The sequence below is a fragment of the Myxine glutinosa genome, chromosome 6 (genome assembly GCF_964187855.1).
Source record: "Myxine glutinosa chromosome 6, kmMyxGlut1.1, whole genome shotgun sequence".
NCBI lineage: Eukaryota > Metazoa > Chordata > Myxini > Myxiniformes > Myxinidae > Myxine > Myxine glutinosa.
In genome coordinates, this window is record NC_136266.1 from 29561893 (window position 1) to 29850250 (window position 288358).

General features: G+C 45.1%; 6 protein-coding genes across 11 annotated transcripts in view; 2 read left to right on the top strand and 4 right to left on the bottom strand.

The window, feature by feature from the left end:
• Positions 1 to 6297, bottom strand: part of LOC137429162 (uncharacterized) — a 26750-nt gene extending 20453 nt beyond the window's left edge. Inside the window, exon 1 of the mRNA XM_078779701.1 lies at positions 6129 to 6297. Coding sequence (XP_078635827.1) covers positions 6129 to 6140 — 12 coding nt within the window. The 5' untranslated portion in view covers positions 6141 to 6297. The remainder of the gene's footprint in view (positions 1 to 6128) is intronic.
• Positions 6298 to 31492: 25195 nt separating this feature from the next.
• On the bottom strand, positions 31493 to 71585 carry CFDP1 (craniofacial development protein 1). Of its 3 annotated transcripts, none has more exons than XM_068119783.2 (7): positions 71323 to 71585; positions 68373 to 68463; positions 65635 to 65902; positions 65160 to 65272; positions 52537 to 52644; positions 33747 to 33914; positions 31493 to 31973 (listed from the first exon to the last, which is right to left on the bottom strand). In XM_068119783.2, the coding sequence occupies exons 1-7, from the start codon at positions 71375 to 71377 to the stop codon at positions 31883 to 31885; spliced, it is 894 nt and encodes a 297-aa protein (XP_067975884.2). In that variant the 5' UTR covers positions 71378 to 71585; the 3' UTR covers positions 31493 to 31882. The 3 variants fall into 3 exon arrangements, with proteins under 3 accessions (XP_067975884.2, XP_067975886.2, XP_067975885.2); XM_068119785.2 differs by having other exon boundaries at positions 65160 to 65266; positions 71323 to 71570; XM_068119784.2 differs by having other exon boundaries at positions 65160 to 65269; positions 71323 to 71568.
• Positions 71586 to 79853: 8268 nt separating this feature from the next.
• On the top strand, positions 79854 to 169778 carry LOC137429670 (cadherin-13). Of its 2 annotated transcripts, none has more exons than XM_068119786.2 (12): positions 79854 to 80372; positions 137129 to 137239; positions 140299 to 140448; positions 143038 to 143184; positions 144647 to 144791; positions 155672 to 155853; positions 159285 to 159425; positions 162708 to 162890; positions 163009 to 163259; positions 164537 to 164682; positions 165116 to 165391; positions 169193 to 169778. In XM_068119786.2, the coding sequence occupies exons 1-12, from the start codon at positions 80325 to 80327 to the stop codon at positions 169426 to 169428; spliced, it is 2016 nt and encodes a 671-aa protein (XP_067975887.2). In that variant the 5' UTR covers positions 79854 to 80324; the 3' UTR covers positions 169429 to 169778. The 2 variants fall into 2 exon arrangements, with proteins under 2 accessions (XP_067975887.2, XP_067975888.2); XM_068119787.2 differs by having other exon boundaries at positions 80220 to 80372; positions 137129 to 137243.
• A 3424-nt stretch (positions 169779 to 173202) lies between these two features.
• MLYCD (malonyl-CoA decarboxylase) lies at positions 173203 to 251583 on the bottom strand. 3 transcript variants are annotated; one of them, XM_068119789.2, is made up of 7 exons: positions 251391 to 251583; positions 178688 to 178804; positions 174996 to 175173; positions 174768 to 174880; positions 174290 to 174446; positions 174026 to 174178; positions 173203 to 173844 (listed from the first exon to the last, which is right to left on the bottom strand). In XM_068119789.2, exons 2-7 carry the CDS (start codon positions 178798 to 178800, stop codon positions 173287 to 173289), a joined length of 1272 nt encoding a protein of 423 aa, XP_067975890.2. In that variant the 5' UTR covers positions 178801 to 178804; positions 251391 to 251583; the 3' UTR covers positions 173203 to 173286. The 3 variants fall into 3 exon arrangements, with proteins under 3 accessions (XP_067975890.2, XP_067975892.2, XP_067975889.2); XM_068119791.2 differs by lacking the exon at positions 251391 to 251583 and adding an exon at positions 181410 to 181684; XM_068119788.2 differs by lacking the exon at positions 251391 to 251583 and adding an exon at positions 181364 to 181626.
• On the top strand, positions 217713 to 237770 carry LOC137429672 (G-protein coupled receptor 183-like). The gene is made up of 2 exons (XM_068119792.2): positions 217713 to 217823; positions 235175 to 237770. The coding sequence occupies exon 2, from the start codon at positions 235199 to 235201 to the stop codon at positions 236105 to 236107; it is 909 nt and encodes a 302-aa protein (XP_067975893.1). The 5' UTR covers positions 217713 to 217823; positions 235175 to 235198; the 3' UTR covers positions 236108 to 237770.
• A 7345-nt stretch (positions 251584 to 258928) lies between the features above and the next one.
• LOC137429355 (junctophilin-3-like) overlaps positions 258929 to 288358 on the bottom strand; it is a 91929-nt gene continuing 62499 nt past the window's right edge. Inside the window, exons 6-8 of the mRNA XM_068119308.2 lie at positions 261925 to 262292; positions 261409 to 261503; positions 258929 to 259052 (exon numbers count right to left, since the gene is read on the bottom strand). Coding sequence (XP_067975409.2) covers positions 261420 to 261503; positions 261925 to 262292 — 452 coding nt within the window. The 3' untranslated portion in view covers positions 258929 to 259052; positions 261409 to 261419. The remainder of the gene's footprint in view (positions 259053 to 261408; positions 261504 to 261924; positions 262293 to 288358) is intronic.

Here is a 288358-nt window from a genome sequence, read left to right on the forward strand (position 1 = left end):
GTTAGTTAGTGACTGATACCTGTAGTGGGGACGCAGGTAGATTAGTGTGGATTATAATGACGAGGGAGCGCAATAGTTTAAAGGGACGACTGGGAAGCGCAAGTTTCAGAAGGGAGTAGTTAGCTGAGATGATGCCGTGTTTGTGAGAATTGAACAGGTGTGATTGCACAGGTGTGCAACTGGACAGGTGTGTGGAGCAGTGTATGAGTAGTGAGTGTGTGGATCAGCGCGAATGCGCTTGGGGAGAGAAGGGTGCAGGTGGCACCAGGTGTGAGAGCACAGGTGTGCAGGTACAGGTGTGTGGAGAGAGTTGGAGTGAGTGGTACGGAGTGGTGTGCATGGTGCGAAGGTGTGGATGGGGGAAGAGTGGACCCCTTTCACGAGCACCCGGGGCGGGTAGTGTAAGTGTTAGGTAGAGGGTGCAGGTAAATTGTGGTTGGATATTGGCATTTGTGGTGCGGTTGCAGAATGGTGTTGTGAATGGGTGCATTAGTGTTGTGGAAATGGCTGGGCGTGTAGCCTGTTAGTGTGTGTAGTTGGTTGGGCACTCCACCACTGTGAGGATGTCGGCCAGTTGAGGCCGCAGGTGGGCTCTGGGAGCCGGTAGAGTTGTGGATGGGGCCCGAGGATCCGGAGGACGGACCCGGGTAGCCCAGTGCCAGAGAGGGCACCGAGTGGGGAGAGTGCCAGAGGGCCTTCCCCAGGTAGTTAGGTTAGGGTAAGGAGCAGGTAAGCTCGGAGGCAACTGCAGTGGTGGAGGTGTGCAGGTGGGTAGACCCACTGGGAGAGGTACACGCCACAGCCCAGAAGTTGTGCGAGGGCACCGGGAGATGAATCGGGGGAGTGAGACCCCAAATTGAAGAGCACCACAGTTTGGCCAATGGGAATTGGTTTTTAGAACCCATAGTGTAAGAGGGCCAATGGTTTGGCCGGAGAAAGACCCCGGGTAGTGTAAAGTTGTTAAAGTCATTTAGGCGATAGTTAGGATTGATGAACCTGTCGCACCATACGCAGCCACTTACCTGTGGTGATGATGATGACTCCACACCTGTGTTTTCTTTGTTTGTGTTGCAGAAATGAGAATTGCTGTTGGATTTGTGAGACGCATCACGACGTGGATGAGACATTGGGGTGATTCCATCTCTCCCTCCCTAGGAGGGACTGATGATGAATTGGTGATGGCAAATTTTGATGTTGAGTTGAAAATGGCAAATTTGATTGGTTAGGAGGGAGAGAAGACGAATTTGGTATATGGGAGGAACGGGGAAGACAGTAGGGATGTTTGTTGATTTGTAAAGTAGATGTTTATGGGTAGTGTTGTGTTGTGTGGATACAGTAAGGGGTAAGGGAGGGGCCATGTAGGTTACCTGGTGGGGGGGGGGGGCGTACGATAGGAACGTACCTGTCTCACCTGGTTCCCATGTGCCCCCAGTGTGCATCACCTTACATTGCGTGCACTTTTGCGCCCTTACCACCTTACTCACTTGTCTGCTTCTTTTGTCTCCCACCTCCGAGGATCTGGCTTTGGGGTAGAGAGAGAAGAGAGAGAGGTGCTGGCTGCGCAGTTGTGGGCCTGCACTTTCGCTGTTTGCTGCCGGGATCGATACACCATATGGACCGCAATGTTTGTGGCCACCCACAATGGACCGCAGTTCGTTTGCGGCCAAGCACCACCCGGGGATGGACCTATGGATCAACGTGGCACCTATGCCATACAGGTGAACCACTAATAGTTAACACCACCAAGTGCACCACAAGAAGAGCAAGAGACACCTGCAGGGTTAGGGGTTGTCGAATTTATTTTTATTCCAATGAACAATGGTGACTGCACCGATTGGTGGTGGGGTGGTGCTGTTGATGCTCGGGAAGGGTGCTCTGCACGTTATTAAAGGCCGTCGGCCACAGAGCACTCGTGGGTTGGTGTATCGATGTTGGCAAGCGCGCTCTCTCTCTATGCATAACATCTGCATGTGTTCCTCCAAAAACAGCTCCTGGATCGTAGTGTAAATAGCAGCGTAGTCTTGTAAATAATGCTCCCTACCGGCTGTATGTTTAGTTTGAGAATTCTTTCCGGATTCGGTTATCCTGTGGGTGTGTTTCTGTGAGGAGAAGGGTGCAACGTCGCAGGGGGACATATTTACTCATTTGTGAATATCTGTAAAACTGTCGCACTCAGGGTAGAGTTAATAGTAGAGGGAACTACATTGCGTGCCACACTAAAGTAGGTAAAAATTTATCGGGTCGGGACGCCCCGAGGGTAGAGAAGGGTGCAATGTTGCGAATATGGAATTTGGCCTCCATATCCGCTTGTAAATATTCCCCTATTTTCTCCAATACTCCCCAACTTTCCCCAATCCCCCATTCCCTAGTCCCATTGCATGTAAATAACAATCAGTAGAGCCGACCTTCCCCTTATTCCCCCATTAAATGTCGTGCCCAGGTCCACCGCACCACACGTAGACAACTTTCGGACATCTTCCTAGTTATTCTTATTCTATGTCAGTTAAGGCCTCGTCTCCATTAATTATGACTCTTCGTTGCACCAGAATGTGATTATATGGCATCAGTAGTGAGTTTAGGACCTTTCCCATACCTCCTTCCATCTTCTTCCCCAACAATTACAACAACAACAGAGGAGATGGCGGCGGAGCGGGGGAGGATGCGTCCTCACACCGGCTCGATTAGCTCCAGACCATGCGCTCCACGGGGTTACCACGAAGGGGCTCCTTGTCAGCTCCTCCTCAAGGGCGGAGCCTGGTAACCCCCCGCACCCAATCAGAAGGGCGGACCGATTCCATCTGGGGCGGCGCTAGCGAGCCGAGGGCGTGTCACTCCCCGCCGGATATACGCGGCCACGTAGCGGACGTGACGTGAGATTCGCCCCCAGCTGGAGAAAGACGGACCTGCGAGCGCTGAGTGAGATGCGCCTCAGCTTGGAGAGAGAAGCCACCGCCACCCCCAGCGCGACGATACCTCCCCGCATCTTTGGACCGGACCGGACCGTACTGGACCCTGCTTTGAGCCAAGAGTGCACCTTGAGCCATCGATACCCGCTGTCCTTTTCATCAACCCCCGTGTGAGTCAGCCTTGTCCCGTTTGTCTGTCGTCTGTTGGGAATAATATAAGAGTGTGTCTAAGTGCCTGTCTTTCTGTGATTATAACTCTAGCCCCTGTAATCTGACCTTTCCGTACGAATATAATCTCCTCCGGAGGTCTTGAGAACTGAACCCTTGGTGTCGTATTGTGTTATTGTAATCCAGCCGGGTGTCTTCTTTTTCTTATTGAGCCAGCATCGCGCGACTAGTCAACGTTCGGGCACAATCGGGTAACTTGTGCAGACGTGGTCATACCATAAAACCGCTCGGTAAATAACATCCAAGCCACGTCTGTAACAATATATATAAAATCAAACCCATTACTATTCCCTTGTCACGGGGCCCAGCATTTTTGTTTTCGGGAAGTGAGTTCCAAACGAATTACATAACGAACACAGGTACGCTTATTCATTGAATGTCCAGTGCACGTTCGTATACCTTACACTTCACTGCATTATAATGAATGGTCTGCAAGCGGACATGAACTAGATGTTCACATTGACAAGTATGTCTTAAAGTAGCTGCACATATTGAAAAATGAAAGCTGCACATCGTGTTTTTTTTTACTTCTGTTCATAAAAACTTGTATTTTAAATATTTTTCAAAATGAAAAATCTTTTGTCGATTGCCACTAAAATCCATGAATACTGTACGGATGAGGCCATTGATAGTTGGTTTAACAATTGCTCGGGAATGTGGCACCTAGATCACAAGACTGCAACCAACTACTAGCAATGCCAAGGCCCAGTGAGACATGAGTCAGTTCATCTTAGAAAGTACAGCTGACCCCCTCCTCGTCATAATCCCCATTCTCATCATGATGAAAACTTCCAAGGGACTCCTCCACCTCACAATGATCAAAAATTCCATATCCGGCAACAAATTATAGATGGCCAAGCGATGACATGAGGAAGTACAAATGAGGCGTATAAAAAGAGAAGAGAGTTGGTCAGCACAGAGATAGAGGGGGAAAAAGTTTGACATTCTTTAGAAAAGCTCAAATTTCAATTCCATGCCCCTTCGATCACATCCACAGACATCTGGCCAAGAAATAGAGGAAATGGGGGTGGCGAGAATAAGGAAACGGTGAAAGAGATGACTGATGATGGCCTGAGAGACGAAGGCTTAAAAGACATGATGAAAGTGAGAAATCTGCAGCAATACTTGGAAGGAAAAATTTGGGAAGGTGGGAGAACTATGAAAAAAAAAAAAAAGTTCGAAAAACAACTAAAAACTATGAAAAACGGTTGTTGATTGTTATTTTTGATGTATCTTTGGCGGTAAAATCTCAGATTAGATGTCTGACCTAAACTTAGCTGAAGCTGCATCGTGCTTATCCGTTTCGTTGCAATTACACTCATAATTGAAGTGAAAGCAGTGGAGTTAACCCTCATGAAACTCACTCCTGGAAGAGCTTTTTTTCAACTTCTGCCGGTCTCAATTGTAGTGTTAAGAGAAACAAAATGGAGAAAAGAGAAAGAGAGAAAGAAAGGTAAGTCGAGCGAATCGGGGGACAAAAAGGTAATAGTATCCGCCACCCAAAAGGTAGGTTCATTCAACGACGCAGGTGATTTAAAAAAAAGTTTAACATTAGTCACAGACATAGAGACTTCTCCGAAAGAATGAATACATTCACAAAACTCTCCGCAAGTTTGTGCAGGAATTGAAGCACAGCTGCGACACACATCACTGGCGTGTTTAAGGGATCTGTAACTTCGTAAAACAACGAACAATGAAGGAAAGTGTGAATCAAAAAAAAAAAAACTTTAAAAAAAAACAAAACTTCAGTGAGACAAAAAATTGGCCAATTCAATCTGTTAATAGTGAGTTAAAGTGCTTAAGCTGCTTTATGAGTGAAAAGCAACAAACACTGATAAATATTCCTGCTTGATTCTCGGCATCTATGGCTTTACGCTTCCGCAAACCAAGGACGGACACGGTGATCGAGGCACCTGGGGCACCGTGTGGAGCCTCACAGACCTAACAACGACAAAACCATTCCGCTTTCAAGGTCAATTTGGGGTAGTCCGAGTGTGCAGTTTCCATTTGTAGTTACTCGAGATGGAAACTTTCTCACCGTCTGGCTTTTTGAATAGTGCACTCGATTCCCAACGCTCTAAAAGTAAATAAATTAGGGGATTCAATACAGTATAGTGGATGTGTCAAGGGGCTTTTCCTGGAACCTTGTACGCCTACTTGGACCGTCGTTTGTGCGAAAGCACCTCGATGATGGGATATATATACACATATTACGTACGCAATGGAAGGGGCCGTAAGAACGAGAAAAGGCAGAGAAGAGGAGAAGATAGTAGAGAAAGAGAGAGAGGGGGGGAGGAGGAAAGGGATGTTGGGAGAACATAGGATTTAAAAGAGAGGGGTGCATTGGTGAGGGACAAACATAAAGATTGGAGTGTGTGCACGCACAGGTGACGTCACTATAAAGTGCACGAGATAAACCTCCTCTTGGAACACCATTTAATTTGATCACAAAGACATAGGACGCCTATAGAACATTTTCAAATCTGCATTTTCAGTGATTTCTCTGCTTTGTTTAAATCTTTTTTCAAAATTGGACACGGGCTATATAGTTGCTAAAGTGCTTGGATATAAGCGCTTCGTTAAGGGCGAGTTGCAAAAGTTTTCTAAAAATGAGTAAAATAAAATTAATATCAAAGTAATCCATAGAAGTGCAGAGGGTAGAAGAGTTTGCCTTTTGTCGATTATTACATTTGATCGAAAAATAAATAAATAAATAACAACGACATAAATAAATAAATAAATAAATAAATAAAATGCGGATTCGGACTTGGGAATCTTCGGTGATTTCTTACTGAATCTTAGGTCAATTCTTGATTCCTGCTTCAAACAATTCCTGATTTCTCGATTCCTGCTGATCCTCAATCAAAGCCGAATCTTCCGCGAGAATTGTACGACTTCACGTGTTACCTTAAAACGTAAACATATGACATAGCGTGTCCTAATTGAATGAATATTTAATAAAAAACCAAACAGTTATGTGCACGTGGTACTCACTGTGTTCCTCATCACTTGTGTGGGGTTCGGTGCGTGTCCTCGTTGGATGTACAACTCCTTGTTTTGTGTCCCACGTAGTGCGATTTGTCGCTCCTCCTCCGTGCAGTTGCCTCGATCCTCTCCCACCCACAAGTGCGGTCTTTATCCCAGCCATGCACCTCCCATATGTGATAGCATCTGCAGCGAAACACTTGAAAATCACCAATCCACAACGACAACTGACATTATTGGATCAACAAATTCAAATCCCCAAATGGGTATTTACCAGATCGCAATCTACCACTATAGCATGCATCAAGAACGAGGACGGCACTCAGTAGGGAGCATACATACCTCCACCTGGTTGGCCCGAACACTCAATGGTGAAGAATCACTTTAAAAACTCTACGAGCCGGATCTGGATCTTCACCAAAATTGAATAGATTCTTCCTTATCACAAACACAACCTGTCCAACAAGTTTCGTCCAAATCCATCCACAACTTTTTGAAATACCCTGTCATATATAGTTTTTGTCCCTATCTCCCGAGTGGCGATTTCCTTTAAAAAATTCTACTAGCCGGATCCGAATCCGGATTTTCACCAAAATCTAATCATTTCGTCCTTGTCACTTACCTAACCACTCCGCCAAATTTCGTCCGAATCCGTCCACAACTTTTTGAGCTATCTCGTTCACAGACAAACAGACAGGGGTAAAACATAACCTCCATCCACCTTCGGTGGCGGAGGTAACCAGAATATGGCACTCGGCATAGAGCAAACCTCCGCTAGGCGGAACAGTTTGTGTTTTGTGTCCCACTGGGAGGTCGGCTCAGGATTCAGATCTGAACCAAAATTTAATCGGCTTGTTCTTGTCACTTAACCAACTCGTCCACCAAGTTTCGTCCAAATCCGTCCACAACTTTTTGAGATATCATGCAATATATCGTTTTTGGCCGTACCTCCCAATGGTGAAGAATCAATTTTAAAATTCTAATAGCCGGATCTGAATCCGGATCTTCACCAAAATTGAATCGATTCTTTCTTGTCACATACACAACCTCTCCACCAAGTTTCGTCCGAATCCGTCCACAACTTTTTGAGATATCATGCAATATATCGTTTTTGGCCGTATCTCCCAATGGTGAAAAGTACTTTTTAAAATAGTTGTGTCCGGATCTGGATCTTTACCAAAATCGAATCAATTCTTCCTTGTCACACACCCAACCTGTGCACCCAGTTTCTTCCGAATCCGTCTATAAGTTGAGATATCATGTTATATATCGTGTTTGGCCCTATCACTCAATGGTGAAGAATCACAAAAAAATTCTCGGATCCAGATCCAGATTTTCCAAAAATATAATCACTTAGTCCTTTTACATACCCAACCTGTGTACTAAATTTCGTCCAAATCCGTCCATAACTTTTTAAGACATGCTATATGTCGTTTTTGGCCTGAAATCACTCAATGTGAAGAATCACTTAAAACATTCTCTGATCCGGATGCGGCTTTTCACCAAAATTGAATCAATTCTTCCTCTTCACACACCCAACAAGTCCACCCAGTTTCCTCTGAATCCATCCATAACGTTTTGAGATATCCTGGTCACAAACAGACAGACAGGGGTGAAAACACAACCTCCGCGCACACCTTCAGTGGGGCAGGTAACCAGTGCACGACTCGAAGATAAACCCATCAATTTGACATATAATTCTTTATTCTTCGACCCAAAGACAAGATTTCTGCTCCGACCACATTAACTCCCATGTTTCTGAAATATGCAGCTCTGCTTTAGTTCAATCTTTAAACTACATATATCGCATTAATGTCTCGATTTATCTCCGCAAGAGAAAGTCGATGGACGTAACATTTTCACACCTGTGTTGTTTGTTTGTGAACAGGATATTCCAAAAAGCTGTAGACAGACTTGATGAAGAAGTTGGCTATGTATCAAGGAGTGTTTAGTATCGTCACGTGAAAAAGTAAGTACACCCCATGTAAAGTTTTGACTTTTTCAACATATTTCAACACACAGCTATTTGATCTTCATTTCAACAATATTGATAGATAAAGGTGATATAATATAACAAATATCATGAAACATTTACATTTTGTAGTCCATTGTATAATTTAAATAAACATAAATGCAAATTTCGCATGTGGAAAAAGTAAGTACACCCTTGGCTCTAATAGGTGGTATTGCCCCCTTTGGCAGAAACAACCTCAAGTATGCGTTTCTTATAACTGTCTACCAGTCTCTGACATCGACTGGGAGAAATTTTTGCCCACTCCTCCATGCAGAATTCTTTCAGCTGTGCGATGTTTGAGGGGTTTCTTGCATGCACAGCTCGTTTCGAATCCCCCCTCAACATCTCGATGGGATTTCAATCCGGGCTTTGACTTGGCCATTCCAGAACCCTCCATTTCTTTCTTTTCAGCCATTCCTTGGTGGATTTACCGGTATGTTTAGGGTCATTGTCATGTTGCAAGGTCCACCTCTGGTTGAGCTTCAACTTTCCGACAGATGGCCTCACATTATCCTCAAGCACCCTCTGGTACAATGAAGAATTCATAGTGGATTCTATGATGGTGAGCTGCCCAGGCCCTGATGCAGCAAAGCTGCCCCAAACCATAATATTTCCACCACCATGCTTTACAGTTGGTATCAGGTTCTTGTGGTGAAATGCTGTCTTTGGTTTTCGCCAAACATGTCTTCTGGTACTGTGGCCAAATAGCTCCACCTTTGACTCATCTGTCCAGAGCACATTGTTCCAGAAGTGGTGGTCTTTGTCTCGGTGTTCATTGGCAAACTTTAGTCTTGCCCTGATGTTCTTTCTGGACAGCAAAGGTTTCCTCCTGGCACACCTCCCATGTAGATCAAATTTGTGCAGCCTCTTTCTAATGGTAGACTCGTGCACTTTGACATCAACAGTGGCAAGAGCTACCTGAAGGTCCCGTGATGACATTCTGGGGTTCTTCGAGACTTCTTTCAGCATCTTGCGGTCCGCTCTCGGGCTGAACTTGTTGGGGCGGCCTGGCCTGAACAAGTTGGCAGTTGTTTGGAATCTTCTCCACTTGTAGATGATCTTCCGGACAGTTGAATGATTGATTTCAAATTGTTTGGCGATCTTTTTAAATCCCTTCCCAGACTCATAGGCATCTATAACCTTCTTTACGAAGGCCTCAGAGAGCTCTTTTGATCAAGGCATGGTGACGCCGCACACTTCAACAACAAAGAGCAAACCAAACTAAATGTCTGAGGTTTAAATAACAGGTTCCTCCAAGATCCTCTCTAACGATGTTCTAATCATTTACACCTGAGCTGGTGTACCTGATTCTAATTTTAGGTATTTGAAGTAGTGATAAATGTGGGGGTGTACTTACTTTTTCCACATGCGAAATTTGCATTTATGTTTGTTTAAATTATACAATGGACTACAAAATGTAAATAATAATAATAATAATAATTCATTTATTTTGTATAGCGCTTTTCCAGAAGCCCAAAGGCGCTTTGACAGAGTGGAAAACATAATGCATAACAATACATGAAAACAACAATTGCAAAAAGACAAGAATCAAGAAAACAAACAGCAGCGATATACGGCATATATATAAGACAAGAATCAAAAAGACAAGACAAGAATCAATAGGGAAATATTTAAAGCAAAAGGAGGGAGAAGGAGAAGAGATAGTCAGGGGTTAAATGCTGTGGGTTGAATGTTGAATGCAGCGTTGAACAGGTGGGTCTTTAGTGATGTTTTGAATGTGGTGAGTGAGGAGGAGTCTCTGATGGTGTGAGGTAGTGAGTTCCAGAGGGTGGGAGCAGCGATGGAGAAGGCCCTGTCCCCCCAGGATCTGAATTTGGTCCGGATGGAGGGGGTCAGGAGGTTGGTACCAGCAGAGCGGAGGTTGCGGGTGGGAGTGTGTCTGGAGAGGAGGTCAGCCAGGTAGGATGGGGCCAGGTTATGGAGGGCTTTGTATGTCAAGAGGAGGATTTTGTACTGGATTCTCTGGGGGATGGGGAGCCAGTGAAGCTTGTAAAGGACGGGGGTGATGTGGTCACGGGTCCGGGAATGAGTGAGTAGACGGGCAGCGGAGTTCTGAATGTATTGGAGTTTATTGGTGATTTTTGAGGGTGAACCATAGAGGAGGCTATTGCAGTAGTCCAGACGGGAGGTGATGAAGGCGTGGATGAGGGTTTCTGCAGCCGTGGAGGAGAGGGATGAGCGGAGACGGGCAATGTTTTTCAGGTGAAAGAAGGCTGACTTTGTGATCTGTTTAGTGTATTTGTCGAAGGAAAGGGTTTGGTCAAAGATGACGCCAAGATTCCGGATGTGAGGGGAGGTGGATACTGGGATACCGTCGATGTTGAGGGCAAAGTTATGGGTGGATTTTGTGAGCGTTTTTGGGCCAATGATGATTATTTCAGATTTATCACAGTTAAGCTTGAGGAAGTTGATTTGAAGCCAGGATTTTATTTCAGTGATGCAGTTTGTCAGGATAGAGTGGGTGTCGGTGGAGACGGACTTGGTGGAGATGAAAAGCTGGATGTCATCGGCGAAGCAGTGGAATTGGAGACCATGACGGCGGATTAAGTGACCGAGCGGGGACAGGTAAAGGATGAAGAGGAGGGGGCCAAGAACTGAACCTTGGGGGACACCTTGGGGGAGGGGAGCAGTGGGGGATTTGCAGTTATTGATGGAGATGAACTGGCATCTGTCAGAGAGGTATGATTTAATCCAAGAGAGGGCAGTGCCGGTGACGTTAAAGGTGGATTCAAGTCGGGTGAGGAGGATAGTGTGATCGATGGTGTCAAAGGCAGCGCTGAGGTCGAGGAGGACGAGAATGTTGAGGTTGCCAGCGTCAGAGGAGAGGAGAAGGTCGTTGGTGATTTTGAGGAGAGCAGTTTCAGTACTGTGGTTGGAGCGGAATCCGGATTGGAATGTTTCATACAAGTTATTGGCAGAGAGATGATGTTTGAGTTGAGTGGCTACAGCGCGTTCCAAAACTTTTGACAGAAAGGGTAGGTTGGAGATGGGTCTGAAGTTGTTTAGGGTGTCAGGGTTTAGACCAGGTTTTTTTAGAATGGGGGTAACAGCAGCAATTTTGAGGGAAGGTGGGACGATGCCTGTAGACAGGGAGGAGTTTATTGTTGCAATGATAAGTGGAGAGAGAGCAGGGAGGGAGGCTTTGACAAAGCTGGAGGGGATGGGGTCAAGAGTGCAGGTGGCAGTTTTCATTCCTATGAGGAGTTCAGAGAGGTCAGTAGGAGAGATTGGGGAGAACCGAGACAGGGGATGGCAGGACAAGGGGGGGCAGGTGGTTGGAGGGGGAGCGGGTGCGGCGGTGGTCAAGCTGTTGTAGATGTTGTCAATTTTGCGTTGGAAGAAAGAGAGGAAGGAGATGCAGTTGTCTACTGTGAATGACTGGGTGGTGGTGTTCAGGGGGCGGAGGAGTTTGTTTATTGTCGAGAAGAGTGCTTTTGGGTTTCCGGAGCCAGAGTGGATAATTTGAGAGTAGTAGGCAGAGCGGGCGCGGGAGAGGGCATCTTTGTAGTGTTGTAGGTGGTCCTTGTAGGCTTGGGAGTGAACTGTGAGACCCGTTTTATTGCGGAGTCTTTCAAGTTGGCGAGCACGAGTTTTCATCAGGTGGAGTTCAGGGGTAAACCAGGGAGCAGAATGGGTGAAAGAAACTGTTTTGGTTTTTACAGGCGCAAGCTGGTCAAGGCAGGAGGAGAGAGTGTGGTTGTAGTAGTCAGTGAGGTCGGAAGGGGTGTGGAGGTCAATGAAGGGAGAAGTGGACATTTTTTCAGAGAGGGTGGATGAGAATGAGGTAGGTGAAAGAGCGTTTAGCTTACGGAAGTTGATTGTGCGATAATGCCTTGGTGTTGGGGCGGGGATGTTGATGGTCAGAGTGATGGCTAAGTGGTCAGAGAGGGTGAGGTCGGAGCCATAGAGATGGTGCAAATTTAATCCAGTGGAGCAGACAAGGTCCAAAATGTGACCACGGATATGGGTAGGAAAGTCGACATGTTGAGTGAGGTTAAAGCAGGTGAGTAAATCAGTGAAGTCAGTGGTTATTGTGGAGTCAGTGGAGTCCATGTGGATATTGAAATCACCAAGGAGGAGGATTGAGGGGGAGAGGGAACATAGCTGGGTCAGAAAGTAGGAGAAGTCAGACAGGAATGATGGGTGTGGTTTGGGAGGGCGGTAGACGACAGCCATGACTGACTGCGTGTGACCAGAGAGTTTTAAAGCCAGGTGTTCAAATGATGGAGCAGATGAGATGGAGATGAGGTTGGTCTTGATGTCTTGACGGTGGATAACGGCAATTCCACCACCTCGGCCCTCCGAGCGTGGTTTATTGACGTAGGAATATCCATTGGGTGTGGTGAGGTTGAGTGTGTAGTAGTCCAGAGGTTGTTGCCAGGTTTCGGTGAGACAGAGAAAGTCCAGTTTGTTATCCAGGATGTATTCGTTCAGGATGAGGCATTTATTGTTGAGGGACCGGGTGTTGAACAGGGTGAGCTTGATGTTGTTTTGAACAGCAGGGATGAATTCAGGTGATTTAGCCAGGGTTCGTAGGCAAGAGGTGCGATCGTGTGGGTTGCTGTGACCAGGTGCGCTGGGACGAAGAGTGAGAGTGCGCTGAGCCGACCAGAGGACGGGGATGGAGTGACCTGATTGCAAATAAACAAACTTGCGACCGGAGCCACGGTGAATGTACCTGGGTCGTCGGAGGAGTCCATTTGATTTGATGGCAGAGATGCATGATGGGGTGGAGCGGGTATTGAGCAGAAGAAGCCTTGCGGCGGAGTACTTCAGAGCCATGCCAGGCAGGAGCGAAGGGACGAGTACGAGGCCAAGGTCGAGGAGGCAAAGCGGCAAACGCAGCGGCAAACGCAGCGGCAAACGACTGCAGCCGCTAATCAAGACCACAGCGGCAAACAAGGCCACAAGGCCACCGGCAAACAAGGCCACGGCCACAATCAACGGGAGCGGGCCTTTCGAATTCCGTATTCCGTACCATCAAAAGCAGATTCCGTTATCCAGCCGGAGAACACGCGGCACGTGCGGGTGTGAAAAGGCAGGACAGGTGTGAGATGTCAGGTCAGAAAGGTAGAAGCAGACCCTGTACATCCATCCAGTCGGAGAAGCGGCGAATATGCAACGCCAGCGTCCTCTCGCAACCGAACCCGGAAGTCAATGTGTCATGTGTAATGTGTCATGATATTTGTTATATTATATCACCTTTATCTATCAATATTGTTGAAATGAAGATCAAATAGCTGTATGTTGAAATATGTTGAAAAAGTCAAAACTTTACATGGGGTGTACTTACTTTTTTACATGACTATATATATTGGATTCATTCAATTCGCTAACTGAGTGTACTTATTTATATTGGATTAATTCATTCTCTACGGTCTACCGAGTGTAGTTTCGTTTATATTAGATTCATTCATTCTCGATCGATCCTAGTTTACACTGGATTCATTCATTCATTCCCTACCAAGTGTCGTTTAGTTTATATTGGATTCATTCATTCTCTATAGAGTCTGGTTTATACTTGGTTTATACTGGATTCATTCATTTCTTCTCTACCGAGTGTTGTTTAGTTTATATTGGATTAATTCATTCTTTATCGAGTGTAGTTCAGTTTATATTGGACTCGTAGGAGTACCCGGCGTTTCCAGGGGGGGGGGGAGGCGGGGGGGTAGGAGAAGAAGCAGCAGAGGGTGGGGTGAGGAAGGGAGTGGGGGGAGTGGAAGGGGAAGGGGAGGGGGAGGTGAGGGGAGAGGGAGGGGAAGGATATAATACATATACATCTTTGGGGGTGGGGAGAAAGGGGGGGGGAGGAAGGGAAGGAGGAAGAATGTTCCCGTGCAAAGAGTGCTTTAACCTCAGTGTTGCCCAGGTAAAAAAGGAAATTGTAATACCCTCTGCCACCATCACCAGGTGGCGCTACACCATACACATTTACATAGAGAATTTACGCCCCTCTCCCAGTCCCCCACACCCTTGAATGAGGCCACGGCCACATAACCTATGTTACCCCTCCAGACAAAGTTGTATTTGTACCCCGAGTGAAGTATATAAGCGTTTATAGCTGGAGTACCTGGCGTTGCTCAAGCGAAAAAGAAACATTAACATATTTGAAATGAGGGAAAATATAATGGAAAAGCAATTACATCTAAATCAGAATCCATCACAAATGTCAAATTATTATTTTACCTTTTCGTTCAATATATGTTGGTGAATGTGCCGTTCATCACGTTTCTGAGTTAAGTATGATGACGTTCAGGAAGAAGAAGAAGAAACCTTACCACCAACTTCGACAGCTTCCGGAATTGTTTAATTATTTGTGTTCAAATGTCTGGTGATTGTTTTGTATTTATTTATGCGAATGTGTACTTGTATATAACAAAAAGGTTTAGGCATTAATCAAAAAGGTTTGGGCACTATAGAGCAATTTCTTTTAAATCCCCCAAAAACGAACTAAAAAAAAAAACATTCGCCTAACCCAGGCACTCACTGATGAACCTCTGAAAGTTTGACGAAGATCCGTTCAGCCATCTCTGAGAAAAATGGCGCCACACAGACAGACACACACACACACACACACACACACACACACACACACACACACACACACACACACACACACACACACACACACACACACACACACACACACACACACACACACACACACACACACACACACACACACAGACCAACGGCTCTCTTATACAGTAGATTCATTCATTCTCTCCAGAATATAGTTCAGTTTATATTGGATTCATTCATTCTCTACACTTTTCAGGACCCCTGGAGCTGACACAGCAGTTTCCAGAACAATGAAACGAGCAATGGGATTTGTCATTGCCTTCTCAGGGGCAGCAGCAGTTCCAGGGTGCCGGCGATAACCCGACTACTCTTCGCGAATGACGCCGTGGGAGCCCCACCCAGTATTTATTACAAAATGTAATTGAAAGCTGTTTATGACTTTATCTGGAAAAATGATTATTTTCAGTACATAAAATGTTGGAATGTCCAGTCGACCCCGATTCCAAAGACTCCAGTCTCAGCTCTGAGAGACATTGGCCCTAAATAATCAGATTACAAAATTGTTACAAACTATGGAGGTTGTTCTTTATGATAAACATTCATTAGTGTATTTTCGTTTAGAGGTTTAGGCTCATGGAGAAGATAACGACAGAGGACAGACAACAGGTTCACAGACTGGCAGGGTATCAAAGGGGACACAGAGACAAAGACATGACACACAAGTGGCAGAAGAGGAGTGCGAGGGCGAAGGGGCCAGGGGGTCAACGACTGTCAAAGAGATCATGGCCGCGTATGGAAGGGAAAGAGCAAGAGGTGCCGGCGGACATCACTCTGAGGGACTGGCGTGAACACGACACAACAGATACAGGGAGCGAGTCCCTTCCACAGAAGAAACAATAGAGGGATAGCGAAAGGTGAGGAATCAGCTGAGAATTGTGGAGTGTAATCTGGTGTGGGATTCCGGATGAACACCTTGTGCGACCTGGGAAGGCTGGAAGACAAGAGGGAGGCCAAAAATGAGGCGCCATAAAACAGAGGCCAACTCTCTGGTCCCTAAATCTACTATAGAGTAGACACAGACATTGGGACTCAGTTTCCTGCCGACATATGCTAACATACATATGTCAATAACATGATAACATGGAGACACGCCTTTACCATGTAGACATGCCAATAATATGGAGACATTCCAATAACATGGAGATATGGCAATAACATGGAGATATGGCAATAATATGGAGACATGGCAAAAACATGGAGACGGGGCAATGACATGGAGACATGCCAATAACATGGAGATATGCCAATAATAGAGATATGCCAATAATAGAGATATGCCAATAATAGAGATATGCCAATAATAGAGATATGCCAATAACATGGAGACATGCCAATAACATGGAGACATGCCAATAACATGGAGACATGCCAATAACATGGAGATATGCCAATAATAGAGATATGCCAATAATAGAGATATGCCAATAATAGAGATATGCCAATAATAGAGATATGCCAATAATAGAGATATGCCAATAACATGGAGATATGCCAGTAATAGAGATATGCCAAAAGATTGTGTCAATAATAGAGATATGCCAATAATAGAGATATGCCAATAACATGGAGACATGCCAATAACATGGAGATATGCCAATAACATGGAGATATGCCAATAATAGAGATATGCCAATAATAGAGATATGCCAATAATAGAGATATGCCAATAATAGAGATATGCCAATAATAGAGATATGCCAATAATAGAGATATGCCAATAATAGAGATATGCCAATAACATGGAGACATGCCAATAATAGAGACATGCCAATAATAGAGACATGCCAATAATATGGAGACATGCCAATAATATGGAGACATTCCAATAATATGGAGACATTCCAATAACATGGAGATATGCCAATAACATGGAGATATGCCAATAATAGAGATATGCCAATAATAGAGATATGCCAATAATAGAGATATGCCAATAATAGAGATATGCCAATAACATGGAGACATGCCAATAATAGAGATATGCCAATAACATGGAGACATGCCAATAATAAAGATATGCCAATAATATGGAGACATGCCTATTGCATGGAGACATGGCAATAACATGGAGACATGGCAATAACATGGAGACATGGCAATAACATGGAGACATGGCAATAACATGGAGACATGGCAATAATATGGATATATGCCAATAATATGGATATATGCCTATAGCATGGGGACATGCGATAATATGGAGACATGCCAATAACGTGGAGACATGGCAATAACATGGAATCATGGCAATAACATGGAGACATGGCAATAACATGGAGACATGCCAATAACATGGAGACATGGCAATAACATGGAGACATGCCAATAACATGGAGACATGGCAACCAATAACATGGAGACATGCCAATAACATGGAGACATGCCAATAACATGGAGACATGGCAATAACATGGATATATGCCAATAATATGGATATATGCCAATAATATGGATATATGCCTATAGCATGGAGACATGCCATAACATGGAGACATGCCATAACATGGAGACATGCCATAACATGGAGACATGGCAATAACATGGAGACATGGCAATAACATGGAGACATGCCAATAACATGGAGACATGGCAATAACATGGAGACATGACAATAATAGAGATATGCCAAAAATATGGAGACAGCGCAATAACATGGAGATATGCCAATAACATGGAGACATGCCAATAATAGAGATATGCCAATAATATGGAGACATGCCTATAGCATGGAGACATGGCAATAACATGGAAACATAGCAATAACATGGAGACATGGCAATAACATGGAGACATGGCAATAATATGGATATATGCCAATAATATGGATATATGCCTATAGCATGGAGACATGCCATAATATGGAGACATGCCAATAAAGTGGAGACATGGCAATAACATGGAATCATGGCAATAACATGGAGACATGGCAATAACATGGAGACATGCCAATAACATGGAGACATGCCAATAACATGGAGACATGGCAATAACATGGAGACATGCCAATAACATGGAGACATGCCAATAACATGGAGACATGGCAATAACATGGAGACATGCCAATAACATGGAGACATGCCAATAACATGGAGACATGCCAATAACATGGATCTCTGCCAATAATATGGATATATGCCAATAATATGGATATATGCCTATAGCATGGAGACATGCCATAACATGGAGACATGCCATAACATGGAGACATGCCATAACATGGAGACATGGCAATAACATGGAGACATGGCAATAACATGGAGACATGGCAATAACATGGAGACATGCCAATAACATGGAGACATGGCAATAACATGGAGACATGGCCATAACATGGGTATATGCCAATAATATGGAGAGATGCGTATAGCATGGAGACATTCCAATAACGTGGAGACATGGCAATAACTTTGAGACAAGCCAATAAATGGAGGCATGCCAATAACATGGAGACATGCCAACCAACCTCCTTGGCTTTTCAGTCAATTTCCTTCTTCCTTCGAACATTACTTCACTGATAATGACGTTTAAAAATTAATGAATACTCAAACCCTTTTATTGTTATGGGTTTTTTCATGGTCACAGCAAACTTGGCGTTGTTGAGAATAAGGAGGCGTTGGCCTGCCTTAGAAGCCAGATGGCAAAATGTGCAACTACACTGGAAGTGAGAGGGGGAAAGTGGAGACCAGGGGGACAAGTGAAGTGGATGGACACACACAGACAGACGGCTGTCTCTTCTTTTTAGTAATAGAACAGTGCAAGGCCAATAAAAGATAAACATAATAACTAATTGCAAGGACAATAAGAAAGCATCTGAAAATGTAAAGCCCGGCCACATTCACTTTTAATCGGTCTTCTTCTTCCATACGTTAAGCATGATGAAAACAGCTTTATATTGTTGCGGAAATGAGGATTGTGTTTTTTTTATTGTGTCGTATTGTATACCAAATGGTTGTGAATTATTGCTTTATTCTGAGCCCTCCTTGCTCCAGTCTGTTGTATAAAGGTCAAAGGGCGTTCCGGTAGTTAATTCCATAAAGCATACATTGAAGGACACTATAATATCCCTGTTCAGTAGTTTATTTCCTTATTCTGTGTATTAGGTTAAGGCTTTGTCTTCCATTAAAATGACACTCCATTGCACCAAGTGAAATAGATAGATGCCTTTCATTCTTCATTCCCATTCCCAAAAACCTCCATTTCCCCTTTCGTCATGGCCAAGCCTCAATTTGCCAATTACATCCCCTCCAAAACCACCATTGAACATGTGCTCGGGTCGGGGAAGAAAGGCGTGCCCGCCCGTCGTCATCAAGGGCGGAGCCAGAGGGTTGCGCGACCAACCATGGCCGAGGTGAGCACACCGATGGGCGTGTCCTGAAGGCCGGCGGCTTAATCGCCGGAGGCGTTATAAAAGCGCGCGCGCAAGAGTGCTTAGGAGTTGCGTAAAGAGGTCCATGACAGGAGTTGCGTAGAGAGGTCCATGACAAGAGAGGTCCATGACAAGAGTGGCGGCTGCATCCACAGCAGCTTGAGCCACCGAAACTGCATCCACAGAAGCTTGAGCCACCGAAACTGCAGCCACAGCAGCTTGGAACCAGACGGACGTTTTGAGCAGGACCGAAAAGGAATGGCGGCTGCCAAACGCGCCGATCGGGCGGCAGTATCCGTGGACCGGCCTCCCCCCTCCAGCCTTCCACCTCCTGCCATTCCTATCATCATCCCCCGTGTAAGTGTGTTCGTAGTCTGTCTTTTGTCTTGTCCCTGGGAATAAGTTAAGCCTGTTAGATAAGCTAGTATTTTCACTGTGTCTCTAAAATCTTCTGTATATTATTTTCTTATCTTTCCTTCTTCCTTGGTTATTTTGAGCCTGTAAATAGTAAATAAATTATATTCGTATTTCCACCCTTTTTGTCTGCTTCTTCTTCACATCCGTGTCGCCTTAGTCTTTTCCCTATTGAATATCTGTGGCGCGATCTGGCCAACGTTCGGGGATCGGGTGAATCGGGGAAATTGTACGACCGCAGGGCCTCCGCTCGGCAAACACAACATCTTATCCGCGGGCCGTAACAATTGGTAGTCAGGAGTTGGGATTCGAACCTGGGACTAAATTTATTTAGCCCAAATTTTGGGGACACCAATTGTACAATTGGCCGTAACAATTGGTGTCGGGAGCGGGAACGGACCCGAAGCGCGCTTAATGCGCTCAAAATTACGAGATACTGAAATTTGTTTTGTTTTACAAAACCCGAACTTTTTGAAATCGCGCCATGGCTGGTCAAGGCGATCGGATGCAGGTGGGTGAGCTAGAGGAGGGGTTAGGAGTAACCCAGGATCAGAGGGACGAAGTAGAGGAGAACAATGAGGTGGTTGAGGAGGTATCAGGCGCACAAAATGGCGCCCTCGCGCACATGGTTATTGTGGCGCCAAATTTAGCCGCGCCCGTGACCGTAGCAGCACCGGTGAATTTGGACCTCTTTATGATACAAATAAGGGCGCTCATGGTCCAGACAAGTGAAGACCTGAGGAATGACTTGGGAAACCAAATTGTGGGATTGAGGGCTGATAGTCAGCAATTGGGGAACCAGATGAAGGCTCAGAGTGAGCAAATGGGGGCAATGAGGGACGAAGCGAGGGGTACCGGTGAGGGATTAGACAAGAAATTTGGGAAGTTATACAATAAATTTGAGGGGTTAGACAAGAAATTTGAGGGGTTAGACAAGAAATTTGAGGGGTTAGACAATGGGATAGAAGAGGTAAAACATGGGTTAACGGGGGTGGAAAATAGAATGGCTGCCCAGGAGAATCAGATAGAGGGGGTGAAAAATGGGTTAAGGGGGCTAGAAGATAGGATGGAAAACAAATTGCGGGAAATAGGGGAGCAATCCGCCCGAGAAATTAAACAAATGGGAGAGCAGATAGAGGAGGTGAAAATCGAGGTAGAAACCAAATTGGATGCTCAGAGGGATGAATTGGGACAGATGAGGGTGGCATCTACAAAAGAGGGAGGAGATGAAGGAGGAGATACGACGAGGTGTAAGTGAGGAGGTCTCGGGGGTACGCGAGGAGGTAAAGCGAGGTGAAAAGCGTATGGAGAAAGAGGTGAGGAATAATACGGCTAGGTTACAGGGGGGAATAGAGGGTCTGACGAGGGGAGTAGAACAGCTGACAGTGGGACAAAAGGAACTCGTAGACCAAGTGGAAAAGAACACTGCAATAATCGGGGGGTGAAAAGTGACACAAAAAGACATTAAAAATGAATTAATAGCGACACAGAAGGAATGTCAGATGGTACATGAGGGGTTGACGAAGAAGTTGGAAGAGGTGACAGAAGTAATGGAGACGAAGGACCGAGAGGTGAGGACGCACATAGAAACGGTTAAAGTGGCGTTAGAGGAAGAGATAGAGGGGGCGCACCGGGAGATGAAGGAGGTAAAGGAAAAATTAGAGGAGGTGGAAGAAGGGGTGAGTGAAATTAAGAAGAGACGGAGGGAAACTAAAAAGGAGATAAGGGAGGAAGTGATGGAATATGTGCAAGGTCGGTGCTCAAATCGTGATGATGTGCTCACTAACCAAATAAAGAGTTTGCAGGTGGCAGAGGAGGTGCGACGACGAGGTGCCAAGGTGAGTGGCGATATACGAGGGAATGTATATGATGTGAGGGGAGCTTCAGTCGGCTTGGGGGTTGATTTGGATCCGGGTGTTCGTGAGAGGCCGTTGGTGAAGTGTGCGACAGGTACGGTGTGCGAGAATGTCCGACTCTGGGGTGTGTGAGGAAAAAGTGCGCGCCGAGGAGTGAGTGTGCTGTCGAGAGTGAGTTGGTCGTAGCGCGTGTGCGAGGGGGCACATGGAAGCGCGGTGTGGTGAGTGTTACAGAGGATGTAACGAGAGAATGCACACCTGCGGTGAGTGTTACAGAGGGTGTAACGGGAGAGTGTGCGTGAGAAAGGTGTGTAACGGACAGGTGCATGAGGAAAGAGTGCGCTGTCAAGAGTAAGGGAGAATGCACGCCTGTGGTGAGTGTTACGGAGGAAGTAACGGGAGAGTGTGCGCAAGAGGATGAGCGAGAAAGGTGTGTAACGGACGGGTGCATGAGGAAAGAGTGCGCTGGCGAGAGTAGGGGTGAGTGCGTGACCGAGTGTGGTGGTGAAAGTAGTGAGAGTGACACGGAGCGTGAGTTGGTTGTGGCAGGTGAGAGAGGATGTACACCTGGAATGGAAGGATGCACACCTGGAATGGTAGAGCGCGTATGGGAATGCACGCTGGAACTGGTAGTGAGGCACGTGGTTGGGTGTGCGAGTGAGAGCACACCTGTGATTGTCACAGAGGAGGTGACCGAGAAGGGGGTGCGAAGAGGTGTGTTGGTGAGGTGTGCGAACGACGAGTGTGTGCGAAGGTGTGCGGTGGTCAGGTGTGTGACCAAGTCTGTGAGCGAAAGAACGAGTGCAATTGCGAAGTACGCGGGGTGTATGGGCGGCGTTGGAGCACCGAGCTCGGTGAGGGTGAAAGGGGTAGCGTATGCGTGTGAGCATGCAGGTGAAGCATCGACGGTAACCGGGTTAGCGGTTAGAACGACATTTAGCCGAATCGGGCCCTCGGTGCGCGCCGAGCAGCTTCGCGTGCCACGAGGACCAGCGGGGATCCGAACCACGGCGGTTTCGAAAGAACCGCCGTACGCGATCCACGCTGGGCCTCGCTCGGAACGGCCGCGTCCGTGCTCCACTAGGCGGAGCGGGCAGCCCGATAGGAAGGGTCGTCCGGCGACCCCTTTTTGTTGAGGCTTTCCGGCAGGTCGAGATCGGGCCATTGGATGGCTCCGTGCCAAGGTGGTGCGTGGGATCTCGGCCCGGGTAAGCGTCCTTCCCTTCACCGAGTGTCGGACGCATCCAGCCGCCGGCACCAAACAACCCGCATTCATTGCTCGGCTTTACGAAGCCGGGCTGTAGAAGTGAATTGGCGCACCGAGAGGCTCTAGTGAGTAGACGTGATGATGAGAATAGTGTTTTGGACCCGAAAATTGCAAAGCAAAATTTGATGATTGGCAAAGGATTGGCAGATGATGGGTAGTGATTGGCAAATTTGTGATTTGTTGAATTTGGACGAGCCAAATTTATAGTGAGAGATACCCGATGTGGTGGGATGGCAACTCTGCCATCTCTCACAGAGGGGGCAAAGGAGCACTAGATTTATGGGGTTTATGGCAGTGAAAACGAGCCCGGGAGGGTTAGGATATAATGTGTAGGGATCCAGAGAAGATGACAATAGGTAACGGTAAGGTTAGTTAGTGACAATGATACCGGTAGTGGGGACGCAGGTAGATTAGATTTGATGATAATGACGTGGTATGTGCTTAGTTTAAAGGGAAGACGGGGAGCACTAAGTTAGCAGGGCAACAGGTAGTTTAGATGATGCCGTGTGAGTGTTGGAAGTGTATTCAGAACCATATTGTGAAAAGTGTGTGAGGAACAGGTGTGATTGCACAGGTGTGCAACTCAACAGGTGGATGGAGCAGTGTTTGAGTGAGTGATGGTGATGAGTGTTGTGCTGACCAAATTGTCCAGGAAGGAAGGAGGGTGCAGGTGGCACCAGGTGTGATTGCACAGGTGTGCAACGACAGGTGTATGGAGAATGGTTGTGTGAAATACATGGAGTGTGGAATACATGGAGTGTGGAATATATGGAGTATTGGAATGGATGGTCGTGGAGTGAGTATGGTGGAAACTATGGAGTGGAGTGGATGGTGCGAAGGTGTGAATGGGGGAAGGATGGACCCCCATCATGAATACCCGGGGAGGGTAGTGTAAGTGTTAGGTAGAGGGTATAGGTAAATTGCGGTTGGATATTGGCATCTGTGGTGTGGGTGGAAGAATGGTGATTGGATGGGTGCATTAGTGTTGTGGAAATGGCTGGGCGTGTAGCCTGTTAGTGTGTGTAGTTGGTTTGGGCACTCTACCACTGTGAGGATGTCGGCCAGGTGAGGCCGCAGGTGGGCTCTGGGAGCCGGTAGAGTTGTTGTGGATGGGGCCCGAGGATCCGGAGGACGGACCCGGGTAGCCCAGTGCCAGAGGGCACCAAAGGGTGACAGAGCCAGGAGGGGCCTTCCCCAGTTAGTTAGGTTAGGGTGAGGAGCTAGGTAAGCTCGGGTGGCAACTGCAGTGGTGGAGGTGTGCAGGTGGGTAGACCTGCTGGGAGAGCTGCACGACCCAGCCCAGAAATTGTGCAAGGGCACCGGGAGATGAATTGGGGGAGTGAGACCCCAAATTGAGAAGCACCACAGTTTGGTCAATGGGAATTGGTTTTTAGAACCCATAGTGGAAGAGGCCAATGGATTGGCAGGGAAAGACCCCGGGTAGTGTAAAGTGTGTTAAAGTCATTTAGAAAGTAGTTAGGATGAAGATCTCCTCGCACCATCTGCATCCACTCACCTGAGATGACGTACCTCCACACCATGCCAGGTTGTTTTATTATTTTTGATGCAAATGTTTGGAATGTGAGACGCATCATGACGTGGGTGTGACATTGTGCTTGATGTTAGATCTCTTCCTCCTTGTGAGGATTGATGATGAATTGGGTGATGGCAAATTTTGGTTAGAGGGATTGTGGTGACGAATTTGGAATCGAAGAAATATGTGGAAGCCGTGACAGTAGTGACGAATTTGTAAATGTGTAGATTTTTGTAAATATGGGGTAGGGGCAAAGGTAGAGTAGGTGACAGGGGCGGTGACGTACGGAAGGGACGAGCTTTTCTCACTTCGCTCTCCGTACGCATTTCGCCTTGCATTGCCTTGTTTGATGTGTACCCTTGTGACCTTACCCCTCGCTCATCTGTTTCTCCCCCTTTTGTCTCCCACATGAGGACCTGAGCGCCACTGGGCGCCGAGGGGAGCGTGCGTGAGTCCGCCATTGTGCGCCCGGAACTCCCAGAACCAGCTGTCTGCATCGATGCACCACATTATGGACCACATGTCTGTGGCCGAGCACCACCTATGGACCCCATGGGTTGGGGCATGGCCCCTCTGCTGGAACCGGCCATGAAGGCCCGAAATCTTGCTGGCGGACCTTGGCCACAGGGCACCGATGCCCCACAGGTGAACCATACATAGTCGGCCCTGTGGGCCATAAATAAAGAAAATAAAAACGGACACGTTAGGTGCATTTTATTGCAAATAGGCCACCAGCAAAGGAAGATGACAACAACTGGAAAATAGTAATAGGCAGCAGAGGGAGCCGAAGAGCAAGAGACCACCTGCAGGGTTAGGGGTTGTTTGGTTATTTATATTGATGAACAGTGATGACTGTGCACCGATTGGTGCTTGAGGGTGTATTGGTGCGTTTTTGGGTGCTTTCATGGTGCATTGATGCAGAGCAAACTGTCTCTCCCCCCAGAAAGAACAATCACAGGTCCTGGGTTGCGTTTTGTAAATAAAAGTAGCGTCAATTGTAAATAATGCTCCCCACCGTCAATGTATAGTTTGAAGACCATTCCGCAATTCGGTTAGCTGTGGGCGTGAGTCTGTTAGGTAGGGTGCAATGGAGCAGCGGGACATATTTATTTATGTTTTAAAACTGTCGCACTCAGGGTCAGGTTAAAAGTAGAGGGAACTACACCTATGTGTCACACTAAGTTAAAGTTATAGGCCCGGGCCGTGCCTAAGAGGAGGAGGGTGCAGTGTTGCGGAAATGAGGATTGTGTTTTTTTTATTGTGTCGTATTGTATACCAAATGGTTGTGAATTATTGCTTTATTCTGAGCCCTCCTTGCTCCAGTCTGTTGTATAAAGGTCAAAGGGCGTTCCGGTAGTTAATTCCATAAAGCATACATTGAAGGACACTATAATATCCCTGTTCAGTAGTTTATTTCCTTATTCTGTGTATTAGGTTAAGGCTTTGTCTTCCATTAAAATGACACTCCATTGCACCAAGTGAAATAGATAGATTCCTTTCATTCTTCATTCCCATTCCCAAAAACCTCCATTTCCCCTTTCGTCATGGCCAAGCCTCAATTTGCCAATTACATCCCCTCCAAAACTACCATTGAACATGTGCTCGGGTCGGGGAAGAAAGGCGTGCCCACCCGTCGTCATCAAGGGCGGAGCCAGAGGGTTGCGCGACCAACCATGGCCGAGGTGAGCACACCGATGGGCGTGTCCTGAAGGCCGGCGGCTTAATCGCCGGAGGCATTATAAAAGCGCGCGCGCAAGAGTGGTCAGGAGTTGCGTAAAGAGGTCCATGACAGGAGTTGCGTAGAGAGGTCCATGACAAGAGAGGTCCATGACAAAGAGAGGTCCATGACAAGAGTGGCGGCTGCATCCACAGCAGCTTGAGCCACCGAAACTGCATCCACAGCAGCTTGAGCCACCGAAACTGCAGCCACAGCAGCTTGGAACCAGACGGACGTTTTGAGCAGGACCGAAAAGGAACGGCGGCTGCCAAACGCGCCGATCGGGCGGCGGTATCCGTGGACCGGCCTCCCCCCTCCAGCCATCCACCTCCTGCCATTCCTATCATCATCCCCCGTGTAAGTGTGTTCGTAGTGTCTTTTGTCTTGTCCCTGGGAATAAGTTAAGCCTGTTAGATAAGCTAGTATTTTCACTGTGTCTCTAAAATCTTCTGTATATTATTTTCTTATCTTTCCTTCTTCCTTGGTTATTTTGAGCCAGTAAATAGTAAATAAATTATATTCGTATTTCCACCCTTTTTGTCTGCTTCTTCTTCACATCCGTGTCGCCATAGTCTTTTCCCTATTGAATATCTGTGGCGCGATCTGGCCAACGTTCGGGGATCGGGTGAATCGGGGAAACTGTACGACCGCGGGGCCTCCGCTCGGCAAACACAACATCTTATCCGCGGGCCGTAACAATATATATATTTTGTATACAAAGTCGAGGCTCATGTAAGAGCTAACACATAGAACATATAGTAAAGGGAGCAAGCAAGGGACAAAAGGGGGAGGGAGAGGGAAGCACAACAGTAGAGAACAGGGACATCGGGAGATCTGTGGAAGGGAGAGGGCTGAGGCGGAGTACAGGGATAAACAAGATTGACACTACAAGTACTTTCAGGGGAAAAAACGCAATTTTAAAAAAAGAAGGATTTGTGGTGTATTAATGGGGGTAGAAAAGATCAAGGTTTTGGATGGGGGAAGATAAGAAATGGTGGTGAACAGCTGTTTTAAAGACCTGGAGGGATGAGTGGGATTGAAGAGAGTGAGGGAGTTTGTTCCAGAGGTGGGAGAAAAGAGGAATGAAAGAGTGAAGGTGAGCAGAGAGTCTTGATTTTGGCAGTTTAACCATAAGAGGGTTGCAGGCAGATCTTGTGCGACCTGTTGGAGTATTTGGGGGACAGATTACAGAGAGAGCTGGGGGAGCTAGGCCAGAGAGGAGTCTGTAGAAGACAGAAAGACCACCTACCTGCCTGCAGTGAGTGAGTAAAAGGCCCTTGGAGTTAGCTTCATCTTGGGAGATACAAATGATTAAAAAAAAAAAACATACCAAAAAAAGGACGCTTTTAAGCAACCATGACCTTCTTCTTTTTTTTTTTTTTTTTTTTTTTTTTTTCTTTTTTTTTTTGTATCCTGAATCGAGGCTCGTGAAAGAGCTAACATTTATTCCACAAACAAATCAACCAGACAAACAAAACATACAAAAAGAGGGAGCGGAAGACAAGATGGGGAGAAGAGGGGAAGCACACAAACACAACACCTGAGAGCAGGGAGAAGCGCGGGAGGGAGATGGCCTGGGGGGAGGAGGGGGAGAGGTATAAAACACAAGGAGACCAAGGACTTCCAGGACAGAAGTTGGTATTTCAAAAAAGTGTAGGATTTGGGGTGAAATTAGTGGGGGTAGAAAAGATCAAGGTTTTGGATGGGGGAAGACCCAGCGTGCGCCACTGCCGAGCCCCCTTCAGTGCCCAGCAATGACGATTTGCAATGCTTGGAGATGGCATAGGAAAGGTGCGGTGTACAACAATTATGATAAAACACGGCACAACACGAGAGTAAACTTTGCATACCCAAAAAAATTAAAAAGAATGCCTTTTAGCTCTTACACGACACTCGGCTTTGTATATGAATGAATGAATGAATGAATGCCTTTAGCTCTTACATGATCCTAGACTGTTGACCTCAAATTCAGTGAACCAATATGCAAACACTGTTCAAACTTGTCAATGAAATGAAAATTGAAGATTTCATGCGACCTTGACCTTTTGATCGAAGAAATACCAATCAGCTTCTAGCTTTTGATTGGTGAACCAATTCGGTGACCCAATATGTGCATTCTTAAAATTTCAGGTCATTTGGATGAAAATTGACGATTTTGTGATGCTGACCTTTGACCTTTTGACCAAATTATAAATTTGGCTTCTCCATATTATCATAATAAAGCTTTGTTGAAAATTTCATGACAAAACTCAAATGGTAAATTAAAATTTCAGGTCAATTGCATGAAAATTGATGATTTTAGGTTATGCTGACCTTTGACCTTTTGACAAAATTAATAATTTGCCTTCTTCATATTATCATTATAAAGCTTTGTTGAAAATTTGATGACAAAAGCTAAAATGGTAAAAAAAAAAAGGTTACGGCCCGAACAGGCAGATACAGAGATACAGACACACGGGCTGATTAGAAAGCATCACCCAAATGCAAAGTCCATGCGTGTCCGCTTTGTATTCAAACCAAACATGACAAAAACAACAGCAATTACCAACAGCAACAAAATTAGCCCGCACCCCACGCAGCGGGAGATGCGGTTTGGCATCACTTCTGTTGGTGCATCATGCTAAAAAAAGACTGTTGTCATGGAAACCATTGACACTTCAAAACGGTAAAAATCCATTGTTATGATTTTGGTTGACCAACTCAATGATGCAATATGCATCAAATTTCAAATCAATTGGATGAAAATCTTCGATTTTATGTGTCCTTGATCTTGCCCAAATTATTAGTTAATCTTCTCCATATTCACATCATAAAGCTATTGAAAATTTGATGCCAAATAATCAAATAGTAAAAACGTTACGGCACGGACAGACAGACAGACAGACACACACAGGCAGGCACACACACACACACACACACACACACACACACACACACACACACACACACACACACACCCAGACCCTGACACACTCACACAGGCGAGGGGGAGGTGGCATTATTTGCCGCCTCCCTCTTGCCTGGGACGGAGAGGATCGAGGGCTGCGTCAAATACATCAGTTTTGAAGGCAATGAAAAATGACCCGAAAAAGACAGCTTTGATGAGACAAGATGCACACGAGTTGCCCGGTATCACGCCTTTGGACATGCATTTGTGACGCAGCCTGGTACTGCAGCTTGGTGGGACTTGTAGTCCCTGTACTGATGGGAGGGAGGACCCAAGCTTTGGCCATTCCCTCTTGCAGGGTTCAGACGATTAAGGATGAGAGAGACCGAGGTTTGTGGGATCGAGGACCGTGCCAAATAAAACAGCTTCAATGGGAATGAGAACCAAGCCGTGCACAGCAGCTTTGGTGGGGGAGGGAGGCGCCCGTAGTTGCGCAGCTCGACATGCGTTTGGGACTCAGCTAGGCGACCTGGCCTTGCCTTGTGACTTGCTGGGTTTTCCCAGCTCTACCCTGTCAGGGGAAGATGTGATCGAGAAAGGACGAGACCGAGATGTTGAGATTCAGAGGGAAGAGACCAAAACTGGGTGTACTCTGGAGACCACTTCGGGGATGGCGGAGGGGGAAATGGAGCACGGATAAGGAGACGGCTTGGTCCATGAGTCGTGGTTCTTTGCTGCTGGGGTGAATATGGATGCTTCAGGACCAGAAAAGGCTCTGTTTAGTTTTGGAGATACGCGAGTGGAGATGGCAACTAGTGGCAGCAGCCCATGCACACACACACCCATACATGAATCATGATTTACACATACACCTGCAGAGTTATACACATAGTATACTGTATATTATGTACACACATATACTTGACATGTTGTACTGTATATTATGTACACACATATACTTGAGATGTTGGACTGTTTTTTATATGCACACATATTATACGTGACATATTATCACATCTGATCACCCATTAAGACAGGACATTCAGCGCTGGGACCTATCGTCCTTTGAATACTTCCCTCAATTAACCAATCGGCCCATTAGATAACAAGTGTGATGCGTAGTGTTGGTTCGCTCAGCCAACTAGTAGCAGCTACGCAGCCACATGCACGGTTCCCCATCTGCTGGATAAATCTCACAGGTATGGTCAACCGACCCTGGGCACGAAGATCTATTCAGAGGTGAGTGCTGTAGATGGCATCCTTGGTCTTTTTATAAACCAGTTTGGTTCGGAGTTATGTGACCCACGACCGTCACAGTGGTGAGGCGTGGAATTTGGAACACCAGTGACGATCATAACAATATTGTTCTGGGAATGATCTTTAGGGGGTTAAGAAAACTGTTTGGTAGAATCATTGTTATTTCGTAGCATTTGTTTAGATAAGCGTGACCTACTATTTGCGCAATATATACTGTATGTGGTATGTATGTACAGCGAGACGTTTGTTTTCCCTACACTACTGTTTTGTCCTCCCATATTCAAATCCCTGGCAGCACATATTTAATGTTACTTTCCTCTGTTTATATGTCTTTGCAAAGCACACACGAGAGCTTTGCAGCTCAAGCCATGAGAATGTGCAGGTACAGCGAATCTGCATTGAGGAAATTGGCCATTAGCCTCACCAAAGGAGCTGATATACAGGGTGAATCTGCATTGAAAAAGTCTGCAGTTAGCCTCACCAGATAGCCCATGCAACCTGGCACAGGGCTTTTCAGTGGATCTCGAATATGGTTCCATTAACGGCTGCTTGGAAAGAGAAGGAGCAATTTTGAGGTCTGTTAGCGATGCAGCGGACACAGGTAGTTGGCAGTTACAACTGCTTTTGAAAGAGACTTGAAAGCCGAGAGAAGACAGTAACGCTGGAGGAGAGCACCTGAGATCGGCAGGAAGAGTCACTGTGTGCAGAACTGAGTGTGCCGAAGCTGTGAACATTTATTTCCCAACGAGTATTGTAACGTGACAAACAGATCAGGAAACTTGCTCGGGGCTCTGGCCTTAACTGGCGGTTGCGGTCGTTTTGACACAACCCGCGGAACTCGAACCGGGCTCCTGTACCAGTCCCACGTCTGTTACAATAGGTTTGTCATGACAAATTTTGACAACTTTGAAAACCAACACAAGTTGAGAAGGGAAATAAAGGTAAGCAATGGTCCAATCCAAAATGAGCAAGTTTTAAGGATGCCAGCAAGACCACAGATGTGAGTGAACAAAGGCTGCGGCACAAAGATGGCGGTATTCTGTCTTATTATACAGGTAACAATAATAAATAGTAATAAAATGGTCATTAAAATGGTGATCACTTCAGAAGTGCAGAATGTTATTATCATGCAAAACACCTCCATTACCCACAAGGCTTATGTGAGATGTTATAACTGGCTGAGAAGTCAAAACTTTTTCTCTAATACTCATGCCAGGAAGCTTCTAAGTTTCCTTGCTATCAGAGATGCCTCTTGTACAACAACTGAACAAACTCCGTAGCCATCTCATCCATAGACTGCATGAGACTCTTCCATAGACTCTTCAGCTCAATGAGAATCTTCAGTCAAATAACAAACACAATTCCCAACCATTGCTGGCTCGCACTAGGCCACTGACCTTTCAACTAGCATAAAACATCATCAGCAACACTTTCAAAGCAGTCATTTACAGCAAACCATTAAAAAAAAAATCTTTATTCGTTTTTCATTCTGTCTTCTATCTGGCACAGATTTATCTGCCTGCTTTATCTGTCGACAAAAAACATGCTGTTTCTGTCATATACGCAACAGAACGACTTCTTGCATTTGGCGCTTTCAAGATAAAGCTCAAATGAAACTTCGGATCATTTTAAGTTTGACCATCAAATAACACACAAACACATTCAGAACCTAATATCAGTACAACCCTACTCACATTGAACTTATTACACTTATTACACTCACTCTCCATGTCAGCAAGTAAGTAGGTCTTTTAAAAACAGTCATCACCAAACATTCCGGTTGAGGAAATGAAGATAGAGAGGGAACGAACATTCAATGGACTTGGGGCAAAGGCGTGTGGGGGGAAACTAACGCTTTATGTTCGCAAGACGAACATTCTTCTCCTCCTCAAAAATACGATGATCAACCCTGTCCAGGAAAGCCTGGCGCTCAATGTACCTGCAAAGAAGAGGGAATGCAAGGATAAAGTAAGTGTCAAGGAAGGACTGGAAGCCAGGAAAGAATCGTCGGCGACGAAGAGAAAAGATGCATTTCATAGTATGATAAATGCATATACATGCACAATAATAGTGTTACATTTATGGGGGTAGATAAGAGAATACCGTTGGGAAGGTAGAATTGTATAGAAATAGCAAGGACCGTGTGACGCGTCGGAGAATTTTGATGTACTAAGTAGGGAAAATTTGCTTAAGGTTGTTTAAATGTTCATCATACGAGGGACGATGACGTGTTAATTAGAGTAGGGTTTAAGGTTAATTCCCCCTGTTCAGCAAATCCTCTGTGGCCATCCCTAACAATTATAACAACCACCGGTCAGGCAAAGCGGCAGCCGGCCAAGCTAAGCCCGCCCTATGGACACATATGGCAAAAGGACCCGTCCAGGGGAGGCGGAGCGACCGTGCAAGGGGCCTGAGGAAGAGAGCCGGCAGGCCACGCCCCCGGAGTGACCAGGCCGGGTGACGTCAGTCACAGCTCGGTGCTGGAGAAGAAGGCAGCTTGAGCAGTACGCTGACCATTGCGTCTGTGGTTGATTTTTGGTGCTCTTTGAGGAGAGTTTTTACAGCAGCAATTGTGAGGAGGATTCGCCTACTGTAGACTCACAAGTGGGTTTGAGTCCGCGTGTGCTTCCCCAGACAGTGGAGGAAAAGGAGGCCATCTTCGTGACTTACCTCACACTTGTAGGGCCTTCGACGCCGTCGCAATCTTGAGAGTTTCCCACGCGGGTGGCTCCAAGCTTCGTCTCCACCACCAACCTCCCAAAAGGACTCAGAAGTGAGAAGTAATGCCCTTGGTACACTAAGGAGCATAGCTCAATTTGGCCAAACACAATTCTGCGATACACCGCACCCGAGAACACCTGCCCTGCTTCCTCAAAGTGACGCCTCATGATAGTACGCTATTAAAGTTACTTACTGGTACTTACAGTTTTGAAGCAGATGTTATGGGATGCAACAGGTCAGTTAAGGATGCCATCACTAAATGCATGGTTTTCATGTCTGTCGTAATAGAATATTGCAGTGTGCGCATCTTCGTCAGAGAAGATAATACATTGTTTAAACCCTCAGTGCGATAATATTCCTTGGAGGGTACAAGAAGAAGAAGTCAATAGCATGAAATGTTTCTCAGACTCATTCTGTTTCATCTTGCGGATGATGGCACAAACTCTCGTTATGCACAGGCATGGAGTACACATCATGGAGGAGCCCAATGTGATACCCATAAACTGCAGACTGGGAATCCACGGTATGCTGCCGCAAGTATGCAGGTGCACTACAGGAAGCATGACAGGAATCAAGGCGTCAAACGGAAAGGTTTCCTTAACTGTGAATCTGAGCACAATTGCACAAGATGGTAATCGCGAGTGCAAATCCAAATAGGAGGTATACCAACCACCAATATTTGGAAGAAGCTTTTTTGCAAGGATAACAACATTGCAATTTACTAGAAGGCAATCAGTGGAGCATATACCTCCGCCAGGTTGAAGAGTTTACCTTTTGTATCGATCCGGACTTCAATCAAAATGTAATCAGGTTTGTCTTGTCACCCACCCAACTCATCCACCAAGTTTTGTCCGAACCCGTCAATGCTTTGTAATATCACGCTAAGATTATGACTCAGTTGACAGTGACACATCTAGGCAGAATGCATTTCACGAGTGTCAAATATGAACCAACAATGATTGCACAAAATAAATGCTGACATGACACTCACCCTTCTTTGCCACGGTTGTGTGTAGCCAACTCCTCTTCAATCCCTTCCTGCTCCTTGAAGTTGTCCCAGTCGAGTCGGGAACGATCCAGCGTGCTCATCCGAGGGCGTTTACCCTCAATGTGGCCCAGCACAGAGCCTATGCCTCCGGCCCTGGCTGCTCTCCTTGTCCTGCCAACACAGTGATGCAGTTTTCTTTTTCAGTATTTTAGGGAAAGCATTCTGGACAATATTATGTGCCAATGGGTTTGTTTGTGTCCTTCGGTTTGGTTTTAAAATGGCATGTTAATAAGGTATTCTCTCTCATAGTGTTCAGAGCAGAGACGACACAGGACAGTTGAAATTACAGCAGCATCAGCAAAATGACGAGAAAAGGATGCAAGATGTATGTGAATTACTGATTCCGTTCCTCCTTGTCAAAAAGTGTCAATGAACTAGAGCAGAATTTTTAGGATGGTCAATTAGGTTACATTGTGGTGACATTATTCGATATTTGCAGCAGAGTCAGGTAAAGTTAGCGTAAGGAAAGTGAGCAAAGAATCCCCAACGAGTGAAAGCGAAGCCTTACATCGTTGAATAATAGTACGCGTCTGGAAGAAGGGGAAAATATTGCACGACTCAAGTACCATGACAAAACGGGCTCTGTTATTATGCAACGTTAACATGCTGGATCATCCCATCCGGTTGATACTCTCATTGCATTTCGTCATCTCCACCCTGATAAATCTCTGAAACGGTCTCAGAAGAAACTCCAATGGTGTAATTGCCCAAAGTGCGATTGCAACCACTGATGTATTGATCGTCATGCTTCTTGAGAACATTGGAAGAACTTTGTCATGTAAAAACCTCAAGGAGATGTTTGCAATCATGTTGTTCTTCCACAGCTTCAATGCTATTATCATATATAATCAACTTGATACAATGCCGTTGAGATGCCCACCTTACAAATAAAAGCAATTTTCTATGTACAGTGCCTTCAGAAAGTGTACGGTGTGTACCCTGGTTTAGAATAGGTACAGTCCCAGGGTGGAGCTTATTTTTGAACTTTTGAAATATGATCTTCTTACCCTCTCAATTTGTTCCTATATATGAAATAAAAATGCAGGCAAAATATGAGCACAATTGAACAATATTTAGGGATAGCTCAATGATGGTAAAGTTTCTGATACCCCAAAGCTGCGGCCGCCCTTTTATTTCGCATACTACTGATTAATAGATTAATTCTGTTGATAAATTAAGAACCCAATTTTAACTACTAAGTAAATTGACACTCTCTCCTATCATCATACACACAACATGCAATCATTGTGGTAAAATTAATTACTGGGAACACAGATAAAACCTTTAAATTATAAAACTCTGTGCTCCATTCAATAAATAATTACAGTAGTAATATGTACATTGTAAATACACAATATCTGTTATAATAAAAGAGTAAAATGTTCGTTGAGCTAGAGTCTGCTAGACAATAAATGCTAAAATGAGATGTAGCGCTGACCTGGGAACGCTTATCAGTTATCACCATAGTATCTAAAAGTAAACACTGTACATAGGTGTATCACAGAACACTATTTGAAAATAAAAACGAAGTTATCACAGGCTTTGCAGAGAATCACAGACACAATGGGTGTATAAACATGGTATAATGTTATCACAGATTATAGAAGCATATAATCATTGTGGTTCAACTGGTTCATATCTATTATCCAACCAATCATCCGAATCCCATTGTTTTTCTGATAAATTGATAATGCAAATTTTCCATGAATTTATATTCCAGACATGTTCAGACTTGTTTACTGTTTGGACTCAATGGACTGACTATGCTGACTAAGCAACAGCTGCAACACTGTTGCAGCAGTATGTTTGTGTAATTGCTTGAGGCATTGTGCTCACTGCTCAGTTATTAATAGAACTGTTTGAATTTTCTTGATTCTTAATTTCTTAATGCTATGTTCTACTTCTTTCAGATTCATATCTGATTGAAAATGTCATCTGTGGAAAAAGCAACAAGATCTCAAACCAAGTTGTATCTCCTTGGCGACTCTGTGACTGAATTAAGTGGCAGCAAGTTGCCATCATTGCGTATGGCTCTTGGATTCTTCCTACATCACCATCTCGATCTGAAGGAGACCGTAAGACAATCGTCGGATGTTACCATCACGGAAATAGCTAACTTTTGGAAGAAAGCTAGAATCCCGATGAGAGCTCATCAAAACTGCCAAACCAAGCTTGAGCAGACATTTGAAGAATGGCGTCTTCTGAAAAAGAACAAAGCGCGAACGTCACCAACTCAACTCGCGAGAGAGTCGGCTTTTGTTTCCAGGCTTGAAGACCTTTTTGATGTCGCTCATGCTGATGCTCTGACCAATACGTCAGTATTACAAGAAGACAAGGATTTCTTGTTAGCCCAGCGAGAAAAGGGAAGAAGGGGGTCGCTGGCTGGAGTAGATGTAAAGCTTGCTGCGAAGGAGAAAACGGCGTCCAAAAGAGAGGAGGAAATGCTTGCCAGGCGACAGTGAATGGAGCAAATGTAACAGTTAGCAGCTTCTACAGCTGAACTGATTTCATCTGGTTCTGAATCTGAAAACAGCTCAGCAGAAGATAGTGAAAAGATGGAAACTGGGGACAATGCAAGTGAGGGAGCTGCTGGAGGCATCACATTTCAGACACAAAAAAGAAAGAGGGGGCGAAAAACTGTCGTTACTGAAGAACTCGCAGCTGCTCTAGATCGCACAAAAGTGTCAGACCGCAAAGCCGTTTTTGTTATAGCAGAAACTGCCAAAAGCTTGGGACAGAACATTGATGAACTTGCTCTAAACAGAGACTCAATTCGCCAACAAAGAGTACAACACCGAGTCCAGAGATCTGCAAATATAAAGGCGGAGTTTCAGGGTAATGTTCCCCTTGTTGTTCACTGGGACGGCAAACTGATCCTTGATCTAATTGGAAAAGAGAAGGTTGATCGCCTGCCAGTATTGGTTTCAGGGAAAGGAGTTTCTCAGCTACTCACAGTTGCCAAGCTTCCATCTGGAACAGGCGAGGCTCAGGCTGCTGCTGTCTTTGGAGCCATAGAAGACTGGGGCATAGCCGACAGCATCCGAGCTATGTGTTTTGACACGACCAGCTCAAACACTGGTCGGATCGCTGGTGCCTGTGTCCTCCTAGAGCAGAAGCTTGAGAAGGAGCTCTTGTCACTAGCTTGCAGGCATCACATTATGGAATTGATAATTGGTGCAGTGTTCCAAGTGTGTATGGGATTGGGAGCCAAATCTTCTCCCGAGGTTCCACTCTTCAAACGCTTCCAGGAATACAGGGGATTCATAGACACGGCCAAGTATGAACCAGGGATTGCAGCTGATGACGTGGCAAGTCTAGTGGAAGACATAAAGCAAGGCACTATCGATTATGCCAACAAGCATCTTGAACAGAGTCAGCCGAGAGATGATTATAAAGAATTCTTGGAACTTGTGATTGTCTTTCTCGGTGCTGCTCCTGCCAGAGGAGTGCGATTCATGTCACCCGGAGCAATGCACCACGCCTGCTGGATGTCCAAAGTAATATACTGTCTCAAGATCTGGATGTTCAAGGCTCAATTCAAACTGACTCCTGCAGAAAAGAGAGGATTACGTGATGTGTGTGTATTCACAGTACGTGTCTACCTGACAGCCTGGATCTCTGCACCTCAAGCATCAGGTGCTCCTTACAGTGACCTGCTGCTGCTGAAGTCACTGCTTGAATACTCATCAATCCATCCAGCCATCTCAAAGTCAACATCACGCAAGTTTTCCAATCACGTGTGGTACTTGTCACAGGAACTTGTTAGCTAGGCTTTCTTCGACAGTCGGGTCAGTTCGTCAACCAAGAGACTGATGGTGAGTGCCATGAAGAATGAAGAAGACCAAGATCAGGATCATTCCAAGCGAATCACTGTTGCTCTTGATTCATTCAAGGACAAGAACTTGGAAGATTTCGTCACAGCAAGGTCAATGAAACTTCTGCGAATGATGGAACTTCCAGATGGATTTCTCGCGGTTGATCCGGACTTGTGGGATGACAGAGACGACTACAAGCAGGCTGCAGAAACAGTCAACTCTCTAAAAGTTGTCAATGACTATGCTGAACGTGGAGTGGCACTTATTCAGGAGTACAGTGGGTTGATAACCCGCGATGAAACTCAGCTGCAAGTTGTCGAGGACCATCGCAGAATGTACCCTGATAGCAGAAAACATACACTGTCCGGGATGCCATGAAAATAATAAATTTGGGGTTTGCTGGACATTGTCAGACTGATACTATGAACTCTGTCAGAAACTGAACAAAGAATTCACTATTAACGTGTTCAAAAATAAATACTGTGTTCAAGTGTGTTGTTTAAAATAAATTAAGATATAGTCTGATATACTCGTAATTCGTTGAATTTTTATAATTTTCATAATCTTTGAGGCCCTTGAGCTACCCCTAAACATAATAATTTTGTGCTCAAACTTTTTATACAGTGTTTCTATATTATATGGAACAGATTAAGGGGGTAAGACCTTCAAAAATAAAAATGTAGTTTTAAAAAAAATTTTAAGCTCCACCCTAACTGGTACACCGTATCCCTGCGTGTCGTAGAAGGCGACTAAGAGGGTTGGCGTCAGGAAGGGCATCCGGCCATAAAAACATTGCCTCAAAAAGAGAACCATGACAATTACAACTACGTATGGGCAGGGTACAGCCCGAAGTGGAGATGGGTTTCTGAGATTTGGGACATGGAATGTAGGGACAATGACAAGGAGATCAGGAGAGTGGTGGAAGTATTGGTCAGAAGAAGAGTGGACATATGTTGTGTGCAAGAGACGAGATGGAAGGGAAGTGGTGTGAGAATGGTGAAGGGGAGGCAGGGACAGAAATACAAGTTTGTGTGGCAAGGGTGCGCGGATGGCGTGAATGCTGTTGGTGTCCTGTTTTCTGAGGAGTTTGTAGGCAGTGTGGTGAGGGTGACTAGAGTGAGTGATAGGTCGATGATGGTGAAAGTGATTATTAGAAAGCTCTTGGTGAACGCCATCTCGGGATATGCTCCGCAGGTTGGTCGGAGCGATGAAGAGAAGGACAAGTTCTGGTGTGCGATAGAGAAGCTGATGGAAAACGTGAAAGATGAGGAAGTTGTTGTGGTAGGTGGAGACCTAAATGGACATGTGGGAAGGAGTATGGACGGCTTTGAGGGAGTTCATGGGGGTTACGGATATGGTGTGAGAAATGGAGAAGGTGAAAGGATTTTGGAGTTTGCTGATGGAGCTGATTTGTTGATTTGTAATACTCATTTCCAGAAAGAGGATAATAAGCTTGTTACATACACGTCAGGTGGGTCGACGACAACCGTTGACTACCTGATGGTGCGTAGGTGAGATAGGGGGCACCTCCGGGACACAAAGGTGATCCCGGGGGAGGAGGCTGTTTCACAACACCACTGGGTTGTCTGCGACATAAGGGTGAAAGGTGCGAGGAGAGCTCGGCGGGTGAAGTACCAACCGAGAATGAAGGTGTGGAGGTTGAAAGAGGTGACAGTAAGGGAGGCATTAAAAGAGAGGCTGAGTAGGGTAGAGGCTGATGTGGTTGAGCTTGAAAGTGTTTGGATGTCAATGAACGATAGTCTGTTGGGAACCTTTGGTGAGGTATGTGGATGGACAAAAGGACCACACAGGCACTCGGAAACATGGTGGTGGGATGATGAAGTTGGAAAGAGGATTGACGAGAAGAGGAAGAAGTTCAAGGAGTGGCAGAAGGCGAAGGGTACGGGAGCAGAAAAAGCAGAGCATGAAAGTTATAAGGCAGCCAAGAAGGCTGCAAAGAAAGAGGTAGCAAAGGCGCAGGAGGCATGTAGGAAAATGTTCGGAGAACGCTTGGATTCGGAAGAAGGTCAGAGAGCGATATTCAGCATTGCAAAGCAGATAGCGAAAGAGAAGTGTGATGTGATGGGGGTGAGTTGCTTGAAGGATGAAGTGGGACAAATCGTTGTGGACCCAGATGGAATTAAAGGAAGATGGAAAAGGTATATGAAATGCTGTTGAATACAGAGAATGAATGGGATGGCAACATAGAGAGTAACCCAGTTTTAGGACCAGCAGAGAAGATAACTGAGAAGAAAGTTGAGGAAACGATAAAAGCAATGAAGAGTAGAAAAGCGGGAGGGCCAACGGGAGTTGTGGGAGATATGTTGAAGGCAGCAGGAAGTTGCGGTGTGAAGAGAATGACAGAGATCTGTAATCTGGTGGTGAAAGAAGGCCGCATTCCAGTGGATTGGGAACTGCGTACCCTCGTCCCTCTATACAAAGGGAAAGGTGACCCTCTGGAGTGTGGCTCGTACCAAGCGATAAAGTTATTGGAGCATAGAATGAAGGTATTGGAAAGGGTGCTGGAGAGGATTATAAGGAAGAAAGTGAAGATCAACGAAATGCAGTTTGGATTTATGCCAGGAAGAGGACCGACAGATGCGCTCTTTATTGTGAGGCAGTTGCAGGAGAAGTACATGGAGAAGAGGAAGAAGTTGTTTCTTGGGTTTGTTGATCTGGAGAAAGCATTCAATAGGGTTCCACACGAAGTATTGACATGGGCATTGAGGAAGTTAGGAGTGGAGGAATGGTTGATCAGAGTAGTGATGGCAATGTACAAAAGAGCGCGCACAGCTGTAAGGACGAAGGACGGGAACAGTGGTGAGTTTGAGGTGAAGGTGGGAGTGCATCAAAGGTCGGTACTAGGTCCACTACTATTTGTAGCTGTGATGGAGGTGCTGGCTCAGAACGTAAAGGAGGGTTTACCGTGGGAGTTGTTGTATGCAGATGATCTGGTGTTGATTGCGGAAAGTATGGATGGACTGAAGGAAAAGATGAACAAGTGGAAGGAATGTATGGAATCAAGAGGTCTGAAGGTGAATATCGGAAAGACGAAGATGATGGCAAGTGGTAAAGAATGTGGTGAGGTGGAAAGAACTGGGAAGTGGCCATGTGCTGTGTGCAGGAAGGGCGTCGGAGTGAACTCCATTCAATGTACAATGTGCGCCAAGTGGGTTGATCAAAAATGTAGTGGTCTGAATGAATGAATGAATGAATGAATGATCGTTTTAAGGCCATTTTTCCCCGCTGGAGCGGGGGTCTGAGAGGGTCATTAACCAGTGTGGCAGCTACATTCAAATGTAAGGTGTGCACAGAGGGAGCTGCAGATGGAGGAAATGTTGAGTTGGATCTTGGAGACGGCGTGAAGCTGGAAGGTGTGAAAACATTTTGCTACCTCGGAGACATGCTGAATGGAGAAGGTGGATCAGACTCGGCAACGGTTGCTAGAGTGAAATGTGCATGGAAGAAGTTTTGGGAACTGAGTGGCGTGCTGATGAGGAGGGGAGTGTCGTTGAAACTGAAGGGAAAGGTGTATACTGCATGTGTGAGAAGTGTTATGATTTATGGGAGCGAGACATGGGTAATGAACGTAGAGCAGCAACGAAGGCTGGAAAGTGTGGAAATGCGAATGATTCGGTGGATGTGCGGAGTGTTGTTGAGAGAGAGGAAGACAAATGATGAATTGCGAAAGATGATGGGAATAGAGCCTGTGATTGATGCTGTGTAGAGGAACAGGTTGAGATGGTTTGGTCATGTGTTGAGGAAGGATGAAAGTGACTGGTTGAGAAGAGTGATGGAAATGAATGTAGAAGGAAGTAGAGGGCGGGGAAGACCGACAAAGACTTGGCTAAAGATGGTGGAAGAAGAAATGCGGGCAAGGGTGTTACCAAGGAGAGATGCAGAAAATAGGGCAAAATGGAGAAGATCGTCATGGGGACCGCAAGGCCAACCCCCACTCTCGCAGGGAAAATGGCCTTAAAATGCATGTTGTTGTTGTTGTTGTTGTTGTTGTTGTTGTTGTAGTGCCTTCAGAAAGTATTCACACCCCTTGACTTTTTCACATTTTGTTGTGTTTCAATCTGAATTTAAAATGGTTTCAAATGAGATTTATTGTCACCGATCTACACATAAAACCCCACAATGTCAAAGTGGAATTTCTTTTTTTAGATAATTTTAACAAAATAATTTAAAATGAAATACAGAAATATCTAATTTACATAATTATTCAACCCCCTGAGTCAATACTGTGACGAAGCACCTTCGACAGTGATTACAGCTTCAAGTTTTCTTGGATATGTCTGTATCAGCTTTGCACATCTGGGTTTGGGGAGTTTCTCCCATTCTTCCTTGTATATTTGCGAAACCCTGTGATGTTGGATGGGGAGCGTCGGATGGAAGTCTGGGCTTTAGCTGGGCCACTCAAGAACTTTCACGTTCTTATGCTGAAGCCATTCCAGTGTTGCTTTGGTTGTATGCTTGGGGTCATTGTCCTGTTGGAACGTAAATCTTCGCTGCAGTCTAAGGCTGAAAAGCATCTGCTGACAAGCATCTGCTGAAAAGCATCCCCATAGCATAATGCTGCCACCACCATGCTTCACGGTGATGAGCTGGGTGATGAGCTGTGCTTGGTTTCCGCCAGACATAGAGCTTTGCATTCAGACCAAAGAGTTCAATTTTCATCTCGTCAGACCACATCATATTTTGCCTCATGCTCTCAGAGTCTTTCATTTGCCTTTTTGCATACTCCAGGTGTGCTCTCGTGTGCCTTTTTCTCAGGAGTGGCTTCTGTTTGGCCACTTTCCCGTAACGCCTAGATGTGTGAAGGGTTGCAGAGATTGTTGTACCCCCCGCAGGTTCTCCCATCTCAGCCAAAGAACTCTGTAGTTCTTGGTCACCTCCCATTGGGTTCTTCATCACCTCCCTGACCAAGGTCCTTCTTGCACGGTTGCCCAATTTGGTCAAACGGCCAGCTCTAGGAAAAGTCTGGTAGTTCCAGGTTCTTTCCATGTCCTAATGATGGAGCTCACTGTGCTCTTGGGAACTTTCAACACTCTAGAAATTGTTTTATACCCTTCTCCTAATCTATGCCTCCTCACAATTCTATCTCGGAGTTCGATGGACAGTTCCTTGAACTTCATGTAGAGTTTCTGCTCTGAAATGCACTGTCAACTGTGGGACCTTAAATAGAAAGTTGTGTTTCCTTTTAAATCATGTCCAATCAATTAAATTGGTGACAGGTAGACTCCAATCGTGTTGTAGAGACAACTCGTGGATGATCAAAGGAATTGGATGCACCTGAGATCAATTTGGATTTGGAGTGTCAGAGCAAACGGGTTGAATACTTATCGACTCAAGAAATTTAAACTTTTCATTTTTAATTATTGTGTATAAAAATTCCAAAAAAAAATTCATTTTCGACATTATGGGGGTATTAGGTATAGGTCTGTGACAAAAAAATCTCAATTAAATCCATTTTAAATTCAGGCCGTTACACAACAAAATGTGAAAAAAGTCAAGGGGTGTGAATACTTTCTGAAGGGACTGTGTCTGTCTGTGCTTATGAAATACCAATTGCCACCAAAGTTGACATCTAGAACAAATTTGTTGTTCAACCTCCTGTTGAACATGGGCTACTTAGTTTTTTTTATATGGCCATGGCTAATGATGATGTTACTAAATTTAATCCTCAATTCATTTATTGATCGATTTATTGTGGTGGTTTGTAGGTGTGGCCTCGACATTCCTATCCTCCCTCCTCACCCCAATGGCAAATTTGAGTTTCTCACATTCTCTACCTTAAAGCGCGGCGTTACGCGCGCTGCTTGTGAGCAAGGAGGAAGCGGACAAGCGGTAACATATAAACGTCTTTATTGTAAGACTACACTGTAACACTGAACTCCTCCGGGCTGGTCGCCCGGTGTATATCATGAGGCCACGCCTACCCCTCGGGCGTGGCCACCGCCCACTTGGTGCGTGGAATGATGTCACCACGCCAGTGGGCTTTTGTGTCCGCCACACGCGCCCCCCCAGAATTCCCGCGCACCTGGAGGGCCAGTTTATGGGGCAGTCGAATGACCCGGCCGAAGCGCCCCCTGGCGATCGGCGGCGTCCGGGGTGCAGGGATACCAGGTGGGATGCCCCTGGCTGCCCCTGGGATGGGTGCAGGACCGGGGGGCGCCGTGGCGGCGGGGCTGGGCGGTGCCGGGGGTCTGCCCGCAGGAGGGCGGCCCCGACGTGGGGGTCGGGCCACTGGCGGTGGATGGTCCACATCGAGGTGGGCCGGCTTGAGGCGGTCTACCGAAACGCGGTCAGGAGTACCGCCGATGTCCAGGGTGAAGTGCTTCGCCCCGGTCTCCAGCACGCGGAAAGGCCCGTCGTACGGGGGCCGCAGTGGTGTCCGATGGGCATCGTGGCGGACGAAGACGTACTCCGCCGTGCGAAGCTCCGGGGCGACGTGCGTCGGTGGGTGCCCGTGGCATGCCGTTGGCACCGGGGCGAACCTCTGGGCGGTCTCTTGCAGAGCGGAGCAGACCAACTCCGCCGCGGATGCGCGCAGGTCCTCCTTGGGCGCCGTCCGGAGGCCCAGCAGGACCCAGGGGAGCCTGTCGACCCAGCCGCCGTCGCGGAGGGTGGCCCGGAGCGCGGCCTTCAATGAGCGGTGAAATCGCTCACACAGGCCGTTAGCCTGGGGGTGGTAGGCCGTGGTTCGGTGCAGCCGGACCCCGAGCCCCTGCGCAACCGCCCCCCAGAGCTCCGAGGTGAACTGGGGGCCGCGGTCGGATGAGATGTCTGAGGGGGCGCCAAACCGGGCGACCCAGGTGGCGATGAAAGCCTGCGCGACATCGGCCGCCGTTGTCGACGCCAAGGGCACGGCCTCCGGCCACCGGGTGGTGCGGTCCACCATGGTGAGGACGTGGGTGAAACCCCGCGAGGGGGGCAGAGGTCCCACCAGGTCCACGTGGACGTGGTCAAACCGGCGTTCCGGCACCGTGAACGGGGCCAACGGGGCCTGGGTGTGCCGGTGCACCTTGGCGCGCTGGCACGCGAGGCATGTCCTGGCCCAGCCGCGGACGGCCTTCCGGAGGCCATGCCAGACGAACTTGTCGGCGATCAGCCTTTGGGAGGCCCTCGCGCCCGGGTGGGACAGGCCGTGGATGGCGTCAAACACCTGGCGCTGCCAGCCCGCGGGCACAATGGGGCGAGGACGCCCGAGGGAGACGTCGCACAAGAGGGCCGCGCCCGCGCCGTCGAACGGCACCTCGGTGACGCGGAGGCCCGTGACGGCGGTCCGCAAGGCCTGGACGTCGGGGTCAGCGGCCTGGTCCGCTGCCATCCGGGCATAGTCGATGCCGAGGTGGACTGCGTGGGCGACGGCCCAGGAAAGGCAATCCGCAACCGGGTTGTCCTTCCCCGCGACGTGCTGGATGTCCGTCGTGTACTCGGACACGGCCGAGAGGTGACGCTGCTGCCGGGCCGACCACGGCTCGGTGACCTTGCCCATCGCGAAGATCAGCGGCTTGTGGTCGACGAAGGCAGTGAACGCCCGGCCCTCGAGCAGATGGCGGAAGTGCCTGACCGCCAAGTGAAGTCCGAGCAACTCGCGGTCGAAGGTACTGTAACGGCGTTCGGGCGGGCAAAGCTGCCGGCTAAAGAACGCCAGCGGTTGCCAAGCTCCACGCACCCATTGCTCGTGCACCGCGCCCACCGCGTAGTCCGAGGCATCGGTGGTGAGGGCGATCGGTGCATCGGGCGCCGGGTGCGCGAGCATGGTGGCGTTAGCCAAGGCGAGCTTCGCGCCCGTGAACGCCGTGTCCATCTGCTCGGTCCAGGTAACGTCGCCTTTGCCCGGCTTACCTCGGAGAACTTCGTGCAGGGGGCGCAGGAGCTGGGCGATACGGGGCAGGAACCGATGGTAAAAGTTCACCATGCCCAGGAACTCCTGCAGCCCTCTGATCGTGCGGGGGCGCGGAAACCCCTTCACCGCCTCCACCTTGGCCGGCAGGGGGACGGCTCCGTGCCTGGTGACACGGTGCCCCAGAAAATCGATTGTGGCGGCGCCGAACCGGCACTTTGCGGGGTTCACAATCAGGCCATGCTGGCCCAGGCGTTCGAAGAGCGTGCGGAGGTGGCGTAGGTGCTCTTCGCGGGACGCGCTGGCGACGAGGATATCGTCCAGGTAGACGTAGACAAAATCCAAGTCGCGCAGGACGCTGTCCATCAGTCGCTGGAACGCCTGAGCCGCATTCTTCAGACCGAAGGGCATGCGCAGGAACTCGAAGAGTCCGAATGGCGTGATGACCGCCGTCTTCGGGACGTCCTCCGGCCTGACGGGGACCTGATGGTAGCCGCGTATGAGGTCCACCTTCGAGAAGAAGGACCTGCCCGCCAAACGGGCGGAAAAGTCCTGAATGTGGGGGACGGGGTAGCGGTCGGGAGTCGTGGCGTCATTGAGACGGCGATAGTCCCCGCACGGTCGCCATCCCCCGCCGGGCTTCGGCACGATGTGCAGCGGCGACGCCCAAGCGCTCTCTGAGCGCCGAACGATGCCGAGTCGCTCCAGGGTAGCGAACTCCGCTTTTGCCACCGCCAGCTTCGTCGGCTCGAGGCGGCGTGCCCGGGCGTAGACCGGTGGCCCGACGGTGGGGATGTGATGGGCCACCCCGTGCTTGACGGCCCCCGCCGAGAAGGTGGGCCGCGTGAGGGCCGGGAAGCCGGCGAGGAGGCGGGTGAATGCGTCCGCTGCCGGAAGCGTACAGACCAACGTGGCCGGAACCGAATCGTTCGGCAAGCCGCTTGGCAAGCCGCTCGTTGAGCTGGGCAACGCACATGCGAGCGAGCTGAACGTCTCGGCCTGGAAAAGCCGTCTGCGCTTGACGTCGACCAGGAGCCCATTAGCGCACAGGAAGTCCGCGCCAAGCAGTGCCATGGGCACGTCGGCGGTGACGAACGTCCATCGGAAAACCTGCCCTCCAAACCGCAGAGAGAGGCAGCGTTTTCCGTACGTACGGATGGGCGTCCCGTTCGCGGCAAGCAGCGCGGGGCCCCCACCCGCGGCGTGCTTGTCTGACGTGCCGGCGGGAATGACACTCACCTGTGCTCCCGTGTCGCACAGGTAACGGCGCCCGGAGAAGGTGTCCGTTATGAACAGCAGGCTGCTCGAACGGCCGGCGCTCATCGCCACAATTGAGCGCCGGCCCGGGCGTTTCCCGACCCGTTGAAGGAGCACGGCGGATGACACCGCCGAGCTTCGTGGCCGAACTTGGCGTGGAACCAGCACCAGGTGGTGGAGCTGGAGGAGCGCGGCTGGCTCCGCCAGGCCGGTGGAGTCGACGGGTTTCCCCGCGGTGGCGGTTTTCGCCGCGGCGGTGGGCGGGGCGTGGCGGCGTTCACGAGGTGCGTATCAGCATGCTGCTGAACCACAGCGTGCTGTAGAAGATGATGCTGTGGAACATCAGCGTGCTGTAGAAGATGATGCTGTGGAACATCAGCGTGCTGTAGAAGATGATGCTGTGGAACATCAGCGTGCTGTAGAAGATGATGCTGTGGAACATCAGCGTGCTGTAGAAGATGATGCTGTGGAACATCAGCGTCGAAGGCCGTGACGGCCACGCCAACGCTCGCCCGCATGTCCGAAGCGGCGAAGTACTTGTCCGCCTCGGCCGCCAATGCTCGGGGTTCCGTTAGCCCGGTCCCGGCCAACGCGAGGCGAACCTGCGCTGGAAGTTGGCGACGGAAAAGCGCCCGGAATAGCGAACCGGGGGCTTCGTCGCCCAACAGTGACAGCATATGGTCCATTCGGACCGACGGGCGCGTCTCACCGAGCTCGGGGAGATCCAGGAGGCGATCGGCCCGTGCGTCGTCCGTGAGGCCGAACGTGGCTAGGAGTAGCCGCTTGAGTGCCTCGTACTTGTGGCCGTCCGGTGGGTGGCGAAGGACGGACACAACTCGAGCGGCCGTGCCGGGCCCGAGGGAGGCGACGACATGGCAGTAGCGCAGGTCGTCGTTGGTGAGGCGCCGAAGCTGAAATTGGGCTTCGGCTTGAACGAACCAGACTTCGGCCTGGGCCTCCCAAAATTCGGGAAGTTTAATCGCCATTGCCTTGTCGTTGGCCATTGCAATGGCGTCGTGTTCGGAAGGATCGCTACGGCAGATCCAACGTCGAGGGTCACCAGTAAAGCGCGGCGTTACGTGCGCTGCTTGTGAGCAAGGAGGAAGCGGACAAGCGGTAACATATAAACGTCTTTATTGTAAGACTACACTGTAACACTGAACTCCTCCGGGCTGGTCGCCCGGTGTATATCATGAGGCCACGCCTACCCCTCGGGCGTGGCCACCGCCCACTTGGTGCGTGGAATGATGTCACCACGCCAGTGGGCTTTTGTGTCCGCCACAACCTCGCATTTTCCTCCCGAGTTCAAAACTGTGAGACTTTTGTGAGTATTTCATTGTTTAGTCGAGATTTTTCCTTTTGAGAGCTTGAAGTGAGTTGCTCATTTTGTTTTTCTTATCGGAGTAAAGAGTTTTAAAATGTTTTATTCTGCCATTTCATGTTCCCCTGTCCGGACTTTTTTCATTTATTTGACGAAGCCTCCCGTCTGCAGACAATGGTTCCAATGCATTTATCAATGTGTATTCGTGAAAGACATACTCCAGCCGATTCGTGAAAGATTAGGCCAAACCGACAAGAACACTGAATTAATAATTGTGGATGTTAAAGAAAAAGAAGAAGCTCCCTTAACATTGTCGTTATTTATTTATTTATCGTGGCGTTTATCGTGGCGTAGGTGTGGCCTCGACCTGACTCATTCCTACCCCCCACCCTCCCCCCTCCTCCTCCTCCTCCTCCTCCTCCTCTCATCTCCTGCCCCAACAAAAGCAAATTTGAGTTTCTCACTTTCTCCACCTTGCATTTCCCTTCAGAGTTCAAAACTGTGAGACTTGTGTGAGAATTGCGTTGTTTTGTTGTGCTTTTTCCTTTTGAGAACAATTTTAAAAGTGAAGATGTCCTTCTGCCTCAGATACCTATCATCCCAACTCTGCCTCAGATACCCATCATCCCAACTTTGAATTCAAGAGATGTCAATTTCCCCTTCAACTCAGCTTTGAAATGTCCATTGACAAGGTTCAAGGACTATCTTTACAGGTGTTTGGACTAAATTTGACAATTCCTTGCCTTTCGCATGGGCAGCCTTATCCTTATGTTGGATGCTCCCGTGCAGGCAATGAAAAACATTTACATTACTTTGCACCAGAAAGCAAGACCAGGAACATTGTTTACAAAGAGGCTCCTTGAAGTAGTTATTTCATTTTTACTCTTCGTGTTTATCTACGTACGTGTCATGCTGTTTTTAGGAAAATGTAAGTTTGGAATTAAATATGTTTTGTCCTCATTTCCTTTTCGTTATCAATTCTAAAAAAAATTCCTCCAAGCAATACCAGGTATCCCTGCTAGTCCACAATAAATTGGCTGCATGAAAAGGTGAGCTCAGAACAATGTAAAATGTATTAAAGGAGGAAGGACTGAATGAAGGGGCATATCTGGAAATTGGAATTGGAATTCCAGATAAGGTATTGTCATTGTGCACCATCCGTCCATCTATTTAGACTTCTCCGTCCAAACCGCTATGCTGATCAGCGCGAGTCCGCTCCTGACTGGTAACAGAAATTGCGAAGCTCGTTCCGGTCACGTGACTTTAACTAGGTCAGGGCAAAATAGCGGACTTGGTAAATTCCTTCAAAAATACTCTTCTCCAGACCCACCAGTCAAAATGCTACCACATTTGGGTTACAAAGTTAGGCCAGGCTAGGGATGTTAAATTACAGAGGACATGCCAATTACATCACTGGAAGCATGTCAAAATGGCCGACATTCATCAAAACTCACTGCTCACCTTCCCTCTTTCATTCCTCTTTTTTCCCACCTCTGGAACAAACTCCCTCACTCTCTTCAATCCCACTCCTCCCTCCAGGTCTTCAAAACAGCTGTTCATCACCATCTCTTATGCCCCATCCATCCCCCATCCAAAACCTTCATCTTTTCTACCGCCCATTAATACACCCCAAACCCACCTCCTTCAAATTCCGTTTTCTTTCCTGAAAGCCCTTGTAGTGTCCATCTTGTTTATCCTGTGCACCTCTCTTCCACAAATCTCCCAATGTCCCTGTTTTCTTGTTTTTTGTGTATACAACATCGAAGCTCATGTAAGAGCTGACATCAATCACCAAAAAAAACAAAAAACGTACAAACAAAACATACAATAAAGGGAGCGGGAGACAAGTTGGGGAGACAGAGGGCGGCACACAAGTACAACAGCAGAGAACAGGGACATCGGGAGATCTGTGGGAGGGAGAGGGCTTGGGGGGAGGAGGCATGGGAAGGGGAATGGAGGGGTGGGAAAGGTATAAACCACATGGACACTGCTAGGACTTCCAGGAAAGAAGTCGGTATTTCAGAAAAGTGGGTCTGGGGTGAATTAACGGGGTTAGAAAAGATCAAGGTTTTGGATGGGGGAACATAAGAGATGGTGGTGAACAGCTGTTTTAAAGACCTGGAGGGAGGAGTGGGATTGAAGAGAGTGAGGGAGTTTGTTCCAGAGGCGGGAGAAAAGCGGAATGAAGGAGTGAAGGTGAGCAGAGGGTCTTGATTTTGTCAATTTCACCAGAAGATGGTTGCTGGCAGATCTTGCAGTGTGTAACCTGTAGGAATATGTGAGGGACAGAGCACAGATAGAGCTGGGGGAGCTAGGCCGGATAGGAATCGGTAGAAGACAGAAAGACCACCAACCAACAGAAAGTCTACCAGCGGCGTAGCTGGACTTGTTTGATACTTTAGTTGAAGAGGATAGTATGACCTGGATAGGGATACCAGTTCGCAAATAATGTAAGTGTTAATTTTTTTTTGAAGTACTGGAAGTCTCTAAGCTGTGTTACCATAGAAGTAAAGAGACTGCGCTGATACACTGGTTTATTCCATATGTTTTGAGTCATCAGTGAACCATACAGCGCTTCAATCCAGTAACTTTGCAGTCACGCCAAAGGGATTGCAGTGTTACAATTATATTTACTGTATCATTTTTATTTATGTTATTACTATGATCATTATTATTACGAAAAGGATACTGCTTTATGAAGAAACCTGGACTAATTTGTCCGAAACGGCCTGAAGGTGAGCCATGAAGGTCAGCTAGTCAGCCAAAATAAGTTGTTTCATACCTCTCCCACCCCCTCCCCTTCCCCTGCCCTCTCCCTCCCACAGATCTCCCGATGTCCCTGTTCTCTACTGTTGTACTTGTGTGCTTCCCTCTCTCTCCCCATATTTACTCCCATACCTTTTATTACATGTTTTATGTGTCCATTTATGGTTCTTTGTGATTAATGTTAGCTCTTTCACGAGCCTCGATCTTGTAATAAAAAAAAAACAAACAAAAAAAAACCTGCCTGCAGTGAGTGAGTGAAAGGCCCTCACAATCAGCTTCATCGCGGGAGATTCCAATGATCCTGAAAGCTTTGGTTTCAACAGCGTGAAGCCGAGCTAGGTGTGAGGCAGGAGTTGTTGTGGGGTGAGAAGGCAGGAGTTCTCTATTGTTGTTGTGCTTCCCTCTCTCTCCCCCATCTCATCTCCTGTTCCCTTTATTATATGTGGTAGCTCTTCCATGAGCCTTGACTTAGTATACAAAAAGAAAAATGAAAAAAAGTACATTTTGGGGAAAATCGCATAAATTTCTTCAAAAATCTTCTTCTCCAGACCAACCAGTCAAAATGCTACCACATTTGGGTTACAACATCAGGCCAGGGTCAAGATAAGCAACAGGTCCGTGGTCCTATTTTTATATTTTCAAACTACTACTGCAGTAAGTTATTGTGAAGCTGTATACTCTTAAATCAGATGTTAATCAAACATGAATTGCAAAAACAAATAACAACAGAACTGCACCGGTGCACGTATATGGGATATATATATATATATATATATATATATATATATATATATATATATATATATATATATATATATATATAGGAGCCTAAGCTGGATCAGCATGTCGTTGGACGACTCCTCAGCACCATCCAGACGCACACCACTGTGTGTGTTACGGAATGAGGTGTTTTTATGGTGGCCAAAGTGCAAATCCTGCCACCAACCTCCTTGAGAGAGGACCCGGTACCCTGGTACTCATTTCACTGACCTCGGAAGGATAACAGGCTGGGTCAACCCCACCTGGTATTAATTCAACAGCTGAACGGGATTCGAACCTAGAACCTTAGGATCCAAAGCCCACGGCCCTAAACCGGTGCACATGGTGAATTATAAAGCACAACAAAGGTACTTATGTTCCTTGGATGGGAATGGAATCAATAGGCTTGTTTACAAACACCAACCCGAGAGGGCAGGGAAGAGCGGGGCAGCTGGAGTGAGAGGCCGAGGTGACCGTTAAGGTGCAATGGCGTTCACGCCGCACATCCCCACTTACAGACTATACATAAATATGTATTTTTATATGCGACATCATGCATTTCCATCTTCTCCAATCCCACCTGCAAGCAAAATGGTGGAACTGGACCCGTTTTCAATCATGAGCTTAAAATGCAACTTCTCGCTCATAACAGGAACAGAGACGTTGTAAAGGTGGCAACAAGGCCAGCCTGCCCATGGCCACTTCCCCTAAATGGGTGGTCGAAATGCTCAAAATGATTCCACAACAAAATCAGAAAGTTTAAATAGCACATGCAGTCTCCCATCAAAGAGGGAAATACAGCAAGCAGAAACTTGACAAGGGAAAGCATACATGTACACAAAGTTTCATTTTGTTTATACAGTGACAGAATAATCAGAAAACGGTAATGCACAGCGTCCAATGATGGGGGGGGGGGGGGGGGGTGATGGGGTGGGAGGGAGGAAACCCTGCGAGAGGACTCACCCTGTTGTCTGGCAGTTTTGGTCATCATTGTTTTCCTGAGGATCAGCCTTCAAAGAACGTAGGTATGCTTTACCCTCCTTAGAATCACAATCCACGTCCTTTGTGACCCTGCAGAGGCAATGCAGATGGGGAAAGAAATCAGTGCTGAACTACTTTGGAGGTAACAACTTTCCCCCGGTTTAGAATAGGTACACCGTATCCCTGCGTGTCGTAAGAGGCGACTAAAAAGGGTTGGCGTCAGGAAGGGCATCCGGCCATAAAACATTGCCTCAAAAAAGGAACCATGTACAATAACAATTACATATGGGCAGCGTATAGCCCGAAGCACCCCGTGGGGGTCCTCAACCCCTCTCGTCAAAAATCAAGGTGGGGAACCCGATCGAAGCAAGGGAGGAAATCACTCCATTTATGACGACGAAACGTCTGATGCCCCACATGGAGATCGGTTTCTGAGGTTTGGGACATGGAATGTAGGGACAATGACAGGGAGATCAGGAGAAGTGGTGGAAGTATTGGTCAGAAGAAGAGTGGGCTTGTGTTGTGTGCAGAAGACAAGATGGAAGGGAAGTGGTGTGAGAATGGTGAAGGGTAGGCAGGGACAGAAATACAAGTTTGTGTGGCAAGGTTGCCCGGAAGGCGTGAATGGTGTTGGTGTCCTCTTTTCTGAGGAGATTGTAGACAGTGTGGTGAGTGTGACTGGAGTGAGTGAAAGGTTGATGATGGTGAAAATGATGATTGGAAAGCTCTTGGTGAACGTCATCTCGGGATATGCTCCGCAGGTCGGTCGGAGCGATGAAGAGAAGGACAAGTTCCGGTGTGCGATAGATAAGCTGATGGAAAACTTGAAAGATGAGGAAGTTGTTGTGGGAGGAGGAGACTTAAATGGACATGTGGGAAGGAGTACAGACAGTTTTGAGGGAGTTCATGGGGGTTACGGATATGGTGTGAGGAATTGAGAAGGTGAAAGGATTTTGGAGTTTGCTGATGGAGCCGATTTGTTGATTTGTAATACTTAGTTCCAGAAAGAGGATAATAAGCTTGTTACACACACGTCAGGTGGGTCGACGACAACCGTTGACGACATGATGGTGCGTAGGCGAGATAGGGGGAACCTCCGGGACACAAAGTTGATCCCGGGGGAGGAGGCTGTTTCACAGCACCACTTGGTTGTCTGCGACATAACGGTGAAAGGGGATAGGAGAGCTCGGCGGGTGAAGTACCAACTGAGAATGAAGGTGTGGAGGTTGAAAGAGGTGACAGTGAGGGAGGCATTAAAAGAGAGGCTGAGTAGGGTAGAGGATGATGTGGTTGAGCTTGAAAGTGGTTGGATGTCAATGAAAGATAGTCTGTTGAGAGACGTTAGTGAGGTATGTGGATGGACAAAAGGACCACCGAGGCACTCGGAAACGTGGTGGTGGGATGATGAAGTTGGAAAGAGGATTGACGAGAAGAGGAAGAACTTCAGGGAGTGGGAGAAGGCGATGGGTACGGGAGCAGAAACAGCAGAGCATGAAAGTTATAAGGCAGCCAAGAAGGCTACAAAGAAAGAGGTAGCATCTAGTAGCAAAGGCGCAGGAGGCATCTAGGAAAATGTTCGGAGAACGCTTGGATTTGGAAGAGGGTCAGAGAGCGGTATTCAGGATTGCAAAGCAGATAGCGAAAGAGGTGCGATGTGATGGGAGTGAGTTGCTTGAAGAATTAAGTGGGACAAATCGTTGTGGACCCATATGGAATTAAAGGAAGATGGAAAAGATATATGGAAATGCTGTTGAATACAGAGAATGAATGGGACGGCAACATAGAGAGTAACCCAGTTTTCGGACCGACAGAGAAGATAACTGAGAAGGAAGTTGAGGAAGCTATAAAAGCAATGAAGAGTAGTAAAGCAGGAGGGCCGACGGGAGTTGTGGGAGATATGTTGAAGGCAGCAGGAAGTTGGGGTGTGAAGAGAATGACAGAGATCTGTAATCTGATGGTGAAAGAAGGCCGCATTCCATTGGATTGGGAACTGAGTACCCTCGTCCCTCTATACAAGGGGAAAGGTGACCCTCTGGACTGTGTTTCGTATCGAGCGATAAAGTTATTAGAGCATGGAATTAAGGTATTGGAAAGAAAGGGTGTTGGACAAGAGGATAAGGAAGAAAGTGAAGATCGACAAAATGCAGTTTGGATTTATGCCAGGAAGAGGATTGACAGACGAGATTTTTATTGTAAGGCAGTTGCAGGAGAAGAACATGAAGAGGAAGAGGTTGTTTGTTGGGTTTGTTGATCTGGAGAAAACATTCGATAGGGTTCCACACAAAGTAGTGACATGGGCATTGAGGAAGTGAGGAGTGGAGGAATGGTTGATCAGAGTTGTAATGTCAATGTACGAGAGGGCGTGCACAGCTGTAAGGACGAAGGACGGGAACAGTGGTGAGTTTGACGTGAAGGTGGGAGTGCATCAGGGGTCGGTATGAAGTCCACTACTATTTGTAGCTGTTATGGAGGTGCTAGCTCGGAATGTAAAGGAGGGTTTACCGTGAGAGTGGTTCTATGCAGTTGATCTGGTGTTGATTGCGGAAAGTATGGATGGACTGAAGGAGTAGATGAACAAGTGGAAGGAATGTATGGAGATAAAAGTTCTGAAGGTGAATATCGAAAAGACGAAGGTGATGGCAAGTGGTAAAGCATGTGGTGAGGTGGATAGAACTGTGAAGTGGCCGTGTACTGTGTGCAGGATGGGTGTCGGAGTGAACTCCAATGTGCAGTGTGCGCTGAGTAGGTTCATCAAAAATGTCGTGGTCTGAGAGGGTCATTAACCAGTGTGGCAGCTACATTCAAGTGAAAGGTGTGCACAGAGGGACCTGCAGATGGAGGAAATGTTGAGTTGGATCTTGGAGACGACATGAAGCTGGAAGCTGTGAAGACATTTTGCTACCTCGGAGACATGCAGAATGGAGATGGATCAGACTCGGCAACGGTTGCTGGAGTGAGATGTGCATGGAAGAAGTTTCGGGAACTGAGTGGCGTGCTGACGAGGAGGGGAGTGTCATTGAAGCTGAAGGGAAAGGTGTATGCTGCATGTGTGAGAAGTGTTATGATTTATGGGAGCAAGACATGGGTAATGAACGTATAGCAGCAACGAGAGCTGGAAAGGGTGGAAATGCGAGTGGTTCGGTGGATGTGTGGATTGAGGAATTATCGTTGAGAGGGAGGAAGATAAATGATGACTTGCGAAAGATGATGGGAATAGAACCTGTGATGGATGCTGTGAGAGAAACAGGTTGAGATGGTTTGGTCATGTGTCGAGGAAGAATGAAAGTGACTGGTTGAGAAGAGTGATGGAAATAAATGTAGAAGGAAGTAGAGGACGGGAAAGACTGAGAAAGACTGAGAAAGAATTGGCTAAAGGTGGTGGAAGAAGAAATGTGGGCAATGGGGTTAACAAGGGGAGATGTAGGAAATAGGGCAAAATAGAGAAGATTGTCATGGGGCCCACAAGGCTAACCCCCACTCTGGCATGGAAAATGGCCTTTAAATGTTTGTTGTTTACCTTTTGTTGTTTACCTTTACCTTTAAACTTTACCAAGCAGCATCCCGTCCTGTACGAGAGCAAATTGATGTGGCATCGCTTGTTCCTTAATGTGACAGAGCACTTTGATAATCATCTACTACGACGACATGTTTAATGGCCTCATTTATATCCTCCTTGTGTGGTGGGCTGGGGAAATGTGTTTGAACTGGCTGGCTAGGTCCAATGTTCACCTGGAGCTATTCCAGCAGGAATTTGGCCAGGCTGCCAGCGATAATTTAGTGACAGGTACTGTGGGATATTTATTATCCAGCAACTCATGCTAGCAGTTGGGACACCTGGAATAACATTTATCTGAGGGATGGCACACTTGATGCCTGTAAGCAACCAAGGTGACATGACAGTCGATATTTCAGTATTACAGTTTTGCCATTCATCATTACAAGCTCATCGTCCATTTTTGGCCTGTAGTGTCAGCATCTTCTGTACGTGGACAGTGACAGCAACAATACATTACACAAGCTTGTGTTATATTCAGACATCTCCAATGGATCCAGAGCGAAGTCCAATGGCCACCTGACGTGTGTAAATCTCTTCCATCAGCGAAAACCAGGTACATGAAGGAATTGAAAACAAAGCTTCTCATCGACTTTGTGTCTCATCCAGATTCCATCAGATGAATATGACAATTATCAAAACACCATACCAATGTGTAGATCATCATCTTGCCTTATTTTTCTAAATATGTAATTACTCCTGCCAGGGAGTAATGCATTCGAGTGTGAGAGTGTGAGTGTGAGTGTGAGTGTGAGTGTGTGTGTGTGTGTGTGTGTGTGTGTGTGTGTGTGTGTGTGTGTTCATGTGTTTGTGAACAAGATATCTGGAAAAGTTCTGAATGGATTTGGATGAAAGTTGGTGGGATGATTGCCCTTGGGATAAGGAAGAATTGATTAGTTTTTGGTGAAGCTCAGGATATTATTCTGGATCCAGGAATTTTTTGGGGGAATTTTTTACCATTGGAAGATAGCGCTCATTTTTAAAAAACATTATCTTCTATATATTCTATATTTAACATTGTGATATCAAAATAGTTTTCATATTTGTTGTAAACTAGGGCATGCCCGTACTATATATAAGCTAGGACGTGCCCGTACGTGGGTGCCCGTTCCTTGCAAAAAAAAAAAAACTGCAAAAAAAAAAAAAAACTGCAAAAAAAAAACAATGGTTTGGTCCATTCGCAACGACCACAGAACCCCCCCCCCCTCTATTTACATGAATGGTTTGGTCCATTCGCAAAGCCAAAGCGAACGACCACAGAACCCCCCCCCCCCTCTATTTACATGAATGGTTTGGTCCATTCGCAAAGCCAAAGCGAACGACCACAGAACCCCCCCCCCCCCTCTATTTACATGAATGGTTTGGTCCATTCGCAACGGCAAAGCGAACGGCGAACGGCTAAATCGCCATAGCTCGGTAAGTACTTGTCCGATTAATTTCAAACCTTGAAAAGGCACATCCTCGGGTCCCCAGCAATATACCTGGCAAGTTTCAAGTATATCGGACCGGTAGTTGTCGAGAAACAGCGGTCACAGACAAACGTACAGACGTACAGACGTACAGAGATTACTGGAATTATAGATAGATGTAGTTTAAACTCGTGGTTATGCGTTAGAGCGGTGTATTGTTTAGCAGCGTCGGCTTCAATGTTCATTTTTTTTTCTAATAAAGACATATTCTGTCATTTTAAAACCACCAAACTGTGTATTAGGTTTCCCCGTTTCATAAAATGTATCGTTTGATACGTACAATGCTTTAAAACTGGTTTTTTTTGTTTTGTTTTGTTCTTTTACCTCAGAAGAGATATCAACATTTACCTCAGCGAATGTCAATCGCGGTGTCAGTATTTGATGAACTTATAAAGACTTAGGTGACTTATAAGTGTGACAAGCATGTGCACGGGATTCTTCCCAGAAGAATGAGTGGTCGCATTAGCTTGTACGACTTAAAATGAGCGAGTTTTGTTTTGACGTTTGGGCCAGTTTTACATGTTGTATCCCTAAGGAATGAAACAAACGTTTTTCCTTGCTTACAATTTTATTTGAAGTCACACAGGCCTCAAAATACACTCACCTATATGGAATTGAACGCTGAATCCGAAAATGTAAGTGAAATTGCCTTGTTTCTTTTTTTTTACATTATCTTCTATATATTCTATATATATATATATAATATATCTGTGCAGTGTCTGTCTTGTGTTGTCACTGAACTACTCCCTCAAACCTTTGTGAAATCGTACTATTCCAACTTGACCCACGGCGGGACTATGTGCTCCACTGAGTGGCGTTCTAGTTTGCAATAATATTGTAACAGTTGTGGAAATGGACCCTGGAGAGAACATCCATGAACATGTGGGATATCCAGGAATTATTTATTTCATTTGTTGGGTACTGAGATAGATTTCCTACCCATTGTATAGAAGATGAGGGACAAATGCGTTGGGTGGGTTTAGTTAAGCTTGGTGATTTCAGTCAGCGTCCACGGTTGATTATAACAAACAATCGAGCTGTGGAGTTATCTGTGGCTGGTGGAATTATGTCCGGAGGTCATGGAGAGGGTCTGAGGAGACTCCTTGTGGTAACCCTGAACTCCGGTTCCATAACTATATATACACAAAGAATTAAGTTAAGCACCCCTACACAAAGAATTAAGTTAAGCACCCCCTAATCCTGTCCTGAACCTGAACCCCCTCGAGCACGTTCGGGACATGTTGGGACGACAAATTGCGAAGATGGTCCCTCCAATAGCCAATCTGGATGAATTGGAACGTGCATTACATCGGGAATGGAACAACCTGCCACAGCAACGCATACGACGGCTTACAGGGTCTATGAGACGTAGGGTTGAGTCAGTGATCCGATCACGTGGGTCCTACACACGTTATTGACGCAAAGATCGCTAGAGGTCTTCTCAGAACAATGACTGTACGTTAGAAAACATAAACGTCATCCACACTGTCCGTGATGGACCTATAGCTCCATACTTAAATTGAGGTGAAAATATGCCTAAAATTCCCAAAAAATTTCACCTTAAATTATTCAGAATAAAATATTGAAAACGGCATGATTGTTATGTTTTTATGTGACCATAATATCACTTCTCCAGAAAATATAGCAATATCATGGGTATATTACACTGTTTTGACGACAACAAACTTGTAATGTGCGAGGTTGTAAAAAAACGGGGGGGGGGGTGCTTAACTTAATTCTTTGTGTATATATATATATATTGTTACAGTTTTTAGAACCTTCACTTTGTAAAATAATAAGACTTCTAAATATCCCCCTTTGTAAAGGTTGCACCCTAGTTAGGCCATGTACAACACGTAGGACACCGTAGAAACCTCTCTAGTTATTTCATTAGTCTATGTTTCAGTGAAGGATCTGTTGCCAATAGTTGAATCTGCGTTGTATTAATTAAATAAGTCGGCCCCAAAGTTCCTTTCAACAGCGGTGCGATGGTTTTCTATCCCGCAAGCCGCCATAAGCCACGCAGCCGAGTTGGAGAAGAAGGGGGAGGAGTCCTCAGAGCGCCAGGAACAAGGCGTGGCCCCGTCAACGCACCATCAAGGGGCGGAGCCGGTGAGCCCTCACGACCAACCAGGGCCGAGGCGAGCTCACCGGTGGGCGGACCTAAAGAGCGGGCGGCTTGATACGCGAGCGCGCGATAAAAGCGCTCACTTGGGACTACTTTGACAGTTGGGAGTTTGGAGTTGGGAGTTGGGAGTTGGGAGTGAGAGGTCGTTGCACAGAGAGGAGAAAGAGAGGGCACGGACTGCGCGGAGGTGGGCGAGATTGCACCATCAATTATATAGAATTGCGCATACGGCCGTATCCCTGCGCATCGTAAGTGGCGACTAAGGGTTGGCGTCAGGAAGGGCATCCGGCCATAAAAACATTGCCTCAAACAGGGAACCATGATTGTCATGGGGCCCGCAAGGCTAACCCCCGCTCTAGCGGGGAAAATGGCCTTTAAAAAACGATCATTCATTCATATTCATATTCATTCATATACGGCCGTGCGAAGGACTAGCCCCCCGCCACGTATAAGGTCCGATCGCGCACCAACGGTACGTGCTTGCTGCTGCCCGGGTTCTCGCTACAGCACGAGTCAACACCCGGAGCCGGACTTGACTGGACCGGAGCCGGACCTCAACGCCCAACCATCCCTGCCATTCCATCCTTTCGTGTAAGTGTGTTTGTTCTGTCCTGGGAGTGTTATATAAGACTGTATAAGGCTGCCCTGTGTTACTGCTTCTTCCTCTTCAACTGCACATTACCTTTCGTTTCCTCGTCTAGTACTGTATAATAAATTCTGTGTTCTTTCTTTACCCCTTGGTTTCGTCTCATCCGATCGCTTTCGTCCTGTCCCCAATTGAATATACGTGGCACGATTTGGCAGAACCGCTCAGGATCGGGTTGAGTCTTCTCGATAACGGCCCGAGTCGCAGCTAGCTTCACTCGGCGCATCCATTAACGCTGCGGCTCAGGTGGAAATTATCTCCTCGCTTACGGCCGGTCTTAGTACGCAGGTATTTGGGATTTCATTGACGAACGACCCTGGCTACTACCGACCGGAAGTGACGTCATAGTTTCCAGGATCGGAGACGGCCAGTGTAAAAGACAAGGGGATTAACCCCCCCCCCCTTGGTAAGGGGAGCGCCGTACTCCGAATCCGCAACAATATATATATATTGTTGCGGATATGGGATTTGGCCTCCATCCATATCCGCTTGTAAATATTCCCCTATTTCCCCAATACTCCCCAACTATCCCCAATCCCCCATTCCCTAGTCCCATTATCTGTAAACAACACTCTGTAGCCCCGACCTTCCCCTTTTTCCCCCATTAAATGTCGTACCCAGGTTCACCGCATCTCACGTAGACAACTATAGGACATCTTGCTAGTTATTCTTAGTCTATGTCAGTTAAGGACTCGTTTCCATTAATTCTGACTCTTCGTTGCACCAGAATGTGATTGTATGGCACCATTAGTAAGTTTAGGACCTCCCAATACCTCCCCGCATCTCTTCCTCATGGAACAACAACACCAACAACAACAACAGCGGCGGCGCGGCGGCGGCGCGGGGAGTGTGCGTCCTCACTCCGGCTTGGTTAGCCACCATTGAACATGTGCTCCGACGGGGTTACCACGCAGGGGCTCACTGTCAGCTCCTCGTCAAGGGCGGAGCCCGGTAACCCCCCGCACCCAATAAGAAGCGGCGGACCGATTCCATCTGGGGCGGAGCTAACGAGCCGAGGGCGTGTCACTCCCCGCTGGGCATGCGCAGGAAGACGGAGGTGACGTCAGATGCGCCTCAGCTTGGAGAGAAACGGACGCCACCTTCCGAGCGCGACAATACCTCCCCGCATATCTGGACCGGACCGTGTGGATTCTGCCCCTGAGCCAAGGTGCACCTTGAGCTCTCGACTGCCTGTCCTTCCTTGCCATCAATCCCTGTGTGAGTCAGTCTTGTCCCGTTTGTCTGTGGTCTGTCGGGAATAAGATAAGACTGTGTCTAAGTGCCCATCTTGCTGTGCTTTACCTCTTGCCGTGTAATCTAACCGTTCTGCATAACCAATATTATATCCTCCTCCGGAGGTCTTGAGAACTGTACCCCTTGTGTCGTTGCCTTAATCCCAGCCGTTGTGTCCTTTCCTTCATTGATTTAGCATAGCGCGATTCGGCCAACGTTCGAGTGTAATCGGGTAACTTGTGCGAACACGGCGGCCATTCCGCTCGGCCCATCATAACATCCTAATAAGTCGTGTCCGTAACAATATATATATATATATATATATATATATATATATATATATATATATATATATATCCAAATATATGTGCAGTTCTCCAGCTTTCAATGAGCGCAAGTAATGACGTCACTGCCATGTACATACGCTCTGCCTGTCAAGCTCTCAAGAGAACCCTCTGACAGAGCACAATTTTGATCTTAGTTCAGATACTGTCATAAGTGTATGTAAAACTCACAGTTACCGACCTGGTTTCGCCCTTTTTGGGGCTCATCAGGGCAACGCAGTGAGTACTGCATTCACTTATGACTCTGAAAACCTTTCGGTTATATACCAGTCACTTTTCGATTTCATACCATCAGTGGTGAACCGCCATTAAGGTATCCCATCCAGCTATGCTGTACCTTAATGGGAGCGATAAGTGCCATCTGCCACATGGCACATTACCTCTGGTATCCACTCATTATATGGAATCCCCTGGATGCAGCCGGGAGCAAACCAATCCAAATATATGTGCAGTTCTCCAGCTTTCAATGAGCGCAAGTAATGACGTCACTGCCATGTACATACGCTCTGCCTGTCAAGCTCTCAAGAGAACCCTCTGACAGAGCAGAATTTTGATCTTAGTTCAGATACCGTCATAAGTGTATGTAAACCTCACAGTTACCGACCTGGTTTCGCCCTTTTTGGGGCTCATCAGGGCAACGCAGTGAGTACTGCATTCACTTATGACTCTGAAAACCTTTCGGTTATATACCAGTCACTTTTCGATTTCATACCATCAGTGGTGAACCGCCATTAAGGTATCCCATCCAGCTATGCTGTACCTTAATACGTTTCATACCATCATTACTTGCGCTCATTGAAAGCTGGAGAACTGCACATATATTTGGATTGGTTTGCTCCCGGCTGCATCCAGGGGATTCCATATAATGAGTGGATACCAGAGGTAATGTGCCATGTGGCAGATGGCACTTATCGCTCCCATTAAGGTACAGCATAGCTGGATGGGATACCTTAATGGCGGTTCACCACTGATGGTATGAAATCGAAAAGTGACTGATATATATATATATACATATACATATACATATACACACACAAACACACAAGTATATATGAAATATATGGAGCATGACGAGCTCTCCTCCCAATGTCCACGCATGCGCAGACAATAGTCTGCACGGCTTGCCCCCAACCCGGAGACTTCAGCCGGCCACTCCATAATATGGAGATTTATATGGTGGTCATTGGTTAAATATCAAACCAGCCGCATACCCGGATTCTGTGCTTGTTTGCACTCATCAGGACAGCACACCATTCTAAAATCTAACCAATGACCCCCCACTTCGTCGATTAAATGGAAATGGTACTTCCTGACATCAAGGGAGAGACGCAGCCACAAATTATGTCCCACGCGAATTATACGGCGATTGCCTGCATGAACTGTGAAAAATAAGGTCCGTCTGCCACACGAGAACATTACCCTCTGCTTTACTACCTCACCAAACAGGAGGTGAGTTTGTGATCAGGCATAATAATAACCAAAATGTGCCCTGCCGACCCGATAGCTGCATCATGGCGGTTTAAAAACTTCAGTAAAATACTCCATTTCGCTTCTTATGATACAGATGATGGTGCAGCTATCGGATCAGCAGGGCACATTTGGGTTGTTATTATTATGCCCAACTGCAAACTCACCTCCTGTTTGGTGAGGTAGGACGGACAACATTTTTCACAGTTCGGGCAGTTTTGACTGTATGGAACATGAACTGTAGCTGTTGCTTGATCAAGCTCGGAGGCAATAGACACACACACAAACATATACACATACACACACACACACACACACACACACACACACACACACACACACACACACACACACACACACACACACACACACACACACACACACACACACACACACACACACACACACACACACAATGTCCATGTGTGTATGTTTGTCAGTGTGTGTGTCAGTGTGTGTATGTGTATCTCCTCAATAACTCCAATTACAATGAATCCTAACAGCCCAGAACTTTGCATGCATACTTGTGGAACTCCAAGGGAGTGCATGAATGAAAACTGGGTATTTGGGAAAATTTAAACATCCCTTTTGAAGATAATTAACGGGGTGCTTAAATCATTAAAAACAAACTAAGCCTCACCAAGATGGTGGCGTGCCATCTTGGTCTGCCCACTGTTACCTCAGGCAGTTGTCTTAAGCTGCCATTTTGTTTTGGCCTGCTCAATAATTCCTGGACTTGGAACAGGTCACAACGATTCCTGAATGATAAAGCGCTCAAAATGTATTTCTTTCACTGTCCTAAATCATATCATTGAATGCCTGATCTTCATACCTACGAATTGTTGTATACTTCGCTTTTGTAGGCGATTTCAAATTAGGAGCTTCGAGCTATTTTATGCATTGTATGATGCCATTTCCCATGAAGGACTGTCACAGACTAATTAAAGTATACAATCAAAATCTGTCTTCGGATTTGAGGATCGGATCTTACGGACTAAATAAGTGTCAAAATCTGGAGTGAAATCTGAAAATTTAAAGAAATTAGCAATTCTTATAACTAAGTGTATTTGCTTTAAGCAAGGTTGTGATCCCTCCTTCTCCATAGTTTATGCCAGTTTTTGTTTTTGCGGTGTCCCATTACCAATCAGCTTGCTATCACTTGCCAAGCCAGCCATTGCTTATCAACCGTTTCATTGGAGTTCTTACTTGAGTGCTTAAACCACTTGGCGAACGGTTTACAAGCTTCAATGTTCGTTAGTTTGCAAGACATGGCGATACAGTCGACAGCGGTGCTAAAATATAAGACCCGTAGCTTCACTGATGGGAACATCAATAATTGTGCAATTGGAAAAAAAAAAGAATATTTTGTTAATGGGGAAAAATATAATTAGGCGGTATATAGATATTAGATACCGGCCGAGCTATACATTACTTTTTGTTTTGGTAATTGGATGACGCTGACCAATGTTGGCATGTTTTCTCTTAAAATTGCCGATTTGTATATTTATTATTTGTGCTACTCGTCTACAAGCCTGGATTTGTGTGGTTTATAAAAAGAGATAGCTATGTTGACTCATGGACAAGCACAAACTGATGCTCACGAGCAACGCCCATCAACGTCCATCCATCCTTACCTCACCGTCCATCCTTACCGTCCATCCTTACCATCCATCCTTACATCACCGTCCATCCTTAAGCAACGGAGCAACGTCCATCCTTACCTCACCAATCACAAGCCCCCTCCTCACCAGCCGCACGTGCTTACCTCACCTCCTCTCCAGCAAAATCATACACCTTGGTGATAGAGATCTTTTCGGAGGATCTGGGTTTGGTGCTCTCAGGCACACTCTTTGCTGGCGCATCTGGTGGCTTCTGCTTCTGAGGAAATATTGCAAACACATTTGGTTTGGTATATGCAAGCTAATGAAATTAATAAATTCGTCCCACACCTCCCCCAATCCATTATCCTCATCTGTTTCCACCTACCTCCACCTCCAATTCCCCAAAGTTTGGTTTCGCACAAAATACATGGAGATGAATCCAATTGCATCATATTAAATTCAAGTTACACTTCAAAAAAGTAAAAATCGTAAAGGAAGATGTGAATATAATATTGAGAAAGCAATTTATAATCTATATTTCGTGATTGTATAAAGTCGATGCTGATAACCAGATTTTGAAGTTCTTATCACAATTGTGGCCAAAACTCCCCTCTCCCCTGATAGGCTCAAAAGACTTACAGAACAAGCAGATTCACCATCAGCACATCCTCCAGGTGCCGTACGTTGAGGCCTGGGTCCAACATCCTGCAGGAAGCTTTCCCACAAATCTTCAGCTCGACGAGAGAACTCTTCCTCGTTCACGGTTTGTGATTCATGCCTCTTAGATTCTGATGGCCGTCTGTCTTGCATCTTTGTTTCATCAGCCTCATCATATTCATCTTCTTCATCATCATCATCATCTTCATCGTCGTCGTCATCCAAGCGAATCCCTCCCTTACGCTTGCGACTAAAAACAAAATTTTGACGGAACCTTTTAAAACTTGCTTTGAGAAGTCTGGCAGGGAAGGAAATAAGAAGCCGGAAACAGCGTAGAGCAAAAGGAGGTGGTAAAACTACAGTGCCTTCAGAAAGTTTTCACACCCCTTGACTTTTTTCACATTTTGTTGTTACAGCCTGAATTTAAAATGGATTACATTGACATGTTTTGTTACTGATATACACATAATAACCCATAATATCAAAGTGGAAATGTGTTTTTAGAATTTTTTTTACAAATTAATTAAAATAAAAAGCTGAAACGTCATGAGTCAATAAGTTTTCAACCCCTTCGCTATGACGCTCCAAATTGAGCTCAGGTGTATCCAATTTCCTTTGATCATCCTTGAGATGTCTCTACAATCTTATTGGAAGGCACGTGTGGCCAATTCAATTGACTGGACAAGATTCAGAAAGAAACGCACCTTTCTATATAAGGTAAGGTGCTTGGCAGAGCAGAAACTCCACCATGAAGTCCATGGAACTGTCTGTAGAACTCAGACATATAATTGTGAGGAGGCATAGATCGGGGGAAGAGTATAAAATAATTTTTAGAGTATTGACAGTTCAAAGACCACAGTGAGCTTCATCAATTGGAAATGGAAATAATATGTTACTTAGATGTTTCTTGGAGCTGTATATCCGACAAAACTGAACGACCGGGCAAGAAGGACCTCGGTCAGGATACAACAAACAACAACAGGCATTTTAAAAGGCCATTTTCCCTGCAAGAGCGGGGGTTAGCCTTGCGGTCCCCATGACAATGTTCTCCATTTTGCCCTATTTTCTGCATCTCCCCTTGTTAACCCCCTGGCCCGCATTTCTTTTTCGACCATCTTTAGCCAAGTCTTTCTCGGTATTCCCCGTCCTCTACTTCCTTCCACATTCATTTCCATCACTCTTCTCAACCAGTCACTTTCATCCTTCCTCAACACATGACCAAACCATCTCAAACTGTTTCTCTTCACAGCATCCATCACAGGCTCTATTCCCATCATCTTTCGCAATTCATCATTTGGCTTCCTCTCTCTCAACGATACTCCACACACATCCACAGAACCATTCGCATTTCCACCCTTTCCAGCCTTCGTTGCTGCTCTACGTTCATTACCCATGTCTCGCTCCCATAAATCATAACACTTCTCACACATGCAGCATACACCTTTCCCTTCAGCTTCAACGACACTCCCCTCCTCGTCAGCACGCCATTCAGTTCCCAAAACTTCTTCCATGCACATCTCACTCTCAGGATGGTGACCAAAAATCCAATGACCATTCTGACAGAGCCACAATGACAAACCAGTCAATGATCATTCCTTGGCTGAGATGGGAGAAACTGCCGGAAGGCCAACAGACCATGCAGTGCTTCACAAATCTAGGCTTAATGGGAGAGTGGCCAGACCGAAGCCACTCCTGAGAAAAAGGCACAAGACAGCATGCCTGAAGTTTGCAAAAAGGAACGTGAAAGACGCATTGTCTGCATGAGGCAAAATATTATGTGGTCTGATGAGACGAAAATTGAACTCTTTGGTCTGAATGCAAAGCTCTACATCTGGCAGAAACCGAGCACAACCCATCACCCATCTAACACCATCCCTACCGTGAAGCGCTGTGGGGTCTATGGAAATGCGTCATGCTATGGAGATGCTTTGAAGCAGCAGTGACTGGGAGACTTGTAAGAATAGATGGAACAATGAATGGAGCCAAATACAGGCAAATCCTTTGGGAGAACTTGCTTCAGAGTGCAAAAGACCTTAGACTGCAGCAAAGATTTACATTGCAACTTGACAATGACCCCAAGCATTCAGCAAAAGCAACACTGGAATGGCTTCACAACAAGAACATGAAAGTCCTTGAGTGGCCCAGCCAAAGCCCAGACTTGAATCCCTTTAGGTATCTGTGGAAAAGCTTGAGGATTGCTGTTCACCAACGCTTCCCATCCAACTTGACAGAGCTTGAGCAAATCTGCAAGGAAGAATGGCAGAAACTCACCAAATCCAGATGTGCAAAGCTGATCACACATACCCAAGAAGACTCGAAGCTGTAATTGCTGTCAAATGCGCTTCTACGAATTATTGACACAGGATTTAATACTTAGGTAAATTAGATATTTCTGTATTTCATTTTAAATTATTTTGTAAAAATTAACAAAACAAAAAAAATCCACTTTGACATTATGGGGTATTATGTGGAGATCACTGACACAAAAATATCTCAATTTAATCCATTTTTAATTCATGCTATAAAAACAAAATGTGAAAAAATTCAAGGGGTGTGAACACTTTCTGAAGGCGCAGTACAAAGCAATGTGGAGGGTTCAATAACGGTTGAGACATTAGGCAAATGTAAGGAACGGGCAGAAAGGAAGGAGAGTCAGAGCAGAAAATGAACATAAAAGGAGAAATGGGTAAGAGGACAATGCAATTCGGACAACTCACTACCTTTTCTGAACTTTCCTCCTGTTTTTCGTGAAAGTCTTAGTGCTCGATTTTGCTTCTTTCACCTCGTCCTCATCCTCTTCACTCAATTCTTCTGTAAAGTTTAGGAGCAACACAGTACATACAGAGTCAGTCAAACCTACAGTTTGCACATAGTGATATCCTCCACATAGATAACAAAATATACTATTAAGTATTATTACCTCCATCACCGAAGATCGACGGAGCTAAAATGTTTTCAAACTGTTTGTCTGTCTGGCTGTGAGCGGGATATAGCAAAACGTTATGGGTGTTTATTCGGCCGAAAGTTGGTTGTGTGACAAGGATGAATTGATTACATTTTGGTGAAGATTCACCAAAAGATCCAGATACGAGTTTTATTTTTTATTTTTAACGTGATTCTTCATAATTTAGATGGGGCCAAAAACAATATATAGCATAATATTTCAAAAAGTTGTGGAAGGGTTATGACAAAACTTGGGTTGGATAGGTGACAATAACAAGCTGGTTAGATTTTCGTTCATGTCTGGATCCAGATACGGCCTATCAATGGGATACAAAATGTAAACTGTTCAGCTTGGCAGAGGTATGCTCTCTACTGAGTGCCGTTCTAGTTTTACATTTTGCACACCTCTCCAACCCAAACCCCCCTGCCAAATAAGAAGAACAACCACTCCTTTCGCGTCTTCAGACTCATAGGGATGTCGAAGCAGTTTTCAATTGACAAGGGGAGGGGGGTCAGTCCTGCACCGGTCACCACTCCAAGGCAGAATACTCGAGAATGGCTCATTCTTCCGAGTAAGCTGTTATTACCTCCACCACCAAAGGTGGATAGAGGTTATGTTTTCACCCCTGTCTGTCTGTTTGTTTGTCTGTCCGTTTGTGAACAAAATATCTCAAAAAGTTGTGGACGGATTCGGACGAAATTTGGCAGAGATGTAGCGCATGAGACAAGGACGAAATGATTAGATTTTGGTGAAGATCCGGACTTGGATCTGGCTACTAGAATTTTTTAACTTTTTCTTCACCATTGGGAAAAAGACGATACAAAGCAGGATATCTCAAAACGTTGTGGACGGATGATTTTGAATAAATGCGATTCTGTATTGTGATTTTCTCGTCTACTCGAGGATACAAAACGTAAACTGTTCACCTGACGTTGGTATGCTCTCTACTGAGTGCCGTTTTAGTTCATTTTGTGGATCTCTGAAGGATGACAGGTTGAGTCAACCCACCTGGTGTTGTGCGATCAGCAAGACATGGCCTCAAACGCAGGACCAAAAGATCTTAAGCCAACCACCTTAAATATTAAGCCAACGCAAGCCCCCCCTCCCAAAAACCTACCTCAAATACATCTCCTTCTTTCCCCTCATGTTAATTCTAATTCCTTCAAGCTTCCTTTCCCTTTTCCAACAACTTCACTCTGAAAACATTATATTTCCTCCTCAAATAAAGTTACACCATTTTATATCACGTGTTCAATGTGTTGCCCCCTTAATAGGATGCATCGCCATAATCCGCAGTCCAAAGTCTGCTATGCAATTCCACAAGATTTGTTGTGAAACATTTCAAAACAGTTTCTAGAACTGCATCCTTAAAATCTTCCAAAGTTTAAGTTCTGCTGTGCAACATCGTTGCTTTAACATGACCCTCAAGAAAAAGTACAATGGAGACAAATTGAGCGATTTTCGGTTCCTCGGAGGAATATTTGTCTATTTCATATTAAAATGCCAAACTGAACCGCTTGCTTCCTTTGGACACGGGTGTGATTTGTTTTTACTCTGTCTTCCTGTCAGTCAAACAAAATTGAAAATCATTCCAAACAGAAAACTCGCTGTTTTTAAGGACGTCATAAAGGACACAAACAAAAGGAACGAATAGCTAATGTAACGTGTCAAGATAAGGTGGTGTAAGCGACGCTGCATCAACAGCGGTAACTTTTCGGAATTAATTTTCTTTTCTGCAACCTTCAAAATATTTGTTTTATTTCAATTCAATTATATACTTCAACACCATAGAATACAAATTGCTTTCTTGGCACATTCAAAACCATTCCGTTTAGTAGTACATGGGCAAAAATGACCAATCAAATTTGCAGATCGCTCTCTCGGCATCAGGGAATATCGAGATTCGGACAAAATCGCGGCTCTTACAAAATATAGATCGTGCTCGGAAACACAACAAGGAAGACTTAAAGACTCTTCCCATGAATGAATGAATGAATGAATGAATGAATGAATGAATGAATGATCGTTTTAAGGCCATTTTCCCCGCTAGAGCGGGGGTTAGCCTTGCGGGCCCCATGACAATCATGGTGCCCTGTTTGAGGCAATGTTTTTATGGCCGGATGCCCTTCCTGACGCCAACCCTTGGTCGCCTCTTACGATGCGCAGGGATACGGTGTACCTATTCTAAACCGGGGTACACACCTGATCTTCCCATCTCCTTCTTTAATCACGACTGCGTGGGTTAAAGTGTTCTATGAACTCTCCAGTTCAAACTTTCAATTACCGTTTTCATGAAACTTTTCCACCAAATTGTAAAGAGTTTTCCGAGATGGAAGCTTTCTTTCCATAGATTTGATAGGAAAATGTGTCAAAACTACAACTGTAGGATTAGTCTGATGTTATCATTCAATTCAACTGTGACACTCTTTGTTCTTCACCAAGTTGAGACATTTTCATGAGTCAATAAAGTTGGGAATTTTTTTTTATATTGTATATATATATATATACAGAACCTTTCAAATTGCCCTTTCTAATGTATCCAGTCTCATAATCGTGGGACTAAAAACAAAAGAGTTGGAAGCATTTGAGCACGTGTAAGCTTTTATGGGACACCCTGAGCAGGCAGCAGCATCGCTTTGGGGAAATCCGACATTGTTGTTTTGAACCGAAGAGAAAGTTGCTCGTGTTTACATCTCGTATTTTACACCTTTCCACCCATTTCTTACCGGAGGGAACGTAATCAGCATCTTCATCGGAACTGCAATCCGAACAATCGGACATCCCGAACCTTCCGCCACCGAGCACGGCGGACGAAAATGCTAATGTTACTCTCAGCGTTTCACAAGCTTCGACTTGATCACATAATCATTCCAAAACTAATTTTACCAACTTCATTCTGTCCTGCGATAATTATTATCGCTTAAACTAGTGGCCGGTTTTACGTCAAAGTAAACATACGTCACTTCCGGTCTGTATGTTCCGCCTTTTTAAGCTCGATCGATTCGAGTTCCGGTCGATTATTATTATTATCATTATTGTTGTTTTTTTCTAAATTCATTAATGATATAAGCTGAGAATTTTAGTTTGAGTGTAGTTTTGAAATTCAAAGCGAAAACGATGCAAGAAGGAAATATTATATTTAACCCGAATGAATTGATTTGAGGTGTTGCTGGAAAGCGTCATTTTGAAAAAGCTAACGAAAAAATAATTTTACATTTTTCTCCCAAGAAGGCGTGTCGAGCTACTACGACGTCACACAGGGGAGGGGGTGTGTTCATTTACCGATATCAGGCAGCTAGCTCGGGCTTGCGAAGTCAGCCGTTCTTTTGCAACGGTTTCGAATGGAGCTCTTGCCTGAGTGCTCAAGCCATTTGGCGAGGGCTCTTCAAGAAACGTTTTTGTTTTTTTTTGTATACAAGATCGAGGCTCGTGAAACAGCTAACATTAATCACACACAAAGACAAACCGACACGTAAAACATATAACATGGGGAGCGGTAGACAAGATGGGGCGAGAGGGGGAGGAACGCAAACACAACATCTGAGAGCAGGGACATCGCGAGATCTGTGGGAGGGAGAGGGCTTTGGGGGGGGGGCATGGGAAGGGGGGGGGCGGTGGGAGAGGTATAAAACATATGTACACTGCCAGGACATCCAGGAAAGAAGTTGGAATTTCAAACAAGGTGGATCTGGGGTGAATTAGTGGGGGTATAAAAGATCAAGGTTTTGGATGGGGAAAGATAAGAGATGGTGGTGAACAGCTGTTTTAAAGACCTGGAGGGAGGACTGGGATTGAAGGGAGTGTGGGAGTTTGTTCCAGAGGCGGGAGAAAAGAGGAATGAAAGAGTGAAGGTGAGCAGAGAGCCGAGATTTCGGCAGTTTAACCATCAGAGGGTTGTTGGCAAATCTTGTGCGACCTGTAGGGACATTTGGGGGACAAAGCACAAAGAGAGCTTCTTTTTTCTTTTTTTTTTTTTTTTTGGTATACTGAATCGAGGCTCGTGAAAGAGCTAACATTTACTTCACAAACAAATCAACCAGACAAACAAAATATATAACTAGAACGGGCACTCGGTAGAGCGCATACCTTCGCCGCAGCTACTTTTGTTGCCAAAATAAAAGACTACAAGATCTGTGTAGCAAAGCATTTTGGCATTAGTTTCATACAAATTGGACACAAATTGACCGCGCTATGGTAAAAAGACGATTTTGACCTTTTCATGACCTTGACCTTGACCTTTGACCCGATCGATTCCAAAATCTAATCAAATGGTTCCCGGATAATAACCTATCATCCCACCAAATTTCATGCGAATCGGTTGAATACTTTTTGAGTTATGCGAATAACATACACACACACACACACAGACATACAAATAAATACACAGCGATCAAAACATAACCTTCCGCTTTTGCGAAGGTAAAAAGAGGGAGCGGAAGACAAGATGGGGAGAGAAGGGGAAGCACACAAACACAACATTTTTGAGAGCAGGGAGATGTGTGGAAGGGAGAGGGCTTGGGGGGAGGAGGCGTGGGAAGGGGGGGGGGGAGGGAGAAGTATAAAACACAAGGACACCAAGGACTTCCAGGAGAGAAGTTGGTATTTCAAAAAAGTGGAATTGGGGTGAAATTAGCGGGGGTAGAAAAGATCAAGGTTTTGGATGGGGGAAGATAAGAGATGGTGGTGAACAGCTGTTTTAAAGACCTGGAGGGTGGAGTGGGATTGAAGAGAGTGAGTGAGTTTGTTCCAGAGGCGGGAGAAAAGAGGAATGAAGGAGTGAAGGTGAGCAGAGAGTCTTGATTTTGGCAGTTTGACCATAAGAGGGTTGCAGGCAGATCTTGTGCGACCTGTAGGAATATTTGCGGGACAGAGCCCAGAGAGAGCTGGGGGGGCAAGGCTAGAGAGGAGTCGGTAGAAGACGGAAAGACCACTAACCTGCCTGCGGTGAGTGAGTGAGAGGCCCTTGGAGTTAGCTTCATCACGGGAGATTCCAATGCTCCCTTGCTGGGGGAGCAAGGCCGGAGAGGAGTCGGTAGAAGACAGAAAGACCACCTACCTGTCTGCAGTGAGTGAGTGAAAGGCCCTCGGAGATAGCTTCATCATGGGAGATTCCAATGATTCTGAAAGCTTTGGTTTCAACAGCGTGAAGCCGAGCTTGGTGTGAGGCAGGAGCACCAGCCCAGAGGGGAGAGCAGTATTCCATTGAGCTGCGGATGAAAGCCTTGTATGTGGTGAGGAGCTCAGGTGTGCCGAGGAAGGACTTCGCACGATGGAGGATGCCCAGTCGGCGACTGGCATTGGAGGCCAGATTGAAGATGTGGTTTTCCCAAGAAAGATCATGGCAGATAGTGAGACCCAAAAGCTTGAGCGACAGAACATTTTTGGAGAGGATTGTTGAGAAAGTAGAAGGGAGGGTTGTCCAGTCGATCTTTTCGGAGAGACATAGTAAGAGTGTGAGATTTGTCAGGATTGAAAGACATGTTCCACTTGTTTGACCAGTCTGTGATTTTGTCCAGGTCTTCAGAGAGTGAGGAGGCTGCAGACTGCCGATCTGAGGGAAGAGGAATGGAGCGGCAGAGAGTGGAGTCATCAGCAAAGAGATAGAGAGGATTTTCCAGAGAGTCGGAGAGATCATTGATAAAGACCAGAAAAAGCACTTGGCAACTCAATACACCCGAATGTTGTCCCACTAACTCCCCATTTATTAAGCCGAAAATACAGGCGAAGACATATAACATGTTGATGTTGTATTGTATCTACATTAGGGCCCCCAATTTTAACCCTTTTTCTGACAATGTCCGAGCTGTAACTCGGATCCAGCTGAGACTTTCGGAATCAAATTTTTCATCATCAATGGGAATGAAAACTATGCAGGGTTTACATAATTTTTTGATCTTGACCTAATTTTAAGGTCATGACCCACCACAACTCGACGAAGGTTTGTCCGATCAGAGTGAGACTATCAAGATCTCTAGATAGGCTAGGCCGCTAGGGCAAGGCACATTGACACTTCATCTACTACATATCTTTTCAAGTTGAATGTCAAGGTCAAGCTCAAATGGCGATTTGAAGAAAATAACGCAGCATTTGTCATCGCTCACTTTTGCCAATGTGGAATCTCAAAGACCGCTTGGCCTTACATTATGTTTTTGCATCCTAAACTTCGCCATTGCCAACAGGTCGTCGGTCTCTCTGTCTCCCTCCGACTCATTTCTGGTCTTGCATATTTCTGGTCTTGCACTCTCTACCCTCTCCATGCTCTGTCTCCCCAAGTATCTACTGGATGCACATGGTCCAGTGGTCCACCAGCAATGCCCTCCAAGTGAAACTATGTAAATCCAGAAACACCGCAAACTTCCACTCATTTATTCCTCCCTTTTCCCACCTGTGGAACCGCCTTCTACAGACTCTTCAATCCAGTTCTACCCTCCGGGTCTTCAGGACAGCTGTTCACCACCATCTCAGCTGTTCACCACCCCCATCCAAAACCATGATATTTTCTACACCTGTTAAACCAACCTCGCCCCTCTCAAATTTTTGCTTACATATCCATCTTGTTCATCATCCCTTGCGTTCTCGCCTAACCCTCATCGTTACCTGCATCCCTTGTTTGTCTGTCTCCGTCTACCTTCTCCCTCCATCCGTCTATTGGCGTTTCCACTATCTCCTGCAGTTCCCTTTGTTATGTTGTGTCCTAGCTCTTCCACGAGCCTCGACCATGTATAAAACAAAATCGTGGCCCAGGAAGTGCTGATGAAACTTGCACATTCCCCAGACAAGGCTGAGAGCCTTCCACTCGATTTGAGCATATTGAGGGGATGCAAGATACAAAACAAATAGGGCATTTAGAGCCATCGCCCATTTTGTATGGTAGAACTTCTCCACTACCATAGGCAAAGCTATCGCAAGCTGAGATGAGTGGACGTTTAGGTTCGCAGTGAACGAAAACCATATCCTCTGTGAGTAGAATCTTGACATGATTGAAAGCTGCTTCTTGGTCGGATTTCCATGTCAAGTGTTTCTCCTTTCTGAGAAGCCGAATTAACGGGACCAACTCAGAGCTCAGGGTGCTCACGAATCTCTGGTAGGACTGCGCCATACTGATGAATGAGCGAAGCTGGATTTGTCCTGTGGTGATGGCATGTGCTGAAACACATCTATCTTGCGTGGGCCTTTCATCAGCCCATCTTGCGTGGGTCTTTCATGAGTCCATCTTGCGTGGGCCCTTCAACAGCCTATCTGGCGTCATGATGTGCCCGAGATACTCCAGACATTGGTTGAAGAAAACACACTTGTCCCTATTCAAGCAGAGACCACAAGTCTCCAACTTGGTTAGCACTTTTGTCAATGTTCTTGAGGTGTTCCTCAGCTGTCTTTCATGCAATGAGTATGTCATCCAGGTAGGATTGTGCAGAAAGATATACACAAGCCTGATCCATAGCTTTCTGACACAAAGCCATGTGTGCACATCATGCAAATTGTGTTAAAACAGATAAACTAATCCCAAAACTAAATTTTAATATCACATTAAATGTGTGTTTCCCAATCATTCTGTTCATCTTTTAATATCGCATTAAATGTGTGTTTCCCAATCATGCTGTTCATCTTTTAATATCGCATTAAATGTGTATTTCCCAATCACGCTGTTCATCTTTTAATAACACATTAAATGTGTTTCCCAATCATGCTGTTAATTATTGAATATCACATTAAATGTGTATTTCCCAATCATGCTGTTCATCTTTTAATATCGCATTTAATGTGTATTTCCCAATCATGCTGTTCATCTTTTAATAACACATTAAATGTGTGTTTCCCAATCATGCTGTTAATCCTTTAATAGCACATTAAATGTGTTTCCCAATCATGCTGTTCATCTTTTAATACCACATGAAATGTGTGTTTCCCAATCATGCTGTTCATCTTTTAATAGCACATTAAATGTGTTTCCCAATCACACTGTTGATCTTTTAATAACGCATTAAATGTGTGTTTCCCAATCATGCTATTCATCTTTAAAAACGCATTGAATGTGTGTTTCCCAATCGTGCTGTTCATGTTTTAAAAGCACATTAAATGTGTGTTTCCCAATCACGCTGTTCATCTTTTAATGGCACATAAAATTTGTGTTTCCCAATCATGCTATTCACCTTTTAATAGCGCATTAAATGTGTGTTTCCCAATCATGCTGTTCGTCTTTTAAAAGCACATTAAATGTTTCCCAATCGTGCTGTTCATGTTTTAATATCACATAAATTGTTTGTTTCCCAATCATGCTGTTCATCTTCTAATATCACATTAAATGTGTGTTTCCCAATCATGCTGTTCGTCTTCTAATATCACATTAAATGTGTTTCCCAATCATGCAGTTCATCTTTTAATATCACATTAAATGTGTGTTTCCCAATCATGCTGTTCATCTTTTAATAGCACATTAAATGTGTATTTCCCAACCATGCTATTCAACTTTTAATATCACATTAAATGTGTTTCCCAATCATGCTGGTTTTTTTTTTGTTTGTTTTGTTTTGTTTTGTATACAAGATCGAGGCTCGTGAAAGAGCTAACATTAATCACACAAAAGACAAACCGACACACAAAACACAAAAAACAAGGGGAGCGGCAGACAAGATGGGGAGAGAGGGGGAAGGACACAAACACAACATTTGAGAGCAGGGACATCAGGAGGACTTGGGGGGAGGTGGGAGAGGAATAAAACATATGAACACTGCAAGGACTAGGGGGTGAATTACCGGGGGTAGAAAAGATCAAGGTTTTCGATGGGGGAAGATAAGAGATGGTGGTGAACAGCTGTTTTAAAGACCTGGAGGGAGGAGTGGGATTGAAGGGAGTGGGGGAGTTTGTTCCAGAGGCGGGAGAAAAGGGGAATGAAAGAGTGAAGGTGAGCAGAGAGCCTAGACTTTGGCAGTTTAACCATAAGAGGGTTGCAGGCAGATCTTGTGCGACCTGAAGGAATATTGGGGGGACAGAGCACAGAGAGAGCTGGGGGAGCAAGGCCGGAGAGGAGTCGGTAGAAGACAGAAAGACCTGTGCATCTTTTAATATCGCATTAAATGTGTGTGTTCCCAATCATGCTGTTCATCTTTTTAAAACGCATTAAATGTGTGTTTCCCAATCGTGCTGTTCATGTTTTAAAAGCACATTAAATGTGTGTTTCCCAATCATGCTGTTCATCTTTTAATAGCACATTAAATGTGTATTTCCCAACCATGCTATTCAACTTTTAATATCACATTAAATGTGTGTTTCCCAATCATGCTGTTCATCCTTTAATATCGCATTAAATGTGTGTTTCCAAATCGTGCTGTTCATGTTTTAAAAGCACATTAAATGTGTGTTTTCCAATCATGCTGTTAATCTTTTAATAACGCATTCAATGTGTTTCCCAATCATGCTGTTAATCTTTTAATAACGCATTAAATGTGTGTTTCCCAATCATGCTGTTCATCCTTTAATAGCACATTAAATGTGTGTTTCCCAATCATGCTGTTCATCTTTTGATAGCACATTAAATGTGTGTTTCCCAGTCTTGCTGTTCATCTTTTAATAGCACATTAAATGTGTGTTTCCAAATCGTCTGTTACCTGATTTTGTTTCAGGATGTGACCACAGTGCGGTTGGTTATCCTTGTTTATGGCAGAAAGTAAACTGGAACATCACTTTGTGGAGCCCATACCTCTGCAAAGCTGATCAGATCACGTGTTGTATCCCAGTGATAGCCCGGATTTGTATCTGGATCTTAGCCAAATTCGAATCGGCTTGTTCTTATGTCACCGACCCAAAGCATTCACCAAGTTTTGTCTGAATCTGTCCATAACTTTTTTGAGATGTCCTACTCATAGACAAACAGACAGACAGGGGTGAAACACATCCTCTGTTCACTTTCGGTGGCGGAGGTAACAAATCTCTGTTCGACCTGAAAGTCTGAAACACGAAATAAAAACGCGGATGCTATCATTTGATTTAAAATGCAAATTGTTTACTCACATCGTTCATGCTCTTTCGTATTTATACCATTCAAGGCTGTGAGTATGGTGTTCATTGATGCAATATGCCCTCTGTCGGTCAGGGCAGGCATTTCTAATTCGTTCATGGTGACGGAGATCGCTCGCTTACTCTTCTCAAAGGACACCATGGGATCTTTAACGTCCACCAGCAGATGGGACACACCGTTTAACGTTTATCCGAGGGACGGAACACATATTCATGCCTCGCCCTGCTTGCGAGGTCATCAGGTTGGTAGTTTACAGCTGTGCCGAGATTTGAACCCAAGCGAGAGGACTCAGAGGCAAGTGAGTATGCATACACCTAGCCGAGGAGAATATCCTGCCAGCCCACTCACATCATTCATCCGACAGGATTCTTAACTTTTGGCTATTAATGTGGGATCCGATTCCCAATCCGACTACAAACTGTCAGGTTGCGCGAGAAAGTGCGCAGACCTGTGTCTGTCCTGGTCTGCTTGCGGTACTTAGAGGATGTTCAGGATCCCACGGTATTATGTGAAGAGTAGGCGAGTTATCTCTGGCACACTGAACAAATTACCTCCAGTCCAGTCGAACATCGCAGGCCAGGTTCGTGAAAACCTATTCCAACCCTTGCTCTGCCAAGTTGCCCCGTTTTACAAAATGATTCTTAATTTCGTACACTCAATCGGCTTCCAATAAAGTTCAACATAAATATCTCGATAAGGTCCAGAGTTGATACAAAATCAGAATTGGACTTGGATCGACAGTGAGCGCGATGCCAGGGTGTGGGGGACAGGGGTGGAACGCTTACAGGCGAAAACTGAGCTCGGTGGGAGATGCATCCGTAAAAATAGACAACAGCATGGCGACCAGATTAACTTACATATTTCACGACATTGAAATGAAAGGTCTTATTCATATCCAACCTTCATTTCGCACCAATAGTTTCGACTTTTAAAGCACTCCATGTAGCGGCAACTCGACCTAGACCACCGCAGAAAAAGTTTGGACTACCACAGAAAAAAGTTTGGACCACCCCAAAAAAAGTTTGGACCACCCCAGAAAAAGTTTGGACTACCACAGAAAAAAGTTTTGACCACCCCAGAAAAAGTTTGGACCACCCCAGAAAAAGTTTGGACCGCCCCAGAAAAAGTTTGGACCACCCCAGAAAAAGTTTGGACCGCCCCAGAAAAATTTTGGACCGCTCCAGAAAAATTTGGACCACACCAGAAAAATGTTGGACCACACCACAAAAAGTTTCGACCGCCCCAGAAAAAGTTTCGACCGCCCCAGAAAAAGTTTCGACCGCCACAGAGAAAGTTTGGACTGCCACAGAAAAAGTTTGGACCGCCACAGAAAAAGTTTGGAACGCCACAGAAAAAGTTTGTTTCTTTCAAACAAGTGTATTAATATAATTTTCACCAAGTGTGCATAACGTGTTCGGATCTCTGGAGAATTAGGTAGTCGGATGATTAGACAGAGATTGGTTCGAAGAATCACAAGGACAAGGGCGCACCACCACGTTCCAAATTGTGTTCCCAGAATTGTGCATTTTTCGAAATTTTGAGAGCAAATGCCGGTTATAGTTTAATGCGCTCAGCAAGGCAACGAGGGTATATTTAACTGGCTAAGTTGGGCAGGCGGGGTGGTGAAGGACAGTAGCCACCCAGCGCTTCCGTCCCACCGAATGTCATCTCGTTCCTTCTGATCCCATTGCAATCAAAGAAGTAAAGGAAGACATGTTTCGGGGATTCCTAAGGTTTCTGTTACTTGTGGCATTTGTACAGGTAAGGTTGAGTGAAGGATTGTATTGGTGTGTCAATCTGAAAAAAACGTGGAAAAGTGGGGTGGAAAAGCGAGCGAGTAGCACGAAGCCAATGAATACGGTGTGGGGTCCAAGCCCCTTTTGGCGGGCCCAAAGTTAATACGGTGTGGGATCCAGGCCCCTTTTGGCGGGCCCGAAGCCAATATGGCATGGGATCCAGGCTCCTTTTGGTGGGCCCAGGAAGATTGAGAATTCTGAACACTTTATTACTTTTAGGATTCTGAGAACCTTTCTTGAATTTTTTTTGGGGGAGGGGGGGGGGGTTACTTTATGTATAGTCAGAAGTCTAAGAATATTGGGAATAGGGTTAGATATTAGATTAAGTTCGATTAGGTTTAAAAAAAATAGAGGGAACAACAAAAAAATTGAAGTAAGAAAAAAAGGAATAGCAACAAGAGTCAAATGACCTAAAATCAAATGACAACTTCAGTGAGCTAGAGAGCAAGTGGTGAGAACAACGGCTAGATGGCAAACGACACCAGATTGTTAACTTTTTTCCAAGACGGAAAAAGCAAATTATACATTGGAATTCTTTTTGCAGTCAATTCTAAAACAATATGATAGACTGTGAAAATGATGTCTTAAATTGTAAAATCAAGGTGAAAATGATCGAGATAGGAAGCCTGCAATAATATGGTCTCCCAACGGGCTGTTTGGGTCAGGATTTACATAGAGAATTTGCGTCGATCCCCACTTCGGAATTCCTTGGGGAGAGGGGAGAGGAGAGGGACAATCCAACCACAGTAGCTACAACTTGTCTTACGAGTTATGGCGGAACCTTAGTTCCACTGGGAAGTTTGGATGAGATTGGATAACTAACACGCAATTGCATCGTCTAAAAACAGGTACTAAAATGCGTATTTTAGTATGATGTTGATGATGATGATGATGATGACACTAGACAAGCCCTCAAATGTTCTCAACTAACGCTCTTAAGTGCCGGTCCACACTTGCTAGCGAGACAAGAACCATACGGAGCGGTTTCGGCCAAATATCGGAATGTGATTAAATATATTAGACCATACGGCATTGATGAGAATATATGAATGTTCCACTTGCTCAGTTATTAATTGCTCATTCAAACTTTGCATAAAATGCATTAATATCATGTACATGTATATATTTGAGCATAAGCATGGACACTACATGGCCAAAAGTATGTGGACACCTGAACATCACCCGTATGTGATCGTCGAACATCTCATTCCAACATCAGAGGCATTAATATGGAGTTTGTCCCCCCCCTTTGCTGCTATAACAGCCTCCACTCTTTTGAGAAGGCTTTCCACTAGATGTTGAAACATTTCTGTGGGGATTTGCTTCCATTCAGCCACAAGAGCATGAGTGAGGTCAGGCACTGATGTTGGGGCTGGCTCGCAGTCGGCATTCCAATTCATCGAAAAGGTGTTCGATGGGGTTGAGGTCAGGAATCTGTGCAGGCCAGTCAAGTTCTTCCACACCGATCTCGACAAACTTTTCTGTTTGGACTTCACTTTGTGGATGGGGACAATGCCATTCTGAAACAGGAAAGGGCCTTCCCCAAACTGTTGCCACAAAGTTAGAAGCACACATTCGTCTAGAATATCATTGTATGCTGTAGCGTTAAGATTTAACTTCACTGGAACTAAGGGGCCTAGCCTGAACCATGAAAAACACCCAGACCATTATTCATCCTCCAGCAAACTTTACAGTTGGAACTATGCATTTGGGCAGGTACCCTACTCCTGGCATCCGCCAAACCCAGATTAGTCCATAGGACTGCCAGATGGTGAAGCGTGATTCATCACTCCAGAGAACGCGCTTCCACTGTTCCAGAGTCCAATGGCGGCGACCTTTACACCACTCCAGTCGACGCTTGGCATTGCGCATGGTGACCTTAGGCTTGTGTGCGACTTGTTACGGATTCGTCATTTCCGTTGTTGTGCTTTTCATCCACTTGACATATTTCTGATATTATGTACTATTATTGTCTTCAAAAGGTTTATTGTTCATGAGTCGTTTGCAAAGGTTAAAAGCGTTAATGTTTAAAAGTGACAGGAAGCCGGATCGGGAACCGGAGGACGAAAAAGAAGGAGAAGAGGAAGAATGCGTGACGAGTGAAGTCGGACATGACGCGTGGCTTCCAGCTCCGTAGCGAGCGTTATCGAACGAAAGTCACGAGTGAACTTTGAGTTTCCTTGAAAGGAAATTCCTGCGATAGGTGTTATCGCTGGAGGATTGAGAAACCTGCGTAGTCAGGTTTAGTCGTGGAGATTCTGAAGAAACCTCGCCGGGTCGCTTCGTCTCAAGTAAGAGCCGTCGGCCATTTTGACCCTCGCGCTTCGTTCACCGAAAAAGGTTTTGCTACGCGTCAGCTTTTCTCACCATCCTGTCATCTGTCGGGGATGTGTGTGCGCAAATGCTGCATTTGAAGATTACGCTGCGATTCGCTGATTGAACTGTGAACGTGCACATCGAGTTTGCCTTTGGTTTTGGACCACGTGACTTGCTACGCTTTGCCTACACTTACGCCTCGTCAGCATCAATGGGGTGTGGTTCTCGATTCGATCTCACTCTGACACTCGCTGGAGGGGATCACCTTTGAGTTATTGAGGAGTGTTCTTTTTCACTCACGTGGAGCGCAGTGAGTTATCTTACTTTAGCTGATGGTACCATCATAAAATGCATTGAGTGTACTTTTGATTGCCATTGGTTGTATCATTATTCCTGTGTGATTTTTAATACAATATTTGTTCGTTTATAATCATTGGTGTGGTTTCATTAATGATTCCTGACACAGAATAATATATTTTTCTGCCGTGGCTCCTCTCGGGACTCGGAGGTACATCGCGACTAGGGGGTCGGGGAGGAGCACGTAACAGAAATTGGGGGCTCATCCAATTGACTCGTGGTCTCGAAATTGGGTCTTCGTCCGGAATTAAAATTCCCTAATAACATTCGTTCGGGATTGACCCAGATTGAAATTGGGGGTTCATACTGTGGAGAAATTTGGGGCTTGGCTTTGCTGATTAAATTCCTTAAATCTCGTACTGTGGATTAAATTCCATAAATTTCGTCTGGGAAGGAATTCCCTAACATTCCCAGAATTCCCAAATTTGGATTTTTTTCCCAACATTCCCAATTTTTTCAAAAAATTGGAAAATTTTGTGTGAAGGTTAACAGGTGTTAACTTATAGTCACCATGGTGTTTGACGCAGGAAAATTTGCGGTGTCCCCTAGTGAGGCACAGTTCCAAGTGTTAAAAAAATCGGAACTATTGATATTGGCCAAACATTTTAGCTTGGAGGTCCGAGCTAATATGAAGAAAGCAGCGATGCAGACATTGGTGATAGAATCTCCGGTGGGACTAGGACCATGGAAAGAGGTAGCCTTGGATTGGTTACCGGAGGAACAAGAAAATGTGGAGCTCCGGAAACTGGAGATGCAACTGCAGAGCCAGGAAAGGTTAGAAGAGAAAAAAGCAGAGGAAAGGAGAGCTGCAAGAGAACTCGAGGAAAGAAGAATAGAACAGGAACGACAACTCGAGGAAAGAAGAGAACAGAGAAGAACAGAGGAAAGGAGAGCTGAAGAAGAAAGAAGAGCAGAGGAAAGAGCGGAGGAAAGAAGAGCCGAAAGGGAGTTAAAGGAACGTGACCTGGAGCTTCAGAGGGAAATTAAATTCAAGGAGCTGGATTTAATGAAAGAACGGGGAGAGGTACCATCTATGCCAGCTGGTTCGACAACAGTCAGAACACATGGGATGTTGGTAGACATGTGAGGCTGGTTCCACTCTCCAATGAAAAGGAGGTAGCCAAGTTTTTTTTACACTTTGAGAAAGTGGCTCGAATGCTAAAATGGCCTGAGGAGTCCTGGACCATGTTAGTGCAAAGTGTTCTGGTGGGTAAAGCTCAAGATATTTATTCGGCTTTACCGATTGACCAATGTGCAGATTATGGGATAGTGAAGAAAACCATTCTCAAAGCCTATGAATTGGTCCCTGAAGCTTACCGGCAAAAATTCCGGAATGCCAGGAAGAGGGAGAGTGAGACCCATGTGGAGTTTGCCAGAATGAAAGAAACCATGTTTGTTCGGTGGTGTGATTTAAAAGGGGTCGGGAAAGACTTCGAACTATTGCGACAATTGATCCTGGTGGAGGAATTCAAACAGTGTGTCCACGAGGACATTAAAGTACATCTGGAGGAACAGAAGGTACAAGAGTTGTATGAGGCAGCAACCGTGGCAGATGACTATGCCTTGACACACAGGATGAGGTTCCATAAACCTAACTTCCCGCCTAGAGTTCGCCCGTAGAGATATGATACATCCGGTGCGGAGAACGAAGATTCATGGGAGCGGCCTAGAGATGACTATGAGGACAGATCTGATACCGCGACTCTCAGGGATCAGAGTTCTACAGTTCCAAGACGGACTTATCCTGCGGGGGGCTCAAGGCAAACCACGAGTTTCTCCTCCGGGCCGACTTGCGCTTTTTGCAAGAAACCTGGACACTTGATGTCCCGATGTTATGCTATGGAAAGGCAAAATCAGGAGCGGAGTCAGACTAGTACTACTCCGAATGCAATGGCAAAGGTGAGAAATCGCCCTCAAAAGGGTTTCCAACCATTTATTTCAGAGGGGTTTGTGTCACTGGATGGAGACTCGACTAACCAGAAACCGGTTAGGGTATTGAGGGACACAGGAGCACATCAATCTTTGATGCTTGAAGGCATTTTGCCATTGTCAGAGAAGACAGCAACTGGTGCTAGTGTTCATTTACAGGGGGTTGGTGGCTGTGTTAAAGCTCCACTTCATGTCATCCATTTAGAGTCTGATTTGGTGTCAGGACCGGTCACAGTAGGCTTAGAAGCCACTCTTCCTGTTGAGGGAGTATCTTTTGTTATCGGGAATGATTTGGCCTGTGGTCAAGTTTTTGGTAACCCGATGGTTGTTAAAAAGCCTAGTATAGAAAGTAACACTCCACAAGTCAGGGATGGAGGCAATGTTGGCAAGCTCTTTGTAGGTGGACTGAATTTCAAAACAAGGAAAGGTGTTCTGGCCTCTGTCTTCGGCAAATATGGCCCGCTTTTGGAAGTTGTATGAGGCAGCTGCAGTGGAAGTGCTGCTGATAAAAGACAGGGAGACACAAAAGTCAAGAGGGTTTGGCTTTGTCACGTTTGAAAACACAAAGGACGCCAGAGATGCAAAAAAGGATCTGAATAGCAAGGAGTTGGAGGGTCGGACCATAACAGTAGAGAAGGCATTTCATAGGTGTCAAGAGGGCTTCAGAGGAGGACAACGTGGAAGTAGTGGTTTTGGTGGTGGCCGCAGTCGATATTACTATGGAGGCTCCCAGAGTTACGGCAGCTCCCGAAGGAATGATTATCAGGGTCGTGGCCGAGAAGGAGACCGCTATGCATGTGACTACAGTGACAAGCGGTCCAACCATGATTATTATGAAAGTTCGGAAGAGTTGAAGCACTGAATGCTGCGGAGCAGCCAAGCCAAGATTCCTACACGGATTAACCGTGAACCGTTCCTAAAGTAACCGTTCCTAAAGGCGTCCATGTAGTGAACTTTCCGACATGGATTAACCGTGAACTCCACGTTCCTAAAGGCGTCCATGTAGTGAATACTTCCAGGCCTCACCATGGAACCTGGCTCTCAGCTCGGCCTCCCGGAAAAAGTGCTGTAGATTTGCTTGACTTTGGAGTTTTGATCACAACCCCTTAACCTTCATTCAAAAGAAACTAAAAGTAAAAAAATCAGAGGGTGATGAGATGGAGTTTGGCTTTGCAGGAGTCCAACTGGGAAATTGAACATGTAAAGGGCAGGGACAAGGTCGTTGCTGACGCTTTGTCCAGAGTGAATTAACTTTGGAAATCTCTGTGGGTTGTTCGAAGTTTTGTTGCTTTATTTTTGGGAGATATTGATTATTGTTGCTCACGGGAATTGATGATTTGGGTTGTGAGTTTACTTTTGTTTGTTTAAAGAGTTTGCCTGCAAAGAAAGTTTACGCTGTGTTCAAACTTTCTTTCTTGAGGGGGGGAAGTGTTACGGATTCGTCACCTCCGTTGTTGTGGTATTCATCCACTTGACATATTTCTGATATTATGTACTATTATTGTCTTCAAAAGGTTTATTGTTCATGAATCGTTCGCAAAAGTTAAAAGCGTTAATGTTTAAAAGAGACAGGAAGCCGGATCGGGAACCGGAAGACGAAAAAGAATGAGAAGAAGAAGAAGGCGTGGCGAGTGACGTCGGACAAGATGCGTGGCTTCCAGCTCCGTAGTGAGCGTTATCGAACGAAAGTCACGAGTGAAATTTGAGTTTCCTTGAAAGGAATTTCCTGCGATAGGTGTTATCGCTGGAGGATTGAGAAACCTGCGTAGTCAAGTTTAGGCATGGAGATTCTGAAGAATCCTCGCCGGGTCGCTTCATCTCAAGTAAGAGCCGTCGGCCATTTTGATCCTCGCACTTCATTCACCGAAAAAGGTTTTGCTACGCGTCAGCTTTTCTCACCATCCTGTCATCTGTCGGGGATGTGTGTGCGCTAACGCTGTGTTTGAAGATTACGCTGCGGTTCTCTGATTGAACTGTGAACGTGCACATCGAGTTTGCCTTTGGTTTTGGACCACGTGACTTGCTACGCTTTCCCTACGCTTACGCCTCAGCATCAACGGGGTGCAGTTCTCGATTCGATCTCGCTCTGACACTCGCTGGAGTGGATCACCTTTGAGTTATAGAGACATTGAGGAGTGTTCTTATTCACTCACGTGGAGCGCAGTGAGTTATCTTACTTTAGCTGATGGTACCATCATAAAATGTATTGAGTGTAATTTTGATTGCCATTGGTTGTATCGTTATTCCTGTGTGATTTTTAATACAATATTTGTTCGTTTATAATCATTGGTGTGGTTTCACGATTGATTTCTGTCACAGAATAATATATTTTTCTGCCGTCGCTCCTCTCGGGACTCGGAGGTACATCGCGACCAGGGGGTCGGGGAGGAGCACGTAACAGACTGCTCAGCCATGGAAACTCATTTGATGAAGCTCCCAATGAACATTTGTTGTGCTTCCGTTGCTTCCAAAAGCAGTTTGAAACTCGGTAATGAGTGCTGCAACCGAGGACAGACGATTTTTACACACTATGCTTTTCAGCACTCGGCAGTCCCGTTCTGTGAGCTTGTGTGGCCGACCACTTCACGGCTGAGCTGTTGTTGCTCCTAGAGACCTAGACGTTTCCACTTCACAATAACAGCACTTACAGTTGATCAGGGCAGCTTTAGCAGGCCAGAAATTTGACGAATTGACTTGGTGGAAAGGTGGCATCCTATGACAGTGCCACGTTGAATGTCACTGAGCTCTTCAGTATGGCCCATTCTACTGCCAATGTTTGTCTATGGAGTTTGCGTGGCTGTGTGCTTGATTATATATACCTGTCAGCAATGGGTGTGGCTGAAACAGCGGAATCCACTAATTATAAGGGGTGTCCACATACTTTTGGCCATGTAGTGTATGTAAGTTTGAGCATGTGTGTTTTTTGGGTTTTTTATGTTGAAGGCTCCAGTCACGAACTATATAGTCCTCATCGAGACGAGGCCTTAAATAAAACAGATGAAAAGTGTATATGATGTTTGTTTGTTTGTAAGAAAGCTAGCCCGGTAGCTGTGATGTAATTTGAGTGAGACAGAAAGTAAGAACAGCAATCCTGACATGGAGTGTGTAAGATGGTTTTGGCACCACTTTAACGCTCCCAAGTGAGAACGGTCATATTACCCTGAGTGGTTGCTGTCTACAACCTACTACTTAAAAAAGCGGTCCAACCGGTGGGTAGTGAGGGTAGTCAAGCAAGGCAAGGGAAGCCAGTGAGGGTAGTCAGTTTAGTCGCCGACTACCTGACCATGCAGCAGGTAGCAATGGGTTACATGTTATCAGTGACAGTCAAGAGACTCGATCCTCTCCGTCACAGGCAAGAGGGAGGCGGCAAATAATGCCACCTCCCCCTCGTGTGTGTGTGTGTGTGTGTGTGTGTGTGTGTGTGTGTGTGTGTGTGTGTGTGTGTACCTGCACGTATTTGAGCATGTGCCTGCTTATAAGCATGCGTGTATGTTTGTGAGTATTATTCTGCGTTTCTGTCGTTAGTTATCTCCATATGCGGGTTTCCAAAGGTGGAACTGAGTCCTCCCACGGCTCTAAGTATCCAACTCAGTTTTGGGATCATGATGCACATTTTATTTGCTCGTCCATACATAAATCCACATCTTAGAAACATTTTGAAGTATTTGTGTTTGTGCATTTGTATGTTAATCTTTCATTGCCGAACCGTCGCACCTCAAGGCCCCAAATATTGGGTGTAGGTACTTCAGAATCTGGGCAAGATTTTAAGCTTACACACGTTCGCCTTGACGTCTGTTTTGAGGCCATCAACGACCGCTATAAAGAGTATATTGGAATGTCAAAAGCAGTCAAAAGGTAACGACAATGAGGTCAATAACGCCATAGCTTTTCAATATCCGACATGTCCCAAAACCACAGCCAGGAAAGGCTCACCCTTACCCCCAGGTAGCCCCTGCTAGAGTGTGTGTGTGTGTGTGTGTGTGTGTGTGTATGTGCGTGAGTGTGTGTGTGTGTGTGTGTGTATATGTGTGTACATTTATATATATATATACTTGCCGAAAGCACCCGGCGTTGCCCGGGTTCTTTTTGAATGAATTTACTACTATAATTCAGCTTTTACTCGCGGCCGTAGAAGAATGACTACTATAATTTAGCTCAGCTTTTAATAGCGAAATGGGCCCAGCCCGGCCGAAGAGGCCTCGACCAGCCTCGCCACCTAGCCTATAACCTTCCCGGGGCCCGTCCCAACATTTTTGGTTCTTTTTGAATGAATTTACTACTACTAGGGCATGCCCGTACTATATATATATCTAAAATTATATCCCCCCCCTCTATTTACATGAAATGGTTTGGTCCAAAGCGAACGGCTTGCGAGTACGGTGACAATCCCCCCCCTCTATTTACATGAAATGGTTTGGTCCAAAGCGAACGGCTTGCGAGTACGGTGACAATCCCCCCCCCCCCTCTATTTACATGAAATGGTTTGGTCCAAAGCGAACGGCTTGCGGAGTTTGGTAAAGAAATCGCCATAGCGTGCACAAACGCGCAGGAAAGCGAAAGAATCGCAAATTAGTTTTAATTAGTTTTAAAACATAGTTTAACGCCAACATAGTTTGCCAACGTGAAATAAATGAATACGCTCTCAAATGTGCCGTCCGAGGCAGAGTCTGTTCGGCACGTTCGGCACACGTGATAGCTCGCTGCTCTCTGATTGGTTGAATCGTTTTTTGGACATAGCTCGGTAACTACTTGTCCGATTAATATGAAACCTTGAAAAGGCACATCCTCGGGTCCCCAGCAATATACCTGGCAAGTTTAAAGTATATCGGACCCGTGGTTGTCGAGAAACAGCGGTCACAGACATACATACATACATACATACATACATACACACAGAGATTACTGGAATTATAGATAGATAATTCAGCTTTTACTCGCGGCCGCAGAAGATTGACTACTATAATTTAGCTCAGCTTTTAATTGCGAAATGGGCCCGGCCCGGCCGAGGTGGGCCTCGACCGGTCTCGCCACCGAGCCTAAAACCTTCCCGGGGCCCGTCCCGACATTTTTTGTATTGGAGGTTTCCTCCTATCTTTCACCGTTCAGGAGATTAGCTTGCGCAGACAAACAAACAAAAATTTTCTTTTATACAGACTTGGCATTTAATATGGAATATTTTTTTTTCCTTGACTTGGGTTTAATTGCTTCACTCAGTATATCAATCTGGTGAGTTTCTTTTACACTTTGGTGATTTATTTGTTAAAAGAACCATGTCACTCATTGTCTGTCGCAGCAAGAAGTCAACAACAGGATTATATCACAGGTGGCGTGGCAAAATGTACGGACAGATGCATTTGATGATTGGCTTCACAGTCGGGCATACAAGGGTTGTTGCATTCTGTATTAGTGGAAAACAACTGCTGCACGTCTCCAAAAGTTATTGCCGCTTCCTCTGGAGATGTCCGTCAACTCGACAATGCTGTTTGTCATGGAGTGGTGGCTTTACGAAATTACGGCATGAAACAGCATGCTATTGCTCGGCAGTATGCCATTACTCAAGGTCAGGTGTCAAAGATCCTGAAACGAAATGCTCAGAGGGGTGTCCCTACTCCAATACCGAGGCCAGGACGTCGCCGCAGAACCACAAGGAGGGATGATCGCCAGCTGCACCGGTTAGTCCGCAATGGCCGTACCAAGTCAGCTAATCGGCTTAGGGCTGAGTGGCAGCAACTGACAAATGTGCCTGTATCCAGAAGGCTAGTCAACCAACGACTGGTTCAAGCAGGCTATCGTGCCAGGCATCCCCTGAGAAAGCCACGCCTGACCAGACAACACCGCCAGCGCCGATTGCAGTGGGCCAGAGAGCACCGTCAATGGCAGCCAGGACACTGGAACACGTGATCTTCAGTGACGAGTCTAGATTTCTGGTCTATCGTAAAGATGGCCGCGTCCGAGTGCGCAGACAAGTGCATGAAGCCTACAACAAAGATTTTATAGTGCCAAGAGTCCAAGCTGGAGGTGGTTGGGTAACCGGTTGGACTGCTTTTCATGCAGGGGGCAAAACAGACCTGGTTGTTCTGAATGGAAACCTGAACCAGTTCAAGTACAGGGCCATTCTGGAAGAAACATTGCTTCCATTTGCTCGTGCAGCCTTTCGAGGAAACTTTGTCTTCAAAGATGACAATGCACGGCCTCATCGTGCTCGCATGATCCAACACTTTCTTGCTGACCGTGGTGTAGAGCATATGGAGTGGCCTGCCATGTCCCCGGATATGAATCCGATGGAGAACTTGTGGGCAGAATTAACGCGTCAAATCGACCACTTGGACCAGCAGCCGACCTCTGTGCGTGATTTGCAGCAAGCTATTGTCACTGCATGGCAAGGGATTCCTGTCCAAACCTTGGCAAAGCTCGTGAACAGCATGACTCAACATGTACGTGCTCTCCTGAATGCTCGTGGGGTTTACACGAAGTACTGAACTGTAATTTTACTGTCTGTAATCCCAGTCATAATTTAACTTTTGTTTTTGTTAAAAAAATTTTTGGCTAATTTGCAAAATAAAGAGATACTTCTGGAAAACGTACAGAAGTTTAACACAGTACTGTCCATGAATTGAGTTCGATATCAGTTTACATCACTTTCAAGGATCAATTAATTTTTTTCGAAATGTCAAATGTGGTTTTTGTTTCTTTTGAAGGTCACATTAACAAAATCTAGAATAATTTCAACATAATTCCAATGAACTTTTGGTTCCAAGACATCTTGAAAAGTAAGTTCACCCCCACAAAAAAAATATTCCATATTAAATGCCAAGTCTGTAATATAGAGAGAAGAGATATATAATGAGAAGGTGTCACTTTTACTCAAAATGACCAGGGTTATGTACCTACTCCATGTCCAACTTATGATGATAAATACAGGTAATACTTTGACTTAGCTGCAGTGGCACAAAGAGAAGTTATGCAGCGAAATCAAAGCTTGGACTGCGGCCTAACACCAAAGATCCACAGGTGGAGAAGAAGTATAATGTAAGGAAATGATGTCGAGCCACCCCTGGAGAGAGAACAAATTCAACCCGCTAAACCTAAACAGATGACACTTGCACATCCAGAGGGATAAGAGCAAGAGTGATAGATGATTGGATACCGGTATGGATATTCTTTATTGTTATCCTTGTAAAAACTTGGAAATTAAAAAAATGACGAGGAAGAGGAAGAAGACGAGGATGAAAAACTGAGCAGAGAAGATGAGGAAGCGATAGTTTTGATTATGTAAGAAGTAATGGCCAAGAAAACAGAGATGATATTGATACCACTCAGGGAAAGATCAGAACTCTCGAGAATAGAAAACAACAAATGGACAAAATACTCGTAAGAGAACCAACTGAGCACTCATAAGAATGATACCAAAATAAATTGATTGGAATACAAAACAAAATCTTCTACATATGTATACTCTCATGTATTATCTTTGTGCGAAATTTGAACAAAATCAGTGCGACGGTAAAAAAAAAAAAACACCATGCCTTCATCACATAAATTCAATGTCCAAAAGGAAATCATCTACAGCAGCCGCTCCAGCGGATATGACGCGAAAATCACATGGAGATAACGCAACACATGAGTGGAGCATGACATGCATGAGGCAAACATGGGTGAAGCATAAATATGCAACATTACATTAAAACTCGGTTACAGCACAACGATATTGTTTGCAGTACAGTGGCAGATGCAGACGTTTGCGCACCAATCAAATTTCTCTTCATGTTTGTGTCAATTATTCATGTGTGTACAGCATCGTTTCCCAACCGTTTTCTGATCGAGTACCACTTGGAGGTCCCGTACCGTCGCCGCGTACCACCTGGTTCCAGAAAAACTCAATCCGCGTACCACCTGGTTCCAGAAAAACTCAATTCGATAAGATATCAGGCTTATTTCAATTTAATGCGAGGGCTGCATCTGTTTCTTCTCCACCAGCTGGTCGATGCGGGGCATAACTTTGCTCACAGCACATCGGAAATCATGAAATATATCAGAAATCAGAAATTAAAAAATTATCAGGCCAAATCATTTTTTTTAAAGGTTGAGTCGCGAACCACCTGGAAGGCCCTCGCGTACCACTAGTGGTAGGCGTACCACAGGTTGGGAACCATTGGTGTACAGGATACTCGTGTGCTATGTAGACGAGTTCATTAAATCGGTCCACGTGCTGGGGCACGTTCACAATACTATTGTCAACACCCCTCGTCGAGCGTGTTAGTGGACTCATCCATCACTGCGACAGACCATACTATAACAACAGATGAGCCATAAGCCATAACACCCACAGGGTAGGCCTGCAGCAGCACCAGCAACTGAGGCCCAACGAGAGTTACGAGTACGCCGTAATGAAGCAACCACGTCGTCCGATCCCCTTGATAATACAAACACTCCTAAAGTAACTGATGCAACAAACGACAAATCAGTGCCTGTGTTGGAAGGCATGCAACCCGCGCCAGCTTACGACGTCGGTGATATTGTGGCGGCAATGTTCGTATGGAGTCGCTTCCCATTAATCATTGCGAATCTGCTGAATATTAGTCATCGCGAATCTGCTGGATATTAGTCATCGCGAATCTGCTGGATATTAGTCATCGCGAATCTGCTGGATATTAGCCATCGCGAATCTGCTGGATATTAGTCATCGCGAATCTGCTGGATATTAGTCATCGCGAATCTGCTGGATATTAGTCATCGCGAATCTGCTGGATATTAGTCATCGTGAATCTGCTGGATATTAGTCATCGTGAATCTGCTGGACATTAGTCATCACGAATCTGCTGGATATTAGTCATCGCGAATCTGCTGGATATTAGTCATCGCGAATCTGCTGGATATTAGTCATCGCGAATCTGCTGGATATTAGCCATCGCGAATCTGCTGGATATTAGTCATCGTGAATCTGCTGGATATTAGTCATCAAGAATCTGCTGGATATTAGTCATCGCGAATCTGCAGGATATTAGTCATCACAAATCTGCTGGATATTAGTCATCGTGAATCTCCTGGATATTAGTCATCGCGAATCTACTGAATATTAGTCATCGCGAATCTGCTGCATATTAGTCATCGTGAATCTGCTGAATATTAGTCATCATGAATCTGCTGGATATTAGTCATCGCGAATCTGCTGGATATTAGTCATCGTGCATCTGCTGGATATTAGTCATCGCGAATCTGCTGGATATTAGTCATCGTGAATCTGCTGGATATTAGTCATCGCGAATCTGCTGGATATTAGTCATCGCGAATCTGCTGGATATTAGTCATCGCGAATCTGCTGGATATTAGTCATCGCGAATCTGCTGGATATTAGTCATCGCGAATCTGCTGGATATTAGTCATCGCGAATCTGCTGGATATTAGTCATCGCGAATCTGCTGGATATTAGTCATTGTGAATCTGCTGGATATTAGTCATCGTGAATCTGCTGGACATTAGTCATCACGAATCTGCTGGATATTAGTCATCGCGAATCTTCTGGATATTACTCATCGCGAATCTGCTTGATATTAGTCATCGCGAATCTGCTGGATATTAGTCATCGCGAATCTGCTGGATATTAGTCATCGTGAATCTGCTGGATATTAGTCATCACGAATCTGCTGGATATTAGTCATCGTGAATCTGCTGGATATTAGTCATCGAGAATCTGCTTGATATTAGTCATCGCGAATCTGCAGGATATTAGTCATCACAAATCTGCTGGATATTAGTCATCGCGAATCTGCTGGATATTAGTCATCGTGAATCTGCTGGATATTAGTCATCGCGAATCTGCTGGATATTAGTCATCGCGAATCTGCTGCATATTAGTCATCGCGAATCTGCTGAATATTAGTCATCGTGAATCTGCTCGATATTAGTCATCGCGAATCGGCTGGATATTAGTCATCGCGAATCTGCTGGATATTAGTCATCGCGAATCTGCTGGATATTAGTCATCGCGAATCTGCTGGATATTAGTCATCGCGAATCTGCTGGATATTAGTCATCGCGAATCTGCTGGATATTAGTCATCACGAATCTGCTGGATATTAGTCATCGCAAATCTGCTGGATATTAGTCATCGCGAATCTGCTGGCTATTAGTCATTGCGAATCTGCAGGATATTAGTCATCGCGAATCTGCTGGATATTAGTCATCGCGAATCTGCTGGGTATTAGTCATCGCGAATCTGCTGGATATTAGTCATCGCGAATCTGCTGGATATTAGTCATCGTGAATCTGCTGGATATTAGTCATCGCGAATCTGCTGGACATTAGTCATCACGAATCTGCTGGATATTAGTCATCGCGAATCTTCTGGATATTAGTCATCGCGAATCTTCTGGATATTAGTCATCGCGAATCTGCTTGATATTAGTCATCGCCAATCTGCTGGATATTAGTCATCGTGAATCTGCTGGATATTAGTCATCGTGAATCTGCTGGATATTAGTCATCACGAATCTGCTGGATATTAGTCATCGCGAATCTGCAGGATATTAGTCATCACAAATCTGCTGGATATTAGTCATTGCGAATCTGCTGGATATTAGTCATCGCGAATCTGCTGGATATTAGTCATCGCGAATCTGCTGCATATTAGTCATCGCGAATCTGCTGAATATTAGTCATCGCGAATCTGCTCGATATTAGTCATCGCGAATCGGCTGGATATTAGTCATCGCGAATCTGCTGGATATTAGTCATCGCGAATCTGCTGGATATTAGTCATCGCGAATCTGCTGGATATTAGTCATCGCGAATCTGCTGGATATTAGTCATCGCGAATCTGCTGGATATTAGTCATCGTGAATCTGCTGGATATTAGTCATCACGAATCTGCTGGATATTAGTCATCGCAAATCTGCTGGATATTAGTCATCACGAATCTGCTGGATATTAGTCATTGCGAATCTGCAGGCTATTAGTCATCGTGAATCTGCTGGATATTAGTCATCGCGAATCTGCTGGATATTAGTCATCGCGAATCTGCTGGATATTAGTCATCGCGAATCTGCTGGATATTAGTCATCGTGAATCTGCTGGATATTAGTCATCGTGAATCTGCTGGACATTAGTCATCACGAATCTGCTGGATATTAGTCATCGCGAATCTTCTGGATATTAGTCATCGTGAATCTGCTTGATATTAGTCATCGCGAATCTGCTGGATATTAGTCATCGCGAATCTACTGGATATTAGTCATCGTGAATCTGCTGGATATTAGTCATCACGAATCTGCTGGATATTAGTCATCGCGAATCTGCAGGATATTAGTCATCACAAATCTGCTGGATATTAGTCATTGCGAATCTGCTGGATATTAGTCATCGTGAATCTGCTGGATATTAGTCATCGCGAATCTGCTGGATATTAGTCATCGTGAATTTGCTGGATATTAGTCATCGCGAATCTGCAGGATATTAGTCATCGCGAATCTGCTGGATATTAGTCATCGCGAATCTGCTGGATATTAGTCATTGCGATTCTGCTGGATATTAGTCATCGCGAATCTGCTGGATATTAGTCATCGCGAATCTGCTGGATATTAGTCATCGCGAATCTGCTGGATATTAGTCATCGCGAATCTGCTGGATATTAGTCATCGTGAATCTGCTGGATATTAGTCATTGCGAATCTGCTGGATATTAGTCACCGTGAATCTGCCGGATATTAGTCATCGTGAATCTGCTGGATATTAGTCATCGTGAATCTGCTGGATATTAGTCATCGCGAATCTGCTGGATATTAGTCATCGTGAATCTGCCGGATATTAGTCATCGCGAATCTGCTGGATAGTAGTCATCGCAAAGCTGCTGGATATTAGTCATCGCGAATCTGCTGGATATTAGTCATCGCGAATCTGCTGGATATTAGTCATCGCGAATCTGCTGCATATTAGTCATCGCGAATCTGCTGGATATTAGTCATCGCGAATCTGCTGGATATTAGTCATCGCGAATCTGCTGGATATTAGTCATCGCGAATCTGCTGGATATTAGTCATCGCGAATCTGCTGGATATTAGTCATCGCGAATCTGCTGGATATTAGTCATCGTGAATCTGCTGGATATTAGTCATCGTGAATCTGCTGGACATTAGTCATCACAAATCTGCTGGATATTAGTCATCGCGAATCTTCTGGATATTAGTCATCGCGAATCTGCTGGATATTAGTCATCGCGAATCTGCTGGATATTAGTCATTGTGAATCTGCTGGATATTAGTCATCGTGAATCTGCTGGATATTAGTCATCACAAATCTGCTGGATATTAGTCATCGCGAATCTTCTGGATATTAGTCATTGCGAATCTGCTTGATATTAGTCATCGCGAATCTGCTGGATATTAGTCATCGCAAATCGGCTGGATATTAGTCATCGCGAATCTGCTGGATATTAGTCATCGCGAATCTGATGGATATTAGTCATCGCGAATCTGCTGGATATTAGTCATCGCGAATCTGCTGGATATTAGTCATCGCGAATCTGCTGGATATTAGTCATCACGAATCTGCTGGATATTAGTCATCGCAAATCTGCTGGATATTAGTCATCGCGAATCTGCTGGCTATTAGTCATTGCGAATCTGCAGGATATTAGTCATCATGAATCTGCTGGATATTAGTCATCGCGAATCTGCTGGATATTAGTCATCGTGAATTTGCTGGATATTAGTCATCGCGAATCTGCAGGATATTAGTCATCGCGAATCTGCTGGATATTAGTCATCGCGAATCTGCTGGATATTAGTCATCGCGATTCTGCTGGATATTAGTCATCGTGAATCTGCTGGATATTAGTCATCGCGAATCTGCTGGATATTAGTCATCGCGAATCTGCTGGATATTAGTCATCGCGAATCTGCTGGATATTAGTCATCGTGAATCTGCTGGATATTAGTCATTGCGAATCTGCTGGATATTAGTCACCGTGAATCTGCCGGATATTAGTCATCGTGAATCTGCTGGATATTAGTCATCGTGAATCTGCTGGATATTAGTCATCGCGAATCTGCTGGATATTAGTCATCGTGAATCTGCCGGATATTAGTCATCGCGAATCTGCTGGATAGTAGTCATCGCAAAGCTGCTGGATATTAGTCATCGCGAATCTGCTGGATATTAGTCATCGCGAATCTGCTGGATATTAGTCATCGTGAATCTGCTGCATATTAGTCATCGCGAATCTGCTGAATATTAGTCATCGCGAATCTGCTCGATATTAGTCATCGCAAATTGGCTGGATATTAGTCATCGTGAATCTGCTGGATATTAGTCATTGCGAATCTGCTGGATATTAGTCATTGCGAATCTGCTGGATATTAGTCATCGCGAATCTGCTGGATATTAGTCATCGCGAATCTGCTGGATATTAGTCATTGCGAATCTGCTGGATATTAGTCATCGCGAATCTGCTGGATATTAGTCATCGCGAATCTGCTGGATATTAGTCATCGCGAATCTGCTGGCTATTAGTCATCGCGAATCTGCTGGATATTAGTCATCGCGAATCTGCTGGATATTAGTCATCGCGAATCTGCTGGATATTAGTCATCGCGAATCTGCTGGATATTAGTCATCGCGAATCTGCTGGATATTAGTCATCGCGAATCTGCTGGATATTAGTCATCGCGAATTTGCTGGATATTAGTCATCGCGAATCTGCTGGATATTAGTCATCGCGAATCTGCTGGATATTAGTCATCCTGAATCTGCTGGATATTAGTCATCGCGAATCTGCTGGATATTAGTCATCGCGAATCTGCTGGACATTAGTCATCACGAATCTGCTGGATATTTGTCATCGCGAATCTGCTGGATATTAGTCATCGCGAATCTGCTGAACTTTTGGACCAGGGAAGAATGCAAGGAACTGCAGAAACTTCCAAGAATGCACGAAATGCCATTTCTGACGATCAATTTTTTAAAATTTCCTGGGGGAGGACCCTCACATCCCCCTTCAACTTCGGCGCTCTGGCTTGGTGCACCTCTCTGTCTTGAAATCCCTGGATCCACCCCAGATGCATGTCCAACAAATGGTTGGGGACACGTTCAAGTAACAAAATGGCCACCAGTCGGTCATCTTGGATCTGATCTCAAATATATGACGTGCGCCATCATTCTTTGCCATCATTAATTGTCTTAATTGATTAATTGCCATCATTCATTGGCTTTGTCCCAAGTTTGAACAAGATCGGTAAATGCATGTCCGATAAATGGTTGGGGACGTGTTCTGTGTGTTTTTATCAAACTGTGTGTTTGTGTACTGTGTGTTTTTTACAACTAAAATGGCTGCTAGTCTACCAGTCGGCCAAGTTTGATCAGATCGCAAAATAAATTAAGGTGCACGTGTACGCCATCATGTACTGTGCTTGTTTCAAGTTTTAACAAAATCGGACCATGCATTTTCAAGAAATGGTTGGGGACACATTTAAGTAACAAAATGGCCGCTAGTCGGCCATCTTGGATCTGATCTCGAAAAAAATGGCGTGTATATGTAAGCAATAATTCATTATCTATGTGCAAAGTTTGAACAAGATCAGTAAATGCTCGTCCGAGAAATGGTTGAGGACGTGTTCAACATCGGAGATTAACAAGCAAAATAGCTGCCAGTCGGCCATCTTTGATCGCATTGTGAAACAAAATGATGTGCATATGTACGACGTCATGTATTGTACTTGTGCCAAGTATGAACAAAAGCGGTCCATACATCTCCGAGATATGGCTGCAGACACACGCACACACTGACACATGCACGGAAGGACAATACACAATCCATAAGTTTCGGACTAAGTCCAATGTTTCGGTCAATCCATACCCAAATTTACTTTATTTTCATCTCTCTGTCCAGATGCAATTTCATTTTCAGGTAGAATCCAGCTATTTGTGCTTGAAAGGTTGTTTTTATTTTTTGGTATTCAAGGTCAAGGCTCATGGAAGAGCTAGTACACTGACCAATTCAGGACGCAACAGTAGAGAGAGGTGAAGAAACACCAACGGCAGGAGTGAAGGACAAAATAGAGGGAGACTTGGACAAATAATGAATGGGGGAGGAATGAGGGATGGGGATGAGGTATGGGTTGGACATGATGGATACAGAAGGAAACTCTCAGGAGGCAAAAACTGGAAATTTGGAAGGAGGTCAGCTTGAGGGATGGGGGAAGGGGGTTGACAGGGAGAAAATATCATGTTTTGGAGCAAGGATGATCTGAGATGGTGGTGAACAGCTGTCTCAAAGATCTGGAGAGGAGAATGAGATAGAAGAGAATGTGAAATTGGTTCCACATGCGGGAAAAAGAGGAAGAAACAAGTACAGATACATTCAAAGTACACCGCCCCCATGCCAAATAATTAAATATCCTACAGCGCGGCATTGCCGGGGCGCCTCTGGCGCCCGGCAATACCGCAGTGCAGCTCATCGAGGCTGCATTGGGAGGGAGAGGTGTACACTAATTGATTGATTAATTGTATAATTAAAATCAATAAAAGATTATCACAAATATTTTCTTAATCAATTGGCTAATGGCATAACTAAACCACTAGTGCTTCATCCGAAGATGTATCTTTTAGAAATTTAATTAAATAACTCATTAATAAAAAATTAAATAATTAATTGATTAATCAATAAATAATTAATCGATTAATCAATAACTAATAATTAATCGATTAAATGATTAATCAATAAATCAAAAATATCCTTGATAGCCACATCACTTGGTCTGTCATGTCCAAATATTAGCTTCCCAGCTCAAAAGGTGCCTGAGATATTGGCCAAATGAGAAAGAAAATAAATAAATGATTAATAATGAAAATAAATAAATAATCATGAAAAAATTAAATTATTAATCAATTCGGTCACAGAACACATAAACCATCACCATTTCATCAGAATCTGTAACTTAAAAAAAAAAAACATTTTAGTCATTAATCGAATAATTAAATAATTAATCGATTAATTGATTAATTAATAAATCAAAAATATCCTTTGCAGCCAAATCACCTGGTCATTGGCATGTCCAAATATCAGCTTCCTAACTCAAAAGGTGCCTGAGTTACTGGTCAGAAGAGAAAGGAAATTTGATTAATTAAATAAGTACTTAATTAATCGCTAATAATTAAATAACTCCTCAATTAATTGATTATTCAAAAAACAAAAAATACCGTTTTTGACAAAGCACTTGCTCACTACTGTGCCGAAATTTCAGCTTCCTCGCTCAAAGGATGGCTGAGATATCGCCCGGACAAACAAGCAAGAAAACAAGAAAACAAACAAGTACACATACATTCAAAGTACACCGCCCCATGCCAAATAATTAAATATGCTGCAGCGCGGCATTGCCGGGGCGCCTCCGGCGCCCGGCAATACCGCAGTGCAGCTCATTAAGGCTGCATTGGGAGGGAGAGGTGTACACTAATTGATTGATTAATTGTATAATTAAAATCAATAAAAGATTATCACAAAATATTTTCATAATCAATTGGCTAATCGCATAACTAAACCACTAGTGCTTCATCCGAAGATGTATCTTTTAGAAATTTAATTAAATAAGTCATTTATAAAAAATTAAATAATTAATTGATTACTCAATAAATAATTAATCGATTAATCAATAAATAATTAATAGATGAAATGATTAATCAATAAATCAAAAATATCCTTGATAGCCACATCACTTGGTCACTTATGTCCAAATATTAGCTTCCCAGCTCAAAAGGTGCCTGAGATATTGGCCAAATGAGAAAGAAAATAAATAAATGATTAATAATGAAAATAAATAAATAATAATCATAAAAAAATTAAATTGGTAATCAATTTGGTCAGAGAACACATAAACTACCACTATTTCATCAGAATCTGTAACTTAAAAAAAAAATTTTTTTGGGTCATTAATCGAATAATTAAATAATTAATCGATTAATTGATTAATTAATAAATCAAAAATATCCTTTGCAGCCAAATCACCTGGTCATTGGCATGTCCAAATATCAGCTTCCTAACTCAAAAGGTGCCTGAGTTAATAATGGTCAGAAGAGAAATGAAATTTAATTAATTAAATAAGTACTTAATTAAACGCTAATAATTAAATAACTCCTCAATTAATTGATTATTCAAAAAACAAAAAATACCGTATTTGACAAAGGACTTGCTCACGACTGTGCCGAAATTTCAGCTTCCTAGCTCAAAGGATGGCTGAGATATCGTCCGGACAACCAAGAAAGAAAACAAATAATTAAATAATTAATCGATTAATTGATTAATTAATAAATCAAAAATATCCTTTGCAGCCAAATCACCTGGTCATTGGCATGTCCAAATATCAGCTTCCTAACTCAAAAGGTGCCTGAGTTAATAATGGTCAGAAGAGAAATGAAATTTAATTAATTAAATAAGTACTTAATTAAACGCTAATAATTAAATAACTCCTCAATTAATTGATTATTCAAAAAACAAAAAATACCGTATTTGACAAAGGACTTGCTCACTACTGTGCCGAAATTTCAGCTTCCTAGCTCAAAGGATGGCTGAGATATCGCCCGGACAACCAAGAGAGAAAACAAACAAGTACAAATACATTCAAAGTACACCGCCCCATGCCAAATAATTAAATATGCTGCAGCGCGGCATTGCCGGGGCGCCTCCGGCGCCCGGCAATACCGCAGTGCAGCTCATTGAGGCTGCATTGGGAGGGAGAGGTGTACACTAATTGATTGATTAATTGTATAATTAAAATCAATAAAAGATTATCACAAAGTATTTTCATAATCAATTGGCTAATCGCATAACTAAACCAGTAGTGCTTCATCCGAAGATGTATCTTTTAGAAATTTAATTAAATAAGTCATTTATAAAAAATTAAATAATTAATTGATTACTCAATAAATAATTAATCGATTAATCAATAAATACTTAATAGATGAAATGATTAATCAATAAATCAAAAATATCCTTGATAGCCACATCACTTGGTCACTCATGTCCAAATATTAGCTTCCCAGCTCAAAAGGTGCCTGAGATATTGGCCAAATGAGAAAGAAAATAAATAAATGATTAATAATGAAAATAAATAAATAATAATCATAAAAAAATTAAATTATTAATCAATTTGGTCAGAGAACAAACACATAAACTACCACTATTTCATCAGAATCTGTAACTTTAAAAAAAAATTTTTTTTTGTCATTAATCGAATAATTAAATAATTAATCGATTAATTGATTAATTAATAAATCAAAAATATCCTTTGCAGCCAAATCACCTGGTCATTGGCATGTCCAAATATCAGCTTCCTAACTCAAAAGGTGCCTGAGTTAATAATGGTCAGAAGAGAAATGAAATTTAATTAATTAAATAAGTACTTAATTAAACGCTAATAATTAAATAACTCCTCAATTAATTGATTATTCAAAAAACAAAAAATACCGTATTTGACAAAGGACTTGCTCACTACTGTGCCGAAATTTCAGCTTCCTAGCTCAAAGGATGGCTGAGATATCGTCCGGACAACCAAGAAAGAAAACAAACAAACAAGAAAACAAACAAGTACACATACATTCAAAGTACACCGCCCCATGCCAAATAATTAAATATGCTGCAGCGCGGCATTGCCGGGGCGCCTCCGGCGCCCGGCAATACCGCAGTGCAGCTCATTAAGGCTGCATTGGGAGGGAGAGGTGTACACTAATTGATTGATTAATTGTATAATTAAAATCAATAAAAGATTATCACAAAATATTTTCATAATCAATTGGCTAATCGCATAACTAAACCACTAGTGCTTCATCCGAAGATGTATCTTTTAGAAATTTAATTAAATAAGTCATTTATAAAAAATTAAATAATTAATTGATTACTCAATAAATAATTAATCGATTAATCAATAAATAATTAATAGATGAAATGATTAATCAATAAATCAAAAATATCCTTGATAGCCACATCACTTGGTCACTTATGTCCAAATATTAGCTTCCCAGCTCAAAAGGTGCCTGAGATATTGGCCAAATGAGAAAGAAAATAAATAAATGATTAATAATGAAAATAAATAAATAATAATCATAAAAAAATTAAATTATTAATCAATTTGGTCAGAGAACACATAAACTACCACTATTTCATCAGAATCTGTAACTTAAAAAAAAAATTTTTTTGGGTCATTAATCGAATAATTAAATAATTAATCGATTAATTGATTAATTAATAAATCAAAAATATCCTTTGCAGCCAAATCACCTGGTCATTGGCATGTCCAAATATCAGCTTCCTAACTCAAAAGGTGCCTGAGTTAATAATGGTCAGAAGAGAAATGAAATTTAATTAATTAAATAAGTACTTAATTAAACGCTAATAATTAAATAACTCCTCAATTAATTGATTATTCAAAAAACAAAAAATACCGTATTTGACAAAGGACTTGCTCACTACTGTGCCGAAATTTCAGCTTCCTAGCTCAAAGGATGGCTGAGATATCGCCCGGACAACCAAGAGAGAAAACAAACAAGTACAAATACATTCAAAGTACACCGCCCCATGCCAAATAATTAAATATGCTGCAGCGCGGCATTGCCGGGGCGCCTCCGGCGCCCGGCAATACCGCAGTGCAGCTCATTGAGGCTGCATTGGGAGGGAGAGGTGTACACTAATTGATTGATTAATTGTATAATTAAAATCAATAAAAGATTATCACAAAGTATTTTCATAATCAATTGGCTAATCGCATAACTAAACCAGTAGTGCTTCATCCGAAGATGTATCTTTTAGAAATTTAATTAAATAAGTCATTTATAAAAAATTAAATAATTAATTGATTACTCAATAAATAATTAATCGATTAATCAATAAATACTTAATAGATGAAATGATTAATCAATAAATCAAAAATATCCTTGATAGCCACATCACTTGGTCACTCATGTCCAAATATTAGCTTCCCAGCTCAAAAGGTGCCTGAGATATTGGCCAAATGAGAAAGAAAATAAATAAATGATTAATAATGAAAATAAATAAATAATAATCATAAAAAAATTAAATTATTAATCAATTTGGTCAGAGAACAAACACATAAACTACCACTATTTCATCAGAATCTGTAACTTTAAAAAAAAAATTTTTTTTGTCATTAATCGAATAATTAAATAATTAATCGATTAATTGATTAATTAATAAATCAAAAATATCCTTTGCAGCCAAATCACCTGGTCATTGGCATGTCCAAATATCAGCTTCCTAACTCAAAAGGTGCCTGAGTTAATAATGGTCAGAAGAGAAATGAAATTTAATTAATTAAATAAGTACTTAATTAAACGCTAATAATTAAATAACTCCTCAATTAATTGATTATTCAAAAAACAAAAAATACCGTATTTGACAAAGGACTTGCTCACTACTGTGCCGAAATTTCAGCTTCCTAGCTCAAAGGATGGCTGAGATATCGTCCGGACAACCAAGAAAGAAAACAAACAAACAAGAAAACAAACAAGTACACATACATTCAAAGTACACCGCCCCATGCCAAATAATTAAATATGCTGCAGCGCGGCATTGCCGGGGCGCCTCCGGCGCCCGGCAATACCGCAGTGCAGCTCATTAAGGCTGCATTGGGAGGGAGAGGTGTACACTAATTGATTGATTAATTGTATAATTAAAATCAATAAAAGATTATCACAAAATATTTTCATAATCAATTGGCTAATCGCATAACTAAACCACTAGTGCTTCATCCGAAGATGTATCTTTTAGAAATTTAATTAAATAAGTCATTTATAAAAAATTAAATAATTAATTGATTACTCAATAAATAATTAATCGATTAATCAATAAATAATTAATAGATGAAATGATTAATCAATAAATCAAAAATATCCTTGATAGCCACATCACTTGGTCACTTATGTCCAAATATTAGCTTCCCAGCTCAAAAGGTGCCTGAGATATTGGCCAAATGAGAAAGAAAATAAATAAATGATTAATAATGAAAATAAATAAATAATAATCATAAAAAAATTAAATTATTAATCAATTTGGTCAGAGAACACATAAACTACCACTATTTCATCAGAATCTGTAACTTAAAAAAAAAATTTTTTTGGGTCATTAATCGAATAATTAAATAATTAATCGATTAATTGATTAATTAATAAATCAAAAATATCCTTTGCAGCCAAATCACCTGGTCATTGGCATGTCCAAATATCAGCTTCCTAACTCAAAAGGTGCCTGAGTTAATAATGGTCAGAAGAGAAATGAAATTTAATTAATTAAATAAGTACTTAATTAAACGCTAATAATTAAATAACTCCTCAATTAATTGATTATTCAAAAAACAAAAAATACCGTATTTGACAAAGGACTTGCTCACGACTGTGCCGAAATTTCAGCTTCCTAGCTCAAAGGATGGCTGAGATATCGTCCGGACAACCAAGAAAGAAAACAAACAAGAAAGAAAACAAACAAACAAGAAACCAGAGTGAAAACTGAGTACTCTCTTTCAGCGTGCGTCACTGCCGAGCCCCCTTTGGTGCCCGGCAATGACGATTTGCAATGCCTGGAGATGGCATAGGAAAGGAGCGGTGTACAACAAGTACACATACATTCAAAGTACACCGCCCCATGCCAAATAATTAAATATGCTGCAGCGCGGCATTGCCGGGGCGCCTCCGGCGCCCGGCAATACCGCAGTGCAGCTCATTAAGGCTGCATTGGGAGGGAGAGGTGTACACTAATTGATTGATTAATTGTATAATTAAAATCAATAAAAGATTATCACAAAATATTTTCATAATCAATTGGCTAATCGCATAACTAAACCACTAGTGCTTCATCCGAAGATGTATCTTTTAGAAATTTAATTAAATAAGTCATTTATAAAAAATTAAATAATTAATTGATTACTCAATAAATAATTAATCGATTAATCAATAAATAATTAATAGATGAAATGATTAATCAATAAATCAAAAATATCCTTGATAGCCACATCACTTGGTCACTTATGTCCAAATATTAGCTTCCCAGCTCAAAAGGTGCCTGAGATATTGGCCAAATGAGAAAGAAAATAAATAAATGATTAATAATGAAAATAAATAAATAATAATCATAAAAAAATTAAATTATTAATCAATTTGGTCAGAGAACACATAAACTACCACTATTTCATCAGAATCTGTAACTTAAAAAAAAAATTTTTTTGGGTCATTAATCGAATAATTAAATAATTAATCGATTAATTGATTAATTAATAAATCAAAAATATCCTTTGCAGCCAAATCACCTGGTCATTGGCATGTCCAAATATCAGCTTCCTAACTCAAAAGGTGCCTGAGTTAATAATGGTCAGAAGAGAAATGAAATTTAATTAATTAAATAAGTACTTAATTAAACGCTAATAATTAAATAACTCCTCAATTAATTGATTATTCAAAAAACAAAAAATACCGTATTTGACAAAGGACTTGCTCACGACTGTGCCGAAATTTCAGCTTCCTAGCTCAAAGGATGGCTGAGATATCGTCCGGACAACCAAGAAAGAAAACAAACAAGAAAGAAAACAAGTACAAATACATTCAAAGTACACCGCCCCATGCCAAATAATTAAATATGCTGCAGCGCGGCATTGCCGGGGCGCCTCCGGCGCCCGGCAATACCGCAGTGCAGCTCATTGAGGCTGCATTGGGAGGGAGAGGTGTACACTAATTGATTGATTAATTGTATAATTAAAATCAATAAAAGATTATCACAAAATATTTTCATAATCAATTGGCTAATCGCATAACTAAACCAGTAGTGCTTCATCCGAAGATGTATCTTTTAGAAATTTAATTAAATAAGTCATTTATAAAAAATTAAATAATTAATTGATTACTCAATAAATAATTAATCGATTAATCAATAAATACTTAATAGATGAAATGATTAATCAATAAATCAAAAATATCCTTGATAGCCACATCACTTGGTCACTCATGTCCAAATATTAGCTTCCCAGCTCAAAAGGTGCCTGAGATATTGGCCAAATGAGAAAGAAAATAAATAAATGATTAATAATGAAAATAAATAAATAATAATCATAAAAAAATTAAATTATTAATCAATTTGGTCAGAGAACACATAAACTACCACTATTTCATCAGAATCTGTAACTTAAAAAAAAAAATTTTTTTTGTCATTAATCGAATAATTAAATAATTAATCGATTAATTGATTAATTAATAAATCAAAAATATCCTTTGCAGCCAAATCACCTGGTCATTGGCATGTCCAAATATCAGCTTCCTAACTCAAAAGGTGCCTGAGTTAATAATGGTCAGAAGATAAATGAAATTTAATTAATTAAATAAGTACTTAATTAAACGCTAATAATTAAATAACTCCTCAATTAATTGATTATTCAAAAAACAAAAAATACCGTATTTGACAAAGGACTTGCTCACTACTGTGCCGAAATTTCAGCTTCCTAGCTCAAAGGATGGCTGAGATATCGTCCGGACAACCAAGAAAGAAAGAAAACAAGAAAACAACCAGAGTGAAAACTGAGTACTCTCTTTCAGCATGCGTCACTGCCGAGCCCCCTTCGGTGCCCAGCAATGACGATTTGCAATGCCTGGAGATGGCATAGGAAAGGTGCGGTGTACAACAAACAAACAAGAAACCAGAGTGAAAACTGAGTACTCTCTTTCAGCGTGCGTCACTGCCGAGCCCCCTTTGGTGCCCGGCAATGACGATTTGCAATGCCTGGAGATGGCATAGGAAAGGAGCGGTGTACAACAAGTACACATACATTCAAAGTACACCGCCCCATGCCAAATAATTAAATATGCTGCAGCGCGGCATTGCCGGGGCGCCTCCGGCGCCCGGCAATACCGCAGTGCAGCTCATTGAGGCTGCATTGGGAGGGAGAGGTGTACACTAATTGATTGATTAATTGTATAATTAAAATCAATAAAAGATTATCACAAAATATTTTCATAATCAATTGGCTAATCGCATAACTAAACCAGTAGTGCTTCATCCGAAGATGTATCTTTTAGAAATTTAATTAAATAAGTCATTTATAAAAAATTAAATAATTAATTGATTACTCAATAAATAATTAATCGATTAATCAATAAATACTTAATAGATGAAATGATTAATCAATAAATCAAAAATATCCTTGATAGCCACATCACTTGGTCACTCATGTCCAAATATTAGCTTCCCAGCTCAAAAGGTGCCTGAGATATTGGCCAAATGAGAAAGAAAATAAATAAATGATTAATAATGAAAATAAATAAATAATAATCATAAAAAAATTAAATTATTAATCAATTTGGTCAGAGAACACATAAACTACCACTATTTCATCAGAATCTGTAACTTAAAAAAAAAAAATTTTTTTGTCATTAATCGAATAATTAAATAATTAATCGATTAATTGATTAATTAATAAATCAAAAATATCCTTTGCAGCCAAATCACCTGGTCATTGGCATGTCCAAATATCAGCTTCCTAACTCAAAAGGTGCCTGAGTTAATAATGGTCAGAAGATAAATGAAATTTAATTAATTAAATAAGTACTTAATTAAACGCTAATAATTAAATAACTCCTCAATTAATTGATTATTCAAAAAACAAAAAATACCGTATTTGACAAAGGACTTGCTCACTACTGTGCCGAAATTTCAGCTTCCTAGCTCAAAGGATGGCTGAGATATCGTCCGGACAACCAAGAAAACAAACAAGAAACCAGAGTGAAAACTGAGTACTCTCTTTCAGCGTGCGTCACTGCCGAGCCCCCTTCGGTGCCCGGCAATGACGATTTGCAATGCCTGGAGGTGGCATAGGAAAGGAGCGGTGTACAACAAGTACACATACATTCAAAGTACACCGCCCCATGCCAAATAATTAAATATGCTGCAGCGCGGCATTGCCGGGGCGCCTCCGGCGCCCGGCAATACCGCAGTGCAGCTCATTGAGGCTGCATTGGGAGGGAGAGGTGTACACTAATTGATTGATTAATTGTATAATTAAAATCAATAAAATATTATCACAAAATATTTTCATAATCAATTGGCTAATCGCATAACTAAACCAGTAGTGCTTCATCCGAAGATGTATCTTTTAGAAATTTAATTAAATAAGTCATTTATAAAAAATTAAATAATTAATTGATTACTCAATAAATAATTAATCGATTAATCAATAAATACTTAATAGATGAAATGATTAATCAATAAATCAAAAATATCCTTGATAGCCACATCACTTGGTCACTCATGTCCAAATATTAGCTTCCCAGCTCAAAAGGTGCCTGAGATATTGGCCAAATGAGAAAGAAAATAAATAAATGATTAATAATGAAAATAAATAAATAATAATCATAAAAAAATTAAATTATTAATCAATTTGGTCAGAGAACACATAAACTACCACTATTTCATCAGAATCTGTAACTTAAAAAAAAAAATTTTTTTTGTCATTAATCGAATAATTAAATAATTAATCGATTAATTGATTAATTAATAAATCAAAAATATCCTTTGCAGCCAAATCACCTGGTCATTGGCATGTCCAAATATCAGCTTCCTAACTCAAAAGGTGCCTGAGTTAATAATGGTCAGAAGATAAATGAAATTTAATTAATTAAATAAGTACTTAATTAAACGCTAATAATTAAATAACTCCTCAATTAATTGATTATTCAAAAAACAAAAAATACCGTATTTGACAAAGGACTTGCTCACTACTGTGCCGAAATTTCAGCTTCCTAGCTCAAAGGATGGCTGAGATATCGTCCGGACAACCAAGAAAGAAAACAAACAAACAAGAAAACAAGTACACATACATTCAAAGTACACCGCCCCATGCCAAATAATTAAATATGCTGCAGCGCGGCATTGCCGGGGCGCCTCAGGCGCCCGGCAATACCGCAGTGCAGCTCATTGAGGCTGCATTGGGAGGGAGACGTGTACACTAATTGATTGATTAATTGTATAATTAAAATCAATAAAAGATTATCACAAAATATTTTCATAATCAATTGGCTAATCGCATAACTAAACCACTAGTGCTTCATCCGAAGATGTATCTTTTAGAAATTTAATTAAATAAGTCATTTATAAAAAATTAAATAATTAATTGATTACTCAATAAATAATTAATCGATTAATCAATAAATAATTAATAGATGAAATGATTAATCAATAAATCAAAAATATCCTTGATAGCCACATCACTTGGTCACTCATGTCCAAATATTAGCTTCCCAGCTCAAAAGGTGCCTGAGATATTGGCCAAATGAGAAAGAAAATAAATAAATGATTAATAATGAAAATAAATAAATAATAATCATAAAAAAATTAAATTATTAATCAATTTGGTCAGAGAACACATAAACTACCACTATTTCATCAGAATCTGTAACTTTAAAAAAAAAATTTTTTTTGTCATTAATCGAATAATTAAATAATTAATCGATTAATTGATTAATTAATAAATCAAAAATATCCTTTGCAGCCAAATCACCTGGTCATTGGCATGTCCAAATATCAGCTTCCTAACTCAAAAGGTGCCTGAGTTAATAATGGTCAGAAGAGAAATGAAATTTAATTAATTAAATAAGTACTTAATTAAACGCTAATAATTAAATAACTCCTCAATTAATTGATTATTCAAAAAACAAAAAATACCGTATTTGACAAAGGACTTGCTCACTACTGTGCCGAAATTTCAGCTTCCTAGCTCAAAGGATGGCTGAGATATCGCCCGAACAACCAAGAAAACAAACAACCAGAGTGAAAACTGAGTACTCTCTTTCAGCGTGCGTCACTGCCGAGCCCCCTTTGGTGCCCGGCAATGACGATTTGCAATGCCTGGAGATGGCATAGGAAAGGAGCGGTGTACAACAAGAAAACAAACAAGAAACCAGAGTGAAAACTGAGTACTCTCTTTCAGCGTGCGTCACTGCCGAGCCCCCTTTGGTGCCCGGCAATGACGATTTGCAATGCCTGGAGATGGCATAGGAAAGGAGCGGTGTACAACAAACAAGAAAGAAACCAGAGTGAAAACTGAGTACTCTCTTTCAGCGTGCGTCACTGCCGAGCCCCCTTTGGTGCCCGGCAATGACGATTTGCAATGCCTGGAGATGGCATAGGAAAGGAGCGGTGTACAACAAACAACCAGAGTGAAAACTGAGTACTCTCTTTCAGCGTGCGTCACTGCCGAGCCCCCTTTGGTGCCCGGCAATGACGATTTGCAATGCCTGGAGATGGCATAGGAAAGGAGCGGTGTACAACAAGAAAACAACCAAGAAAACAAACAAACAACCAGAGTGAAAACTGAGTACTCTCTTTCAGCGTGCGTCACTGCCGAGCCCCCTTCGGTGCCCAGCAATGACGATTTGCAATGCCTGGAGATGGCATAGGAAAGGAGCGGTGTACAATGAGCCGAGGTGAGCAGTGATCCTGGATTTTGGGAGTTCCACTGGAAAGGGGTGGATGGTGGACCAAGACCATGTGCTCCCTGCAGAAGCATGGGGAGAGGGGTTGTACAAAGCATGAAAAGAGAAGAGAGTGCAAGACCAGAAAGGAGGTGGTAGAACATAGAGCGACCACCGATCTATCTGCGATAGTAAAGTCATAGGCCCATAGACTCAGCGTAATCGTGGGAGATTCCAATAATCTTGAAGTCCTTGGTTTCCATGGCGTTAAGCTGAGCAAGATGTGAGGCAGGGGAGCCAGCCCATAGGGGAGAGCAGTACTCCATCAAGCTCTGGATGTAGGCCTAAACGTGGGTAAGAGTTCAGTTGTGCCAAGGAAGGAGTTTGTACGACAGGCGATGCCAGACAGACAGATGTTTGACAGACAGATGTTGACGGCTAGCTTTGAAGGCCAACTTTTAAATGTGGTTTGCCCAAGAAAGATCATCATGGCTGATACTGAGACCTAGGAGTTTGAATGACTGAACTTCCTTAATATGGATTGTTAAGAAAGGAGATGGAGAGGTTGCCAGATGGTCTTTTCCGAGAGAATTGTGGGAGTGTGAGATTTGTCAGTATTGAAAGACATATTCCAAGTGTTTTACCAGCTTGTGATTCTATCAAGGTCTGAAGACAGGGAAGGGGGGCTGCTACCTGCCCGTCTAAAGGATAAGGGATGTCACAGCACAGGGTGGAGTCAACAGCAAATTGATAAAGGGGATTTTTCTGAGAGTCAGATTGCTTAATGTAAAGTGCAACCCTGCCACCAGGGTGGGGCTCAGGCCTATCAAATCAGAGGAGATGATATACCCAGGGAAAGACACAGAATCCCTAACTCCTTACCCCTAACTCCTTAGTAGCTTCTTACCCCTAAATCCTTACCTTAACCCGAAACTAACTCCTTACCCCTAAATCCCTAACTCCTTAGTAGCTCCTTTCCCCTAAATCCTTACCTTAACCCTAAACTAACTCCTTACCCCTAAATCCCTAACTCCTTAGTAGCTCCTTACCCCTAAATCCTTACTTTAACCCGAAACTAACTCCTTACCCCTAAATCCCTAACTCCTTAGTAGCTCTTTACCCCTAAATCATTACCTTAACCCTAAACTAACTCCTTACCCCTAAATCCCTAACTCCTTAGTAGCTCTTTACCCCTAAATCCTTACCTTAACCCTAAACTAACTCCTTACCCCTAAATCCCTAACTCCTTAGTAGCTCTTTACCCCTAAATCATTACCTTAACCCTAAACTAACTCCTTACCCCTAAATCCCTAACTCCTTAGTAGCTCCTTTCCCCTAAATCCTTACCTTAACCCTAAACTAACTCCTTACCCCTAACTCCTTAGTAGCTTCTTACCCCTAAATCCTTACTTTAACCCGAAACTAACTCCTTACCCCTAAATCCCTAACTCCTTAGTAGCTCTTTACCCCTAAATCATTACCTTAACCCTAAACTAACTCCTTACCCCTAAATCCCTAACTCCTTAGTAGCTCTTTACCCCTAAATCCTTACCTTAACCCTAAACTAACTCCTTACCCCTAAATCCCTAATTCCTTAGTAGCTCTTTACCCCTAAATCATTACCTTAACCCTAAACTAACTCCTTACCCCTAAATCCCTAACTCCTTAGTAGGAGTTAGGGATTTCCTGTGGGAGGAAGGATTCTGTTGAACAGATGATGTGCAGTTTTTAAGCAGCAGCCTGGATTGAGAGATCTGTCAGTTTGGAATGGAGACCTCAGATGTTTGAGGTCCACACAGTTAGAGACAGTGGTGGAGGAATAAGGGGTGCAGTACCAGGGGGCTTCGAGGGGGGTAAGGTGCAAGCATTAAGAGGGTGGGGTGAGGAGGGATGCAGAAAGGTGGCAGAGGGCATATGAAGCTTTGAGAGGGTGGGGTGGGAGGAAAGCGGAAAGATGGGAAATGAAGTGAAGGGATGCCGATTCCAAATTCCCAAATTGGACAAACATAGATGAAGATCATGGGATGGGAGGGAGGTAAGAAGTTTTGTTGAAGGGAAAATTGAAGGGACGTTGGTGTTGGCGGTGCAGGAGGAGTGTTGGTGGACCAAGCTCTGAGCTGACAAAGTTTTTGGAATATAATCTCTGTGCGGAGGGAGAAGAAGAGAAAGCTATTGTGGTGAAGAAGAAGAACATGTGACATACTCCAAACGGAGAAATAAGGAAAGTGAAGCATTTTAAAATGTTTTTAAAGAAAGTAAGGAAGTGTTTATATTCAAAGATTCTGTTTAAAGATATTGAGAAAAGGGAGAAAAAGAATATATACAGGAAGTTCAGGCAGAAGGAAATTCAGGTCGAATGAAATCGCTGTGGCGTGTAAAAAGAAAATAAAGTGTTTGTTTTTATTTTTTGAAGCGAGAAGGGGGAAATAGGATAAGATTGAGGAGGTAGAAGTAAAATATTTGGGAAGAATGAAGGAAACGAGGAATACAGAGACAAAATAGTCTCTCCGACTCTCTTGAAAATCCTCTCTATCTCTTTGCGATGACTCCACTCTCTGCCGCTCCATTCCTCATCCCTCAGATCGGCAGTCTGCAGCCACCTCACTCTCTGCAGACCTGGACAAAATCACAGACTGGTCAAACAAGTGGAACATGTCTTTCAATCCTGACAAATCTCACACTCTTACGATGTCTCTCCGAAAAGACCGAATGGAGAACCCTCCCATCTACTTTCTGAATAATCCTCTCCAAGAAGTTCTGTCACTCAAGCTTTTGGGTCTCACTATCTGCCCTGATCTTTCCTGGGAAAAACACATTTCAAATCTGGCCTCCAAAGCCAGTCGCCGACTGGGCATCCTCCATCGTCCGAAGTCCTTCCTTGGCACACCTGAGCTCCTCACCACATACAAGGCTTTCATCCGCAGCTCAATGGAGTACTGCTCTCCCCTCTGGGCTGGTGCCCCTGCCTCACACCTAGCTCAGCTTCACGCTGTTGAAACCAAAGCGTTCAGAATCATTGGAATCTCCCATGATGAAGCTAACTCCAAGGGCCTCTCACTTACTCACTGCAGGCAGGTTGGTGGTCTTTCCGTCTTCTACCGACTCCTCTCTGGCTTTGCCCCCCCAGCTCTCTCTGGGCTCTGTCCCACAAATATTCCTACAGGTCGCACAAGATCTGCCTGCAACCCTCTTATGGTTAAACTGCCAAAATCAAGACTCTCTGCTCACCTTCACTCCTTCATTCCTCTTTTCTCTTGCCTCTGGAACAAACTCCCTCACTCTCTTCAATCCCACTCCTCCCTCCAGGTCTTTAAAACAGCTGTTCACCACCATCTCTTATCTTCCCCCAGCCAAAACCTTGTTCTTTTCTACCCCCGCTAATTTCACCCCAATTCCACTTTTTTGAAATACCAACTTCTTTCCTGGAAGTCCTTGGTGTCCTTGTATTTTATACTTCTCCCCCCCCCCCCCCCCCCTTCCCACGCCGCCTCCCCCCAAGCCCTCTCCCTCCCACACATTCCCGATGTCCCTGCTCTCAAATGTTGTGTTAATGTGCTTCCCCTTCTCTCCCCCATCTTGTCTACCGCTCCCTCTTTTTATATACTTTGTTTGTTTGTCTGTTTGATTTGCTTGTGTGATAAATGTTATCTCTTTCACGAGCCTCGATTATGTATACCAAAAAAAAAAAAAAAAAAGGGATCATTTTCACAGTTGTTATGCCAGGTGACGCTAAAGTAGGCCTTGAACAAGACAAAAACGAATTTGACAAATAACACAAACAGGGTATTAAAGCGCGGTGCTACGCGCGCTTACTTGCTACCAAGGAGGAAGCGGCCAATGCGGTTAAACAAAAGAGTCTTTATTCTCAAGAGGTCACTGAAGCACTGGCGCGCTCCGGGCTGTGCGCCCAGTGTATATCCTGAGGCCACGCCTACCCCTCGGGCGTGGCCACCGCCCACTTGGTGCGCGGAATGATGTCACCACGCCAGTGGGCTTTCGTGTCTGCCACACGCGCCCCCCAGAATTCCTGCGCACCTGGAGGGCCAGTTTGCAGGGGCAAACGGATGACCCGGCCGAAGCGCCCTCTGGCGACCGGCGGCGTCCGGGGTGCAGGGATGCCAGCTGGGATGCCCCCGGCTGTACCCGGGATGGGTGCCGGACCGGGGGGCGGCGTGCCGGCGGTACTGGGCGGTGCCGGGGGGCGGCCCCGACGCGGGGGCCGAACCACCGGCGGTGCGTGGTCCACGTCGGGGTGGGCCGGCTTGAGTCGATCCACCGAGACGCGGTCGGGAGTACCGCCGATGTCCAAGGTGAAGAATTTCACCCCGGTCTCCAGCACGGGGAAAGGCCCGTCGTATGGGGGCCGCAGTGGTGTCCGGTGGGCGTCGTGCCGGACGAAGACATACTCCGCGGTGCGAAGCTCCGGGGCGACGTGCGTGGGTGGGTGCCCGTGGTGCACCGTCGGCACCGGGGCGAACCTCCGGGCGGTCTCCTGCAGCGCGGAGCGCTCCTGCGCCACGGACCAAGGTGCCGTGGGGTCGGGGAGGAACTCACCCGGCACCCGCAACGGTTGTCCAAAGACCAACTCCGCCGCGGATGCACGCAGGTCCTCCTTTGGCGCCGTCCGGAGGCCCAGCAGGACCCAGGGAAGCCTGTCGACCCAGCCGCCGTCGCGGAGGGTGGCCCGGAGCGCGGCCTTCAACGAGCGGTGGAACCGCTCGCACAGGCTGTTAGCCTGGGGGTGGTAGGCCGTGGTGCGGTGCAGCTGGACCCTGAGCCCCCGCGCGACCGCCCCCCAGAGCTCCGAGGTGAACTGGGGGCCGCGGTCGGACGAGATGTCCGAGGGGGTGCCGAACCGGGCGACCCAAGTGGCGATGAACGTCTGCGCGACGTCCGCCGCCGTCGTTGACGCCAAAGGCACGGCCTCCGGCCACCGGGTGGTGCGGTCCATCATGGTCAGGACATGGGTGAAACCCCGCGAGGGGGGCAGAGGTGCCACCAGGTCCACGTGAACCTGGTCAAACCGACGTTCCGGCACCGCAAACGGGGCCAATGGGGCCTGGGTGTGTCGGTGCACCTTCGCGCGCTGGCACGCGAGGCACGTCCTGGCCCAGCCGCGGACGGCCTTCCGGAGGCCATGCCAGACAAACTTGTCGGCGATCAACCTCTGGGAGGCCCTCATGCCCGGGTGGGACAGGCCGTGGATGGAGTCGAAAATCCGGCGCTGCCAGCCCACGGGCACGATGGGGCGAGGCCGCCCGAGGGAGACGTCGCACCAGAGGGCCGTGCCCGCGCCGTTGAACGGCACCTCGGTGATGCGGAGGCCCGTAACGGCGGTCCGCAAGGCCTGGACGTCGGGGTCGGCGGCCTGGTCCGCCGCCATCCGGGCATAGTCGATGCCGAGGTGGACCGCGTGGGCAATGGACCGGGAAAGGCAATCCGCCACCGGGTTGTCCTTCCCCGCAACGTGCCGGATGTCCATCGTGTATTCGGACACGGCCGAGAGGTGACGCTGCTGCCGGGCCGACCACGGCTCGGCGACCTTGCCCATCGTGAACACCAGTGGCTTGTGGTCGACGAAGGCCGTGAACGCACGGCCCTCGAGCAGATGGCGGAAGTGCCTGACCGCCAGGTGGAGCCCGAGCAACTCGCGGTCGAAGGTACTGTACCGGCGTTCGGGCGGGCGAAGCTGCCGGCTGAAGAACGCCAGCGGTTGCCAAGCTCCACGCACCCATTGCTCGTGCACCGTGCCCACCGTGTAGTCCGAGGCGTCGGTGGTGAGGGCGATTGGTGCATCGGGCGCCGGGTGCGCGAGCATGGTGGCGTTAGCCAAGGCGAGCTTCGCGCCCACGAATGCCGCGTACATCTGCTCGGTCCAGGTGACTTCACCTTTGCCCGGCTTCCCTCTGAGGGCCTCGTGCAGGGGGCGCAGGAGCTGGGCGATGCGGGGCAGGAACCGATGGTAAAAGTTTACCATGCCCAGGAACTCCTGGAGCCCCCTGATTGTGCGGGGGTGCGGAAACCCCTTCACCACCTCCACCTTGGCCGGTAGGGGGACGGCCCCGTGCCTGGTGACGCGGTGCCCCAAAAAGTCGATTTCGGCGACACCGAACCGGCACTTGGCGGGGTTCACGATCAGGCCGTGCTGGCCCAGACGTTCGAAGAGCATGCGGAGATGGTGTAGGTGCTCTTCGCGGGACGCGCTGGCGACAAGGATGTCGTCCAGGTATACGTACACAAAATCCAAGTCGCGCAAGACGCTGTCCATGAGGCGCTGGAACGCCTGAGCCGCATTCTTCAAACCGAAGGGCATCCGAAGAATTTCGAAAAGACCGAACGGCGTGATGACAGCCATCTTCGGGATGTCCTCCGGCCTGACAGGTACCTGGTGGTAACCGCGTATGAGGTCCACCTTCGAGAAGAAGGACATATTCGCCAAGCGGGCGGAAAAGTCCTGAATATGGGGGACGGGGTAGCGGTCGGGGGTGGTGGCGTCGTTGAGACGGCGGTAGTCCCCGCACAGTCGCCATCCCCCGCCGGGCTTGGGCACGATGTGGAGCGACGACACCCATGCGCTCTCGGAGCACCGCACGATGCCGAGCCGCTCCAGCGTCGCAAACTCCGCTTTAGCTACGGCGAGCTTGGTCGGCTCGAGGCGGCGTGCCCGGGCGTAGACTGGTGGCCCGGCGGTGGGGATGTGATGTTCCACCCCGTGCTTGATGGTCCCCGCTGAGAAGGTGGGCCTCGTGAGGGCCGGGAAACCCGCGAGGAGGCGGGTGAATTCGTTCGCTGCCGGAAGCGTGCAGATGAACCTGGCCGGAACGGAACCGCTCAGCAAGCCGCTCGGCGAGCCACTCGATGAGCCGCTCAGTGAGCTGCTCAACGAGGCGGGCAACGCGCACGTAAGCGAGCTGAACGTCTCAGCCTGGACAAGCCTTCTGTGCTTGACGTCAACCAACAGGCCATTGGCACAGAGGAAGTCTGCGCCGAGCAGTGCCATAGGCACGTCGGCAGTGACGAACGACCATCGGAAAACCTGCCTTCCGAACTGCAGAGAAAGGCAGCGTTTTCTGTACGTGCGAATGGGCGTACCGTTGGCGGCAAGCAGCGCGGGGCCCCGGCCCGCGGACTGCTTGTCGGACATACCAGCGGGAACGACACTCACCTGCGCTCCCGTGTCGCACAGGTAACGGCGCCCGGATAAGGTGTCCGTTATGTATAGGAGGCTGTTTAATCGGCCGGCGCTCAGTGCCACTACCGAGGGCCGGCCCGGGCATTTCCCGACCTGCCGAATGAGCACGGCGGGCGACATTGCTGAGCCTCGTGGCCGAACCTAGCGTGGAAATGGCACCAGGTTTGCGGCGAAGCCGGAGGCCGTGGTTTCCGCGGTGGTGGTGGGCGGGGCGTGACGGCCGCCACGAGGCGCCCCTCGGAGCAGGGGTGGGCACCCGCAGGAGGTTCGGGCTCGGGAGCCGCTATGGCCGCACCGAAACTCGCCCGTGTGTCCAAAGCCGCGTAGTACTTGTCGGCCTCGGCCGCGGACGCACGGGGTTCCGTTGTCGCGGAACCGGCCAACGCGAGGCGGACTTGTGCTGGCAGCTGGCATCGAAATAACGCCTGGAATAGAGCGTTCGGGGTTTCGTCGCCCATGAGCGACAGCATATGGTCCATTCGGACCGACGGTCGCGTGTCACCGAGCTCGGGGAGGTCCAAGAGGCGATCGGCCCGTGCGTCCACGGTGAGGCCGAACGTGGCGAGGAGGAGAGGCTTGATCGCCCCGTACCTGTCATGGGCCGGTGGGTTCCTCAGGACCGACACGACGCGGGCGGGTGCGCCGGCCCCGAGGGAGGCGACCACGTGGCAGTAGCGTGTCTCGTCCGCCGTGATGCGTCGAAGCCTGAACTGTGCTTCGGCCTGCAGGAACCAGATCTCCGCCTGAGCTTCCCAGAACTCGGGGAGCTTCATTGCTACCGCGTTGGTTGCCATGTCGGGTGGTCAGCGACGGCTGACCAGAACGTCGGAGGTCACCAATTAAAGTGCGGTGCTACGCGCGCTTACTTGCTACCAAGGAGGAAGCGGACAACGCGGTTAAACAAAAGAGTCTTTATTCTCAAGAGGTCACTGTAGCACTGGCGCGCTCCGGGCTGCGCGCCCAGTGTATATCCTGAGGCCACGCCTACCCCTCGGGCATGGCCGCCACCCACTTGGTGCGCGGAATGATGTCACCACACCAGTGGGCTTTCGTGTCCGCCACAGTATAACATTTAACATTGAATATGGGATAGAACAGCAACACAGGGACGAAGGAGCAGCCGGGAAGGAAAAAACAGGACGGAATTCAGAAATGAGTGATCTCTTCAGAAAATGAAATGAGTATTTTTATTTCGTATATGCAGCCTGTGGCTGTTGGTTGCATCATTGCTGGGAGTGCGGCTGATGCAGTAACCCCTGTTTCCAGTAAGCTGGTGCTCATTCTGGCGACATCGGAAGGATGAACAGGCTGGGTCAACCCACCTGGTCCACACGACAGGGGATCAAACTCAAGTCCCTACCCAGCTAACACAACACCGTTGGGCCAACGTTGGCATTTGGTCAATTGGTCGCAAGCGCATTGTTGACGTCGGGGTAACGTTGCCTATTGGTTGTAATTGCGACGTCTATTTTCCAACGTCGGCCTAACGTTGCCTATTGGTTGCAATTGCGACGTCTATTTTCCAACGTCGGCCTAACGTTGCCTGTTGGTTGTAATCGCGACGTCTATTTTCCAACGTCGGCCTAACGTTGCCTATTGGTTGCAATTGCGACGTCTATTTTCCAACGTCGGCCTGACGTTGCCTATTGGTTGTAATTGCGACGTCTATTTTCCAACGTCGGCCTAACGTTGCCTATTGGTTGTAATTGCGGTCTATTTTTCCAATGTTGCTCTAACGTTGCCTATTGGTTGTAATCGCGACGCCTATTTTCCAACGTCGGCCTAACGTTGCCTATTGGTTGCAATTGCGACGTCTATTTTCCAACGTCGGCCTAACGTTGCCTATTGGTTGTAATTGCGACGTCTATTTTCCAACGTCGGCCTAACGTTGCCTATTGGTTGTAATTGCGGTCTATTTTTCCAATGTTGCCCTAACGTTGCCTATTGGTTGTAATTGCGACGTCTATTTTCCAACGTCGGCCTAACGTTGCCTATTGGTTGTAATTGCGGTCTATTTTTCCAATGTTGCCCTAACGTTGCCTATTGGTTGTAATTGCGACGTCTATTTTCCAACGTCGGCCCAACGTTGTTGTGTTAGCTGGGTAATATCTTAAGCCAGCCATCTTAACCGTTATCCCAACACCAGCTCAGAAAATGAAATGATTAATCTCTTCATCCATAGTTATATTATGAGTAATATATATTATGGGGTAGCAGGGGTTAGCCGGCACCGCCCGAGGTGGCCTGTGGGTATACTTAGCCCTACCCGAGGTGGGTTGTGGGTATATTTAGGGCTGCCCGGCTGGGTGAAATTTTGGCGGCGGTGGTCTCAGGGCGTGTTGGAAATGGAAAAGCTATGAAGTTATTGACCACATTGTGGTTACCTTTTGCCTGCGGCCTAACGGCAGGCCTGACCTCACATCCCAATATACACTTATAGCGGCCTTTGACGGCTTCAAACCGGACGTCAAGGCCAATGTGTGGTGGCTCAAAACCTTGGCCACCTTCTGAAATACCTACAACCAGAATGTAGGGCCGATAGGGGCTACGGTTCGGCCATGAAAGTACAAACGCACGAAACACACAAACACTTGAAAGCATTTACAACATAAAGTCTTGAATGCAAATCAACAAATTCTTCTGAACTTCAGTTCTTCAAAGCAGCACAAACACCCGAGATCAAGACTCACCCCCCACACAAAAAAATGACGCTTTCCAGTCCAGTCGACCGACTTCATGATCTCCCATGTTTTTCTCCTTCCAGGATCTCGAGGGACTTAGTACATTCTGAATCCCTTTTCCCGATTTATTTCGGTGCTCGGCTGCTCCCAGCAAGCTCTTGGGGCAGGTTGCAGGATGAAGTGCTGGGGAGCGGGAGGGTTGTGGTTGTTGTGTTCTTTCTGCCTTACAAATTGCATTTCTGGTTCTGAAGTCCCTGCTAAAAGGTGTTGTTGGAGTCTGTGTTCCTACAGGCTTACTGCCAGAAAGATAGATGCCCGGACCCAGGTGAAGCATCCTGGGAGGTTGCCTCATCATCTGTTGCATGATCTCGCGTCCCCTTCCCTGCTAGCTCACGACGAGAGCACGGAATTCCAGGAGGCCCTTCCGAGGCCATGACTTTGCGCTGTTTGTACCATCTGGAATGCTCATATTTCTGCAAAGCTCCCTTAAGCCACTTTCCCCCTCTTATTTTTCAGTATGGACCAATCATCTGCGGTTCCCCCCTCCTAATTTTCCCCATCTTTTGCTTTTTCATCCAGGGGCCCCTCTTGGTTTTTGGGCTCGACCATTCCCCTGCGGTATCAATTAAACAAAAAAAAAATCATGCACAACATCCTGTAATTTTGTAGTGAAATCACCAAACTAAATCAGACAATTGACAAATTAACTATTAGCTGTGTTGAAGTAGGTGTGCAGTACCTTCAAAAAGTATTCACACCCATTGACTTTTTCACATTTTGTTGTGTTAGAGCCTGAATTTCAAATCGATGAAATTCAGATTTTTTTGGTCACTGATCTACAGTGGTCACATTAGGTCACGGATCTAATGTATTTTGCTCCATTATACCCCACATTATGTCAAAGTAGAACTTATTTTTTTCAGACATTTTTTACAAAATATTTTAAAATGAAATACAGAAATATCTCATTTACACAAGCATTCAATCCTGGTGTTGGCTTAGCGGTTAGGGTGCCGGCTTGGGATCCTAGGATCCTGGGTTTGAATCCCGGTCAATCACTGAATTAATGCCAGGGGGATTCCCTCAGCCTGTCACCCTTCTGAGGTCGGCGAATTGAGTATCAGCTCACTGGTAATTCCCTGTGTGTCACAAGAGGCGACTAACAGGGTTGGTGGCAGGAAGGGCATCCGGCCATAAAACATTGCTTAAAAAAAAGGGGACCACGGTGCCCAAAAAAAGGCCAACCCCCAGTCTGCAGGGGAAAATGGCCTCTAAAGGCAGTTCCTTATTCAATCCCTTTGTAGAATTGTCGTCAATACTTCGTAGAAACACCTTTGGCAGTGATTACAGCTTCGAGTCTTCTTGTTACTCCCGCCAGGGAGTAATGCATTCGATCGTGTCTGTCCGTCCATGTGTGTGTGTGTGCGTATGTGTGTTCATATGTTCATGTGTTTGTGAGCAAGATATCTGGAAAAGTTCTGAACGGATTTGGATAAAGGTTGGTGGGATGATTGCCCTTTGGATAAGGAAGAAGTGATTAGTTTTTGGTGAAGCTCAGGATATTATTCCAGATCCAGGAATTTTTTGAAGGATTTTTTTACCATTGGAAGATAGGGCTCCAACTTGACCCACAGCGGGAGTATGCGCTCTACTGAGTGGCGTTCTAGTATATGTCTCTATCAACTTTGCACATCTGTATTTGGGGAGTTTCTCCCATTCTTCCTTGCAGATTTGCTCAGGCTCTGTCAAGTTGGAAGGGGAGCGTCGACGAACAGCAATCTTGAAGTATTTCCACAGATTCTCAATGGGATTCAAGTTTGGGTTTTGGCTGGGCTACTCAAGGACTTTCACATTCTTGTTCTGAGGCCATTCCAGTGTTGCTTTGGCTGTATGCTTGGGGTCATTGTCCTGTTAGAATGTAAACCTTCGCTGCAGTCTAAGGCCTTTTGCACTCTGAAGCAGGTTCAACTCAAGCATTTGCATGTATTTGGCTCCATTCGTTGTTCCCTCTATCCTTACAAGTCTCCCAGTCCCGACCGCTGAAAAGCATCCCCATAGCATGGTGCTGCCATCACCATGCTTCACGGTAGGGATGGTGTTAGATGGGTGAGGAGCTGTGCTTCCACCAGACGTAGTGCTTTGCATTCAGGCCAAAGAGTTCCATTTCCGTCTCATCAGAACACAGAATATTTTGCCTCGTGCTTTCAGAGTCTTTCATGTGCCTTTTTCTCAGGAGTGGCTTCCATCTGGCCACTCTCCCATAAACCTTAGACTTGTGAAGTGTTGCAAAGACTTGTCCTTCTGGCGAGCTCACCCATCTCAGCCAAGGAACTCTGTAGTTCTGTCAGAGTAGTTATTGTGTTCTTGATCACCTCCCTGCATGATCAAGGTCCTTCTTGCCCGGTTGTTCAGTTTGTTCGGACGGTCAGCTCTAGAAAGAGTCTGGGTCGTTCCATATTCTTTCTATTTCGTAATGATGGAGCTCCCTGTGCTCTTGGGAATTTTCAACACTGTAGAAATTGTTTTGTACCCTTCCCCAGATATATGCCTCCTCACAATTATTCTAATTTGTAAAAAATTTGTAAATGTTTTTTACAAGTTCTTCTAATTTGTAAAAAAAATTATATTAAAAATAAAATTCCACTTTGACATTATGGGGTATTATGTGTAGATCACTGACAAAAAAAAATCTCAATTTCATCTATTTTAAATTCAGGCTGCAACACAACAAAATGTGAAAAGGGTGAAGGCACTGTATGTAGCAGAAACCTAAATGCTAAAGTTGGAAACAAAATGCATCAGCAGCAGAGCCATGGCCCCAACCAATGATGCTACCCATGTGCTGCACATGAAATAATTTGTGTAAAACCCAGTAGAAAAAGAAACCATGTGTGAAGACGAATTTTTTATCTCACAAACTTTTTGAATGAGTAACAAATAACTAACCTTCACATAAGCTTGGAGATGAGAACCGGATTGGCCGTACTGAAGAGCTCAGTGACGTTCAACGGGCACCGGCATAGGATGCCACCTTTCCAAGAAGTCAGTTCGTCAAATTTCTGCCCTGATAGAGCTGCCCTGATCAACTGTAATGATGTTATTGTGAAGTGGAAACGTCTAGGAGCAACAACAGCTCAGCCGCAAAGTGGTAGGCCATAGAAGCACACAGAAAGGGGCCGCCAAGTGCTGAAGTACGTAGCACGTAAAAATCGTCTGTCCTCAGTTGCAACACTCACTAGCGAGTTCCAAACTGCCTCTGAAAGCAACGTCAGCACAAAAACTGTTCGTCTGGAGCTTTATGAAATGGGTTTTCATGGCCGAGCAGCCACACACAAGCCTAATATCACCAAGCGCAATGCCAAGTGTCTGGAGTGGTGTAAAGGTCGCCGCCATTGGACTCTGGAACAGTGGAAACGCGTTCTCTGGAGTGATGAATCACGCTTCACCATCTGGCAGTCCGGCGGACAAATCTGGGTTTGGAGGGTGCCAGGAGAATGCTACCTGCCTGAATGCATCGTGCCAACTGCAAAGTTTGGTGGAGGAGCAATAATGGTCTGGAGCTGTTTTTCATGGTTCGGGCTAGACCCCTTAGTTCCAGTGAAGGGAAATCTTAACGCGACAGCATACAATGACATTCTAGACGAATGTGTGCTTCCAACTTTGTGGGAACAGTTTGTGGAAGGCCCTTTCCTGTTTCAGCATGACAATGCCCCCGTGCACAAAGTGAGGTCCATACAGAAATGGTTTGTCGAGATCGGTGTGGAAGAACTTGACTGGCCTGCACAGAGCCCTGACCTCAACCCCATCAAACACCTTTGGGATTAATTGGAACGCTGACTGCGAGCCAGGCCTAATCGCCCAACATCAGTGCCCGACGTCACAAATGCTCTTGTGGCTGAATGGAAGCAAATCCCCACAGAAATGTTCCAACAACTTGTGGAAAGCCTTCCCAGAAGAGCGGAGGCTGTTATATCAGCAGAGGGGGGGGGGGGGGGCTGGGGGACCAACTCCATATAATGCCCATGATTTTGGAATGAGATGTTCGACGACCACATACGGGTGTGATGGTCGGATGTCCACATACTTTTCGCCATGTAGTGTATATCTCAAGTTCTAACTTGTGACTTTCAATGGTGGCTGTTAAATTATCATGCATCCTGCATGGTTCCTTTATTTGTTCCTGTCGATCATTCCATTAACTTTAATTTGAGCGACTGTGCTTATAAAGTGTTTCAACAAAAAGGGCCGAAATGCTTCAGAGCCACACCAGACTTTGGTTCACAGCAGTAAGTTAGCTCACAGTTGGAGACAAGACATATGCTAGACAAACGAGTGTTGCAGGATGGAGGAATTGTGGTTATAACATTGTTGTGGTTCTCTGGTTAGGGAGTTGGTGTTGCTACAGTTAAGGTTGAAGCAAGTCTTGTGCAGTAAAAGTGGGAGATATTTTAGGATCTTGGCTGGGTTTCCAGGAATGGAATGGTGTGTCCCAGTGCTGGCTTGGCAGTTCTCATTCACATTACACCAGTTCAAATTCCATTAAGTGTCTAAACAACAATGTGCATGACATGAAACAAAACCATGGAGCATCTCAAAATGCAAAGCTCACGTCAGCTTTGTACTCAAACTAAACTTGAAAAAACACGTTAAAAATTGTACATTTTATTAATTTCTGTTCTCCGTATTGTCATAATAGTTAATTGAAGATTTTATGACAAAAGCTGAAATGGTAAAAATGTTATGGCCTGGACAAACGTATTGAAGCTCAATCTAATAAATAAAATTTGTCGTCTTTGTCTGTCTGTTTGCGTATTTTGCAAAGACCCCTGGGTCGACAAGCACCAAATTTGTCACACACACCAAGTCGGACCCGGGAATTGTCCTCAGGGTATTTTCATCCACCAACTCAGCTTTTAAAGACCCCTAAGATCCTCTTTACATGCTTCAGAAATTAGACCCCGTAGACCCTTTAAGACCTCAAATACCCTTTTAAGGCCTTGAAGAACATTAAGACCCCGAGAACGTTTCGACCTTTACACCCCTGAAGCCACTTTGGACCCCTTAAACCTTAACACCATTTAGACCCCTCACACCCTTCAGACAGATTAGACAGCTTGGACCTTTGACCATTTAGAGCTTTAGATCACTTACACCTTTTAGACCCTTTTTAATTGCTTGAGAGATTAGACCCTTTTTACTCTTGAGACACTAACTACTATTGGAATGTACTCTTTCGACCATTTATAACCTTTTAAGCGCACACTAACCAAACATCTGAAGTCTTCTTGCAAAACACAGACTATGCTCTTTTTCAGCAAGTAATGCACAAACTTGACCCACTCAAAGTGTCTGCTATCCAACATATAAAGAAGAAAGTTTGCGTGTTGTTCGTTCGTTCGTTTATGCATTGGGACCATCAAGCTAATTGCTCGAAGTTTTGGACTGCAGCACTTTTCAACTAAGATTGTCTCTCCAATTGTCTTTGCATTTTCCCCCATGGAGGTGTGGGGAGGAGGTGTGGGGTGGGACTCTTGATTTGTGGGTTCATTCGGTCAGTGTTTAGTTTGGTTGAGCTTTACATGAGAACAACAGTTTCCCAAAAAGCTGGAAGAAAAAGGGATAAGCTTTTGGAGTGGTTTTTTTGTTTTTTTTTGTTGTTTTTTTTGTATACAAGATCGAGGCTCGTGAAAGAGCTAACATTAATTAATCACACAAAAAGTCAAACCGACACATTCAACACAAAATAAGGGGAGCGGTAGACAAGATGGGAGAGAGGGGGAAGGACACAAACACAACATTTGAGAGTGGGGACATCGAGAGAACTGTGGGAGCGAGAGGGCTTGGGGGGAGGTGGGAGAGGTATAAAACATATGGACACTGCAAGGACTTCCAGGAAAGAAATTGGAATTTCGAAAACGTGTATCAGGGGTGAATTAGCAGGGGTAGAAAAGATCAAGGTTTTGGATGGGGGAAGATAAGAGATGGTGGTGAACAGCTGTTTTAAACACCTGGAGGGAGGAGTGGGATTGAAAGGAGTGGGGGAGTTTGTTCCAGAGGCGGGAGAAAAGGGGAATGAAAGAGTGAAGGTGAGCAGAGAGCCTAGATTTTGGCAGTTTAACCATAAGAGGGTTGCTGGCAGATCTTGTGCGACCTGTAGGAATATTTGGGGGACAGAGCACAGAGAGAGAGCTGGGGGAGCAAGGCCAGAGAGGAGTAGGTAGAAGACAGAAAGACCACCAACATGCCTGCGGTGAGTGAGTGAAAGGTCCTCGGAGTTAGCGTCATCGCAGGAGATTCCAATGATTCTGAATGCTTTGGCTTCAACAGCGTGAAGCCGAGCTAGGTGTGAGGCAGGAGCACCGGCCCAGAGGGGGGGAACAGTATGCTATTGAGCTGCGGATAAAAGCCTTGTATGTGGTGAGGAGCTCAGGTGTGCCAAGGAAGGACTTCGCACAATGGAGGATGCCCAGTCAGCGACTGGCTTTGGAGGCCAGCTTGGAAATGTGGTTTTCCCAAGAAAGATCATGGCAGATAGTGAGACCCAAAAGCTTGAGCGACAGAACATCTTGGAGAGGATTGTTGAGAAAGCAGATGGGAGGGTTTTCCAGTCGGTCTTTTCGGAGAGACAAAGTAAGAGTGTGAGATTTGTCAGGATTGAAAGACATGTTCCACTTGTTTGACCAGTCTGTGATTTTGTCCAGGTCTGCAGAGAGTGAGGAGGCTGCAGGCTGCCGTTCTGAGGGATGAGGAATGGAGCGGCAGAGAGTGTAGTCATCAACAAAGAGATAGAGAGGATTTTCCAGAGTCGGAGAGATCGTTGATGAAGACCAGAAAAAGCACACGGCCCAGAACACTACCTTGGGGAACTCCAGCCAGAACAGGAAGAGGCGATGAGAGAAATCCATTCAGGGCCACACGTTGACTATGACCAGAGAAGAAGTCCGCAAGCCAAGCGTGGAGATTTCCATGGATACCATAGGAGGAGAGTTTGGTGAGCAGAGCTGGGTGCCAGACCGTATTGAAGGCACGTGATATGTCAATGGAGACAGCTCTGATTTCCAGTTTGGCATTGAGGACCTCCATCCATTGTTGAGACAGCAGAAACAACATGTACAGAGTAGAATGACCTGGCCTGAATCCAAATTGATGATCGGAGATCAAGCCATTGGAGACGAGGAAGGATTTGATATCCGAAGCAATGATGGATTCCATGACTTTGCTGATAATTGGGAGCAGGCTAATTGGTCTGTAGTTGCAAGGATCTGTTTTTGCACATTTTTTGTGTAAAGCGCTAATGTTTGCTGATTTCCAAGATGCTGGCAGATGACCTTGAGCAAAAGAGAGGGTGAAAAGAACAGAGAGAGGGTGAGACAGAGCGGAAGAGCAGGATTTTAGGACCGGTGGGCTGATGCCGTCTGGTCCAGTTGCAGAATCAGAGTCGAGGTTTGACAAAAACGTTTCCACCTTGTCAGGAGAGAAGGACCCAGGGTCCAGGAGCAGTTGGGTTCGACTGGGTAAGGTGGGAACAGAGAGAGATGGGGTTGGGACACAAGATTTTGAGGCAAACACAGAGTTGAGGCATTCGGCTTTGTCACCTGTGGTGTCAACTGTGTAGCCATTTGAGGTGAGGGAGGGGGATGGAGGGGGAACAAACACCAGAAACGGATTTGACCAGATGCCACCAGGATTTGGAGGAAGGAGACAGGTTTGAGAGTTCATTCTTGAGTGTGGAGGGATAGTGCTTCCTGGCACTCCTGAGGGTAGACACACACTTGTTCCCAGCTTGGTGGAAGGAACTGAGATTGCCTTCAGTTGGATTTGCCTTCCAAGAGGCAAAGGCAAGTTGTTTCAGGGCAACTGCCTCACCACAAGATTCAGTGTACCATGGACGGGAGGAAGGGTAAGACAACTGAAGACAAGATGGGATAAATCTGTGCATGAGAGAGAGCAGTTTGCTTTGGAAGAATTCCCAAGAAGAATTTATGTCAGAGGCAGTAGAGATGGGAGACCAGTCCAGATGATTGATGGCTGCTTGCAGCCCATGCCAGTCGGCCTGAGTGAAATACCACTCGTCGGCGCTGAGGAGGCTCTCTGAGAACGGCCAGAGAGATGTCCACTTTAACAAGCACATGATCGGAAGAACCGATTGGAGCAGAAGAAGAGCAGCAGACATTTGCAGGGAAGTTTGTCATAATCAAGTCGAGAAGAGAAGATACTCCATTGACTGAGATCCGGGATGGGAAATTGACAGATTGTGTCAGTCCCAATGAGTCGCAGAAGTCCTTTGCTGAGGTGCCATGGCTGGTGAGAGAGGAACCCACACCCAGCCAGCTGGCATGATGACAGTTGAAGTCGCCACATATGAGGAAGAGAGAGTTCGGATGAGTGGATAGAAGTTGGTCCATGTTGTCAGACAGTGAAATGTAGATGGAGTCATCACTGTTTGGGGGACGGCACAGAACACATATGAACAAAAGGTGGGAGTGGAGAGGAAGCCGTAGCCAGAGGTACTCCTGGGGGTGAGGAGGAGAGAGGGCAGTGCAAGGAGAGTGAGGAAGAGAGTTTTTGATAAAGATAGCCACCCCACCACCAGGACGAGGCTCAGGTCTATCATACCGGAGGAGGGAGTAACCAGGAAGAGATATTAAGGAATCAGAGACATCTTGAAGGAGGAAAGTCTCTGTTAAGCAGATCAAGTCTGGATTGTCAGAAGCAACCTGAATGGAGAGATCAATCAGGTTTGAGCGAAAGCCCCGGATGTTTGAGGTCCATATCGTTAATGAGTAGAGAGGGGGAGCATTGGGTGCAGGACAGGGGAGGGGTATGGTCAGATGAAGGATGAGAGGGGGAGGTAGGAAGAGCAGTTGATAGTGTGTCAGAGATTACAGAAGAGTTACAAGAAAGGGAAGGATGAGAACGAAAGGTTTGATGGTGATGGGATGAGGCACAGTGATGGGGTTCTTTGAGGGGTGGTAGAGGAAAGTAGAAGGTTGGGGGAGGGGGAGGTATGAGATAGAAGGGAAGTCGGGAGGAGGCAGCTTTGAGAAGGAGGTGGGAGGGGGGAGAATTGGAGAGGGATGGTAGGTGGGGAGATCTGAAGGGGAGGGGTTGGGGGGTTTAGGAGGGGAGCGGCAAGGGGGGAGTTTAGGAGGGGAGGGGCAAGCGAAGAGATTTGGAGGGGAGAGGCAAGGCGGGAGTTTAGAAAGTGGATGATTAATGAAAGACGAACATTTATAACAAATTGGGTTTATTGTGATTTTCAAGTCAGAGATCCGTTTAAGAACGATGGAGGAGGGGTGGAATGAATGAGAATTTAGAGCATGTAGTGAGGAAGAATTGTGATTTAGATTTAGAATTATGCAGAACTTGGTTAAACACGTTCTGCAAATTAAATAAGTGGTTTCAATCTAATTGCCCAAATGAGGACCACCTGTTTATTGTGTATGCAGGTGAAAAGGGGTGGAGGAGGAAGTCGGTGGTGCTAGATTAAAAGAACAAACAACATTAAGGGGGAAAATAAAAGCGAACTTGAACGGCACTCAGTCGAGGGCAAACCTCAGCTTGGTTGGCCAATGGCCATATCACTCAATGGTGAAGAATCACTTTAAAGATTCTACTGTGGCGGACACGAAAGCACTGACGTGGTGACATCACCCCGCACACCGAGTGGGGGTGGGCCACGCCCGGGAGAGAGGCGTGGCCTCACGATATACACGGGGCGCGCAGCCCTGAGAGTTCAGTGTTACAGTGAGCTCTTGAATAAAGACTCTTACAAATTACCGCGTTGTCCGCTTCCTCCTTGTTTACAAACAGCGCGCGTAACACCGCGCTTTACTGGTGACCCTCGACGTTGGATCTGCCGTAGCGATCCTTCCAAACACGACGCCATTGCCATGGCCAACAACGCGATGTCGATTAAACTTCCCGAATTTTGGGAGGCCCAGGCCGAAGTTTGGTTCATCCAAGCCGAAGCCCAGTTTCAACTTCGGCGCCTCACCCACGACGACACGCGCTACTGCCACGTCGTCGCCTCCCTCGGGCCCGGCACGGCCGATCGAGTTGTGTCCGTCCTTCGCCACCCACCGGACGGCCACAAGTACGAGGCACTCAAGCGGCTGCTCCTAGCCACGTTCGGCCTCACAGAGGACGCACGGGCCGACCGCCTCCTGGATCTCCCCGAGCTCGGCGACACGTGCCCGTCGGTCCGAATGGACCATATGCTGTCACTGTTGGGCGACGAAGCCCCTGGTTCTCTATTCCGGGCGCTTTTCCGTCGCCAACTTCCAGCACAGGTACGCCTCGCGTTGGCCGGGACCGTGCTAACGGAACCCCGAGCATTGGCCGCCGCGGCGGACAGGTACTTCGCGGCTTCAGACACGCGGGCGAGAGTCGGTGCGGCCGTCACGGACCTCGAGGCTGATGCTGCTGATGATGCTGATCCACAGCATCAGCTTACACAGCATACGCAGCATGCTGATACGCATCTCGTGGTCGCCGCCACGCCCCGCCCACTGCCGCGGCGAAAACCGCCACCACGGGGAACACCGCCAACTCCGCCGGCCTGGCGGAGCCAGCCGCACTCCTCCAGCTCCACCACCTGGTGCTGGTTCCACGCCAAGTTCGGCCACGAGGCTCGACAGTGTCATTCCGCCATGCTCCTTCAACAGGTCGGGAAATGCCCGGGCCGGCGCTCGATAGTGGCAATGAGCGCCGGCCGTTCGAACAGCCTGCTGTTCATCACGGACACCTTATCCGGGTGCCGTTACCTGTGCGACACAGGAGCGCAGGTGAGTGTCGTTCCTGCCGGTACGTCGGACAAGCACGCCGCGGGCGGGGGGCCCGCGCTGCTTGCCACAAACGGGACGCCCATCTGTACGTACGGAAAACGCTGCCTCTCTCTGCGGTTCGGAGGGCAGGTTTTCCGATGGTCGTTCGTCACCGCCGACGTGCCCATGGCATTGCTTGGCGCGGACTTCCTGTGCGCAAATGGGCTCCTGGTCGACGTAAAGCACAGACGTCTTGTCCAGGCCGAGACGTTCAGCTCGCTCGCTTGTGCGCTGCCCAGCTCGTCGAGCAGCCCACTGAGCGGCTCACCGAGCGGCTCGCCAAGCGGCTTGCTGAACGGTTCGGTTCCGGCCACGTTGATCTGTACGCTTCCGGCAGCGGACGAATTCACCCACCTCCTCGCCGGCTTCCCGGCCCTTACGCGGCCCACCTTCTCGCCGGGGGCCGTCAAGCACGGGTTGGCCCATCACATCCCCACCGTCGGGCCACCGGTCTACGCCCGGGCACGCCGCCTCGAGCCGACGAAACTGGCGGTAGCAAAAGCAGAGTTCGCTACCCTGGAGTGACTCGGCATCGTTCGGCGCTCGGAGAGTGCTTGGGCGTCGCCGCTGCACATCGTGCCGAAGCCCGGCGGGGGATGGCGACCGTGCGGGGACTATTGCCGTCTCAATGACGCCACCACCCCCGACCGCTACCCCGTCCCCCACATTCAGGACTTTTCCGCCCGTTTGGCGGGCATGTCCTTCTTCTCGAAGGTGGACCTCATACGCGGTTACCATCAGGTCCCCGTCAGGCCGGAGGACGTCCCGAAGACGGCGGTCATCACGCCGTTTGGACTCTTCGAATTCCTGCGGATGCCCTTCGGTCTGAAGAATGCGGCTCAGGCGTTCCAGCAGCTGATGGACAGCGTCCTGCGCGACTTGGATTTTGTATACGTCTACCTGGACGATATCCTCATCGCCAGCGCGTCCCGCAAAGAGCACCTACACCACCTCCGCACGCTCTTCGAACGCCTGGGCCAGCATGGCCTGATTGTGAACCCCGCAAAGTGCCGGTTCGGCGTCGCCGAACTCGATTTTCTGGGGCACCGCATCACCAGGCATGGAGCCGCCCCCCTGCCGGCCAAGGTGGAGGCGGTGAAGGGGTTTCCGCGCCCCCGCACGATCAGGGGGCTGCAGGAGTTCCTGGGCATGGTTAACTTTTACCATCGGTTCCTGCACCGTATCGCCCAGCTCCTGCGCCCCCTGCACGAAGCTCTCCGAGGTAAGCCGGGCAAAGGCGACGTCACCTGGACCGAGCAGATGGACGCGGCGTTCACGGGCGCGAAGCTCGCCTTGGCTAACGCCACCATGCTCGCGCACCCAGCGCCCGATGCGCCGATCGCCCTCACCACCGACGCCTCGGACTACGCGATGGGCGCGGTGCACGAGCAATGGGTGCGTGGAGCTTGGCAACCGCTGGAGTTCTTTAGCCGGCAGCTTCGCCCGCCCGAACGCCGTTACAGTACCTTCGACCGCGAGTTGCTCAGGCTTCACTTGGCGGTCAGGCACTTCCGCCATCTGCTCGAGGGCCGTGCGTTCACGGCCTTCGTCGACCACAAGCCGCTGGTCTTCGCGATGGGCAAGGTCACCGAGCCGTGGTCGGCCCGGCAGCAGCGTCACCTCTCGGCCGTGTCCGAGTACACGACGGACATCCGGCACGTCGCAGGGAAGGACAACCCGGTGGCGGATTGCCTTTCCCGGGCCGTCGCCCACGCAGTCCACCTCGGCATCGACTATGCCCGGATGGCAGCAGACCAGGCCGCTGACCCCGACGTCCAGGCCTTGCGGACCACCGTCACGGGCCTCCGCGTCACCGAGGTGCCGTTCGACGGCGCGGGCACGGCCCTCTTGGGCGACGTCTCCCTCGGGCGGCCTCGCCCTATCGTGCCCGCGGGCTGGCAGCGCCAGGTGTTTGACGCCATCCACGGCCTGTCCCACCCGGGCGCGAGGGCCTCCCAAAGGTTGATCGCCGACAAATTCGTCTGGCATGGCCTCCGGAAGGCCGTCCGCGGCTGGGCCAGGACGTGCCTCGCGTGCCAGCGCGCCAAGGTGCCCCGGCACACCCAGGCCCCGTTGGCCCCGTTTATGGTGCCGGAACGCCGGTTTGACCACGTCCACGTGGACCTGGTGGGACCTCTGCCCCCCTCGCGGGGTTTCACCCACGTCCTCACCATGGTGGACCGCACCACCCGGTGGCCGGAGGCCGTGCCCTTGGCGTCGACGATGGCGGCGGACGTCGCGCAGGCTTTCATCGCCACCTGGGTCGCCCGGTTCGGCGCCCCCTCAGACATCTCGTCCGACCACGGCCCCCAGTTCACCTCGGAGCTCTGGGGGGCGGTCGCGCAGGGGCTCGGGGTCCGGCTGCACCGAACCACGGCCTACCACCCCCAGGCTAACGGCCTGTGTGAGCGATTTCACCGCTCATTGAAGGCTGCGCTCCGGGCCACCCTCCGCGACGGCGGCTGGGTCGACAGGCTCCCCTGGGTCCTGCTGGGCCTCCGGACGGCGCCCAAGGAGGACCTGCGCGCATCCGCGGCGGAGTTGGTCTTCGGGCAACCGCTGCGGGTGCCGGGCGAGTTCCTCCCCGACTCCATGGTCCGTGGCACAGCAGCGCTCCGCTCTGCAGGAGACCGCCCAGAGGTTCGCCCCGGTGCCAACGGCACGCCACGGGCACCCACCGACGCACGTCGCCCCGGAGCTTTGCACGGCGGAGTACGTCTTCGTCCGCCACGATGCCCACCGGACACCACTGCGGCCCCCGTACGACGGGCCTTTCCGCGTGCTGGAGACCGGGGTGAAGCACTTCACCCTGGACATCGGCGGTACTCCTGACCGCGTTTCTGTGGACCGCCTCAAGCCGGCCCACCTCGACGTGGACCATCCACCACCAGTGGCCCGACCCCCGCGTCGGGGCCGCCCCCCTGCGGGCGGACCCCCGGCACCGCCCAGCCCTGCCGCCACGCCGCCCCCCGGTCCTGCACCCATCCCAGGGGCAGCCAGAGGCATCCCAGATGGCATCCCTGCATCCCGGACGCCGCCAGTCACCAGGGGGCGCTTCGGCCGGGTCATCCGTTTGCCCCGCAAACTGGCCCTTCAGGTGCGCGGGGATTCTGGGGGGGCGCGTGTGGCAGACACGAAAGCACTGACGTGGTGACATCACCCCGCACACCGAGTGGGGGTGGGCCACGCCCGGGAGAGAGGCGTGGCCTCACGATATACACGGGGCGCGCAGCCCTGAGAGTTGTGTTACAGTGAGCTCTTGAATAAAGACTTTTACAAATTACCGCGTTGTCCGCTTCCTCCTTGTTTACAAACAGCGCGCGTAACACCGCGCTTTACTACTAGCTGGATCCGGATCTTCACCAAAATTGAATCGATTCTTCCTTGTCAAACACACAACCTCTCCAACAAGTTTCGTTCATGTTCGTCCACAACGTTTTGAGATATCCTGCTATGTATCGTTTTTGGCCCCGTCTCCCAATGGTGAAGAATCACTAAATATTTAAATAATTCTCATATCCGAATCCATATTCAGATCATCACCAAAATCGAATCGAATCGTCCTTGTCACACACCCAACCGGTCCACCAAGTTTCGTCTGAATCCGTCGACAACTTTTTGAGATATTTTGTTCACAACCGGAGAGACAAACGGACAGGGGTGTAAATATAACCTCCATCCACCTTTGGTGGCGGAGGTAATGAAAGGAAAGGCAAACAAGTGGAAGAGCTGTTGGTGTTCCCCTCTTTCCTTTGTGCTGTAGCTCTTCCATGAGCCTCGACCTTGCATACAAAAAAGTGTGGAAGATGCAAATAGTAACAAAGGGACAAGAGGGTTGGAGGAGATAGGAGTAAGTTTCACAAGTTTACAGTTGCAGAGCAAGATGCGTATGGAGGGTATTGCACTCGTTGTTGTTTTCTTAAAGATGGTAACTGAAAAGATAACTATAACTCCTTTCCATTCTTATTTCCATCTAGGTCCCATGCCTGTCGGACACAGCTGCCCCGTGTGCAGATGGTGCTTTATGCAGCCAAGATGCCTTTTCAGAAGAGCCAATCACAGTGGAACTTGAGGATGAAGCAGGCGTGGTTGGTAATGGGGTTGTGGTTTGGATGAACAAGTGCTCTCTTCTCTCACTAACACCGTCCACGCCCTCTGGCACCTTTTCTTTCTGCCACATCCACTCCATGTGATGTCCTTGCTGCCCTTTGCCACTTTGCTCCTCCACGAGCCAAAAATTCCATAAAACAAAATTTTAACCCCTTCCCAAAAATCCACCAATGACATTCAACTGTAATATTAGACTCATTCACAGGTTCACCACCTTACATCTCAATTAATCCTAACTTTTTTTTCTCAATTTTGTAACAAGCACGACCCCTGCTCCCAATAATGTCTTCATTAGGTCAGGTTTAGAGGAGAGTGCAATGGTGGCTTCTTATTCATGACACCAAGCCAGGTGTTGGCTTAACGGTTAAGGTGGCCGGCTTGAGTTCTTAGGGTCTTGAGTTCGAGCCCCTATTGTGCTGTTGAACCAACACCGGGTGGGTTGACTCAGCCTGTCATCGTTCAGAGGCATAACACATAGAGCTGCATGTAGGGCCTACATACATGAATGCTTGTTCAAAGAAATTGTCCAAAAATGGCAATTTGGCGGCCATTTTGTTTATGCTAATTAGGTCAAAAACTCAAAATTCGGCTTGGGAACCGGGTTAGTCGAATTCAGCATACACTAATTGGTCGCATAAATGAGTGAGTATGAAGGTTGGGGGAGGTATGTGTAAATAAATGAGTGGTCGCAATTTTTTTTTTAACATTATCTTCCATATATTCTATATTTAACATTGTGATATGAAAATAGTTTTCATATTTGTTGTAAATGTAGTTTAAACTCGTGGTTATGCGTTAGAGCGGTGTATTTTGTTAGCAGCGTCATCTTCAAGGTTCTTTTTTTTTCTTTCTAATAGACATATTCTGTCATTTTAAAATCACCAAAGTGTGTATTAGTTTTCCCCGTTTTATAAAATGTATCGTTTGATACGTATAATGCTTTAAACGTTTTTTTTTTTTTACCTCAGAAGAGATATCAACATTTACCTCAGCGAATGTCAATCGCGGTGTCAGTATTTGATGAACTTATAAAGACTTAGGTGACTTATAAGTGTGACAAGCATGTGCACGGGATTCTTCCCAGAAGAATGAGGGGTCGCATTAGCTTGTACGACTTAAAATGAGCGAGTTTTGTTTTGACGTTTGGGCCAGTTTTACATGTTGTATCCCTAAGGAATGAAACGAACGTTTTTCCTAGCTTACAATTTTATTTGAAGTCACACATGCCTCAAAATACACTCATCTATATGGAATTGAACGCTGAATCCGAAAATGTAAGTGAAATTGCCTTGTTTTTTTAAACATTATGTGCTATATATTCTAAATATATATCTGTGCAGTGTCTGTCTTGTGTTGTCACTGAACGACTCCCTCAAACTTTTGTGAAATCGTACTATTCGAACTTGACCCACGGCGGGAGTATGCGCTCTACTGAGTGGCGTTCTAGTTTCATTTGTTACTGGCGAAAATCGAAGATTTTCCATGTGTTATTATCATATTATTGTTATTATCGGTTGGTCTTATTCGTTATTCTGTCTGTTTGTCAACCGCCAACAGGTCACAATTTTAAACCGATCTTCAAGAAACTTTACCAAATGGTAGAGTTCGTCATAAGGAAGAAGCGTATTGACTTTGAGGTCAAAGGTCATCCTGAAGTCAAATTTCTAAAATTGTCATTTTTCATCCGATTGACTTGAAAATTGAACATCATTTGCATATTGAGTCACTAAATTGGGAAGCCTGCTATTTTTAAGGTCAAATGGTCAACTCAAGGTGAAACTTCCAAAATTATCAATTTTCATCTGAAAAATCATCAATTATCTGATTGACTTGGTGATTAAACAGCAATTGCATAATACCTCACTAAATTGGGAAACTAACTATTTTTAAGGTCAAAGAAAAGATCAACTCGAGGTCAAGCTTCTAAAATCATCAATTTTCATTCGATTAACCTGAAAGTTAAAGAGCAATTGCATTGTACATCACTGAATTGGGAAATTAACTACACTGTATTTGAGGTCAAAAGGTTAACTCAAGGTCAAATTTCTAATATCAATTTACATCTGAAAAATCATCAATTTTCATTCGATTAACCTGAAAGTTAGAGCAATTGCATTGTACATCACTGAATTGGAAAACAAACTATTTTGGGGGTCAAAAGGTTAAAGGTCAACTCAAGGTCAAACTTTTAAAATCACCAATTTTCGTCTGAAAAATCGTCAATTTTCATCCTTTTAACTTGCAAATGAAACAGCAATTGCATAGTGCATCATTGAATTGGGAAACTAACTACACTGTTTTTGAGGTCAAAAGGTTAACTCAAGGTCAAATTTCTAATATCAATTTACATCTGAAAAATCATCAATTTTCATTCGATTAACCTGAAAGTTAAAGAGCAATTGCATTGTACATCACTGAATTGGAAAGCCAACTATTTTTAGGGTCAAAAGGTCAAAGGTCAAACTTTTAAAATCACCAATTTTCATCTGAAAAATCATCAATTTTGATTCGATTAACCTGAAAGTTAAAGAGCAATTGCATTGTACATCACTGAATTGGAAAACCAACTATTTTTGGGGGTCAAAAGGTTAAAGGTCAACTCAAGGTCAAACTTTTAAAATCACCAATTTTCGTCTGAAAAATCATCAATTTTCATCCTTTTAACTTGCAAATTAAACAGCAATTGCATAGTGCATCACTGAATTGGGAAACTAACTACACTGTATTTGAGGTCAAAAGGTTAACTCAAGGTCAAATTTCTAATATCAATTTACATCTGAAAAATCATTAATTTTAATCCAATTGACCTGAGCTTTGATTAAGATCATCAATTTTAACATTAATGAAATGGACAATTTCATGTATCCATGGCAACTTTATATTTTGGGGAGTGGTAGATTTTGCAAGTATTGTAATCTGCATGAGGTCTTCCTGTTTGTTCCTCGATTTCTCTGGTTTGTTTGTCATCTTCCCATCCCTGGTTACTATCTTGACTTATAACTACAAATCTTATCCTCACTCAAATCCGAACCCCTAGGATGGTGTGGTAGAAGCCAGCACACCACCTTCCCACAGGCCAAGGCTGCCAGACAGTGGAGTGTTCCTGAGATCCGATAAAATGATCTTCGCCTCCGACATGTTTGTTTCTGAGAATCTACGTGGACCATTTCCATACCACATTGGGCAGGCATGTTTCGTTTGCTCAATATCTTAAACTCCACATCATTCCCTCAATGTTACCCTGGAATTTCATGGTACTGGCACAAACCAGCCTCTCATCTCCATAATTTATTCTGCCTGAATCAGGGAGCTTCAGCATTACATTTCAGTGAATCACCCAGTAGGTCTACAAAAGGCTCATCCATGCTGGGTAAACAGCAAGTGTTTTTATTTATTTTCTTATAAAACGAGTAGATGTTTTACAAACAAATGGAAACAAACAGTACCACAAACAAAGCTCCACTGTGGCTTTGTAGATGACACCTCAAAGATCAGCTCACTCTGATAGCTTAGTTCACAAATGTAGATAGACAGGATGTTTCATAAAGTGGGCTATTTTAAACGTTTTGTTGTAGAAAAATTAAAAAAGGTAGCAAGTTCAGTGATGCATTGATTTCCCCTCTCTACCCTTCCTCCACCTCAATTCCATGTCCTCTCCTCCTCCTTCCTTCTTCTTCAAGTGCTCAACCATCCCATCCACAAGTCTGCATAATACTAATAGTCACTAACTATTAAGAATGCTAAAGTTTCTCAGTGAAGTAAATGGGACAAAAGGAAATTATATGTTGGACAGAATTTACCGAATAGTTTGAAGTTGCACTTTCTTTTTTTCTTTTTTACTTCTAGTAGGTGTGTGAACCAGTGATCAGCCTATACACCGCCCATGTGCGCAACCTCGTCACAAAAATTAATGTCACTGAAAATTGCGTGAATATCGATATTTGTAGGCCTACGCATGCACTGTCCGGTCCCAAAAGCTCTTAAATGAGGCATCATTCAGCATGATACATGCTGTGCTGACGACGCTTACCCCGTTCAGACATAATCGTGCAACTTGCATTCATATAGGTGTATAGCCGTATAGGTATAGATTAACTCTCCACATATTAGTGTCTAGGGTGGTGTTGGTGGTGTTGGGCTAGCGGCTAGGGTGCCGGCTTAGGATCCTAGGATAACCTAGGATCCTGGGTTCGAATCCCGGTCTAATCGCTGAATTAACGCCAGGGGGGTTGACTCAGCCTGTCATCCTTCCGAGGTCGGCAAATTGAGTACCAGTTCACTGGTAATTCCCTGCTTGTCGTTAAAGGCGGCAAAAAGGGTTGGCGTCAGGAAGGGCATCCGGCCGTAAAACATTGCTTCAAAAAGGGGACCGAAAAACAACAACAACCACAGTTCCCGAAAAAGGCCAACCCCCGCTTGCGGGGAAAAATGGCCTCTAAAGGTGGTTTTTTTTTATATTAGTGTCTGATACCGAAAGAGTTTATCTCATATATTAGCAAAGAGACTGACTGCTCCATGTTAATGCATCATACTAGTTAGCAATTGAACCCGCATTATGACCATTTTACAAAATAACTGGTCAAACGTTTCAAGGGAAAATAAGCAAATGACAAGTAATGCATATTTTTACTGGCATAAAGACACTCCCTTCTTGAAATGACACTTAATAATTGTCCAGGACAATTATACTAGATGATGAAAATCACCATGTACATATTGCAATCTCATGATGCCCTCCACCTTGAGAGGATAATTAACACCTGGCACACATGATGTTTGCAGAATACCAGATGACCACTGGATGGTCAAAACGTTGGCTTGATTCTTTCCTGGAGGAGAGGCAGTATTTGTGATGCCTTCATTTTTTGAGCAATATTTGATGCAATATCAAAAACAAAAACAAAAATTATTAGTACATCACTGCAAGACATAAAAAACAGACCTCACCACATCTTCTAAGCTATTTTGACACCACTCACATACCGATGTATCCTGTGTCCTGGTGTGGTTACATCAATGAACATGTTCAAGCTCGTCTGAGTTTTATCTACCATATAAAACACAATGTCAGTTTGTAGGTTTGTAGAGTTGTCTGTCCCCCTTCATAAGGGTAGGGTTTAAAGGCCAAACTTTTAACACGAATGTGTGTGTTCACTATGGTCTATTTTTGAGGATAAACAAACTCGAAAAACATTTTCAATAAAAGTTATTATTTTTCTTGTATTGGTAGACGGTGGCTTGCAAACAGAGCCTCAAGGGCGGTGTACAGAAGCTTTTTTTTTAAATAACAATAAACACAAGGTGCAGGGAGGTGAAATTCGCTGCACATGATGTGCAACGGGCACAGAGTAAAACAAGTGTATATTTACATCCGTATGATGTGCAATAAATAAAGAAGATATAAGCACACCTGACACGAGGCCGAGGCTTCAGACTTTGGCATGCTCAGGAGGCTGCACCGTTGAGTAAACTGTTCCAACCCGTCATTTTTGACGGGCTTTTTACTCGTTACCCAATAATAGCGAGAAATATCAGCGATAATCAAACAGTTTTTTTTAATGTTCTGCATGAAACGTACTGGTAAAGGAAAATTAAAATTATACATTACAGAGGTGATATACGCACAGATAAAAGGACTTTCAGACCTGCTCCTTAAGCTGGTTATTCACTGAAATGCAATGCTATAAACAATAAGATGAATATTAGTACTGTACTTATGGCACATTCAGGTTCAAATATTTTAATAACAAAGCAAATGGATTTTGACTGGAAGCAGGTTGGATTGATGGGAACTCCTGACGAAACTGTGCGGTTCATACTGGAAGGTGACGCTGTCGATCAGGGAATCTTCAAGATGGACTGGCATTCAGGAGACGTCTTCGTGACCCAACCTCTGGATCGAGAGAAAACTCCTCTCTTCCAGGTGTGATCATTACAACAACAACAACAACAACAACAGGCATTTTATAGCCATTTTCCTTGCTAGAGCGGGGGTTAGCCTTGCGGTCTCCATGACAATCTTCTCCATTTTGCCCTATTTTCTGCATCTCCCCTTGTTAATCCCCTTGCCCGCATTTCTTCTTCCACCATCTTTAGCCAAGTCTTTCCCGGTCTTCCCCATCCTCTACTTCCTTCTACATTCATTTCCATCACTCTTCTCAACCAGTCACTTTCATCCTTCCTCAACGCATAACCAAACCATCTCAACCTGTTGCTCTTCACAGCATCAATCACAGGCTCTATTCCCATCATCTTTCGCAATTCATCATTTGTCTTCCTCTCTCTCAACGATACTCCACACATCCACTGAACCATTCGCATTTCCACAATTTCCAGCCTTGGTTGCTGCTCCACGTTCATTACCCATGTCTCGCTCCCATAAATCATAACACTTCTCACACATGCAGCATACACCTTTCCCTTCAGCTTCAACAACACTCCCCTCATCAGCACGCCACTCAGTTCCCGAAACTTCTTCCATGCACATCTCACTCCAGCAACCGTTGCCGAGTCTGATCCACCTTCTCCATTCAGCATGTCTCCGAGGTAGCAAAATGTTTTCACACCTTCCAGCTTCACGCCGTCTCCATGATGCAACTCAACATTTCCTCCATTTGCAGCTCACTCTGTGCACACCTTACACTTGAATGTAGCTGCCACACTGGTTAATGACCCTCTCAAACCACTACATTTTTGATGAACCCACTCAGCGCACATTGTACATTGAACGGAGTTCACTCCGACACCCTTCCTACACACAGCACAGGGCCACTTTCCAGTTCTTTCCACCTCACCACATGCTTTACCACTTGCCATCACCTTTGTCTTTCCAATATTCACCTTCAGACCTTTTGCCTCCATACATTCCTTCCACTTGTTAATCTTCTCCTTCAGTCCATCCATACTTTCCGCAATCAACACCAGATCATCTGCAAACAACAACTCCCACGGTAAACCCTCCTTTACATTCTGAGCCAGCCCCTCCATCACAGCTACAAATAGTAGTGGACATAGTACCGACCCCTGATGCACTCCCACCTTCACCTCAAACTCACCACTGTTCCCATCCTTCGTCCTTACAGCTGTGCACGTTCATTATAGGTGTGATCATTGAAAATAAAATAAAGACTAAGGAAAATTAATGTTTGTCTTCTCATCATCTTTGCATTTTGATCATGCTCCTTCACACTTCCTTTTTAACCTTTATTCTTTCATCTCTCATGGTAAATATTTTATAATGTTACAATTTCTGCTTTGCTGTAATCGTTTTCATTCTATTACACCCTTTATTCTTAACTTACTTGTATTTTTCGAATTTTCTGTCATTGATCATCACACCTTGCACTCCCAACCCACTTACTTCCTGGATTAAACTCTGCATTCAGCTCACCGTTGCTTTGGTTGACCCTTCTGACCAACACGTGGGAGATCCAACACCACTTGTGATTCGGGTGATTGATCAGAATGACAATCGACCATTATTTTCCCAGCCTTCCTTCCAAGGCCAACTTCCAGAACATGCACCTGTTGGTAAGATTCTCAAACCCCAGATGAATTCCATCAAAATCATCCCTCAACCACCAGTTTCCCAAATCCTCAAATGGCCTCAGTATTGAATGGAATTTTCATCGTTGAGATGTATTCCATTCAATTATTTAGTCATTTTTAGCATTACCGATCATTCCTTACTGAATTCACAGAATCAAAATGGAGTTCCATCGCGTATATTTTGTTCCCCATAGTTTTGACATTTAAGATACCAAAATGTAATTTGTGATGCATCAATGGTGTTATATACAGTTTTCAACACTATCTCTTTAATTACAGCAATTACAACACACTTGCTCTAACATGTACAAATAAATAACTATTCTAATGTAATCCCCATTTTACCTCGTAGACAGGATCAGTAACAATACAAATGGGCCATTGAAAAAGTCACAGGTTTACATGAGCTTCAGGTTGCTATTGTTGTTGCTATTGTTGGGGGTCCATTTTTGAAATGTGCACCCATTGGTTGGCCAGCTGCCAGACCACACCCATATCTGTCGCTTGACTCAACCACCACAGCACAGAGACAAAATAATATGGCTGCCATCTTGGTTTTCTGGTGGGCCCAACACAATAGGCCTGTAGGCCTCTGCTGATTATACACTGCCCGAATTTGTTACATCAGATTTCCATTGGCTTTGTTGAGTGTTATTCATGATGAGGGACCCAGAAAATCGAATCATATGTCGAATAACAGTAAGGTTTAATCAAGGCCGTCAGAACACATGGCAATCAAGCATTATGTTATCAAGCGGTACATTACGCAAGTTACTAAAACAAAAATAGAGTTACATAATTTTTGAACAGCCTCATATTGGGGTTAAGCAATCCATGACTATGTGATGAATCAGCTCATTCTGGTATAACAGTGGGGCGTGTGTCATGGATAAGAGGTGACGTTAATTTTTTTTAGTGCTTTATTTCCCAATCGGCCCTTAATTACCCTCGCCAGAGGAGAGGGTATTGCATTTGAGTCCGTTTGTTTGTCTGTCTGTTTGTCCGCACAGAATAAATATGATTTTCTCTGCAACCGTTGGTCCGATTAACAGTAAATTTTCACCATAGGTGCAACTCCACCTGTATCATTTTTTTAATGATAATTATTACGTCATAGGTCACGTGGTTCGGCCGCCATTTTGGAAAAATCGAAAAACTTTGCACCTCTATATCTCAGAAAGTACTGAATAGAAAAAATTGAGACATGGCTCATTGGAAAGAGCTCTCCATGTAGTCAGGGCCCTTAGAGATATTTTGGTTCAAATTCTTCCAAAAGCATCAAATTTGGCGCAGATGTTGCCCATGCCATACTCTTTCGATTTTTGACGGGCGCCAAGGGCGGTATGATCCGGGCGGACCATACCGGTCCATCCCGCCATGTCACCTGACCTATGACGTCATAATTAGGATATGCATCCAATCACATGGCGTACTATAAGTGGTCAAAGTTCAAAATGAATCGATCGAAAAATGAAGGCAGGGATCCATTTTAAAGGTTTTCATAAAATCCAATATGGCCGCCAGGTCACATGACCTATGACATCATATTTATGACATGTATACAATCATGTATACATGAACTCGGATCATGATCGCACAAAAATTAAACACAAGGATATGGCATACAGTTCATAAAACATCAAAATCCTTACCTTTGTAATTAGACTGATGAACTGCATATGCCTGAAAATTAGGAAATAGACATGTAAATATTTCCTCTAATTGTCAAAAATAAGGTCAGAGTTCGATTACCCAACCCAGAAACATAAAATGGTGAACCTCGCGTAAATCTTGACAAATAACTCAAAAACCGACATGTTTGACTCAAAAATGACCTTTAAGATGACCTTGAGGGTTGACCTTGACCTCGAATCATCAAAATATCATAATTGGATTCCTCGACCTCGAAAACCCCCTGAAAAGTGGTATCATACATGATTCCAACTCTTTTGGTTATTTAACTGATTTTCCTCTAATCCGGGTGGCGGCCATTTAGCATTTCGCCAATATGGGGCCCCCGGGGGGGGGGGGGGCGCCCGTCTTGGCGCCCGTCAAAAATCGAAAGAGTATGGCATGGGCAGCATCTGGGCCAAATTTGGTGCTTTTGGAAGAATTTGAACCAAACGGCCCCAAAATATCTCTAAGGGCCCTGACTAATGGGGAATAAAATATGTTAATGAGGATGTCATAGGTGCCTCCATTATGACATCATAATTCGACAAGTACAAAACTTCATCCAATCAAGATGAAATTTCTTGAGTGCCATGCGAGCATAAACTAGAGGAGAAAAAATAATAATGATGATGTCATCAGTCACGTGGTTCGGCCGCCATCTTGGAAAAACCGAAAAACGTTGCACCTCTATATCTCCGAAAGTGCTGAATAGAAAAAATTGAGACATGGCTCATTGAAAAGAACTCTCCATGGGGAATAAAATATGTTAATGATGATGTCATAGGTGCCTCCATTATGACGTCATAATTCGACAAGTACAAAACTTCATCCGATCAAGATGTAATTTCTTGAGCATAAGCTAGGAATAAACTATTTTAGAAAAAAAATAATTATGACGTCATCGATCACGTGGTTCGGTCGCCATATTTGTTTTAACACAAAAGCCTTGAAAACCACTGAAAATATATCCTGACGAGTGTTTGCAATCTCCGATTGCTCTTTTTCTTGTTTATTATGCAAATTGATCATCCCTATATTTGGGCAGTGTATAGGCGAGACAGCTGACTCAATCGCTCCAGAAAAAAAATAGCTCGGCTTATGTACATAAAGCAAAAACATGGTTACTGCTTTATATGTGCATATTTTTACTTTACGCAGCAGAGACAAGTATGGCCCTTAACAACAACATGTGGATGCACATTCAGACACAAGGGAAGAGACGACACAAATGATGAAACAAGAAGACGTCATGCGTAGCACGATACTTGCAAAATACGCCGCTCCCCCCCCCCCCCCCCCCCTCCACCCAAAAAAAGTTTTCCAATGATACAGCAAATTGTCCATTTCATGAAGATTAAAATTTACAATCTTGATCAAAGCTCGGTTCAACTCGATGAAAAGTGATGATTGTTCAGATGAAAAATGATGATTTTGGAAGGTTGACCTTGAGTTGACCTTTGACCTTTTGACTTCAAAAATAGTTAGTTTCCCTATTTGGTGACTCAATGTGCAAATGCTGTTCAATTTTCAAGTCAATCGGATGAAAATTGAGGATTTTAGAAATCTGGCCTATGTTGACCTTATGGCCAATGTTGACCTCAAAGATACTTGGTGGTTGAATTCAGTGACCAGATATGCAAGTCCTCTTCAAATTTCAAGTCAATTGGATGAAAATTGAGGATTTTAGAAATTTGGCCTATGTTGACCTCAGGAATACTTGGTGGTTGAATTCAGTGACCATATATGCAAATTATCTTCAAATTTCAAGTCAATTGGATGGAAATTGAGGATTTTAGAAATTTGGCCTATGTTGACCAGTTGGCCGATGTTGACCTCAAAAATAGATGGTGGTTGAATTCAGTGACCATATATACACAAAGAATTAAGTTAAGCACCCCCCCGTTTTTTTACAACCTCGCACATTACAAGTTTGTTGTCGTCAAAACAGTGTAATATACCCATGATATTGCTATATTTTCTGGAGAAGTGATATTATGGTCACATAAAAACATAACAATCATGCCGTTTTCAATATTTTATTCTGAATAATTTAAGGTGAAATTTTTTGGGAATTTTAGGCATATTTTCACCTCAATTTAAGTATGGAGCTATAGGTCCATCACGGACAGTGTGGATGACGTTTATGTTTTCTAACGTACAGTCATTGTTCTGAGAAGACCTCTAGCGATCTTTGCGTCAATAACGTGTGTAGGACCCACGTGATCGGATGGAGCAAGGTGCTGTGACAACCATCCCCTGGCCTGCGTACAGTCCTGACCTGAACCCCCTCGAGCACGTTTGGGACATGTTGGGACGACAAATTGCGAAGATGGTCCCTCCAATAGCCAATCTGGATGAATTGGAACGTGCATTACATCGGGAATGGAACAACCTGCCACAGCAACGCATACGACGGCTTACAGGGTCTATGAGACGTAGGGTTGAGTCAGTGATCCGATCACGTGGGTCCTACACACGTTATTGATGCAAAGATCGCTAGAGGTCTTCTCAGAACAATGACTGTACGTTAGAAAACATAAACGTCATCCACACTGTCCGTGATGGACCTATAGCTCCATACTTAAATTGAGGTGAAAATATGCCTAAAATTCCCAAAAAATTTCACCTTAAATTATTCAGAATAAAATATTGAAAACGGCATGATTGTTATGTTTTTATGTGACCATAATATCACTTCTCCAGAAAATATAGCAATATCATGGGTATATTACACTGTTTTGACGACAACAAACTTGTAATGTGCGAGGTTGTAAAAAAACGGGGGGGTGCTTAACTTAATTCTTTGTGTATATATAAATCCTCTTAGAAGTTCAAGTCAATCAAATGAAAATTGGTGATTTTAGAAATTTGGCCTATGTTGACCTTTTGGCCTGTGTTTACGTAAATTATAATACGTGGTTGAATTCAGTGACCAGATATGCAAGTCCTCTTCAAATTTCATGTCAATTGGATGAAAATTGAGGAGTTTAGAAATTTGGCCTATGTTGACCTTTTGGCCTATGTTGACCTCAAAGATACTTGGTGGTTGAATTCAGTGACCAGATATGCAAGTCCTCTTCAAATTTCAAGTCAATTGGATGAAAATTGAGGATTTTAGAAATTTGGCCTATGTTGACCTTTTGGCCTATGTTCACCTAAAATATAATTTGTGGTTGAATTCAGTGACCAGATATGCAAGTCCTCTCCAAATTTCAAGTCAATTGGATGAAAATTGAGGATTTTAGAAATTTGGCCTATGTTGACCATTTGGCCTATGTTGACCTAAAAAATGCTTGGTGGTTGAATTCAGTGACCAGATATGCAAGTGGTCTTCAAATTTCAAGTCAATCGGATGAAAATTGAGGATTTTAGAAATTTAGCAAAGTTGGTGACCTTTGGCCTATGTTGACCTTTTGACCTATTGACCCCAAAAACAATATGCTTCTGGCATTTGACCAACTCTACCATTTGGTGAAGTTTGGTGAAGATCGGTTGAAAATTGTGACCTGTAGGCCGGTGACAAACAAACAAACAGACAGAGTCACAAACACAACCGACCAATATACTTGAAAAATCTTCGATTTTGCAAGTAACAAAGGATTACAAATCTCTAACTTGGACATAATGCCCATTCAATGTTAAAAAAACAACCTCATGGTTAAAGTAGACAAAACATGTTATCAAGGGAGGTGCAAAGCACCCCTCCCTTTATATGGGACGGTTTCTCTGTATGCAGCTTTAACATGGGCACGACTGAAAATTCGTTTCTCGCCTTCTACTGGACGAAATTGGCTGCAAATTTCAGAAGTAAATGTTTTGTACGTTTAGGTAATATGTCCCAAATTTCATCAACGTCCGTTTCTGCATTCTTGAGTTTTATTAAGAAAACCTTCGAATTCACCTTGGTGTCTGTCCGTCTATCCATCCTTCCGCCCAAAATGTGTTGGCGCTTATATCTCAAGGACTATACAATGAAACTAGCTGAACCTGGGGATATACATCAGCCAATACATCTAATTAATGGCTTTCAAAACAAATTCAAAATCTGCGCTCATTTAAGAGGACTACGGGAGAGGGGGAGGAGGGTGGACCCTCCAAAATAGGTATTTGCTCTCTTCTCCGAAACTACACACACAATTTTGATGAAACTTGCCCGCAACCTTCATCACCCATGATGTACCAGTGTTTGTTCACGGCATAAAAACCCAAGGTATAAGCTGGTCTGTGGGGGGTTTGACCCCCACCCGAAATAGGTATTTGCTCTGTTCTCCGAAACTACACACACAACTTTGATGAAACTTGGCTGCAAGCTTCATATCTGATGCCAAACGAATGTGTATTGACCGCATCAAAATCTGAGCACGGGCAAGGGGTTTACTAGGGAGGGAGGGATTCACCCGATCTCCCTCCCACCCCCCACACCCCCCTCAAAATAGGAATTTGCGCACTTCTCCGAAACTACACACATGATTTTGATGATACCTGGCCATAAGCTTCATATCTGATGCGTAACAAAGGTGTATTGACCGCATCAAAATATGCTCTCATTGTGGAGGCCTATGGGGGGTTTTGATCCCCACCCAAAATAGGTATTTGCTCTCTTCTCCGAAACTACACACACTATTTCAATGAAACTTGATCACAACCTTCATCACCCATGATGTACCAAAGTTTTTTCCACATTTAAAATATCAGGGTATGAGGGGGTCTGTGGGGAGTTTGAGTGACTGGTGCTACTGATCCACTGATCCAGGTTAGCTTCAGGACCAGCGGTCCTATTTTTGCTTGGCTCATATGGGCACCAATTTGATTCAAACAGCGGCATGCACAAGTAAATGTATTTTATTTGCCAGATGTAGGGCGCCCCTTTATATGAAGTTTTCTCGAGCATTACCTGGTTCCTCCTAAGAACACAAGGGTAGTCCAGCATGCACACAATAATTTTTGAATGTCCCTTCTTTTCTATTGTTTGGCATTTTCTGCAAGCTATGGAATGTCCCTTCTTTTCTATTGTTTGGCATTTTCTGCAAGCTATGGAATGTCCCTTCTTTTCTATACTTTGCCACATGGCACATACCATAGAAAGGGGCCTTTTCTATGCCCCTGGCATTTTTCACAAGAATTATGTTTGTAGTGAAGATGAAAACGCCGGTTGCATGTTCACTGTAGATTGGTAGGTTTTGTTTTTCCATTCAATTGACGGTTTATCAGAGATTTGTATTGATTATAAATAAAAAAAATAACCACCTTTAGAGGCCATTTTTCCCCGCAAAGCGGGGGTTGGCCTTTTTCGGGAACCCTGGTTGTTGTTGTTTTTTGGTCCCCTTTTTGAAGCAATGTTTTACGGCCGGATGCCCTTCCTGACGCCAACCCTTTTTGCCACCTTTAACGACAAACAGGGAATTACCAGTGAACTGGTACTCAATTAGCCGACCTCGGAAGGATGACAGGCTGAGTCAACCCCCCTGGCGTTAATTCAGCGATCGACCAGGATTCGAACCCAGGATCCTAGGATCCTAAGCCGGCACCCTAGCCGCTAGCCCAACACCAGGAAAAAGATTTCGACTATTAATAGCAAAATTTGGGCATTGTGTAGGGTATTGCTTGATCAGTTATATTACTCCAGAAGAAATACAGCATGACACAGCACGGACAAGACATGCCACGGACACCACCCAGACACACTCAGACACCACCAACAAAATGGGCAACGAATGCTTTGTCCCACTGTTGCAGGCTGACCCACTGCCCTGTTTTGTACTTTCCTGGGATGCCATTTGTGTATGTGGTTGTGCTGTGCCATGTCCACGTTTGTCATGCTGTTACCGTCCTGTATCGTGTCCATGCCATGTCGTTCTGTGTTGATGCCCCACCCCGGTGGGGGGGATTGTGTGGGCATCGTGGAGTGAGGTGTGGGGTGGTCATGGGTATTGTTAGCTATTGCGACGGTTGATGGGGGATTGTGAAGGGGGGAGTGGTTCTGGATGCTCTTGTCGTTTCGAATGACAGTTGTTTCTTCCAATTAATCATCCTCTCTCAATCGTGGTGGATAACCACCAGATCTAGCAATCTCTGTTGTTTCATAACAGTGCTCTGTAAAATGTTCCCAACACAAAACCGAACATTTTGTCGGCCCAATCCACAGTCGGGTATATCAGACAAACCTCGTCCAATTCTGGCAGCCCTTGGCTGGAGAATCTTTCGGCCATTATGTAGAATGTTGTATGAAACCGTCTCGGTTTGTATTTATAACAATCAAGAAGGACACATCGACCGGCATATTTGTAGAAATTCGAAAATTAACTGACGTTTGAGTTCAATCATACCACGATGTAACCCGTAAACAATATGGAAGTGGCGGTAGACTTCATGGTGTGACGCCATGGCTAATCGTGAAGAAAAAGATTTCGACTATTAATAGCAAAATTACTGACTTCATAAATCGTAAATAGGGGAAAAAGACATTGTGTAGGGTATTAAAGGATAGATTAGCAGTGAGGTGGTCTGAGCGTTTGGGTTGCCCTTTAAGGTTAAATTAGATGTGAAAATGTTAAAAACACACATATATATACACACACACACACACACACACACACACACACACACACACACACACACACACACACACACACACACACACACACACACACACACACACACACACATCTATCTATAATTCCAGCAATCTCTGTGTGTGTGTGTGTGTGTGTGTGTGTGTGTGTGTGTGTGTGTGTGTGTGTGTGTGTGTGTGTGTGTGTGTGTCTGTGTGTGTGTTTGTCTGTGACCGCTGTTTCTCGACAACCACGGGTCCGATATACTTTAAACTTGCCAGGTATATTGCTGGGGACCCGAGGATGTGCCTTTTCAAGGTTTTAAATTAATCGCAGAAGTAGTTACCGAGCTATGTCCAAAAAACGATTCAACCAATCAGAGAGCAGCGAGCTATCACGTGTGCCGAACGTGGCGAACACACTCTGCCTCGGATGGCACATTTGAGAGCGTATTCATTTATTTCCCGTCGGCAAACTATGTTGGCGTTAAACGATGTTTTAAAACGAATTAAAACTAATTTGCGATTCTTTCGCTTTCCTGCGATATGCGACCTTCCGGAGCTCCTGTGAGGTGAGAGCGTGCGCCATTACGGATAGTACGGGTACGGGCATGCCATATGTTGGCGTTAAACTATGTTTTAAAACTAATTAAAACCATTTCATGTAAATAGAGGGGGGGGGGGGATTGTCACTGTACTCGCAAGCCGTTCGCCGTTCGCTTTGGCGTTGCGAATGGACCAAAACATTTCATGGACCAAACCATTTCATGTAAAGCGTTCGCCGTTCGCTTTGGCGTTGCGAATGGACCAAAACATTTCATGAACCAAACCATTTCATGTAAATAGAGGGGGGGGATATAATTTTAGATATATATATAGTACGGGCATGCCCTAGTATATATAAAGGTGGATACTTTGAGACCTGGGAGGGCTCCGTTCCACCTTATGAACCCCGCATTTGGAGATAACAAGCAACGACACAATCACCTCTCTTCCATCCACTTGGAAATGGTTAAAAAGCACAATTCATGTTCTCCTTTTTTTATTATATTTTTTGTATATAAGATCGAGGCTCGTGTAAGAGCTAACATTAATCATTAAAAAAAAAACTGACACATAAAACATATAATAAAGGGAGCGGGAGACAAGATGTGGAGAGAGAGGTTAGCACACAAGTACAACAGCAGAGAACAGGGACATCGGGAGACCTGTGGGAGGCAGAGGGCTTGAGGGAGGAAGCATGGGAAGGTGGTTGGGGGTGGGGGGGAGGTATAAAACACATCGACACTGCTAGGACTTCCAGGAAAGAAGTCGGTATTTCAAAAAAGTGGATCTGAGGTAAATTAACGGGGGTAGAAAAGATCAAGGTTTTGGATGGGGGAAGATAAGAGATGGTGGTGAACAGCTGTTTTAAAGACCTGGAGGGAGGAGTGGGATTGAAGAGAGTGAGGGAGTTTGTTCCAGAGGCGGGAGAAAAGAGGAATGAAAGAGTGAAGGCGAGCAGAGAGTCTTGATTTTCGCAGTTTCACCATAAGAGGGTTGCTGGCAGATCTTGTGCGACCTGAAGGAATATTTGGGGGACAGAGCACAGACAGAGCTGGGGGAGCAAGGCCGGAGAGGAGTCAGTAGAAGACAGAAAGACCACCAACCTGCCTGCGTTGATTGAGTGAAAGGCCCTCAGAGTTAGCTTCATTGCGGGAGATTCCAATGATCCTGAAAGCTTTGGTTTCGGCAGCGTGAAGCCGAGCTAGGTGTGAGGCAGGAGCACCAGACCAGAGGGGAGAGCAGTCTTCCATTGAGCTGCGGATGAAAGCCTTGTATGTGGTGAGGAACTCAGGTGTGCCAAGGAAGGACTTTGCACGAAGGAGGATGCCCAGTTGGCGACTGGCTTTGGAGGCCAGCTTGGAAATGTGGTTTTCCCAGGAAAGGTCATGGCAGATGGTGAGACCCAAAAGCTTGAGTGACCGAACTTCTTGGGTTGATTGAGGATTGTTTAGAAAGTAGATGGGAGGGTTGTCCAGTCGGTCTTTTCGGAGAGACACAGCGAGAGAGTGAGATTTGTCAGGATTGAAAGACATGTTCCACTTGTTTGACCAGTCTGTGATTTTGTTCAGGTCTGCGGAGAGTGAGGAGGCTGCAGACTGCCGATCTGAGGGATGAGGTATGGAGCGGCAGAGAGTGGAGTCATCAGCAAAGAGACGGAGAGGATTTTCCAGGAGTCAGAGAGATCATTGAAGAAGACCAGAAAAAGCACAGGGCCCAGAACACTGCTTTGAGGAACTCCAGCCTGAACAGGAAGGGGAGATGAGAGAAATCCATTCAAGGCCACACGTTACCTATGACCAGAGAGGAAGTCCGCAAGCCATGAGTGGAGATTTCCATGGATACCATAGGAGGGGAGTTTGGTGAGCAGAGCTGTGTGCCAGACCGTATCGAAGGCACGTGATATGTCAAGGGAGACAGCTCTGATTTCCAAAAATTTGGAATCTCCTCATACTGGGACAGAGTTAAAATTATTACTAGTTATAGCCAGGGTTGACAAACACAAATATGCACACACATTATAGTTGAAAAAAAAAGTTGTCCTGTCTTGCTTCTTCCCTATACTTTGTCCAAGTTTTTTCTCCCGTCTTTGTAGGAGAAGAAGTACTGCAGCTCAGCGCTTATGACATAGATGATCCAAGTTTGGGAAATGCTGAGCTACGCTTCCAACTCATTCCTCCAACTGCTGCTTTTGACCTTTCACATGTGACTTTTGACATAGACCCTGTCACAGGAATCATCATCACTACGTCTAACCCCACAATGCTGGACCGAGAGGTTTTGACTCCATTTTTTCAGTCTCTTGCAGTTCTCAACATTCTTTAAAATACTGTTTTCATCATTTTCTCCTTCTTCTTCCATCTTATATGTTTATATTTTCTTTTCATATATATATATATATATATATATTATGTATACGTACACATATATACACATATGTATACATTACCGGTCAAAAGTTTTAGAACACCTCAATTTTTCCAGTTTTTATTGAAATTTACGCAGTTTAATGTCTCAATGTACTCTGAAATTAAGCATAGAACAAATAAACAATTGGAGATAAAAAAGAAATCATAGAATCATTTTGTTTAACAAAATTTAATTTAAGTTTTTGACTCAGCAAAGTAGCCACCTTTTGCAGATATAACCGCCGAACACACTCGTGGCATTCTTTCTCCAATGGAAATCAAATATTGTTCGGGAAGTTCTTCCCAACACTGTTGCAGAAGTTCCCACAAATGTGTTGCACTTGTAGGTTGCTTTGCTTTCACACTTCTGTCCAGTTCATCCCAAACCAGCTCGATGGGGTTTAAGTCTGGAGACTGTGCTGGCCATTTCATGATTTGAAGCCTACCGTCTTGTTCTTTTCCTCGAAGGTAGTTTTGACATATTGTAGGTCTTTCCTTTAGAGAAATTGCAAAGAAAGCCAAGGTGTCAGTGAGTACAGTTTCCTACACCATCAAAAGGCACTTGGAAACTGGAGGAAACTCTGACAGGAAGAGGTCTGGCAGACCCAAAGCCACAACAGAATCAGAAGACAGGTTTTTGAGAGTCAACAGCTTGCGTGATTGGTGGCTCACAGGACAACAGCTTCAAGCACAGCTTAACACTGGTCGAAGTCATCAAGTCTCAGTGTCAACTGTGAAGAGAAGACTTCGAGCTGCAGGTTTGACAGGTCGAGTGGCAGTAAGAAAGCCACTGCTGAGATGGCAAAATAAGAAAAAGATGCTTGCCTGGGCCATGAAGCACCGCCAGTGGACTAATGAAGACTGGAAGAAAGTCTTATGGACCGATGAATCAAAATTTGAAATCCTTGGTTCATCACGCAGGGTTTTTGTACGCCATCGAGTAGGCTAAAGAATGGTTCCTCAGTGTGTGACACCAACTGTCAAACATAGAGGAAGCGTGATGGTCTGGGGCTCTTTTGCTGGATCCAGAGTCGGTGACTTGCACAGAGTGACTGGCACCCTGAACCAAAAGAGCTACCACAGTACCACAGCATTTTGCAGCGCCATGCAATACCCTTTGGTATGCGCCTAGTTGGTCAGGGGTTCATCCGACAGCAAGATAATGACCCTAAACACACCTCCAGGCTATGTCAAAACTACCTTCGAGGAAAAGAACAAGACGGTAGGCTTCAAATCATGGAATGGCCAGCACAGTCTCCAGACTTAAAACCCATCGAGCTGGTTTGGGATGAACTGGACAGAAGGGTGAAAGCAAAGCAACCTACAAGTGCAACACATTTGTGGGAACTTCTGCAACAGTGTTGGGAATAACTTCCCGAACAATATTTGGTTTCCATTGTGGAAAGAATTCCACGAGTGTGTTCGGCGGTTATATCTGCAAGAGGTGGCTACTTTGCTGAGTCAAAAATTTAAATTAAATTTTGTTAAACAAAATGATTCTATGATTTCTTTTTTTATCTCCAATTGATTGTTTGTTCTATGCTTAATTTCAGAGTACATTGAGACATTAAACTGCATAAATTTCAATAAAAACTGGAAAAATTGAGGTGTTCTAAAACTTTTGACCAGTAGTGTATATGTGTGTGTGTATGTATATATATATATATATATATATATATATATATATATATATATATATATATATATATACACACCATTCTTTCTTTCTTTTTTTTTTTTTTTTCTCTCTCTCTCTCTCTCTCTCTCGGCCGCATCTTTTACGTTGCAAACTCCAAACTCGGGGTACAAATACAACTTTGTGTGTGGGGTAACATAGGTTATGCGGCCAAGGCCTCACACAGGAGTGGGGGGGAAGAGAGAGCGGGGCATAAATTGTTGTGGGTGTACTTGTCCTAACAAAAACATCATGTCAACCTTTTTAAGGTATTAGCCAATATGATGATATTTGACGATGTCACTACTGTAGGATTTTACAATTCGTCACAATGATACACTATTTAGTCCCCACCCTCAGTGACGCGAGTCTGTCACCCTCTACCCAGAAGTTATTGCCAAATATAGTTATTACCTCCACCCCAAAGGTGGATGGAGGTCATGTTTTCACCCCTGTCTGTTTGTTTGTGAACAAGATATCTCAAAAAGTTGTGGACAGATTCGGATGAAATTTTGCAGAGGTCGTGTATGTGACAAGGACGAAATGATTAGATTTTGGTGAAAATACGGATTCGGATCCATTGAGTGATTCTTCTTCATTGAGTGATCGTGCTAAAACCGATACATTGCACGATATCTCAAATAAGTTATGGACGGATTTAGAAGACGCTTGGTGGACAGATTGGGTGTGTGACAAGAACAAGCAGATTCGATTTTGGTTCAGGTCCGAATCCATATAAGTCATTGGGATACATTGGGATACAATTGGGATACATCATTGGGATACAAAACAAACTGTTCAGCCTGCCGGAGGTACCGTGAAATGGGGTGAATAGGGACACAAACTGAAAAAAAGTTCTGAAACTTTTTTCGCTGAAAATTGATAACCATACTGATTTGTTGATATTTGGGTTGAAAGTGTTCTCTTGTTTTAAAAAAAAGCAACTTATAGTCCCTATTAACCCCATATATAGGTTAAATAGGATTTTTATGGCTGTCCCTATTCACCCCGTTTTATGGGTGAATAGGGACAGTCACTAATACAAAAACATAATAATCAAGAAATAGGGACAGTTTGCAGAAACGTTTTATCCCATATTTTTTTTCATTGGCACCGTGGTTTATATTATGGGTGCATATTATGTGCATCCATCTGAGCGATCAATTTAGCAATAAGTTGGAAACTCAGGATTGTTTCTTGATTATTATTTTTTTGTATTAGTGACTGTCCCTATTCACCCGTAAAACGGGGTGAATAGGGACAGCCATAAAAATCCTATTTATTCCGATTTAACCCATATATGGGGTTAATAGGGACTATAAGTTGCTTTTTTTTTAAAAACAAGAGAACACGTTCAACCCAAGTATCAACAAATCAGTATGGTTATCAATTTTCAGCGAAAAAAGTTTCCGAACTTTTTTTCAGTTTGTGTCCCTATTCACCCCATTTCACGGTATGCTCTCTACCGAGTGTCGTTCTAGTTTATTTATTTAAATTTCCTGGCAAAGTGACTTCTAATCCCAAGTTTCACTCCATATTTGATTGGATTTTATTAGGAAGAGATTTAAACAAGTGAAAACGCACTATAATTCAAGCCCAAATTTTGAACCCCTTGTCCTGAACAGGGATTGGAGAATCTGCAACACGAGGTTGTAGTTCGCGTGTCCGACATGGCCGGTGGAGACGCAGGATTGTTCACCACAGCCACAGTCACAGTCACCATCACGGACATCAATGACCATCCACCAGAGTTTGAACATCGTAATGTAAGTTTACATGTGGCAGCACAAGATGCTGCGCATCATGCAAAGACCTTGCATGTCATATGGCATACACCCTTTAGTTTGGTCTCAGATCTTTGCCCAGATAAAGCATGTACCCCGTGAGATGGTGGAATCAGAATTGCACATAAAATGTGATTATGACGCAATGGAGGTATTGAAATTTTCCAACGAGATGTTGATATAATTACAAAACTATTATGAAATTATAAAACAAAAATTGCATACAAGTCAAAATGAAGAGTGGATCATGAAGAATACGGAGGTTCCGAGTCCATACAGGCACAAACATCAGGGGAATGTCATACTAGAGTGGGATGAAATCAGGTTTTCATGGAGAATGTGAGGGGGGGGGGGGGGTCCCCCTTGCTCAGAACAAATGCATCTGTATGACAACATAGTTGAGGCCCTGAGTCAGGCTGGCAGGACAGCCCAGACTAGTGTTTCTCAAACGGTGGGTCGTGACGCCCAAGGGTACGTGTATAAACACAGTATTTTCCCCAGTAAGGTGGGTTATTATAATCCCCATCCCTGTTTTTTATTTAACCCTTGTAGGGATAACGGGATCACGGCAATCAAATACTGGCGAGTTGTCTGGTAAATTGGAAACACTGGCCTAGATCTGAGACGTATGCACACTTACCTTTGAACTGCCTAGCCTGGGTTTTTGTTAAACAGTATCTGAGACTTGTAGTGGAGCTGACGCACACGCACATGCACATTCACACACACCTGTTAGAATGTGCAAAGCTGATACATACATACATGAGAAGATGCGAAGCTGCATTCGCTTCCAAAGGTGCTTCTACGAAGTAATGACTCAGGGGGTTGAATACCAATGTAAACTAGATGGTATTCATAGAATACTTACCCTGCGCAGTCAACTTGTTGCGAGCCACCTCTTCTGTTTTTGAACATTTTTTTTTCTTTGATCCAATATGGCTGCCAGACCACGTGAGTGATGACATCATAAATTTATATTCTCCAATATAATTGTTGCATAGATCACGCTCAACACATTTCAAACTGATCAGACTAAGGGTTGTCCCTGTCGAATTATGACGTCATAATTATGGCACCAATGACGTCATCATTAACACCTATTCCCCATATGGAGTTCTTTACAAAGAGCCATGTTTCAATTTTTTCCATGCAGCGGTTTTGGAGATAGAGGTGCAACATTTTTCGGTTTTCCAAGATGGCGCCTGTACCACATGACAAATGACGTTATGATTAATCATTAAAATATTCCACAGGAGGAGGCACTCCTATGGTGAAAATTTCGTGCCCATCAGACCAACAGTTGCTGAAAAAAAAGAACTCCCAATGATCGGATAAGTGTTGTACTTGTCGAATTATGACGTCATAACGAAGGCACCGATGACATCATTAACATATCTTATTCCCCAAGGAGAGTACTTGACAATGAGCCATGTTTCAGTTTTTTCCATGGAGCAGTTTTGGAGACAGAGGTGCAAATTTTTTCCAAGATGGCGTCTGTACCACGTGACCTATGACGTTATAATTATCATTAAAATATTCCACAGGAGCCGCCACACATATTTTGAAAATTTCATGTCCATCAGACTAACAGTTGCAGAGGAATTTTTGTTTTATTCATTCTGATCAGATCAAGCATTGTACTTGTCGAATTATGACGTCATAATTAAGGCAACTATGACATCACCATCAACATATCTTATTCCCCATGGTGAGTACTTGACAATGAGCCATGTTTCAATTTTTTCCATTGAGCGGTTTGGGAGATAGAGGTGCAACGTTTTTCCAAGATGGCGTCCGTACCACGTGACCTATGACGTCATAATTATGAATAAAAAAATTATACATGCGGAGGCGCTTCTATGGTAAAATTTCGTGTCAATCGGACCAACGGTTGCCGAGAAAATGATTTTTTTTAATGCAGACACGTACGGCACACGTACCTACCTGAATGCTGAACCACACTTTTCGCTTCGCGAGCGCAGGGTAATTAGATATTTCTGTTTTTCATTTTTAATTATTTAGTAATTAATATTGTGTACATGAGTAACAAAAAAAATCTCAATTCAATGCATATTAAATTCAGGCTGTAACACAACAAAATGTGAAACAGTCAAGAAGTGTAAATACTTTCTGAAGACGCTGCAAGCTTAATATGAAAGCGAAATGAGCTGTTTGGTTATTTTAAATATCGCGTGCACAAACCAAGTTACCGAGATGGTTGCCCAAGCAACATAATTCAGCCAAACACCGCCGTGATCTAATCGGGTTGAGATAACATCATGAGGAATAGATATTTGCAATAGGAAAGCCAAATGTTCAACAGTTTTTGAAACATGGACGACACATAAGTACATGGACGGATGATCGGTTAGTCGGACGGAGCTCATTTTAATGTCACCCATCTCCGACGTTGTCGGAGGGGGAAATGGGGACAAACACAATGATGACTATCGTGGATATTGACTATTATGAAGAAGAGGAAGAACCGCGTTTAGAGGCCATTTTCCCCCGCAGAGCAGGGGTTGGCCTTTTTCGGGCACCGTGGTCCCCTTTTTTTGAAGCAATGTTTTATGGCCGGATGCCCTTCCTGCCGCCAACCCTGTTAGTCGCCTCTTGCGACACACAGGGAATTACCAGTGAACTGGTACTCAATTTTCCGACCTCGGAAGGATGACTGGATGAGTCAACCCCCCTGGTGTTAATTCAGCGATGACCGGGGTTCGAACCCAGGATCCGAGGATCCAAAGCCGGCACCCTAACCGCTAAGCCAACACCAGGCCAACACCAGGCTAACCAGGCCAACACCAGGGTTATTATACAAGTTTGCATTTCTTCACAATAAGTTACAAAGACACACTTCCCCCATATTTTTGGCCATGATGGTACTTCATAAAAGGACAAACGTGATGGAAGATTTAAACGGGCAAAGTAAAATTCTTACTTCAGGAAGTCTTTCGTTGATTTATATCATCTCCATCTATCGTATTAGACTTGAACACAGTGAAATGGAGTGTTGCTTTCCAAGACGAGCTGGGGCTCCCACATCCTATTTTGCAATCCCTGGTGCTATCTATGTAGGCCTAAGCTTTTGGCATAACTGACTTGACCAATAGAGGCCAAAGCAAGGGCCTGTTCTGAATAGGCCACAAAAACTCGGAAACAAGACCAATTCAACAACGCATTACGGTCATGTTTACATAACACGTCTTTCTTTACAACACCCAATCAATCGCTCCTTTCCTCATCCACCTTTTCCCGTCACAGTACGAGTTGAGTATTCCTGAGGGTAGCCTTGGCCCAGTGCTAAACCTGTCCATATCAGATGGAGATGAAGTCGGAGGGGAAAACTGGTTGGCTGTTGTCAAAGTCGTGAAAGGTGACCCAGGATCAAACTTCGAAGTGGTCACAGATCCGACCACCAACCAGGCTACAGTATTCGTCGTAAAGGTAGCGTGTTGTTCCGCTGTTCTACTGTAGGTGTCTTTACATCCCCGTTTCATTTTCTTCCAATGCTAACCTACCTTCCTCAGGTGTTTATTATATATTTGTTGCTTTCTTCCTTCAGCCCCTAGATTTTGAAACAAATCCTGCCTTTCAACTTCTAATCAGGGCAGACAACCTCGAACCTGTAATTCCCGAAGCCAGTGGTTCTCAACGATCTTCCGCCATTATCTCCATTCAAGTTTTGGATATAAATGAGGCACCAGTCATCATTCCATTCCACACTGTGCTATCCAAGCCTGAGGGTCTACCAGCTGGGGATCGACTGCTCTCCCTTAATGCCACCGACCCAGATTATAGTGATCAAATGGTCAGGTGAGGACTTTCAGGTGCATGAGGTTTGATTATGCTGTTCTAGTTGTACATGTATCGGTTTGCATTCAACACAATATAATGAAGCATCATCCTTCGTGAAATCACATGATCAAGTGCATGGAGCTGTTACCCTTTTTCCTGCATGGGGTATGTTTTTGTATCCTCCTTCTTCTTCTTCTACATTCGTATGCAGCACAAGGCTGCAAGGTCGCATCATTGGCTCAGGACGCGGATATGCCACTGATGCAGTGCCCTCTGCTGGTTAGAGCAGGAATTTGGTAATTTTTCAGGGTGTCGGCGATAACTCGCCTACTTTTCGCGAAGCACACCATGGGATGTTTAACATCCATCGCTGAATGGCATTAGACGGGACGCCAGTTTAACATCCATCAGAGTAACTGCACATACATTGATGAATCATCCTGCATGTGAAACAACGGGATGTACCTGCAAGAGCCTGGTGTTGGCTTAGCGGTTCGGGTGCCGACTTTGCGGTTAGGGTGCCGACTTTGCGGTTAGGGTGCCGACTTTGCGGTTAGGGTGCCGACTTTGCGGTTAGGGTGCCGACTTTGCGGTTAGGGTGCCGACTTTGCGGTTAGGGTGCCGACTTTGCGGTTAGGGTGCCGAATTTGCGGTTAGGGTGCCGACTTTGCGGTTAGGGTGCCGACTTTGCGGTTAGGGTGCCGACTTTGCGGTTAGGGTGCCGACTTTGCGGTTAGGGTGCCGACTTTGCGGTTAGGGTGCCGACTTTGCGGTTAGGGTGCCGACTTTGCGGTTAGGGTGCCGACTTTGCGGTTAGGGTGCCGACTTTGCGGTTAGGGTGCCGACTTGGGATCCGAAGATCCTGGGTTCGAATCCCGGTCGATCGCTGAATTAACACCAGGGGGGTTGACTCAGCCTGTCATCCTTCTGAGGTCGGCAAATTGAGTACTAGTTCACTGGTAATTCCCTGTGTCGCAAGAGGCGACCAACAGGTTTGGCGGCAGGAAGGGCATCCAGCCATAAAACATTGCTTCAAAAAGGAGACCATGGTGCCCAAAAAAGGCCAACCCCTGCTCTGCGGGGAAAATGGCCTCTAAAGGTGGTTCCTTGTACCTTGCAACAGAAGCATACGTCACCAATGGCCTATCTACACAGATATTGTTTTGTTATTGTAATAATGTTTTGTTTTAATCATATAAATTTACACATGAGCACTCCCCTATGGTAAATACAGTAAGATGTCTCCTTCAAAAAACCCTTCCATCCTCCACTCACTTCGGCACTGCCATTTCCAGGTTCTCAGTGGGTCATGACCCTGCGGGTTGGATTGCTGTTGATGCAATATCTGGTGTGGTGACTACAAAGGCAACGCTAGATCGGGACTCTCCAGATGTAGATGAGGACAACATCTACACTGTCACAATACTCGCCACGGATAATGGTGAGGCATAACAATAACAGGACCTGGAGAAACCTGTGAGGTCAAAAGGTCCTTTTTCTAAAACAAAAGGTACAGGTTCAAGAGCAACTTGATGACGAAGGTTGTGAACTTGATGCTTAATTTTTTCAATTAATACCGGTGTAAATTCATATAATCAGGTGGAAATGAAACTTACCTTGAATGTAACTGTGGTCAACTTGATCGAGTCTGGAACTTTGTGCTGACTCGTTCACTTTGCAGATCAAGCATGATGCTGTAATCTGATGTAAAACAGCAAAGTTACAAAAAATATCCATTGGCCAAACATCTGTCAATGTATTCAATCCAAAAACCGAGTGGTCACAAAGGGTCTGTAATCAAATTTGGTCGGTAGTCATTGTATACCGGTAGTCATTTCTTTACTGCCCCTTTACCCACCACAATTCTCTCCCAGGGATTCCCCCAGCCACGGGTACTGCCACGCTGCACCTGGAGCTCTCAGATGAGAATGACAATGCCCCCTCTGTCTCACCCATGGGCACATGGGTCTGCGAAGATGCTGAAGACATCACCGCCATTCTCAAGGCATCCGATTCGGATATAGGAACAAATGCTGAGCCCTTCTCCTTCCGACTTGGACAAGGAGGGCACAACCTGTCTCCCTCTTATTACTACCTTGGAGAAAAAGGCCGGGACGTGCACTCCCTGTGGTCTCTCAAAAAACTAAATGGTTTGTGCTTCGATGTTCTTTTTTTTGTTCATATATGAAACAAGACCGAAAATAACAGCGGAGTAGCCGGGCTTATTTGATACTTCAGTTGAAGAGGATAGTATGACCTGGGTGGAGATACCACTTGGCAAATAATATAAGCATTAAATTTTTTTGAAGTACTTTAAGTCTCGAAGCTGTATGTCACCAGGAAGTGAAGAGATTACATTGAGACACTGGTTTATTCAATGTCTCGAATCAACAATGAAGCAACCATACACCGCTTCAATCCAGTAACTTTGCAGTTACGACAACGGAATTGCAGTTTTACGATTATATTTACGATATAATTATTATTAACGTTATTATTATGAAAACGATGTTAATGTATTAATAAACCGAGGTTAATTATTTACTACCGCAATAATTAGCAAACTAGTACACCGCTTGTTATCGAGTCATCAATGAACCAACCATACACCGCTTCAATCTAGTAATTTTTCAGTCACGACAAAGGGATTGCAGTGTTACGATTATATTTACTATATTATTATTATGAATGTTATTATTATTATTATTACGAAAACGATAATACTGTATTAAGAACCTGGGCTAATTTGTCTGAAGCTGCCTGAAGGTGAGGCATGAAGGTATGAAGCCTAAGGCCTATACGTACTGTGTCGTTGGAAGAGCCGTAACGCCGATGCTTTCGATATTTGATGGTGATTTTAACAATCGGTTTCACTGAATGAAAAACGTAAAGGTAGAGCATGGCAATTGTGATATTTGACAGGTTCAACGATATGTTCGGCCTGAACGGCATTGGAATCAAAATGGTGGTGTGTGGAAGTCAGCCTCACACGCCGTAATGACATCACAGACGTAATCACGTCACATCACCCCTGTCATGTGACCAGAACCTCAGCTCCGATTGGTGTACATTTGTGAGGGACATACACACATATGGATATACAGACAGACAAACACTGTTCCAGATCGCTTTGCCCAATGGGCTACGACGTAAAAAAACATAACATTAAGCATCAAATTAGAGCTTACATTCCCAGCACCGTGGAGGCATCGACAATTACCGTTTGAGTACCCAACTGGCTGTGAAACGTTTACATCATATACATTTGCAAAATGAAATAACGAAGCAAAATGGTAAACATAGAGAACACAACAAAATAAGAAACCGTTTTGTTATGTTGCCTCCAAAGCTAATGTGCACCATTCCCACTTGCCAAGCATAATGCAGAAACCACAACAGCTTTAAAGTTGTGGCTCCATGTTGATTTCTTCCAGATGTGCCAATAGAGATAAAAAAAATAAAAAAATGCAATAAATAAATAAACCAGAGAGTTCGCAGAACACCTTACACCACGCTGTCTTGAGAAAAAGGACATGGGAACGGTCTTTTCATCTCATGCTTTGCGTTTCCGAGCACGATCCATATGGTATTAGTGTTGTTGTGAACTTTGAATGACAGGTGCGATGGTAACCACACATTAGGTGCTGCCATATTTCTCTGAAAGTTGAATCGCAGTTACTCTGCCCTCAGAGAATGAGATGGGGTAAATAATTTTCCAAGTACTGCTAAACAGAAGGTTTTTGAAAGTGACAAAAAGGAGATTTGTATTCTATAGTGTCCAAGTGTTTAATTCAATTGAAATAAAATAAAGATTTTAAAGGCTGCAGGATTTTTTTTTTAGAGGTTTACCGCCATTGACGCAGCGTCTTTTACACCACCTTGTTTAACACGACCGATTACTTATTCGTGCCTGTTGTTAGTGTCCTTTATGATATCCTTAAAAACAGCAGGTTTCCTGTTTGGAATGATTAAATTTTGTTTAACTACCAGACAGACTAAAAATATGGCTTACTCTACTCTGTGCATTCGGGCTCGGGATGAGATTCCATACATTTTGCCAATTTCAGAACCAAAGTGCTGTTAAACTACAGGTTTGTGTTCCGATTTGTGATCTAGTTTTTAAAATATAAAATTCAATTCAAATTAAGTATTTCCTCAACCATAGACCAACGTTTGTGGACAGACAAACAGACAAAGTGAACCAATCGAGTTTCCATGGCCAACTAAAGTTACTTTGACACTTAGGTCAGAGCCAAAAATAAATAAATAAAACTTGGACTAAATAAAATAGATTTTCAAATGACAAAACCACCAAACAATATTTTTCAAATGACATTCAGACAAAAGCACCAAAGAGCAGCATCACGACATCAATGGAGAACAGACATAATATAAATAAATAAAAACTCCGGTACTCCACTTGACATCCAACCAATTTTGTGGCAAAAAGTGAAAACACTTTCATTGGACAGACATGTTCATCTGTGCCATGTTTCATATAGAGTAGTAGGATCTGGGAAGGCAGAAACTGTGGACCCTTCCAACACCACCACCTCCTGAGTCACTTAGTGGTAGATTGGGTGGAGTCTTGCTGCATTGGCCTCAGTGGTTCGAGGTCAATTCCCATGGCTGCTCAGCAAAGACTTTCGCACCCTGCTGGATATGAGGAATGACCCAACCAGGATTGGTGCTTAGCCACGGAAACATTCACAACGGAAGTTGTGAATGTTTCCGTGGCAATCCTGCATGGGCATCCACCACTTTTATCTTAGAGCGAAACAGAGTTGTTGAAAGTATGTGGGGATGGGTGGGTGGACAAGAATGGGCCATTTGAACAACGCACGAGACCTGTACATACAGTACTTACCATTGATCGAGTTGCAGTGTTATCGCTGTGCCTCTGAAAATGCTCCTTGCAAGACTCCTGTTAACCCTTGGATGCATGGATTGGGCTTCGGAGGCCCACAACGTTTTTTTGGTTGCAAAAACTATGCTGTACAATTTTTTTTGGGAATAAGCCTCAATTTCACCGACTTTCATGTGTTACACAAAATTCAGTGACATTAAAAAAAATTCATTCAGGCTCGTGGGAAAATCTTCATTCTTCACTTATAACCCGAAAATCCGACACGAATGCAGGCCTGCTGGGGCCTTCGAGACCCCGCATAAATGTTGTACTACTATGTTATATCATTATTTTCTTGATATAAGCCTCATTATATGCTCCGTCTAACTTGGTTACAAATAATTCAGTGACAAAAATATGAAAATTTTAAAAACGTTACATGAATACATTTGTGGGGCCTCCGAGGCCCAATGGCTGCATAGGTGTAGGATTTTTGACAGTTGTGGACATATACATTCTAAATAAAAGGATTAGTGAATCATATTTTTTGAGCAAATACTCCTCCATGAGCCTCAACTTTTTAGAGAAAAAAAAGTTGAAAAACCAAGAACAAAAAAATATTTTTGCAAAAAAAAGAAAAAAAGATTCATTACTTGTATGGGATTCTTTCAATTTATAGGATCAATGATTCACATTTTCTGAGCAAATACACATCCATGAGCATCGACTTGGATTGAAAAAGGATATTAAAGAAAAAAAGTCTATAATTTTTTTTTTTTTTTAAACAACACGAATACATCCGTTGGGCCTCCGAGGCCCAATGGCTGCGTTTATGTAGGATTTTTGACGCCTGCATCTAAGGGCTAAAATACATATTGTAAAGATTAATTTATGGTTGTATTGACAATCCATGAAAAGATGTCACGGGTGCAAGCGATGGTCCACAGGATCCAAGAGTGTATAATGAGCGGTTCACTCCTTTAACAAAAAAACAACATATCTGCACACATCAAAATTTGTACCAAGGGCCATTGGAAAGCATAAGTTATTAACAATAATGAGAGGTATAATAATCATGTTTATTTTGTACCCTTCAAACCCGCAGATACCCACGCCAAGTTGCTTCCACAGGGCCACCTTCCCCGTGGTTATTATCCAGTACCGATCTACGTGTCCGACTCTGGAAAACCAGCACAGACCACCAAGCTGGTGTTCAATGCCACCGTGTGCACCTGCACTCCCGGAGAGCCGCCCGACTGCAGCCATGCCACCATGACCCTCCCAGCTCTGGCACAGTCCCTCATCATTTCCATGTTAGTTACGCTGGTCCTTGTACTGTGAGAAGTTGGGGTCAAGTGATGGAGAAACAGATGCCTTGAAATAAAATAAACGTTGCGGTGGGGAGTTGGGGGCTACAAAATGAATGAGCACTGGTAAGAAGATTGAGATCAACACTGATGGCAGACAGATATAGAAATATGGAGATGGGACAAGGAAATGGTGACAGGGAGAATGATAAGCAGCACGTTTTGGGTGTGAGTGAGGGGGTTACAAGTTTTCCAAAATGGATGGAGTTCACGTGTAGAAATCGAATTGGGCGAGTAAATACTTCCCAAAAGTAATTGCCAATTAGTTTGTATTTCTGTGACAACAAATGTATAGAAAATAATAAAAGTGATAACCTCTAATCAGAGTTATTATTACACACGGTTTATGTATCGCTATTTAAAAAAAGCCTTTTTCAGGAGTTTTCATTCATCCATTTCACTTGATAGCAAAAAAAGAAGTTCAAAGTGTCCACCAGACTCGGTGTAATGGTTGGAGAGTCTGCTCTGAGTCGGGAGGTCGGAGGTTCAAATCCCGGCCTAGTCATACCAAAGACTTGCGGAGCCATTTTTGTGACGTCGCTGATACCCAGAATATTCTGGGAGGTAGTGGTGCTTCCCCCAAGCTCAGTGGCTGTGTTAAGTGTTTGTCTCGTCAGTGTGTGTGTGTGTGTGTGTGTGTGTGTGTGTGTATGCATGTGTGTATGTGTGTGTGTGTGTGTGTGTGTGTGTGTGTGTGTGTGTGTGTGTGTGTGCGTGTGCGTGCGTGTGTGCGTGTCTGTGGCAACTTCATGACGAGCCTTAGACCTTGTATATATATAAAAAATATATATATATAAATAAATAAATAACAAAATAACATTGTCTGCAGCCTGCGCTTCGGTTGGTGACCTGCAACTCCAGTGTTCACCTTTTACAAAGCTTAAGTGATGCTATTCTCCTCCCACAAACACCTGATATCACCCTTCCTCACCCCCTTCATGCAAATTTAAATCCACAAATAAATTAAACACCATACATTTAATAAATGAATTTGTCTATACATTTCCCCCCCCAACAACAAATAAACACATTTCATGGAAAGTGCTCCGTGACATTCATTTGGATTTCCATGTGATAAAACAAATGGGGCAGTTACTTCCTGTTCAACTTATCTCGGCTTCCCCTTAAACGGGAGCAGGTGCGGCCATTTTTCCGATAACTTACTTTAACAGTCGGGGATAGGAGGATACATTGCTGAATCAAACAAAATTGGTTTGATGCAACTCAGTCGTTCCCAAAACAAAGGAAATGGAAAAGCCACAACATCATAGATGATGCATAAAATATTATATGTAACCCATAATTCCAGTCGCACTTGGAAAATAAATAAAAACATTTCAACTTGAAAAGTTGCCATTTTCAAAACGAGCTTGTAGTCGTTTTCATATAAGATCCCAGGTTTGTATTCATTTTCAGATTTTGACATCAGGACCGCACAGCATTATTTTTAGCTCACCTGGAACGAAGTTCCAGGGAGCTTATGCGATGGTGCGTTGTCTGTCTGTCCGTAAACACTTGCAACTTCTTCTCCGAAACCGCTGATGGGGATTGCGACCAAACTTGGCACAAATGATATTTGTTGTGTTGTGACTAAAGTTTGTTCACGGCATTTAAAATGTCGGGGTCTAAGGGGGTTTACCGGGGTCAAAGTGGATCCAGGGTTGACCCTCAAAATAGGAATTTGCTTTTTCATCTGAAACTACACGAACAATTTCGATGAAACTTGACCACAACCTTCACCATCCATGATGTACCAATGATTGTTCAAGGCATTAGAAAAATTGGGGTCTGAGGAGGTATATGGGGTTGGGGGAGTAGGGGGGTGCCCCCAAAATAGGTATATTTTTGTTTGTTTTATGATTTGTTTTGTTTTTTAAGTCTTATGGTTATGTTAGTACGATTCCACATGCTGCCCTGTCTTCTAGCAACCATTGAAATTGGTTAAAATAACCGTTAGTTGGTGCAGTATACTGTTTATTCCACCAGGTGAGCGCCGGGGGTATTGCCCATATTTTTAGAGGTTGTTATTACCAGCACTACTGAAGGTCGCCGGATGTTATGTTTTCACCCCTGTCTGTTTGCCTGCGATATCTCAAATGTTTGCAGATATATATATTTGCAGATTTTGCATATTTGCGATATTTGCGATATTTGCATGATATCTCAAAAAGTTGAAGACGGATTAAGACGAAATTTGGTGAACAGCTCGGGTCTGTGACAAGGACGAAACGATTCGATTTTGTTGAAGATACAGATCCTGATATGAGAATGTTTTTAACTTCAAGTGATTATTCACCATTGAGAGTTGGGACTAAAAACGATATATACCACAAAAACGTTGTGGACGAGTTGGGTAGGTGACAAGAACAAGCCGATTAGATTTTGGTTCAGGTCTGCATGCAGATCCGGCCTATAAGTGGATACAACACAAACTGTTCGTCCTGGCGGAGGAATGTGCTCCACCGAGTGCCGTGCTGGTTTTTTTTTTTAAGCAATGAGACAGCAGATGGGTGGCGGGGGGTTTCCTCGGAACACAGATTTGTCTCCAGAAATTTGCAACTAATTTATGGACAACGAAGGAATGCATGTGCTTGTCTTTCACATAATACGCAAACACTTTTAATGATCCATGATAAATTTAAAGGAATTGATCGCTTTATAATATAATCACAACTAGAGTGAAGTCAACACGTCATGGAAAGCAGGATGTTTGGTTTCCTGGGGTCCGTTTCAATATCGTTGCAAACTGGGCAAGGTAATGACCTCTTATATGAGCCTAGACTACAACAAACACAACAGGCATTTCAAGGCCATTTTCCCTGCTAGAGCGGGGGTTAGCTTTGCGGTCCCCATGACAATCTTCTCCATTTTGCCCTATTTTCTGCATCTCCCCTTGTTAACCCCATTGCCCGCATTTCTTCTTCCACCATCTTTAGCCAAGTCTTTCTCGATCTTCCCCATCCACTACTTCCTTCTACATTCATTTCCATCACTCTTCTCAACCAGTCACTTTCATCCTTCCTCAACACATGACCAAACCATCTCAACCTGTTCCTCTTCACAGCATCAATCACAGGCTCTATTCCCATCATCTTTTGCAATTCATCATTTGTCTTCCTCTCTCTCAACGATACTCCGCACATCCACCGAACCATTCGCATTTCCACCCTTTCCAGCCTTCGTTGCTGCTCTACGTTCATTACCCATGTCTCGCTCCCATAAATCATAACACTTCTCACACATGCAGCATACACCTTTCCCTTCAGCTTCAACAACACTCCCCTCCTCGTCAGCACGCCACTCAGTTCCCGAAACTTCTTCCATGCACATCTCACTCCAGCAACCGTTGCCGAGTCCGATCCACCTTCTCCATTCAGCATGTCTCCTAGGTAGCAAAATGTTTTCACACCTTCCAGCTTCACGCCATCTCCAATGAGAGCCTAGACTAATTATACATTTTAAAAAAGTAATGACGTCAGATGCAAATAATATCTGCCGCTTCCATAAACATAATGTATTAAGCCTGGACTCTCATTTAAAGTCCGACATCAATTTTCAAATTGTGTGGTTACCTGGTTTCAAATCTTGGCAAATGACGTCTTCGTTAAAAGTAGAGTTGCGCAACTCACCGAGCTCCTCGTCGCTCTGCTACATTGAAAATCGCAGTTAAGCAGCGATCTCAAAACATATTTGATGTGAATGCCGAGGAGATGCACCTCAAGAACAGGAGGTTGAAAGGAATTCGGGCAGAGGTCGAAAATATATTGTTTATGGATAAATACTTATATGAGTAAATTAAACACGGCATGTATAAGCACAGATGAAAACGATATCACAGTTCCGAGAGTGCCCGATAGTCGGCAACAAGGCGTAAAATCTGTTCCGATGCCTCAACACGGTTGTGATGTAGGTACCCAACAGATCTGTCTTCAACAACTGCTAAATCGTAGCGATAGTTTACCATTATGCCACAGGATGTCTTAAGGCCTTGTGCACTGTTGTCAGCCAGCCAGTTGAGCCTCCAGATATTTGCTCCATTTCGCAGGTGGAAATTTGCCACTGCATCGAAGGCTCGGCCACGGAGCTTCTCGCCATATAGGTACCAAGAGGCGAGGCGCATGAGAGGAGCACGGAGAGCAGCCGCAAGTTCCTCGTTGTGCATCCAATCCCCTTTGCCTTGCGCTACGTCACGCAGGGTCTCAAGAGGAAGCCGAGTTGAGAATTTCTGCAGCTGTGAACTCTCAATGGGGGTGAGGATTGGTGGAGAGGGAGATTGTGAAACCTCCAAAGCATTGCGTTGAGGAGCTGAGGGCAGAAACTTGACGAGCCACCGACAGAATCCAGGGATTGGAGAGAGGCTGGAGAAGACGTTGATGCTGGGAAACTCAGTCTAGGGAAGGAAGGATAAACAAAGGTAATGAAAGAATGAAAAACTTGCTGCTGAGCCTGAGCAGGAAGGATAATGTTTAAGGATGCCTTTACTGTTTCTGGAAGACACCCCATAACGTATGTTACTCTGTTGAAATAATTTGCAAAAACACGTCTTTAAATAATGTTTTTAAGATCCAAACCTGTATCTCACGCACAACACTCCTAATCAAAAATGTCCCAAGTTCAACTCCACGTAAGCCAGTATGGCTGGAACTGATAGAGTAGAAAACAGCAGCAAATAGACGGTTTGGATCTTCTGGCTCCTCGTCAACCTCTAAACCTCGGACTATCGACTATAGGGGAGAAAGGAAGCAAAAAAAACAAAAAAAAAAGTTTTGGACAAATTGGATTCACAAGACAAAATAACTGAAAAATGAGAGACTGGAAGAAAGAAAAAGATTCACCTGGATGTTGTTGGATATTTCAGGTGCAAGTTTTACATGGAGGACAACAAGAGGTTCTCCAGGCATCGCAGGGTGTGTGAAGACAAAACAACGGCGATTGGGTCCCACGCGACGTTTAATGTCTGTCCAATGTCGGATACGATGCACTGCTTCGTACCTGTGAAATCCACGTTGAGGTCAAGCGGGTAATTGTTTCATGTGGCTTAAAAAGGGTCGAGTGTACAAATGGAATTTGGTCAGTGCGCAATGCGCATTCCTCTCAAGTTGTTGCATTGCAAGTTTGAGTGTGCTTTTGTTTAACGCCAAGAATCCCTTGATGCCAAAGCCAGAGTTAAAGTTTTACAATATTTGTGGAATTATGCCTCTTTTATGTGAAGGTTCACCGACATCCAACAACAGCACGCAGGTAGTCAGTCCTCTGGATGCAGGCAACATGAGGTGGGAGTTGGGGGTTTAAACAGAAACGCAAGACACCCACTGGGATATTTTCTCGAGCAAGTCACATGGGGACGACCACGTGACACGCTGAAGGTGCAGCAGTCCCACCGAAAACCACTCAGAGAGGAGGTCTCGAAGAACCTCTGCCAACTCCTAGCACCCATCACAACAACCAGAATGTCCATGTCTAACATCATCACTCTTCATTCAATTAACAGCTGAAACTAAATGATATCTCACAAATGTAAAACCTATCAGCGTTCCTCACCTTGGCATCGGGTCCAAGTGGAAATGCCCCTTTGGGGGTATCGAGGAGATCAGCACGCATATCCGCCAGCAATTTCACGCCTTCATTTTGACGAGAGATTGCCGTGAAGAGGAGCTTGTAACGAGGAGAAAGTGCGAGCCGAAGTCTTGCTTCCACCTTTCTTAGGGTCTCCAAATCTCTTTGACAAAAAGGTAGATAAACATGAGAAAATGCAACAAATCGTAGGTACTTGGGCCGGAACATTTCAATTTATTTGATAGCCAGTGAAATGCAAAGCAATTCAATATTTTATCATTTAATACGCTCCAAAATTGATATCGTGTACCAACCAAGAAGAGAAAATCTATCAGAACATTACGCACATCTGCTTTACCTGTAATCACACATCAATGTACGAGAAACACTAAAAACAAGAAAGAGCAATCAAAGATCAATCAAAGACCCTCGCCAGGACATATTTGTATTATGTGTGGTGTTTATTAGCTGCTGTGTTTGTGTGGTTTATTGATGACATAGATTTATGTTCAATCCAATATGGCTGCCGCCGAACCACGTGACCATTGACATCATCAATTTAATTCTCCAATGCAATTTTTGTGTAGATCATGCACAATAAATTTCAAATTGATCGGATCAAGTGATCTACTTTTCTAATTATCACGTCATAATGAAGGCACCGATGACATCATGAATATATGTTCTCCATGAGGAGGACTTGACAATGAGCCCCATATTTCAATTTTCTCCATGGAGCGGTTTCACAGATAAAGAGGTGCAAAGTTTTTAGATTTTTCCAAGATGGCACCCATATCACGTGACCTATGACGTCATAATTATCATTTCAAAATTCTACAGGAGGAGGCGCTCCTATGGCGAAAACTTTGTGTCGATCAGACCAACGGTTACAGAGAAGAGCATACTCACGTTCTGTGCAGACAAACAGATAGACCCAAATGCAATACCCTCTCCTCTGACGAGGGTAATAAAATAAACCAGGCATGCGGCCTAAAAGAGGAAAATGAAAATTAGATTTTGGTTAAGTTGTGAGTTCAGATCCGGCCTATCAGTGGGATACAAAACGTAAACTGTTCAGCCTGGCGGAGGTACACTCGCTACCGGGTGCCGTTCTACTTTATTACATGCATATGATGGTGGAACACACTACTTTCAGAAAGACTGACAGCATCACACGTTATCGATTTAAACAGAGAGCCTACAACAACAACAACAAACAACAACATGAATTTTAAGGCCATTTTCCCTGCTAGAGCAGGGGTTAGCCTTGCGGTCCCGATGACAATCTTCTCCGTTTTGCCCTATTTTCTGCATCTCTACTCGTTAACCCCCTTGCCCGCATTTCTTCTTCCACCATCTTTAGCCAAGTCTTTCTCGGTCTTCCCCGTCCTCTACTTCCTTCTACATTCATTTCCATCACTCTTCTCAACCAGTCACTTTCATCCTTCCTCAACACATGACCAAACCATCTCAACCTGTTCCTCTTCACAGCATCAATCACAGGCTCTATTCCCATCATCTTTCGCAATTCATCATTTGTCTTCCTCTCTCTCAACGATACTCCGCACATCCACTGAACCATTCGCATTTCCACCCTTTCCAGCCTTCGTTGCTGCTCCACATTCATGACCCATGTCTCGCTCCCATAAATCATAACACTTCTCACACATGCAGCACACACCTTTCCCTTCAGCTTCAACGACACTCCCCTCCTCATCAGCACGCCACTCAGTTCCCGAAACTTCTTCCATGCACATCTCACTCTAGCAACCGTTGCCGAGTCTGATCCACCTTCTCCATTCAGCATGTCTCCGAGGTAGCAAAATGTTTTCACACCTTCCAGCTTCACGCCGTCTCCAAGATCCAACTCAACATTTCCTCCATCTGCAGCTCCCTCTGTGCACACCTTACATTTGAATGTAGCTGCCACACTGGTTAATGACCCTCTCAGACCGCTACATTTTTGATGAACCCACTCAGCGCACATCGTACATTGAATGGAATTCACTCTGACACCCTTCCTGCACACAGCACAGGGCCACTTCCCAGTTCTTTCCACCTCACCACATGCTTTACCACTTGCCATCACCTTCGTCTTTCCTGTATTCACCTTCAGACCTTTGTCTCCATACATTCCTTCCACTTGTTCATCTTTTCCTTCAGTCCATCCATACATTCCGCAATCAACTCCAGATCATCTGCATACAACTCCCACGGTAAACCCTCCTTTACGTTCTGAGCCAGCACCTCCATCACAGCTACAAATAGTTGTGGACTTAGTACCAACCCCTGATGCACCCGTCCTTAGTCCATACAGCTGTGCATGCTCTTTTGTACATTGCCATCACTACTCTGATCAACCATTCCTCCACTTCTAACTTCCTCAACGCCCATGTCAATACTTCGAGTGGAACCCTATCGAATGCTTTCTCCAGATCAACAAACCCAAGAAACAACTTCTTCCTCTTCTCCATGTACTTCTCCTGCAACTGCCTCACAATAGAGAGCCTACAAACCAAACAAAATCAATCACTTCCTACTCTATAATTACCGTGTGGGTTCTTGGAAATATTTAGCCACTCAAAAAAAGCAAACAAAGAATTAAGAGATGTGAAAATGCAATTCAATTCTTTTGAAAAGAAATGACTAATTATATATTTGAACATTATTCACCCCCAGATGTGTTAGTGTAAAAGTGAGATGCACTTGCGCGTTCCCCAAAAAAAACGTCATGCCTCCAATTAATCTGTGCTTTAAAAGGGAATTTGTATGTTTATATGTGCTTCAAAAACGAAATAACTGCTGAACCAAATCCAAACAACTTTTGCATGTTGCCGAAGGGTACACCAAGTGCGGTTTCTGTCTAGGTAACATATCTGGGAGAGGGGGTTCAAGGTGTGGGGGCCCGGGGGAGAGACCCAAATTATCTCAGTAGAGATGAGCATCGTATAATCGCTACTTGGTGGTAACGCCACCAACAGCTCAGGATTACTAATGATCTTTTTTTTAAAGAAAGTTTAAACAATTTAACAATACTGTATTTATTATGTTGACATTGAAATCTGAGTGAGAATAATTTGAAATTTTCAAAATGTTTCATTTCACTTATTTGAAGGGGGAGGTTCAAACCAAAGCATCCAACACTAAGATTTGCAGCGAGGTGGAAGTGATTTTTGCTCACACCATATATACGCGGCAAGGGTAGTTGATGAAGATGATGTTAGCTGACTTCCAAGCAAATGAAAGATGACCTCAGGTAAACGATAGGTGAATAGAGCAGAATGTTTGTGAAGTACAACATGTTCTCTTTCGATTAAGTTCATCAGCAAAGTGTCGGGTAAAAATGCTTAAGTAAACCAATAAGACAAATAGGAAAGTGCTGGTGGTATTTGATGAGGTGATACTTGGTACTCCTCCAGGCATTTGATGAGGTGGTACTTGGTACTCCACCAGGCATTTGATGAGGTGGTACTTAGTACTCCTAATCCTCCAGGTACTTGGTAATCAACTTTGGAGAGACATGTTTCTACACTTTGTGACTGACTCGTTAATGCCGGAGAGCAACCTGTGATGGGCACCAAAATGCCGCTGCTGCCCAAACAGAAACTTTAAAATTTCAACAGAGAAGAACAGCACACAAGTTACACATTCTTCATTGTATATTTACTTCAACTCACCTCCGAGCAGCTTCTGCTACGTTGACTGCAAAACGAGCAACAGCATCATGGTCCGGCCCATATGGATCTTTAGATAGGATCAGCAAAAGATCTCTCCGACTGGTCAGGTCCATCGCTCTTTGTTGAGAAGACACACCAATGATTCATGATTAAGAGCAAGGACAATGTTGGACAAACTGATTTGTATTGGAGAGCTGGAGGTAGATCACAGATGGTACACTGAAAGAATTTCTTATTTTTTAAAGGTTTCAAGATCTTGGATTCAGGCAACCAGGAATCAAGTAGAAAAATCAGAGGGCAGTGGAATGGGAGTGGAGGAGGGAGGGTGAGGAGAGTGGGAGAATCGAGATGTGGTGTGGGGTCCAGGCGGCCATCATGGGGTGCGCTCCAAGGGGAGGCGATGAGTGCGGCCCAAGGGGAGTCGAGCGATGCACCCCAAGGGCATTTTTAAATGCAAAGATCTTACACATACCAACACATTGCGTTATTCCCAGAAAATACAGTTTTGAGAAATTGTTTCCATTGGAAATTAACTCTGGAATTCTCTGGGTTTAGGTGACTGACTTTCATTTTTTTTTTTTTCCCCTTGTAAGTGGATTTTTGACCGGAGTTGGACTGCTGGCTATTTGCTTAAAGGGCCCACTAGCGTTCATAAATCATTCGGTAAAATCAGTCAATAATGTTACGTCGTTTATGGGAGTTTACATCGTTTATTGACAGCCAATCACGATTATTCGTACTTGAACTGGAACGCCATTTTCCTTGACCCATGTGCGGTTGCAACCGTACATTGAACCACCAATGTTGTATGTGGCGAAAATGGCCAAATATTTTGTACTTTTTCATCCGACGAGACAAAGCAGTACTCGTTAATGAAGAAATCAACACCGAGTCGTATACACATTGCTCACTGCTGTATATGTAACAGCGACATTTCAGTGAAAGCGACGGAATTAAAGCAATGAAAGAAGACTACTGTAGACATGATAAGAATATTGAAAATGGCCAAAGTCACGAAGAACAACTCATCAATCAGTAGCTGGATACAAATTAGAAGCAATGCTTCGAAGGCGAATGCTGTGACCAACGCATAAGTTTTCTTTACCGCAGACCCCAAGCAGCAGATGGCGTTCTGCCATTTAAGATGGCGTTCTGCCATGGCATTCTGCCATGCAGCAAGTACGATAATTGTTGTTTTGAAGGATTGAACTTTGAACGATTCTCTGGCTCTGCTGACCTTGTATTTTCTCCATCATGTCAAGCCTAAATCATGGCATGAACTACTAGAACGGCACTCAGTAGAGAGCATAGTCTCCACCTGGTTGGTCAAATCACTCAATGGTGAAGAATCACTTAAATTATACTAGCTGGATCTTCACCAAAATTGAATTGATTCTTCCTTGTCAGACACCCAACCGGTCCACCAAGTTTCGTTCAAATCCGTCCACAACTTTTTTGAGATGTCCTGCTATGTATAGTTTTTGGCCCCATCTCCTAATGGTGAAGAATCACTTTGTAAAAATTCTACAAGCCGGATCCAAATCCGGATCTTCACCAAAATCTAATCATTTCGTCCTTGTCACAAAGGCTACATCTCTGCCAAATTTCGTCCGAACCCGTCCACAACTTTTTGAGATAGTGTTCACAAACAAACAGACAAACGGACAAACAAACGGACATACAGGGGCGAAAACATAACTTCCATCCACCTTTGGTGGCGGAGGTAAATATGAAGATGGAATGGAATAAAATAAAGTTGGAAAGGAGAAAAATCAATGGAGGAAGGTGGAATTTGCGTAGGAAATATGCGCCTTGAAGCAAGTACTGTATTTTGTATTGACGCATACTTCCACTTTTTTGAAATACCGACTACTTTCCTGGAAATCCTAGCAGTGTCCATTTGTTTTATACCTCTCACACCCCCCCCCCCCCCACCCCCCCAATTCCCATGCCTCCCTCTCCTCAGCGCTCTCCCTTCCACAGATCTACCGACATCCCTGTTCTCTACTGTTCTGTTGTGCTTGTGTGCTTCCCTCTCTCTCCCCATCTCGTCTCCCACTCCCTTCATTATATGTTTTATGTGTTCGTTTATGTTTGTTGACATTAATGTTAGCTTTTACACGAGCCTCAATCTTGTATACAAAAACAATAATAAAAAACGGTATTTTCTGTGTTGTGGGAGTAGCAATATGGCGGAAGGAGCATTTCCGGTGGCTTCAAGACCGCCAAACCAATTAACGTTGGCCACCCTGTCCAGTAATGGAGAGATCAGTGGTGGGGAACACAATCCAAATTAGACAACTAAAACTGTTAACATTTTCTTCATTAAACTTGAACCATCAGTTGTTAAGATACTTCATTTTGTATCAGATTTTTGTAGTAAAGGCATTTCTAAGTAAAAATGACCTATATCTATCGATACGTGACCGTTGTATATAAAATAACCTTTACTTTATATACGACAACTGTTTTTAAATGATGTGTGTTTGTAAAAAGAAATCAGAGCAGACTGTAAATGTCAGATTATTATTTTTTCGGAATTCAACTTGGTATGCATGGGATGGGTGTTTGAAGGTACACGGTACATACACACTACAATGTACGATGAAAGAGCATATGAGGTTTCGTACAGTGGATGCAACATAGTACAGTGTTGATGTGACATGAGCAGGGAACCTGTACTCATCCATGAGACGCCGCACACTGCGCTCCGAGCCCATACCCGAGCGCCCTTTTCCAAGTACATCATCCAACACGGCCGAGGCAGACGAACTCCGAAGGCAAAGACTTCGTGGGACGACTTGCAGTGGCAAATGGCAGCAATTCCGCCAAAGGCGAGAGAGTCGAAGACTGGCAGACATGTGGAATCCCGTCATGCGAGTCCAGTGACCGTGAACGCCGTCACGTAGTAGTTTTTAAAAGGGAAAATGATCCAATTGAAAATGAGGAAAACGAATCGGTTTTTTTCATTCTCACGTGATCCCTTCTTCATTAAGTGCCAAAAAGGTTTAAATTCATCAAACATTAACGTGCGCCAAGCACTTAATAAATATAACATTAGGCATATAAAACAAACCATAAAATATATACACCGCCTGGAAATCTGAGGCTCATATTTGCAACAACGACGACGAAAAAACATTAAAGGTTAGTCAGAAAAATCATTAAAAAGCAAAATGTGAAGAAAATATCATTGCATGAAGTAAATCCAAAACCAGAGTTGTGTTGGGTTTTGGAGCGGCGTTTCGGAGGGGGAGGACGTGCAAACACTTCTTCTTCTTTAGTATTCGTATGTGGCTGAGGACGTGGCTGTGTCGCTGATGGAATACCCTCTTATACATTTAGGAATCAGAGCAGATTGCCGGCGATTATTCATGGTGCCGGCGATAGCTCGCCTACTCTTCGCGAAGAACATCATGGGATCTTTTACATCCACCAGTGTACTGGTAATACTAATGCCGTAATAGTAATAGAGAGGAATTGCCATTTAACCGAAATCATCTTCAGTCTGTTTGGAAATCAGCCAACATCACATCATTGCATATGGAAAGGTGCAAAAACTGATCCCCTCAAGCCTCAACTACAGACCAATGAGATTACTTCCAATCATCAGCAAGGTCATGGAATCCATCATCGGAGTTGACATAAGGTCATTGCTTTTCTCCAACAACCTCATTTCAGATCATCAATTCGGATTTAGACCAGGTCAATCTACCTTAGACATGCTGCTTCAGCTCAACAATGGATGGAAGCCCTCAATATCAGACATGACATCAGGACCGTCTCTCTGCACATATCTAGAGCTTTCCATACATTTTCCTGTCTATATATGGCATCTGGCATCCTGCCTTGCTCCCCAAACTCTCTTGGTATCCAAAGCCAACTCCACTCTTGGATTACTGACTTCCTCCACTCTTGCAGTCAATGCCTGTCGCTCTCAATGGAAGTTATGGAACCCTTTCTTGTCTTCTCCCCGCAAATGATGGAGTACCAACATTTTTGATTTCTAGATGCTCTGTGGTGCATTCTGAGAGGTGTTTTTTCCTTTAATTGGCTATTTTGTTTGTATGAGAATTGGTAAATTATTACACAGAAAATGAGGAATTCCAAGTAGCCAACATGAACATTTAGTTCCATAGTTTTTTTCTGTTCCTTACTGGCTCCCAACTACATCGTTTTTTGAAGAAGCAAACAAAGCGACGTTGCTCGAATGATGCATGTTTGATATGAGATTTTAATATTATCAGTAGCAACACTATGGACAGCATAAAATAGAACTGTCACACTAGAAAACTATGAAAAGGTTCCAAGTCAAGAATATGTGAAAACTAAAAACCTCTGTTGTGTCTGTATTTAACGCAGTGTGTTATAATCTCACAAAAAGAAACTCAATTCGATAACAACTCAGGTAATCAAAACTAGGGACGTGGTGCATGCGCTGTAAAAGTGAATTAAAAACTCAGTGGGATGGCTGAAATTGCATTTTAGCTACCAATTGGGGTATCCGTGGTTGAGTCACAGTCAGGGCACAGCGGAGGTCATCTTCCACGTGGAGCCGATTACACTGTTTCAATCTGATATTCAACAGCGTGGAAAACCCCGCTTCGCAGAGATAGGTAGACGAGAATGGCAGAAGCACCCGGATAGCTATCTGGCTGATATTAGGGTAGCGACCCATTCCCACCCAAAACTCCGTCAAACTCTTCTCTTTGAATGTGTCTTTGGCAAATGAATCGTTTCGGAGATCCAGGAATTCATCTTGCATTGCCTCTGGCATGCTCTCCACGCAAAGGTTGACGGAAAAAGGATTCCTCACAATTTTTGCCTCATTGTCGTCTAAATCAGGAAAATACTGATGAAATTCTAGCTCCAGTGACTGCAGATGCTCAAGAATGTCATTTTTCAGTACGGTATCAAGCTCTTTTCCCATGCTGTCTTGCAATTCAGACATTCTTTCGAACATAGCAATGTTTCCTGTGTTCACTTTCCTGCGCCAGTTTTGGAGCTTGGCAACAAATCCTCTGAGATGATCGTGGAAAAGAATAATACAAGTACAGATACATTCAAAGTACACTGCCCCCATGCCAAATAATTAAATATCCCACAGCGCAGCATTGCCAGGGTGCCTCCGGCGCCCGGCAATACCACAGTGCAGCTCATAGAGAGTGCATTGGGAGGGAGAGGTGTACAATAGTTGATTGATTAATTGCATAATTAAAATCAATAAAAGATTATCATAAAATATTTTCTTAATCAATTGGCTAATAGCATAACTAAACCACTAGTGCTTCATCCGAAGATGTATCTTTTAGAAATTTAATTAAATAAGCCATTAATAAAAAATTTAATAATTAATTGATTAATCAATAAATAAGTAATCAATGAAATGATTAATCAATAAATCAAAAATATACTTTATGGCCACATCACCTGGTCACTGTCGTGTCCAAATATTAGCTTCCTAGCTCAAAAGGTGCCTGAGGTATTGCTCAGATGAGAAAGAAAATAATATATGATTAATAATGAAAATAAATAAATAATAATCATTAAAAAATTAAATTATTAATCAATTCGGTCATAGAATACATAAACCACCACCGTTTCACCAGAATCTGTAACTTAAAAAAAATAAAAAAAATTGTCATTAATCAAATAATTAAATAATTAATTGATTAATTGATTAATTCATAAATCAAAAATAGCCTTTGCAGCCAAATCACCTGGTCATTGGCATGTCCAAATATCAGCTTCCTAACTCAAAAGGTGCCTGAGTTCATGGTCAGAAGAGAAAGGAAATTTGATTAATTAAATAAGTACTTAATTAATCGCTAATAATTAAATAACTCCTCAATTAATTGATTAATCAAAAAACAAAAAATACTCTTTTTGACAAAGGAATTGCTCACTATTGTGCCGAAATTTCAGCTTCCCAGCTCAAAGGATGGCTGAGATATAGCCCGGCCAAACAAGAAAGCAAGAAAACAAACAAACAAACAAACAAAAAACAACCAGAGTGAAAACTGAGTACTCCCTTTCAGCATGCATCATTGCTGAGCCCCCTTCGTGCCTGGCGATGACGATATGCAGTGCCTGGAGATGGCATAGGAAAGGTGCGGTGTACAACAAACAAACAAACAAACAAACAACCAGAGTGAAAACTGAGTACTCTCTTTCAGGATGCGTCATTGTCGGGCCCCCTTCGGTGCCCGGCAATGAGGTTAGGCAGCACCTAGAGATGGCATAGGAAAGGAGCAGTGTACAACAAACAACCAGAGTGAAAACTGAGTACTCCCTTTCAGTGTGCGTCACTGCCGAGCCCCTTCGATGCCCGGCAATGACGTTTTGCAGCGCCTGGAGAGGGCATAGGAAAGTGTTGGTGTACAATTAGTCGCTCTTCCTTGGAGCTTGAGGTTCAGCTGGTTCTGCTGCTCGAAAATGTCAGCAAGATAAGCAAGTTGTTCGTTCCACAATTCTTTGTCGTAATGCTGCAGGAGGTCATGTTTCCCTTGAAGATTCAAGAAATGTTTGACTTCCCCACGAAGTTGAAAGACGCGGTTCAGAACATTCCCTTTCGAAAGCCAGCGTACAGCAGTATAGTACAGCAACAATCCATGTTCTGTGTACATGTCTTTGCACAGCTCCTTGAACATTCGGGTGTTGAGAGCCCCTGCCTTGATGTAGTTAACAATCTTGATTACGACTTCAGGAACTTTCTTCAATGAGAGAGGGAGAGTCTTACAAGCCAGTGCGTAGCGATGAATCATACAGTGGGTTCCTTTCGCTTGTGGTGCCAGCATCTTCACTTTTGCTTGGAATCAGGATTTGGAACCAAGCATGGCATGAGCACCGTCAGTACAGACACCGCATACATTCTCCCACTGAATTCCTCCTGTATCGAAGAACAACTTCATTTTTTCCATGACATCGTTAGCTTTTGTCATTGTTTCCAGGGCACTGCAGAACAATAATTCTTCCTTGATATCATCTCCTCTGACAGAGCGAACGAATGCCAGTAGCTGGGAGCAGGAACTAACATCGGTCGATTCATCAAGTTGAAAAGAAAACAAGCCGAAAGGCGCCGCCTTAATCTCATTGATGATCTGTTGTTTCACATCTTCCGACATGTCACGGATACGACGCTGCACTGTGTTATTCGATAAAGACACCTGTTCAACTTTGCGAGCCTCTGCCTTGCCGAGAACCCGTTCGACAATGAGGAGGGTACAAGGCTTGATGAGTGTCTCCCCAATCGAGTGGGTTTTTTTCTTCTTTGCAATTTCAAGAGAAACTTCATAAGAAGCCTGGACAGTTGCTACATTTTGTTGTTGAAAAGCTCCTCCCTCATCCAACTTCTGTCGCTTTAAATTTCTTTCATGCCGCTTGAAAAATTAGGGATCCTGCTTTGCATGTTGTGCGTGATTCGTCTCGAGGTGCAACTTCAACTTGGATGGCCTCATGGATTCAGTACTCAAAACCTTGTGACACAGCACACATTGTGGTTTATCTTGGCCAGACATGGTAATGGATGTGAATCCAAGCTTTATGTATTCGTCAAGATACTTTCTTTTTTTACTCCCAGAAGCCATAACGTCAAATCTGCAATAGGAAAAAACAAAACAATATCAAAGTGGAAACAATATCAAAAAAAACAAAAAACAATATTTAATTTTTAGTATGGTTCAAATTACCCCATGACCCCCCGAGAAATACACCATGGCCCCCAGGTTGGGAACCACGGCTCAAGGAAATCCTCTTTATCTCCTTACTGATGACTCCACTCTGCTGTGACATCCCTCATCCTTCTGTCAGACAGGCAGCAGCCTCTCCCATCTCCTCAAACCTTGATAAAATCATGAACTGGTCAAACACTTGGAATATGTCTTTCAATCCTGAGAAACCTCACACACTCACTCTCTGTCTCCAAAAGTATGTATGACAAATGAACCCACTCATCTGCCTTCTCACCAACCGTCTTGAAGAGGTTCAGTCACTTAACCTCTTGGGTCTCACGTTTAGCCATGATCTCTCTTAGGCAAGCCACATTTCATCATTAACATAATTATTTTACTTATTATTTTTAAAAATTATTAACATAACTGATTCCCCATGGGGAGTACAATTGACAATGAGCCGTGTTTCAATATTTTCCATGGAGCGGTTCGTTGATATCGAGGTGCAAAGTTTTTCCAAGATGGCACCTGTATCACGTGACCTATGACGTCATAATTAAAACGAAACAATTCTACACGAGGAGGCGCTCCTATTGTCAATTTTTTGTGTCAATCGGACCAACACTTGGTGAGAAAATGAATTTTTTAAATGCCGACACACACCTACGTACAGCACACGTACGCACTCAACGAAGGCTTAAACCGGCGTTTCGCTTTGCGAGCGCAGGGTAATAAGACTAAAATATGAAGGTAAAATAAATGCCATGAGTACACACCATGTCAGGTACACACCATACAAGTAACCGAAAAAGGCACGTTTTAGGGCTACACACTTTTTTATATTGAAAAAAAAAAGAAGAAGTTTTTAATACAGCAATTTATTATTATTATTATTAAATCTTGACAGATGAAAATGTACCAGAAAAGAGAACTGTGGGCCAAATTTCAGCTCTCTGGGACGTATGGAACCTAGAAAACGAACGGCTCAAATATTTGAAATGGGACAAACAAACAAAGCTCAGATGAAGTTAAATAAAAGTGTGTAATAAAAGGTCAGGTTGGGGGAGGCAGAAAATGTGTGGTTGTGGTTGGATGGGTAGGCTTACAGAACTTGTTGGAGGGAGTGAGAGGATGCAGGAAAAAAAACGAGGTTTAATCCTTGGAATTGAAGGAAAACCACACTCGACATTTGGGAAACAGCTCCAAGTCTGAATTTTAGTGACGTGACATGCGATGAAACAAAGGTTTTGATAACAGACATGGAAACACATACACACATGTATACTCCCCTCAAGATAAACACACATATATACACATACAAACACACATATAAACTGATACACACGCAAACACATATACACACATACACACACATATATACACATACACACACATATATACACATACACACACATATGTACGCACACAAACACATACATAAACATATACACACACATGTACACATATACACACATACACACACACACATATACACACATATACACACACACACACATATATATATATATATATATATATATATATATATATATATATATATATATATATATATATATCAGTCACTATGCGACCTTCATATCATCAGTGGAGAACCGCCAGCATGGTGTCCCATACAGCTGCTGCTGCACCTACAGATACCATATATATATATATATATATATATATATATATATATATATATATATATATATATATATATATATATATATATATTGTTGCGGATCTCAGTGCCGGCCTTTCCCCTTACCAAGGGGGGGTTAGTCCCCTTGTCTTTTACGAGCCGACGGGACCCGGGACCTATGACGTCCTTCCCGGACAGCGTTAAATAGGGTTTTAGGACTATGAATTCGCTATTACCTAAGTACTAACGCTGACCGGAAACGAGGAAATAAGCCCCGCCCGAATCACGGGTGTTGGTGGAAACGCCGAGCGGTAGCGAACCCATGACCCGAGCCGTTATCAAGGACTAAACCCGATCCAAGCGGTTCATAATCGTGCCAGGCTTACCCAATGATGGAAATGACTGAAACGGTCGAATTTGGGAAGAAAAGGAATAACAAAATTTATTTACACTTTGTATAATAAGAAGAAAAAGAATACACAGTGCAGCCTTAAACAGTCTTAACTTATCCCTGGACAAACAGGCCCGTCACACTCAGACACACTCACATGGGGTTGCAGACGAACAGGTCGATGGTCCAGGGATGGCGTCCAGGCAGCTCGCTCTCCGGCCCCCAACTCGCACCGCGAAGTAGAAGAACGCAGCGGCCAGGAGCTCTCCACGCGTCGTTTGGTGTGCACGGGATTATCACAGGGCGAACGGTAGGATTGGCTTTGGTGATTACACTTGCGGCTCAGCCACGTACGTAATAAGTGAATAGTTCGTAATAGTTCAATGAGCGCGAACAATGCGCTTCGCAATCAAGGCTCGAAACTGTCGTGTGCACTCCAGTCCTCTTAATGTAGTTCTCACACGAAGGCTCCGGATCAGTTCTCTCAATAACAGTTCACTCGGTCCTCATGCAGTTCTCCGTAGGCGCCTCTCCCTTCTCATCTCCCAACTGCCGTACTGACAAGTCCTGTTGCATCAGTCCTTTTCAAGGTCTTTGTGCGCTGGCTTATATAGCCTTGCCCAGGGAACCCTCTCGAACTTACTAGACGCTCTGTACTATGCCCTATCAAGCCATGCCCACCGAGCACTGGTTGGCTGTTGGCGTTACCGTCACCGCCTTCTGACGCACTGCTTGACGCGGCCACACATCGACCCTCGCGCTCCGCCCTCTTTTCAGGCCTACCTCGTGTCACTTGGCTAGTTTGAGCGAGCAAAAGGCAGCTAATGCTGCTGGCAGCCAAAGCGTAACAAACTGCTGCGGGTAGCTCAAAGCGTAACAAACTTGAGGGATGCCAAATGGAGCACGGGATCGAGTTCGCCCATGATGTAATTGAAGGGTGGCCGCAAAATGAAAAGGACCTGAGCTTATTTCTTTCCACAACGCAGATGTCACTAGGGAAATGGCCTACTCTTACACATACTATGACATAACTAATTCTAATGGGCCTACGTGTTTCTTGTGGACTAACTATGGGGGGCAAACCTTTAACCTTTAATGATGTTATCTATCTATAATTCCAGTAATCTCTGTGTGTTTGTTTGTTTGTTTGTCTGTGACCGCTGTTTCTCGACAACCACGGGTCCGATATACTTTAAACTTGCCAGGTATATTGCTGGGGACCCGAGGATGTGCCTTTTCAAGGTTTCATATTAATCGGACAATTACTTACCGAGCTATGTCCAAAAAACGATTCAACCAATCAGAGAGCAGCGAGCTATCGCGTGTGCCGAACGTGGCGAACACACTCTGCCTCGGATGGCACATTTGAGAGCGTATTCATTTATTTCACGTTTGCAAACTATGTTGGCGCTATGTTGGCGTTAAACTATGTTTTAAAACTAATAAAAACCATTTCATGTAAATAGAGGGGGGGGGGGGGGATTGTCACTGTACTCGCAAGCCGTTCGCCGTTCGCTTTGGCGTTGCGAATGAACCAAAACATTTCATGGACCAAACCATTTCATGTAAAGCGTTCGCCGTTCGCTTTGGCGTTGCGAATGAACCAAAACATTTCATGAACCAAACCATTTCATGTAAATAGAGGGGGGGGGTTGTCACCGTACTCGCACCCACGTACCCACGTACCCACGTACGGGCATTGCACCCACGTACGGGCATGCCCTAGTATGTACAATTCTCAAAACCTCAACACTGCCCCCCTCATTCGCCAGGCTCGTCCCCGAGCCGAACCCACACAAGTGAGCACGACCGGTTTTGAGCAAGGGTCAGGACTACTTTTTAAATTCCGTGTGACACTTAGGTGTGGTTCCCCTCTGCATTTAACCTAACACCCTGTGTGTGACAGTTTTACAACACTAGATATGTCCCACCTACTGCGTTGTGTACTAACAGATTCACACGGCTAACCGAATTAAGGAAATAATTCTCAAACTACACATAAAGCCGGTGGGGAGCATGTTATTTACAAGACTAATCTAATTATTTACAGTTATAAAACCCAGGACCTGTTCTTTTTGTGGGAGAGAATTTTGAGAGGAGAAAACAATGCACAGCACTGCACCAATACACCATAATAAATGCACCAAAATACACAGTCATGCACAATTATCAAAAATGCACAAAAATGCACAATCATCTTGTCAATAAATGTTTGCTGCTTGGCTGCTGCTGGGCTGCTGCTGGGCTGCTGCTTGGCTGCTGCTTGGCTGCGTCTTCCTGCTTCGTCTTCGGTGTGCCATAATTAACTTGAGATCTTCCTTCCTGACACACCGGAATAAATAAAAATGCACAAACCGTGTCCGCTTTTTATTTATTAGCAGGGCCAATCTCATGGTCCGTCTGCGTGACTTTGATGCCACTTTAAAAAAAACCAGTGGTCCGCAGGGCAAGATAACGCTTGCAGCAATTGTCTGCTCCAGCAAAGGTGCCAGGCCACAGAACGTGTGGTCCATTAGGTGTACTGGTGCAGCCAGAGGTAGCAGAGTGCAGCACAAAAGTGCAGCCACACAGCTCAGGGTTCCTGCACACTCCCCTCAACAAAAATAATGGGTCCATGGGTGGGGAGGAAAGACAAAGCAGAGAGTCAGCGGAGGGAAAGGGCGCAAAGGTACACGTCATGCAAGGCAATGCAACATGAGGGGCACGGGAGAGCAAGCAGAGAAAGCTCGTCCCTAGCCGTACATAACCCCCCAATGTCAGCCGACACTACCCTTGTCCCTCCCCATATTTATAATTTACAAATCCGTCTCTACATCTTGTCTTTTTTCCTTTTTCCCCCCTCTACTCCAAATTCGTCAGCCAATCCCTCCCAAGAAGGAAGGGATGGAATATCACACAATGTCAAATCCCGTCGAGATGCGTCTTACCATCCCAAACATTTGCAAAACCTGGTGTGGAGTTCTGTCTCCTTGGTGAGTGGATGTGGATGGTGCGAAGAGATTTCATCATAACTATACTCTAATAACATTAACTCCTTTAAACTACCCAGGGTCTTGCCCTGCCACTTGGCATCTTTAAATTATGTGGTTCTAAAAACCAATTCCCATTGACCCACCCTGTGGTACCCTCCAAATTTGGGGTCTCACTGCCCCAATTTTTCACTACTGTGCCTTCGCACAATTTCGGGGCTGGGTCATGTGGCTCCGCTAGCAGGTACAACTACCTGCGCACCTCCACCACTGAAGTCGCCACCCGAGCTTACCTAGCTCCTTGCGACTACCCTAACACGGGGAAGGCCCCTCCTGGCTCTCTCACCCCTCTGATGCCCTCTCTGGCATTGGGCTACCCGGGTCCTCTCCTAGGATCCTCTGGCCCCACTGAACACTACTCTGACCCTAACTGACTGGGGAAGGCCCTCCCTGGCGCTTACCCCCTCTGTGCCCACTGTGGCATTGGGCAACCCGGGACCCCTCCTGGGATCCTCGGGCCCCACTCAACACTACAACTAACCGGCTCCCAGAGCCTACCTGCGGCCTCACCTGGCCGACAGACTACCAGTGGCGGGATGCCGTAACTACAGACTTGGCATTTAATATGGAATATGTTTTTTTCTCGACTTGGGTTTACTTTCTGAACTCAGTATATCAATCTGGTGAGTTTATTTTACCCTTCGGTGATGTCTTTGTTGAACGAACCATGTCACTGATTGTCTTTCGCAGCAAGAAGTCAATAACAGGATTATATCACAGGTGGCGTGACAAAATGTAAGGACAGGTACATTTGACGATTGGCTTCACAATCGGGTATATAAGGGTTGTTGCGTTCTGTATTAGTGGAAAACAACTGCTGCACGTCTACAAAAGTTATTGCTGCTTCCTCTGGAGATGGTCTGTCAACTTGACAATGCTGTTTGTCATGGAGTGGTGGCTTTACGAAATTCTGGCATGAAACAGCGTGCTATTGCTCGGCAGTATGACATCACTCAAGGTCAGGTGTCAAAGATCCTGAAAAGAAATGCTCAGAGGGGTGTCCCTACTCCAATACCGAGGCCAAGACGTCCACGCAGAACCACAAGGAGAGATGATCACCAGCTGCACCGGTTAGTCTGCAATGGCCATACCAAGTCAGCAAATCGGCTTCGGGCTGAGTGGCAGCAACTGACAAATGTGCCTGTATCCAGAAGGCTAGTCAACCAACGACTGGTTCAAGCAGGCTATCGTGCCAGGCGTCCCCTCAGAAAGCCACGCCTGACCAGACAACACAGCCAGCGCCGATTGCAGTGGGCCAGAGAGCACCGTCAATGGCAGCCAGGACACTGGAATCACGTGACCTTCAGTGACGAGTCTAGATTTCTGGTCTATCGTCAAGATGGCCACGTCCGAGTGCGCAGACAAGTGCATGAAGCCCACAACGAAGATTGTATAGTGCCAAGAGTCCAAGCTGGAGGTGGTGGGGTGACCGTTTGGGCTGCTTTTCATGCAGGGGGCAAAACTGACCTGGTTGTTCTGAATGGAAACCTGAACCAGTTCAAGTACAGGGTCATTCTGGAAGAAACATTGCTTCCATTTGCTCGTGCAGCCTTTCGAGGAAACTTTGTCTTCCAAGATGACAATGCATGGCCTCATCGTGCTCGCATGATCCAACACTTTCTTGCTGACTGTGGTGTAGAGCATATGGAGTGGCCTGCCATGTCCCCGGATATGAATCCGATAGAGAACTTGTTTGCAGAATTAACGCGTCAAATCGACAACTTGGACCAGTAGCCTACCTCTGTGCGTGAATTGCAGCAGGCTATTGTCACTGCATGGCAAGTGATTCCTGTTCAAACCTTGGCAAATCTTGTGAACAGCATGCCTCAACGTGTACGTGCTCTCCTGAATGCTCCTGGGGGTTACACGAAGTACTGAACTGTAATTTTACTGTCCGTAATCCCAGTCAAAATTTAGCTTTTGTTTTTGTTGAAATTTTTTTTGGCTAATGTGCAAAATAAAGAGATACTTCTGGAAAACGTACAGAAGTTTAACACAGTACTGTCTCTGAATTGAGTTCGATATCAGTTTACATCACTTTCAAGGATCAATTTATTTGCTTCGAAATGTCAAATGTGGTTTTTGTTTCTTTTAAAGGCCACATTAACAAAATCTAGAATAATTTCAACATAATTCCAATGAACTTTTGGTTCTAAGACATCTTGAAAAGTAAGTTCACCCCACAAAAAAATATTCCATATGAAATGCAAAGTCTGTACAAATGGTAACGCAACTACCACAACCCCCAAGGAATTGGAGCCGCATGCAACTGAAACTCCGAGGGAGTTGGTGATGCAATGTCATGTTCAATTACCATAACTCCCAACTGGTATCGTTCCGAGCATAACCCCCAAGGGATTCGAACTGCATGCAATTGAAACCCCAAGGGAATTGGTTACTCCGGACACCAATTGGGACAATATTATGGTCAATAACCATAACTACAAATTGAACCATACGCCCAACCATGTCACTGACTCCTCATGCACCCATCCAAGCACTTCTTTGCTACTACCTGCACCACAGGTGTCAATATCCAAACAATTTACCTAAACCCTCTACCTAACTTTAAACTACCCTCCCCGGGTATTCGTGAAGGGGTCCATCTTCCCCCATCCACTCCTTCGCACCATGCACTCCACACCACTCATTCCACACCATTTACTCCCACCAAGCATTCCACACCAAATATTCCCCACTTGCACACCATGCAAGCCCATCGACTGACCACCATTACACATGTCCTCAATACTCCATTCATACACTTTCTCTGGTCATCCTCGACCAATTCCTCATTTGCTCACGCTCACCACAAAGATTCCCTTTCAATTCGTCATTTGCTCAAGCTCATCACAAAGCATCATCTAACTAACTACTTCCCTCTAATACTCGTGCTTCCCCCGTCTTCCCTTACACTAAGCACTCCCTCATCATTAACATCCATCTAATCTCTCTACGTCCCCTCTGCCGGTACAAAAGTCGCTACTTAAATCTCATGTCTCCTATTGTCATTTCTAAATCCCTAACAATATCCTAGCCCGCCCTCGGCTAGTTTAAACTGCCACCCCATAATCTAGAGCTCATGTGCCCCAAATGATAGTGAATGGTAAAGCTACCATTCACCAACACTATTGCTATTCCAGTCCTCTGAACTATGAGCCTCTCCGTGCGGCAGTACATTTCCATCACAGCCCGGCTTCGGAAAGCCGAGCAATGCATGCGGGTGGTTGGTCTACTGTTGGTTGGGTCCGTCCGGCATTTTCGATTCTGGGGAGGAGGCATGCTTGGGCCAAGGTTCCAGGCGCCATCTCTGCGCAGGGCCTTTCGGTCCCCTACACGGTGGCCCAACCTCCCCCGGTCGGAGCACTGCGCCCGCCAGGGGGCGAAGGTCCGACTTCTCCTCCCTCCCCTCGAATCATGCCGTTTGCCGCTTTCGCCACGGCACGGCACCGAGCATACAGGGCGGGGTCAGGCACGAATCGCGCACGGCGCTCCTTGCGAGTCCGCCGCGGCAACGATCCCCACCAGCCCCCGCGGCACACAAAGCACCCCGCGCACCGAGAGCTCGCGTCGGCTATACGTCGGCCTAAACGCTAACCCGGTCTGCGTCGATGCCCGAATCGCATTCTCACACCACGCGCCCCTTCCCATACTCATTCCACAGCAAGGCGTCCCAGCGCCTCCCATACACTCCACACATTTCGTTACTGCACTCTCCCGTGCACACTCTTCTCTTGCACACTCAGGTGCACACCACTCACAACCTCCATTATTACACATCCTCGCGCACACCCTGGTGCACTCATTCTACTCGCACACTCCGTTACACACTTGGCCATCGCACACCCTCGCGTACACTCTCCGGTTACATCCTCTGTAACACCCACGGGTGTGCATTCCTGCACGTACCCAATCAGCGCACACTTACCCATGGGTGTGCAATCTCCTGTTGCACACCCAATCACACGCTCTGGTGTGCACTCCCACACACTCTCTTCAGCCATCGCACACTGTGTCACACTCTGTTCCACACTCCATTTCACATTCTTCTTCAACACACTCCTCCCACAAACACTCCGTCTTACACTCGCGCTCCGGCGCCTTTCGCACACGCGCGCCATTCACCTTCACACAGCGCACCACGGACCTTCCACGAGCGCCCGGCTGACGTCGCGATCCCAAGCGCGGGAAAAATCTTTTCGCGCCAAACACTTTCACGCCATACATTTTCGCGCCATACACAACCCTACTCACCTTCGGGATTCTCTTCTCCTCCCGCACCTGCAAACTTTCATTGGGGTTAGGCAGCACGACATCACAATGCGAAAACGGCCTTTGCACGTATTCCATCTTTTCCTCCAATTTAATTTCTAATTCTGCCATCTCCTCAACCCCAATTTCCATTATAATCTCTTTTTCTTTATTAAGCTCGACGACCGCTGGCGCACATAAAATAAAATTTTCCAATTCGGCGGGCGTCGGCTTTTCCACACCCCGAGTCGCGATTTCTACCCCACTCAACTTAACTTTGCTCTTCTCTAGCTCACTTTCCCCGCGTTCCTCAAATCGCGTGACCTCGTCGCGTACCAATGCGACTTTCCCGCCTGACCTGCGCCTTAGGTCTTTCCCCATTTTTTAAATTTGGCCACCTATTCTGTTTCCAAACCCCAATAACTCATCTTTCATTTCTTTCATTTCCTCATCCAAGTTGTTTTCCAAATTATTTAACCCGTTTTTCATTTCTCCCATATCATTTTTCAATCCCCCAATTTGATTTCCCAATCGCTCACCGTTCTTTTCCATCATTTGTTCCATTTTCCTGGTGGATTTCTCAGCCATCTTTTCCATATACCCCATCATTTGCGCCATAATAAGGCCCACATCTATTGGCGCTGCGGGCTAGGCTACCGCAGCCATGTGCGAGGTGCCGCCATTTTCTTCGCCTGCCACCCCTACTGCTGCATCCTCATCAATGCTCTCCTCTTCTTCCCATTCTTCCCGGGGGTCCTGGGTTATTAATTCTAATTCCTCCTCATTTACCCCCACCGACATCCGACCGTCTTGGTTATCCATGGCTCGATTTTAATTCGGATGTTCTACTAAATTTCGGCCGCTAGTAATTTTGAGTGCGTTAGGCACACCTTGGGTCAAATCCCACTCCCCGACACCAATTGTTGCGGGTCTCAGCGCCGGCCTTTCCCCTTACCAAGGGGGGGTTAGTCCCCTTGTCTTTTACTAGCCGACGGGACCCGGGACCTATGACGTCCTTTCCGGACAGCGTTAAATAGGGTTTTAGGACTATGAATTCGCTATTACCTAAGTACTAACGCTGACCAGAAACGAGGAAATAAGCCCTGCCGGAATCACGGGTGTTGGTGGAAACGCCGAGCAGTAGCGAACCCGTGACCCGAGCTGTTATCAAGGACTAAACCCGATCCAAGCGGTTCGTAATCGTGCCATGCTTACCCAATGATGGAAATGACTGAAACGGTCGAATTTGGGAAGAAAAGGAATAACAGAATTTATTTACACTTTGTACAATAAGAAGAAAAGGAATACACAGTGCAGCCTTAAACAGTCTTAACATATCCCTGGACAAACGGGCCCGTCTCACTCAGACACACACACGGGGTTGCAGACGAGTAGGTCGATGGTCCAGGGAAGGCGTCCAGGCAGCTCGCTCTCCGGTCCCCAACTCGCACCGTGAAGTAGAAGAACGCAGCGGCCAGGAACTCTCCACGCGTCATTTGGCGCGCGCGGGATTATCACAGGGCGAACGGTAGGGCTGGCTTTGGCGATTACACTTGCGGCTCAGCCGCGTACGTAATAAGCGAATAGTTCGTAATCGTTCAATTAGCGCGAACAATGCGCTTCGCAATCAAGGCTCAAAACCGTCGTGTGCACTCCAGTCCTCTTAATGCAGTTCTCACACAAAGGCTCTGGATCAGTTCTCTCAATACCAGTTCGCTCGGTCCTCATACAGTTCTTCGTATGCACCTCTCCCTTCTCATCTCTCAACTGCCGTACCGACAAGTCCTGTTGCATCAGTCCTTTTCAAAGGCTTTGGGCGCTGGCTTATATAGCCTTGCCCAGCGAACCCTCTCGAACTTACAAGACGCCCTGTACCACGCCCTATCAAGCCATGCTCACCGAGCTCTTGTTGGCTGTTGCCATTACCGTCACCGCCTTCTGACGCGCTGCTTGACACGGCCACACCTCAACCCTCGCGCTCCGCCCTCTTTTCAGGCCTACCTCGTGTCACTTGGCTAGTTCGAGCGAGCAAAAGGCAGCTAATGCTGCTGGCAGCCAAAGCGTAACAAACTGCTGCAGGTAGCCCAAAGCGTAACAAACTTGAGGGATGCCAAATGGAGCGTGGGGTCGAGTTCGCCCATGATGTAATTGAAGGGTGGCCGCAAAATGAAAAGGACCTAAGCTTATTTCTTTACACAACGCAGATGTCACAAGGGAAATGGCCTACTCTTACACATACTATGACATAACTAATTCTAATGGGCCTACGTGTTGCTTGTGGACTAACTATGGGGAGCAAACCTTTAACCTTTAATGATGTTATATGTACAATTCTGAAAACCTCAACAATATATATATATGTATATATATATATTGTTGCGGATATGAGGATTGTATTTTTTTGATTGTGTGTATTGTAGTGGTAAATTGTTGTGTAACATTGGTTGGATATGGCCCCTCCTGCCTCCAGAGTTGTGTAAAGGTAAAAAGGGCGTCTCGGTAGTTAATTCCATGAAACACCACATTGAAGGACACGATAAAACCCTTGTTCAGTAGCTTATATCTTATTATGTGTTTTAGAGTAAGGCCTTGTCTTCCATTAGAATGACACTCCATTGCACCGAATCAATTAAGAATAGCTCCCCTTCAATAATTCCATTTCCCAGCCAAACTCTCCATCTGTGGGTAAAGCAGTTCACAGGCGTGGGGTGCACGCCCTCTCATTTCGCTGCGATAGTGAATATGTGCTCCGTGCTCTGTTTGAACAGGAGGGGCGGGGTCGCCAGGGAGAGGCAAGCCCAGGGCGCGCCACGAAGGGCGGGGCTCTTCAGCCCCATGCCCAAATAAGGAAACAAGCCCGTGGCTCGCCACGAGGGGCGTGCCGTCGGTGCCATGCCCAAATAAGGAGACAAGCCCGTGGGATTACCATACAAGGTCACGAAACAGAGCACGGGGGGGAGGGCGGTACCAAAACCGAGGAGGGCATGTCAGACCCGCGCTGAAGGTTTGAACAGAAGGGTGCGACGATCGCTGGGACAAGCTACACGAGAGATACGGCAGATGAGTCCAGGTGCGTGAGAGGGTTCGCAGTCCACCGGGAGAGAGTTCAGAGTTGCACCGAAATTGCGTGAGAGATACGAAAAGCCTTTGACAAAGAGCCGCTTCAACCAGCCCCGTTTCAACCAGCCGAGTGACCCTGCCGGCGTGCGCTGTGAAGCCGAATACAAGGAGCTGCCGGCTCCTCGCTTCCCGCCCGGAGTGGACCTGCTCGCTGTGCCCTGTGATCCCACCTGCTCATCCCTCCAAACGATTCCTACCCTTCCATCCATTTGCGTACGTGAGTTTGTTTTGTTCGTGCTGTCCTGGGTAGTAAACTAAGTCAGTATAAGCTAGTAATTTGCACTGTGTTACCTGCTTTTTCATGTCCGCTGTAAATACCCGTGACTGCTCTTTTTTGCTTATGTGTGTGTAAATAATAATAAACCCTGTTACTCTTCTGTACGTCTTCTTCTTCTTCCTCTTTGCATTCGTCGTCTTAGTCTTTTCCCCATTGAATATCTGTGGCGCGATACGGCCAACGTTTGGGTGAATCGGGTTTGGTCGGGGAACAACTGTTCGGCCGCGGTACCTCCGCTCGGTAAATAACATCCAATCCGCGGACCGTAACAATATATATATATATATATATATATATATATATATGTATGTATGTATGTATGTATGTATATATATATATACATACATACAGTGCGTATGTATACATATATATATATATATATATATATATATATATATATATATATAGTTACGGATCTGGGGTCGGCGCTCCCCTTAGCAAGGGGGGGGGGGTTAATCCCCCTTCTATTTGCACTGGCCGTCTCCAATCCTGAAGCTACCCCGCTCCCCTGTGGGATGGGATTGGCCGAGGTGATTGGTCAAGGGATTCCCGTACACCCCCGCCAATCCCTCCACAAGGCAGGTGGGTAACTCCGCTCGAAACCACGGACAATATGGTATTTGCCGAGCGGGTTAGCAGTCCGAAGTTCGAGCCATTAACAAAGACTAACCTGAATGCGGAGCTTTGGCCGAAATCGCACCACAGGAACTCAATGGGGAAATCTCTAAAACGATCGGATGAGAAAGAAGAAATCAAAGAATGGAGGAACAGGTATTTATTATTATTTACACAAACCCAAATAAGAAAAGAAGAACGAAGTAATTTACAGGGAAGAGGAAGAAGCAGATACACGGGGCAAATCCTTATACAAACTTAACTTATACCCCAGACAACACAGAGGACAGACGACGGGCAGACTCACACGAATGGGGAATTGCAGGTTGGATTGGCTGGAGGGAGAGAAGGGTTCGTGCAGGACGGCAGGCTGGAGGTGAGCGGCCGCCGACTCCAATGCAATCTGGTCCACAGAACGGGTGACAGGGAGGTCCGAGGATCGCGGCACGTCGAGGTTCGCGTGCCCGCACTTGTTGTTGTCTGTAGCCTTGTAGGTTTGCGCGTCTCCGCTTCATGCGTCTCCGAAGCTCTCAGCAGGACCGCCACTTGCGCAAGCACCTCCCTCAAAAACTCTCTTGCAGAACTGCTTGCCATGGAACTCCTCAACTGAGGTGGAGGGCTCCGCGCCACGGGTTATATAGCGCCACACCCTGGAACGTTCGCGAAACTACTCGATGTTTCTTGGTCACGCCTCTCAAGCCAAACCCCTGATCTCTGGTTGGTCGTTCGGGGGCTCCACCCTTGACGACGAGGTGGGGCCACGCCCTTCTTCTCCGAGTTGGAGCACATGTTGAATGGCGGCGAATGCAGTTGGTAATGGAGGTAATGCAGTTGGCAATGGAGGTTCTGGGGCCATTTAAAGGGGATCTATCTTATTTGATTTTGGTGCAACGTAAGATCAACTAGTGGAGACACAGCCTTAACTGATACACAGACTAATGGAATAACTATAGAGAGGTTCTATGATTGGCTACGTGCTTGTACATGGACTAGCTGAGGTGCACTTATTTCAATTAACAGCCAATTAAGGGGAAATGTACACAGGAAATTTACTACTAAATTTACAAAGTGAAGGTTCTAAAAACCGTAACAATATATATAAACACATATACACGCATACACACATACACACATATATACACGCACACACACATATATACACACATATATACACATATATACACACACATATATATATATATATATATATATATATATATATATATATATATATATATATATACATATATATATACATATACATCCACATAGATATACACACACACACAAATATATACACACATATATAGACACATACACATATACACATATATACATACACAAACACATATACACACATACGCATATACACACATACACATATATACATACACAAACACATATACACACAAACACACACACACACACACACACACACACACACACACACACACACACACAGTCGAATAGCTGTCTCCGTCATTATTGCAGTCCCAAACCCGAATAGACAGGAAATAGAAGTAACTTTTGCAAATGAACGATTGCAATATCGAAGAAGTCAAACTAAATACCGAGATCGTCCATCTTTTTTAGCCCCTGTTGGACTTAGTCTGAAACGGGGGTTTATGGATAATCATATATGTTTATGGATCACAATAATCTCGTCCGACCATCCGTGTGTCTGCAACCATATCTCGGAGATGTACAACCCATTTTGTTCATATTCGGCACAAAGACAATACATGATGGTATAAGAATTCATTTATTTTGTATACATTTGCAGAAAATTTTGTTTCGCGATGCGATCAAAGATGGCCGACCAACAGCTATTTTCGTTATAAGAAATCCGATGTCAAACATGTCTTCAACCATTTCGCGGACATGCATTTGTCGTTGTTCAAATTTGGTACACAGATAATGAATTATGGCTCACATATGCACGACATTCTTTTTCGAGATCAGATCCAAGATGGCCGACTGGTCGCCATTTTGTTACTTAAACGTGCCCCAACCAATTCTTGAATAAGCATGGTCCAATTTTGTTCAAACTTGGCACAAGCAGAGTTCATGATGGCATACGAGTGCACCTCACTTTATTTTGCGATCTGATCAAAGATAGCCAACTGGTGGACTGGCGGCCATTTTAGTTGTAAAAAACCAACAATATTGACCATGTCCTCAACCACTTCTCGGACATGCATTTACCAGAGGCGGATTTAGAGGGGGGCGCAAATGGTGTGCGCCCCCCCCCCCCTTATTGGAAATCCTAGATCCGCCCCTGTTTACCAATCTCGTTCAACTTTGGCAAGCAGATTAATGAATCATGGGTTACATATAGGCACGTCATCTTTTTACGAGATCAGATAAAAGATGGCCGACTGGTGGCCATTTTGTTACTTAAACGCGTCCCCATCCATTTCTCGACATGCATGGACCGATTTTGTTCAAACTTGGAACAAAGACAATACATGAGAGTATCCACATGCAGAATATTTTGTTTTGTCATCCGACCAAAGATGGCCGACTGGTGGCCATTTTGTTACTTAAACGTGTCCCCATCCATTTCTCGACATGCATGGACCGATTTTGCTCAAACTTGGAACAAAGACAATACATGAGAGTATCCACATGCAGAATATTTTGTTTTGTCATCCGACAAAAGATGGCCGACTGACAGCCTTTAACTCTGTATTGCAAAATAACAAAAACCAAGGTGGAGGCTAGGACATTTTATGTGTTTTCTTCTTTCTTTCTTTTTTTTTTTTTGTCAAGGTGCTCGTCATTGTGGGACGTGGGTGTGTGAAATAGCAGAGAAGGTTCTCTCGTTATTGGTTCATTGTTTAATCATGCCAGGTGCATTTGCAGGGTTTTGTAATCTGTGTTAAACAAATCTGCAGCGAAGCAAGCAGTGCGTGATGCTGTGCCCGATAAGCCATATCTTTATTCCCGCAAAAGCGCACACAAGTCTGGGGGAAATAAACACCAAGTTTCAAATGACATACATCAGGTGCTTGTTACCTCTTTTTACATTTTATGACTCATAGAAATAGGTGTTTTTATGCTACTAAATGAAATAAGGCAATTGTATGTATATATGTTTGTATGTATATTTGTATGTATGTATGTATGTTTGTATGTATATTTGTATGTATGTATGTTTGTATGTATATTTGTATGTATGTATGTTTGTATGTATGTTTGTATGTATATATGTATGTTTGTATGTATGTTTGTATGTTTGTATGCTTGTATGTTTGTATGTATATTTGTATGTATGTATGTTTGTATGTATGTTTGTATGCATGTATGTTTGTATGTATGTTTGTATGTATGTTTGTATGTATATTTGTATGTATGTATGTTGGTATGTATGTCTGTATGTATATATGTATGTTTGTATGTATGTTTGTATGTTTGTATGTATGTTTGTATGCATGTTTGTATGTATATTTGTATGTATGTATGTTTGTATGTATGTTTGTATGTATAAATGTATGTTTGTATGTGTGTTTGTATGTTTGTATGTATGTATGTATGTATGTATGTATATATGTATGTATATGTTATGGATTCTTCACTTCCGTTGTTGTGGTTTTCATCCACTGTAAACATTTTTTATTCCATGTATTATTATTGTTGTCGTTTGAGGGAAATAGGAATTATTATTTTCAAAAGGAAAAAAAGTTAATGTTTTAAATGAAACCGGAACCGGACGACGAAGAAGAGGAAGAGAAAAAAAAAGAAGGCGGAGCGAGTGAGTCGGACAAGAAGGAGCCGAGCTACTTGGAGGTTTGGAGCGAACGTTGACGAACGAGAGTCACGAATGAACTTTTGGTTTCCCGGGAAAGGGATTCCTGCGACAGAGTTGTTATCGCTGTGACAGATCAACCTGCGTGTCAAGTTTTGCAGTCGATTCTGAAGAGAATCATCGTCGGGCCGTTATGTCTCGAGTACGGGCCGTCGGCCATTTTGACTCGCACGCTTTGCGCGTCGTGCAAGTTTTCTTTACTTTGCTTCAGCCGTTTTCACCGCATTCAGACGTTTATCTGGCGCGTGTGTGTGCAACGTGGATTTTGAAGGTTAATTTGCAGTTCGCCGACTGTGAGCCGTGAAACGTCCATACCCGAGGGTGTGATTTCCCAGTCGCCTGGAGGGCGCCTTTGGATTTCCCAGTTGCCTTGAGGGCGCCTTTGTGCAGCTTTGGCAGTAGGACTGTAACTGCAAGCCCAACGGGATTCTGGTCTCGATTGGACATTGATCTGACGATCACTGGAGCGGATCGACTTTGGCTTGAAGCCGGAATCAACTTTGGCTTGAAGCCGGGAAAGAGACAACGACTTTGGCTTGAAGCCGGAAGCAACTTTGGCTTGAAGCCGGGAAAGAGACAACGACTTTGGTTTGAAGCCGGGAAAGAGACATTGGGAATGTTCTTGTTTCACTCACTTGGAGCACAGTGAGTTATATATTACGAAACTGATGGTACCATCATAGGGTATATATATAAATTGTACTTTTTATTACTATTATTGTTGTACTGTTATTCTTGTGTGATCTTAATACAATATTTGGTTGTTGGTAACAATTGGTGTGGCTTCACCATTGATCTTTGACATACAGAAAAACACTTTTTTTCTGCCATGACTCCTCTCGGGGCTCGGCGGTACACCATGATCAGGGGGTTGGAGAGGAGCACGTAACTGCATGTTTGTATGTTTGTATGTATGTTTGTATGTATGTTTGTATGTATATTTGTATGTATGTATGTTTGTATGTATGTTTGTATGTGTATATGTATGTTTGTTTGTATGTTTGTATGTTTGTATGCTTGTATGTTTGTATGTACTGTATATTTGTATGTATGTATGTTTGTATGTATATTTGTATGTATGTATGTTTGTATGTATGTTTGTATGTATATTTGTATGTATGTATGTATGTATGTATGTATGTATGCATGTTTGTATGTATGTATGTATGTTTGTATGTTTGTATATATGTATGTATGTATATATGTATGTATAATGTATATACTAGTGGGGTATGGTTACACGTTGTGTAAACAATAACAAACCGTGATTCATATTTAGGTCCATGTATATGTATGTTTGTATGTATGTTTGTATGTATGTTTGTATGTTTGTTTGTACATATGTTTGTATGTTTGTTTGTATGTATGTTTGTATGTATGTATGTATGTATATACTAGTGGGGTATGGTTACACATTGTGTAAGTAATAACAAACCGTGATTCATATTTAGGTCCATGTATATGTATGTATGTATATTTGTTTGAATGTATTGTTACAGACACGACTTTGATGTTATGGTGGGCCGAGCGGAATGGCCGCCGTGTCCGCACAAGTTACCCGATTATACTCGAACCTTGGCCGAGTCGCGCTACGCTAGGTCAATGAAGGAAAAGGACACAACGGCTGGGATTAAAATCACACGACACCAGGGATACGGTTCTCAAGACCTCCGGAAGAGGTTATAATATTGCGGAAGGTCAGATTACAGGAATGAGAGGGACAGCATAGTAAGACAGGCACTTAAACACGGTCTTATACTAGCCCCGACAGACGACAGATAAACAGGACAAAACTGACTCACACGGGGATTGATGGCAAGGAAAGCGGGTAGTCGATGGCTCAAGGTGCACTCTTGGCTCAGGGACAGAATCGACCCGGTCCGGTCCAGAGATGCGGGAGGTCTCTCTCAGCGCTGGAAGGCGACGTTCTTTCTCCAAGCTGGGGGCGCATCTCACTTCACATCCGGTAAGTCGCTGCATATCTCCGGCGGGGAGTGACACGCCCTCGGCTCGTTAGCTCCGCCCCAGATGGAATCGGCCCGTTGCTTCTCATTGGGTGCGGGGGGTTACCGGCTCCGCCCTTGACGAGGGGCCGACAGGCAGCCCCTTCGTGGTAACCCCGTCGGCGCACATGGGTAATGGCGGCTAACCGAGCCGGAGTGAGGACGCACACTCCCCGCGCGCGCCGTTGTTGTAGTTGTTGTAGTTGTTGTTGTAGTTGTTGTTTGGGGAAGAAGATGGGAGGAGGTATGGGAAGGTCCTAAACTCACTACTGGTGCCATATAATCACATTCTGGTGCAACGAAGAGTCAGAATTAATGGAAACGAGTCCTTTACTGACATAGACTAAGAATAACTAGCAAGATGTCCGAAAGTTGTCTACGTGAGATGCGGTGGACCTGGGCACGACATTTAATGGGGGAAAAAAGGGGAAGGTCGGTTCTACAGAGTGTTGTTTACAGACAATGGGACTAGGGAATGGGGGATTGGGGATAGTTGGGGAGTATTGGGGAAATAGGGGAATATTTACAAGCGGATATGGAGGCCAAATCCCATATCCGCAACAGTATGTATGCATTCACGTATTTTTGTTTGTGGAATGTCTTCTGCTGGGTACGCATTTCTCTGTGATGTTGTGGCTGATGCTGCTTTATTCGTCTCTTTCAATGTCATCACAGATTGCATCACATCACATCACAGATCACAGTAGTCTGGTGTTGGCTTAGCGGTTAGGGTGCCGGCTTGGGATCCTAGGATCCTGGGTTTGAATCCCGGTCGATCGCTGAATTAACGCCAGGGGGGTTGACTCAGCCTGTCATCCTTCCGAGGTCGGCAAATTGAGTACCAGCTTGCTGGGATGAATGATCACGGTGCGTACCCCGGCTTAGAATAGGTACACCATATCCCTCCCTGTGCATCGTAAGAGGCGACCAAGGGTTGGCGTCAGGAAGGGCATCCGGCCATAAAAAAACATTGCCTCAAACAGGGAACCATGATTGTCATGGGGCCCGCAAGGCTAACCCCCGCTCTAGCGGGGAAAATGGCCTTATAACGATCATTCATTCATTCATTCAATGTCATCACAGATTGCAAGTGACCAGGGCAGCGGTCTAAGTGGATGCTGGAGAACATCACTCACATGCAGCTTTCTACTAGAGGTGACAAGTGCCATGTGTCCAAGTAGTTTGTGATTCGTTTTGAGGACCATTTCCTTGTTTGATGACTTCTTGGTGACAGGTTTCTTGATGCTGTCAAATCCCTTCAGTTGCATTCTAGGTAATCCTTCGAAGAATAATGTACTTCACCTTTCTCTGGCCTGTTTTCTTGGAATACCATATACAGCTTCATCACCTTTCTTTTGTGCTGTCAGAAGGTATAAAGCTGTATATTTCAGTATTGTGAGCAGCGGGCAGCCAACGTGTTATCGAGACCAGTTCAACAACAGTTTTTAGACGTTAGTTTGTTGTTGTCTGAAGTGAATCATTCCGTTTTAAGAAACATTGTAGTTTCCAATCAACAGCCATGTTGTAGACCCTGATGGAGATCGATTAACACTTGAATCGTCAATTTCATGGTACTTCGGATGGTGGTTCAATGTATGGGGTGAAAGTTTGATATTTTTTAAATAGTAAATCTATACATACTATAAGGGAGATGTGTGTGTGTGTGTGTGTGTGTGTGTGTGTGTGTGTGTGTGTGTGTGTGTGTGTGTGTGTGTTGCCATTTCTGTCAGGGATGGGTGAACGGATCTTATCTTCGTCAAACTTTCAGAGGTTCACACCATTGGTATTCTGGAAGCAGGAATACCACAGCAAGATGTTCCAAGACATTTCAAATGTCACAGGAACACCATTGAATTATTAAAGTATTTACCATTAGAAGCTTGTTTTGACAGATCCAAGTTGGGATGTTCTTTAAGATCACTTTTTTTTTTTTCCAGCAAAAGCCTCTCTAAAAATACATTCCATTCGATATTTCTACTGACAGTAAAGCAGATGTGATGTAGCTAATGCAGTATTGACTTACACCCCATTTACATTCACATGAGGCCCAGGAAAAATCCATGTATAACCCATGCAAATCCCATGCCCAGCCATCATGGGGGTAGCCCACGAAAAACCCATGCCCTGCCCACATCAGCTAGCCCACAAAAAACCCATGCACTGCCCACGTGGGCAACCCAGCTGGCACCAGGGTGGAGCCTATTGACAAATCCAGCTGGGGCCTTCGTGTGGGGACACACTTTGGACCCACAAGTTAGTCCACATAGGACTCATATGGGACCCAGCTGTACGTACTGGCTGGGGTACTGGCCTGTTTGGCATTAGTAAAATAGAAAGCTTAACTATTCTTATTGTTAAATTGCAAATATATAAATAAAATTTAGCTCAACACATGCACTACATGACCAAAAATATGCGGACAACCCTTCTATTAAAGTATTTAATATGCGGACAACCCTTCTATTAAAGTATTTCATATGCGGACAACCCTTCTATTAAAGTATTTCATATGCGGACAATTACAAGGGGATTAATCCCCCCTTCTTAAGGGGAAAAGGGGCCGACGTTGAGATCTGCAACAATATGTTCATCTTTCATTAATCATCCACTTTCTAAACTCCCCCCTTGCCCCTCACCTCCTAAGCTCCCCCTTGCCCCTCCCCTCCTAAACTCCCCCCTTGCCCCTCCCCTCATAAAGTCCCCCCTTGCCCCTCCCATTCAAAACTCTCCCCTAATCCCTCCCCTTCAAATCTCCCCCCCAACCATCCCTCCCAAATTCTCCCTCCTCCCACCTCCTTCTCAAAGCTGCCTCCTCCCAACTTCGTCTCCCTTCCATGTCATACCTCCACCTCCCCCAACCTTCTACTTTCCTCTGCCCCACCTCAAACAACCCCTCACTGTGCCTCATCCCATCACCATCAAACCTTTCATCCTCCTCATCCTTCCCTTTCTTGTACCTCTTCGGTAATTTCTGACACATTATCCACTGTTCTTCCTACCTCTCCCTCTCACCCTTCATCTGACCCTACCCCTCCCCTCCCCTGTCCTGCACCCGATGCTCCCCCTCTCTCCTCATTAACGGTATGGACCTCAAACATCCGGGGCCTTCGCTCAAACCTGATTGATCCCTGATTGGTCTGGCACCTCCCCCTCTCATCCTTCATCTTACCCTACCCCTCCCCTCCCTTGTCCTGTACCCGATGCTCCCCCTCTCCCTTCATTAACGGTATGGACCTCAAACATCCGGGGCCTTCGCTCAAACCTGACTGATCACTCCATACAGGTTGCTTCTGACAATCCAGACTTGATCTGCTTAACAGAGACTTTCCTCCTTCAAGATGTCTCTGATTCCTTAATATCTCTTCCTGGTTACTCCCTCCTCCGGTATGATAGACCTGAGCCTCGTCCTGGTGGTGGGGTGGCTATCTTTACCAAAAACTCTCTTCCTCACTCTCCTTGCACTGCCCTCTCTCCTCCTCACACCCAGGAGTACCTCTGGATACGGCTTCCTCTCCACTCCCACCTTTTGTTCATATGTGTTCTGTACCGTCCTCCAAACAGTGATGACTCCATTTACATTTCACTGTCTGACAACATGGACCAACTTCTATCCACCCATCCCAACTCTCTCTTCCTCATATGTGGCGACTTCAACTGTCATCATGCCAGCTGGTTGGGTGTGGGTTCCTCTCTCACCAGGCATGGCACCTCAGCAAAGGACTTCTGTGACTCACTGGGATTGACACAATCTGTCAATTTCCCGACCCGGATCTCAGCCAATGGAGTATCTTCTCTTCTAGACTTGGTTATGACAAACTTCCCTGCTAATGTCTGCTGCTCTTCTTCTGCTCCAATCGGTTCTTCTGATCATGTGCTTGTCAAAGTGGACATCTCTCTGGCCATTCTCAGAGAGCCTCCTCAGCGTCGACGAGTCTGGCATTTCACTCAGGCCGACTGGGACGGTCTTCAAGCAGCCATCAATCGTCTGGATTGGTCTCCCATCTCCACTGCCTCTGACATCAATTCTTCCTGGGAATTCTTCCAAAGCAAACTGCTCTCTCTCATGCACAGATTTATCCCATCTCGTCTTCAGTTGTCTTACCCTTCCTCCCGTCCATGGTACACTGAATCTTGTGGTGAGGCAGTTGCCCTGAAACAATTTGCCTTTGCCTCTTGGAAGGCTAATCCAACTGAAGGCAATCTCAGTTCCTTCCACCAAGCTCGGAACAAGTGTGTGTCTACCCTCAGGAGTGCCAGGAAGCACTATCTCTCCACACTGAAGAATGAACCCTCAAACCTGTCTCCTTCCTCCAAATCCTGGTGGCATCTGGTCAAATCCGTTTCTGGTGTTTGTTCCCCCTCCATCCCCTCCCTTACCTCAAATGGCCACACAGTTGACATCGCACGTGACATAGCCGAATGCCTCAACTCTGTGTTTGCCTCAAAATCTTTAGTCCCAAACCCATCTCTCTCTGTTCCCACCTTTCCCAGTCGAACCCAACTGCTCCTGGACTCTGTGTCCTTCTCTCCTGACAAGATGGAGGAGTTTTTGTCTAACCTCGACTCTGATTCTGCAACTGGACCAGACGGCATCAGCCCACGGGTCCTAAAATCATGCTCTGCCGCTCTATCTCACCCTCTCTCTGTTCTTTTCACCCTCTCTTTTGCTCAAGGTCATCTGCCAGGATCCTGGAAATCAGCAAACATTACCGCTTTACACAAAAAAGGTGCAAAAACAGATCCTTGCAACTACAGACCAATCAGCCTGCTCCCAATTATCAGCAAAGTCATGGAATCCATCATTGCCTCGGATATGAAATCTTTCCTCCTCTCCAATGGCTTGATCTCTGATCATCAATTTGGTTTCAGACCAGGTCACTCTACTCTGCACATGCTGCTTCTGCTGTCTCAACAATGGATGGAGGTCCTCAATGCCAAACAGGAAATCAGAGCTGTCTCCCTTGACATATTACGTGCCTTCGATACGGTCTGGCACCCAGTTCTGCTCACCAAACTCTCCTCCTATGGTATCCATGGAAATCTCCATGCATGGCTTGCGGACTTCCTCTCTGGTTGTAGTCAACATGTGGCCCTGAATGGATTTCTCTCATCTCCCCTTCCTGTTCAGGCTGGAGTTCCCCAAGGCAGTGTTCTGGGCCCTGTGCTTTTTCTGGTCTTTATCAATGATCTCTCCGACTCTCTGGAAAATCCTCTCTATCTCTTTGCTGATGACTCCACTCTCTGCCACTCCATTCCTCTTCCCTCAGATCGGCAGTCTGCAGCCTCCTCACTCTCTGAAGACTTGGACAAAATCACAGACTGGTCAAACAAGTGGAACATGTCTTTCAATCCTGACAAATCTCACACTCTTTCTATGTCTCTCCGAAAAGATCGACTGGACAACCCTCCCATCTACTTTCTCAACAATCCTCTCCAAGAAGTTCTGTCGCTCAAGCTTTTGGGTCTCACTATCTGCCATGATCTTTCTTGGGAAAACCACATTTCCAAGCTGGCCTCCAAAGCCAGTCGTCGACTGGGCAGCCTCCGTCGTGCGAAGTCCTTCCTCGGCACACCTGAGCTCCTCACCACATACAAGGCTTTCATCTGCAGCTCAATGGAATACTGTTCTCCCCTTTGGGCCAGTGCTCCTGCCTCACACCTAGCTCGGCTTCACGCTGTTGAAACCAAAGCTTTCAGAATTATTGGAATCTCCCGCGATGAAGCTATCTCTGAGGGCCTTTCACTCACTCACCGCAGGCAGGTAGGTGGTCTTTCTGTCTTCTTCCGACTCCTCTCCGGCCTTGCACCCCCAGCTCTCTCTGTGCTCTGTCCCCCAAATATTCCTACAGGTCGCACAAGATCTGCCAGCAACCCTCTGATGGTTAAACTGCCGAAATCTCGGCTCTCTGCTCACCTTCACTCTTTCATTCCTCTTTTCTCCCGCCTCTGGAACAAACTCCCTCACTCCCTTCAATCCCACTCCTCCCTCCAGGTCTTTAAAACAGCTGTTCACCACCTTCTCTTATCTTCCCCCATCCAAAACCTTGATCTTTTCTGCCCCGCTAATTCACCCCAGATCCACCTTGTTTGAAATTCCAACTTCTTTCCTGGAAGTCCTGGCAGTGTCCATATGTTTTATACCTCTCCCACCCCCCCCCCCTTCCCATGCCCTCCCCTTCCCATGCCCCCCCTCCAAAGCCCTCTCCCTCTCACAGATCTCTCGATGTCTCCATGTCTCTCGGTCCCTGCTCTCAAATGTTGTGTTTGTGTCCTTCCCCCTCTCTCCCCATCTTGTCTACCGCTCCCGATGTTATATGTTTTATGTGTCGGTTTGTCTTTCTGTGTGATTAATGTTTGCTCTTTCACGAGCCTCGATCTTGTATACAAAAAAAGAAAAAAAGAAAAAAAACAAAAAAACATTATATTAAAGTATTTAATATGCGGACAACCCTTCTATTAAAGTATTTAATATGCGGACAACCCTTATATTAAAGTATTTAATATGCGGACAACCCTTCTATTAAAGTATTTAATATGCGGACAACCCTTATATTAAAGTATTTAATATGCGGACAACCCTTCTATTAAAGTATTTAATATGCGGACAACCCTTATATTAAAGTATTTAATATGCGGACAACCCTTCTATTAAAGTATTTAATATGCGGACAACCCTTATATTAAAGTATTTAATATGCGGACAACCCTTCTATTAAAGTATTTAATATGCGGACAACCCTTCTAATTAGTGGATTCGGCTGTTTCAGCCACACCCATTTCTGACAGGTATAATATAATCAAGCACACAGCCATGCAAGCTCCATAGACAAACATTGGCAGTAGAATGGGCTGTACTGAAGAACTCAGAGACTTTCAACGTGGTACTGTCATAGGATGCCACCTTTCCAACAAGTCAGTTCGTCAAATTTCTGCCCTGCTAGAGCTGCCCCAGTCAACTGTAAGTGCTGTTATTGTGAAGTGGAAACGTCTAGGAACAACAACAGCTTAGCTGCAAAGTGGTAGGCCACACAAGCTAACAGAACGGGACTGCGGAGTGCTGAAGCACGTAGCACATAAAAATCGTCTGTCCTCAGTTGCAACACTCACTACCGAGTTCCAAACTGCCTCTGGAAGCAACGTCAGCACAACAACTGTCTGTCGGGAGCTTTAAGAAATGGGTTTCCATGGCCAAGCAGCCGCACACAAGCCTATGATCACCATGCGCAATGCCAAGCGTCGGCTGGAGTGGTGTAAAGCTTGCCGCCATTGGACTCTGGAGCAGTGGAAGCACGTTCTCTGGAGTGATGAATCACGCTTCACCATCTGTCAGTCCAATGGAAGAGTCTGGGTTTGGCAGATGCCAGGAGAACGCTACCTGCCCAATGCATAGTGCCAACTGTAAGGTTTGCTGGAGGAGGAATAATGGTCTGGGCTGTTTTTCATGGTTCAGGCTCGGCCCTTAGTTCCAGTGAAGGGAAATCTTAATGCTACAGCATACAATGACGTTCTAGACGATTATGTGCCTCCAACGTTGTGGCAACAGTTTGGGGAAGGCCCTTTCCTGTTTCAGCATGACAATGCCCCCGTGCACAAAGCGAGGTCCATATAGAAATGGTTTGTCGAGATCGGTGTGGAAGAACCTGACTGGCCTGCACAGAGCTCTGACCTCAACCCCATCAAACACCTTTGGGATGAATTGGAACGCTGACTGCGAGCCAGGCTTAATCGCCCAACATCAGTGCCCGACCTCACGAATGCTCTTGTGGCTGAATGGAAGCAAATCCCCACAGCAATGTTCCAACATCCAGTGGAAAGCCTTCCCAGAAGAGTGGAGGCTGTTATATCAGCAAAGGGTGGGATCAACACCATATTAATGCCCATGATTTTGGAATGAGATGTTCGATGTTCGGGTGTCCGCATACTTTTGGCCATGCAGTGTATTTATTTATATATGACGTAACCTGTAGATTAAATAACTCCAACCTCATCTATTACCACCCTTCATCGTTCCTCTGTATCACAAGCTCTGAATACAGGAGTACTCAATGAGGTGGCCCTGAGGGTGAATCACACTTTCCACTCAACAGTAGGGGGGAGGGGGCTGCACATTTGTGTAGTCCTAAAAGGATGTGGATGTGATGGTCGATGAAGCTAATGTGAATGAGGGGATCAAAATAATGAAGATAAGTAAATGAAAGGATAAATTCGTTTGTGTGTTACATCAGAGGCAGGATGAGTTGTTAGGGTTAGGGTTAGGGTTAGGGTTAGGGTTGTTAGGGTTAGGGTTAGGGTTAGGGTTAGGGTTAGGGTTAGTTCGGTTAGCATGGTGGAAATTATTTTGCAAGAAAGGTAATAATTATATAATGAAGCACGTTCGGTAAAATCATGACAACATTGTGCACCTTTTAAAGGGCTTCAAATAATAATACTTTCCCAATACCAATAATACCAGAAAATAAATTTAATTGAAATAAATGCTTGAAAAAGGTAGGAGGAAAATCCAGGAAAAATATTACAATTAAAATAGCAATATATGTAGGGTGTCCACTGTCCACACAACAACAATACCGATGTTACATACCCATCTCTATTCTGTGTACATGTCATATATAGATCATATATTTGTCTTATTCTTATTCAACCCGGGCGAAGCCGGGTACCTCAGCTAGATTCTTCTGTTACAACGCCTTCCTTATCTACCTTATATCCCCCCGACGAGGCCTCTACATAATTTCATGCGGCAGAATTTCGTGCATTTTGAGTGAAAGAAGTGAGACGAAGTTGTAGGAGGAAGAAGAGGCGCGGCCACTGTGGAGGCCTCGATCGTGAGTGGAAATGGCGGGAATTGCGTTTGTATCGCAAAGTAAAGGATCTGCATTCATTTCTGAACTTGCATTGGTGGATTGTTATACATCTGCATTATTTTTCATAAAAAAAACTTCATGTTGAACTTGAAGGCTCCAAGCACGGACTATATATATAGCCCTCATTGAGGTAAAAATAAAAGTAAAAAGCCTGCTATCGCTTGCCAAGCTAGCCGTTCCCCCCTCCCCCTCCCCCCTCACTCCTCCCCCCTCCCCCTACCCCTTCTCCCCTCCCCCTACCCCTTCTTCCCTCCCCCCTCCCCCTCCCCCCTTCCCCTCCACTCCCCCCTCCCCCTCCACTCCCCCCTCCCCCTCCCCCTCCACTCCCCCCTCCCCCTCCACTCCCCCCTCCCCCTCCCCTCCCCATCCCCCCTCTTCTCCCCTCTCCTCCTCCCCCTCCCCCCTCTTCTCCCCTCCCCCTCTTCTCCCCTCGTTTGTGTTTGTGTGTTACTTTTTTTTTTTTTTGTATACAAGATCGAGGCTCGTGAAAGAGCTAACTAACATCAATCACACAAAAAGACAAACCGACACACAAAACACAAAAAACAAGGGGAGCGGCAGACAAGATGGGGAGAGAGGGGGGAAGGACACAAAAGAGAGGGGGAAGAGGGGGAAGGACACAAACACAACATTTGAGAGCAGGGACATTGGGAGGACTTGGGGGGAGGTGGGAGAGGAATAAAACATATGAAGCCCTCCCCCCCTCTTCTCCCCTCTCCACCCTCTCCTCTCCTCCCCCCCCCCCCCGTTCCCCTCCCCTCCCCTTCCTCCTCCCCTCCCTTCCCCCGCCCGGCAATGCCGGGTACTTCCCATGGCCAGCTGTACGTGGGCTGCTCGAGGGTTGGAAAACCAAGCAATCTTTATGTCTTGGCACCAAGTAAGAAAACCAGAAATGTTGTATACCAAGAGGTTTTGAGAAATTGAAAATTGAAAAAACGTCATGTAGGAAATGTACTGTGATATTGCTATAAAATATACATGTTCTTTTCATCATATATTTGTCTTATTCTTATTCAACCCGGGCGAAGCCGGGTACCTCAGCTAGTGCCTTATAAAGGGGTCACATTATCACATCTATTCACCCAAGGAGGAGGTACTGCACGATTTGCTTGAACAATCGTACGCATACGGTATACGAACGTATACGAAAGGTGGATTTAGAATGTTCTTTTCAATAACCGTTATGAGATGTGTGACCCCCTGTGAACTTTCATGAAAGCATCAGCAAACCGTTCTCGGCCCTTTTCCTTCGTAAATTACGCATTTTAACGTACATTACAATCCACATGGCCTTGCAATCGACGACAGGGATTTTACAGGAGAAAGCGAGTTTTACCGGATAGTTTCTCACTCTGTGCATGCGTAAATGGTGCTCAACAGGTTGTGGTGTATAAATGTGGTTGTATGATCTTTAAAATCCGATTTAAAGTTAATTTTTTTGTACGGGTGCAATACCCAAGAGAGAGAATGTCGCTTCCTTCCGTTGTAATCATTGTAATTGCTTCAGCCATTATTGTGCTCGGCAGTATGACATTTATCAACAATTCGGTGGATGAACAATTCAGGGATTTTGCAATCTCTCGATTTGGTACTTTAGCTTTTAAAAGCTTATGACGTAATTCTATAGTAGCTTTTCAGCATATCATTTTGTACACATTTGATGGGGCAGCCATTTTTTCCTGTGCCATCCCTACATACAGTATGTAGCACTACCGGACTCTATGATAACTTCCTCCATAAAATCATATCGTCTTACTTTCTGGAGGTACGCAAAGTGGAGTTCATGTATAGTCACCAGACTTGGATTTAATCAAGATATCCTCATTTTTTCAACCTGTCATTGCCAAGTAAAGGAAAACCGTTTTCAGTCAAAATTTACCTGAGAACGAAATCCTTCAAGAAGTCTCAAACCCAGTTCATGAAGGAGCTTCGCACTTGTGCTGCCCCTAACGAGGCATGGATATTTGCCTGGCTACAAGTTTTTAGAGAAGAAGGCACTGTTAACAATTTGAACAAGAAAGAAATGATGGGCCGACACATTCAGCTCATCCAGAGGATGTGCTGTCTCCCGGGAGCATTGACCTCATTCGCGACTCAGTGGACAGATGCCCGGATAAGTCTCTCAGGCGTCAGAGTCAGGAGCCTGGACTTAAACGTGAAGCAGTGCAAAAAATTCCAATCAACGACCTGAAGATGTATCCATACAAAATTTAAATTAAGCAAACACTGACTGAGCTTGACCTATAGAAAAGAGTGACAATGTGCCAGTGGTTTACAGACAATATTGAAGGACAGCCTGACTTCCTGGACAATACCAGGTTGTCTGATGAGGGACATTTATTTATTAGTGGGCATGTAAACGCCAATAACAATGTTTACTGGGGCATAGAACCCTCTGATAAGGTGAGTGAAAGGCCTCTCCACTCAGAGAAATGCACTGCCTGGGTCGCAATCAGTAAACATGGAGTCATCAGCCCTGTCTGGTTCGAGAAGGACGATAATAAAGCATTGACTGTCAATATGGAGCAATACATCGAGGTCCTGGAGAAGCTTTGAAGCATCCAACGCAGACGCAGAGGTTCAGAAGAGGAGGACAACTGCTCCAACAGGACTGGGCTACTCCCCGCACCTCAAATGTATCACTGTACTGGGTCAACGTGCACTTTGGCAAGAGTCAGTCGAAGACTTGATGTTCCATGGGCACCACACTCACCTGATCTGTATATATTTCTATCATTGGGGCTATCTGAAGGACAGCATCTACCGAGGAAGGCCACAATCCATAGATTATCTCAAAACAGCAATAACTGACAACATCCGTTCAATCACTGCAACTGAATGTGTCAGAGTAATAAACAATTTGGTTTTTTTCAGAATAATAAAGCATATAGGCCAACATCTGGAGGATATGCTCTCACCTCAATCAAATCAATGGCATTAAAGATATCCATCTGAAACTTAATAAAGCGATCATGCATCATGTGAAACAAATGTGGACCAAATAACACGTCATTTGAAATAAAAATGAAGGTTTATTAAATGGCATGGGTACCACAACCTTTTTGTGGACATAGTCTACTGTATCGTACATTACACACAACTCAGCCCTCGCCCACCTTACAAACCCCCATATCTTGCATGCAATGACACCTATACTGTATACTTTATGTGCAATTTACACTTTCATTTTCATTAAAGGAAAAACTTGCACAGGTTTGTATAGAGCCATTGTGCATCAATGCACACAAACCATACCTGGAGAAAATGGCATGCAACAATGTTTTGGATGTGGAAGGGTGGTCAAATGAGGGTGTGGAGTTTTCCGTTGCGGTTTCGGATTGGAATACGTGACTTGGGCAAGGAAAAAGGAGGAAATACTGTACTTGGAAATACAAATCCTTTCACAACTGCAGCTGTTTCAGTAGACCCGTGTTTTACTGCAACTGATCATCCCAACGCGCACAAGGTAAGCAATAGGAGCTATTAATTGTGATACATACACATGTATATGATATAAATACATTTGCGTAAAAAAACACATATATGTATATATAATACATGCGTACATATGTGACGAAAACTTCAAAATTGAACACTTGGCGTTTTACGTCCCAAAAACCTTACAGTGTCGTCCAGCAAGTTAAATATGGTTACAGTATATCCCAAACATACTGTTCAGTTGTAGTGTGTGCCAGAAAACATCACTTTGTGAAAAATTATATTTTTGTTGCATTTTATAGATCTAAAACATGACATTATGGTCCAGCAAGGCCCAATATGGTTGCAGTATATCCCAATTTTTTTCAAGTGTACAGTGTGTTATAGAAGAAAGTATCACTTTGTGGAAAAATTATTTTAATTTCCCACCGAATGTGGGCCGATATGGTCACTCCATTTTTGTGTGTGTGTGTGTGTATATTTATATAAATATATATAGACAGTGCTTATAGAAAGTCTACACTCCCTTTCAAAATTTTCATCTTTTGTTGCCTTACAGCCTGGAATTCAAGTTCATGAAATCAGACTTTTTCCACATTTATTTACACATCGTAACCCACAACTTCCAAGTGAAAAACAAATTCTACAAATTTCAGAAAATTAATTAGAAAGACAAAACTAGCTTTATCTTCGTTGGAAAAGTATCCACCCCCCTGAGTTAATTCTGTTGGGATAGGTCTCTACCGACTTTGCACACCTTGATTACACAATATTTTCCCATTCTTCTGTACAAGACTGTTCAAGCTCGGTCAAGTTCTGTGGGGAGCGTTGATGGACAGCAATCTTCAAATCAAGTCATGCCACAGATTTTTGATTGGATTTAGGTCGGAGCTCTGACTGGGCTACTCGAGGACATTTATCTTTTTGGTCCTTAGTCATTACCGTGTAGTTTTGGCTGTGTGCTTCGGGTCGTTGTCATGCTGAAAGGTGAACTTCCGTCCCAATTTCAGCTTTCTTGCAGAGGGCAGCAGGTTTTCCTTCAGGATTTTTCTGTATTTTTCTCCATCTACTTTCCCTTCTATCGTGACAAAGGCACCAGTCCCTGCTGATGAGAAACATCTCCATAACATGATGCTGCCACCACCATGCTTCACAGTAGGGATGGTGTTCTTTGGGTGATGTGCTGTGTTGGGTTTCTGCCAAACATAACGTTTTGCATTTAGGCCAAAAAGTTCCATCTTGGTTTCATCAGACCACAAAACCTTTTGCCACATGGCTTTATAATATGTGGATTGTTTTTTTTTGCATACCTCAATTGAGACTCATGGCTTTTTTGAGTAATGCTTCATTCTTGCCACCCTACTGTACAGGCCAGACTTGTGGAGTGCTGGGGAAATTGTTGTCACATGCACACAGTGACCATTCTTTGCCATAAAGGCCTGTAGCGGTCCGACGAATTACCCAAATGTACCCAAATGTAAGTGAATTTACCCAAATGAAAGCACAATGTACCCAAATGTAAGTCGTACTACGTAAAGGAAGGGTTAGGGTAGGGTAGGGTAGGGTTAGGGTAGGGTAGGGTTAGGGTTCGTTAGTTGTTAGGGTTAGGGTTAGTTAGGGTTGTTAGTTAGGGTTGTTAGTTAGGGTTAGGGTTAGGGTTAGGGTAAAACATTTATATTTACTTCACGTTGTGTGACTAGTTCCGTGTGAGATGATCTTCATTTGGGTAAATCTTTGCTTGTTGCCGTTCATTTGGGTAAATCGTCAATTTTTTTGATTTTCATTTGGGTAAATATTCCACATCATTCTGATACAAATATTAAGAAAGTAGGGTGTAACTTGATCAAATATTTATACTTCATTAATGTCTAGGATCAACCTATGTGGGTAAACTTACCGCCACCTTGGTCGCTTCAGCACGGATTCATTAATCCTGCAGATGTATACCGAGTTATGTCCCCCTGGCCTAAAATGGCTGCCACTGATCGGGCCGGTAAAATTTGTAAAATTCTGTTAGCATTCGTTTTCTTGGACGTCAAGAAACACACCGTAACGTATTACTGCATAGAATAACCTTCCTTTACGTAGTACGACTTACATTTGGGTACATTGTGCTTTCATTTGGGTAAATTCACTTACATTTGGGTACATTTGGGTAATTAGTCGGACCCACCTGGAGCTGTTTAAAAGTTGCCATTGGTATCTTGGGGGCCTCTATGAACAGTCTCCTTGCTCATCCAGTTTGGAGGGACGGCCTGATCTAGGAAGGGTCTTGGTGGTCCCATATGCTTTCCATTTCTTAATGATTGTCTAGACTCCAGACTGTGCTCCAAGGGATATTCAAGGCCTTTGAAATATTTTACACCTACCCCCTGATCTGTGCCTTTCCACAACTTTATCCCAGAGATCTTTTGAAAGCTCCTTGGTGCTCATGTTTGAGTCTTTACTGTGAAATGCACTACCCAGTAGAGGACACCAACAGCAACAGCTGATTTTATTTGGAAATAATCAGAATCACCACAATTAAACACAGGTGGAGGCCAATTAACCTGGTGTGTGATTCTGAAGGTGATTTTGTTTTACACCTGAGATAATTTACAACTGCAATTATAAGGGGGTTGGACACTTATCCAACCAAGATATTCTAGTTTTGTATTTTTAATTTATTTTCTGAAAATTATAGAATTTGGTTTTCACTTGGAAGTTATGTATTACGAGGTGTAAATAAAGGCGGAAAAAGTCTGATTTAATGCATTTTAATTCCAGGTTATAAGCCAACAAAAGGTGAAAGATTTGAAACTGGGTGAAGACTTTCTATAGGCACCGCACATGTGGAATCAAGACAATCTTCTCCATTTGCCATATTTTCTGCATCTCTCCTTGTTAACCCCCTTGCCCGCATTTCTTCTTCCACCATCTTTAGCCAAGTCTTTCTCGGTCTTCCCCGTCCTCTACTTCTTTCTACATTCATTTCCATCACTCTTCTCAACCAGTCACTTTCATCCTTCCTCAACACATGACCAAACCATCTCAACCTGTTCCTCTTCACAGCATCAATCACAGGCTCTATTCCCATCATTTTTCGCAATTCATCATTTGTCTTCCTCTCTCTCAACGATACTCCGCACATCCATCGAACCATTCGCATTTCCACCCTTTCCAACCTTCGTTGCTGCTCTACGTTCATTACCCATGTCTCGCTCCCATAAATCATAACACTTCTCACACATGCAGCATACACCTTTACCTTCAGCTTCAACGACACTCCCCTCCTCATCAGCATGCCACTCAGTTCCCGAAACTTCTTCCATGCACATCTCACTCTAGCAACCGTTGCCGAGTCTGATCCACCTTCTCCATTCAGCATGTCTCCGAGGTAGCAAAATGTTTTCACACCTTCCAGCTTCACGCCGTCTCCAAGATCCAACTCAACATTTCTTCCATCTGCAGCTCCCTCTGTGCACACCTTACATTTGAATGTAGCTGCCACACTGGTCAATGACCCTCTCAGACCACTACATTTTTGATGAACCCACTCAGCGCACATTGTACATTCAATGGAGTTCACTCTGACACCCTTCCTGCACAGAGCACAGGGCCACTTCCCAGTTCTTTCCACCTCACCACATGCTTTACCACTTGCCATCACCTTCGTCTTTCCGATATTCACCTTCAGACCTTTTGTCTCCATACATTCCTTCCACTTGTTCATCTTTTCCTTCAGTCCATCCATACTTTCCGCAATCAACACCAGATCATCTGCATACAACAACTCCCACAGTAAACCCTCCTTTACGTTCTGAGCCAGCACCTCCATCACAGCTACAAATCGTAGTGGACTTAGTACCGACCCCTGATGCACTCACAGCTTCACCTCAAACTCACCACTGTTCCCGTCCTTCATCCTTACAGCTGTGCGCGCTCTTTTGTACATTGCCATCACTACTCTGATCAACCATTCCTCCACTCCTAACTTCCTCATTGCCCATGTCAATATTTGTGCGTGGAACCCTATCGAATGCTTTCTCCAGATCAACAAACCCAAGAAACAACTTCTTCCTCTTCTCCATGTACTTCTCCTGCAACTGCCTCACAATAAAAAGCGCGTCTGTCGTTCCTCTTTCTGACATAAATCCAAACTGCATTTTGTCGATCTTCACTTTGTTCCTTATCCTCCTCTCCAACACCCTTTCCAATACCTTCATTCCATGCTCCAATAACTTTATCGCTCAGTACGAGCCACACTCTAGAGGGTCACCTTTCCCCTTGTATAGAGGGACGAGGGTACTCAGTTCCCAATCCACTGGAATGCGGCCTTCTTTCACCGCCAGATTACAGATCTCTGTCATTCTCTTCACACCCCAACTTCCCGCTGCCTTCAACATATCTCCCACAACTCCCGTCGGCCCTCCCGCTTTTCTACCCTTCATTGCTTCTATCGCTTCCTCAACTTCCTTCTCAGTTATCTTCTCTGCCGGTCCTAAAACTCGGTTACTCTCTATGTTGCCATCCAATTAATTCTCTGTATTCAACAGCATTTCCATATATCTTTTCCATCTTCATTTAATTCCATCTGGGTCCACAACGATTTGTCCCACTTCATCCTTCAAGCAACTCACCCCCATCACATCACACCTCTCTTTCGCTATCTGCTTTGCAATCCTGAATACTGCTCTCTGACCCTCTTCCGAATCCAAGCGTTCTCCGAACATTTTCCTGCATGCCTCCTGCGCCTTTGCTACCCCTTTCTTTGTAGCCTTCTTGGCTGTCTTATAACTTTCATGCTCTGCTGTTTCTGCTCCCGTACCCTTTGCCTTCTGCCACTCCTTGAACTTCTTCATCTTCTCATCAATCCTCTTTCCAACTTCATCATCCCACCACCATGTTTCCGAGTGCCTCGGTGGTCCTTTTATCCATCCACATACATCACCAACGGCTCCCAACAGACTAGCTTTCATTGACATCCAACCACTTTCAAGCTCATCCACATCATCCTCTACCCTACTCAGCCTCTCTTTTAATGCCTCCCTTACTGTCACCTCTTTCAACCTCCACACCTTTATTCTCGGTTGGTACTTCACTCGCCGAGCTCTCCTCGCACCTTTCACCCTTATGTCGCAGACAACCAAGTGGTGCAGTGAAACAGCCTCCTCCCCCGGGATCACCTTTGTGTCCCGGAGGTGCCCAATCTCTCGCCTATGCACCATCGGGTAGTCAACGGTTGTCGTCGACCCACCTGACGTGTATGTAACAAGCTTATTATCCTCTTTCTGGAACTGAGTATTACAAATCAACAAATCAGCTCCATCAGCAAACTCCAAAATCCTTTCACCTTCTCCATTTCTCACACCATATCCGTAACCCCCATGAACTCCCTCAAAACCATCCATACTCCTTCCCACATGTCCATTTAGGTCTCCTCCTACCACAACAACTTCCTCATCTTTCACGTTTTCCATAAGCTTCTCTATCGCAGACCAGAACTTGTCCTTCTCTTCATCGCTCCGACCAACCTGTGGAGCATATCCCGAGATGACGTTCACCAAGAGCTTTCCGATCATCATTTTCACCATCATCCACCTATCACTCACTCTAGTCACACTCACCACACTGTCTACAAACTCCTCAGAAAACAGGACACCAACACCATTCACGCCCTCAAGGCACCCTTGCCACACAAACTTGTATTTCTGTCCCTGCCTACCCTTCACCATTCTCACACCACTTCCCTTCCATCTCGTCTCTTGCACACAACATATGTCCACTCTTCTTCTGACCAATACTTCCACCACTTCTCCTGATCTCCCTGTCATTGTCCCTACATTCCATGTCCCAAACCTCAGAAACCGATCTCCACTTCGGGCTGTACCCTGCCCATATGTAGTTGTAATTGTCATGGTTCTCTTTTTGAGGCAATGTTTTTATGGCCGGATGCCCTTCCTGACGCCAACCCTCTTAGTCGTCTCTTCCGACACGCAGGGATACGGTGAACCTAATCTAATCCAGGGTACACACTGGGAAACGTTTAAAACATGGAAATTCTGGGGGGTGGGGGGGGGGGGGGCATCACGGCTGCAGGGGCCCCGTCAGCACCACGCCACGGCGGTCTGGTCAGCACCACACCACATCGCCCGGTCAGCACCACACCACGTCGGCCCGGTCAGCACCACACCACGTCAGCACCACACCACGGCGGCCCGCTCAGCTACCACACCACGTCAGCCTGGTCAGCACCACACCACGTTTGCCCGGTCAGCACCATGGCGGCCCGGTCAGCACCACACCCTTGGAAAGGACTTCGATGCTGTGGAGAGATCGAAGCAAGCCTCCTTGCTCGAGCGGACCGGAAGCGGAGGTCCATATATGTAAGCACATATATATAATGTGCACATATATATAAGGATATAATATATTGTGGGCTTTCACTAAAAATACTCGCAAATAATAACGGTGGGGTAGCAGAAAAGGAGGTGGGGTTGAGAGGTTGGGGTATTAAATCAAGCCTCTCAAAATATCAGCACCACACACCACGTCGGCCCGGTCGGCCCAGAGCCTGGCGCGAAGTCCAAGGACATCAGCACGTCATCCGAAAACAGCTCCGGTTGGTGCGAACCACTCGGTCAATGGCGCGAACCAAGTCCCGACACGCCCTTGCTCGCTTGGCCCCGATGAAGGCCTCGCTGGGTGTTCTCCAAACAGGGGCAGAATCGCCCAAGCCACGCTGGATTTCGGCGGCGGAAAGCAGCCACGAAGCGATGACATTCGGTCAGGCTGTAATGCGAACACCACGGCGGCCCAGTCATATATATATATATATATATATATATATATATATATATATATATATATATATAAAAATATATATATATATATATATATATATATAATATATATATATATATATATATATATATATATATATATATATATATATATATATATAAAAATATATATATATATATATATATATATTATATATATATATATATATATATATATATAAATATATATATATATATATAATATATATGTATATATATATATATAAATATATATATATATATATAATATATATGTATATATATATATATATATATATATATATATATATATATATTGCGGTTTTGAGATTGTACATATGACATCGCTAAAGGTTAAAGGTTTGCCCCCCATAGTTAGTCCACAAGCAACACGTAGGCCCACTTAGTATTAGTTATGTCATAGTATGTGTAAGAGTAGGCCATTTCCCTAGTGACATCTGCATTGTGTAAAGAAATGAGCTCATGTCCTTTTCATTTTGCGGTCACCCTCTAATTACATCTATGGGCAAACTCGATCCCGCGCCCCATTTTGGCTGATCCCTCCGTGTGTGGCGCTTTGGCTGCCAGCAGCATTCGCTGCCCTTAGTTCGCTCGAACTGGTCAAATAACACGAGGTAGGCCTAAGGAGAGGCAGGAGCGTGAGGGTCGAGGTGTCAAGCAGCGTCAAGCAGCGCGACAGAGGCGGTGACGGTAAGAGCCAACAGCCAACCAGGGCTCCGAGGGCATGGCGCGATACGGCGTGGTAAGGGCGCATCTAGCAAGTGCTGGAAGGTTCGCTGGGCAAGGCTATATAAGCGAGTGCACAAAGCCCTTGAAAGGACTCGTGCGACAGGACTTGCAAGGAGAGCTAACGAAGGACTTGTTGGAGAGAACTGATTCGGAGCATTCGTGTGAGGAATATTCGGAGGACCGACGTGCACCCAACAATATCGGAAGGATTTGTCGAGGTCCTTGATTGAAAAGCGCATTGTTCGCGTTGATTGAACTATTACCTACGCGGCCGCAGAGCCGCAAGTGTAACCGCCAAAGCCAGCTCTACCGTTCGCCCTGTAATAACCCCGTGCGCGAAAATGACACGCGGAGAGCTCCTGCCATCTGTTTCATCTGCTTCGCGGTGCGAGTTGGGGACCGGAGAGCGAGCTGCCTGGACACCATCCCTGGATGGGCTGACCTGGTCAACTGCAAACCCCGTGTGAGTGTGTCTGAGAGTGAATGGGCCCATTTGTCCAGGGGATAAGTATAAGACTGTTTAAGGCTGCACTGTGTTTTCTTCTTCTGATTATTGTACAAAGTGTAAATAAATCATGTTATTCCTTTCTTCCAAATTCGACCGTTTCAGTGATTTCCCCCATTGGGTAAGCGTGGCATGATTAAGAACCGCTCGGATCGGGATCTAGTCCTTGATAACGGCTCGGGTCACGGGTTTGCTACCGCTCGGCGTATCCACCAACACCCGTGATTCGGGCGAGGCTTGTCTCCTCATTTCAGGGTAGTGTTAGTACTTAGGTAATAGCGAATCTGGTCCTACAACCCTATTTAATGCTGCCCGGAAAGGACGTCATAGGCTTCGGGTCCCGTCGGTCAGTCAAAGACAAGGGGACTAATCCCCCCTTGGTAAGGGGAAAAGGCCGGCGCGGAGATCCGCAACATTTGGTGTCAGGAGTGGGATTGGACCCGAAGTGCGCTTGAAGCACTCAAAATTACGAGCTGCCGAAATTTAGTTTTAACATCCAAATTAAATTCGTGCCATGGATAGCCAAGACGGTCGGATGCCGGTGGGGGTAAATGAGGAGGTAGATGAGCAATTAGAATTAATAACCCAGGACCCCCGGGAAGAATGGGAAGAAGAGGAGAACATGGATGAGGGTGCAGCAGTAGGGGTGGCAGGGGAAGAAAATGGCGGCGCCTCGCACATGGCGGTGGCAGCCGGGCCCGCTATGTGACCCGGGTTCGACAAATTATACCTAATCCAAATGTCTGCAAAGTTAAGTGCAAAAATGGACATCCGAGAAAAAAAGATGGATGCGCAAAGTAACCAATTGAAAGTAGAGTGGGACAAATCAAGGGCAGAAATGAAAGAAATGGACGGGTTAAATAAATTGGAAAACAAAATGGGGGGCCAACTGAGGGAAATGTGGGACAAATCCGCCGGGAAATAAAACAGATGGGGGACCAATTGGAAGAGGCGAAAAACGGGCTGGAAAGCAGAAGGGACACCCGAGGGGAGTTAATAAAAGAGATGGGAGAAGACATAAGGCGCAGGTCGAGCGGGAAAGTCGCATTGGTACGCGACGAGGTAATGCGATTTGAGAAACGCGGAAGAGCGAGCCTGAGCAAGGCGCAGTTAAAATGACCGGAATAGAAATCGCGACACGGGGTATAGAAAAGCTGACGGCCGCCGAGTTGGAAAATTTTATTTTATGTGCGCCAGCGGTCATCGAGCTTCATAAAGAAAAAGAAATTATAATTGAAATTGGGGTTGAGGAGACAGCAGAGTTAGTACATGTATCACGGGAGATTGAGATGGAATGTACTCAAAGTCTTGATTCACATCGTGATGTCGTGCTGCCTAACCCCAATGAAAGTTTGCAGGTGCGGTTAGAGGATAAGAGAATCCCGAAGGTGAGTAGAAGCGTGTATGGCGCGAAAATGTATGGCGTGAAAGTGTTTGGCGGGAAAAGATTTTTCGTGCGCTTGAGATCGCGACGTCACCCGGGCGCTCGTGGAAGGTCCGTTGTGCGCTGTGTGAAGGTGAATGGCGCGCGTGTGCGAACGGCACCGAAGCGCGAGTGTGAAACCGAGAGTGAGAGTGAATGCACAATGGAGTGCATGTGTGAAGAGTGCGACACAGAGTGTGCGATGGCCGAAGAGAGTGTGCGGGAGTGCACCAGACCGCGTGCTTGGGTGTGCAGCAAAAGAGTGCACACCCATGGTTGTTACGGAGTACGTAATGGGAGAGTGTGCACCAGGGTGTGCACGAGGATGTGTAATAAGGGAGTGTGTGATGGGCATGAGTGCGCCTGAGTGGTGTGCACCTGAGTATGTAAGGGAAGAGAATGCACGGAGAGAAAGTGCAATAACGGAATGCAGGGAATGTATGAGAGGCGCTGGAGCGCCTCGGTGTGAGAATGCGAATCGGGCATCGACGCGGACCGGGGGGTTAGCGTTTAGGCCGACGTATAGCCGACGCGAGCTCTCGGGGCGTGGTGTGCTTTGTGTGCTGCGGGGGCCTGCGGGGATTGTTGCCGCGGCGGTCTCGCAAGGAGCGCCGTGCACGATTCGGGCTGGGCCCGCCCTGTATGGTCGGTGCCGCGCCTTCGCTGGAAAGGCATCCGGCATGGTTCAAGGGGGGGGGGGGTAGGAGAGGTCGGACCTTCGCCCCCTGGCGGGCGCGGTGCTCCGACCGGGGGAGGTTGGGCCATCGTGCCGGAGACCGAAAGGCTCCGCACAGGGATGGCGCCTGGAACCTTGGCCCAAGCATGCCTCCTCCCCAGAATCGAAAATGCCGGACGGACCCAACCAACAGGAGACCAACCAACTGCATGCATTGCTCGGCTTTTCGAAGCCGAGCTGTGAAAATGTATTCCCGCACGGAGAGGCTCAAGTGGAGTGGACTAATAGAGATAGTGTTGGCGAATGGTAGCTTTACCATTCATCAATTTGGGGCACATGAGCTTTAGATTATGGGGATGGCAGTGAAAACTAGCCGAGAGCGGGCTAGGATATTGTTAGGGATCTAGAAATGACGGTAGAGGACATGAGATTTAAGTAGTGACTTTTGTACAGGTAGAGGGGACATAGTCAGATTAGATGGATGATAATGACGAGGAAAGTGCTTAGTGTAAGGGAAGACGGGAAAGCACGAGTATTAGAGGGAAGTAGTTAGTTAGATGATGCTGTGTGTATGAGCTTGAGATTGAGAATCTTTGTGGTGAGTGTGAGCAAATGAGGAATTGGTCGGGGATGACCAGAGAAAGTGTATAGGTGGAGTATTGAGGTCATGGGTAATTGTGTTGTGTGAATGGACTTACATGGTGTGCAAGTGGGGAATGCTTGGTGGGAGTAAGTGGTGTGGAATGAGTGGTGTGGAATGCATGGTGCGAAGGAGTGGATGGGGGAAGATGGACCCCTTCCCGAATACCCGGGGAGGGTAGTTTAAAGTTAGGTAGAGGGAGTAGGTAAATTGTTGGATATTGACACCTGTGGGGCAGGTAGTAGCAAGGTATTGCTTGGATGGGTGCGTGAGTCTGTGGAAATGGCTGAGCGTGTGGGCCTGTTGGTGACTATAGTTATTCGGGCACTCCGCCACTGGTAGTCTGTCGGCCAGGTGAGGCCGCAGGTAGGCTCTGGGAGCCAGGTAGAGTCAGAGTAGTGTTCAGTGGGGCCCGAGGATCCGAGAGAAAGACCCAGGTAGCCCAATGCCAGAGAGGGCATCAGAGGGGTGAGAGAGCCAGGAGGGGCCTTCCCCGAGTTAGGGTAGTCGCAAGGAGCTAGGCAAGCTCGGGTGGCGACTTCAGTGGTGGAGGTGCGCAGGTAGATAGACCTGCTAGTAGAGCCACACGACCCAGCCCCGAAATTGTGTGAAGGCACAGTGAGAAAAATTGGGGAGTGAGACCCAAATTGGAAGGCACCACAGGGTGGGTCAATGGGAATTGGTTTTTAGAACCACATAGTTTAAAGAGGCCAATTGGATTGGCAGGGCATGACCCCGGGTAGTTTAAATGAGTTAATGTTATTAGAGGATAGTTAGGATGAGAATCTCTTCGCACCATCCGCATCCACTCACCAAGGTGACAAAACTCCACACCAAGTTTTGCAAATGTTTGGATGGTAAAGACGCATCATGACGTAAGTTTGACATTGTGTTTATTCCATCTCTTCCTTCTTGGGAGGGATTGGATGACGAATTCGGAGTAGAGGGGGGGATAGAAAAGACAAGACGTAGTGACGAATTTGTAAAGTGTAAATACGGGGAGGGGCAAGGGTAGTGTCCATTATCATCTATGGTAAAGACGCATCATGACGTAAGTTTGACATTGTGTTTATTCCATCTCTTCCTTCTTGGGAGGGATTGGATGACGAATTCGGAGTAGAGGGGGGATAGAAAAGACAAGACGTAGTGACGAATTTGTAAAGTGTAAATACAGGGAGGGGCAAGGGTAGTGTCGGCTGACATGGGGGGTTACGTACGGCTAGGGACGAGCTTTCTCCGCTCGCTCCCCCATGCTCCTCATGTTGCATTGCCTTGCATGACGTGTACCCTTCCGCCCTTTCCTCCGCTAACACTCTGCTTTGTCTTACCTCCCCACCCATGGACCCATTATTTTTGTTGAGGGGAGTGTGCAGGAACACTGAGCTGTGCGGCTGCACTTTGCCACACCTGTGCCACTGCACTCTGCTACCTGTTGCTGCACCAGTACACCTATGGACCACACGTTCTGTGGCCTGGCACCTTTTGCTGGGGCAGACAATTGCTGCAAGCGTTATCTTGCCCTGCGGACCACTGGTTTTTTAAGTGGCGTCAAAGTCACGCAGATGGACCATGAGATTGGCCCTGCTAATAAATAAAAAACGGACACGGTTTGTGCATTTTCTTTATTCCGGTGTGTCAGGAAAGAAGATCTCCAAGTTTTATTACGGCACACCGAAGACGAAGCAGGAAGACGCAAGAAGCAGCAGCCCAGCAGCAGCCAAGCAGCAAACATTTCAATATGACTGTGCATTTTTGTGATTGTGCATTTTTGTGCACTTTTTTTTGGTGCATCCTGGTGTATTGGTGCAGTGCATTTGTTTCCTCTCTCCAAAATTTTCTTCCCACAAAAGAACAGGTCCTGGGTTATAGAGATGTAAATAATTAGATCAGTCTTGTAAATAACATGCTCCCCACCGGCTTTATGTGTAGTTTGAGAATTCTTTCCGCAATTCGGTTAGCTGCGGGTGTGAGTCTGTTAGTTAGTACACAACGCAGTAGGTGGGACATATCGAGTGTTGTAAAACTGTCACACACAGGGTGTTAGATTAAATGGAGAGGGGAACCACATCTAAGTGTCACATATAAGTTAAAGAGTAGTCCTGACCCTTACTCAAAACCGGTCGTGCTCACATGTGTGGGTTCGGCTCGGGGATGAGCCTGGCGAAGGAGGGGGGCAGTGTTGCGGTTTTGAGATTGGACATATGACATCATTAAAGGTAAAAGGTTTGCCCCCCATAGTTAGTCCACAAGCAACACGTAGGCCCACTTAGAATTAGTTATGTCATAGTATGTGTAAGAGTAGGCCATTTCCCGAGTGACATCTGCATTGTGTAAAGAAATGAGCTTCGGTCCTTTTCATTTTGCGGCCACCCTCGAATTACATATATGGGCAAACTTGATCCCGCGCCACATTTTGGCTGATCCCTCCGTGTGTGGCGCTTTGGCTGCCAGCAGCGTTTGCTGCCCTTAGTTCGCTCGAACTAGTCAAATAACATGAGGTAGGCCGAAGAAGAGGGAGGAGCAGGAGGGTCGAGGTGTGGCCGCGTCAAGCAGCGCGTCAGAGGCGGTGACGGTAAGAGCCAACAGCCAACCAGGGCTCCGAGGGCATGGCGCGATAGGGCATGGTAAGTGTGCATCTAGCAAGTGCTGGAAGGTTCGCTGGGCAAGGCTATATAAGCGAGTGCACAAAGCCATTGAAAGGACTCGTGCGACAGGACTTGCAAGGAGGGCTTACGAAGGACTTGTTGGAGAGAACTGATTCGGAGCACTCATGTCAGGAGTATTCGGGGGACTGACGTGCACCCAACAATATCGGAAGGATTTGTCGAGTCCCTTGATTGAAAAGCACATTGTTCGCGTTTATTGAGCTATTACGTACGCGGCCGCAGAGCCGCAAGTGTAACCGCCAAAGCCAGCCCTAACGTTCGCCCTGTAATAACCCCGTGCACGAAAACGACACGCGGAGAGCTCCTGCCGTCTGTTTCATCTGCTTCGCGGTGCGAGTTGGGGACCGGAGAGCGAGCTGCCTGGACGCCATCCCTGGACAGGCTGACCTGGTCAACTGCAAACCCCGTATGAGTGTGTCTGAGAGTGAACGGGCCCCTTTGTCCAGGGGATAAGTATAAGACTGTTTAAGGCTGCACTGTGTTTTCTTCTTCTGATTATTGTACAAAGTGTAAATAAATCGTGTTATTCCTTTCTTCCAAATTCGACCGTTTCAGTGATTTCCCCCATTGGGTAAGCGTGGCACGATTAAGAACCGCTCGGATCGGGATCTAGTCCTTGATAACGGCTCGGGTCACGGGTTCGCTACTGCTAGATGTATCCACCAACACCCATGATTCCGGCAAGGCTTGTCTCCTCGTTTCAGGGTCGCCTTCGTACTTAGGTAATAGCGAATCTGGTCCTACAAACCTATTTAACGCTGCCCGGAAAGGACGTCATAGGCCTCGGGTCCCATCGGTCAGTCAAAGACAAGGGGACTAATCCCCCCTTGGTAAGGGGAAAAGGCCGGCGTGGAGATTCGCAACAATATATATATATATATATATATATATATATATATATATATATATATATATATATATATATATATATATACAGACTTGGCATTTAATATGGAATATTTTTTTTGTGGGGGTGAACTTACTTTTCAAGATGTCTTAGAACCAAAAGTTCATTGGAATTATGTTGAAATTATTCTAGATTTTGTTAATGTGACCTTTAAAAGAAACAAAAACCACATTTGACATTTTGAAACAAATAAATTGATCCTTGAAGGTGATGTATCAAAACTGATATCGAACTCAATTCATGGACAGTACTGTGTTAAACTTCTGTGCGTTTTCCAGAAGTATCTCTTTATTTTGCACATCAGCCAAAAGATTTTTTAAACAAAAAAGCAAAAGTTAAATTACGACTGGGATTACGGACAGTAAAATTACAGTTCAGTACTTCGTGTAACCCCCACGAGCATTCAGGAGAGCACGTACACGATGAGGCATGCTGTTCACGAGATTTGCCAAGGTTTGGACAGGAATCGCTTGCCATGCAGTGACAATAGCCTGCTGCAATTCACGCACAGAGGTCGGCTGCTAGTCCAAGTGGTCGATTTGACGCGTTAATTCTGCCCACAAGTTCTCTATCGGATTCATATCCGGGGACATGGCAGGCCACTCCATATGCTCTACACCACGGTCAGCAAGAAAGTGTTGGATCATGCGAGCACGATGAGGCCGTGCATTGTCATCTTGGAAGACAAAGTTTCCTCGAAAGGCTGCACGAGCAAATGGAAGCAATGTTTCTTCCAGAATGGCCCTGTGCTTCAACTGGTTCAGGTTTCCATTCAGAACAACCAGGTCAGTTTTGCCCCCTGCATGAAAAGCAGCCCAAACGGTCACCCCACCACCTCCAGCTTCGACTCTTGGCACTATACAATCTTTGTTGTAGGCTTCATGCACTTGTCTGCACACTCGGACGTGACCATCTTGACGATAGACCAGAAATCTAGACTCGTCACTGAAGATCACGTGATTCCAGTGTCCTAGCTGCCATTGACGGTGCTCTCTGGCCCACTGCAATCGGCGCTGGCGGTGTTGTCTGGTCAGGTGTGGCTTTCTCAGGGGATGCCTGGCACGATAGCCTGCTTGAACCAGTCGTTGGTTGACTAGCCTTCTGGATACATGCACATTTGTCAGTTGCTGCCACTCAGCCCTAAGCCGATTAGCTGACTTGGCACGGCCATTGCAGACTAACCGGTGCAGCTGGCGATCATCCCTCCTTGTGGTTCTGCGGGGACGTCCTGGCCTCGGTATTGGAGTAGGGACACCCCTTTGAGCATTTCGTTTCAGGATCTTTGACACCTGACCTTGAGTGATGCCATACTGCCGAGCAATAGCACGCTGTTTCATGCCGTAATTTCGTAAAGCCACCACTCCATGACAAACAGCATTGTCGAGTTGACGGACCATCTCCAGAGGAAGCGGCAATAACTTTTGGAGACGTGCAGCAGTTGTTTTCCACTAATACAGAACGTAACAACCCTTGTATGCCCGACTGTGAAGCCAATCATCAAATGCACCTGTCCGTACATTTTGCCACGCCACCTGTGATATAATCCTGTTGTTGACTTCTTGCTGCGATAGACAATCAGTGACATGGTTCTTTTAACAAATAAATCACCAAAGTGTAAAAGAAACTCACTAGATTGATATACTGAGTTAAGAAAGTAAACCCAAATCAAGAAAAAAAAAAATTCCATATTAAATGCCAAGTCTGTATATATACATATTATACATATATATATTTCTGTCAGTTGATTGTTTGTTTGCTATTTGTATTACAGTGTACAAGAAGGTAGAAATAAATGAATGACATGTTTATCTAACCATTTATTCTGGGGAAAATTATTATGGAAGTGTACCAAGCTGTTTTACTTGCAATTTTCAAAGTGCCCTCCCTCGTGATCGATGCACAATTGCAGCCGAGCAGACAGAGTGGCACACACGCTTGCAGAGTTCGATATCAATTTCCTCAAACTTTGCAGTGATTTGAGCCTTCAATTCCTGAATGGTACGAGGCTTTTCACGATAAACAAGGTCTTTCATGAGCCCCCAAAGAAAGAAATTTGGAGGTGTAATGTCTGTGGAAGTCTGGGGTCATCTCCATCATGAAGGGCATGCAGTAAGCATGGAATGTAAGGTTTCCATTTTTTCTGGTGAAGGATACGGATAACACTTGATTGGCTCACTTCAAACTCTGCAGATAAACGGCGAGTTGACTTTTGCGGACTTTGTTCCAGTCTCCTGATGGCTTCTTCAGCCTTAGCTACATTCGTTGCCGTTTTTGGACGACCGGACTTCTTTGCAGTGGCTACTGACCCTGTTGCTTCAAATTTCTCGACAATCAATCGCATGTTTCTTCCCTGGGATGGGTTAATATCGAATTCCTGTGCCAAACGGCGTGCCGCCATCGTTGGTTGTTCATTACATCTGTAGTAATGTTTCACGGCCGCAATGCGTTGATTCATTGAAAGGTAATTCATGGTTCAATTTGGTGCAAATTCAGTAACTTTCCAAAACTCTCAGCAATAACCTGCAAAATAAAAATAAAAATAAATAAACTAAGAAAATTAATCATCTCCAAGACAATTATTAACAACATGACATCCCAGAAAGAATCTGACAGCAGAAAAAACAGAAATCGGGCACGGGCGCTACTTTTGATTCGCCCTGTATATATATATATATATATATATATATTAATATATATATATATATATATATATATATATATATATATATATATATATATATATATATATATATATATATAATATTATATAATATAGTTACGTTTCTGGTGAAGGAAGTAGCGGTTGCCTGGATTAAAGCCTCAGATGCCATGTATGTTCTCGCATATTTTAGAAGTCCTATCATTTAGAAATCACACATCTTTTCAAGTAAAATTTTTGTACCAGGTTTGTCGTTAAGGGAAGCAGTCCTTAAAAGTTTCCCATGAGGAGATGTGCACTGTCTGGGCACACATAATTTTCCCATTGTTCCTTCTTCACTGTGCCCCAAATAGAATTGTTCCTTCCATCGGACCACCATGGAGCCAGCAACGGCATGCGGAGGGCAAATTTACCTGCCCATACCGGACTCTGCCCTAAGCACCTTCCTCGGGTTGCTTTTCGTCGGAGGAGTCCTTGGTACTGGATACAGCATCGTCTGTCTGTGGAGAGCACAGCGACGACGACGCACGGCTTTTGGGGTTTTCGGAATGAACCTGATGATTTCACATTTGCTCTTGCTCACGACAGCACCTTTACGGATTGTGCACCTGGCTCTGCATGGGACCTGGTTACCTGGCGGCACCTTCTGCTCAATCATGAAGGCTTTTGTGTACATGCACATGTATGTCTCCATCCTGCTTTTGTTCTGCTTGTGCGTATACCGATTCATCCAGCTCAGCCATTCCTGTACGGATAATCATCGGAGCCTACCGCACCTGTACGCAGCCCCTTTATGTGTGATAACCTGGCTGCTCGGCGTTTCTGCAGTTATTCCTGTGTATGGAGAGATGCATTCCCGAACTCTACCCAATATAACGCAGACAGACGTGGCTGGCGGTAATTGCTTTGTGTACACAGGCCAAGCTCGTTTGCCCTTCACTCTGCACGTGAATTCCGTGCTGGTATCCCTGTTCACGGTGTCTTGCATCGTACTGGCCACATGTTGGGTGTTGCTCTATCTGCAACTGCGCTCACAGCGTGGGAGTGTCGAGATGCGAGCTCTCTACAAGGTTCTGTGGATGTTCGTTGTGTTTCTCTTCTGCTATGGGCCCTACCACGGAACTATCCTTCCCTACCTGCTCAGCAACCAGGACGTCGAAGCATCGTGTACGAGGCGCAAGATGTTTTTCACCGTCAACAAAATTTGTCTGCACCTTACCGAGCTGAGCGTGTGCCTCGATCCCCTCATCTTCTTCTTTATGGCACGTGGGAACAGGAACCAATAGGGGCCCGAGCCCCTGGGACACCTCTGGGACAATGCGTGCACCTCTGGGACACATAATTGAAGAACATGGTTCCAATTTTTTACATTTCCTCCTTTTTTCAATTCAACACATTTATTTCCATAATTACCAATGTGAGAGAATAAATATAACAAAAAGATATGCAAATAATACTTCTGTGACTTGGGGAACTTGGAAAGGAACAATCAAAACAATGTATGCAGAATCAAATATGGAGGCATATTCAGAAGCCAGGGTTTGTGTAGAAATGCCTATCGACTAACAATATAAATGGCAGACGATTAAATTAACAACTAGAACGCCACTCAGTAGAGCGCATACTCCCGCCGTGGGTTTAGTTGGAATAATACGTTTTGTTTAACATCCCCTCTCCCCAAAACGATAAATGAAAAGGAAAGTAAGCCCTAACTGTCAGGGAATTTATTTTGATAAATCTCGGAATTAGAGGAGAAAAACATCATTTAAGAATAAGAATAAAAGTTTTAATGCAGTAAAACAGAAAAAATCTTTCCCAAAAAAATTCCCCAAAAAATTCCTGGATCCGGAATAATATCCTGAGCTTCACCAAAAACTAATCAATTCTTCCTTATCCCAAGGGAAATCATCCCACCAACCTTCATCCAAATCCGTTCAGAACTTTTCCAGATATCTTGTTCACAAACACACGAACACACGAACATACGAACGCACACACACACGGACGGACACGATCGAATGCGTTACTCCCTGGCTGGAGTAATAAACCTGAACATCGTAGAGCCAGAACCAGAATTATTTATTTGGTCTGGGAAGCCCATGTGAGGTTTCTTCTTCTTCAGCCTCTCACAGCCCTGGGTGAATATGCGATCTTTTTTTAAAAAGTTTGAATTTTGCCAAATCTGTTTTATTCGTTTGTTAATATACCTCAGCCATTGACAAATCTGGAACTAAGTCTTTATAAGTTCATCAAATACTGACACCGTGAATGACATTCGCTGAGCTAAATGTTGATATCTCTTCTGAGGTTTAAAAAAAAAAACAAAAAAAAAACAGTTTTAAAGCATTATACATATCAAACAATACATTTTATGAAATGCAGAAACCTAATACACACTTTGGTGGTTTTAAAATGACAGAATATGTCTTTGTTAGAAAAAAAATGAACATTGAAGACGACGCTGCTAAAAAAAATACACCACTCTAACGCATAACCACGAGTTTAAACTACATTTACAACAAATATGAAAACTATTTTCATATCATAATGTTAAATATAGAATATATAGAAGATAATGTTAAAAAAGAAAATGAACCCTATCTTCCAATGGTAAAAAAATCCTTCAGAAAATTCCTGGATCTGGAATAATATCCTGAGTTTCACCAAAAACTAATCAATTCTTCCTTATCCCAAGGGCAATCATCCCACCAACTTTCATCCAAATCCGTTCAGAACTTTTCCAAATATCTTGTTCACAAACACACGAACACACACACACACACACACACACACACACACACAAATGCATTACTCCCTGGCGGGAGTAAAAATTACCGAATGACAAATTACAGAAAAATTGGACAAGAAGACTGTGAATAGGAATAACAATAAACTTGATAAGATTTGCAAGAATAAACAAGAAAGAGCAATCGGAGATTGCAAACCCTCGCCAGGATGTGTTTTCATTGGTTTTTAAGGCTTTTGCGTTAAAACAAATACGGCGGCCGAACCACGTGACCGATGACGTCATCATTATTATTTTTTTCTCAACCAATTTACCCCTAGATTATGCTCAAGAAATTTCATCTTGATCGGATGAAGTTTTGTACTTGTCGAATTATGACGTCATAATGGAGGCACCTATGACATCATCATTAACATATTTTATTCACCATGTAAAGTTCTTTACAATGAGCAATGTCTCAATTTTTTTCTATTCAGCACTTTCGGAGATATAGAGGTGCAAACCTTTTCGGGTTTTCCAAGATGGCGGCTGAACCACGGGACCTATGACGTCATAATTATCATTAAACAATTCTACAGGTGGAGTTGCACCTATGGTGAAAATCTCCTGTCAATCAGACCAACGGTTGCAGAGAAAATCATATTTATTCTGTGCGGATAAACAGACAGACAGACAGATGAAAAATCACTCGTAGAGCGACACATGGCAAAACAGAACAGAATGAACAAAGAACAAAGCAGAATGGCACTCAATAGACCTCACATCTTTTTGACCTTACAAATAATTGGTGGTTGAATTCAGTTAGCTGATATGAAAATCCAATTCAAATTTCAAGTCAATCAGATGAAAATTGAGGCTCTTAGAAATTCAAAAAGAGTGGTTGACCTTTGGCCTATTGTTATGGATTCGTCACTTCCGTTGTGGTGGTATGCATCCACTGCAAATATTTTCTGATTCCATGTACTATTATTGTTTTCAAAAAGGTGTATTGTTCATGAACTGTTTTCAAAACGTAAAAAAGTTAATGTTAAAAGAAACAGGAAACCAGATCGGGAACCGGACGACGAAGAGGAAGAAGAAGAAAAGAGGGCGGAGTGAGTGAGTCGGACAAGAAGGAGCCGAGCTATGTGCGGTCTGGAGCGAACGTTGGCGAACAACAGTCACTAGCGAACTTTCGGGTTTCCCAGGAAAGTGATTCCTGCGACAGAGTGGTTTTGCAATCGATTCCGAAGAGAATCATTGGACTGCCGTTACGTCTTGAGTACGGCCATCGGCCATTTTGACTCGCACAGGACTTGCGCTTCGCTCACGGTTTCGTCTCTTTTCGACCATTTTCACCGCATTCAGACGTCGATCTGGGGCGTGTGTGTGACGTGGCTTTTTGAAGGTTAATTCGTCCATACCCGAGGGTGTGATCTCTCAGTCGCCTGGAGGGCGCCTTTGGATTTCCCAGTTGCCTTGAGGGCGCCTGTGCCCCGCGTTGGCAGCGGGACTGTTCTTGCCATCCGAACGGGATTCTGGTCTCGATGGGACATCGTTCTGGCGATCGCTGGAGCACATCAATTTTGGCTTGGAGCCGGGAATAAGAGACCTTGGGAATGTTCTTGGTTCACTCACTTGGAGCGCAGTGAGTTATATATTACAAAACTGATGGTACCATCATAGGATATTGATTGTACTTTTGATTACTATTATTGTTGTACCGTTATTCTTGTGTGATCTTAATACAGTATTTGTTTGTGAGTAACAATTGGGGTGGCTTCTCCATTGATCTTTGACATACAGAATAACACATTTTTCTGCCGTGACTCCTCCCGGGGCTCGGAGGTACCAGGACCAAGGGGTCGGGGAGGAGCACGTAACAGAAATTAGGGGCCAGTCCGGGATTAAATTCCCTGATAAATCGTCCGGGATAGAATTCCCTAACGTTCCCAAAATTCCCAAATTTGGAATTTTTTTCTAACATTCCCAAATTTTTCAAAAAAATTGGAAATTTTTTGTGTGAAGGTTAACAGGTGTTAACTGATAATCACCATGGTGTTTGACGCAGAACAGTTTGCGGCGTCCCCTAATGAGGCACAGTTCCATGCGTTAAAAAGGTCGGAACTCTTGATATTGGCCAGACATTTTAACTTGGAGGTCCGAGTTAATATGAAGAAAGCAGCGATGCAGACATTGGTGGCAGAATCTCTGGTGGGAAAAGGAACATAGACAGAGGTAGCCTTGGATAGGTTACCTGAGGAAAAAGAAAATGTGGAGCTCCGGAAAATGGAGATGCAACTGCAGAGCCAGGAAAGGTTAAAAGCAGAGGAAAGGAAAGCAGAGGAGAGAAGAGCAGAGGAAAGGAGAGCTGCAAGTGAACTGGAGGAGAGAAGAGCAGAGGAAAGGAGAACTGAAAGGGAACTCGAAGAAAGAAGAGAAAAGGAAAGAGCAGAGGAGAGGAGAGCCGAAAGGGAGTTAAAGGAACGTGACATGGAGTATCAGAAGGAAGTTAAACTCAAGGAGTTGGAATTAATGGGAGAACGGGGAGAGGTAGCATCCATGCCGGCTGGTTCGACAACGAGTCAGAACACCTGGGATGTTTGTTGGTAGACATGTGAGGCTGGTTCCACCCTTCAATAAAAAGGAGGTAGCCAAGTTTTTTGTACACTTTGAGAAAGTGGCTCAAATGCTAAAATGGCCTGTGGGGTCCTGGACTATGTTAGTGCAAAGTGGTCTGGTGGGTAAAGCTCAAGATATATTTTCGGCTTTACCGATTGACAAATGTACAGATTATGAATAAGTGAAGAAAGCCATTCTCAAAGCCTATGAATTGGTTCCTGAAGCTTACCGGCAAAAATTTCGGAATGCCAGGAAGACGGAGAGTGAGACCCATGTGGAGTTTGCCAGAATGAAGGAAACCATGTTTGATCGGTGGTGTGATTCGAAGGGGGTTGGGAAAGACTTCAACCTGTTGCGACAATTGATCTTGGTGGAGGAATTCAAACAGTGTGTCCACGCGGACATTAAAGTACATCTGGATGAAAAGAAGGTACCAGAGTTGTATGAGGCAGCCACCGTGGCAGATGACTATGCCTTGACACACAGGATGGGGTTCCACACACCTAACTTCCTGCCTAGAGTTCGCCTGGGGAGTTATGGTACACCCGGTGCGGAGAACGAATATTCATGGGGGCGACCTAGAGATGACTATGAGGACAAATCTGATACCGCGACTTTTAGCGATCAGAAGACTACAGTTCCAAGACAGACTTATCTTCCGGGGGGCTCGAGGCAGACCACGAGTTTTTCCTCCGGGCCTACTTGCGCTTTTTGCAAGAAAACTGGACATTTGATGTCCCAATGTTACGCCCTGAAAAGGAAAAATCAGGAGCAGAGTCAGACTAGTACAACTCCGAATGCATTGGCAAATGCGAGAAATCGTCCTTGGAGGACAGTGCGTTGTGAAGGTTCCCATGTCAAAGTTACGGCATCACAGAACGACCTTGTTCAAGAGGGTTACAAACCTTTTATTTCAGAGGGGTTTGTGTCACTGGATGGAGACTTGACTAACCAGAGACCTGTAGGGTATTGAGGGACACAGGAGCACATCAATCTTTGATGCTTGAAGGCATTTTGCCATTGTCAGAGAAGACGGCAACTGGTGTTAGTGTTCTTTTACAGGGAGTTGGTGGCTATGTTAAAGCTCTACTTCATGTCATCCATTTAAAGTCTGATTTGGTGTCAGGACCGGTCACCGTAGGTTTACAAGCCACTCTACCTGTAGAGGGAATATCTTTTGTTATCGGGAATGATTTGGCCGGTGGTCAAGTTTCTGGGAACCCGATGTTTGTTGAAAAGCCTAGCATGGAAAATAACACTGCACAGTTAGAGCAGAAGATTCCGGGTATCTTTCCATCCTGTGCCGCGACTCGTACTATGGGTAGGAAGCGCTCTGAAGAGAAGAGGAAGGTACTGACGTCACGCTTTGCACAGGCACGTCTTATGAAGTACCCAAAAACTAAGTGTCAGCACACACAAGTCATGGATGGAGGCAATGTTTGCAAGCTCTTTGTTAGGTGGACTGAACTTCAAAACAAGGGAAGTTGTTCTGGACTCTGTCTTCGGCCAATATGGACCACTCTTGGAAGTGCGGCTGATAAAAGACAGGGAGATGCAAAAGTCAAGAGGGTTTGGCTTTGTCACGTTTGAAAACACAAAGGATGCCAAAATATGCAGAAAAGGATATGAATGGTAAGGATTTGGATGGTCGGACCTTAATAGTAGAGAAGGCAGGCCATGGGCGTCGAGAGGGCTACAGAGGAGGAAAACGTGGAGGTAGTTTCAGGGGTGGCTATGGCTCCCGGGGTGGGAGTGGTAGTTTTGGTGGTGGCCGCAATCGAGATTACATTGGAGGCTCCCAGATTTACGGCAGCTCCCGAAGGGATGATTATCAGGGTAGTGGCCGAGAAGGAGACTGCTATTCACGTGACTACAGCGACAAGCGCTCCAACCGTGATTATTATGAAAGTTAGGAAGAGTTTGATGCACTAAATGCTGCGTAGCTCCGCCCTCTTTTCAAAAGGTTTATTGTTCATGAACTGTTTTCAAAAGGTAAAAAAGTTAATGATAAAAGAAACAGGAAACCGGATCGGGAACCTGACGACGAAGAGGTAGAAGAAGAAAAGAGGGCGGAGCGAGTGAGTTGGACAAGAAGGAGCCGAGCTATGTGCAGTCTGGAGCGAACGTTGGTGAACAACAGTCACTAGCGAAATTTCGGGTTTCCCAGGAAAGGCATTCCTGCGACAGAGTGGTTATCGCTGTGACAGATTAACCTGTGTCAGGTTTTGCAATCGATTCCGAAGAGAATCATTTGACTGCCGTTACGTCTCGAGTACGGCCGTCGGCCATTTTAACTCGCGCAGGACTTGTGCTTCGCTCACGGTTTCGTCTCTTTTCGACCATTTTCACCGCATTCAGACGTCGATCTGGGGCGTGTGTGTGATGTGGCTTTTTGAAGGTTAATTCGTCCATACCCGAGGGTGTGATCTCTCAGTCGCCTGGAAGGCGCCTTTGGATTTCCCAGTCGCCTTGAGGGTGCCTGTGCCCTGCGTTGGCAGTGGGACTGTTCTTGCCATCCGAATGGGATTCTGGTGTCGATGGGACATCGTTCTGGCGATCGCTGGAGCACATCAACTTTGGCTTGGAGCTGGGAATAAGCGACCTTGGGAATGTTCTTGGTTCACTCACTTGGAGCGCAGTGAGTTATATATTACAAAACTGATGGTACCATCATAGGATATTGATTGTACTTTTGATTACTATTGTTGTTGTACCGTTATTCTTGTGTGATCTTAATACAGTATTTGTTTGTGAGTAACAATTGGGTTGGCTTCTCCATTGATCTTTGACATACAGAATAACACAGTTTTCTGCCGTGACTCCTCTCGGGGCTCGGAGGTACGCCGTGACCAGGGGGTCAGGGAGGAGCACGTATCACTATGTTGACCTTTTGACCTGCGCTGATGTCAAAAATTAGTTGGTGGTTGAATTCAGTTAGCCGATATGTAAATCCTATTCAAATTTCAAGTCAATCAGATGAAAATTGAGGATTTTAGAATTTTCAAAAAAAGTGGTTGACCTTTGGCCTATGTTGACCTTTTGGGCTATGCTGATCTCAAAAATAGTTAGTGGTTGAATTCAGTTAGCCGATATGTAAATCATATTCAAATTTAAAGTCAATCGGATTAAAATTGAGGATTTTAGAAATTTGAAAAAAAGTGGTTGACCTTTTGACCTCAAAAATATATAGGATTTTGTCGGACCACGAACTCTACCATTTGGTGAAGTTTCCTGAAGATCGGTTTCAAATTGTGACCTGTAGGCAAGTATATAACTGACTCAAATGCAATGCCCTCTCCTCAGGCGAGGGTAACAAGAGAGTTCATAGAACACATGCAATGTTCAAATCTATTCTTCAATTCTAATGAAATAATGATTTTAAAGATCTTTTTATTTTTTAAATCTGTAAGTTTAGCACTTTCGAAGCAGTCTCTACTCTTATACACCATCCTATAGAACATGTCCAAATATTGCAAAACTGGAGGTACTTGGAAGTATTTAGAGGGCAGTTTGTGTCATACAGTGTTCAAGTATATCATTTGATTGAAATAAAATAAAGTTTGTAAAAGTCGGAACAATAAATAAATTCCAGAATTTCCTGCCATTTCTATGCAGTCTATTGCACCACCTAATCTAACACTTTACATTTGTTTTTCATGCCGATTGTTTGTGTCCCTTATAACGTCCTGAAAAACAGTAGATTTCCTGTTTGAAGTGACTTCCTATTTTGTTTGACCGCCAGGCAGGCAGACAGAGTAAAAAATATATAATCTCACTCCTCTTGTGCATGTGCAATTGGGACAAATTGAGAACCAAAATACCATTAAACGGCAAATTTGTCTTCCTATTTGTGTTCAAAATATAACTTTAAATTTAAATGTTGTTTTTTGATCATAAACTGCCGATCAGGAGCTGATTCGGCAGACTTGAACCAATAATTGCTTAAACCAGCTTTTTTGAATCGAGTGCGTGGGGTAACAACAAATCCGTACGTAAGAAAATAAACATAGCTAGGCAGCTTAGGTAGTGGATGGGGACAAGCTGGATAAAAGCACCAAAATTTTATCAGGCAATCTTCAGGGTCCCAGCTATGATTCTATAACCGGCGCCAAGCGATACGACCACTCTTATTTAAAAAATTTAATTATTTGTGAAATTCTTTTTTGAAAATTTTGTGAAATTTTTTTTTTGGGGTTTTGGGAAAAGAAATGTTTTTATTGCAGAAATGAGAATCTTTTCCGAACATTTTGGTGTAATTGTTTTTAAAATCGAACATCTAGAAGTATTTTAAAACAATATTTGACAATTAGGTGTCTCGGGTGCATTTCCTCAATTTGGAAAATTTCTTGGAAAATTCTTGGAATTTTTTTTTTTTTTGGTTTTTGGAAAAGAAATGTTTTTATTGCAGAAATGAGAATCTTTTCCGAACATTTTGGTGTAATTGTTTTTAAAATCGAACATCTAGAAGTATTTTAAAACAATATTTGAAAATTAGGTGTCTCGGGTGCAATTCCTCAGCATCTAAGCTTCAATTCTAGAACCGGCGCCAAACGATCCGAACAGCAAGATGCATGCACTATAGACATTTATATATTTGTATTTAATTACATGCATATTATATTAAATCTGCTATATGTTGAAATTATATCTGCTATATGTTGCATGGCAAAAGAAGAGGTGGTCAAGGGAGATTGTATAGCCTGGTCCGCCCAGGAAGAAGTCCTGCTCAAGAAGTAGAAGCTGCCATCACTCAACTTCTGCCTCTCTTCAATGAGAAGGCAGCCACACCTGCAATGATCAAGCATGGAATGGATGTCATCCGTGAATCTACACAGTTCCTGAACCCTGGACAGATTCCAATAATAGCAATAAATGCTCTGCTGTATGCGCTTGCCAAGTTCATTCAGTGGCACTGGCCTACCACACACGGTGAAGACCAGTATGTTGTCATGTTCGGCGGACTCCACCTGGAGATGGCGGTGTGGAAGACACTTGGAGACTACCTAGACGGATCTGGATGGACGACAGCAATAAACCAGGCAGGCATAGCCTCTGCTGGCACAGCTGAATCCTTCCTGAAGGCATCACACCTGACGAGAACCAGGCATGCCCACCAAGTCAGCGCTCTGGCACTCTCCAAGCTGCAAAATGATGCCGACCTGAAGGGAGCTGCTGGTGCAGCAACTGAAGATAGGACAGAAGAGGACTGGAAACAAAGCATGCTCACGAAGAGTCCAACCTTTCAGTACTGGGACACCATCCTGAGGATTGAGCTCCTGGGACTCACCTTCGTTCGCACTCACAGAGAAAGAGACTTTCCCCTGTATGTCGAGTCTCTGAAAGCCCTGGCACCATGGTTCTTCGCACTTGACCACCATAATTATGCCAGATGGGTCCCGATCCACATCCGCGACATGGAGAGCCTCCCTCCAACAATCGAAGAGGAGTTTATTGTCAGAGGCAGCCAGAAGCCAGCCAGAGGGTTGTTCAGAAGACAGCCAGAAGGTTCTCCAGCATTCCGATCGACCAAGCCCATGAACAAAATAATGAGCTTGTGAAGGGCCCTGGAGGAGCAGTCGGCCTGACTGAAAACCCACCAGCCTTCAAGAAGTGGATGATCGCCGGACCTGAGCAGGCACGCATTCTCACTGAGTTTGAGCGGGAGTACACTGCCATCTCAGAAGATGAACGCCAGCACCACGAAGAAGGTCTGTCTGCGCAGAAGACATTTCACGAGCAAACACTGGGCCTTATTTAAGTTATCAACGAGATGAGCAACCCGTTCCTAGATGAAGGAAGCGAGCTGATTGCACTCGACATGCGGCATGTGATTGAAGAATCTGTGGCCAACACTGTGCATACCATAGAAGTGGGAAAGGCTCAGTACGACAGCTACAACAAGGCTATCATCACTGAACGAAGGCAATCCATCCATGAGCCTGTGAAGAGGAACTCATTGCCTCTCTTCAGGTCACCATCCAAGGGGAAGAGGAAGCAGTCAGAGGATGTTTCCCTGTTGAAAGATGATGTGTCCCTGTTCTCTCGTCTGTACATAGTTGTTCAGAACAGGGATACAGATATGGGAACCTTCTTCCAGCATGAAAATCATCCGCACCCCCCTTCTCTATCTGAAAGAGGAAAACTGCGCCAAGGAAAGAAGTCAGACCTCATTGGTATCCTTGTGCAAGAACCACAAAACTCTGCAAGAACCATTTCCAAATTGAGGAAATGCACCCGAGACACCTAATTTTCAAAATATTGTTTTAAAATACTTCTAGAAGTTCGATTTTAAAAACAATTACACCAAAATGTTCGGAAAAGATTCTCATTTCTGCAAAAAAAACATTTCTTTTCCAAAAACCCCCCAGAAATTTTTTTTCCAAAATTTTCAAAAATAATTTCACAAATAATAAAACATTTCACATAAGAGTGGTCGTATCGCTTGGCGCCGGTTATAGAATCATAGCTGGGACCCTGAAGATTGCCTGATAAAATTTTGGTGCTTTTATCCGGCATGTCCCCATCCCTTTGAAATTCGGTGCGAAGCTGCCCCACTAACACGATCAGAGTTCAGATCAGAGAATAGATCAGAGCTAACCCTAACACCAACTTAAAACCACTTACAGATAGATGACTGCCTTCACTGCTCTATCAATACCATTTCAGAAATTTGGCCCACCGTAGTGTATTCATAGGGTATGATGTGCAAGTGAAAGGTAGAAATACGTTGTTATGTGATCTCGAGAAATGAGTGTGGATATCATGGACTGCTGTTGTGGAGGAAGTTAAACTATAACACCTCCAGGCTATGTCACCCTAAACACGTCACCCTAAACACACCTCCAGGCTATGTCAAAACTACCTTCGAGGAAAAGAACAAGACGGTAGGTTTCAAATCATGGAATGGCCAGCACAGTCTCCAGACTTAAACCCCATCGAGCTGGTTTAGGATGAACTGGACTGAAGGGTGAAAGCAAAACAACCTACAAGTGCAACACATTTGTGGGAACTTCTGCAACAGTGTTGGGAAGAACTTCCCGAACAATATTTGATTTACATTGCAGAAAGAATGCCACGAGTGTGTTCGGAGGTTATATCTGCAAAAGGTGGCTACTTTGCTGAGTCAAAAATTAAAATTAAATTTTGTTAAACAAAATGTTTCTATGATTTCTTTTTTATCTCCAATTGTTTATTTGTTCTATGTTTAATTTCAGAGTACATTGAGACAATAAACTGCATAAATTTCAATAAAAACTGGAAAAACAGGTGTTCTAAAACTTTTGACCGGTAATGTATATATATATATATATATATATATATATATATATATATATATATATATATATATATATATATATATATATATATATATATGTATATACGTATAGACGTATAGACGTATACATATACATAAATATATAGATATATATTATATCCATATATATATATATATTGTTACGTTTGTAGGGGGTAGACAATGATTACCTGAGAACCAGGTGGAATGTATAGATTAGTGTGCTCTGACTGTCGTGAAGAAGAAGAACCACCTCTATGTACGATAAGGAGGGATCCGGTAGACCGGGATGTCGTGTAAGGTGTACCTTCATTCCTATCATGAGGGGTGGCCTGTGGCGGATCCAGGGGGGAGAGGGATGCAGGGGGTGCGCCCCCCCCCCCTCTTCAACGCAACGGCATGGATGTGCTGGAGGCATACTCTATGATTGACGACAAGAAGGACGCACTCACTCAACTACGGTCAAATGTTGAAACTGAATTTTCTCTGTGGTTCGATCACGCTGAGGCCATGATAGAATCTGTAGGAGGTGATGTCACAATGCCGAGAGTTGTAAAACGACAAATCCATCGTCCAAACACTGCCGCCAATACTCCCTTACTCTTCTACCTCAGAAACATGTGCATTCCATTTCTCGACCACCTCAGCCAGGAAATGGACACCTGATTCTGTGCTGAAAATCGGGACGGTAGTGATCTGTTTTTGCTGATGTCATCTGCAATAATCGCCGATACCTGCGACATTCCAGCCCTACATCAGAAGCTATTGCGTTGGAAATGACATGGAACATCCAGCAGGACTGATAAATGAGCTTAGAGACTGGTAGATGTTTTGGAGAAGGAAGCCCAACAGCACGCTTCCAAGCACATTCATGGATTGTTTCTGTGCAGTATATGGAGACGAATTTCCATCCATCAAAGTCCTACTCCATATTGGATGCACCCTCCCTGTGGGCTCCTGTGAGGCCCAACGTTCATTTTCTTGCCTGCGTCGTCTGAAGACCTACCTAAGAAATTCCATGGGAGAAAGTCGGATGGCATCTCTGGCCCTCATGAACATAAACCATGACTTCACCATATCCCCACATGATGTGTGTGACATTTTCATTTGGAAACACAAGCGCCGTCTATTCCAAAATAGCATAATTTACCATTAATAAAATAATTCACATTCCGCTGTCCTATTTGATCTCTTTTGTGGGGAGAACCCCTGCCTTGAGCTTCACAACCTTGGCGCATGGCTGTGCCAGGCTTTAACCAGCACCTATTAAAACTACTCTATACACCTTAACATGGCATGCGTTTAGAAACATAGGAATTCTTCTGGATTATTTGTAGTTAATTAGCCTAATTAACTCAGGAGATCATAACAATCATTTCACAAGAACTACACAAATCAGAAATTCCATATCAGAAAGCTCCAGTAGAACTACACAAAAAACATGCCACACGCATGCACACCACAGACACACACACACAATTCATCAATTTATAGCAGAAGGAAGAGTTGGGCAAGTCGTTTCACCAGTTCCTCTATCTGACCATTGGTCATGGCTAATCTGTTGAACTGTTGGACCAGGGAAGAACACAAGGAACTGCAGAAACTTCCAAGAACGCACAAAATGCCGTTTCTGACGATCAATTTTTAAAAATTTCCTGGGGGAGGATGCCCAGACCCCTCCTTAACCAGCCCCCCTCCCTCAGCGCTTTTGTTTCTTGAACCCCCCCCCCCCCCCCCCCCCGTCTTGAAATTCCTGGATCCACCCCTGGGTGGGGTCATGTTAATTAGTTTAGGGATTATGTTAATTCATCCCCTGTGTGTCAATACCTCTGTAATATCTATTCCTTCGTTCCTTATGACACCGCACTAGGCACGAGCCAACAATCGCCCAATAACTACACCACTAATTAATAAAACCACCGGAAACTCAGATCACGCCCTACCGTGGATTACCCAGACTTTGGAAGCATACAGGACGAAAAATATGTGAGGCCACGCCCCGAGGAGCTGTGATTGGGCGGGATTTGATTGGCACAAACCCGGATAAGATGGGACTTGCTGATAGGACCAAAGATGGACTACAAAGAGGTGGCACATGCTGATTGGTGAAGCAGGTACGGATGACGTCAGAGCCTATGTGATAAAAGAACGCTCTGGCAGACATTTTCTCTCTCTTGCTCCCTTCTCGTACTGGATGTTAAAATGGACGGTGGTGCTTGCTCTCTGCACGGGGAAGCTCATCGTGGACGGCCGTGTTCCGGGACCTTGCTGGTGGTCGTGCAGAGGCAGAGCTGCAGACCGAGGGCTGCAGTTTCACACGCGAGGACGGCGACAAAGACAGGCACGGCTGGAGGAGCGACCTGCACGCCTGCTCGTTTGCTTCGCAAGGGAGGCCTACATCACGCCCATGAGCGCGGCCTAGTGAACGAGGACGTACTGGGCGCACTTCCCCCCAAGGCAGAAGCCGCGTCCGGATTGCGCGTGGGGCGTGACGATTCCTGGCGAGACACATCAGCCGATTTGAGCTAAGTCCTCTACTAAATAACACGTTTTTATTTTCCAATTAAGTCATCCCATCGTCTGTTTTCGAGTCTGTTTGTGGGGACGTCCCGTTTAGGATTTTAGTTTTATTTATCGTGCATTTTCTTTGTTACCGGGTATTTTATTAAATAAACCTGTTTTAATATAACCTGTTTTAATTCCGTTTCGTGTGAGTTTATTTATTACAGGTTTGAGGGCTGCCGGTGGGATCGTGAAGGTAAGCTCCGGTTTCCCCCCTCCCTCTTGCTCCCCCACGCGTATTCTCCGCTGTATTTTTGATTGAACGCCTCGGAGTAACAGTTTGTTCGGCTATCCGTTACTTGGAAAGATTTTAATTACCAGGAACACGACAATATGTATATGTATATATGTATGTATATATGTATATATGTGTATGTGTGTGTGTGTGTATGTATGTATATATATATATATATATATATATATATATATATATATATATATATATATATACATACATACATATACATATATATATATATATACATATACATAATAATGTAATTATTTTCCAGCCATTTAACAATTCATGTTGAAGGAGTTCAAAGTTAACTAGAGCAGAGTCGCAAAAACATCGCAAGTTGAAAATCCCGACGTTTACCACCTATAAGCAAAGTTGAAGGATGGCATATAGTCCCATCAGGAATGACCCAATATCACATTTTGAATTAAATTTATTTTTAATGTTTTGACCCCTGTGAGGGATGTGACCCTAAGTCCCCATCCCCTTTGGCAATGCACCAAACCGGGGTCAAATGATGTGTCTGTCCCCCAATGTTGATTGCATATCCAAAGTTTCATTACAAAATGTTAAAAAACAAAATGTGCCCGTAATTTCATTTTTTGATACTGTACTTGACGTTTGGATCCTGCCCCAGGCGGTGGGGTCAAAAATGATACTGCTCTTGCACCTTCATACCGTGTGGTGATCATAACGATACCAACTTTTGGTAAGTTGCTGCACAACTGTTTAGGAGGAGATAGCGTGACGGACAAACGGACTGACGGATAGACAAATGGACGGAGCTGATTGCAATATCCCCCCATTTTTTTTTTCAAAAAGCGAAGAGATAAATATCGGTATTATTTTTCTTTTCTGCCAAAACAATGTTCCAGAACAACAAATCATTTCCACTTTTATTGTACTTTTCATTGTGAACGACAACCCAGCCACCAGTCACACTCCAACTGAGGCCTGGGACAGATTTAAAGAAAATAAATTGTGCACAGACAGTCAATGATCCTCATCATAAAAATAATAGCAACAGCAACAATAGCCGAAATGTACATTTAAACCCACAAATGTGAGAATACAAAAAGATAATTAATAACAACAAGGTAGCATGTTCGCTGTCCAATTCAGTCTCACCGTTGCTCTCAGTATTTGAAGGCATTTGGATGAAAACGCATAATGACTGCAACACGGACCGATCTCCAAACTGTAAGGACATCAGCTTCGCACATCATCTTTTCAATCCACACGGCACAAGTCAAGCAATACTATTGGTATACGACATGACTTATGACCTTTTCAGCATTGTATTTCAAACCTCTGCAAGATCAACGAATAACACGAACAGAAAATGCAAAATTGTACAACAAAGGTAAAGGACACGCAACTCGGTTACAAAGTCCAAAGTGATTTGAACGTCGAATAAGGTAAATAGGATTGAAGTGCAACATTCCAAAAGCAATATCAAACAAAAGAAAAGTGCCATTTGCACGCAAAAGTGTGTGTGTATGTGTGTGTATGTGTGTGCATGTGTGTGGGGGAGAGTGTGTGTGCATTTATGTTTGTGTGTGTGTGTTTGTGTGTATGTATGTGTGTGAGTGTGTGTGTTTGTGTGTATGTATGTATGTACGCTTGTGAAAAGTCTAAGATGTGTGTGCATACTCGTATGTAAGGTCTGTAAGGTTAGTGTACTCGTGTAAGATGTGTGCGCTCGTGTAAGGTGTGTGAAATTGTGTATGTGCCAATGTGTGTGTATGAGTGTGTATGTGTATATATGTGTGTATCTATGTGGATGTGTGTATATGTGCCTATGTGTGTGTATGAGTGTATTATGATTGTGTATGTATGTGTATGTATGCATATGTGTGCGTATGTATGAGTATGTACATGTATGTGTGTAGGTATGATTGTGTATGTGTGTGTATGTATGTTAAAGCAGACCAAGAATAATTTGAGAATTGTGAAGGGAGGAGGATAAGTTTTTGTGTGGAGATCATTTCCTTTAAAAGTGCTATTTAAGAAAGTTTATAGAAAAGGTAGAAAAAACAAATACCACATAATTCAAACGAATGTAAAATAGGAACTGTTCATCAAAAGTCGATTTTTCTTGAATTGAAAATTGTGTTGTGCATACATTTATTTTAGAAAGGTAAATTCGTGAGAGAATAACACAATAAGATGAACAGTGCCACGTGTTCTCAAAGCTACACTCAAAGTATGTTGTTGATCGTTTAAGGTGATTTATCCTTTTTAAAAAGTTGGTCGCACAGAACGTTCTTTTCTGGCAGAGATTCGGTTTTTCGGTAAAAGCTTCTTACAAAAACTTATACAAACGTACAAAAGAGTCTGCTGTGATTGTCCGTCTGTTCGGACAAGAACAGACAACATCAGAAATCATATAAATGTGTACAAGACACTCCAAAGTCTGTGAAAACTCCGACAAGAGAAAAAGGAAAACAAAATAAAGAAACAAAACACCGATCTCACCCCTCCACTCGAATGTCATTGTTGCAAAGGAATCTGCGACATCATGCCGTGAACAGACAGTATTTTTTGTTTGTTTTTAAAATATCAACCGGCTAGCCCTTTTCATGCAGCAGCGTGCCTCAAGACTTTACATCAAAAGGCAATTGGTTATATCAATAATAATAATAATAATAATATGAATATTTATTTTACAAGGTTCACAATCGCTCGACCAGAGCGTACGAAACAGTTCTGGAAAGCTCATCGCGCAATTAATTATTGTGTACAAGTTATATTCTAACCTCATGATATGAATACACTAATAAGACACAAAACACGTGATTCTGCCAACAGACCAGAGTGACAGTAATGATTCAAATGAGAAAAAGTCCAGTTGGTTTTGTTCTAACAGCCGAAGGGAATTGATGAAATAAATAAGTTAATCGAGCCAGAGTTTGCATGTTTCTAGTTTGGACCGGAGGAACTCAAATGTGGGAAATTTTTTAAAAACGTACAAACTATTACGCACAGAGGCGGGAGGTTTAACACAAGGCACTTTCATTCTTTCGGCTTTAAAAGCAAAATACAAGATACAATTATGGCAGCTGTGATTATAACGGTTATTATAAGGAGTTGAAAGTAATATGAAGATTGAAAATTATTTCCCAGAAAATCATGTGCACAGATTAAAAGTGGAAAAATTGATTCCATGACATCTCCGACCAATACTAGTCTATTACACTTGTGTGCTCTGTCGCAGTCGTTGAACACGTCCTTTCTCTGTTTCCGACCCACTTCCATTCGATACTACAATGTTGAAAACAGCAGGGAACGCAGTGTAAAAATGGTGATAGAAAAAAATTATACATATATATATATATATATATATATATACAGTATATGTATATATATATATATATATATATATATATATATATATATATATATATATATATATATATATATATATATATATATATATATATATATATGCATATATATACGAGTATATATATATATATATATATATATATATATATGTATATATATATTTATATATGTATATATATATTTATATATGTATATATATATTTATATATATATATATGACGAACAATGACCCGCTGCCTAAACCCAATCTAGTAAAATGGGGGAAAAAACGACAAAACCGCAAAATAAAAATTTTAAACAATTTTTTTTCTTCACATGAAACTATCGAAACATCCGAAAACCTGGTTTGGTGCATGTATATATATGCACCAATTTATATATATGCACCAATATATATATTTGCATGTAGATAGGTATATATATGTAGATATGTATATATATATATATACAGTACAGTCACTTGAAAAAGTAAGTACACCCCATGTAAAGTTTTGACTTTTTCAACATATTTCAACATTCAGCTATTTGATCTTCATTTCAACAATATTGATAGATAAAAGTGATATAATATAATGTTGCGGATATGGGATTTGCATCCATCCATATCCGCTTGTAAATATTCCCCTATTTCCTCAATACTTCCCAACTATCCCCAATCCCCCATTCCCTAGTCCCATTTTCTGTAAACAACACTCTGTAGACCCGACCTCCCCCTATTTCCCCCATTAAATGTCGTGCCCAGGTTCACCGCATCTCATGTAAGACAACTATAGGACATCTTGCTAGTTATTCTTAGTCTATGTCAGTTAAGGACTCGTTTCCATTAATTCTGACCCTTCGTTGCACCAGAATGTGATTGTATGGCACCGTTAGGAAGTTTAGGACCTCCCAATACCTCCCCGCAGCTCTTCCTCACGGTTCAGCAACAACAACAACAACAACAACAGCAACGGCAGCGGCGGGCGCGGGGAGTGCGCGTCCTCACTCCGGCTTGGTTGGTAGGGGGTGTTGGGAGGGCACCAGGCCTCCCCAACGAGCCGCCATCGAACATGTGCTCGACGGGGTTACCAAATAGGGGCTCCATGTCAGCTCCTCGTCAAGGGCGGAGCCCGGTAACCCCCGCACCCAATGGAAGCGGCGGACCGGCCCCAGTGGGGTGGAGCCAACCAGCCGAGGGCGTGTCACTCCCCGCTGAGCATGCGCAGGGAGGGGGAGGTGACGTCAGATGCGCGCTGAGCTTGGAGCAAGCAAGACGTACCCTCCGAGCGCTGTGAGGCCTCCCCGCATCTTCTGGACTGGACCGTGCTTTATCCTGTCCCCGAGCCAAGGTGCACCTTGTGCCATCGAACTACCTGTCCCTTCCTGCCATCAATCCCTGTGTAAGTCTACCTTGTCCGTTTGTCCGTGGTCTGTCAGGGTTAAGATAAGACGGTATTTAAGTGCCCATCTCTTCTGTGTCTTTACCTCACTCTGCCTTGTAATTAACCCCCTTTTCTCCACCACTGTAATTATACCCTCCTCCGGAGGTCTTGAGAACTGTACCCCTTGCGTCGTTTCATCTATCCCAGTCGTTGTGTCCTTTCCATCATTGATTTGGCATAGCGCGATTTGGTCAACGTCTGGGTGGAATCGGGTGAGTTGTTAGTTAGGTCGCGACTGTTAGGTCGCGGCAATACCACCGCTCGGTAAATAACATCTAAACCGCGTCCGTAACAATAACAAATATCATGAAACATTTACATTTTGTTGTCCATTATATAATTTAAATAAACATAAATGCAAATTTTGCATGTGGAAAAAGTAAGTACACCCCTACATTTATCACTACTTCAAATACCTAAAATTAGAATCAGGTGCACCAGCTCAGGTGCAAATGATTAGAACATCGTTAGAGAGGATCTTGGAGGAACCAAGCTCTCTCTGAGGCCTTCAGAAAGAAGGTTAAAGATGCCTACGATTCTGGGAAGGGATTTAAAAAGATCTCCAAACAATTTGAAATCAATCATTCGACTGTCCGGAAGATCATCTAGAAGTGGAGAAGATTCCAAACAACTGCCAACTTGTTCAGGCCAGGCCGCCCCAACAAGTTCAGCCTGAGAGCAGACCGCAAGATGCCCAGGTCCGCAAGGACCCCAAAATGTCATCACGCGACCTACAGGTAGCTCTTGCCACAGTTGATGTCAAAATGCACGAGTCTACCATTGGAAAGAGGCTGCACAAATTTGATCTACATGGGAGGTGTGCCAGGAGGAAACCTTTGCTGTCCAGAAAGAACATCAGGGCAAGACTAAAGTTTGCCAATGAACACCTAGGCAAAGACCAGCACTTCTGGAACAATGTGCTCTGGACAGATGAGTCAAAGGTAGACGTATTTGGCCACAGTACCAGAAGACATGTTTAGTGAAAACCAAAGACAGCATTTGACCACAAGAACCTGATACCAACTGTAAAGCATGGTGGTGGAAATATTATGGTTTGGGGCAGCTTTGCTGCATCAGGGCCTGGGCAGCTCACCATCATATAATCCACTTTGAATTCTTCATTGTACCAGAGGGTGCTTGAGGATAATGTGAGGCCATCTGTCGGAAAGTTGAAGCTCAACCGAAGGTGGACCTTGCAACATGACAATGACCCTAAACATACCAGTAAATCCACCAAGGAATGGCTGAAAAGAAAGAAATGGAGGGTTCTGGAATGGCCAAGTCAAAACCCGGATCTAAATCCCATCGAGATGTTGTGGGGGGATTTGAAACGAGCTGTGCATGCAAGAAACCCCTCATTCATCGCACAGCTGAAAGAATTCTGCATGGAGGAGTGGGCAAAAATTTCTCCCAGTCGATGTCAGAGACTGGTAGACAATTATAAGAAACGCCTACTTGAGGTTTTCTGCCAAAGGGGGCAATACCACCTATTAGAGCCAAGGCTGTACTTACTTTTTCCACATGCGAAATTTGCATTTATGTTTATTTAAATTATACAATGGACTACGAAATGTAAATGTTTCATGATATTTGTTATATTATATCACCTTTATCTATCAATATTGTTGAAATGAAGATCAAATAGCTGTATGTTGAAATATTTTTAAAAAGTCAAAACTTTACATGGCGTGCCTTACTTTTTCACGTGACTGTATATATATATATATATATATATATATATATATATATATATACATATATATATATATATACCTATCAACATGCAAATATATATATATATATATATGTATATGTATATATATATATATATATATATATATATATATGCATATATATATATATATATATATATATATATATATATATATATATATATATATATATATATATGTATAAATTTAGGAGAAAATACAAAGGGTAATCATGGTTTTTGTAGCTTTAAAACGTGGTCGTTGTGCTGGTCATCACGACGTTCAAATGAGACAAATGATATTATAAAAAGGCCTTAAAGCTTTGAACATTTATATTTATACACCATGCAATCTAAAAACCTTCGATTTCACGGACGTAAAACATAAACATTGTATGGAAATAACTTCGGGTAGAACTTGCGTCATCATGCAGGTTCAGAACAGGAAATTCCACGAAACGTCAGAACTTAATTGAACGTCAGAACAAAAGAAAAAAAGAAAAAAAAAGAAAATTTAATTGACAGAAGAGTGCAAAACCAGTAATTATTGGCACATGCAGCTCAGGTCGCGGGCGGAATTTTCTCATGCTGTTAAGTTTTAAATAACGCTAAATGTGATTGATACGTGTGCACAGATCCAGGTTTGGTTTTAGAAACGAATGTGAGATACAAAAGGCGGCGTATTGGACGAGCCATCACACAGCACTGTGAAGAGATATTTCCTGTGCCTTGAGATTCCACGATTAAAACAACAAAGATGGTTGAAAGCATAGGATCTCAGCATTAAGCGTAGGAAGTTTTAAATTTAGGTTATATAAAACAGTACGTGTTGAAGGAGAAATATAAATGTTATAGGAAAAATAATTAGCATTGTCGAAGGGGGGAGGAGAAGAGTGGGGAACATTGAAAAAAAAACAAAGAAAAAAAAAGTGTAAGCAGAAGAGGAAGAAAATGTAAAAGTAAAAAAAAAAGGATGCAATAAAATCAAGGTTTCCTGACACGAATAAAGGTGAAGGAAAATGGTTAATTTTTCCAAATACACTTATGAAAGGTATTTGTTACGCCAGGTCAACCAAGTGTAAGATTTACATTTAAAAGGAAAAGTAAACCATTTTCCTCGACTTGACTCGACCTCACGAGCAGATGCTTTTTTGATCGTGTCAACCCTTAGATGCCACTCACTATCCACGTCAACACTGTTCGTCCGCAACTATCGGAGACGCCTCTTTGTGGTGGTTGTACCCCCAAACGTAAGTCGGGGGCCAAATCTTCCCCATTGTTCCCTGCCGCCCGGATTCGTCAGGGCAGCACGGTCGCGGTCAGCGTGTCGATTGGTCCCCATAGACCAGCCATTTCCCTCTTCTCTCTCTCTCTCTAGCTCTGTCGTGGCCCTGACTTTGTGATTGTGGGGGTACGCCGTCCTGGATGTGGGGGATCTCTAGGGTCGCTCCTGGAAGATCGATCGGCTGTATCCGTGCCGTGGGTTTGTTCGAGAGAACTGTCTGGGGCTATACAACAACAACAACAACACCAACACTGCTCGTCCAATCCTCGGAAACACAGCACATCATGTGGGATGCTATAAAATTAGTGCATTGTGCATGGAACTCACAAACCACATAACGGAGGTTGCTCTTGGAAAAAACAGCGTGCCAGGAATGGCCTACGCTAACCATGCGTGTAACGAGCATGGCCCTCGTGGTCGCAGGAATCAGCGGACGTGGAGCGTGGAGAAGCACTTGCATGTGGTCCTCACGAACACGAGTGTGTGATCATGGCGGACGTGACGATTCGCACGTGACCCTTGTAGACGGGGCACATCCCTCGTGTCCTCGCAAACGCAATGTATCCTGCACTGATCTTGCTAATGCCATGTTTGTGTGTAGTCCTTGCAAGACAGTGTGTGTAGTCCTTCGAAGTCCTTCGAAAAAGCACAATGCACTTTCACCCCCTTAAATATTCCAGCTTTGTGTTTTTAGCATAATCCCACTGAGTATCACCAAGATAGCATCTCAACTGCCAAATATTATCTCACCGTCATAACTATCGGAGGGATAGCGCATACAATTCCTTTTCAATCACTAATAACTTGTCTGGGTCTTTCATCCATTAGAGGGTGCCAGCTAAAGATTTGTGCAGAGTATGACAAATTATTATAAAAGTGAATATGAAACAAAAGTCAAGGTGACAGTGAAATAGCCAGTTCCTGGCTGGTTTGAACAATGACTAGCATCATCACAGTGGAAAGACTCTTGTCTGAACACACATCCTGCAGTCACCAGCAGATGGCGCCATATCTCATGGCAAGACCTTGGTGAAGATAGAGGGGGTGGGGCGAAGGAAAAGAGATGGACCATAAGTTTTGTTGACCATATATTTTGCATCCTGACACATGAGAGGCATTGCAAAAAGAAGCTGCTATCCATTGGAAATAACTTTAATCCATCTAGCTTGACCCACATCTTAAATAATACCTTTGGAGAAGCAGAGTAATCCAGCTTGACCCACATCTAAGAGAATACCTTTGGGGAAGTGGGTTAATCAAATCAAACACATTTTGCAATGAAATTATTTTCAGTACACACACACATACACACACACACACACACACACACACACACACACTCACATCTTGTTTTTTCATTTCTATTCATCACAATTCTATCACATATACACACACACGCACACACAGAGATTTTGCAGACCCGAGTGGAAGGGGGGCCTGAGATTTGGCGGACCAGAGTGGAAGTGGGCCCTGAAATTTGGTGGGCCCAAGTGGAAGGAGGGGCGGGGGGGGGGCTGAGATTTGGCGGACCCGAGTGGGAGGGAGGCCTGAGATTTGGCAGACCCAAGTGGGAGAGGGTCCTGAGCGATGGTAGACCTACTCTTGCAGGGCTCCGTCCGCTGAGGATGTGAGAGACCGAGGTGGAATAGAGGAACGTGCCAGATGCAACAGCTTCTGGTGCACGGCAGCTTTAATGAGGCAGAAGGCTGCGCACATGGTGCCTTGAGTCGTGTCGATAGTCTGGAACGTGGCCTGGCCTCCCAGCTTGCTGGGTTTTTCTGACCTACTCATGCTGTGAGTGAAAACCCAAGATTTGGCGACTCCCATTGGGCCCATGTTCTGCTTGCAGGGAACCGAGTTCCGTGAGATCCAGTAACGTGCTGAATAGAACAGCTTCATGGGCAGCTTTGGTGGGGGAAGGGGGAGATGTTGTTGTTGTCATTTGTTGATTGTTGTTGAATTGAATTTGAATTGTTGTTGAATTGTTGAATTGAAAAAAATTGAAACATTTAATTGAAAAATGGAATTGAAGTTGAAAAGTTGAATTGGTGTTGCCAATTATTGGTGGGTTTTGTCGATTTAAACTCATTGAAGAGGACATACACACACGAAGGTGGATACTTCAAGACCTGGGAAGGCTCCATTCCACATTTTGAAACCCACATTTGGCGATAACAACCAACGTCAAACACTTTTAATTAACTATACAGTATCGACTGTTCCTAAAATATAATATAATTTAAAGGATTGCTGAAAATGATGTAAATTTCACCACACACCATGTTAAACTTATTTAAATTGTAAATATCAAAACATAGTTCCCTTACCTAGTTCCTTAAATTACTTAAGTTCCTTAAGTAAGAGCAAATCATCGTTCCTTAAGTAAGGACCTTAACCTAAACACACACACACACACACACACACACTCACACCTCATCTTTGAGCATTGGAGGATAGGTCTTGCATCTTAAATTACCTTGGTTTCAATCAGCTTGTATGCAACTTGGTCGCCCACAAATGTCCATCTCCCTCTCCCCTTGATCTCACTCTAACTCCTCCCACTACTCTGCTGTTAGTGTTTCTCTTTTTCATTTTGTTCCCTTCCATTCTGCTCTAGCTCTTCCGCAAGCATCGATCGTCTATACAAAAAATAAAAATGATAAATGTTGATCTGTCTAGCACTGACTTGCAGTTGCTAGTTATATGATTGTGCCTTAAAAGAGCGCAACGCACTAAGGCACAACATAAAAAGGCTACACATGGGGGGTGCAGGACACACACGTAGGCACAGTACACACTACACATGGGTGTGCAGAAAACACACTTGGTGGCGGACACACGTTGGGCAGGACACACACTGTGCATGACATATGTGAAACAGGACGCACACAGCACAGGGCACATGCAGTGCAGTACATGTGCAGTGCAGGACACACATGGCGTAGGACAGGACACACATGTGGCGGCAGACACACATGGTGCATGTAACACACAGGTGCATGACACCCTGGCACATAACACATGGGTATGCTGTTCTGTACGCCAGGATTCATGCAGGTGTATCTAGAAGCTGACCATATAGCAAAGCTGGCCACCAGATCAGCCAGCTGCATAACACACAAGGGCATAAAACACACGCAACTAACAGCGATACAGCAAGCCGAGCCCTTGAGATTGTATTTGAACAATACTCAAAAAGCCTAAAATCAGATCACAACTGGTGTTATCAAAAGTAAAACGAAGAATTCATCAGGAACACACATAGAGATGAAATTTTTCACTATCTTGCAGAGACACAAGTGATCAAAAGTCCTGTTTAAATACGTGTTCCAGTAAGAATTTGTTGACGGCACGGTATTTACACCATTGAGTGAAACTCACGTGGTCCCCTCTCAGGTCAACAAGTGGGCAAAAAGAATGGCAACTCCCATTATTAACAGCATCACCATGGCTCCAATAATGGTCCTAGAGTCCTGCTGAAAAGGGTAAGAAGAGAAGAGAAGGAACATCTCGTGTAATCTGTCAGACCATGTGGGCTCGTTCAATAAAAGCTTATGTGCAGGGAAGTTGCTTATGTTTTCCTACAGAAACCAATGATACAAGTTTTCACTTTGTTTGGGACCAAAGTTAATGGGGGGAGGTGAGAAATTTTACTTTAATTCCTTTAAGTCCTTGGGAATGGAATGTTTGCAGTAGCTTTGCTGTCGTACCCAGCAAGTCTCAATATATTAACAAAGCTTTCGGCAGGGGAAATTCATGCCGTATGACAAAATGAAGGTGATAATGAGGATGGCAAGGAAAACATCATGGATTTCACCGGTTACTCAAAACTCCAAAACCAAGTTAACATTGTAGATGTTATAGCTCAAGTGTACACCAGCCTCTCTTGGTGCTCACCGAGCTAGAGTGCATGATCTCCGTCACAACCTCAATCTCTTCCTCCTCCTCCTCTTCCCGCTCCTTATTCTCCATGGTTTCACATCCACCTGCTTGACCAAACTTCTTACATCCTTGTAGGCCCATTCTCTTGCTTTCCGGAACTGTGACATTGACTTCAGTTCTGTATCCAGAAGTTTCCTCTGATTTCAGGGTCTGCATGTCTGACCCTCTAAACCGTAGAAATAAGCCATCAGGGACTGAACCTCTCGGATCTTGCACCTTGCCACAGCCCTTGTGGTCATCTCTTCGTCGAAGAGGCTTCATGGCCTGCTCGTAGTGAATGCGAGGGGCATGTGGTCTTGCTTCTATTACATTCTGAGATGGACCTGGACACATGGATTGGGCCATCACAATGGTTTGTAATAGCCAAAGCAAACCCCATTTTTAAAATGCTTTTTCGAGGAATAAATTGAAATCAAATTTAACAAATATGCTGCTATGGTTACAACAAATTACAGAAGAAAGTGCTAAAAAAATGAAAAGGAAAATAATGATGCAAGGGTCATGGAGAAAGTTTTACATTTTACTTTTTTGAACATGAATTGTTGTTCTATGAATTGATATGAATGTAATTCAAACAAGGCTACCTGAGGATGATAAGATATGATGCATGATGTTCAACTTGTTCTCAATATTATTGTACTGGATAATTGGAAAGGTACATATGTCAAATTCGAAACAATTATTAATAATCTACTAATCTGCAAAAGGTGCCAGAGCAACATATAAACAACCACTTCGGGTGAGGACAATACAATTGGACCAAAACAGAAGAGGTCAGAATTTAACCAGGAAACAAATAACTGTTTGGACCAGCGTGGAACATATATACATTATGAGCTAGAACAACACTCGATAGAGCGCATACCTCAGCAAGGCTCAACAGTTGTTTGTTTTTTTGTTTTTGTTTTGTATTTTTGTATGCAAGATCGAGGCTCGTGAAAGAGCTAACATTAATCACACAAAAAGTCAAACCGACACACAAAACACAAAATAAGGGGAGCGGTAGACAAGATGGGGAGAGAGGGGGAAGGACACAAACACAACATTTGAGAGCCGGGACATCGAGAGAACAGTGGGAGGGAGAGGGCTTGGGGGGAGGTGGGAGAGGTATAAAACATATGGACACTGCAAGGACTTCTAGGAAAGAAGTTGGAATTTCAAAAAAGTGTATCTGGGGTGAATTAGCGGGGTAGAAAAGATCAAGGTTTTGGATAGGGGAAGATAAACGATGGTGGTGAACAGCTGTTTTAAAGACCTGGAGGGAGGAGTAGGATTGAAGGGAGTGGGGGAGTTTGTTCCAGAGGCGGGAGAAAAGGGGAATGCGAACAGTTCATGTTTTCGATCCCACTGATATATATATGTATGTATGTATATATATATATATATATATATATATATATATATATATATATATATATATTGTTACGTGCTCCTCCCCAACCCCCTGGTCACGGTGTACCTCCGAGCCCCAAGAGGAGTCACGGCAGAAAAAATGTGTTATTCTCTATGTCAAAGATCAATGGTGAAGCCACACCAATTGTTACCAACAAACAAATATTGTATTAAGATCACACAAGAACAACAGTACAACAATAATAGGAATCAAAAGTACAATCAATATGTATCCTATGATGGTACCATCAGTTTCGTAATATATAACTCACTGTGCTCCAAGTGAGTGAAACAAGAACATTCCCAATGTCTCTTTCCCAGCTTCGAACCAAAGTTGATTCTTTGACTTTGTCTTGTTTAATTAATTCAAGCCAAAGTCGATCCCGGCTGCAAGCCAAAGTCGATCCACTCCAGCGATCATCAGAACGATGTCCAATCGAGATCAGAATCCCGTTCGAATGACAGTCACAGTCACGCGGCCAAAGCTGCACAAAGGCGCCCTCAAGGCGACTGGGAAATCCAAAGGCACCCTCCAGGTGCTTGGGAAATCACACCCTCGGGTATGGACGTTTCACGGCTCACAGTCGGCGAACCTCAGATTTACCTTCAAAATCCGCGTTGCACACACACACACCAGAAAAACGTCTGAATGCGGTGAGAACGGCTGAAGCGAAGCAAAGAAACCTTGCTCGACGCACAAAGCGCGCGAGTCAAAATGGCCGACGGCCCGTACTCGAGACGTAACGGCACGACGCGGATTCTCTTCGGAATCAATCGCAAAACCTGACACGCAGGTGAATCTGTCACAGCAATAACAACTCTGTCGCAGGAATCCCTTTCCCGGAAAACCCAAAGTTCACTCGTGACACTTGCTTGCCAATGTTCGCTCCAGACCGCAAAGCAACTATGCTTCTTGTCCGACTTCACTTGCTCCGCCTTCTTTTTTCCTCTTCCTCTTCGTCGTCGTTCGGTTCCGGTTTCATTTAAAACATTCACTTTTTTACCTTTCGAAAATAGTAATATCTATTTCCCTTAAATGACAACAATAACAGTACATGGAATCAAAAATGTTTACAGTGGATGAAAACCACAACAACGGAAGTGACAAATCCGTAACAATATACCAATAAAGACCTGGTGTCTGTACCAATAAAGACCGGTCTCGGACGAATGACTGATCGAGCTTCACACTCCGAGGCGTTCAATCAAACAATGGCAGATCTTGCTTATATGCGTAAAAGGAGACGGCTGGCAGCAAGGCTCCGACCTGCACGGATTCCACTGGAGCGTCCTCGAACCACGATAATCAAATCAAACCAACACGGAATTAAAATGCAACAGTACCGGGTTTAATGAAAGAAATGCCGGTAACAACAGAATGCACAGTAAACTAAAATTCCTTATTGGAGTGCCCCCAAACGGACTTGTATACAACACAAGGGGATAAGTAACTGAAAGTAATAAATGTGTTTGGTTTGTTTGCTCAGTACTCAGCTTTGAGCGGCCCTTGAGCCCCGTCGGTCCTCGAACGGGTCCCCGAGTCCCTGCGCGGGAAACAGGCCTTGGCGCGCAGCTGCGTTCACTCCAGCCGCCGACGTGCAGCGCTTAGGCCCTCACGCCTTTCTCGCACCTCCTTCCACAAAGCACCGTGGTCTCTCCGGCGCACACGACACCCAACCATCATGAAGCCACGAACCAACAAACCAGGGAAAGGATGCATCCGCTCGCGATGATTGTCCCAACACAAGAGAGAGAAAATGGCAATGCGTCTGCTCACAATCACATCCACGAAGCAAGAGCCAAGAGAGAGCACGAACAAGAGTACACTTGTGATGACATCCACGAAGGAAGAGACAAGAGAGAGCATGAACAAGAGTGTGCTTGTGGTGACATCCACAAAGCAACAGAGGAAAATGCCGGGACTCAGTCTTTTTGTTCCCCGGTCTCGAACATCATCCGATGACGTATGCCGTCCACGCATGCTCCAATCAAAGAGTCCATCTCATCACTCCATTGGCTGGACCAATCATCACCGTTCGGGGTGGGGCCTCACGGCCCTGCCTGTGCCCTTGTGATGGCTCGGCTGGTGGCAACAGTGGCGTTGTTCAAATGTCTGAATCCGGTCAATTTATTTAATGTTTATAATTACGCGCCGATCGCTTGGCTGGTAGTGTGTGTCGTGTAGTGTCCTGAGGAACAAAGGAATAATCACAGAGGCATTTACATACAGGGAATTAATTACCCGTAAACCATACCTAATTAACATAGCCCCACCCCTTGCCATGGGGACAAATCTTGTCCATGGGGACGACCTTACACGACATCCGGTCTAACGGATGCCCTACTTAGGTACATGGAGGTTTCTTCTTCTTCATCACGACACTCGGAGCACACTACCTATACAATGCTACCTGGACTAATGTATTTCATGAGCTACCCCCCACAAATGTAAAACAGCCCCCCCCCCCCCCCCCAGCATGGAACCGTAGCTCCTGCAATGTTCAATGAGGCGCTACCATTCCAGCCTTAACACTTACCGACTCAAACTTAATTATTCTATGAAATAAATTAGGAGGGGCTGTGGGAAGCGAGCCGTAGCTAACTCCTCAGTCACATTTGCTCTACGGCTAGGATACGGCGGCCGTAGCCCCCCTAAATTGACAAACGTGCGGCGGCCGCAGAGCTTCTGAGGTGGCCTCAGGGTGGCCCTAGGGCGTATGGCTATCTTTTACAGGCCGTAGGGGTCACTGTGGAATTATAGCGCGGAGTTATAACTTTTTTCATTTCTAGGTTGGCCGTAGCAATTCGACAAGCCGTAGCCATGACGATATGAGATATGATATACATATGAAACAGAACTGGTATATATACCCACTCGTTACCGTCCGTCTGGCCGCACGTTCGCCTTAGAGCCCCCCTGTGGTCGCCTTGCGGGCACCTTGAGGCTACCTTGCGTCTGCCTTGAAAATTATATGGCCGCCGCAGGGACGCCCTAAGGTCACCGTGCGACATCAAATCAAAGACCGTACGGCACCCCCACGTTTTCGGTCTCCACAATTTCTAAATACCCCGTGCGGCTACCCGAAAAATAAAAACATATTTGACTGCTACATTGTGTGACCGTGGAAATACTGCGGCCGCCCTATAATTGCTAGTGGCCTTAGATTTTTTAGACCCTACGGCCGCCGAGCCAAATGTGACTGAAGAATAACTTACCTATTCTCCTTATCGTTGTACACCCCTTAAGCAACAATTAACATATTTACAAAACTTGGTTCCTCGCTCCTGGGGCAGGAAGAAAAGGTCAGCACACAACACTCTATGCAAAAGTCAAAAATTCAAAACATTTGTACAAACCCTGTATCCCTCTACAGACCACGTCCCCCGGTGGATGCCACAATACCCAATGTTACCTGCTGAGCCATCCCAATTTGCCCAAATTTCCGAGGGCCCTGTCCTGGTGTACAGGTGAATGACATGGCTCGGTGGATTTTTTTCCCCATTCATTCACACAAATCCCATAATCAGTCAAACACATTGCAATAATCAATACACTTATTTCACCCCCCTGCAATACCATGGCAGAGATGTCATAACACGTGTGTGATCCTCAACTAGGCAGCGGGGAAGTACCGTACAAGCAAGATAGTGTGGGCGCTACAGGCTGTGGTGCCCGCAGTCCTGACTTGTGACTTCTTCACCTCTCCCCCCCTCACCCCCCCCTTTCAATTATTGGCCCCGTGACAGCCAAACAGCTCCTTCGCTGTCATCCCGCCGGGAAGGTCTCCACACCAGGCTCCTTTGCCTCAGGCTATCATAGCCTCAGGGTTGCCAGGGGTCCCCATACCTCAAGGCGCCCAACCAGACCCCCCACCAACAGGCTCCAAATTTCCAGACACCACTGGCTGCCAGGGGCAATTACATCAGGGGGGGGGGCACAGTCACCACTCCTCCAGAGCTTGATCCATACCTGCAGGGACACACACACCTTCCCCACCCACAAAATCCACAATAACATTTCCTCCCCCGCTGCCATTCAATTCTCAACGCATATTTAAATAAAGATATCATACAGAGATGCTGCCATGGCTTGCTTACACATTAATTTCCCATATTCCCATTCCGACACATATCTCAATCATAACTCAATCTCCATCCTCACGACCACACAAAAACACAAAACCTTCACACATAAACAAACGCCACCCACAAGACACTTTATGGCACACAAATCAATCCCCTCACCGACCATGTCATTACTCTCAACCACCCCCATTTCAAATTACTCATGTCCCAATTTCTAAGCAAGTACGGAACCCTGGGACAGTAAACATCAAGGTCTCTTACCTCAAGTGCAGGTAGTTGCAGGTTGGTCGGGTCCAAGAGTGTCACCCACCTTAGCCAAATCCCAAATTGATCCCATGGGGCCAATCAATTTCCAAATTTCCTTTTTATCCGCTGTACTGGCAAGCGTGTGGATCCGCCTCCTCCGGTGACCTTTACTACAGTACTAACCTTGGCTATGACAGCACCACCCCTCTAGTGTTCAAGGGCCATCGGGATAAGTTGAGCAGCCGAACCGCCAACATGGCCCACGAGTGTCCATAAGGGTGCGACCCACCATCTATCCTTCGGCCCCCTGCGAGGACCACGGCTCTACTAGCCCGGCTGGCAAATGTGGTGAGCACCTGCTGCCAACTCCGCCATTCCCAAGGCCTCGGACCTGGGAAGCACGGTCGCAGTGCGTGGCATCCACATCACATCCCCTGCACCTCTCACATCCCCCAGTCCACCCACATGCAGCCCCCATTGCCCACCCACACTTGACTACACCCGTGGTCTCTACGGGGGTGGTCCCGTGGTCTCTACAACAGAAGGTCCAGTTGACAGCCATGCTCCCCCAGGAGATTCAATCCCAGAAGACATGGTCCGCACACCTCGGCCACCCATGCCAGCACGTTGACCTCCAAACTGCCCAACTCCATCTCCACAACCCCGCATCCTAATATTGGCACCATCGCCCCCATAGCCAGTTGAAGGCTGTGTCCTACTACTCTATCCATTTTTGTCCCAGCCTCCAACAATTTGGTCTAACACACCTGGATCAATAATGGTGCCACTGTCCCCAGTGCCCACCATGGCCTCACAAAATTCCCCTTTAAATTTCGCATCTAACCCTCAGATTACCTGTGCCAATTTTTCAAAATATCACCATTTCCACCAAAGAAGGACGCTTCTCCATACACTTGCCAGCCAAGCATGGCCCCGTATGCTCGGCTCGTTCCAATTTCCCGATCACCCAATCCCATGGCTCTCTTCCCAAGCCAAGAGTCCACAAATCACGACAGATCATCTGTGGAAGATCATGCTCACACCATCACGTTCCACAGATGCCCCAATGGTTGTCCGGTGGGCTATAATCATTCCTGTCCATGCGGTTCGACCTGCGTCCATAGACCAGTACAGCATGGCAGGTCACCACATGCTGGCTGTCCCAGAGTCTCAGGAAGAGGCTGTCCGGCCGCAAGCCCGGGCGGCCATCACATCAGGCCCTTGTTGGCCGTTCGTGGTGCCGCCATCAAAGCGCGACCTGCAACACCTCTCCCTAGTGGTCCTCATGACACTCCATACCAGGTGCCTGTGAGAAACCATCTCGGACCCCCGGAGGTCTTAACCCCCACCAGGGTCCGGTGACCCTGCCGGCCCGAGACACTTGCTCGGACAGCGCTCCGATCAACAAGGTACGCCACACTCCACCAGACCCCCCGTGGTGCCCGGGCCGTACCATGACACCCATGGTCGGACCCCACGTCCATATTCTGTCAGCGTAGCCCCCAGCTCCCGTGGTCTCTACACCAGAAGAGAAGAGGAAGAGGAAGAAGTTCAAAGAGTGGCAGAAGGCGAAGGGTACGGGAGCAGAAACAGCAGAGCATGAAAGTTATAAGGCAGCCAGGAAGGCTGCAAAGAAAGAGGTAGCAAAGGCGCAGGAGGCATGTAGGAAAATGTTTGGAGAACGCTTGGATTCGGAAGAGGGTCAGAAAGCAGTATTCAGGATTGCAAAGCAGATAGCGAAAGAGAGGTGTGATGTGATGGGGGTGAGTTGCTTGAAGGATGAAGTGGGACAAATCGTTGTCGACCCAGATGGAATTAAAGGAAGATGGAAAAGATATATGGAAATGCTGTTGAATACAGAGAATGAATGGGATGGCAACATAGAGAGTAACCCAGTTTTAGGACCGGCAGAGAAGATAACTGAGAAGGAAGTTGAGGAAGCGATAAAAGCAATGAAGAGTGGAAAAGCGGGAGGGCCGACGGGAGTTGTGGGAGACATGTTGAAGGCAGCAGGAAGTTGGGGTGTGAAGAGAATGACAGAGATCTGTAATCTGTTGGTGAAAGAAGGCCGCATTCCAGTGGCTTGGGAACTGAGTACCCTCGTCCCTCTATACAAGGGGAAAGGTGACCCTCTGGAGTGTGGCTCGTACTGAGCGATAAAGTTATTGGAGCATGGAATGAAGGTATTGGAAAGGGTGTTGGAGAGGAGGATAAGGAAGAAAGTGAAGATCGACGAAATGCAGTTTGGATTTATGCCAGGAAGAGGAACGACAGATGCGCTTTTCATTGTGAGGCAGTTGCAGGAGAAGTACATGGATAAGAGGAAGAAGTTGTTTTTTGGGTTTGTTGATCTGGAGAAAGCATTCGATAGGGTTCCACGCAAAGTATTGACATGGGCATTGAGGAAGTTAGGAGTGGAGGAATGGTTGATCAGAGTCGTGATGGCAATGTACAAAAGAGCACGCACAGCTGTAAGGACGAAGGACGGGAACAGTGGTGAGTTTGAGGTGAAGGTGGGAGTGCATCAGGGGTCGGTACTAAGTCCACTACTATTTGTAGCTGTGATGGAGGTGCTGGCTCAGTCCGTAAAGGAGGGTTTACCGTGGGAGTTGTTGTATGCAGATGATCTGGTGTTGATTGCGGAAAGTATGGATGGACTGAAGGAAAAGATGAACAAGTGGAAGGAATGTATGGAGCCAAAAGGTCTGAAGGTGAATATCGGAAAGACAAAGGTGATGGCAAGTGGTAAAGCATGTGGTGAGGTGGACAGAACTGGGAAGTGGCCGTGTGCTGTGTGCAGGAAGGGTGTCGGAGTGAACTCCATTCAATGTACAATGTGTGCTGAGTGGGTTCATCAAAAATGTAGTGGTCTGAGAGGGTCATTAACCAGTGTGGCAGCTACATTCAAATGTAAGGTGTGCACAGAGGGAGCTGCAGATGGAGGAAATGTTGAGTTGGATCTTGGAGACGGCGTGAAGCTGGAAGGTGTGAAAACATTTTGCTACCTCGGAGACATGCTGAATGGAGAAGGTGGATCAGACTCGGCAACGGTTGCTCGAGTGAGATGTGCATGGAAGAAGTTTCGGGAACTGAGTGGCGTGCTGATGAGGAGGAGAGTGTCGCTGAAGCTGAAGGGAAAGGTGTATGCTGCATGTGTGAGAAGTGTTATGATTTATGGGAGTGAGACATGGGTAATGAACGTAGAGCAGCAACGAAGGCTGGAAAGGGTGGAAATGCGAATGGTTCGATGGATGTGCGGAGTATCGTTGAGAGAGAGGAAGACAAATGATGAATTGCGAAAGATGATGGGAATATTGCCTGTGATTGATGCTGTGAAGAGGAACAGGTTGAGATGGTTTGGTCATGTATTGAGGAAGGATGAAAGTGACTGGTTGAGAAGAGTGATGGAAGTTAATGTAGAAGGAAGTAGAGGACGGGGAAGACCGAGAAAGACTTGGCTAAAGATGGTGGAAGAAGAAATGCGGGCAAGGGGGTTAACAAGGAGAGATGCAGAAAATAGGGCAAAATGGAGAAGATTGTCATGGGGACCGCAAGGCTAACCCCCGCTCTAGCAGGGAACATGGCCTTAAAATGCATGTTGTGTTGTTGTGTAGCCCCCAGCTGGCTGGCATAACCCAATTTTGAAAGGGGCAAATTTTCCCCCAGGCCAACCCCAATGACCTCTCCTGGTCCGAATTTCACAGCCCAAGGACAAACTCCCTCCATGGCTGTTCCAAATCAAATTCCCATTGCAATTTAATTTTAAATTCCCTTTGAAAAATTTTGGCCTCGTGTGCCCAACCGCAGCTGCAGGTCACAACCCCTTCAACGGGTTATTCTGCCCCTCCCTGCAGCTGTTCCAAATTCGCTATGGGCCCCAGTTTTTCCAAGGCTCTATCTCCCGACTCCTCTTTGTCCGAGTCCAGCTCGGGGCCAGAACACGCCCCCTGCTGGGTATCCAGTTTCGGAGCCTCCGGTGCCCCATTGTTGTTCGTGGTGAGGGTCCCCTCGGTCACTTTAATCTCATCCTGGGGATATTCGACGGACCGACTCACCTCAACTCCCAGACTCTGTTGGACCCGAGCAATCTCCGCTTCGATGGTACTGTCGCAGGTCTCCAACCGCTCCCGTGTCACATCATTCATCTCATCATCCCCAATCAATCCTGGCCCCAACAGGTTATCTATCAATACCCGCTCCGGTTCCATAACATGGGCCTCCAATATCTTCTCCTCAGCCAATTCAACCCCCTGTTGGTGCATTCCGGCATCCACACAAATCCAACAACCTTCCAGGTCCTCATTTAATAAACATTTCCCATTTAAATTTCAGTTTTCCCTCTCCTGTGCCGCAAGTGTATCAGCTTGGGTTTCACCCTCTGCAATTTCCAATGCCCATTCCTTCTCCTGTGCCCCAATTTCATTCCTTTGTTCTTCCTTTATTTGAATCATTTGTTCTCTTTGGGCTTTCATCTTTTTCATTCCGGCTTTCAATTGTTCACCACAGGCATCCAATTTAGCCTCCAAATGTTCACCAATTCTCCTCATACTATTTTCCAATCATTCCCCATGCTCATTCCGAGCATTCATATCTCCCTTCAACCCATCAATTTTGTCACACTGGGCATTCATTTTATCATTCAATCCATTAATATTGCTCTCCAATCGTCCCATCAAATTTATCATCATGGCCTGGAAGGCCCTCGGGTCTATTTCCTCATTTGATCGTTCCGGAACAGGGGAAGTTCCAATTATATTCTCATACCCACCCACCCCCGGCTCGCTTCCGAGTTCTTCGGGACCCTCCATCCACTTGGCCATCTTACTCGCTTCCGACATCCCCAGTGACAAAGCCGTTTTCCCGCTCGCACGTATTTTACCTCAGACCAAAAAAAACTTTACATTTACCGACACCAATCGACTAAAAAAATTTTTGTACACCCCGGTACTATGATTACCTCCCCCTCGCCGAGAGAAAGACAATCGTTAAAAAAGTTAGATTCCGAAAGCTGAGCGCAATTTCACCCTCAGCGGGTGTCGAACTAGCAACCCTCGGACACCGAGTGTCTGCTGGGTTTGAATCCCACTCCTGACACCAGTTGTCATGTCTGTACCAATAAAGACCGGTCTCAGACAAATGACCGATCGAGCTTTACACTCTGAGGCGTTCAATCATACAATGGCGGATCTTGCATATACGCGTGAGGAGGGGAAGGGCAGCAAGGCTCTTACCTGCACGGATTCTACTGGAGCGTCCTCGAACCATGATAATCAAATCAAACCAACACGAAATTAAAATGCAACAATACTGGGTTTAATGAAAGAAATGCCGGTAACAACAGAATGCACAGTAAACTAAAATTCCGAATTGGAGCGCCCCCATACGGACTCGTATACAACACAAGGGGATAAATAACTGAAAGTAATAAATGTATGTTTGGTTTGTTTGCTCAGTACTCAGCTTTGAGCGGCCCTTGAATCCCGACGGTCCTCGAACGGGTCCCCGAGTCCCTGCACGGGAAACAGGCCTTGGTGCGCAGCTGCATTAATTCCAGCCGCCAACGTGCAGCACTGAGGCCCTCACTCCTTTCTTGCCCCTCCTTCCACAAAGCACCGTGGTCTCTCCGGCGCACACAGCACCCAGCCGTCATGCAAGAGAGAGAAGATGGCAATGCGTCCGCTCGCAATCACATCCACGAAGCAAGAGCCAAGAGCGAGCACGAACAAGAGTGCGCTTGTAAGGACATCAACAAAGCAAGAGACAAGAGAGAGCACGAACAAGAGTGCGCTTGTGATGACATCCATGAAAGCAAGAGAGAAAAATGCCAGGACTCAGTCTTTTTGTTCCCCGGTCTCGAACATCATCCGATGACGTCCACGCGTGCTGCAATCAAAGAGTCCATCTCATTGCTCCATCGGCCGGACCAATCTTCACCGTTCAGGGCGGGGCCTCATGGCCCTGCCTTTGCCCTTGTGATGGCTCGGCTGGTGGCATCAGTAGCGTTGTTCAAATGTCTGAATCCGGTCACTTTATTTCATGTTTATAATTACGCGCCGATCGCTTGAGTGGTAGTGTGTGTGGTGTAGTGTCATAAGGAACAAAGGAAAAATCACAGAGGCATTTACATACAGGGAATTAATAACCCGTAAACCCTACCTAATTAACATAACCCCACCCCTCACCATGGGGACAAACATACGACCTTACACGACATCCGGTCGAACAGATTCCCTACTTAGGCACATGGAGGTTTCTTCTTCTTCGTCACGACATTCGGAGCACACTATCTATACAATTCTACCTGAACTAATGTATTTCTATATATTCTATATATGTATTTATATACAATATATATATATACAATATATATATATACAATATATATATATACAATATATATATATACATATATATATATATATATATATATATATATATATATATATATATATATTGTTACGGCCACGGCTTAAGATGTTATGATGGGCCGAGCGGAATGGCCGCCGTGTTCGCACAGTTTACCCGATTACCCCCAACTCACCCGATTCCACTCGAACGTTGGCCAAATCGCGCTACGCTAAATCAATGAAGGAAAGGACACAACGACTGGGATAAATGAAACGACGCAAGGGGTACAGTTCTCAAGACCTCCGGAGGAGGATATAATTAGTGGGGGTAGATTACAAGATTACAAGGGGTAGATTACAAGGTAATGAGGTAAAGACACAGAAGAGATAGGCACTTAGACACAATCTTATCTATCCCAGACAGACCACAGACAAACGGAACAAGACTGACTTACACAGGGATTGATGGCAGGGAAGGACAGGCAGTCGATAGCACAAGGTGCACCTTGGCTCAGGGACAGGATAAAGCACGGTCCAGTCCAGAGATGCGGGGAGGTGTCACAGCGCTCGGAGGTGGCGTCCTTCTCTCTCCAAGCTGAGGGCGCATCTGACGTCACCTCCCTCTTCCTGCGCATGCTCAGCGGGGAGTGACACGCCCTCGGCTCGTTGGCTCCGCCCCAGATGGGATCGGTCCGCCGCTTCTATTGGGTGCGGGGGTTACCGGACTCCGCCCTTGACGAGGAGCTGACAGCGAGCCCCTACTTGGTAACCCCGTCGAGCACATGGTCGATGGCGGCTCGTTGGAAAGGCTTGGTGCCCTCCCAACACCCCCCACCAACCAAGCCGGAGTGAGGACGCGCACTCCCCGCGCCGCCGCCGTTGTTGTTGCTGTTGTTGTTGTTGTTGCTGAACCGTGAGGAAGAGCTGCGGGGAGGTATTGGGAGGTCCTAAACTTCCTAACAGTGCCATACAATCACATTCTGGTGCAACGAAGAGTCAGAATTAATGGAAACGAGTCCTTAACTGACATAGACTAAGAATAACTAGCAAGATGTCCTATAGTTGTCTACGTGAGATGCGGTGGACCTGGATGCGACATTTAATGGGGGAAATAGGGGAAGGTCGGGTCTACAGAGTATTGTTTACAGGAAATGGGACTAGGGAATGGGGGATTGGGGATAGTTGGGAAGTATTGAGGAAATAGGGGAATATTTACAAGCGGATATGGATGGATGCCAATCTCATATCCGCAACATTGCACCCTTCTCTACCTCGGGGCGTCCCGACCCGATAAATTTTTATCTACGTTAGTGTGGCACTCAGATGTAGTTCCCTCTACTATTAACTCAACCCTGAGTGCGACAGTTTTACAGATGTTCACAAATGAGTAAATATGTCCCCCTGCGACGTTGCACCCTTCTCCTCACAGAAACATACCCACAGGATAACCGAATCGCGGAAAGAATCCTCAAACTAAACATACAGCTGGTAGGGAGCATCATTTACACAAGACTACACTGATATTTACACTACGATCCAGGACCTGTTCTTTGAGGAACACATGCAGATGTTATGCATAGAGAGAGAGCACGCATGCCAGCATCGATACACCAACCCACGAGTGCCCTGTGGCCCTACGGCCTTTAATAATGTGCAGAGCACCCCGTCCAAGCACCAAAAGCACCACCCCATACACACAGTCAGCACCATCCGGTGCACCAATAAAGTGTTCATAAAAATGCACAATCAAGTGTCCATGGTCACCGGTGGTGTCGCAGCCGGCCGATGTTCTGCCGCTGGTCTTGCCTTCATGGAGTGCACTTGGCCTTCTGGCTTCTTTAGAAATAAAGAAAGGCGCCAACCGCGTCCATTTCTGAATTGTGGCCGTCAGGGGGGCCAACTAAAAGTGGTTCACCTGTATGGCATAGGTGCCACGTTGACCCAGAGGTCCATCAACGGGTGGTGCTTGCCCGCAAAAGAACTGCGGTCCATTGTGGGCGGCCACAAAAATTGCGGTCCATATGGTGTATCGATCCAGGCAGCAAGCAGCGAAAGTACAGGCCCACAACTGCGGAGCCAGCACCTCTCTCTCCTCTCTCTCTGCCCCAAAGCCAGATCCTCGGAGGTGGGAGACAAAAGAAAACAAGTGAGTTAGGTGGTAAGGGCGCAAAAGTGCACGCAATATTAGGTAATGCACACTAGGGGCACATGGGAACCAGGTGAGACAGGTACGTTCCTACCGTACGCCCCCCCCCCCCCACCAGGTAACCTACATTGCCCCTCCCTTACCCCTTACTGTATCCACAAAACACAACACTACCCATAAACATCTACTTTACACATCAACAAACGTCCCTACTGTCTTCCCCGTTCCTCCCATAAACCAAATTCGTCTTCTCTCCCTCCTAACCAATCAAATTTGCCATTTCCAACTCTCATCAAAATTTGCCATCTCCAACTCAACATCAAAATTTGCCATCACCAATTCATCATCAGTCCCTCCTAAGGAGGGAGAGATGGAATCACCCCAATGTCTCATCCACGTCGAGATGCGTCTCACAAATCCACACAGCAATTCTCCTTTCCTGCAACACAGAACAAAGGAACACAGGTGTGGAGTCATCATCATCACCTCAGGTAAGTGGCTGCGTATGGTGCGACAGGTTCATCAATCGTAACTATTTCCTAAATGACTTTAACAACTTTACATTACCCGGGGTCTTTCCCTGCCAATCCATTGGCCACTTACACTATGGGTTCTAAAAACCAATTCCCATTGACCAAACTGTGGTGCTTCTCAATTTGGGGTCTCACTCCCCCGATTCATCTCCCGGTGCCCTCGCACAATTTCTGGGCTGTGACGTGTAGCTCTCCCAGCAGGTCTACCCACCTGCACACCTCCACCACTGTAGTTGCCACCCGAGCTTACCTGCTCCTCACCCTAACCTAACTAACTGGGGAAGGCCCTCTCGCACTCTCACCCCCTCAGTGCCCTCTCTGGCACGGGCTGCCCGATCCACACCCGGGATCCTCAGGCACCCACTGACACTAACGGCTCCCAGAGCCCACCTGCGGCCTCACCTGGCCGACATCCTCACAGTGGTGGAGTGCCCAAACCAACTACACACACTAACAGGCTACACGCCCAGCCATTTCCACAACACTAATGCACCCATCCACAATACCATTCTGCAACCGCACCACAAATGCCAATATCCAACCACAATTTACCTATACCCTCTACCTAACACTTACACTACCCGCCCCGGGTACTCGTGCAAGGGGTCTACTCTTCCCCCATCCACACCTTCGCACCATGCACACCACTCCGTACCACTTACTCCAACTCTCTCCACACCACTCATTCCAATACTCCATGTATTCCACACACCTGCACTTGCACACCTGTGCTCTCATACTTGGTGCCGCCTGCACCCTTCTCTTCCCCAAGCGCATTCGCGCTGATCCACAACACTCACTACTCACACACTGCTCCACACACCTGTCCAGTTCTCACACAGCATCATCTCATCTAACTACTCCCCTCTGAAACTTGCGCTTCTCTGTCTCCCCTTACACTCAGCGCTCCCACGTCATTATCATCCACTCTAATCTACCTGCGTCCCCACTACAGGTATCAGTCACTAACTAATCTTAACGTTACCTAATGTCATCTTCTAGGGCCCTACACACAATATCCTAACCCACCCGGGCTAGTTTTCACTGCCATACACCCCATTAACTATTGCGCATTTGCCCCACTGTTTGTGAGGGATGACAGAGTTGCCATCCCACCACATCGGGCATCTCCCACTACCAATTTTGCACATCAAATTTCAACAAATCAAAAATTTGCCAATCACTACCCATCATCTGCCAATCATTACTGCCAATCCTCTGCCAATCATCAAATTTTGTTTTTCTAATTTCGGGGCCAAAACACTCCTCATCACCCGTCTACTTATTAGATCCTCTCGGTGCGCCAATTCCCTTCTAAAGCTCGGCTTCGTACAGCCGAGCAATGAATGCGGGTTGTTTTGTGCCAGCGGCTGGATGCGTCCGGCACTCGGGGCAGGGACGGGGGCTTACCCGGGCCGAGATCCCACACACCATCTCGGCACGGAGCCATCCCATGGCCCGATCTCGACCTGCCGGAATGCCTCAACAAAAAGTGGTCGCCATGACGACCCTTCCTATCGGGCTGCCCGCTCCGCCTAGTGGAGCACGGACGCGGCCGTTCAAAGCGAGGCCCAGCGTGGATCGCGTACGGCGGTCCTTTCGAACCCGCCGTGGCTCGGATCCCCGCTGGTTCTCGCGGCACGCGTAGCCCGGCACGCACCGAGGGCCCGATTCGGCTATAAGTCGCTCTAACCGCTAACCCGGTTACCGTCGATGCTTCACCTGCATGCTTACACGCATACGCTACCCCTTTCTTGCTCATACCTCCAGCTGTTCCCATGCTCCTCGTACCTTTCCTTACACACCTCGGTACACTCATTCCACTCACAGCCTTGGTCACACACCTGACCACCGAACACTTTGGCACACATTCGTTGTTCGCACACCTCACCAACACACCTCTTCGCGCCCCTTCCTCGGTCACCTCCTCTGTGACAATCACAGGTGTGCTTTCACTCGCACACCCAACCACGTGCCGCACGACCAACTCAAGTGTGCATTCCCACACACGCTCTACCATTCCAGGTGTGCATCCTTCCATTCCAGGTGTACATCCTCGCTCACCTGTCACAACTAACTCACGCTCCATGGCACTCTCACTACTCTCACCTCCACTCTCAGTCGCGCACTCACCCTTACTCTCGACAGCGCACTCTTTCCTCATGCACCTGTCCGTTACACACCTTTCTCACGCACACTCTCCCGTTACATCCTCTGTAACACTCACAACAGGTGTACACTCTTCCTTACTTTTGACAGCGCACTCTTTCCCCATGCACCTGTCCGTCACACATCTTTCTCGCACACCCTCTCCCGTTACATCCTCTGTAACACTCCTCACTACGCACTTCCATGTGCTCCCTCGCACACGCGCTACGACCGACTCACTCTCGACAGCACCCTCACTCCTTGGCACGCACTTTTTCCTCACACACCCCAGAGTCGGACTTTCTCGCACACCTCCTTTTTCGCACACCAGACCTGTCGCACACTTCACCAACGGCCTCTCACGAACACCCGGGTCCATCTCGACCCCCAAGCTCATTAAATCACCTGGCGCATCATACGCACGACCATATTGGTCACCACTTAAACCGGGTCTTCTTCCTCTTCGCTTCTCCTCCATCACCTGCGAATCCCTCATCCGGTTAATGAGCACATCATCACGATCCGAACACAGACTTTGGACCAATTCTTTTACCTCCTCTTTTATCTCTTTCTTATCCCCTCTCCGTCGCTTCTTAATTTCGCTCACCCCTTCTTCCACTTCTTCTAATTTCTGCTTCACCTCTTTTATTTCCCGGTGCGTCTCCTCAAGTTCGTCCTCTAAGGCTACCTTGACCGTTTCCATGTGCGTCCTCACCTGCCGGTCCTTCGTCTCCATTACCTCTGTCACCTCGTCCAACCTCGTTGTCAGTCCCTCACGTACCATCTGACATTGCCTCTGTGTCGCTATCAAGTCATTTTTTATGTCGTTTTGTGTCGCTCTTAACCCTCCTAGTACCGCAGTGTTCCTTTGAACCTGCTCCGTTAGTTCTTTTTGTCCCTCCGTCAGCTGTTCCACTTCCAGCGTCAACTCCTCTATACCACCTTGCAATTTTACAGTCCCCTTTCTCACCTCCTTCTCCATGCGCTCCTTACAGTGCCTCACCTCCTCGCGCACTCCTCCGACCTCCTCACTCACACCTCTTCTGATCTCCTCTCCCATCACTTGCATCTCCTGCCCAGATGCCACCCTCATCTGCTCCATTTCCTCCCTGTGAGCATCCAATTTAGTTTCTACCCCCATTCTGACCCCCTCTATCTGCTGCCCCATTTTTTTAACTTCCCTTTCCGCTTGGTCCCTCATGTCCCTCAATTTGCCTTCCATACTGTTTTCTAACCCCTCTAACCCATTTTTCACTCCCTCTATCTGATTCTCCTGGGCAGCCATTCTATTTTCCACCCCCATTAACCCATGTTTCACCCCTTCTATCCCATTGTCTAACCCCTCTAATTTCTTGTCTAATCCCTCACCGGTACCCCTCGCTTCATCCCTCATTACCCCCAATTGCTCACTCTGAGCCCTCGCTTCGTCCCTCATTACCCCCATTTGGCCCTCCAATCGCTCACCCAATCGCTCCCTATCAGCCCTCATTTGCTCACTATTAGCCCTCATATCGTCCTTCTGCAGGTTGAGGGACGCCTGCATTTGATATATACACTTCCGGGTTCGGTTGCGAGAGGACGCTGGCGTTGCATATTCGCCGCTTCTCCGACTGGATGGATGTACAGGGTCTGCTTCTACCTTTCTGACCTGACATCTCACACCTGTCCTGCCTTTTCACACCCGCACGTGCCGCGTGTTCTCCGGCTGGATAACGGAATCTGCTTTTGATGGTACGGAATACGGAATTCGAAAGGCCCGCTCCCGTTGATTGTGGCCGTGGCCTTGTTTGCCGGTGGCCTTGTGGCCTTGTTTGCCGCTGTGGTCTTGATTAGCGGCTGCAGTCGTTTGCCGCTGCGTTTGCCGCTGCGTTTGCCGCTGCGTTTGCCGCTTTGCCTCCTCGACCTTGGCCTCGTACTCGTCCCTTCTAGTGCAGCGGCATAGCAAAAATTTAAGAAGAATTGTGCATTTTGTGATGGAAGCACCAAATTTGGCACAATGATAGAATGTTATATTTAGAACATTTTCAGATATGGAACCACTTTGAAATTCACCCAAGGTCGCCGCCATATTGGATTTCAAAATGGCGGCTTTAAAAATCTGTAACCCTTAGGGGGGGTGGCGGAAACAAATCCTACAGGCACAATTATTGCCCCATTCACCCTATATCTTTTCTAACATCAGTAGACACATTACAGCGGCGATTCTGAGCTCAAGGGAACATCTAGGGGTCTGGGGAGTGAAAAATTTGAAAATTTCGGCCAAAAATACCCCTAAAAGAGGTCATTTGGTGTCAAATTTCAGGGGGGGTCGTGTATTGTCCTGTAGATAAAACATGCTGGTCCGTTGATTAACCCCTAATTAAACGACTTTTTTGTTTGTTTGCTCCATCCAGGTTTCAATCATGTCGAAGCAGTTCAAGTTAGTTCATGTTACCAAGCATGTAACTTCAACGCCAAAGACGCCACTGGACTGGGAACTCTGTGTTCTGTGTCAAGTTGATATAGGAGAGTCCCTACAGTGTCCTGCTGTCACGAAAAGAACTGATGCAGGTGCTGGATACAAGACACTTGAAGACAATCTATCAGCATTCAATAAACTAGGCAAGCTGCCACAAGACGTGGACTTGCAACGACTGGATGAAGGCCAAGGGATAGCTGCCACTCTAGCTGCCCACCAAGCCAAGTGGCACAAGTCATGCAGGGTGAAATATAACACTACCAAGCTACAGCGGGTACAGAAGAGAAGTCATTCAGAGGGAAGCCCTATCCCCAGTACAATCACAGATAAGTACAAGCTTACTAGGTCTCAGGCAGCTTGTGTTGATAGCATATGCGACAATTTGTGCTTCTTCTGCCAGCAAGAGCTTGGTTTGGAGTTTCATCAAGCAGCGACATTGGAACTAGATAAACACGTTCGCAAGGCTGCAGAGTTTCTTCAGGATACCACTTTGTTAGCCCAACTGAGTGCTGGGGACATGGTCGCAAGAGAGGCCAAGTACCATAAGAAATGTTTGACATCCCTATACAACCGCGTGAGGGCAGCAAAAAAGCTTGCTGAGCAAAGCCAGAGCACGGTAGATGTCATTTCAGCAATAGTCCTTGCTGGACTGGTAACGTACATAGAGGAAACTGCTAAAGAAGAAGACACTGCTCCTGTATTCAAAATGGCAGACCTCACCAAGCTCTACACAATGAGAATGGAACAGTTCGGAGTTGTGCTGGAAACACGAGTCCATACAACCAGACTCAAGGAGCGTATCCTGGCACACTTCCCTGATCTGCAGGAGCACAGGCAGGGAAGAGATGTCCTGCTGGTGTTTCAGGAAGACATTGGCAGTGCATTAGCCAAGGCATGTCAACATGATATTGACAGTGATGTTGTGCACCTGGCACGAGCTGCAGGGATTATAAGGAAGGATATGTTCCAGTCATCTCAGCCTTTCAATGGGTCCTTCTCAAACAAATGTCAAGAAGAGTCTGTGCCACAACTGCTGCTGACAATGGTCTCCATGATTTTAGAGGGCGCAGGCATCAAAGATCAGGCATGTCAGTCATCGGCATCGGCGTCTGTGACAATAGCTCAACTTCTCAAATACAACAGTGTGAAGCATGAGAGGAGAGGTGCAGGCACAGACGTACAACACAGCATTAGTCAAGAGACTCCTTTGCCAATATATCTTGGCTTGATGCTTCATGCCCATACGAGAAAGAGGGAACTGGTTGACACATTATCTGGACTAGGGATCAGCATTGCCTATGATAGAGTGCTACGGATCTCTGCAGAGCTGGGGAACGGGGTCTGTCAGCGCTTTCGGGCAGAGAAGGTGGTCTGTCCCCCAAAGCTCCGCGGTGGAGTGTTCACCACATCAGCTGTGGATAATATAGACCACAATCCCAGTTCCACGACAGCACACGACTCCTTCCACGGAACTGGTATTTCATTGATACAACATCCAGACTATGACAATCAAGGCACAGACTGAGGTATTGTCATCATCGGGGGTGTCTCAAATGTCAAGACTGTGGAGGACCTTCCACGGTATTACACAGATGTACAACCAGTTAGTTCACTTGCCAAAAGCCACCCTGTACCAGCTGGAACCCAGGCGTCGCTGCAGAGGAATCCTGCACAAGCTGAACTGGATAAAGAGAAGAGGTGGCTCCAGACTGTGAAGGATGCATGTGACAGTGGTGACACACAGAATCCAGGAAACATTTCTTGGGCTGCACATCACGCAGAGAACCAATCGGCCAAGGATACTAGTATCACAGTCACACCCACTGCCTTGCTTCCCCTCTTCCATGACCAAGCCCACTCAGTGGCAATGATCCGCCATGCCATGGATGTCGTGAAAGCAGCGATCAATGAGCTAAACCCTGGACAAACTCTTTTCATATAATTTAATTTTGATTATATAATCCCGATTTGTATTATCTATTCGGAAGAATATTTTGTATTGTATATATAATCTTTAGCTGTCCACGGTACACTCCCTCAAATTGTTAAGAAAGGCCTATTGGCCATAGTGTTCTTGAATTGCTTTTTTCTTTCCTGGCATCTTGGGGGAGTGTACACGAACAGGCTACTGTTATATGTGCAATGTCATATTGTATGATTTCATGTGTTTGATGCCAAGTAAATAACAATAATAATAATAATAATAATAATAATAATTGCCCTGTATTTATGTACTTGAAATAATGTACTGAAATAAATTAATAAATGTTATGCAGATTCATGTCAGGTTTTATTCGTGACCACCTACACCAAAGGAATTCACATTTAATTTACATCACGGTATTGTTCATGCTTACACCAACAGGTCATTGCTGTACAACCATGTGCAGACACAGCCGCTTTGGCCCCGTGCAATCACGAGGAAGCAGACACGCGCATGATGCTCCACGCAGCAGCTGCTATGAAATCTGGACTGCCAATCTTCCATGCAATCACAGGGTGTGATACCGTCTCGAGCTTTGCAGGTCGTTGCAAGAAAACAGCATGGGCAGTATGGGAAACTTTTCCAGAAGTGACCAATGCATTCCTGGACCTGGCATCTGCACCAAGTGAGATCTCTGAGGATACACTGGCAACCCTGGAGAGATACGTAGTGCTTCTGTACGACCGCACATGCACATGTTCTGAGGTGAATCTGGCAAGAAAGAAACTCTTTGCAAAGAAATCTCGATCCATTGAAGCAATACCTCCAACACAGGCCGCCCTAGTACAACACGTGAAGAGAGCAACTTACCAGGGTGGACATTGTTGGGGACAGTCTCTTGTCCCACACTGCTATCTCCCATCACCATGCGACTGGGGGTGGGTGGACAATGACGGACAGTTCGATCCTCTGTGGACAACACTACCAGAAGCTGCCAAATCCTGCTATGAACTCATCTGTTGTGGGTGCGAAAAAGGTTGCAGTGGGAGATGCAAGTGCAAGAAAGCGGCTCTGAAATGCACAGCACTGTGTGCCTGTGATGGTGACTGCTCACATTGAGTTGGAACTGTGACACTTGGCATGACTTGATGCAATACGCTCGCTAGTTCTCTTGCTGAACGTGTGTATACAATGTACGTAATATGGGATTATCAGTTGCTTATGTGCATTAAAACATATTTCAATACAACCATTCAATTCATTGACCTCAGAAATGTACATCTAGACACCAGAATCAAGAATCTAGCTGGCATAGAACCAGAGATATCGGTCAGCAGATTTTCGGAAGCCGCCATCTTGGAATCCAATATGGCGTCAGTAAATCAATTTCCGCCATCTTGAAATCCAATATGGCGTCAGTAAATCAACTTCTAAGTAGAACCATTCAATTCCTTGACCTCAAGTTTGTACATCCAGACACTAAAATCAAGGCTGTAGCTGGTATAGAACCAGAAATATTTGTAATTAAAGATTTTTAAGCCGCCATTTTGAAATCCAATATGGCGGCCACATTGGGGTGAATTCCAAAATGGTTCCATATCTGAAAATGTTCTCCATATAATATTCTATCATTCTGCCAAATTTGGTGCTTCCATCACAAAATGCACAATTGGTTTGCTATGCCGCTGCACTATTCGCTCCTGCCTGGCATGGCTCTGAAGTACTCCGCCGCAAGGCTTCTTCTGCTCAATACCCGCTCCACCCCATCATGCATCTCTGCCATCAAATCAAATGGACTCCTCCGACGACCCAGGTACATTCACCGTGGCTCCGGTCGCAAGTTTGTTTATTTGCAATCAGGTCACTCCATCCCCGTCCTCTGGTCGGCTCAGCGCACTCTCACTCTTCGTCCCAGCGCACCTGGTCACAGCAACCCACACGATCGCACCTCTTGCCTACGAACCCTGGCTAAATCACCTGAATTCATCCCTGCTGTTCAAAACAACATCAAGCTCACCCTGTTCAACACCCGGTCCCTCAACAATAAATGCCTCATCCTGAACGAATACATCCTGGATAACAAACTGGACTTTCTCTGTCTCACCGAAACCTGGCAACAACCTCTGGACTACTACACACTCAACCTCACCACACCCAATGGATATTCCTACGTCAATAAACCACGCTCGGAGGGCCGAGGTGGTGGAATTGCCGTTATCCACCGTCAAGACATCAAGACCAACCTCATCTCCATCTCATCTGCTCCATCATTTGAACACCTGGCTTTAAAACTCTCTGGTCACACGCAGTCAGTCATGGCTGTCGTCTACCGCCCTCCCAAACCACACCCATCATTCCTGTCTGACTTCTCCTACTTTCTGACCCAGCTATGTTCCCTCTCCCCCTCAATCCTCCTCCTTGGTGATTTCAATATCCACATGGACTCCACTGACTCCACAATAACCACTGACTTCACTGATTTACTCACCTGCTTTAACCTCACTCAACATGTCGACTTTCCTACCCATATCCGTGGTCACATTTTGGACCTTGTCTGCTCCACTGGATTAAATTTGCACCATCTCTATGGCTCCGACCTCACCCTCTCTGACCACTTAGCCATCACTCTGACCATCAACATCCCCGCCCCAACACCAAGGCATTATCGCACAATCAACTTCCGTAAGCTAAACGCTCTTTCACCTACCTCATTCTCATCCACCCTCTCTGAAAAAATGTCCACTTCTCCCTTCATTGACCTCCACACCCCTTCCGACCTCACTGACTACTACAACCACACTCTCTCCTCCTGCCTTGACCAGCTTGCGCCTGTAAAAACCAAAACAGTTTCTTTCACCCATTCTGCTCCCTGGTTTACCCCTGAACTCCACCTGATGAAAACTCGTGCTCGCCAACTTGAAAGACTCCGCAATAAAACGGGTCTCACAGTTCACTCCCAAGCCTACAAGGACCACCTACAACACTACAAAGATGCCCTCTCCCGCGCCCGCTCTGCCTACTACTCTCAAATTATCCACTCTGGCTCCGGAAACCCAAAAGCACTCTTCTCGACAATAAACAAACTCCTCCGCCCCCTGAACACCACCACCCAGTCATTCACAGTAGACAACTGCATCTCCTTCCTCTCTTTCTTCCAACGCAAAATTGACAACATCTACAACAGCTTGACCACCGCCGCACCCGCTCCCCCTCCAACCACCTGCCCCCCCTTGTCCTGCCATCCCCTGTCTCGGTTCTCCCCAATCTCTCCTACTGACCTCTCTGAACTCCTCATAGGAATGAAAACTGCCACCTGCACTCTTGACCCCATCCCCTCCAGCTTTGTCAAAGCCTCCCTCCCTGCTCTCTCTCCACTTATCATTGCAACAATAAACTCCTCCCTGTCTACAGGCATCGTCCCACCTTCCCTCAAAATTGCTGCTGTTACCCCCATTCTAAAAAAACCTGGTCTAAACCCTGACACCCTAAACAACTTCAGACCCATCTCCAACCTACCCTTTCTGTCAAAAGTTTTGGAACGCGCTGTAGCCACTCAACTCAAACATCATCTCTCTGCCAATAACTTGTATGAAACATTCCAATCCGGATTCCGCTCCAACCACAGTACTGAAACTGCTCTCCTCAAAATCACCAACGACCTTCTCCTCTCCTCTGACGCTGGCAACCTCAACATTCTCGTCCTCCTCGACCTCAGCGCTGCCTTTGACACCATCGATCACACTATCCTCCTCACCCGACTTGAATCCACCTTTAACGTCACCGGCACTGCCCTCTCTTGGATTAAATCATACCTCTCTGACAGATGCCAGTTCATCTCCATCAATAACTGCAAATCCCCCACTGCTCCCCTCCCCCAAGGTGTCCCCCAAGGTTCAGTTCTTGGCCCCCTCCTCTTCATCCTTTACCTGTCCCCGCTCGGTCACTTAATCCGCCGTCATGGTCTCCAATTCCACTGCTTCGCCGATGACATCCAGCTTTTCATCTCCACCAAGTCCGTCTCCACCGACACCCACTCTATCCTGACAAACTGCATCACTGAAATAAAATCCTGGCTTCAAATCAACTTCCTCAAGCTTAACTGTGATAAATCTGAAATAATCATCATTGGCCCAAAAACGCTCACAAAATCCACCCATAACTTTGCCCTCAACATCGACGGTATCCCAGTATCCACCTCCCCTCACATCCGGAATCTTGGCGTCATCTTTGACCAAACCCTTTCCTTCGACAAATACACTAAACAGATCACAAAGTCAGCCTTCTTTCACCTGAAAAACATTGCCCGTCTCCGCTCATCCCTCTCCTCCACGGCTGCAGAAACCCTCATCCACGCCTTCATCACCTCCCGTCTGGACTACTGCAATAGCCTCCTCTATGGTTCACCCTCAAAAATCACCAATAAACTCCAATACATTCAGAACTCCGCTGCCCGTCTACTCACTCATTCCCGGACCCGTGACCACATCACCCCCGTCCTTTACAAGCTTCACTGGCTCCCCATCCCCCAGAGAATCCAGTACAAAATCCTCCTCTTGACATACAAAGCCCTCCATAACCTGGCCCCATCCTACCTGGCTGACCTCCTCTCCAGACACACTCCCACCCGCAACCTCCGCTCTGCTGGTACCAACCTCCTGACCCCCTCCATCCGGACCAAATTCAGATCCTGGGGGGACAGGGCCTTCTCCATCGCTGCTCCCACCCTCTGGAACTCACTACCTCACACCATCAGAGACTCCTCCTCACTCACCACATTCAAAACATCACTAAAGACCCACCTGTTCAACGCTGCATTCAACATTCAACCCACAGCATTTAACCCCTGACTATCTCTTCTCCTTCTCCCTCCTTTTGCTTTAAATATTTCCCTATTGATTCTTGTCTTGTCTTTTTGATTCTTGTCTTATATATATGCCGTATATCGCTGCTGTTTGTTTTCTTGATTCTTGTCTTTTTGCAATTGTTGTTTTCATGTATTGTTATGCATTATGTTTTCCACTCTGTCAAAGCGCCTTTGGGCTTCTGGAAAAGCGCTATACAAAATAAATGAATTATTATTATTATTATTATTATTATTATTATTATTTG

Bases quoted from the DNA above. Each gene is read 5' to 3' on its own strand.
- MLYCD (XM_068119788.2), bottom strand. From the start codon at position 181,563: ATGACGGGATTCCACATGTCTGCCAGTCTTCGACTCTCTCGCCTTTGG. The intron at 178,805-181,363 runs GTTCCCTGCTCA...TTCTCAACAAAG, and splicing joins CGTCTCATGGATGAGTACAG to AGCGATGGACCTGACCAGTC. The intron at 174,179-174,289 runs GTGAATCTTTTT...TCTCCCCTATAG, and splicing joins AAATATCCAACAACATCCAG to TCGATAGTCCGAGGTTTAGA.
- LOC137429672 (XM_068119792.2), top strand. From the start codon at position 235,199: ATGGAGCCAGCAACGGCATGCGGAGGGCAAATTTACCTGCCCATACCG.
- CFDP1 (XM_068119783.2), bottom strand. From the start codon at position 71,377: ATGTCCGATTGTTCGGATTGCAGTTCCGATGAAGATGCTGATTACGTT. The intron at 65,273-65,634 runs GTAAGTCTTTTG...ATATTTCCTCAG, and splicing joins ATGGTGAATCTGCTTGTTCT to AAGCAGAAGCCACCAGATGC. The intron at 52,645-65,159 runs GTAAGCACGTGC...TTGCCTCTGCAG, and splicing joins TTTGCTGGAGAGGAGGTGAG to GGTCACAAAGGACGTGGATT.
- LOC137429670 (XM_068119786.2), top strand. From the start codon at position 80,325: ATGTTTCGGGGATTCCTAAGGTTTCTGTTACTTGTGGCATTTGTACAG. The intron at 80,373-137,128 runs GTAAGGTTGAGT...ATTTCCATCTAG, and splicing joins TACTTGTGGCATTTGTACAG to GTCCCATGCCTGTCGGACAC. The intron at 143,185-144,646 runs GTGTGATCATTA...CTCTGCATTCAG, and splicing joins AGAAAACTCCTCTCTTCCAG to CTCACCGTTGCTTTGGTTGA.